General features: G+C 41.9%; 1 protein-coding gene and 1 non-coding gene across 2 annotated transcripts; both read right to left on the reverse strand.

Annotated features, from left to right (window-relative positions):
• Nucleotides 1-30,134: 30,134 nt before the first annotated feature.
• On the reverse strand, nucleotides 30,135-179,986 carry LOC126236849 (leucine-rich repeat-containing protein 15-like). The gene is made up of 4 exons (XM_049946459.1): nucleotides 179,831-179,986; nucleotides 106,542-106,739; nucleotides 92,784-93,999; nucleotides 30,135-30,796 (listed from the first exon to the last, which is right to left on the reverse strand). The coding sequence occupies exons 1-4, from the start codon at nucleotides 179,855-179,857 to the stop codon at nucleotides 30,519-30,521; spliced, it is 1,719 nt and encodes a 572-aa protein (XP_049802416.1). The 5' UTR covers nucleotides 179,858-179,986; the 3' UTR covers nucleotides 30,135-30,518.
• Nucleotides 53,069-53,140, reverse strand: Trnac-gca (transfer RNA cysteine (anticodon GCA)). The gene has a single exon. It is a non-coding gene; the product is annotated as a tRNA-Cys (tRNA).
• Nucleotides 179,987-284,417: the final 104,431 nt, after the last annotated feature.

Raw genomic sequence — 284,417 nt, forward strand, 5'->3', positions numbered from 1 at the left:
CCATACAACTCAACAAGACAATAACTGTCAAATTAAACCTGCCACTCCACACATGGTGTGTATCAGCTGGGAAAGGAAATTTAATAGTGAAAGTATTGGTAGTAAACAACGAACTCGTAGGCACTAACAGGATACTGAAGTGAAATAGGCAGAGACCAGTGCAAGAACAATGCTATGATTTACTCGCGAGTGTGGTGAATAAACAGTGGATGTGAGCCTCAGTAATCTGGGTCGTGACAGAAGGAGAGAAGAAGACGACACTAGATCACAGCTGCCACAGGCACTGAGGTCAAAAGAAGAAGGTGCATCATCACAGAGCTGTGTGGGCCTGCGAGACACCTGCTAGGTGCTGTGAGCTCTCACCATGCCTAGCCCACATCCTGGAGTTACTGCAGTAGGCGATACCTGCAGCCATCCTCACTGCCACAGCTGCTGCTACATTATATCGTTACGCATCGCATCACGGTCGCTGGTTCACCATTCATCGAAGTCAAGCAGTTAAGTTAATTCAAGAACATTTAAAGTATTTGTTAGTTGTTATCTTTAGAGAAATTCAAAATTAAACAAAATCAATGTATCACTAGAGAAAGCAAAAATTGTCATATTGACCTGTTGCCATCTGCACAATTTATGAATTAGAAAACACCAATATATTCAGCATGGAGAAGTAGACAATGTAGACTGTGCTACAGATACTACTACATCAATTGTGAAATTATAGAACATGTGACAAGATTTAATAAAATAAAGATATATATAAAATATTAATTACCTGATTTTCGTTTGTGCTACTACCAACTTCCTCTTTCACTTGGTCCTTGCTTGTTTTATTGCTCTCCCACTGTATTCATCTATAGGATATTAATTTTCTTCTTCACTACTTCCTGTGTGATGTTAGGCTGTGAAAGCTGCAACACCTCTATCATTTTGTAAAGTGCCACAATTCTCATTTTTTGTGTATCTAATCAATTGATCATAGTTTTTACAACTGTGGGAACTCTCGATAGCCGGCCGCGGTGGTCTCGCGGTTCTAGGCGCGCAGTCCGGAACCGTGCGACTGCTACGGTCGCAGGTTCGAATCCTGCCTCGGGCATGGATGTGTGTGATGTCCTTAGGTTAGTTAGGTTTAAGTAGTTCTAAGTTCTAGGGGACTGATGACCACAGCAGTTGAGTCCCATAGTGCTCAGAACCATTTGAACCATTTGAACTCTCGATAAAGCGAGGTAAGTTGTAAAACGAACTCTTTCTCATTCAGAATATCTGGAAAACATCACAAGCAAGATCCGTCATCTACAAAGCCCGGCCAGCAACACTATTGTTTCTGTTTTTGTTTATGCTATGGTATGACAAATTGTTTGATTGGTTACAGCGGTCTTTAAAGCGACTTTAATTTCTGTGGAATGGATAAAAGTGGCGTCACTCGAGTGCAACTTTGGTGATGTCGTCTTTGAAGCTTGTAACACCATAGCTCTAATGCTCTACTGATTTATTTTGCCTGTTGTTTTATTTAATGTTACATCGTTGAGCTTATAAATGTGTTTGATTGAATAGATACCATGAGAATGTTTATTCTTTTCTCTATTATAAACTTGATGTCTTTTATAATGTGGGAAGTTTGACTTATGTAATATGTACAATATGAGCAAATGATATGTTTATGTTTCTCACTTAATGTCTTTGGTTATCTTTGAGATTGAATAATTTTGTTTAAATAATTTTTTATAGAAATGTTAATGTGTGCAAAGGATCTGTTTTATTTAAAATGTTTGTTTGTTGTTATGTAAACTGCTGACCTTCACTTAGGGTTCTTATTTATATTGTATGTAAAAGTTGTTTTGGTTCCCCTTGGGAATGGAACTGTGCAATGTGCGCAAATTGTGGTTGGCCTAGGTAGAAAAGGTGGAACAAGAGGCAGTTGGGGACGAGCTACCAAACTGTGCACTGCCCATGTAAAAGTTGTATATTGTGCTGGTTCCGAGAGAGGCTTTTCCTGCCGCTTACCAATGCCTTGGATGGATGGATAAATAGCTTAAACTATTCTGGAATTGTATCTATCATCGCCACCAAGAAGGGACGGAGTCCAGCAATTCTGCATGCAAATTCACCTACCAACATGCAGCTGCCACCACATTGCGCAATCATTATAATGGAGCACTACAGTAATGTACAGTGAAGGATCAGCTCATTGGATGTTTTAGTCTTTTTTCCCTATTACAACACCTCTCAGGTTCCTCTCCATTTGAACTATGATTACCGAGTGTCCTAGTTTGTGGAAAAAATGAAAGCTTCAAAGCCAAATATTTAATCATATAATGTTGTTTGATCTTTGATAAGAAGAGAGTATTCAGATTTACTGTGGATTTAGTGAAATTGTGGGAGGTAGTAAATGTAGTCTTGTGAAAGCGTCCCAGTGATGGAAAAAGTCCAATTTAAAGTTTTTTTTGAGTTTCAAAGTCACCTATTTAATCATGTACTTGAAAGTAGAAGACTGTGTTAATAAAGACAATTTGCTGTTTCTTTTAAAAATTGAAATTCTTAAAACTGAGGCTTATAAAGTTTTGCTTAGTTAATGACCATAGTGCTGCCTGTAGTAAATTTTAAAAGGTGAGTCATTTTCTTGTAAATTTGTCAACACTGTGTCTCACTGCAGTAAAAGTCGTGAATCGCAGTTGTGGAAAGTTGAATGCTTGCTAAGCACTTGTTTCTTTTGGGTATTGAAAGTGCATATTAATAGTGTAATAAGATTCACAGGTTATCCTTTACCACTATTTATGAAAACAATAATTTCTGTATTCAAAAGACAGTGAGAAGTAAACTGTTAGTGAATTCCATTTAACTTTCACTCTAAATAGAATAGTATTTAGTTGAGAGATATTTAACCTGCGACCAGTTCATAATTTTGCAGTGAAGTGCATTTATAATTTTATGTCAGCTAGGAAAATATTTGAACAATAATACTGAACATATGTCCAATTAATGATTCTGCAGTGAATATTAATAGTAATGTTATAAAGACCTTTTAGTTTGAATAAGCCCTGAAAGTAATAGTGTGTTTCATTATCTGTTACATTTATGCAAATAGTTTGTTCTGCTCTGTTAGCTTCCAATCTTAACTGTGAACATATGCAGGTGTCAGAGTTCGTTGCACTCGCATGTGGCAAAATATAGGTTGTGTTTGTCCATTACTTAATTTCTTGAACAAGAATGTCAATCATCCTCTTGCCTAATTAGGCTGGCGACCGTTTTCTTTATTCTATAAACAGTGTAGATAGACAAAAATATTATTTGTTACTGTTTGAATATTTACGTAATTCTGACTTTCACTTCCGATAAGCCAACTCCGTTAGGTACAACACGGTCAATATAACAAAATTCCTCTCAGAGGGTAACACTGCTTTGTTGCTTTATACCATAACTATTTTAACAAGATAGTTTTATTTCTTGACCTGCCTCCAACTTTAAGGTTATGGTATAGCAGTAGCAGACAGTAGTGTTATACGTGGCTTTTCCATGACAGGACTATTTGTTCTGTTGGGGCATGGTACGTGATTAACCAAAATTGGCATTTGATTAGATAAGCTACGTAAATCCAGTTGCACTGTTATAAGCTAACATGCCAAAATTGAGTTTTTTTCATATATATATATATATATATATATATATATATATATATATATATATATATATACAAGGCCCCGGGAGTAGACAACATTCCATTAGAACTACTGATGGCCTTGGGAGAGCCAGTCATGACAAAACTCTACCATCTGGTGAGCAAGATGTATGAGACAGGCGAAATACCCACAGACTTCAAGAAGAATATAATAATTCCAATACCAAAGAAAGCAGGTGTTGACAGATGTGAAAATTACCGAACTATCAGTTTAATAAGTCACAGCTGCAAAATACTAACGCAAATTCTTTACAGACAAATGGAAAAACTGGTAGAAGCGGACCTCGGGGAAGATCAGTTTGGATTCCGTAGAAATGTTGGAACACGTGAGGCAATACTAACCTTACGACTTATCTTAGAAGAAAGATTAAGAAAAGGCAAACCTACGTTTCTAGCATTTGTAGACTTAGAGAAAGCTTTTGACAACGTTCACTGGAATACTCTCTTTCAAATTCTGAAGGTGGCAGGGGTAAAATACAGGGAGCGAAAGGCTATTTACAATTTGTACAGAAACCAGATGGCAGTTATAAGAGTCGAGGGGCATGAAAGGGGAGCAGTGGTTGGGAAAGGAGTGAGACAGGGTTGTAGCCTCTCCCTGATGTTATTCAATCTGTATATTGAGCAAGCAGTAAAGGAAACAAAAGAAAAATTTGGAGTAGGTATTAAAATTCATGGAGAAGAAGTAAAAACTTTGAGGTTCGCCGATGACATTGTAATTCTGTCAGAGACAGCAAAGGACTTGGAAGAGCAGTTGAACGGAATGGACAGTGTCTTGAAAGGAGGATATAAGATGAACATCAACAGAAGCAAAACGAGGATAAAGGAAAGTAGTCAAATTAAATCGGGTGATGCTGAGGGGATTAGATTAGGAAATGAGACACTTAAAGTAGTAAAGGAGTTTTGCTATTTGGGGAGTAAAATAACTGATGATGGTCGAAGTAGAGAGGATATAAAATGTAGACTGGCAATGGCAAGGAAATCGTTTCTGAAGAAGAGAAATTTGTTAACATCGAGTATAGATTTAAGTGCCAGGAAGCCGTTTCTGAAAGTATTTGTATGGAAGTGAAACATGGACGATAACCAGTTTGGACAAGAAGAGAACAGAAGCTTTCGAAATGTGGTGCTACAGAAGAATGCTGAAGATAAGGTGGGTAGATCACGTAACTAATGAGGAGGTATTGAATAGGATTGGGGAGAAGAGAAGTTTGTGGCACATTTCACTAGAAGAAGGGATCGGTTGGTAGGACATGTTTTGAGGCATTAAGGGATCACAAATTTAGCATTGGAGGGCAGCGTGGAGGGTAAAAATCGTAGAGGGAGACCAAGAGATCAATACACTAAGCAGATTCAGAAGGACATAGGTTGTAGTAGGTACTGGGAGATGAAGAAGCTTGCACAGGATAGAGTAGCATGGAGAGCTGCATCAAACCAGTCTCAGGACTGAAGACCACAACAACATATATATATATATATATATATATATATATATATATATATATATATATATATATATATGTGTGTGTGTGTGTGTGTGTGTGTGTGTGTGTGTGTGTGTGTGTGTTATGAAAATAGGTAGTTTCAAAGGTCATGCTGCATTAAGAATCTCTCAAAAACATATTGTTCCGAATTTTGTTCCTTTTAATAAAGGAAAGGAACTATATTACAGTGTCTTTTAATGCACTTACACAAAGAAAAGCACCAAAATTTAGTGTAGAATAAATTTAATATTTCATAGAATTTAACTGATGTGTGGTGTAAGATTGAAAATAATAGCTTTTAAACTAGTCTTTAGAGCATCATAAATTGCATCGAACATATCACTCAAAACTTTCAGAATGTGGTATGGCCCAAAGTACTAGAAAGAAGTAATCATGAGATGTCAAATAACGAAGCATCACATCTAATTTTACTTGAGACAGAGCTTCATTCTTATTATTAGTATCGAGTTTTGTTATAGATCTTGAATCACACCCCTACAAGTACTCAAAATGTGCTTTCGTTGACTGAAGGTGTTTCACATATGAGTCTTCATTTACGAGTGCTTTGTTTGATACCTCTGTGTTATTTGTGCATAAATTCCACATTCAGAACCAATATTGATACTTTCTATTATTTCTCCTGGATTCTTGGCTCAGTTCTATTACCAGAACCTGAATGTCCATACGAATAATCCCAGCTGACACCATACTGAAACAAGTGCCACAACGATTTTGACAGGAGCATGGAAACAGCAGCACACAGCACCACTGACGTGTAAGGGTCATCTTACTTGCTGTGGTATCACTTTTGTTGCATGTGTAAATCTGGCTTTAGACACTGAAAACTTGAATATGCAAGTATATACACATGTTATATTTATTTAGTTTGAACCGCTCATAATATTGTACACAGCACTTCTATGTGGTACCATACCGACAAACCTAAGACTAATTACATCATATAGAGAGGCGTTTAAACAGTCATTTTCCTCACACTCCATATGATATCGGTATGGGAAGAACTCTAATACAGTGTACGATTCTAAGTCTCCACTTCCACTCATGTCATAGTGGTTTGCGGAGTATGTATGTAAATCTAAATTGCATTAAATTAGTCAACTTATCTAGCAATTTTTATGACAAATGCCGTTGGGTACCTAACAGAAAACTGTCTTCGTTTAAATATAAATAATGTCCAAGATGGGCTAAGGCCAATACACACTGACCATACATCACATCAAAACATCCTACAATGCATTTCAAAAGGCGGTATTCCACTGGCTGTCAACAGACTGCCATGTTACATCACTTGACCTCAAGGTTTCTAGGAAAGAAGTTTTGACAGTGTCGTCCTCTGCTAACATCGTAAGTTAGCCTACTTTAACCGCACCAATTCATATTATAGTAGTAGAGTTCGTGCTTTTGTTTCTTTCTAATCTTTATTACTGTGCTTTGTTTTTGTGTCAAATTTCAAATATTCCATGACGTATTCTTCCACAAGTGATATCAGACACCAGAGAGCGAAAAATTATATAAGTTTTACGATAATTACTGAGCCGATCCCCAAGCTGTTTATAGATAAGAACATAAGTTGGTGAAGTAATTTTTATTAAATAACATTTTAAGTGAAAAAATCACTTCTAATGAAGGAGAAAAGTACAGTTGTTTATGGTGTTATTAATTATGTAAAGAAAAAGCATAATGGATAAAGTAAACAGGCTCTATTTACTCTCTTATAAACATTGTTTGATGTTTTTGCTTGTATGTATTTTCGCTAATGTCAAGGTTTGAAATGTTGTTTCATTTCTTAGCAAATTACAAAACAAAATTGACCAAGAACATACCTTGTGAAGTTTGCTTTGGCCATTAAGAAAATTTATCATTGTTAGTTCCTCAATTCCAATAACAGATTCTGAGTTTATTCATCACAGATGGTAACTAATAATCTCATTTTCACCATACAGTACTGTCTAAGTAAAATGACTTGATGTGACTGACAGTGTGAATACACCTTGACATGATGGTTCTGTGCTGTGACAGTCATTGTGAATTGGCCTCAATTTTCTGGTATTCGAAAAAGCAAAATTTAATGACATCTCATTCCTCAATAGATAAAACATTCATTAACTACATCTTAAATCATATATAAGACCACTCATATGCCTTTATTTATATGTAATATGTATATCCATGGTACAAGGGGGCCTCAGTGATACAGATAGCCATACCATAGATTCAGCCACAATGGCTAGGTATCTGTTGAGAGGCCATACAAACATGTGGTTCCTGAAGAGGGGCAGCAACTTTTTCAAAACTTGCAGGGGCAATCGTCTGGATGATTGATTGAGCTGGCTTTGTAACATGAACCTAAACAGCACTGCTGTGTTGGTACTGCGAATGGGTGAAAGCATGGGGAAATTATAGTGGTAATTTTTCCTCAGGGCATGCACCTTTACTGAATGGCTAAATGATGATGGCGATCTCTTAGGTAAATTATTCAAGAGATAAAATAGCCCCCCATTTAGATTTCCGGATGGGGACTATCCAGGAAGATGTTGTTATCAGGAGAAACAAAACTGGCTTTCTATGGATCAGAATGTGGAATGTCAGATCCCTTAATCCGGTAGGTATGCTAGAAAATTTAAAAATGGAAAGTGATAGGCTAAAGTTAGATATAGTGGGAATTAGTGCAGTTGGGTGGCAGGACGAACAGGACTTCTGGTCAGGTGAAACAGGGTTATAAATTCAAAATCAAATAGGGGTAATGCAGGAGTAGGTGCAATAATGAATAAAAAATAAGAACGTAGATAAGCTACTACAAACAGCAAGGGAATACATTATGGTAGCCAAGATAGACACGAAGCACCCACCTACCACAGTAGTAGAAGTTTATATGCCAACTAGCTCCACAGATGATAAAGAGATTGAAGAAATGTATGATGAAGTAAAATAAATTATTCAGACAGTTAAGGGAGACGAAAATGTAATAATCATGGTAGACTGGAATTCAATAGTAGGAAAAGGAAGAGAAGGAAAAGTAGTAGGTGAATATGGACTGCAGGTAAGGAATGTAAGAGGAACCCACATGGTAAAATTTAACACAGAGCATAACTCAGTCATCGCTAACACTTGGCTTAAGAATCATAAAAGAAGGTTGTATATGTGGAAAAGACTTGGAGACATCAGAAAGTTTCAGATTGGTTACATAATGGTAAGAAAGAGATTTAGGAACTAGATTTTAAACTGTGAGACATTTACAGGGGCAGATGTGGACTCTGACCACAATTTATTGGTTATGAACTGTAGATTAAAACTGAAGAAACTGCAAAAAGGTAGGAATTTAAGGAGATGGGACCTGGAGAAACTGAAAAGACCAGAGGTTGTAGAGAGATTCAGAGGAAGTACTAGGGAATGATTGACCAGAACAGGAGAAAGGTATACAGTAGAAGGAGAATGAATAGCTTGGAGAGATGAAATAGTGAAAGCAGCAGAGGATGAACTACATAAAAAGACGAGGGCTAGTAGAAATCCATGGGCAACACAAGATATTTTGAATTTAACTGACGAAAGGAGAAAATATAAAAATCCAGCAAATAAAGCAGGCAAAAAGGAATACAAATATGTCAAAAATGAGACTGATGGGAACTGCAAAATGGCTAAGCAGGAATGGCTAGAGGACAAATCTAACGATGTAGAAGCACGTATCACTAAGAGTAATCAAATACTCTCTTTCAAAACTGCAAAAAGATAGGAATTTAAGGAGATGGGACCTGGATAAACTGAAGGGACCAGAGGCTGTATAGAGTTTCAGAGGGAGCATTAGGGACCGATTGACCAGAACAGGAGAAAGGAAGCCAGTAGAAAGAGAATAAGTAACTTTGAGAGATTAAATAGTGAAGGTAGCAGAGGATGAAGTACGTAAAAAGACGAGAGCTAGTAGAAATTCATGGTTGAGAGAACTCCTAGGGTTACATGCTTCTACATCATTAGATTTGTCCTCTAGCCATTCCCACTTAGCCATTTTACAGTTCTTGTCAGTCTCATTTTTGAGATATTTGTACGGAAACCAGATGACAGTTACAAGAGTCGAGGGGTACAATAGGGAAGCAGTGTTTGAGAAAAAAGAACTACCTGTATGAGTATCAAGAGCTCAGTTAGAAAACCAGTTCTAAGCAAAGAAGGGAAAGCAGAAAGGTGGAGGGAGTATATAGAAGGTCTATATAAGAGCGATGTATGTGTGGATAATATTATGGAAGTGGAAGAGGATGTAAATACAGATGAAACGGGAGATTTGATACTGTATGAAGGATTTGACAGGGCGCTGAAAGACCTAAGTCGAAACAAAGCCCCAGGAGCAGAAAACTCCATTAGAACTACTGATAGCCTTGGGAGAGCTAGCCATGCAAGACTCATCCATCTAGTGAGCAAGATGTATGAGACAGGCGAAGTACTTCAAGAAGAATATAATAATTCTATTTCTAAAGAAAGCAGGTGCTGAGGTGCTGACAGGTGTGAAAATTACTGCACTGTCAGTTTAATAAGTCATGATTGTAAAATACTGACACAAATTCAGGCTGTTTACAATTTGTACAGAAACCAGATGGCAGTTATAAGAGTTGAGGGGTACAATAGGGAAGCAGTTGTTGAGAAGGGAATGAGATAGGGTGTAGTTTGTCCCTGATGTTATTCAATATGTATGTTTAGCAAACAGTAAAGGAAACAAATGAAAAATTTGGAGCAGGAATTAAAATCCAGGGACAAGAAATAAAAACCTTGAGGTTTGCCAACGACATTGTAATTCTGTCAGAGACAGCAGAGAACTTGGAAGAACAGTTGAATGGAATGGACAATGTCTTGAAAGGAGGATATAAGATGAACATGAACAAAAGCAAAAGGAGGATAATGGAATGTAGTCGAATTAAATCAGGTGATGGGGAGGGAAATAGATTAGAAAATGAGACACTTAAAGTAGTAGACGAGTTTTGCTATTTTGGCAGCAAAATGACTGATGCTTGGTCGAAATAGAGAGCATACAAAGTGTAGACCGGCGATGGGAAGGAAAGTGTTTCTGAAGGAGAGAAATTTGTTAACATCGAGTATAGTGTACGTGTCGGGAGGTCCTTTCTGAAGGTATTTGTAAAGAGTGTAGCCATTAATGGAAGTGGCAGAAGAGAATAGAAGCTTTTGAAATGTTGTGCTACAGACGAATACTGAAGACTGGACGGGTAGATCATGTTACTAATGAGCAGATACTGAATGGATTTGGGGAGAAGAGGAATTTGTGGCCAATGTGACCAGAAAACAGGTATTGGTCGGTAGGACAAGTTCTGAGGCATCAGGATATCACCAATTTAGTATTCAAGAAAAACGTGGAGGGTACAAATTGCAGAGGGAGATCAAGAGATAATACTCTAAGCAGATTCAGAAGGATGTAGGCTACAGTAGTTACTTGAAGATGAAGAGACTTGTGCAGCGTAGAGTAGTGCGGACAGCTACATCAAACCAGTCTTTGGACGGAAGATCACAACAACAACAACATATGTTACGAGAGGTACTGTGGCTTCTCTCCTTTCAAAGATATGCTTTGGCTTTCGCGATGACACTGATAGACATCTTTGTTCTCAAGATATTATCATGCAGGAGACGTTAGGTTCACTGCAGTGATACCTCTCAGTGACATCATTACGACTTATTTGACTCCAGTTTCGACCATTTTTGGTGGCTGTTGAGCTTCATGGTCATATTGAGTCTGAGTGCGATGAACCTCCCATGGCATATAGCTCACATCTGGTATACTTGCTGCCATGGCTTATTTGACACCAAGAAATAATGTGACTGATTACTGTTTTCAATACATAATTATTTCGAGGAATGAAAGTAATGTGTGGCTAACCAAATTACATTTATTTCAGAACTGCAGCCCTCAAACGCACAATCACTGTGTGTGCCCTATTAGTAAAATATTACACACCACTGGATAAGCCATACCTGGCGTCATCTTATTCTATTCGAAATGTTAGTTGACTTCTTTTTAATTTATCTGTTTATTCGTTTGAAGACTATAACATGATGTAGTGTCGTCTAGTTATGTATAAAACACTATATGTACTTTGTACACTAGAGTAATAAATGCAGTGTTACTTTAACACTCTTCTGAAAACATAAAAAGGTTATAAATATGAAGTATTATTTGAATGTGGTAGCCATTCTTGCACCCAAACTAAAGCAGCAACTCATATCTTCACTTGGTACACTCACTGCAATTTTGAAAACTATTACTGTTTTTCTTTTCCTTAAAAATGAAAACCTGCCAACTTCATGCTCGTTATTTACATATGTGTTACGATAAGTAATTGACAATATGCTCCCCAGTGGTAAAAATGTACTGGTTAAGTGAAACTTCTCCCTCTACAGTTGAAAGTAACGGAAACTGTGAGAAGAAACAACGACAGAAACGTTCCTCCACCAGTAACATAAGTTCTGAGAGATACTGTTGCTCCTCTCCTTTCAAAGATATAAATTTGCTTTCTCGAAGGCATTGAAAGATGTCTTTGTTCTCAAGGTATTAATATGCAGGAGACGTTAGGTTCACTGCAGTGAACTACATTTGATCTGCACGCATACTTTAATTGAAGGTATTCTTTTCTGGAAAAGAAATTATTAAGATAACTCTGTAGTTTGCAAATTTTCTTTTATACTTTATAGACAGCTGACAGTAAGTTTTTCAAATGTATCAAGCTTTTCTGTGCTTCTTGTTCTGAGTGGTACCGAGTTCGTGTTACTAGATGATAACTGTGTTTTAAATATCGACTGGCATTTCCGTAGTTCATCCTTAACTTTTAAATAATTGACAATAACAATTCACTCCTGGGAGGGAGTGCTCTTGTATTTGTGTAACATTTAATATTACAGAAAAGACGTTTATTAAACCAATAATAAGTCTCCAGCAACTTTTAGAAAAATGAAGGTAAAAAAATTAGAAGTAGCACGACATGAACTTGCTACAATACACTTTGTTACCCAAAATCCATACACAGTACACCATCATGAATCCATACAATTTGTGACTCGGTTTTTCAATTATTTTTCACTTATACCTCCTCAAGACTTTAATAGTTGATATGCCTTTACCTTATATTGAATTATAACATATCATACCAGTAGCATTATGTTTTCGAGACAGCCTTAATATTTGGAGCAACATACTGTATATTCATGTGAAACACATTGTATTTAAAGATCATCAAATATGAGCTTCAACTAAAATGATGAAATCCATTATCGCTTCTCCTTCTTCTTAGAACTCAATACTACCAAGGAAGTCAAATACATCCCAGACTTTCGTTACTGGGCACATAAACTTCATTTTGACACCACAGGGAAGTATCACCATTCCTTTGGTAGTTATTCTTGCAGGCAGATGAATTAAAGTAGCAGCTCATTATATAGTCAACTGGGCCATTCACTGGAGGTCTGGAAACTACTGCAATTTTTTTTTCCTTGAAAGTGTGAATCTGTCAACTTCATACTGATTATTTACATATCAGGATGTAAAAGTACTTAAGAAGAAGCTTCCCCAACGCTAAATAAATCTGCTGGTTATGATAAATATGTTCTAATTTGTGCAAAAAATTACAGTTCACTACCAGAAAAGGGAACTTTTTCCTGTGCACTTGATAGCAACTGAAACAAAGTGAGAAAACACCAGCAGGGACATTCCTGTTCCAGTACCAGAATATATTTTGTACATATATTTACTTTATTTGAAGACTTTATTGATTGTAGTCTCCTAAAATAACTAGCTTGTAAATTTTCTTTTATACTTCATAGATGGTTGAGACCATGCCACCTTTCGTTTTTCATGTTTCAGTCTTTTATATGTTCTTTTTGTTTGAGTGGTAGTTTGTTTTACCAGATAATCAACATGTTCTGAATATTTACTCGCAATTCCATGTTTCATGCTTGATTTGTAAATTATTGACAATGACACCTTACTCCTGTACATAACATCAAATATTACATAACATACTTCTATTAAATTAATAAGAAAAGTCCTAGAATCTTTCAGAAATATGAAGGGGACAAATAAAATTTTTGCAGAAAGCAGAATGTGAATGAGAGTTTATTAATTCGCTACGCCACATCTGCATCCACTACACCACAGTGATCACGTACAAATTGTGACTTTTTCCCATATCATACGGCACCTGCAGTCTTTAAATACTGGTAACTCATTGCTTGACATTTAACTGCAACAAAACGTACATTTCTAGAGATGTTGGTTGTGTTAGCGATTCAGAACAGCGTATTTTTAGCACAAAAGTTATAAAATAAACAAAATACGAGCTTGACAAAATCCAATATATATGTCAGTAAGGTGACAATTACCGAAAATGGCTTCAATGAAACCACCCCTTCCTTTAGTGCAGTTGAAACCGATAGTTCATATTCGACACTGCTGACACCCCTGGATGATTCAACCCTCTTCCAAGGATATCGTGGGCCTGCAACCACACTGAACATGACAACTCCATTTTGGAGCGTAGTACAACTGCAATTTTTGCTCTAGTGTACACAGAGAAACCTTTAGAGACCATTCAAAACCATTCTACAATGTTTCAATGTGATTCAAAGCAGCAAAGGGTGTTTATGATTAGTTTGTACTTCTACACAAAATTTCAATATGGTTAAGACTGCGAACCTGTTTATTAATAGATTTACTGTATCACTTGGTCTGGCTCACAAAGCTATGGTAACCTCAACACATCAGACTTCCCTGGTTCATATGTTACCCTTCAGGGGCTGTTCCAGTGAACAATGAAAGGTTGTAGGATGTGAAATGAATGTTTGACTATACACTGTAGGATTTCCACAGACAGATTTTATGAAAATGTCGTTCAGTGATCCAGGACAGATATGGACAATGACACAGTACAAGATGAGGTTCTTTCAATGTATCCCTCTCACATAATCTTTCTGTGTTTTTTGTCCTACTGTAATATCTTTTTCATATGTTACTTTGTATAACAAATTATGTATTTCAAGTGTTATTACATGATGAAAATTTTAGGCGTTTTCTAATATTTCCGTTTTTCATCTGGGAAATAGAAAATGGATTATATTTTAATCTTCTCTAATTATGATTGTTATTTTCTTCCTGGCTTTATGCATTTAGTGGACAAACAATCAAGTTGTTCTGAATTATTTATTTTATAAACTGTGATTGCTAGTTAAATGTAATATGAGTATATGCAAGAAGTAAGATGTAAGTTTATGTTACCAGAATGGAACTGATACACAGTTCTATGCCCTCCTAAAAAATTTAGATAAATGGTTATACATTGCTTCTGAAATAAAAATAAAAGGGGTCTCCTGTAGATTTTTAAAGTTTTGCAAAATTGAGTTAATCTCGCAACATTGTGATGTTGCATATCAAATCAAAGATCAAGTAAAGAGCTTTAAAATGACACCAGAGAAAACTCTAGAACTTCAATATTTTTATAAAGTTGGACTATTTATAAAACAAAATAATTGGAATGGTCAAAAGGTGTTATAACCTGTAATATTTGTTAACTACAACATACTCTCAAATGCCAAAAATGAGTGATCTGGAGCATCAAGGTTAAAAAATTACCAAGCATTTCTAGATTTGGTGTCAACTGACCTGAATGTAAAGAAATGTTGTTCATGCACCAGGATATTTTATGTGAAGTGATATTTTAAGATTCCAGTTACACAGTAAGTGAAAGGAATTGAAAATTTTAGCAAATCCACACAGTTGATAGTTCTGTCATGACAGTTAAGATGAACAACTCCCAGTGCCAAAGCTTACAACGATTTATAGAACCCAAGTTAGTTGTCTGGTGTGACAACACTTCCTAAAATAATTTCAATCTCTGTGAACTTCTCTTATGCAATATTGGAAGTTGTAATAATTTTATTTCTCAACGAAATTACTTTCATTCGTTCAACCTTGACTAGTTTTGATCTATGTGTAATGCAATAAAACTGTTAAAAGGCTGGATCAACCATAACCTTCATCTTAGACAATATGACAGTATTTTCTATATCATAAGTGATTAGTAGTCGCTGTCTGCCAAGATTTCGAAAATATTTAGGAGGTTCTGCTTTCATGTATACGTTATTCTCTCGATTTTATTCCCATAGATTTCTACCCTTTAAGATCTTTATGTGAACAATAGTGAACAAATTGTTCACTATTGTAAATAAAGTTTTATTCATGCATGTGCTTTTCTTACCACTTTGAAGACAAAAAACCCTAAAGCATCAGTAAAATAAAATTTTGCTCATTTAACAAATCTCTTCTCTAAACGTATGTTACATGAATTGTATATTAGGAGCCGCATTTGTCAATACACAATCAAATGTATGTATATAATCAAACAATTGAATAACCTTACTGTACAAAAATACACTAAGTAGTATGATTTTAACTTTGCACCATGTAGTTTTCGCCATATGATAAATAACAGCATGTTATTAGCACACATAGAAATAAATTCTCTGTATTGATGTCACTTTTAAGTCTTGAAAGACACACCTGTTCAGTGTAGTTACCCATTATCAATGCCACAGGATGATTTTCATGATACACCATGCTGTGGCTGCAGAAATGCTGAATAATTTGGCTCATACAACTGATATTTTTATTCCTCACAGTTGCAGATTACAACTGTTTCTTGCCATTTCAGTTATCTCAAAAAAACATCGAAGAGACTGTGATGAAATGGTAGAGTTAGCAAAGAATCATTAAGGCACATTTGCAAAACCTAAGTATCCAGTACATTATAGCAAGTTTTTTCGTCTTGATTGCTTTAATTTTTTAAACAGAAACTGCCCATTTTAAAAAATTAAAGCTCTCAAGATAGGCAATAAAAATTTATTTTATAACTAGTGATTGTGGGTTTTCTCTGAGGACATTATGTCAATCTTTTCAATATTTGACAGCAAAGTTACATTGAAATTGTTGTACAGTTCCTTCTTCACACTTGACACAGGCTTTGTGTGTTTTTTACTTGTGTGGGAATGAAAACAAAGTAACGTGATACTGTCCTGTAAGAAATGTAGTGTGAAAGAAAAAGATATTGCATGCAATGACTCGATACGATTTTGTATTCCTTTAAAGCAAATGGTGTCTGTTTAAAGCTTTTCAGACTTCCACCATTCTTAACTTACAGTTTTCAGTAGTTTGGTGAGAGTCACAGCCATTATCGGTTTGGCATTAGAATTAGAGTCCAGTCACATTAATGTAACAGTCTATCAATAGTCTGAAAGACAGCCTTCTGATGTTTCAGACATGCAGAAAGAGAGTTAACGATGCTCTGTAAGGTAGTGATTTGAAGCCATGCTGATTCCAGTGCCATGACTAGCTGCACTAGGTTTCTCAGTTGAGGATTCATGGCATGAACAGCCTGATCGAAATGGTTCCACATATTCTTGACTGGGTTTAGATCCGGTGATTCTGGTGGTATGGGAGTACATTAAACTATAACTGGTGCTCACTGAACCACAAAGATGCTCTGAAAGCTGTATGACATGTTGCGTTGTCCTTTTGGTGCATATCGTTGTGCCAAGGAAAAACAAACTGTATGTAAGGGTGGACATTGTCCCCAAGGATAGAAGCATACTTGTGTTGATCCATTGCATCTTCAAAATGACGAGACCACCCCGAGAATGCCATGAAAACCCCAATGTTCCTCTGGCCCGGATTCTTCTGTCGAATGTTACAGCACAATGGAGCATAAAATAGGTTTAATCTGAAAAGGCCATCTGACGGCACTCAATGGACGCCCGGTTGCGGTATTGGTGTGTAGATCCTAGTCTTCATCGCCGATGAACAGCAGTTACTGTGGGTGCATGAACCTGGCCTATGCTGCAGAGGCCCATACAAGGGAACTAGCACTGAATGGTTGTTGAGGTGAATGCCGGTAGCCCTTTGGTTCATCTAGCCAGTTATGTGCTCAGCAGTTGCATGTCTATTCGCTCAGATGCATCCCCACAGCTGTCATTCACGACTGTCTTCTCTGACCTGTAGTGCACCACCGTTGCCTAGGCAATGGTTTTGGATTGTGCCATTTTGCCATGCACACTATACTTTAACCATGGTGACAAGCAGACAGTTTACAGACTTAGCCGTTTCGGAAATGCTTCCATCCTTGGTCTGAAAGCCAATGATCATGCCGCTTCTGATGTGAGATAAATCGCACCATTGCTGCACAGTGACAACAGCTGAACTGTTTTCTGCCTCTGCCCAACACGCTTTATATGCCTTCCGCTGCTAGTGCAGCCACTTGCCGTCTCTGAGTGGTTATTGCACTTTAACGTAGAATATAAGCGCCTGTAACATTAATTTGACTAGATTCTGTACCACTGTTACGTATAATGTAATGTCAATCCATTGCTTTCCACTTAAACTAATTGTACATCTTTATTTTCTTTCCACAGCCCTGAAACCACTCTCATGGCAGCCATCGAATACGATTATTGTAATATAATGAAGAGTGTGTCTGGAGATTGTACCACTTCTTTCTTATTAGGGAAATTGATCGATTTAGCTATTACTTTTATTGTTGTTATTATCTGCTACCATTCTGAAGAGGGTCAGAGGATCCTCCAGCGGAAATCAATTAACCAAGAAGTGCTCTAATATTCCAGCCATTACATTTGACATCAAAGAGTTTGCGATCGCAACTGGCAACTGAACACAAATATATCAGAATGAGTTAAAGACATAGTCACGAGTAAATCACGATGTTGATGCAACAGTGAACCTGTCAAAATCAATCTTCCTACAGAAGAAAATGTATCTGGACGGAAGTGACTACGCGATACTAGAAAGTATTACTTGTAAATAATAGTTTTGTAATAAGACATTATACTTTGACTACTACACATGATTAAGGTCTGCAAACAGTTGGTAAGATTTCAGTTGATAGCATTCCTGCTGCCTGTAGTCTCCTGTAAAATACGTCCGAGTCAGAACGATTACTGAATAGGAAGAACACACTGTTACAAACTGCGAAACTGAAATAGAAATTTCGCAGCATCTTTGTATTCCTTTTTGCCAGCTGATCGCGCCAGTGTAGGTTAGACGCTCAAGCCTCGCCAGTGGGCGCTGGCATCTGTCTATTTTGGTCGAGGCAGCACCACGCCGAGCTCTGTGGTGGCCACGTGACACATTGATTGACAGTCTGGTGCTTCGACGTCAAAGCAGCGACATCTTGAAACCAGCTCTGGGTGCCTTGGGCAGCAACGGCATACAAGACCTTGTCTGTGGTACCAGGCCATGCAGGGCATACCACAGGGTCATGTTCACTTCTCAGAGTCACTGGCTCTGAAAGTTAGCTGCAGAACAATGGAGCCTAAGCAGGCAGCCTCCTGCCTGCTTAGTCTCCATTGTTCTGCAGCTAACTTTCAGAGCCAGTGACTCTGAGACTGATAGCAGTCAGTAGCGGCTGGACCTGCAGGTTTCAGCATACTACAGAAGGAGTGACATCAACTTAGCCAGTGCAAGCAGCTGCTGTTTCCAGTGATGGACAAGTCATCAGTGGGCCTGGCATGGCGCCTCGCCCGTGTTTGTCTTTGCTATTGGTGTGGCTGGCCAAGGGGGTGGACCTGCAATCATCACCTGAGGGTGCTACAGTGGAAGAGCAGTGAGTTTATGCTGGCGAAATAAGACAGATCCTGGAGAAGCAGTACAGTGCAATGGAGTCTAAGAGACCAGTGGAGGCAGCAGAGCAGTAGGACTGCAATGGTCAGGACAGGGTGTGGCCAGCTGTCAACTGGATATCATTTGGCTGAGGCAGACCATGGTGTTTCCTCCTTATCTCCTGAAGATACTGCAGCTGGAACCTAGAGGTAATTGTAGAAGAGGGCTTCTGTTACGACAATTGCCACTGAGTGCGCCCTCAACTGCATGTGTGCTGGCATTAGTATGCAACAAGGAAATAAATTGTCAGAACGTAGTGGGGCCATGTTGTGCCTGTATTGGTAGAGCAGTGTTTACAAAGACGTGATTCAATTGAAAATGCCACAGAAAGGCCATGGTGTGCTCTGATTGTATTATAATTATGACTGAGCCGGCCGCGGTGGTCTAGCGGTTCTAGGCGCTCAGTCCGGAACCGCGGGACTGCTACGGTCGCAGGTTCGAATCCTGCCTCGGGCATGGATGTGTGTGATGTCCTTAGGTTAGTTAGGTTTAATTAGTTCTAAGTTCTAGGCGACTGATGACCGCAGAAGTTAAGTCGCATAGTGCTCAGAGCCATTTGAACCATAATTATGACTGAGGTGAAACAATGCTGAGACTATAGTGTCTAGATGTTTTATTGCATGTTAACTTGTTCTGTCACTACATGCCGATCATATATATTGTCTGTACGATGTGTGGTTAGAGTGTTCTTTCATTTTATGACCAGCTAGTGTTGTTGAGTAGTTTTATATCTGTGTCCCTTGCTACGTCAATTTCTGCAGACTGAGTCCATATTTATTATGAATGATATGTATACATGTATCTTAGGTTATGTATTAATGATTACTGTATGTTCTTAATGCCCCTCCCCCCCTCCCTTGAAACTTATCTTATTTTCTTATTGTGAGGTGAGTGCTTGGTTTATTGTATCATTTGAAACTCACTAATTTGAAGACCAAGCAAAAGTGTTTGCCACGTTTATTTATGTATACGCTTTGGAATTGTAAATTGTTGATCATAAAACGAAGTATATGGTCAGAAGCTCATGCTTACACAACACGCAACCAGATACCACTCCCACCGAAATCCTGCCCACAAAGCAGATGGTGTACAAATGTCATACGTAAAAATGACTGGCAACAGTGACTGTACTGCAGCGTCCCCTTACATTTCACAGTGGCTTGCCTGACTAAAATCTTCTCATTTCCACCCACGTCATTTTGAATAAAATCCTCGAGCTTTCGAGAGTTTGCGCAACCTAGGCAATAGTGACAACAGCTATCGAAAGCTCGAAGATTTTATTGGAAATGAACTGGGTTGAAAATCGAAAAGATTTCATTCTGTGCCTGGCGGGGCCAACGAGAAATACTGGTGATGTCACACTAGTTGCCTTGCCTGACATAAATCACGAACAGTCAAGTCTGTCCGGAGCCCATGGAAATAAGCATGTCAATGAAAACCTACTCACTAAGGGTGTTAGCTTCGTCATGTGTTATCGACAGCTTACATGTATTATTATTAAGTTATTAAACTCGTCTGACATAATAACTCAATCCCTGCTGGAGACTGTTGCTGGAACTCCTAAGACCTGTAATGTCACGCCACAGAGCCGAAATATATAGTTGACCACCCCCCCCCCCCCCCCCATCTCTGCTTGGTGGATAACTCCCATAACAATCGTCGTTGGATTTCTGAAAGTCTACGTTACATTACGATATTCCGTATGATACGAAAGCTGGAGTGAGGTGGCAGTAGTGGAATACATTAGAATAAAGTTTTTATCACTGTTTATTGGTAATTGTGTGACATTAGATTTTTTCGTTACGCAGCACGTTTTTGTATTCATTTGCCAGTGTAATTTTTTTGGTTTTGTGTTTGTGTGTGTGGCGGGGGGGGGGGGTGCATATATATATACAGGGTGTTTAAAAAATGACCGGTATATTTGAAACGGCAATAAAAACTAAACGAGCAGCGATAGAAATACACCGTTTGTTGCAATATGCTTGGGACAACAGTACATTTTCAGGCAGACAAACTTTCGAAATTACAGTAGTTACAATTTTCAACAACAGATGGCGCTGCGGTCTGGGAAACTCTATAGTACGATATTTTCCACGTATCCACCATGCGTAGCAATAATATGGAGTAGTCTCTGAATGAAATTACCCGAAACCTTTGACAACGTGTCTGGCGGAATGGCTTCACATGCAGATGAGATGTACTGCTTCAGCTGTTCAATTGTTTCTGGATTCTGGCGGTACACCTGGTGTTTCAAGTGTCCCCACAGAAAGAAGTCACAGGGGTTCATGTCTGGCGAATAGGGAGGCCAATCCACGCCGCCTCCTGTATGTTTCGGATAGCCTAAAGCAATCACACGATCATCGAAATATTCATTCAGGAAATTAAAGACGTCGGCCGTGCGATGTGGCCAGGCACCATCTTGCATAAACCACGAGGTGTTCGCAGTGTCGTCTAAGGCAGTTTGTACCGCCACAAATTCACGAAGAATGTCCAGATAACGTGATGCAGTAATAGTTTTGGATCTGAAAAATGGACCAATGATTCCTTTGGAAGACATGGCGGCCCAGACCTGTACTTTTTGAGGATGCAGGGACGATGGGACTGCAACATGGGGCTTTTCGGTTCCCCATATGCGCCAGTTCTGTTTATTGACGAAGCCGTCCAGGTAAAAATAAGCTTCGTCAGTAAACCAAATGCTGCCCACATGCATATCGCCGTCATCAATCCTGTGCACTATATCGATAGCGAATGTCTCTCGTGCAGCAATGGTAGCGGCGCTGAGGGGTTGCCGCGTTTGAATTTTGTATGGATAGAGGTGTAAACTCTGGCGCATGAGACGATACGTGGACGTTGGCGTCATTTGGACCGCAGCTGCTACACGGCGAACGGAAACCCGAGGCCGCTGTTGGATCACCTGCTGCACGAGCTGCGCGTTGCCCTCTGTGGTTGCCGTACGCGGTCGCCCTACCTTTCCAGCACGTTCATCCGTCACGTTCCCAGTCCGTTGAAATTTTTTCAAACAGATCCTTTATTGTATCGCTTTTCGGTCCTTTGGTTACATTAAACCTCCGTTGAAAACTTCGTCTTGTTGCAACAACACTGTGTTCTAGGCGGTGGAATTCCAACACCAGAAAAATCCTCTGTTCTAAGGAATAAACCATGTTGTCTACAGCACACTTGCACGTTGTGAACAGCACACGCTTACAGCCGAAGACGACGTACAGAATGGCGCACCCACAGACTGCGTTGTCTTCTATATCTTTCACATCACTTGCAGCGCCATCTGTTGTTGAAAATTGTAACTACTGTAATTTCGAAAGTTTGTCCGCCTGAAAATGTTCTGTTGTCCCAAGCATATTGCAACAAACGGTGTATTTCTATCGCTGCTCGTTTAGTTTTTATTGGCGTTTCAAATATACCGGTCATTTTTGAAACACCCTATATATATATATATATATATATATATATATATATATATATATATATATATATATATATATATATACACTCCTGGAAATTGAAATAAGAACACCGTGAATTCATTGTCCCAGGAAGGGGAAACTTTATTGACACATTCCTGGGGTCAGATACATCACATGATCACACTGACAGAACCACAGGCACATAGACACAGGCAACAGAGCATGCACAATGTCGGCACTAGTACAGTGTATATCCACCTTTCGCAGCAATGCAGGCTGCTATTCTCCCATGGAGACGATCGTAGAGATGCTGGATGTAGTCCTGTGGAACGGCTTGCCATGCCATTTCCACCTGGCGCCTCAGTTGGACCAGCGTTCGTGCTGGACGTGCAGACCGCCTGAGACGACGCTTCATCCAGTCCCAAACATGCTCAATGGGGGACAGATCCGGAGATCTTGCTGGCCAGGGTAGTTGACTTACACCTTCTAGAGCACGTTGGGTGGCACGGGATACATGCGGACGTGCATTGTCCTGTTGGAACAGCAAGTTCCCTTGCCGGTCTAGGAATGGTAGAACGATGGGTTCGATGACGGTTTGGATGTACCGCGCACTATTCAGTGTCCCCTCGACGATCACCAGTGGTGTACGGCCAGTGTAGGAGATCGCTCCCCACACCATGATGCCGGGTGTTGGCCCTGTGTGCCTCGGTCGTATGCAGTCCTGATTGTGGCGCTCACCTGCACGGCGCCAAACACGCATACGACCATCATTGGCACCAAGGCAGAAGCGACTCTCATCGCTGAAGACGACACGTCTCCATTCGTCCCTCCATTCACGCCTGTCGCGACACCACTGGAGGCGGGCTGCACGATGTTGGGGCGTGAGCGGAAGACGGCCTAACGGTGTGCGGGACCGTAGCCCAGCTTCATGGAGACGGTTGCGAATGGTCCTCGCCGATACCCCAGGAGCAACAGTGTCCCTAATTTGCTGGGAAGTGGCGGTGCAGTCCCCTACGGCACTGCGTAGGATCCTACGGTCTTGGCGTGCATCCGTGCGTCGCTGCGGTCCGGTCCCAGGTCGACGGGCACGTGCACCTTCCGCCGACCACTGGCGACAACATCGATGTACTGTGGAGACCTCACGCCCCACGTGTTGAGAAATTCGGCGGTACGTCCACCCGGCCTCCCGCATGCCCACTATACGCCCTCGCTCAAAGTCCGTCAACTGCACATACGGTTCACGTCCACGCTGTCGCGGCATGCTACCAGTGTTAAAGACTGTGATGGAGCTCCGTATGCCACGGCAAACTGGCTGACACTGACGGCGGCGGTGCACAAATGCTGCGCAGCTAGCGCCATTCGACGGCCAACACCGCGGTTCCTGGTGTGTCCGCTGTGCCGTGCGTGTGATCATTGCTTGTACAGCCCTCTCGCAGTGTCCGGAGCAACTATGGTGGGTCTGACACACCGGTTTCAATGTGTTCTTTTTTCCATTTCCAGGAATATATATATATATATATATATATATATATATATATATATATATATATATATATGTGTGTGTGTGTGTGTGTGTGTGTGAGAGAGAGAGAGAGAGAGAATCTGCACTTTCCTTTGTAATGAAATAACCATACCTCTTGCTTGTACATGCCTCATTTCATATAAAAGGTGTCTCGCCTAAGAGCTGTCAGGCGCATTTTCTCTGGTATTTCAGCAGATATCTGCAGTTTCGTGATAGCAAAGTGCAACTGAATTTAGTCCAAACGAAGACTGATAGTCATGCCGCTCATGCGACACCCAGCATCGACGGAAAGCGTCGGTTTGTTTCCCATTATAAAGAAAATTATTTTTAAATCGGAATTTTACGTATCAGTTCGACGGAGCGGTCTCAAATTAGTGAAGTGCCATATCCGTTTTATCGACATGTATTACCAGGAACAGAAACACGAAGAACAACCCGTACTCCAGCAGGATGGACCTGGCACGCGGTGCATGCTACCGCCATGTAACAGCGTTGTTCAATCGCTGCTGGAGTTCTAGATTATCCTTCGTGTTTTATTGTCCCAGTTAATAAATATCGAGAAAAAGGAATATCACACTAGACTAACTTGGGACCGCTCTGTCGAGTGGGAACGTGAAATGCTGATTTAAAAATCTTTCTGTATGTAACAGGAAAGAAAACGACATTTTCTGTCGAAACTGAGACTTTCCGTCGCATGACAGACTTAATCAGCAGTATTTATTTGAGCTGATTCCAGCTACATACTCCAAGAACGAAACGCAGATATCTGCTCAAACACCAGAGCAAATGTGTCTGACGCCTTGTAGGAGAGACACCCAGTATACTTGTGTATTTTGTAAACTTTTCAGATGCATAGTAAAAGTGTGTTAATGCTACACGGCATACTTTAAGTGATACTACACAAGGTATTACCTCTATATTTTTTCACAAATCAAGATATCTGTCAGCGATGTGATTAACATAGCGTAACCTTTCTTCAGGGAACTAAAAACTAAAGAAAAGATTTACAGTTGCCTCTTGCAGCACAATATAATAGGACGCACTGCTGATGCGTCAGTGACTATTACTAGGTGATTTTGATGATAGAAGCTCCTGTATGTTCTGATCGCACCCTGTCTGTGGCGACAGTGGTTGCCACGTCTCTTTGGAGACAGCATTTGGCAGCTCACGTGAAACACACTGTACTGCACATCTACCTACGAGCGCTATTCGAAAAGTAAGGAACGATCGGTCGCGAAATTGAAACCACTGTGAAAATCCGATGAAACTTACGCAGCTGCGTTGGGCAGTGTCTCTAGTATGTTCATAGATGGCGTCATGTTGCTCCTCCGAGTTCTGAGCGCACAGTCCCCCGCCATGTATGGGCGCCTGAAGTGAAATACGATGCTGAGACTATAGTGTGGTCTAGTTATTTTATTGTATGTTAACTTCTTCTGTCAGTACATGTCGATCATATATATTGTGTGTATGATGTTTGGTTAGATTGTTCTTTTTTTATGACCAGCTAGTGTTGTTGTGTAGTATTATATCTGTGTCCTTGAAAAGTTAATATCTGCAAAAAAATGGTTCAAATGGCTCTGAGCACTATGGGACTCAACTGCTGAGGTCATTAGTCCCCTAGAACTTAGAACTAGTTAAACCTAACTAGCCTAAGGACATCACAAACATCCATGCCCGAGGCAGGATTCGAACCTGCGACCGTAGCGGTCATGCGGTTCCAGACTGTAGCGCCTTTAACCGCACGGCCACATCGGCCGGCTAATATCTGCAGACTGAATCCATATTTATTATGAATTATATGTATACATCCCCCCCCCCACCCCCCATGTACCATGGACCTTGCCGTTGGTGGGGAGGCTTGCGTGCCTCAGCGATACAGATAGCCGTACCGTAGGTACAACCACAACGGAGGGGTATCTGTTGAGAGGCCAGACAAACGTGTGGTTCCTGAAGAGGGGCAGCAGCCTTTTCAGTAGTTGCAAGGGCAACAGTCTGGATGATTGACTGATCTGGCCTTGTAACAATAACCAAAACGGCCTTGCTGTGCTGGTACTGCGAACGGCTGAAAGCAAGGGGAAACTACGGCCGTAATTTTTCCCGAGGGCATGCAGCTTTACTGTATGATTAAATGATGATGGAGTCCTCTTGGGTAAAATATTCTGGAGGTAAAATAGTCCCCCATTCGGATCTCCGGGCGGGGACTACTCAAGAGGATGTCGTTATTGTAGTGGACTGTTAAGGCAGCCAGTCCACAGTGAAGTAGCCGAAAGGGCACGCGTAAACTCACGCCGTCTTGCGTTAAGTCTGGAACAGGATTCGTAATGAATGTGATAAAGAAAAGAACGTAGCTACTAGAACACTTAACTTTTATATCGTCCTTTGGTATACAGCAATCTTGATGATACAAGTGAGACTCTATCTTGAGGTACATGCAATGGTACAAATGGCGCCTTGCTAGGTCGTAGCCATTAACTTAGCTGAAGGCTATTCTAACTGTCTCTCGGCAAATGAGAGAAAGGCTTCGTCAGTGTAGTCGCTAGCAACGTCGTCGTACAACTGGGGCGAGTGCTAGTACGTCTCTCGAGACCTGCCTTGTGGTGGCGCTCGGTCTGCGATCCTGACAGTGGCGACACGCGGGTCCGACATGTACTAATGGACCGCGGCCGATTTAAGCTACCACCTAGCAAGTGTGGTGTCTGGCGGTGACACCACAGTTATCAGGAGAAAGAAAACTGGCGTTCTACGGATCGGAGCGTGGAATGTCAGATCCTTTAATCGGGCAGCTAGGTTAGAAAATTTAAAAAGGGAAATTGATAAGTTAAAGTTAGATATAGTGGGAATTAGTGAAGTTCGGTGGAAGGAGGAACAAGACTTTTGGTCAGGTGAATACAGGGTTACAAATACAAAAACAAATAGGGGTAATGCAGGAGTAGGTTTAATAACGAATAAAAAAATAGGAGTGCGCGTAAGCTACCACAAACAGCATAGTGAATGCATTATTGTGGACAAGATAGACACGAAGCCCATGCCTACCACAGTAGTACAAGTTTATATGCCAATTAGCTCCGCAGATGACGAAGAGAAATTATTCAGATAGTGAAGGGAGACGAAAATTTAATAGTCATGGGTGACTGGAATTCGATAGTAGGAAAAGGAAGAGAAGGAAGCGTAGTAGGTGAATATGGATTGGGGCTAAGATATGAAAGAGGAAGCCGCCTGGTAGAATTTGTACAGAGCACAACTTAATCATAGCTAACACTTGGTTTAAGAATCATGATAGAAGGTTGTATACATGGAAGAACCCTGGAGATACTAAAAGGTATCAGATAGATTATATAATGGTAAGACAGAGATTTAGGAACTAGGTTTTAAATTGTAAGACATTTCCAGGGGCAGATGTGGACTCTAACCACAATCTATTGGTTATGACCTGTAGATTAAAACTGCAGAAATTGCAAAAAGGTGGGAATTTAAGGAGATGGGACCTGGATAAACTGAAAGAACCAGAGGTTGTACAGAGTTACAGGGAGAGCATAAGGGAACAATTGACAGGAATGGGGGAAAGAAATACAGTAGAAGAAGAATGGGTAGCTTTGAGGGATGAAGTAGTGAAGGCAGCAGAGGATCAAACAGGTAAAAAGACGAGGGCTAGTAGAAATCCTTGGGTAACAGAAGAAATATTGAATTTAATTGATGAAAGGAGAAAATATAAAAATGCAGTAAATGAAGCAGGCAAAAAGGAATACAAACGTCTAAAAAATGAGATCGACAGGAAGTGCAAAATGGCTAAGCAGGGATGGCTAGAGGACAAATGTAAGGATGTAGAGGCTTTTCTCACTAGAGGTAAGATAGATACTGCCTACAGGAAAATTAAAGAGACCTTTGGAGATAAGAGAACCACTTGTATGAACATCAAGAGCTCAGATGGAAACCCAGTTCTAAGCAAAGAAGGGAAAGCAGAAAGGTGGAAGGAGTATATAGAGGGTCTATACAAGGGCGATGTACTTGAGGACAATAGTATGGAAATGGAAGAGGATGTAGATGAAGATGAAATGGGAGATACGATACTGCGTGAAGAGTTTGACAGAGCACTGAAAGACCTGAGTCGAAACAAGGCCCCCGGAGTAGACAACATTCCATTGGAACTACTGACGGCCTTGGGAGAGCAAGTCCTGACAAAACTCTACCATCTGGTGAGCAAGAAGTATGAAACAGGTGAAATACCCTCACACTTCAAGAAGAATATAATAATTCCAATCCCAAAGAAAGCAGGTGTTGACAGATGTGAAAATTACCGGACAATCAGTTTAATAAGCCACAGCTGCAAAATACTAACACGAATTCTTTACAGACGAATGGAAAAACTAGTAGAAGCCGGCCTCGGGGAAGATCAGTTTGGATTCCGTAGAAATACTGGAACACGTGAGGCAATACTGACCTTACGACTTACCTTAGAAGAAAGATTAAGGAAAGGCAAACCTACGTTTCTAGCATTTGTAGACTTATAGAAAGCTTTTGACAATGTTGACTGGAATACTCTCTTTCAAATTCTAAAGATGGCAGGGGTTAAAATACAGGGAGCGAAAGGCTATTTACAATTTGTACAGAAACCAGGTGGCAGTTATAAGAGTCGAGGGACATGAAAGGGAAGCAGCGGTTGGGAAGGGAGTAAGACAGGGTTGTAGCCTATCCCCGATGTTATTCAATCTGTATATTGAGCAAGCAGTAAAGGAAACAAAAGAAAAATTCGGAGTAGGTATTAAAATCCATGGAGAAGAAATAAAAACTTTGAGGTTTGCCGATGACATTGTAATTCTGTCAGAGACAGCAAAGGACTTGGAAGAGCAGTTGAACGGAATGGATGGTGTCTTGAAGGGAGGATATAAGATGAACATCAACAAAAGCAAAACGAGGATAATGGAATGTAGTCGAATTAAGTCGGGTGATGTTGAGGGTATTAGATTAGGAAATGAGACACTTAAAGTAGTAAAGGAGTTTTGCTATTTGGGGAGCAAAATAACTGATGATGGTCGAAGTAGAGAGGATATAAAATGTAGACTGGCAATGGCAAGGAAAGCATTTCTGAAGAAGAGAAATTTGTTAACATCGAGTATAGATTTAAGTGTCAGGAAGTCATTTCTGAAAGTATTTGTATGGAGTGTAGCCATGTATGGAAGCGAAACATGGACGGTAAATAGTTTGGACAAGAAGAGAATAGAAGCTTTCGAAATGTGGTGCTACAGAAGAATGCTGAAGATTAGATGGGTAGATCACATAACTAATGAGGAAGTATTGAATAGGATTGGGGAGAAGAGAAGTTTGTGGCACAACTTGACCAGAAGAAGGGATCGGTTGGTAGGACATGTTCTGAGGCATCAAGGGATCACCAGTTTAGTATTGGAGGGCACCGTGGAGGGTAAAAATCGTAGGGGGAGACCAAGAGATGAATACACTAAGCAGATTCAGAAGGATATAGGTTGCAGTAGGTACTGGGAGATGAAGAAGCTTGCACAGGATAGAGTAGCATGGAGAGCTGCATCAAACCAGTCTCAGGACTGAAGACCACAACAACAACATGTATACATTTATCTTAGGTTACGCATTAATGATTATTGTATGTTCTTAGTGCTCCTCTCCCCCCCCCCCCCCCTTGAAACTTATTTCCTTACTGTGTGGTGAGTGCTTGGTTTAGTGTTTCATTTGAAGCTCACTAATTTGATGCAACCTGATTTCATGCAACCCCACATAATGTAAATGTCATACAATTCCTGCTTCATGACACTTATTGGTCACGAACTGCAGGGGCAATGAGGACGCTCCTGCATTGTTTCCGATGGGAAGTGTTTCATCACCCTCCATGTAGCCCAGACTTGGCTCACAGAAAATTGTTGGAAAGCATGGGAAGCTATCTTCTATGACGTGAGTAGTGGAAAGTTAGTACGATGCTACGACGGATGTCTATGACAGAGCAGCTGCTATGCAGAGAAGTTGATGTTAAGTGTAGCTAACTATTGCAAATAAAACACTTTCGAGTTGTGCTGTGGTTTCTGGATAGGCCTCATAGTATCTAAACTTAGTACATGCCTGGTATCTAGCACCTTTCCGTGAGCTTGAAGGCTTGCGTCATTGTCATCACATGCATGAAACGAAAGTGGGGTTGGTTAAAGGCATAACGTGCTGCTGCTGATCCCGTACGCCACGTACAGTCAGAGGAACAGAAAAGAGTACAAAGCAATGACAATTATTAACATCAATTTGTATTATAGCGTATTTATTTTTTGCCACTTTCATCAATAAATTATTTTCACTATTCCTGGGACAACTTTATTCCTCATACACATGTATTCTTTCCTTGTGGAGGATAGTCATGGTGACTATTCTATTATCAGTTTCTGTTTGTGCTGAATGTATCATAAGCTCCTCTCCCACTCACAGCAGCACAGTACAGCATAGTGTTGCACATCTTAACCACATACACACTTTGCTTGGCTAATCTGTTCACTCGTGCATTTGTTTGGCGTCCAGTGCGCACTTCGCAATAATGTTCAGCTGCATGTAGCATATCACTCACGTCACACGTATTTTCACTAGAAGCTACTGAACAGACTCTTTGGTGCCTGAGTGCAGAGCGCCGCGCTCGTGCTGCCATCTGGACGGCAGGAGACTGAACAGAGGTGAGGCAGCAAGGCGCCCGTCACTCTTCATTGAGAATGGCGATGTGGTCCCCGTCGCTGCCGCCGCCGGCGGCCCGGCGCGGCCCGTTGCTGATGCGCACGATGGACGCGTCGCCGGCGACGGCGCCGCCTCCGGGCCAGCAGCGCCGCGGCGCCCTCTGCAGCCAGATGAGTGCGGCGAGCGCCGCCAAGGCCAGAGACAGCAGCACCGCCAGCGCCACCGCCCACGCGTAGTAGCTGTGGCACTGCTCAGACACGCGCGCCTCCAGCAGCGCCGCCGCCGTCTTCTGTGCAGACCCTGAGGCAGAGGACGCGGCGTTCATTCAATCTGTCCCGTATTCCATTCCACGTAAAAGACAGCCTGTCAAAAACGTAGCGGGGGGTGACAATTAAAGCGCAGCTACTGACAGATGTCCAGTGTGGACCGTTATTAACGTATGGCAGCAAAACGTGGTACATATTCTAACGCGTTAAAGCGGAACCGATTTATGTTGTGAAAAATTAGTTCCAATTTTGACCGGCAGGTGCAAATCTTGCGCTGCGAATGCAAAAAGGACATATGGGAATGTTAACATACTTAATGTATTAGGAAAGGGATGTGAGCAGAAATGTCGAAGAAGTGAGAAAGGCGCAATGTTTATTTTATTACTAGCTGTCACTTAGACAGTTTGTGTTCAATATGAGCACCGGAGACGTCGACGAGATGCTGTGCAGCGCCAGATTTGCACCCGGTGGCCAAAATTGTAACTATTTTTTTCCAGCTTAAATCAGTTCCACATTAACGCATTAGGGAATCTACCAAGTTTCGCTGCCATACGATAATTACAACCCACGCTGGACCTCCATGGATAGCTGCACTTTAATTACAATCTCCTAGTACCACAAGATGTGTCCCAATGCAACTGTTGTTAGAGATATGCCATACTACAGAACAAGTTTGGGATCCAAGATGTAATGAAACGCTTCCATGACACTATTTTCACGACAAACTGGTGCATATCATACAACAAACAATTGGAGTACTGAATACACACCGATACTCAGAGAAGCACCGCCAACACTCAGACTACCAGATTACCCGATACACAAAAATAATTAAGAAATTATGTACTTTTAAGTTTTCTTTATTATGATTAAATATATTATAGGAAATTATTATACTTAGGTACAAAGATACTAAAATATATGTTCAGAAGATATTTAAAATCGTGAAAACTTGTGTTCAATTTAATGAACGAAATTTTTGAAATGATTTAAATCTATTATTATAATTATTTAAATAGCTATTAGTTCTAATCTGAAGAATTTCTACAGTGAAAATGTCATGAAATATTACTGACTGATAAACTGTATCGTTTGATGTAAACAACTGATATGTACTTGTAGTATCTTTGAGTTGCGATACTACATAAGCGTTAATGGCACTGATCTCTATACTATATGGATGTTAAACTTCATCTGTCTGATCGTGCCAGCCATAGATGTCCATATTTAGTTTCTTACCAAATTTCAAAATGGCTGCTAGGAAATGTCAATAGAACATTACAAGAAAATACTTTTAGATTCCGCTCCCACACCAGCCTATTACATCACATGTTGACGAAAACTTCAAAACAAGAAATATGTCTGCACTTCTTTGTCACGTACAGACCAATTGAAATTCGTTTGCCAAATCACAACATGGCTGACGATGGAAAGCACATGAATCAGAAGACACCCTGCTGTTCTACACTCAGAGATCAGACTTTTACATCCAGGTTATATAGAGATCACTGATCAATGTCACTTTTTTCTGAGTTTATTTTTGGTGTGCGTTAATGTTGGTCAGTAACATGGGCTATGTCGAGTTCCATTGTGAGACATAGCACACTCTCGTCTTATTTGTGTGTGGAACATCTGCAACTTTTGATTCAAATATCACTACAGTATGTAGCACAGATAGGGAACATTTTTATCCTACCGTAACCAAGTGCAAGGTTGACAGTGATTCATTCATTTTATCAAAAACTTCTCGTATTGCAGCAAATTACCACGTTTCCTGCGATCGCTTCACGATTCTCGGTCATCAAATCTTACTATTTTAGTAAGCTGCTGGAATCTGGCTCGGCTCATGGTAGCTGTATAAACAAACCTCTCTGAAGTGTAGGACCATAAATCTGTAACAAGTGAATTACTCTCGTTTTCCTTCCCCATAATAATAAATAGCCCTATATATGCCATGAATTCAAGTCTGTCTTTGGTATTTTCTGCCTCAGTGCCTCTTCATTGGTATGCTTTATTATGATGTTGACAATTTCGGGAGACAGAAGTTTTTCAAATGATTCTCTTATTGTTCCAACTTTTTTCGGGTTCCGCTGGATAGGTCAGGAGTCCACTACACGCAGCAGGCGGCTACACGGGTAGCAGGGGTTGTGTGGCGTGGACAGGGCGTTTTTTTTTTTTTTTTTTTAGGTTAGGTGGTCTCGGGCAAGTACAGAAAGGACAACAGCCTCAAAGGGTGCGGGGCAAAGTTAGGACATGCGGGGACCAAGCAGCAATCGGTATTGTAATTGTAAACTGTCGAAGCTGCATTGGTAAAGTACCGGAACTTCAAGCGCTGATAGAAAGCACCGAAGCTGAAATCGTTATAAGTACGGAAAGCTGGCTGAAGCCAGAGATAAATTCTGCCGAAATTTTTACAAAGGCACAGACGGTGTTTAGAAAGGATAGATTGCATGCAACCGGTGGTGGCGTGTTTGTCGCTGTTAGAAGTAGTTTATCCTGTAGTGAAGTAGAAGTGGATAGTTCCTGTGAATTATTATGGGTAGAGGTTACACTCAACAACCGAGCTAGGTTAATTATTGGCTCCTTTTACCGACTCAGCAGCATTAGTGGCAGAACAACTGAGAGAAAATCTGGAATACATTTCACATAAATTTTCTCAGCATGTTATAGTCTTAGGTGGAGATTTCAATTTACCGGATATAGACTGGGACACTCAGATGTTTAGGATGGGTGGTAGGGACAGAGCATCGAGCGACATTATACTGATTGCACTACCCGAAAATTACCTCGAGCAATTAAACAGAGAACCGACTCGTGGAGATAACATCTTGGACCTACTGATAACAAACAGACCCGAACTTTTCGACTCTGTGAGCGCAGAACAGGGAATCAGTGATCATAAGGCCGTTGCAGAAACACTGAATATGGAAGTAAATAGAAATATAGAAAAAAGGGAGGAAGCTTTAACTGTTTAGCAAGAGTAATAGAAGGCAGATTTCAGACTACCGAACAGATCAAAACGAAAATTTCTGTTCCGACACAACCAATGTCGAGTGTTTATGGAAAAAGTTCAAGGCAATCGTAAAATGCGTTTTAGACAGGTAAGTGCCGAGTAAAACTGTGAGGGACGGGAAAAACCCACCGTGGTTCAACAACAAAGTTAGGAAACTTCTGCGAAAGCAAAGAGAGCTTCACTGCAAGTTTAAACGCAGCCAAAACCTCTCAGACACACAGAAGGTAAACGATGTCAAAGTTAGCGTAAGGAGGGCTATGCGTGAAGCGTTCAGTGAATTCGAAAGTAAAATTCTATGTACCGACTTGACAGAAAAACCTAGGAAGTTCTGGTCTTACGTTAAATCGGTAAGTGGCTCGAAACAGCATATCCAGACACTCCGGGATGATGATGGCATTGAAACAGAGGATGACACGCGTAAAGCTGAAATACTAAACACCTTTTCCCAAAGCTGTTTCACAGAGGAAGACCGCACTGCAGTTCCTTCTCTAAATCCTCGCACAAACGAAAAAATGGCTGACATCGAAATAAGTGTCCAAGGAATAGAAAAGCAACTGGAATCACTCAACAGAGGAAAGTCCACTGGACCTGACGGGATACCAATTCGATTCTACACAGAGTACGCGAAAGAACTTGCCCCTCTTCTAACAGCCATGTACCGCAAGTCTCTAGAGGAACGGAAGGTTCCAAATGATTGGAAAGGAGCACAGGTAGTCCCAATCTTCAAGAAGGGTCGTCGAGCAGATGCACAGAACTATAGACCTGTATCTCTGACGTCGATCTGTTGTAGAATTTTGAACATGTTTTTTGCTCGCGTATCATGTCGTTTCTGGAAACCCAGAATCTACTCTGTAGGAATCAACATGGATTCCGGAAAACAGCGATCGTTTGAGACCCAACTCGCTTTATTTGTTCATGAGACCCAGAAAATATTATATACAGGCTCCCAGGTAGATGCTATTTTCCTTGACTTCCGGAAGGCGTTCGATACATTTCCGCACTGTCGCCTGATAAACAAAGTAAGAGCCTACGGAATATCAGACCAGCTGTGTGGCTGGATTGAAGAGTTTTTAGCAAACAGAACACAGCATGTTGTTCTCAATGGAGAGACGTCTACAGACGTTAAAGTAACCTCTGGCGTGCCACAGGGGAGTGTTATGGGACCATTTCTTTACACAATATATGTAAATGACCTAATAGATGGTGTCGGAAGTTCCATGCGGCTTTTCGCGGATGATGCTGTAGTATACAGAGAAGTTGCAGCATTAGAAAATTGTAGCGAAATGCAGGAAGATCTGCAGCGGATAGGCACTTGGTGCAGGGAGTGGCAACTGACCCTTAACATAGACAAATGTAATTTATTGCGAATACATAGAAAGAAGGATCCTTTATTGTTTGGGTATATGATAGCGGAACAAACACTGGTAGCAGTTACTTCTGCAAAATATCTGGGAGTATGCATGCGAAACAATTTGAAGTGGAATGATCATATAAAATTAATTGTTGGTAAGGCGGGTACCAGGTTGAGATTCATTGGAAGAGTCCTTAGAAAATGTAGTCCATCAACAAAGGAGGTGGCTTACAAAACACTCCTTCGACCTATACTTGAGTACTGCTGATCACTGTGGGATCCGTACTAGATCGGGTTGACGGAGGAGATAGAGAAGATCCAAATAAGAGTGGCGCGTTTCGTCACAGGGTTATTTGGTACGCGTGACAGCGTTACGGAGATGTTTTGCAAACTCAAGTGGCAGACTGCAAGAGTGGCACTCTGCATCGCGGTGTAGCTTTTTTTTGTGGTTTTAGGGCGCACAACTACAATGGTCATTAGCGCCCAGACTAAGTTAGGAATGCACCGCGAGGCACAAGGTTAAAACAGCAACTAAAAGGGACAATTCTATAAAAGACAGACAGGCAGAGGATTAAAAAAAACAGCATAATCAAATGTCCTTAGACAGGTTTGTCAAGTTGATAAAACGAAGAACGCGAGCAGCTGCTCCTGGGTCATCCGCTAAAATGGCATCCAGAGTACATGGCAGGCCAAGATCAAGACGCAGTGTATTAAAATCCGGACAGGACGTTAAAATGTGGCGGACCGTCAGCAATTGCCCACATGGGCAGAACGGCGCTGGCGGAGCCGTCAACGGATGGCGATTGCTGAACCGGCAGTGTCCAATTCGTAACCGGGCCTAAACGACCTCCTCCCGCCGAGAAGGGCGTGAGGAGGACGTCCAAGCCGCGGGAAGAGGTTTCAAGGCCCGAAGCTTGTTGTCCGTAAGTGCAGCCCAATCGGCATGCCACAGCGATAAAATGCGCCGACAAATGACCCTGCTAAAATCTGATGAAGGGACACAACAAGAAGCTGTCCGAGGCTGGAGGACCGCAGCCTTGGCCGCGGCATCTCCAGCTCCGTTCCCAGGGATACCGACATGGCCAGGAACCCACATAAAGCTAGCTGGAGAACCATCGTCCACCAGCTGCTGAAGAGACCGTTGGATCTGGTGCACGAAAGGGTGAACCGGATACGGATCACTGAGGCTCTGGATGGCGCTCAGGGAATCGGAGCAGATGACATAAGCAGAATGTCGGTCGCGGCAGATGTAAAGAACAGCCTGGTAGAGGGCAAAGAGCTCAGCTGTGAAGACCGAACAATGGCCATGGAGCCGGTATTTGAAACTTTGTGCCCCGACAATAAAAGAACACCCGACCCCGTCATTGGTTTTAGAGCCATCTGTATAAATGAAGGTCATATTACTGAACTTCGAACGAAGTTCGACAAAACGGGAGTGGTATACCAAACCGGGGGTAACCTCCTTTGGGAGCGAGCTGAGGTCAAGGTGAACGCGAACCTGAGCCTGGAGCCAAGGTGGCGTGTGGCTCTCGCCCACTCTAAAGGTTGCAGGGAGTGAAAAATCAAGGTGTTGAAGGAGGCGACGAAAGCGAACTCCAGGGGGTAGCAGAGCACATACATACAACCCGTATTGACGGTCGAGAGAGTCGTCAAAAAAGGAACGATAAGACGGGTGGTCGGGCATTGACAGTAGCCGACAGGCATACCGACAAAGCAGTATATCGCGCCGGTAGGTGAGTGGCAATTCACCGGCTTCAGCATGAAGACTCTCGACGGGACTAGTATAAAACGCTCCGATCGCAAGACGTAAACCCCGATGTTGTATGGAGTTGAGGCGGCGTAAGATGGACGGCCGTGCAGAGGAGTATACGAAGCTCCCATAATCCAGCTTGGAGCGGACTATCGACCGATATAGGCGAAGTAGGACGGTTCGATCTGCTCCCCACGACATACCACTGAGAACACGGAGGACATTTAGAGAACAGGTACAACGGGCAGCCAAATATGACACATTTGGAGACCAGCTAAGTTTCCTGTCAAATGTAAGACCTAAAAATTTTGTTGTCTCCACGAATGGGAGAGCAACGTGACCGAGTCGTAAGGACGGTGGGAGAAACACTTTGTAGCGCCAGAAGTTAATACAGACCGTCTTCTCGGCAGAAAAACGGAAGCCATTGGCGACACTCCAGGAGTAAAGACGGTCAAGAGAACGCTGAAGACAGCGCTCCAGGAAACATGTACGCTGCGCGCTGCAATAGATGGTAAAATCGTCCACGAAAAGGGAGCCTGATACATCATCAGCTGGGAGGCAATCCATTACTGGATTGATCGCTATGGCGAAGAAAGCGACGCTCAAACCTGAGCCCTGTGGCACCCCATTCTCCTGGCGAAAGGTGTCTGACAGGACAGAACCCACACGTACCCTGAACTGTCGATCCATTAAAAAGGAACGAATAAAAAGAGGGAGGCGACCGCGAAGGCCCCATGTATGCATGGTGCGGAGAATGCCCGCCCTTCAACAGGTGTCGTAAGCCTTTTCCAAATCAAAGGACACAGCCGCGGTCGGGCGCTTCCGCAAGAAGTTATTCATAATGAAGGTCGACAAGGTAACCAGATGTTCAACAGCAGAGCGGCGCCTACGAAATCCACATTGTACATTGGTAAGTAAGTAGGCGTCGAGATTCGAGCAGCCAAACCAAACGAGAGTTAACCATTCGCTCCATCACCTTACAGACACAGCTGGTAAGCGAGATGGGTCGATAACTGGAAGGCAAGTGCTTGTCCTTCCCTGGCTTAGGAATCGGTACAACAATAGACTCGCGCCAGCATGCGGGAACATGTCCCTCAATCCAGATGCGATTATAAGTACGAAGAAGGAAACCTTTACCCGCAGGAGAAAGGTTCTTCAGCATCTGAATATGAATAGAATCAGGCCCTGGAGCGGAGGACCGTGACCGGACAAGTGCATTTTCGAGTTCCCGCATGGTGAATGGGGCATTACAACTTTCACGATTCGAGGAGCGGAAGTTAGGTGGTCTAGCCTCCTCTGCCTGTTTTCGGGGGAGGAAGGCAGGGTGGTAATGAGCGGAGCTCGAAAACTCTGCGAAAAAGCGGCCGAAGGCATTGGAGACATCCTCAGAGGCCACAAGGACGTCATTCGCGACCGTCAAGCCAGAAACTGGTGAGTGGACCTTAGTGCCAGATAGTCGCCGCAGGCTACCCCAGACAACAGAAGTAGGAGTAAAACTGTTGAAGGAGCTTGTGAAAGCAGCACAGCTGGCTTTCTTGCTTTCGTTAATAACACGACGACACTGCGCACGTAATCGTTTATAATTTATACAATTCGCCACTGTAGGGTGGCGTTTAAAGGTGCGTAAAGCACGTCGACGAGCACGTAAAGCGTCTCTACACGCTGCGGTCCACCAGGGGACCGGTACGCGACGTGGAGAAGAAGTAGTGTGAGGGATGGAATATTCAGCAGCAGTGAGAATGACTTCCGTGAGGTGTGCGACCTGACCATCGCAGCTTGTGAAGGTTTGATCCTGAAAGGTCGCCCTGGAAGAGAAGAGCCCCCAGTCTGCTTTAGAGATGTTCCAACTAGTTGAGCACGGAGAGGGGGTATGATGCAGGAGATGGATAACACACGGGAAGTGGTCGCTCGAATATGTATCAGAAAGTGCATACCACTCAAACAGGCGTGCAAGTTGGGTAGTACATATAGAGAGGTTTAAATGAGAATAGGTGTGAGATGTGTCCAAAAGAAAAGTAGGGGCGCCAGTATTGAGGCAGACAAGATTGAACTGGTTGAAAAGGTCTGCTAACAGGGAGCCCCTCGGGCAGGATGCTGGAGAGCCCCAAAGGGGATGGTGGGCATTGAAGTCTCCAGTTAACAAAAATGGTGCAGGTAGCTGAGCAATAATTTGCATCATGTCTGCCCTGGTAACGGCAGACGACGATGGAGTGTATACGGTACAAATGGAAAATGTAAAAGTGGGGAGAGTAAATCGGACGGCAACTGCCTGCAGGCCAGTGTGCAATGTGATGGGATCGTAGTAAATATCATCCCGGACCAGCAACATAACCCCTCCATGAGCCGGAATACCTGCCACAGGGGGTAGGTCAAAACGCACAGAGGTGTAGTGTGCCAAGGCAATTTGATCGCATGGGCGTAGCTTCGTTTCCTGGAGGGCTACGACGAGCGGACGGTGCAAGCGGAGCAGCAACTTCAAGTCCTCTCGGTTGGAGCGAATGCTGCGAATATTCCAGTGAATAAGTGCCATCGTGAGGAGAAAAAGAAAAAGAAGACGCAAGAAGGGGTCACCTCGAAGGCCGCTGAGGGCCTGGCTTCGAGCGAGCACTGCCGCCGCTATCAGTAGGCGGACAGTCATCGTCCATCTTGTTAAGATGACCGGGAGGGGGAGCTTCCTCCGCCGGTGAACGGCCAGATGTTCGGCTACCAGCGGTGCGGCCAGGCGAAACGGATGACGGCCTGAGGCGGCAACCGCTGGGTAGCGCAGGAGAAGAAATGCGCCGTGGTTCAAATGGCTCTGAGCACTATGCGACTTAACTTCTCAGGTCATCAGAAGCCTAGAACTTAGAACTAATTAAACCTAACTAACCTAAGGACATCACACACATCCATTCCCGAGGCAGGATTCGAACCTGCGACGGTAGCGGTCGCTCGGTTCCAGACTGTAGCGCCCAGAACCGCACGGCCACTCCAGCCGGCCAAAACTGTGCTTCCTATGAGCCTTCTTGGAAGGTCGTTTAGTGGAAGTACTGGTCGATGGCTGGGAGTTCGAGGTACGTAGGAAGTCTGCACGGGACGGTTCCTTCTTGTAGGCCCGTGCATCTGACTTCTGGGTCTTCGTCATGGCAGAAGCCGATGAAGGAGCTTGTGCCTTAGGGGTGACGGGAGGAAGAGGAGACGTTGACTGGGCGATCTTAGCACTGGCCGAACGGACGACCGTATTGCTGAAGGTCAGATCGCATGTCTGCGTCGCCACCTCCCTGGTAGTCCGAGGAGAGGCGAGGACAGTACTGTATTTCCCCGCTGGGAGCAGCGTGGGCTTCCTACTAGCAAATAGCTTGCGAGCAGCCGAGGTGGACACTTTCTCTTTGACCCGAATTTCCTGTATACAGCGTTCTTCCTTGTAGATGGAACAGTCGCGGGAGGACGCTGCATGGTCACGCTGACAGTTCACACAACGAGGAGACGGAGGTGGACAGTCACCCTCATGGGCATCCCTGCCACAAGTGACACATTTAGCCGCATTGGAACAAGACTGGCGAGTGTGATTAAAACGCTGGCACTGGTAGCAGCGCGCAGGTGTCGGGACATAGGGGCGAACAGAAATAACCTCGTAGCCCGCTTTGATGCGCGACGGCAGCTGAACACTATCAAAGGTCAAGAAAAGTGTCCGGGTCGGTACAAGGTCATTGTTGACCTTTTTCATGACCCTATGGACAGCCGTCACGCCCTCTTCAGCGAGGAAAGACTGAATCTCCTCGTCAGTCAATCCGTCGAGTGATCTAGTATAGACCACACCACGCGACGAATTCAAAGTGCGGTGAGCCTCCACCCGGACAGGGAACGTGTACAGGAGTGTGGCCCGAAGCAGTTTTTGTGCCTGAAAGGCGCTCTCAGTTTCTAGTAACAAGGTACCGTTACGCAACCTGGTACAAGACTTGACAGACCCGGCTATGGCATCTACGCCCTTCTCGATAATGAAAGGGTTGACAGAGGAAAAATCCTTTCCGTCCTCAGATCGAGAAACTACGAGGAACTGTGGGGCAGGCGGTAGTACTTTTGTCACTGGTGGCTGGTCAAGTTTCCGTTTTTGGGCAGCAATTTTGTAGGATAAACATCTTCATTCGGTCCATCAATCGCCTCAGAGACACTAAGATTACAAAGACGAAATTTCAGCACTTACACAACACACAACATCCGTCCACGAGACCTTCTCTACTCCGTCTGCCGTATGGTCTGTCCCGCCACGGACTCCTGGTACGACAGACTCGCGGTGTAGCTTGCTGTCCAGGTTTCGAGAGGGTGCGTTTCTGGATGAGGTATCGAACGTATTGCTTCCTCCTACTTATAATATAGAAATGTAAAATTAGAGAGATTCGAGCGCGCACGGAGGCTTTCCATCAGTCGTTCTTCCCGCGAACCATACGCGACTGGAACAGGAAAGGGAGGTAATGACAGTGGCACGTAAAGTGCCCTCCACCACACACCGTTGGGTGGATTGCGGAGTATAAATGTAGATGTAGATGTACCTTCGTCTCTTATGCCTTCTCTTTCTGTCACTAAGTTTTGTGCTATTCGTCCTCTAATGTGATGAGGTTTGAGGCTATAAATTTTTCCAGTGGTTCAAGCTGCGTCGTCATCAGTTTCATGAGCCCAAAGTTCATCCTCAGCATGTGTAGGTACTCCATCACTGTCCATATCCTCGTGCACAACACATTCCACTTAAGGTTCGTTAACTACATCGTCAGTTTCATCAAATTCGATTTCAGAATCTGTAGATTTTTCCAAAATCTTCGATATTTCTCCTTCAGCAAGTGACTGTCGATACATTTTCAATCACAGTTGTATCTAACAGTGGACTAAGTACCACTGAACAGGAAACAATAAAGAACCAGAGGGAAATGAATCATTGTTGAGACCATTGTTGCTGTCAACCGAGAGAAATACTATGTCCATGCTTTCTAAGGTCACGTAATGCTATATTTGTGGGGTAAGACGGCCGTTTTGGGAAGTAGTACGAAGGGCGCGAGGAGGGGGAGAGACTTAATGACCAACTCCCTTAAACTTACATTTTCCAACTAAGCATAAACGAAAAATGTAAAACAAGAAACACAGAATCCGGAAGAAGACTTCATTAAAAACAATAAATATTACTTGCAAAATTTTAAAAAATAAAGTATCTGAGTAGATTTCAATATTTTCAAAAGGTGGGCATAAAGTATCCCTTCCTTAGTATTGCGTGGGTTAAGAGCGCACAGAGCGAACAGGTGGAAATAGTATACTGAAGGCCTCTACGAGCATGAGGACTTGTCTGATAACGTGACTGAACAACAAATGGGAGTCGATATGAAAGATGTTGGTGATCCTGTTTTATACTCAGAGTTTGATAGAGCTTTGGTAGACTCCATAAAATAAGGCATAACGTATAGACAACACTTCGGAATTTTTAAAATCATTCGGTGACGTTGTAAGCACGCGACTATGCAAAGTGGTGTTTACAATCTATGAGACTTGAGGCATACCATCAGACTTTCGAAAAATATCATCCGCACAATCTCGAATGTAGCAAGTGCAGATAGTGTGAGAACAATCGCGCAGTCATCTTAATAGCTCACCCATCCAATTTGCTGACAAGAGTAATACACAGAAGATTAGAAAAGAAAATTTGTGATCTGTTAGATGACGATCAGTTTGGATTTAGAAAAATGACAGAAATACGCCCCAGAAAGTTCTGGCGTGATTGATAGCGAAAGCAAGACTTAAGAATAATGAAGACGCGTTCGTAGATTTTTGTCTACTTAAAAAAGTCGTTCGACAGTATAAAATAGTGCAAGAAGTGGGAAATTCTGAGAAAAATAGGAGTAAGTTATAGGGAAAGACGGATAATATACGATATCTACAAGAACCAACAATAGTAATGGAAAACCAAGAAATAATTGCTCGGATTAAACCGAGTGTAACACAGGGATGTATTTCGTCCCTACAGTTCAATCTATACAATGAAGAAGCAATGACAAAAATAAAGAAAATTTCAAGAGTGGGATTACAGTTCAGGATGAAACGATAGCAATGATAAAATTCGCTGATGCCAGTGCTACCCTCAGTGAAAGTAGAAAAGAATTAAAGGAGCTGCTGTAGAATGAACAGGCTAACGAGTATAGAATGTAGACTGAGAGTAAAATAGAGAAAATAAATTAATGAGGAACAGCAGAAATGATATTAGCTACGAACTTAAAATCAAAATCGAGAACCACGAAGTAGACGAAGTAAAGGAATTCTGCTACATGTGGAGGAAAAACCTATGTTGGATGAAGCAAGGAGGACATAAAAGGCAGACTAGCACTGGAAAAAAGGCATTCCCGCTAAAGAGTAGTCTGCTAGTACCAAACATAGGCCTTAATACGAGGAAGAAATTTCTGAAAATGTACGTTCGGAGCACAGCATTCTATAGTAGTGAAAAATGGACTGTGGCAAAAACAGGAAAGAAGAGAATCGAAGCGTTTCAGATGTTGTGCTACAGAAGGATGTTAAAAATTAGACGGACTGAGATGGTTCTCTGTATAATTAACGAAGAAAGGAACACGTGAAAAAAACTGACAAGAAGAAGGGACATCTGTTGAGACATCAGGGAATAACTTCCATGGTACTAGAGGGAGCTGTAAAGGGTAAAAACTCTAGGGGAAGAAAGACTCGAATACATCCAACCAACAGTTGAGGAGGTAGGAGGCAAGCGCTAATCTGAGTGAAGACGTTGCTACAAGATTGGCGAGCCGCATCGAACCGTTCCAAAGATTCAAGACCCCAAAAGAAAGAAGGAGCATTCCCGTTAATGTGCGTCTATTGTTAGCAGGATCGACGTACTGATGTCATTGGGGCAAATATTAACCTAAGTGATCGTGGAATATAAATACAATTAAATTGATTCAACAATGGAAAGACATCTGGAACCCACGAAATATCGATGAGATTCTATAGAGATTATGTCAAAACCGAAGACCGTCGTTGATCGCTGGGGCCTCGAAGGTTACCAAGTGATTGGAAGAAAAGTGTAAATCATTCCCGTTTCCAAGAAGGGCGGTTAGATAGATATAATTATAGGCCTCTATCGCGGATGTTCATCCGTTCTAGAATTATCGAACATATATGCTCACAAATGTTTAGGAGAACGAAAATTACCCCATAAAATTCAACACAGCTTCTGTTCTTTTCTTGTCTGAAATGCTTATCATCATTTCACGAAAATTACCCCATAAAATTCAACACAGCTTCTGTTCTTTTCTTGTCTGAAATGCTTATCATCATTTCCATACAAGATGAAACTCCAGGCAAATACTTTCAGGAAAGGCTTCCTAACACTTAAATTAGTATTCGATGTTAAATTTCTCTTCTTCAGAAACGTTTTTCTTGCCCCAGCCAAGCGACATTTTATATCCTCTCTACAGCAGTCTTGATCATTTATTTTGCTACCAAAATAGCAAAACTCATCTGGTACCTTTAGTGTTTCATTTCCCAATCTACATCTACGTGACTTCTCTGTGATTCACGCTTAAATGCCGGGCAGAAGGTCCTCCGAACCATGTTCAGAACATTCTCTACCGTTCCACACTCTAGCAGGGCGTGGGAAAAATGTGCACTTAAATCACTCCTTGCGAGCTCTGACTCCTCTTATTTTACTACGTCGATGCTTTCTCCTGTAGATTGGTGACAATAAAATATTTTCACATTCAGAGGACAAAGCTGGCGATCCAAATTTTATGAAAAAATCTTATCGCTACCAAAAACAACCTTCTTTCAATGATAGCCTCCCCAACTACCTTACCATATCTCTGACACTTTCTCCCCTATTCCGTGATGATACAAAACGACCTGCCCTTCTTGGAATTTTTTTGACCTCCTCCATCAAATCTATCTGGTAAGGATCACATACCGTACAGCAGAGTACGGAAAAGCGCAGTGAAGACAGTCTCTTTAGAAGACCTGTTGCAACTTGTGTTCTACCAATAAAACGCAGTCTTTAGTTTGCCTTCCCAACAACATTCATTATTCATGTGATCGTTCCAACTTAAGTTGGATTGTAATTTCTAGATATTTCGTTGAACTGACAGCCTTTAAATTTGTGTGATATACCGTGTAGCCGAAATTTAACGGATTTCCTTAAGCACTCATATGGATGACCTCACACTTTACATTATCCACAGTCGATTACCACTCTTCGCACCTTACAGATATAGTGTCTAAGTCATTTTGCATTTAGTTTCGGTATTCTAAAGGCTCTACTACACGGTAAATGGTAGCAGAATCTGCAAAAAATCTAAGAGGGCTGCTCAGATTGTGTCCTAAATCGTTTATGTAGATTAGGAACGGCAGAGGTTCTATAACACTTTCTTGGGGAACGCCAGATATCACTTCTGTTTTACTCGATGACTTTGATTAGAAGTCTCTTGTGAGGAGCGGTGTCAAAAATCTCAGGGAAACATAGAAATATGGAATCAAATTGTGATCGCTGCCGATAGCACTCATTACTTCGCGCATATAAAGAGCTAGTTGTGTTTCACAAGAACAATATTTTCTGAATCCGTGCTATGTGTCAATAGACCATTTCCTTCGAGGTAATTCACAATGATCGACTACAGTATACGTTCCAAAATTAGTCTATAAATCGACGTCAGCGATATGGGTCTGAAATTCCTATTTCCATTCTGGAGTATTGGTGTGGCCTGTAGAACTTTCCATTCTTTACTTACAGATCTTTCGATGTAGCACTGATTGTATAGGATTGCTGAGTATGGGGCTATTGTATCAGAATATTCTGGAAAGAACCTGACTGGTATGCTGTCTGGACCGGAAGACTTGCCTGTGATTTAAGCAGCTTCACTACACCGAAGACATCTACTTCTAAGTCACTCATATTGGCTGTTGTTCTTGATTCGAATCCTGGAATATTTACCTCGTCTTCCTCGGTGAAAGAATTTCAGAAAATTATATTTAGTGACTCTGCTTAAGTAACGCTTCATCGATAACATTACCGTTGCTACCGCACAGTGAAGGTATTAATTGTGTCTTGCAGCTGTTGCACTTTATATATGACCAGAGTCTCTTTGGATTTTCTACCAGATTCCGAGCCATGGTATCGTTGTGGAATCTACTAATATCATCTCACATTGAAGTCCAGACTAAGTTTCGAGGTTCAGTAACACGTCGCCAATTTTGCGGTTTTTGCGTTCGTTTAAATTTGCCGTGCTTTCTTCGTTGTTTTTGCACTATTTTCTGTATCGTGGGGATGAGTGCAAACCTTAGTTAATTTATTCGGTATAAATATCATAATCGCCCTCGATGGTATTTCTTTGAATTTAACCCATATCTGGTCTATACCTACGTGGTCTGGAAGGAGTAAAGATTTTCTCTTACAAAGCCATCAACCGAATTTTTATCTGCTTTGCTAAACAGATATATTTTGCGGTTATGTTTGGCGGATTTGGATTTTTCAGTGGTCAGTCTTGTTACAACGACCGTGTGCTCACTAATCCCTACATCCGTCATGATGCTCCCTACTTGCTCAGGATGATTTTTCGCTCAGAGGTCAAGCATGTTTCGCAACCGTTTATACTCCGAATGTGCTTATGAACTAATTGCTCAAAATAATTTTCGAAGAAAGCATTTAGTACAACGTCTGACGATGTTTTATACCTACCACTGTCTTTGAGCATGTATTTTCAGCAACATATCGAAGGTAAACTGAAGTCACCACCAACTACTATAATTGTATGGGTGGGGTATCTATTTGAAATGAGACTTAAATTTTCTTTCAACTGTTCAGCCACTGAATCATCTTAGTCTTGGGCGGGGGAGGGGGGGGGGAGAGGGCGGTAAAATGAACGATTTATTGATCTATTCCGGTTGTCAAGTATAACCTCTACTCATACTAATTCAGATGAACTATATACCTCAATTTCGCTACATGCTAAAATACTTCTGACAACAACAAACAAACGGCCACCAGCCTTTGTAAAATTTCCCGCTGAACTTACCTCCGGCTTCAGCCAGTCTTCGGTACCTATAACGGTTTGAACGTCAGTGCTTTCTTTTACTGCCTGGCGCTCTGGTTCTTTCCTAACAGCTACAGTTTACAGTACAGAATATTGCTATGTCTACCCTTGTCCTGTGTTTATCCTGTACCCCTCAGCCTGAAGCGCTTTCTGTACTTCCCCGAAGCCAAACCCTCAAAATCACTTAATTTAATTCGACTATATTCCATTATCCTTGTTTTGCTTTTGTTGTTGTTCATGTTATGTTCTCCTTTCAAGATACAGTCCATTCCTTTCAACTGCTCTTCGAAGCCCATTGCTGTCTCTGACAGAATTACGATGTCATCACAAAACCTTGAAGTTCACTAAACACTAATTCCCTGTCCAGTTCTTTCTTTCGCTTTCTTTACAGCTCGCTCAATGAACAAACAGACTGAATAACATTAGAGATAGGCTACAACCCCGTCTCACTCACTTCTCAGCCAATGCTTCCCTTTCACGTCCTTTCGACTCTTGTAAAAGCCATCTAGTTTCCGGGTAAGTTGTAAATAATCTTTCTCTCCCTGTATTTTACCCTCGATACATCCAGAATTTCAAAGAGTGTATTCCAGTCTACACTGTCAAATGTTTGTATAACTCTGCAAATGCTACAAATATAGGTTTGCCTTTCTTCAACCTATCTTCTAAGATACGTCTAGGGTCAATATTGCCTTACATGTACCTACATTTCTCCGGAATCCAAACATCATTCCCGAGGTCGGTTTCTCCGTTCTTCTGGTAACCGACAGATGTAAAGGTAGTTAGTGGAGTACCCTACCGAATAACTTTCAGATATTTGGCAAATGGAACAGATTTAGAACACTAAGTAACAATATTATGGAAACATGTGAAGCAATAAATTAAGCATTAAGAGATAAGAGTTTGTTACACTCCGCTTGTATTTCGTGGGTAGACTTTTGATTTTTTTTCTTTTTACGTCTTCCTGTGTAATATTTAGATGGGACACCTCTACCATTTTGGTATTAGTCAGTGACTCTTTTGTATTTGTCCTTATAATCGTTCTAGTTTCCACAATCTTGGAAACTAAATTTACAAAGAGATAAACAGCAACAAAAATTTGATTTTGATCAAAATTCGCGGTGAAACAGAACCTTCATACGGTCTCGAAATGAGGCAGACAACTGACTTTTCTTTTGACAAACGCAATCGAACACGGTCAAACTTATTTGTCAAATCAATCAATTTCTCTCAAACATGTCATTGTTTGACAAACAACCTAGCACACTGCCAAATTATTTGAAAAACACGAAAGTTTGTCTAATTGCTTCATCGTCTACGGGGCCTTAACTGGAACACCGGTGAAAACACTGACAATAAGAAAGACACCGTACACTCCGCATTAGAAGCTGCTTTGAAAACTTCAAAACAGTCTTTCAGGGCAAGAAACACGAATACTCCGCAGCCCCCTACGTGTTCATCACAGAGATTGCGCAGATAAAATTAGCGAAAAACCAGTTCGTACAGTGCCTACGTGCATTCTTGCCTTGCTCCATGCGTGAATGGAATGAGTAGAAACGCACCCTCGACCATGCATTTCCCAGCGATTCGCGGAGTATAGTTAAGGATGTAATGCAGATGCAAGTGTGTTTGACGTATCGAGAGCAGTTACCTCGAAACTGAGCACCAGCATTCAGTTCTTGGGTCAGGAAAGCTAAACTTCTGAAATCAATTAAAGGAAAGAAGGGGCTTACAGCTGAACGTCCCCTTAACATCAAGGTCTTTAGCGACGATGAACTACAACGTAGGTTAGATAAAGATGTGGCTACTTTAAATTAACTGTCCCAGGCATTTTTACAATTGACAAAATTTGCTCGGTCACGTAATCTGAAGTGAAACAAGAAACTGTAAAATGTTCTTCGTTTGTATGCGAATAAGAAAAAAATGGTTCAAATGGCTCTGAGCACTATGGGACTTAACATCTACGGTCATCAGTCCCCTAGAACTTAGAACTACTTAAACCTAACTAACCTAAGGACATCACACAACACCCAGTCATCACGAGGCAGAGAAAATCCCTGACCCCGTCGGGAATCGAACCCGGGAACCCGGCAGCGGGAAGCGAGATTCAAATAAGAGCTCAACATCAGTTTAGCAAAGTTTACGTTAAAACATTTAAACTACGACAGTCGTTCGGAATAACCCAAAAGTAGATAACACGAGTGAATTAGTCGCATCGCCAGTAATGTTATACACTAGCACATTTCTCATTCCACCTGGGACGTCTTGTGTATACAGTACGATTACTATGCATATTTATGACACCCTTTTCCAAGAATAATTTGTTGATACCTACATGCATTATTACGCCGTAGATCTCCCTGAAATATCTGTAACACTTCGCCCGGGTTTCTCTGAGTCTGAATAAACTGATGAAGCGGGCTCGATTCCAACGCCAGATTTTTCTTTAACTGTATGCAAAGTATTTTTGTAAAACTGTTCCAGTCATCCCATTGCCGCAGAGTTCGTTTCATTGTCTTTCGTCGCTTGCTTCTTTTGTGGCAGGATCGAATACGGTACGATTTATTGCTTAAGTGTAGCTGTTCTTCATTTTCTAACTTGAGTCCTGCTTACGACGAAGCTACGTCTTCCCGTAGCAGAATCTATAAACCGGTACTTTAATTTTTAATCTCCTAAAAAGCAAAACATACATCTTACTGCACATACAAATTTTCAGTTTCTTGTCTCAGTCAACGAATTTTATGGTTTAGAAGAAGACGTTTATTAAAAATGGCTCTGAGCACTATGGGACTTAACAGCTGCGGTCATCAGTCCCCTAGAACTTAGAACTACTTAAACCTACCGAACTTAAGGACATCACACACATCCATGCCCGAGGCAGGATTCGAACCTGCGACCGTAGCAGTCGCGCGGTGCCGGACTGCGCGCCTAGAACCGCGAGACCACCGCGGCCGGCGACGTTTATCAGTTCCCCTTCTTTCTGACATATGAAAGTGCGTCCGCAGAAATTTATCCAGCGGGAGGTGAAACAACGAAAGGGCTATTTCTGATATAATTGATTTATCCAGATCCATAAGAGTTCGTGGAATATCCATGGAGCTGATGTTTATCCCCACAATATTTGTTGTCTGATAAAATGTGATAAAAAAACTCTGTACTCAGGTTTCAGGCGGGGAGGGGGGGGGGGAGGGAGAGGGAGGGGGGTCACCCTCTAGTCCTAACCCCCACACCGTTTCTTTAAAGAATCGGAGTCCCACGTATAAAACGGCTTCAAACGACAGATTTCTTTACAAATAAGCTAATGTGTTAAATATTTGACGTTAAGCATACTACCGAGAAAAAGTTCGGAAAAGGTTGGAAATTAAGTTTAAATTATTTTGGAAGTCGCTAAATGCCCCCGTTTTGAAGCACTGGAAGATTATAATCGGGGTAATATGCGCTGTTGTTTTCGCACATCTCGAGTGTTTAAGTCATCATTTCTCCTGAACTATGTGTGGTAAAATGACAATTTTGGAGGGACATTCGGTGATATATGTGGATACTGCCTGCCAAATGAGTTGCGTAACTAATTAGTAGCGAAGAAGTAATAAATTAAAACATCATGCCTGATAACTGAAATCTTACAGAAAAAAATGGAGTAAGCGATAAACATCTTTCCTTTCATCATTCTGTGAGGGGTGTTAGCGAGAAAACGTTTCGGAAAGATTTGAAATTATGTTTTTCGTGCTCTGGATAAATATATTCTGGATATTTTGCGCGTCGTGAGCTAACTGTAATAATTGTCTTGCTGTGTAAGATCTTAAACTTTACTGTTATTGAGTGTATTATGGCAGCATATTAAAGTTTCAAATTCCGTCAGTAATTAAATGAAATAGGTGAAAGTAACATTTTTGTCGCTCCTAGAAGGTGTCAGATAGGCAACCTGAAACTGGGACAATGAACTATAAACCACGGATGGGAATAGTCCTTAAGGAATAATACAGGTTCTGCAACGGTTGATTTAATGTTAACGGACTAATTTCGTAGACATATGCAATGCCGTTTGTTGGAAGAATGTCACATTTGCTGAAAGAGCAGACTATACTTTATTGGATTATAGACGTAGAGAGTTCGAGGGTTTGTTCAGTCGCATAATTAAAAAAAAATTTTCACGCACATGCCTAAAGCTTATCTCTTTATAGTATACGAATGAGGCGGGTCTTTTTGATCGTAATGTTATCTGCTAGTTTTTTACGACGAACAGATAAATAACGATTCAGTCGCAGTATTAATCAAAACTTACAGCTACTCTCCAAATTTCAAGACAACACTAAATAAAAATTTTCTAATCGGTGAAATATATGATTATATCATGATTATTAATACTGTCTGCGATTTTATTCTTATATGTCCAGTTAATAAATTTTTTGTAATTATTTGTTCTGCAAAAGTGGAAAAGAGGTCAAAGGGACGGGAATATACGGTTCCTACTATAAACAATCCCACTACAAATATTAGTGCAATTATTAATTTTATTGGAATTTTCGTGTATTTAAAAAAGATGGCATGTACGTCGTTATGTAAAGGTGACAACGTTAACTGTGTAGACCTATGTACCTTGGTAACCAGTGACTGTGCACTGTGCCTCCTAGCCCTTGCCTCCAAATTATTTTCCATTGCAAAAAACACACGCAGAACGAAGAAATAAATGACAGACTCCGAAATCTGGCAGAAAAATCTCGTAAAATCCAGCTGCTACTTCTTTTAAGCGTTCATTCGTGTCGTATTAGAAAGTGCATTCTCAGTGTTACAAGAAAATTGAGCATTGACCAACGGAGTATTTTATTTTGCAGTAATTACAAGCATGTAATTATTGAAGGCCAACTTCAGAAACAGCATACAAAATTAACAGTAGTAGTGGTAATAGTAGTAATAGTAGCTTTAGTCAGCTGTAGATCTCTTTTTACAAGGATATATGACATGTCACAGTATTTACAGGTTTAGACCAATTTAAAATAAGCTAATTCGTACACACATATATTTACAGACTTCTAGTTAGAGACAATCATTAGATTTACTCCTGGTATACAATACTTTTTACAAATCACTTATTAAATAATGTAATGCCACGTTGTTCACTCACATCTCACTATCAGTCACTGCACACACTACACGCACATTGTTTAATAACATTTCACTCACTACACACACACACACACACACACACACACACGCACGCACGCACGCACGCGCGCTGGTGATCTCTGGACCGTTTTCTGTACCGTAACTTCCCATTTGCTATCAAGAAAAACTGAGTCAGCATCTCTCCATAATGAGTGAGATGTTGAGCTCAGAAAGAGGAGGAGTTGTTAGTATTGTGCTATGCATAGCTTGGGGGTAAGTATTTCTACAAAGCAAAACAGAAAGAAAAAAACCAAGTGAAAGTGTTATGTGGAAAGTCGGATTTATTATTATTATTATTATTTATTTGTATAATTTTTTTTATCAAACTCCTACTCTGTTTTATCTAAGTAATCCTTCAATGCATAAAATGTAATGCATAACAGGTACCTTTTAGCTGCCTGTTTAAATAAGTGTTTTTTTGCAATTTCTTTAATCTTTTGGTAATTTATTGTGCAGTTTTATTCCTTGGTAGAAAATGCTGTTTTGAGTTTTATGTTTATTTTTTCTTGATAAACGTAAGTTGAGTCTATCTCTTGTTGCATGGTTATGGACAGAGCTGTTTGTGCAGTAATTACCAATGTTATTTTTGAAATGTTCAACTGACTGGTAAATGTATTCACATGGAGCAGTTAAAATTCCCAGTGTTCTGAACAGATCTTTACAATGAGCTCGATTAGTATTTTTGGTTATTATTCTTATGGCTCTTTTCTAGAGTTTGAAAATTGTGTTCACATTTTGTGCGTTTGCTCCCCAAAAAAGAATGCCATAGCTAAGAACTGAGTGTACATATGAATAATAGGTACGTAAGACAATTGCAAGCTCGTAAAATGAAAACAGAACTTCAAAAACAGCGTAGAAAAGTCATCGTAATAGTGCGACTGTACTAAGTAAGTACAATGTGCAATTTTGTGATCAGTCTTTGAAGTTGTGAACAGCGTAGTTAATATATCGTGTATCACAATAAAGAAGGAAGGAAAAAAATTTTAAGGGGGCACCCGGGTTTGAACCGGGGACCTCTCGATCTGCAGTCGAATGCTCTACCACTGAGCTATACCCCCACGTTTTTTTTTTTTTTTTTTTTTTTTTTTTTAATCTCATTTTGTTCGCTTTTGTTCGTTGCATCTGCTCGGGGCGGACGTCGTAAGACATCCGTTTAAGTTCGTTGTTGATCGATTAGCTCAGTTTTTTTATTACAGAGGGCTGCTAACCCTCTGACCGAGCACGCTGAGCTACCGTGCCGGCTACGTGTTGGAACATTGGACGTTACCGTTTATATTCCCATTAAACGAACACAAGTTTCAATATAATACTATAAAATGTTGCAGTACTATGGAAACTGTCCGCGCAAGGTTTTGGAAGCTCCTTTATCGTAATTAGTAACTATACATACGCAACATCATTGCTGTCTATTCCCACCTTATATCGAGGTGGTATCGTAGCAGTAGCTTTAAAAGCATAGGATATCGTCTACGAAGTAATCGTTTTTTAGTCAACTTTTCAACACCATTGTAGAAACAAGCAAGTTTCACATTATGAATATGAAAATTATACAGACACTAACTGTCTCTGTGAAGTATTTCAGACTCATACGGGATTGCTAAGAGACGCAACATACAGACGGATGAAAATACAAGTCTGAATAGAAACTTATTTGTTGAACCTTGCCAAACTTCAGTATCTGCTCTTGAATGCATAAGGTACTCGAGCAGGGCTTAATTTCAGCCGGAGTGACGTCCCGGCCACCGCCCCCCCCCATCCCCCCCCCCCCCCCCCTCAAGAGAAATTTTTTGAACTCACTGGAACAAGTCGGCACCGGAGTTTCAAAATAGTATACGTGTATTAAATCTCGGAGTAACTATAATTTGCCGCTGCGCCTGCAACAGTGAACGTGAAAATGGTTGACATATAGTGACGTTTGCGTTCAAGTATGTTGCTTATTTGTAGTAACGAATGTGAACTTCGCTAATTCAGTTTAATGCAACTCAGTGAGTAGAAGGTCAAAGACCTGTAAAGCATTTACTACGATGACTGATTATAATGTTAATTATATTCTTTTACGAGTGTATTTGACATGTTTCCAACAAAATGATTAATAAGCTAGGAAATACAGCTGCAAAATATTTAGAAAAGATATATGTATTGGTACCGAAAATGGCATTCTGCGGAAACAAACAATGCTCCAGGAAGCGCTGTGCTTATCTGTTGTTGATCACGTTAAGAAGACTGACGGGGAATTTGATTCCTCTACTGCTCGGAAACGCTTCTTAGTCACCCTCACACAACATTTTAAGAATAAAGAAAGTCGACATGTCACACATGTGCAGCTTTTTTACCGCCCCCATTTGACTGGCAGAGCACCAGCGTGCTCATTGTTACGGAAAGCAGAGCGACTCATTAACGAATGAAGCCAGTTAGTGAGTGCTCCATAATCGAATGTCTGGTGTTACATTATCTGAAGAGAAGATGGTAAACTACCATCGCATTATGTCACTGCAGTCAGCTACACTGTGCTACACCTGGCTATACGAGTTTTGCAGATACCCGGAAATAACTTCTGCAAGCTCCTGAGAATTACGTGGAGAATAAAAACCCTGTACTCCGGATCTGGAGGGAGGGGGTGGGGGGCTGCTGTCCAGCGACCCATTCCATAGGCTTGCCATCCGCACCGACACATCGGTATCGTCACCGTTATGGACCTTCTTGTTACGACACCCCGGCAACAACCAATTTTGTCCCGATTTTGCAAAATACTGTTACGAGCTTGGCTCAACAGGGTCTATATAGAGAAGGTCTGGACACCAATGATCCTTGCGGAGCCGCCATATTAGGGCTAGAGCAGACGACACAGTGTTATGTTGCTAGAGAAGAGAGCGGTTGCGTTTAGAAATAATTACCGTTCCGAAAATAGTATGCCTATCTTTTGTGTCAGAAATTATAATTTAAATTTAAAAATAAAATGCTGACTATTTGTAAGACCAATATTGCTCATTTCGTTTGAGTAAAACAGTATGCCTTCATAAATGTTTGTTACTGTTTCCGTTTATAAGAAACTAGTTTGGGTGGATTTGGGGCGTCAAATTTCGTTGGAATGGCATCCCATTTTAGCTGTCTTCTTTCATCAGCTATCCTTAACTTGAACTGTGAATCCTCAAAGTGAAGCTTTAAAAAAAATCGTAAACATATGATATTTCAGCTGTAATTCTTGTAACCGGTAACTTACCTCACACAACTTGGAATGTTTTTGGTTTCCATTTGTCTCTCCTACAGTCCTGTAACGATTTAGCTTTCCGATCTTTGTCTGCAGGAAACCTGAATAATCTGGTCGCTTTGGACGAATTGCTGCTACAATTCGGTGCAGCACAGTAACCCATTTCTAAATAAGCGCACTTTCTAGCGAAAAGACTACACCCAGTTCAAAAACAATCTGCTATAGTCGCGTAATAGGCTAGACCCAACATGGCCGCGATCGCAATGGATCATGGTAGCATGACCAGACCTGTCCTCTATAGACCTTGGGCTGAAGTACTGCAGTAACGCTAACAGCGCAATATGTAAATGCGGCCTCAGTTAGTGTTATTTTGTCAACAGATGGCGTTGTCTGTTGCGTATCCCTGCAGGGCTCTACGTATCCCGTATCGACAATCATTCAGGAGCGCTATTATTCGGAAAAATACCAGACTTCTCCAGTGGTACGGGGCAGGAACAATTTAAGCAGCGCCTCGCGGAAGAATCGGGCAGTTCTCATTTGAATAGCGATCTAATAATACGATTCTTTCTAAACGTAATACGAACAACGAGTGCAAGTTAGTAATGTCTGAAGTGTTTACTGCGGATATATAGGGAGGTACTTCGATGACTGAAGTGTGCCCGCATCTCGTGGTCGTGCGGTAGCGTCCTCGCTTCCCACGCCCGGGTTCCCGGCTTCGATTACCGGCGGGGTCAGGGATTTTCTCTTCCTCGTGATGGCTGGGTGTTGTGTGATGTCCTTAGGTTAGTTAGGCTCAAGTAGTTCTAAGTTCTAGGGGACTGATGACCATAGCTGTTAAGTCCCATAGTGAACAGTGATTTCCCTAAATCAGTCCAGGCAAATGCCGGGATGGTTCCTCTGAAAGGGCATGGCCGACTTCCTTCCCCATCCTTCCCTAATCCGATGAGACCGATGACCACGCAGTCTGGTCTCCTTCCCCAAACCAACCAACCAACCCACAGTGCTCAGAGCCATTTGAACCATTTTTTTTGACTGAAGTGTTATTGTCGACTGTTTACCACCTAATAAACTTATCGTAATTTACGAAAATGCAGAATTATGGAAACAGAAAGTGTCACTTTTCGTATGATTACACAAAAGAGTGGTCTTTTGCCAAGAAAGAAGTTACGTATCAGGAAGCGTTGTGTGAGATTTGTCGCTGTTTCGTCTCAGTAACTCACTGAGGTAAGGCAGATATGCGGCGCATCACATTTCCACGAAGAATCATACAAACAGATTCGCAGCAGTATCGACATCAAAGCTTTTTCCCACATTCATAATTAAAGAAGATACCCAGGAAGAACTGCTCGTTGCTGCTGCAGAACTAGCAACAGATTATAAAGTTGTCAGGCATCATCAATCCTTCAGTTCATTTTACTGTACAGTCAAACTGAATGCCGCAATGTATCCTGACTCCAAAGTCACCGTAAAGTAGTCTTCAGTAAGGACCCAAGCTACAGGGATTCTTAACATACTCTTGCTTCACACTCCGTGTACAAATGCATAAAACATTTGCATGAAGTTTCATTTTACGGTATAGACAACAACGCATCGAACCACAAGTTTCAAAATGTGTTTCCTTGAGTTGTTCAATTGTTCACTGAAACTGACGGAATCCAACAGAAAGTGCTGAAGTTTGGTTCGCTGAATAACGAAACATCGGAGACAACTGCAAAGTTTTATCTAGACACTTTATGACTACTGCAAATTCCATTAGACAAATTAATCGCTTTTTGTGGAGACAAGATCAGTAACAACTACGAAGCACTTAGTCGACGCGGCCAGCGGAACGTGTTTCACCAAATTAAAGAACTGGGAACAGTGTAGAAGGAACTGGATGCCCTACCCATATTCTGGCGTCGTAACTATCGACGTTGAAGTAATCGTCATGAAAATATTTAATTATTTTTCAATGTATAAGGCAGGGACAGAGAAGCTGAAAGAGTTCTACTTACACGTTGATGTTAATCATCAGACTCTTCTGCCTCACTCTAAAACAAGATGGCTGTCGTTAATGACCACAGTTGCAAGAATTCTTAAGCTTTGGATTCCATTAAAACAATTTTTTGACGCCGAAGACGAGCCACCTAAAATAATTTGATTTTTTTTCAGTGATGAAAGGAAGACAGCTAATTTTATTGCCACAGAAACAAAATGAATTTCAGCAAATTAAAGAATGAGAATCCTGACCAAGAAATAACTGATCTGATTTAGGAATTTGAGGAGGAGACAATGGTTTTCTATTCCACAGCATTTTATTACTTACAGAAATGAGCAATTTCTTGTAATAAATGTCAAGTATTAGATTGGAAGACGCTATCTGAAACCCTAGATTAGGCGATAATTGAAAACGGTGTCATATACCTGACTATAAATGGCGTGAAGATTTCAGGAATATATGTACCTGAAGAGTTTTTCAGAAACTAAGCATGACTCGAAAGAATGGATGTCTAAACATTCTGTGGAAAAAAGGAGGATTTACTTTCTTAAGGAAACCGAGAATTCTGAACACAAATGCCAACTGCTAAAATTATGGAAGTATTTGTTTTCTATTCCCGCACATAACGCCACTGTGGGAAGTGTATTTTCGCTGATATCGACCCAGAGGACTAATTAAAACACACCGACTGCCGCCAGGAATTGTGGAATAAATCTTGCACTGCCAATTTAACTACAATGTGATCTGCATGGAGATTCACAAATACGTTAAAGGGAAAAAAGACTTGCCAAAAAAGAGGAAATCTTCCGAAAAATGTGGTGTAACAACTACTTCTGCCGCAACAGTTCCCACGTAACTGTGTTCTGAATAAAAAGTAATTATATTAAATAAATTTTTACTTCATTTCTACATCCCCATTCCAGAGTGTCCCCACGAGGTCCCAGCTAGATACAATTAGATGTGGCAATCCTACACTCCTCTCCCCTGCGGAGGTCTGTGATCTTCATAATTTCCCGTGAACATCTACATCTACAGCAGTACTCTGCAAACGACCTGACGGGGTGTGTAGGAGAGTAGGTCTGGTACCACTAACTGAGCACCTCTTCTCTGTTCCACTCGCGAATGGCACATGGGAAGAATTACTGTAGGTAGGCCCTCGTAGAAGCTCTAATTTCTCGAATTTCCTCATCTCACTGAGTACCAAACAAAAAAAGTCCAGTTTCCCGTCAGGCTAGCAGTTCTAAACCCACAGTTCTGTAGAGTCGCTGATACCATTGGCAGAAATTCCCTTATTCCCGGCATAATTTTAAATGTCCGGCCGGGGCAGGCTCTGTCCCGTATTTCCATCTTGTTCGATTATTATTGCCAAATCTTTCGCGTTACTGCTGGCAGGTACCTAGTATCTACCCACTTACCGCTCGGCTATCAGTCTGATAGGGCCGGGCGGGGCCGGTATTCACCGATTCCCACTCTCTAGCGCGGCGCCGAACGTCTCTGTTTGCCTCTGTCTGTTTTACATTCTTCTATTCGTTTATTATCCATCTCACTTTCTTTCTACAATTTTGTGTTTTCCGTTCGTTTGATAAATCGCTTAAATTCTATATCAACGCATGTTAACAATACTGGAAGGATTTGCAATTCCATTCTTGATCGTCATTCAAGTTTAAAACTTCGTCCATGGTTTTGCGATAACTGTAGAATGTTGAACGTGTTACGCTTGCGAATTATTTCTAAAATTATATTTCTAAATATTTCTAAAATATATTTCTAAAATTATACGAAGTGAGTGATTCAAGTGACAGTGACACAGATAATTGGTCTAGAAGTGGTGGAATACCTTCTAAGAGAGCTAAAAGGCTTACCACGTAAGAAAGCCGAAAGGCTTTACTAAGTACAATCTGAACTGGGGAACTAGTTATTCGTGGTTAAGACAAGTAAAAGGAAACTCTCATAAGGTATACTGCCACTTGTGCAATAAAGTTTTCTCGTGTGCCCATGAAGGCATTGCTGGTGTGTAGCAACATGTATCTACCAAATCTCACATGACTGTTGTTAGCAATAAGGCATCAAGTACCTTATCCAAATACTTCTCAAAGTCTTAACCACCTGCCTTAGAGATGGACAAGGTAACTGCTGGAGAACTCACATCTGTTTATTACAAGGTAAAGCATTCTCTTAGTTACAATGTATGTACTGTTCACACAAATTATTACAATATATCTGCAGTGATTCAAAAATCTGTCAAAGTTTTAGGTGTGGAAGAACAAAAGTGGAAGCTAGTGTATGCAACTGGCCAAATCGCTTTGTTACGGGCAGATGCAGGGCAAAACTACGAAAATAATTCGAAATTTTATTGCATAATTAGATTGATTCTTTAAGAATAACATCGCAAAGTTTCATAATCGAATTCTGGCTAGAAATATGTTTTAAAAGGGTCAAATCGCTCTGAGCACTATGGGACTCAACTGCTGTGGTCATCAGTCCCCTAGAACTTAGAACTACTTAAACCTAACTAACCTAAGGACAGCACACACATCCATGCCCGAGGCAGGATTAGAACCTGCTACCGTAGCATTCGTACGGTTCCGGACTGCGCGCCTAGAACCGCGAGACCACCTGGCCGGCAAAATATGTTTTAATAAAGTTTGTTTGGAAGTCTTTCAATGCTGTGATCCACAGCTACAATTTTTTTTTATTGTGCGTTAATTTTTCGTTCACACAATCGAAACGAATTGCAGATGAGTCTAGAAGGCTGTGAGAAAGATTATATTTGGTTGTTCCTTTGTTTACATCGTGTTTTTTTAATAGCACATGCTACAAACTTATTTCAGTTTTTAGTTTTGCATATGTCAACCTGTTTTGCTCAAAATGGGTTGTAACAGTGGGCACATATTCAAAAAAGTGAGGAAATGTCGAATTTCATGTGTAAAAGGTACAGGAAATTTAAATACTAGTGTTACAGATGCTGCTTCTAAGAGTGAAGAACAATTTTGGACAAAGTCACTGAGTACATCGAAGAAGAAAATTAGTGAAGGAATTTGTGATGCTGTGTACAGTACCAAAGACAAGTTTTCCGGTGGTTTTAACTTAACTGACTTAGAAATACTTGTCCATATGATTGATGAATCATTTGGATGTGGTAATTGTGGGTCAGAGGGCCTTACACTATATGATGACAGTGACAGAATTGGCATTGTAAGTAATACTCATATTTTGTGTAAGATTTGTAAATATGATGTTCAGTTCAATACTTCTGCTCTCCATGGAAAGATGTATGAGGCGAATACAAGATTGTGTTGTGTCATGGCACGCTTAGGTGTAGGATGATAATCCTCAACATTCCATTTCTAACATATCAGGGTGCAAATATATTCAGACAGAAGCCAGTGGAAAGCCATACAGCCACAAACATGGTTTGCGACTTGCTGTTTTAGATGTTATAAAACCAACTTTCACTAACCTAGCCAATCCCGAACTGCTGAAAAAATGTGTATATGGGAAACATAGAATACAAATGAGAGCTACAATCACCTTATATAAGGTGATTACCACTACCTTATATAAGGAGAGTTGTCCAAAAACAGTATTTGTGTCCTCAGTTGTGAATATAGTGTATGTGATGCCTGTCTAGTGTTCAATAGTGGAAATGTAGGTAGGGTTAATTGCCAGCTGAGATTAATGTTCTATCTAGGTGCATTGACACTGAAGAAATTCAAAAGTGTTAATGAAGCATGACTGGACAAAGCTCTGGCAGAAGAAGGAAAAATACAACAGTTGGCTAGGCAAAGGAGACAGGGCAAGAGATTACTTCAGGAAGATGAGGAATAGAATAAAAATTACGGATGTGAACAGGATTAGTCACTAGAGGTATAGCAAAACTGTCAAAAATTGAAATAAGAACTTCAAATGTGAATGTCCATAAACTGACATATTTGAGCTATAATGTACCTTTCCTCGGGAACTGCAAAAGCTAACATCCTTAAATTTGGCACAATTCTTAAGAATAACTTACAGAATAATCCTATGCAGCACTTTTCCATTATCTTTTCTCTGAGAAAAGTTCTCCTTTAAATTTGAGAAAAACAGAGCAGCCCTGGGTAACACAAAACAGAAAAATTAATTTCGAAGCAACTATGATGTGAATCAGTTCCATAAATTTTTGTAGCCTCTTATGCAGATGTAAACTGTGAAATTCTAGTTTTATTGCTTGATTAATTTACGAGAAAAGATACATTGTAGAAGGAATACCAATTGAAAATTAAAATCCTTATAAAATATATGTCGATGCGCATTTGCAAACAAAATTTGCACATAATGTCAAACATTATGTTGTACATAATAGTCTCGAGTTTTACTATTTTAGCTGTAATATTTTTGGAGGTGTATATATTTAAGTACAATAATGTATTTTGCCCTACATCTGCCCTTCAAAATATTTTAAAGGGCGTCCAAGAAAAGAAATCTATATTTTTCTATAGCGACAGATGCAAGTAATAAAAAAATAGAAAAATGCTTCCAATTTGCTTACGATTATTTGAGTATGAGATTGCACTAGTAAACCAACCACATGAATTTCTAGAATGCAACGATGAATGTGCACATTAAGTTTCGAAGTTATTAATAGACACGTTGGAGAAGAATGGATTGTCTTTAAACAAAGTTTCAGCATTCACCATTGACAACACTAAAGTAAATTTCAGCATAAACCCTTCCATTATACATTTGTTTTAACTGAAAGTGATAAAATTATAAAAGCTGGTTGCCCCGTCTATATTCTCCAGAATGCTGCAAAATACAGTACTGATAAACTGGAAGTGGATGTAGAAAGTTTGATACTGAAAATATGAAGTCATTTCAGTAGATCTGTGAAAAGAATAGCGTCTTGCAACTCAATTTTGAAGCAAATGAGATGCAATGGGAAGAAATAATAAGACATGTTGCTGTCGAAAGAGTACTAAAAATATGGCCCGCACAAAAACTTCACTTTGTGGAATTCCACAATGAAAGCCCTGTCTTTTGGAAAAGATAATCACATGTGAAGAAAAAGAGAAGAAATTTTGGCATATTGTCATTTCTGTATAATGTGATGAGGAATAGAATAAAAATTACGGATGTGAACAGGATTAGTCACTAGAGGTATAGCAAAACTGTCAAAAATTGAAATAAGAACTTCAAATGTGAATGTCCATAAACTGACATATTTGAGCTATAATGTACCTTTCCTCGGGAACTGCAAAAGCTAACATCCTTAAATTTGGCACAATTCTTAAGAATAACTTACAGAATAATCCTATGCAGCACTTTTCCATTATCTTTTCTCTGAGAAAAGTTCTCCTTTAAATTTGAGAAAAACAGAGCAGCCCTGGGTAACACAAAACAGAAAAATTAATTTCGAAGCAACTATGATGTGAATCAGTTCCATAAATTTTTGTAGCCTCTTATGCAGATGTAAACTGTGAAATTCTAGTTTTATTGCTTGATTAATTTACGAGAAAAGATACATTGTAGAAGGAATACCAATTGAAAATTAAAATCCTTATAAAATATATGTCGATGCGCATTTGCAAACAAAATTTGCACATAATGTCAAACATTATGTTGTACATAATAGTCTCGAGTTTTACTATTTTAGCTGTAATATTTTTGGAGGTGTATATATTTAAGTACAATAATGTATTTTGCCCTACATCTGCCCTTCAAAATATTTTAAAGGGCGTCCAAGAAAAGAAATCTATATTTTTCTATAGCGACAGATGCAAGTAATAAAAAAATAGAAAAATGCTTCCAATTTGCTTACGATTATTTGAGTATGAGATTGCACTAGTAAACCAACCACATGAATTTCTAGAATGCAACGATGAATGTGCACATTAAGTTTCGAAGTTATTAATAGACACGTTGGAGAAGAATGGATTGTCTTTAAACAAAGTTTCAGCATTCACCATTGACAACACTAAAGTAAATTTCAGCATAAACCCTTCCATTATACATTTGTTTTAACTGAAAGTGATAAAATTATAAAAGCTGGTTGCCCCGTCTATATTCTCCAGAATGCTGCAAAATACAGTACTGATAAACTGGAAGTGGATGTAGAAAGTTTGATACTGAAAATATGAAGTCATTTCAGTAGATCTGTGAAAAGAATAGCGTCTTGCAACTCAATTTTGAAGCAAATGAGATGCAATGGGAAGAAATAATAAGACATGTTGCTGTCGAAAGAGTACTAAAAATATGGCCCGCACAAAAACTTCACTTTGTGGAATTCCACAATGAAAGCCCTGTCTTTTGGAAAAGATAATCACATGTGAAGAAAAAGAGAAGAAATTTTGGCATATTGTCATTTCTGTATAATGTGATGCTTTCAGTAGAAACAACAGTGAAGAAGATTGAATCAGATTGTCTGTCGGTTGTTGAGATGTATGCTGAAATGCATGGGATCTGCGAAAAGATTGGGCAAAGAATAAAAGACAACTTCTTTGGAAGTAAGACAAGGTAAATAATGGATGATTTAAGCACTAATGCAAAAGAATTTATTCAGAACGATTTTCTATAGTTCTACACTGATTTTGTAGGATATCTGTTACCATGATGCCATTTCTCAGAAAACAACATCCTTTCCAGGACGTTGTTTTCAAACTTAAAATGACCAATAATTTTCAAAACGCTGCGAAAATTTTAAGGATCTATCAACTGAACATGGGCTCCTTATATGAAGAATTTCAAATACAGTAATTAAAAGAAGCCTGGTCATAGCACAGTCTTTTCATGACTGAAATAAGGGTGTGATTGAGAAATAGAAGAAAATCATGGAAGGGTTTTCCAAGATTTAAATCCTTAACATTGTTCACATCTTATTGTTTTTCTTTAGTATCCCTAGTTCCAAGTACTTTGTACAAAGGATTTTTTCACAGGTGGAATTAAAGAGGACTGATGTACAAATAAATATGCCCCAAATTTGGTAAAATTTGGATTAAGAGCATTTTCAACTGTGATTATAATTGCATTGATTTTTTAAATATGTAAAATCAAACAAAATCATGTTAAAACTTATACATTTTTCATTAAAGTAAAGTAAAGACCAATAAATCACAAAAAATAATTTTATGTTTTATTTGTCCCAGGTAAAAAAGTTAAACCCCTTTTTTTGCCCAATTGAACATTTGTCCCCTACAGGGTAAAAAAATCTGGCAGCACTATTCATAGACCTCAGTTTCAGAATAATATCTTGTAAAAAATATTTCTTAATATGAATTTTATCACAAGTTTTCAAAAACCGAAGCTCAGGGCTTTTATGGCTGGTTGGAGTGGAAGTGGGGGAGGAGCAGTTGGTGTGGTTGAAGAGGAAGAGCTGCATTCTGGCACCTGAAAGTCTAAAAATTTTGCATTCAGCAGAGGGACGGATAACCACAATTAAAAACCAGTCAGAAATTGTCATTTAAAAATGTGAAACTAGGAAGTTAAGAAAGAAGACACTTACTGATAACATATATGTATGACACATAGTTATAAATAATAGACAATGCTATGTAATTTAGAAGCTCATAATAAATCGGTAAACGTATTATGCATCACTGAAACATTGTTTCAAGTTTGTTCGTAGCAGTGGCAACAGCATAATGCTCCCACTCAATAAGCGAGGAATGTCCAAACTCAGTTTATTGATTAGAAATGTGAACTAAGATAATGGCCTCATCTCCATAAAAACAGCCAAGCAACTTTGGTAGATGATGCTACAGACTCTGAACTTTTGGGAAGCTACTGAAACAACATGGCACAATATCATTTCGGAGGTGTATCGTAACATTTTGTAGTCGTTGTCGCATCCAACTAACTCCTATACCTCTTCGAGATATAGAGGACCTTGCAGGACATCAAAGACCTGTCAGTAACTTCTATCTTACCAGTTGCTTAGCTAAAATTTTTAGAAATACATTTCTGATGTAAGATACATATAATGTTGGACAGCAGGTGGGGTGGGGGGGGGGGCGGGAGTAGGACTTGTGCCAAGTAGGCTTGTTTAGCTGGCAGTGGTGTGTAACAATAGAGCTGAGGTTTCATACAGCAAACACATGTAACATAAATGAGAAAGTTCTACGTGAATATTCTTCTTATTTGGTATAGATGTCTTTCAACAAGTATTTATTGGACATTACAGTTGCCTCTGTCCTGCGTCTCTTCCCTTATCTGCTAGTAAATTCGTCCATTATTTATGAAATCCAGCACCCACTCTCCTTTCTCCACATTTTCTTCATTGACTCTTCCTTGCAATCAGTTTGTTCGCAGTATATGTCCTAGCCAAGCAGAAATCAGAAATGAGCTTTGCAAACTCGCTTCAAAGTCTCCAGCGGGTCCTATGACGTTATCTCCGAACTCGCCTGCTCCGCATGCTCGGAAACTCCGAGAAAACTCCCCACTTCAGTCCGTTATCGGGTGTAAATGGGCTATACCGGTGTAGCAAGGAGAGTGAGTGCTCGAGTTCGCAAGTATAACCGAGGACTTGCAGCAATGGCGCTGCATACACAACCGTTAAGCGTGACGATTATTGTATATTAGTACAATGACTGATCCATTATTAGTGAATGAATGAATATGTAGTATATAACATTTTTGAAGCCTGCTGTCAATTTATTTTAATATCTATATTCATAAAGTGTCCAACAATTATGTTGACATATACACACTTCAAGCACGTTCCCCGCGTCATAAGCTACACAATTCGCTATTATCCCATAAATGGAAGTGGTAATGAGCAAAGGAATATATAAAAAGCGCGCATTTTGGTTGCATGGACTTGGCAGTGAAGTTGATCTATGCCCAGTTTTCGTTTGAGATAGTACATATATTTTCCCATGGTGGAGGTGAGCCGCGCGGGATTAGCTGAGCGGTCAGGGGCGCTGCAGTCATGAACTGTGCGGCTGGTACCGGCGGAGGTTCGAGTCCTCCCTCGGGCATGGGTGTGTGTGTTTGTCCTTAGGATAATTTAGGTTAAGTAGTGTGTAAGCTTAGGGACTGATGACCTTAGTAGTTAAGTCCCATAAGATTTCACACACATTTGAACATTTTGGTGGAGGTGAAATAAACAAGAATAAACTTTTTTTTGCACTGGACGAACTCTGTATGTTTTTCGTCTGAAGTGTAGACTATAATATCGAACTTTTTTCAGACATCACTTTTCCTCTAATGCTTGCACTGCATCACTTCATTTTGGTCTTACATCCTACACAAAAAAGACAGCTTCGTCAGAGGTGATATGATACCGACAATCGGTCGTACTATGTCACGACTAGCCTCATACTAAGTCACAACTAGCCTCCAGCACGCTTCAGTAGGGGAGAACAAGTCGACGTGCGGGGCAGGAAGTGACTGTGGGACCATTGTTCTCAAGACTCACAATATTCCCAGAACTACGCTGGGATGGAAGGAAGCCTTTTTTACTGTAGCACTAACAAAACCTTTATTCCTAACAAGCGGAATCCACAACATTAGCCTTGTACTCACTCCATTCCTGATTTCTACAGCCAAGACGTTATCTTCATTCTTATCATCTCTGTTGTTTTTCTTCTATTTGTAGTAGTACTTCTTATATCTTCATTCTGTCAGTACATTTACCTATTAGCATTTTTTCTCCAGAACTATACTATCCACGTAATTTCCCTCTTTTACTTTGACTGCCAATGTTTCACTGCCACATAAGCTACACTCTAAAGGAAATACTCTTGATTCCACTGGATTTACTTCTCCTGTCAACAAAGCTTCCATCTTTTGAAAAGTTCTTTTGCCCATGTAGCCTGTAGTCTACTTATTTACTTCACAGTGCTTCCGTTTTTTATCACTACCTAAGTAAATAAAAGATTTTACTTGTTGCAATGTCTTCCCTTCCAAACATAGTTTGACAGCACATTCGTGTTTGCTGATTCTCATCACTTTAGTGTTTCCTGCATTTATTCTAAGTTCAAAATCTATGAATATTCTGTGGGCCCTGACATATTGTTCCAGTGTGGGCCGTGCATTTGAAGTAAGTCCAGTAACAACTAGTGTGGGGGCACTATATACGAACGGAACTGCATGACATCTTAATCAGAGGTATTTTAGGAAGAAAGGAACTAATGTTAAAAAACAGTAGTACTGACCACCCATAAATGGAGACTACATGTCGTCTAAGTTTTTTGCAGCAGCAGATGATATCATTCCGGTAACTTAGCCGTTACTTATTGCGATTTCCGAGATGCAGCTACTTCTGTCATAAATGGGAACTGTGCACGTGACAGTATATTAGTCGAACATCTCTTCTTCTGCTTTGTTACCCATTTCTCATTCCAGGTAGCGGCACAGTAAATATCTGGAAGCCGTGAAAAAAGACTGCTCATGTTACAGTGAATTATTTGTTTTTGTTTATTATTGTGTGACTGTTTTTCGACTTTGAACTTCTGCCTTAGGCTTTTACAAATTTTATAAAAACTGATCAGCTCAGTGGCAGAGTAAGAGACATTTACAACTGACATGTTCTTGCCCTTCGCCAGAAAACATCGTGCACACGAAAGAACAAGACTGATGTTGGTGCGGCTAGTCCCGGCGGAGGTTCGAGTCCTCCCTTGGTCATGGGTGTGTGTATATGTCCTTAGGATAATTTAGGTTAAGTAGTGTGTACGCTTAGGGACTGATGACCTTAGCAGTTAAATCCCATAAGATTTCACACACATTTGAACATTTCTTTTGTCTGATGTTGTATACTTGTTTACTTAAAAACGCTTTTTGTTAGGGGTGATTTCCTTCAAAGTAGGGCGCATTTAAGTCCAGCAGCTTTCTAATCGTTCTTTACAATGATGATAATGTTGCTAGCTGCCCCGGTTGCCGCGGGATGTCCCCGTTTTTAGGGATGTCATGACCGATACTGAGTGAGCTTTGACATCGGACACCGAATGTCCCGATTTTTGGGCACTGCTAACAATTAGAAACATAATGTGTATTCACTTCAAAAACGTTAGAGTGTACGGAAGTTCCGAAGTGAGTTTCTCAACGTGTAGATGGTGGTAAGCAAGTACGGTTCGCCAAGAGGTCGCGATCAGCTGATGAACTAGAGAGACGCCTCAACCAACGGCACCTAGGGGCAGATGTGTTGCCTCATCGCATGCCGGTATTGTAATTTTCGAAAAGAATCATTCGCTTGGTTTCCATTGTAGCCCGTTTTATTACTGACTCAACACTGCCCCCTGAACACTGATTCGGCCTCTGTCCTATCTTGTACCTTTACTGGCAGCGAATTCTCGTTTCGCACCAGTTACTACTTTGTAGACTTACGCTGAATACTGTTGCCAATCTTTTTTAGTAAAGTTGGCACTCTTGATGAATGAAATGAAATGATCGTATGGCATTGTTGGCCGGGAGGCCCCTTGCGGGGAAGTTCGGCCGCCGTATCGCAAGTCCTTTTTAGTTGACGCCACTTCGGCGACTTGCACGTCAATGATGATGAAATGATGATGATAAACACACAACACCCAGTCATCACGAGGTAGAGAAAATCTCTGACCCCGCCGGGAATCGAACCCGGGACCCCGTGCGCAGGAAGCGAGAACGCTACCGCAAGACCACGAGCTGCGGACTCTTGATGAATAAAACAGCACTTCTGATTACAGTTCTACTAGAATAGTGTGCCAAATTTGTACATTACACACCATCAAGAAGTATTTATATAATGAATGAAAATTTAACTCGCTTTTATATGCCCGAACTTTTTGGTCTTTGATTCGTCGTTTTTTTCTAAACCACCAGCCCATAAGTCCTGATTATGTGCACAATGGATCTATTAATACTACCGATGACTCACAGAAGTGTTGGCTTTTAATATAAGGGATGATCCACTCGAAGTTCGTACAGTCCAGAATCGGTATGCCAATCAGGCAAAATCGCCTAAGTACCAGGTCGAAGATATCCTTTTGGTAAAACGCCGTGTCCTGCTGCATGAAGAAGTCCGTAACTGTCTGTTGAGCGCCGGCCAAAGTGGCCGTGCGGTTAAAGGCGCTGCAGTCTGGAACCGCAAGACTGCTACGGTCGCAGGTTCGAATCCTGCCTCGGGCATGGATGTTTGTGATGTCCTTAGGTTAGTTAGGTTTAACTAGTTCTAAGTTCTAGGGGACTAATGACCTCAGAAGTTGAGTCCCATAGTGCTCAGAGCCATTTGAACCATTTTTTGTCTGTTGAGCATCCTCATCTGACAGAAGTCGTCGATCCTCTGACACCTTGTTTAAAGGACCGAAGATGCGACAATCGCATGGGGGAGGGATCAGGACTACAAGGCGGGTGCTCGACGTATGCCACTTGAGTTGGTGTAACTTCTGCGTTACGACATTTGCACTGTGGGGACGTGCGTTATCATGAAGCAGCAGCGTTCCTTGTCGCAGTTTTCCCGGACGTTTGCGAAAGATATGCTGCCCCATACATTCTTCATTCTCCAGTGGATGTCTACCGGTGCTTGTTTTGTTTGTTTTTCGGCACCCAAGAAAAGAATAACAAACAGTACGTTGAGCCTGTTTGGACGCATTTGGTAACAACGTGGCCATAGTTCTCGTTTCCGCATTAACCACGTCGAAAAGACACGAATGCCACATTAATCCCTTGACTAAATGTCAGACTCACGCTACGTTACATATATGCTGCAGCAACGCCTTCAAACGGAAACTTCTGATCGCCGCCTTGCACCTTCAGCTGGTTCATTATAAAGTTTATTGATTTTCAGCGTTGCTGTACAGGGTAGAGGCGCGGTTCTAGGGTTTGGTTCTGAGTGTGTGGGGAGGGGGGGGGGGAGATCACAAATGTAGTCTTTCTCTATCTTCCTACCCCCCCCCCCCCCCCCCAACCCGCACACCCAATTTTTTACTTCAAATATATCTTGCCGTCAGTCTCACTTTTAACGTGCCCCAGATATCTGTGATATTAATTATAATGACAAAAAAATTAAATATGTTAATAAAATAATGATTTTTATACATCGTTGTGTATAACATCACTTGAGAATACTTCGAAGAAATTGCAATTCGGAGAGTCATAGCATTTGAAAAGAGTAAGATAATTTGAGAAATATATGTGGCATGCAGTTAATTTAAGAAGTACGACAGCACCAAACATGCGAGCCGGCCGGAGTGGCCGAGCGGTTCTAGGCGCTACAGTCTGGAACCGCGCGGCCGCTACGGTCGCAGGTTCGAAACCTGCCTCGGGCATGGATGTGTGTGATTCCTTAGGTTAGTTAGGGTTAAGTAGTTCTAAGTTCTAGGGGACTGATGACCTCAGCAGTTAAGTCCCATGGTGCTCAGAGTCATTTGAACCATTTTTGAACAAATATGCGAAACCTTTACATCGTTATAATTTACAAAATATAAAATCGAAAAGTGCACTCATCATTATCGTATACTGCCTATCAGTGTAACTTCGTACATGCACACACCATCGGCGGATAGTAAATGGTTCATCTATATCTACATCAATATCCTGCAGTTCACACTTCAGTGCCTGGTAGAGGGTTCTTCCCTCTCAATTACTAGAGCAACATGTTAGTAACAGTTTTGTGATTGAATTTGTGCAGGAGGAAGTAAATAATAAATGTCATGAGACTAGGGGCTCCCATCGGGTAGACCGCTCGCCGGGTGCAAATCTTTCAATTTTACGCCACTTTGGCGACTTGCGCGTCGATGGCGATGAAATGATAATGATCAGGACAACACAACACACAGTCCCTGAGTGGAGAAAATCTCCGACCCAGCCGGGAATCGAACCCGGGCCCTTAGGATTAGCATTCTGTCGCACTGACCACTCAGCTTCTGGGGGCGGACAGAGCAGGAAGTGAGGCTGAGATAATGAAGTGAAAGAAGATTAAAGCATCAGGTCTGATATAATATTGGCAGAAGTGTTGCATTCGCTGGTGTACCAAATTGTACTAAGTATAACAATTTTATTAAAAGATTAACCATTTTCATGGTCGGGAGGCCAAAATCTGAAAGATCTCAACTATATTATATCAAAAACGGGAAGACAAAGACTCAAGAGAACCTAAATGTTACAGCCTGATTTGTCTGGCAAATACTCTAACCAAAATACGGGAAAGCTTTTGTACCGCCGTCTGACAGACAAGCAGTAGGCATGAGCCCCCTGCAGTATGGTTTCACAAAGGGAAATCGAGCGAAGAAGGGATAAATTATGCAATGTATAGTGTGAACACCTCAGACGACAAGTATGTTATAGGCATAATGACTGACATAGCTGGGGCATTTGATAATTTGTGGTGGCCTGTCCTGTTCAAAAGACTGAGACAGATGGAATGTCCCAGGTGTCTCTATACCAGTATACAAGACTAATGCACAGACAAGCAGGTGCAATTAGAATGTCCACGAAAGGAGATTACGGAATATGTCACCAAAGGCTGCCATGAAGACATTAAAATATTAAATAAAATAGCAACAATCGGGCAAAGAGGTTTTCAGCTGCTACTATGTGCAATAAGAACGTACCACAATGCAGTCGTACTCGCAATTGTGGGCTACGGGTCGAGCGTTTGGGCTCATACAGCTAGGAAGGTAAGGACAGTACCGGCTCTACGGTGAGCACAGAGGAGTGTACTTCCTGTGCGTGACAGGCGCATGTAGAACACCGACTGAGGCGCTGCTGGTGATATTAGGCTTGCTACCACTAGACATAAATGTAAGAGAGAGAAGTGCATAATATTGGCTCAAGGTGGTAAGGTATGGAGATACCGGGCGCAAGTGCCGTATCGAATCAGGAAATGAAGGCCTAAACTGATAGAGAACGAAATCTGACACAGGGCAGAAACAGAGATGAAAACTTAGCATTTACTTCTTAATATAAAGGAAAGAACGAGAATGACATACTTCCTTTCGACAAAGGAGATACACACTACCTGTCGGGACATGGTCTGTAATGCTGCTACTTATTAAAAATACAACAGCACACCACAAACACTTGTGAATGTGGTGCAGTTCGTAATCCAGAATCACGTCAGTAGTGGGACGATAGCGACTTGGGTGCAATTTTGATATGTAAATAAATGAAGCTGATCAATTAATAAACCACAGCCACCCACAGATGACGTCATGTGTTTTCCCCAGCCGGCACTTTGGTCCCCCATCCCCTCCCCACCCTTCCCCATTCCCCCCTCCTCCACCTAGCCTACTGGCGGGAATTTCGAATTTTGGCGGGAATTTCGAATTTTGGCGGGAATTTCCTTGCCCCAAGGCTGTGGTGACGTTCCACTCCGCCACATACACGGCAACTGGCAGCAAATTAAAAATGGTGGTGCCCTTTCTGGGACTGAAACCCATGTCCTTCTGGACAGAAAGCCAAAGTGCACCGGCCAACACATGGAAGCTGTCCAGATGCAGGAGAGGAAGGTTAGGTTAGTGTACTTTACCTGTTTTGGTTGGGAAACAGAAGTAAAGAACGGTCAGAATTACGTAATTAATCATCGCAATACAGCTCAAAAATTGACAATGCCATAGGACTGGTGTTATCTTGCTGGGAAAAAGTTCCACATACCACTCTAAACTAGTGGCAGATATAGTCAAACCCTACCCTTCACCTACAAGCTGGCGGGAAAAAGGTTGGAGTGGAAGGTACTATCCTTATTTTTGGTGGGAAATATGTTTAACTGACAAGACGCTGGTGGTGGAGAGAGAGGAGTTTAATAAGTGAATTAAATGTAAGCATACAGCTGAGGACTGTGTCAACTGCTGTTTGACTCAGAGTTCGCTACAGACGCCTCCCGCTGCATTGCTCGACAATCACCCTGCAGCCCTGATAGGAACTGCTTCACTGTTCTAATTACACATCGAAATTGTTGCGAAAAAGAAACAGCACATGTAATCAATGGGTTGCTGGAATATTATAGCGTTCTCTACTAAGTGACATTAGGTGGTTCTATTAGAAAGGATGCTCTCACGGTTTGTTTTCTTACGTTTCGTAAACGCCAGTGTGAAACAGCAATGCACTGGTGTAATGGGACCTGCCATAGTGTACAAAACAACAATATCCTCTTGAATTATAGCTTCTTGTTGTTAAACGTAAAATGATTCTGTTTTTTCTGACATGTGAGCAAATGGAAGGCTGTATTCTGTGATGTTATTTCACACATCTGAGAAGTTTGTAATACACATGTGCATGACAAGTTATTTACAGGCACTGATTTCAACATGAGGGATGCTCTTAAGACACGCAGTTTTGTACATCAAGCTGAAAGAAATAGTATAACATTGAGTTTTTTCTTCAGAGTTTAAATTCTCGCTTTTCCTTTACCTCAGTGGCAGTTTCGAAATAACGCAGAAATTCTGCCGTGACTGGTTCTTTTGGCAGCAAAACAGTGGTAGGTTTTTTCGATTTTGCATAGGGTGGACATACATAGGATAAGTTAATACATCTGCACCGACTTCTGCAGTGTCGTCATTTGTAATCGGCAGCAGTTGTATGGTTTTCTCTCACTTCGTTGGATGTCGCAGGAGGTGGGGGGAGAGAGTGAGATGCGAATTGTACCCTGCTGTCGAATGTAAAACCTATACCGATTTAACTCACAAAATCAAAAGAAAATGGATGCGCCTATTTTCGCAGAAACAGGATGTATACTATCGCTGTGACTGTGTTTTCTGTTTCTTTTCTTAAGAGATGCTCGCTTACAGAAGGTGCGTTGACGTTAAACACAAATGCTCTTCATCACAGAATAGCGTGCAGTTGCGGGTAGGATTACTGGAGGCATGGAGGCAGTGTGAGGCCTGGTGCGAGGGAGCTACGTTTTAGACAAACAAGTTGCGCTCGGGGTGGCCATCACTTATCTCGCTTTGCTCAGTGGGGCCACCAGCTTTGTAGCCTATTGTGTATGCCAGCATCATTAGTGCAGATTGACTGCCTGGACCATGCAGCCATGTGCTCGCTAGGGATGCATTGGACTGAAGACTCTGGTCCCCAAATACAGTGAGGGGAGGTCAGCTGCGGTCAGCATAAGTGGAGCACAGAAATGGTAGCAGCTGGCCATTTGAAAAAAGCAGTCTGGAAAGTTCTCCAGAATTTCACTGTTATTCCAGTCTTTCCGACAAATACATTTACCACATCGCAGGAAGCATCCATCTGTGACAGAGTTTTAACAGTATATCAGTTCCACCAAATGGATCTATTTGGGAACTATCGGCAACAAGATAGAAGAGACCTGTATCCGCATCTATAGTGGGGAAAGGGGAGGGGGGGACGAAGGGTGGCAGGGTTGGTAGAGAGGGGAGGTAAGAGTGGCTCCAAGTTGGATAATTCATGACCACACAATGATGAGAATACACGTCCAGCTGCCGCCCCTCTCTCCTGGTGAAATCTTTTGGGACGACGATTTTCCCCCAAACCCAGTACAGGTTTTGCATTATGACCTGTTGATTATGGTTCAAATGGCTCTGAGCACTATGGGGCTTAACATCTGAGGTCATCAGCCCTCTAGAGTTAGAACTACTTAAATGTAACTAACCTAAGGACATCACATACATCCATGCCCGAGGCAGGATTCGAACCTGCGACTGTAGCAGTCGTGTGGATCCGGACTGAAGCGCCTAGAACCGCCGGCCACCACGGCCGGCTGTTGATTATGAATGCTGTTTTTTTTCACAACAATTTCGATGTTTAATTAGAACAGTGAAGCATTCCCCATCAGTTGTGGTAGCATGTATTGGCTTTCCTGAATTTCGATTACCTGTGTTGCAGTGTGATTGTCAAGCAACGCAGTGGAATGTGTCTGTAGTGAACTCTGAGTCAAACAGCAACAGACACAGTCCTCAAAAATGGCTCTGAGCACTATGGGACTCAACCGCTGTGGTCATAAGTCCCCTAGAACTTAGAACTACCTAAACCTAACTAACCTAAGGACAGCACACAACACCCAGCCATCACGAGGCAGAGAAAATCCCTGACCCCGCCGGGAATCGAACCCGGGAACCCGGGCGTGGGAAGCGAGAACGCTACCGCACGACCACGAGATGCGGGCACACAGTCCTCAGCTGTATGCTTACAGGTAATACACTTATTAAACTTCTATCTGCCCAACATCAGCATCTCGTCAGTTGAACATATTTCCTGCCAAAAATAAAGATAGTATCTTCCACTCCAACCTTTTTCTCGCCAGCTTGTAAGTGAAGGATACAGTTTGGGTATGCTGCTAGTTTCTAGTGGTATTGTGGGATAACACCAGTTACATAACATCATCAATTTTGGAACTTCATTGTGATTTTAGGCACTCCTTGTGTAGCGCTATACATATAGTTGTGCAATTAGAACCGATCTTTATGATTAATTTTGGCTCTGAGCACTGTGGGACTTAACATCTGAGGTCGTCAGTCCCCTAGAACCTAGAACTACTTAAACCTAACTAACCTAAGGAGATCACACACATCCATGCCCGAAGCAGCATTCGAACCTGCGACCGTAGCGGTCGCGCGGTTCCAGACTGTAGCGCCTAGAATCGTTCGGCCACTTCGGCCGGCTCTTTATGATTAATTATGCAATGAGGACCGATCTTTACTTGTGTTTCCCAATAGAAATAGACAAAGTACACTAACTTAACCATCCTCTCCTGCATCTGGACAGCTTCCATGTGTTGTGGATGCACATGGGCTTTCCATCCAGAAGGACTGGGGTTTCAGTCCTGGAAAGGGCGCTGCCATTTTTAATTCCCCCCCCCCCCCCCCGAAGTTCCTGGGTAGGGGTGTGGTGGGACGTCATCACAGCCCTGGAACAAAGAAATTCCCGCCGAAATGCGAATTTCCCCCCAAAATTCGAAGTTCCTACTAAAATTAGAAATTTCCATAAATAGAGTAAGTGGGGGGAGGGGGTGGTGGTGAGGGGGAGGGGGCGGGGACCCACGTGCCGGCTTGGAAAACACATGACATCGTCTTAATTTATCAGTTTAATCAATTTGATATCAAAACTGCACCCATATCGCCATCATCCCACTTCTCTTGTCATCTCAGAATGTGCCATTACAAAAGATTCTACACACCAGGACACGATCACAGTCACTAATGCAACAGACTATTATATAATACGGAATGAGGACCTGTGGGATAAGCTGAATTCGCTGACTGCTAAAATATCGGCTTATGAGGTACAAGCCTACATGGCTGAGAGACAACCAAGAAGAGGCCATACATTTTAATGAGACGTGGCACAGCAGAACATCCACCTACAGTACAATAGCCTTATGGAAGCAGTGAGGAGATGATGATGATATTTGATTTGTGGGGTGCTCAACTGCGCGGTTATCAGTGCCCATACAAATTCCCAATCTTAACACTGTCCAGTCTTGCCACTTTTACGAATGATGGCGAAATGATACGGACAACACAAACACCCAATTCTTTAGTAGAGAAAGTCCCCCATCCGGCTGGGAATTGAACCCAGGACCCCGCGATCTAGAGGCAGCAACGTTAGCCACTAGATCACGGCAGTGAGGAGATGAGCCTCAGGGAGGACCAGGAAGGATTTCTGAGACCCTGAGAGCCATCTCACAATCTCTACACCTTAGGTGGTAGAGCAACACAGCTCCTGTGAATTCTGAGTTGCACATTAGCACGCTGGGGGCTAACCATCCAGAGAAATGAGAAATCCAGCTTTGTTCTGATACCAAGTATAGCAGTGTAGCGCTGTTTATTGCTGTGTAGAAGTGTAGTCCAGAATTATTAATTACGAACTTTGTGACTTACCAATGCTGCATAGTGTAACGGACCAGTAGCATGTCCCTAAATGAACAGATATTTGTGCACCAGATGGCCAAAAGGTAATAGATTTTTTAAAAACAAGTTACAATTATTTTTCTTTTTATGTAGGTACTGTATGTAGATTTCCCCCCCTTTAAACAGCAATACTTTGTTATTACTAACACGTTTGAAATGATGTTAAAATATTATGTGCTACATTCATGCCCATTCATGTGCAACATTCGGTCTGTTCTTTTATACAGAGAACAAACTAAAAGAAAATAGCATCTAAGTAAATCAAAAGGTTCTTTGAACCACCAGCAGACTGTTTCTCCGCTGTTCCACTGTCTAACAGTGCATGGGAAAATGAACACTTAAATGTTTCTGTACAAGCTCTGATTCCTATTAATTTATGAGGATGATGATAGCTCACTATGTAGGTTGGCGACAATGAAATATTTTCGCATTCGGAGGAGAACGTGACTAAAATTCCGTGAAAAGCCCTCGCTGCAACGAAAAAGCCTTTGTTTTAGTGATTGCCGCCTCAACTCGCTTATCACATCCACGGCACTCTCTCCCCTACTCACAATAATACAAAAGGAGCTGACTTTTTCAATGTCCTCTGCCAAACTTATTTGTTAAGGACCCAAACTGCACAGAAACACTTCAGAAGATGGCTGACAAGCATGGTGTAAGAAGTCTCTTTAGTAGATCTGTTGCACTTTCTAAGTGTTGTGCCAAAAAACGCAGTCTTCAGTTTGCCTTCCCCAAAAAGATTATATTTGTACATGTTCCAACTTAAATTGTTCATTATTGTAATGCTTAGGTATTTAGTTGAATCAACAGCATTTAGATGTGCGTGATTTATTGTGTATAAGAAATTGAAAGGATTTCTTGTAGTACTTTTCACACCGTACAGCCTTAGCTGCGAGCAGGCACCGAGACCAACTGCAGTAAGACGCAGCGCCTCTGGTGGAGCAGGCAGCTCGGGTGGCCAGTTCTATCGACACCAACAAAAGCTACACATGCACAATAGGCCGCACCTCCAGTGGCCAACAGAACAAAGCGAGGCAAATGACGGCTCTCCGAAAAAAGACAACCACATGTTGTTTGTCTAAAATTGCAGCTGCAATCAGCTAAGAGCGCCTAGTACAGTTTGAGAGCTATCCTTATGCATAAGGGCATTACACTCATTGCAGTCGACTGAATTATCGATATACAATGGCACCTATACAACCATTTGCATCCGAGTGCAAGATACAACTCTCTGTCTCCCTCTCTCTCTCTCTCTCTCTCTCTCTCTCTCTCTCTCTCTCCCCCACGTCCTGTTATTTTGTGACATCCAATGAGGCGAAAAAACCTACAGCACTGTTGCAAATTACAGATGAGTGAACTGCAGAGGCCGGAGCTCCAGAGCGATACATCTGACGGATGTATTAACGTATCTTACATCTCCTGCGGATGTTCGCCCTGCGTACGAAATAGAAAAAACTTTCACCATTTTGCTGTAAAAACAACCGATTACTGCAGAATGTCCTTGTTATTTAGAAACTTTCATCAGTGTAAAGAAATAGTGAGAGATAAATCTCTATACATAATAGACATACAGTCTAACGAAACATCTTTGTTAACCGATTTCTTTCAGTTTGATGGAAAATTACTTTATTTGAGAGAATACCTGGCGATCAAATCAGTGTTTGGATATTACAGACATTTTGGACACGTGAAATAACATCACAGAATACAGACATTTCACAAGTCAGAAAAAACACAATCATTTTACGTTTGGCAACAACAAGCTGTAATTCAAGGGGACGTTGTTATTTTGTACACTATGGCAGGTCCTGTTTTACCAGAGCAACGATATATCATGCTGGCATTTACAAAACGTGAAAAAGAAGTTGTGAGAGCATGCCTTGAAGTACAACCTCGTAACATTACCTGGTAGAGAACCCTATAAGATTTCACCAATACACGGCAAACAAATAACGCCTGCATGCTAACATCTGACATATTTGCTCCATAACTCGCCTCTACCGACCTGTGTGTAAAGTCTCTGTCATCCGCGCTTGAAGAAGAATACCACAACCAGCAAACTATCCTTTGCAGTACAAGCAGAGTCTTGTAGTTTCGTAACCAATATTCTCATCACGGAACAGCCAGTTTCACGCGATCGAATCACATTTCTAGGGTCCACAATGAAGTGTAATTAAAGTCGTGTCTACTTTATAATTAGAGATTTTGAAGTATGACGTTACGCACGACTTTCGGCAATACGTATTTTTAAAGTGGTTCAAATGGCACTGAGCACTATGGGACTTAACTGCTGAAGTCAGCCGGCCGCGGTGGTCTAGCGGTTCTAGGCGCTCAGTCCGGAACCGCGCGACTGCTACGGTCGCAGGTTCGAATCCTGCCTCGGGCATGGATGTGTGTGATGTCCTTAGGTTAGTTAGGTTTAAGTAGTTCTAAGTTCTAGGGGACTGATGACCACAGATGTTAAGTCCCATAGTGCTCAGAGCCATTTGAACCATTTTGCTGAAGTCATAAGTCCCCTAGAACTTAGAACTACTTAAACCTAACTAAATCTGTGTCTATTCGAAGCATCCTTGGTTATTTCCAGTTTCAGGTTCAAAATGGTTCAAATGGCTCTGAGCACTATGGGACTTAACTTCTGAGGTCATCAGTCCGCTAGAACTTAGAACTACTTAAACCTAACTAACCTAACCTAAGGACCGTAGCGGTCGCGCGGTTCCAGACTGTACCGACTAGAACTGCTCGGTCACACCGGCCGGCGTATTTTTAAACACACAATCGTGACGATAATAATAAAAGCAGTCATGATTCCACTAAAATAGATACTGTCGATTTCTATTAGTTTTATGATCAAAATCGGTGTAGTTTGAGAGCATTATTCATTTTCAAATTGCAAATTATAATGCACGAGGGCATTCAATTCACTTCAGATGTATGAGATACCGATAAGGATCAGCATCTATACAGTCATTTATTACGTTCGAGAGCAGTCCTCTTCGATACTTTGTAACATCTAGAGTAAGTAAAAAAAACTACGAAGTATCTGCATCTAAAATTCCCTTGCCATTTTCGAGACTGTTAGATTTCATTCTACTCTTTTGTCCGAAGGTTTCCTATGAAATTTTGTAATTGATATACGTACAAATATAAACACTGCTACTCTTTTTTTCCTTTTTTGGGAGCGGTTATCTACGATCACCTGCTCTCTGAATACACACCTGTTTGGTTGATTGTTTGTTTGGGGCCCCGTCCTCTTACTACTCATTGTATATTGGTATTCGTGAGGTTGCTACAAGATACACCACCGAGCGAGGTGGCGCAGTGGTTAGACACTGGACTCGCATTCGGGAGGACGACGGTTCAATCCCGCATCCGACCATCCTGATTTAGGTTTTCCGTGATTTCCCTAAATCACTCCAGGCAAATGCCGGGATGGTTCCTCTGAAAGGGCACGGCCGACTTCCTTCCCCATCCTTCCCTAATCCGATGAGACCGATGACCACGCTGTCTGGTCTCCTTCCCCAAAACCAACCAACCAACCAAGATACACCGTTTTTGACTTTCCAAGCAGTCCCGAAACTCGTAACTACACTACTGGCCATTAAAATTGCTAAACCAAGAAGAAATGCACATGATAAACAGGTATTCATTGGACAAATATATTATACTAGAACTGACATGTGATTACATTTTCACGCAATTTGGGTGCATAGATCCTGAGAAATCACTACCCAGAACAACTACCTCTGGCCGTAATAACGGCCTTGATACGCCTGGGCATTGAGTCAAACAGAGCTTGGATGGCGTGTACAGGTACAGCTGCCCATGCAACTTCAACACGATACCACAGTTCATCAAGAGTAGTGACTGGCGTATTGTGAGGAGCCAGTTGCTCGGCCACCATTGACCAGTCCTTTACAAATGATGAGAGATCTGCAGAAAGTGCTGGCCAGGGCAGCAGTCGAACATTTTCAGTATCCAGAAAAGCCCGTACAGGACCTGCTACATGCGGTCGTGCATTATCCTGCTGAAATATAGGGTTTCGCAGGTATCGAATGAAGGGTAGAGCCACTGGTTGTAACACATCTGAAATGTAACGCCCACTGTTCAAAGTGCCGTCAGTGCGAAAAAGAGGTGACCGAGACGTGTCACCAATGGCACGCCGGTTGATACGCCAGTATGGCGATGACAAATACACGCTTCCATTGTGCGTTCACCGCGATGTCGCCAAACTCGGATGCGACCATCAAGATGCTGTAAACAGAACCTGGATTCATCCGAAAAAATGACGTTTTGCCATTCGTGCACCCAGGTTCGTCGTTGAGTACACCATCGCAGGCGCTCCTGTCTGTGATGCAGCGTCAAGGGTAACCGCAGCCATGGTCTCCGAGCTGATAGTCCATGCTGCTGCAAACGTCGTCGAACTGTTCGTACAGATAGTTGTTGTCTTGCAAACGTGCCCATCTGTTGACTCAGGGATCGAGACGTGGCTGCACGATCCGTTACAGCCATGCGGATAAGATGCCTGTCATCTCGACTGGTAGTGATACGAAGCCGTTGACATCCAGCACGGCGTTCCGTATTTCCCTCCTGAACCCACAGATTCCATATTCTGCTAACAGTCATTGGATCTCGACCAGCACGTGCAGCAATGTCCCGATACGATAAACCGCAATCGCGATAGGCTACAATCCGACCTTTATCAAAATCAGAAAGGTGATATATATTATATATATAGACCGCTCAAAATAACCAATATCGGAGGTAACCGATTTTCGTTTTTTATTTGTGTTATCTCCTATAATAAAATAGAAATCAAAGAAAGAGTGAAAAATTTTGACTCTCAGTTTCAAGATACATATGAATCAAACTATTAAATTACATAGGCAAATAAAAGAAAACTTTTTCCGTCCATCATTTGCTGTCTTTCTCAAAAAGTGATAAGTGGTTGAATTCTGCAAAACAAATGATCAGTATTCTCCTATTGATCCTAATTTTTCGAAACTTTGATCAGAAATCATGTCGTAATCGGGGATCATAACAGTATTTCGGCATTACGAATGGTCATTATCAAAGGGTGAAAATTAAGATTAGAGAACTCTGTTTTTTATGTTAATTTTTTCACTTTCAAGCTATACGAGCAGATAAAGGCGTATTATGTAGACACAGGCAGCAGATGACCTACTGTCTATTTTTATTGCATAGTATGAATGAATTGTTGTTCTTTAATTTATTACTGTTACCAAATTTTTATTTCAAGGGAATGGCAGAGAAATCTTTAATCTTTTATGCAAATGAAGCATTTTACTTCCATGTTATGTCACTTCGTAAGCATATATCCAGACTAGGGCTGGTGCCATTCTGCAATACAATGGGTGTCCGACGACGGCAGCGAGAAACTACTGCATAGACCAGGTGGGGGCAAGTCTCGCACACTGCACGCACACGCGTACCTTAAGCCATGACACCGGCAACAGGGACATTACGATCTCAGCAATGCCGTACAAATTCTTATGCCTTGGGTTTGTTGCTCGTCTCTTCGGCATACTTATTAAAATAGTCCTTATCGCCTTTCCCATTTTCTGTTCTAACGCAGTATTTCAAACCAATGCAAATTTTGTGAATAAAAATTACCTCTTTATTTTAAAAATAGTTTATTTAAAGACAAAAATATTAGCACTCCTTCTATGGCCATTTGAAATTTCGGTTTTTTTTACTCGGTTACTAGTAAAAATGAAAAACACCTGTTATAACCGAGACTAAACAAATACCGAATAATACCTGTTATTCAGGACTAAAATACCGACGTCGATTTTTCCTCTCCCTAATACACCAGCAACTGCAGAGGCCTTTCATTAAATCTGTTTTCTGTTTCGCCATGACATGCACACAAGCTGCAAAATGTTTACAAGTTGCGATTGGAATTTATAAAGAGAGAGTTTCTTCCCTCCGACAACTGTGCTATTTATTATTTTCCCTTTTCCCCGTCTTTATGTAGATGAAGGAATTCTTTTAAAAAACTGAAAGCCTAAGGGTAAACATTTTTTTAAATCTGTGTCTATTCGAAGCATCCTTGGTTATTTCCACTTTCAGGTGCAAAATGGTTCAAATGGCTCTGAGCACTATGGGACTTAACTTCTGAGGTCATCAGTCCGCTAGAACTTAGAACTACTTAAACCTAACTAACCTAAGGACATCACACACATCCATGCCCGAGGCAGGTTTCGAACCTGCGGCCGTAGCGGTCGCGTGGTTCCAGACTGTAGCGACTAGAACTGCTCGGCCACTCCGGCCGGCCCACTTTTAGGGTTCCGCACCACAGTCGGTGAAAAACGAAATTTGCGCATGAATGGCTTTGCAACGTTGCGGAGGCACATCAAGGTTAGGAATCGCAGAGAAAATAACGTCGATGTGTTGTTTTCACGTGTAATATACGCACTCCTATACGCTGCACTAGCAAAACAGATCTAAACACTCTATATCAACTTTTCACGTCGCGACTATTACGCGTGAAGCCCTAATTTGAATATACTGCTATCATATGCAAGTGCAGCTTGTATCAGCAGCCGATATTTAGGTTATCGCGACGCAGTCGCTTACTTCGTTCCCACACCGCTGCCACCAGTTGGAGAGCGGCTGTACATCTAGTGTAAGATTATTACGAAAAGAGTCTTGAGGCTGCAGCAAAAATAGATGAACTGTAAGTTGTTCATTGAATATCCGCCATTCGTTTGCTGTTTGGCCTATTACAATTAAGTAACCCGAGAGACTAAAATAATTTTTAAAATCACACTGGTCATTAAACCTGCATCACAATGAAGGCGTTAAATCTGCAGCACAATGATGGGGATGTTCAAATAAGGAAAGATTAAGCGGAGGTTTTGTCATATTCAGTAATCTCATCTGAATATTAGCTGATGAAATTTTCTCGAGTTATCAGCCGAGCCGGAGCATCTTGTCGCAATATTTCGACGATCTTCGCCTGAAGATGGCGAGTAGAAAACTCGTCGAAACGTTGCGACTGCGCGACGGCACGCCTCGTCTGGTCACTGGAGATTTCCTCAGTGAAAGTATACATCGCAGCATGGCAGGAGTCAGAAAGTGAAATGTTTCCTGCTTTGAAGTCAGTATGCTGTTTGTCGCTTGGGGACGTGTGTTGATTTCATTTGTTAAGTGACTGTTGGTGTAAAGGGTGAGGGAGGTTGAAGTTTCCTGTATGAAACGCAATGGCTATTGAGAGAAGGAGCGTACACGTCTGGTAAAGTTGTTTTATCAGAACTGCGTCAATTGCAGCGCTGCATTGCGGGAACATCGCCAACATAAACAATTCGAAGAGACGCCACGTCGATAAATGGGCCAAAGAATATGATCAAGAAATCTGAAGAAACAAGTGAAGTAGGTAGTGCAGCCAGGGAGAGGGAGGTAGCCATTCTCATGGCTGTAGCTGTAGCTTACCTTACAGCCAGTGCTCGAGCTGAGTCACGTGAACTGTCTGTCAGCTGGTCATCAATTAATAACGTTTCGTGGCGCTTTTTTCGGTAGTATCCCTGCAAGATTTAGAAAATGTATCACATGAAGCCCTAAGATTTTGGCACGCATGCAAATCGATGAATATGGCTGGGAACATTGTTTGGGCGGTCTAGGCACATTTTAGTCTGCGCGGTACCGTGGATGCACAGAACTGTCACATTCGGCGTTCTAGTTCAGCACATGTGCAGGAGCGTCCACTGCACTCTGCTTATGTGATTGTAGAGTGCTGTCACAAGCTCCTTCATTCCTGGTTCGTTTTTCTTAGAAGAGACGACATCCCACAGGCCTGTTAGGTATCCTGTGACATCTGCACGTTATGAGGAATACCTTGTACAACACGTGATTCCAGAATGAGATTTTCACTCTGCAGCGGAGTGTGCGCTGATATGAAACTTCCTGGCAGATTAAAACTGTGTGCCCGACCGAGACTCGAACTCGGGACCTTTTGCCTTTCGCGGGCAAGTGCTCTACCATCTGAGCCACCGAAGCACGACTCACGCCCGGTACTCACAGCTTTACTTCTGCCAGTATCTCGTCTCCTACCTTCCAAACTTTACAGAAGCTCTCCTGCGACCTTGCAGAACTAGCACTCCTGAAAGAAAGGATATAGCGGAGACATGGCTTAGCCACAGCCTGGGGGATGTTTCCAGAATGAGATTTTCACTCTGCAGCGGAGTGTGCGCTGATATGAAACTTCCTGGTAAATTAAAACTGTGCGCCCGACCGAGACTCGAGAGATTCTGTAAAGTTTGGAGGGTAGGAGACGAGATACTGGCAGAAGTAAAGCTGCGAGTACCGGGCGTGAGTCGTGCTTCGGTAGCTCAGATGGTAGAGCACTTGCCCGCGAAAGGCAAAAGGTCCCGAGTTCGAGTCTCGGTCGGGCACAGTTTTAATCTGCCAGGAAGTTTCACGTGATTCCAGCTTTGCAAGAACGCAGCTGTATCCGCTCCACTATTTTCATGCACGATCGGGCGACACCACATGTCGCTTTCCAGGTGAAGGATTTACTTCGAGAAGTCTTCAATAAAGACTGCGTCATCTCTAGGCAATTTCGACTGCATCATCTCGAGGCAATTTCAAGATGTGTGGCTCCCCTGACCTAAATCCATGTAACTTTTGGTTGTGGGAATATCCGAAAGATTGTGTCTGTCACGGACTTATCCAGACTCTTCCTGATCTGAAGGATACCATACGACGACATACAGATATGATTACAACGGATATTCTGCAAGAAACTGTCGACCATGCCGTGTCACAGTTGCAGCATGTTACTGAATCGGGGGACCACATTGGACACATCTTGTAACATTTTACCATATCCTGATAAACGTGCCAGAACCACTGTTCTCGTGTGTTTGTTCTTCTCCTATCCTGTACGCACACCACATTCTGGCTGCTTACAGCGCCATATTGTCCACTGGTAGCAGAAAATGTAACTATTATTTTTTCAGCCTACTGTCTGAACGTACTGATTAACGAACATACCAACGATGTTTCAACGTCCTGCGATGTATGCAGCCTGCACTGCATGACACCGAACACGGTCAGTTTAATTATACCCAGCTAGCACTTGTTTGCGCGCATCAAAAGTATCTACACAGTGTGTGCAACGACGTCTGAAGTAAGACCAACTGTCAGTACTGCCATCATTGTTGCAGCTTTCCATAACCAGGCAGCAGTGAGGCGCGACAACAATAGTGCGCCCAGCGACAGCAATGGGCATAGGAGAGGCACCACGTCTCCTTTCCGGACGAGTCCTGGTTCTGGGTATGCAATTACGATGGACGTATCCGCCTGCGGAGGCTCCGAGGAAAACGCTCGTTGCAATGCCGCATTCGTCATCGTCATACTGGTTCAGCTTCTAACGTCATGATATGGGGTGTGTAAGGAGTAATGCTACTTGTGTTGTTATGACGTAGTGGTGTCGTACTCCTTACTAATCGCTGGGTTCTGACATTTTCAAAGATGAGCTCACTTTTTCTCTGACGGTGGTATTGTCTTGCTATATAACGTCAACAATGACCAAGCGCAACTGGTCACGCGTAATTTTAGGACATTTTCTCACTAACGAATTTTTGGTCAAAATTGACTACTCGAGGCCTGTGCACTTTCCGTGCTTGCGTGTGAATCAGCAACCAAGCACGTCGCGTGTGTGTCTATGATGTCAATGATCTATAGATAGCGCTAAGTGTGGAGTTGTAAATTTTCGAGTAAACCATACATTGCGCATACGTAGAAACAAGTGACTGTGGCGACGTCTGCTAAGATCGGATGTTAACCTGTACTGGCCGAGCTCACACCTGTTACACAAACGGCTTTTGTGTTTACCTGTCTTCTTAATTTTTATTGTGTTGTTTGCTTTGTTTTCGTGACACAATGAAAAGTTACATAAGGTCCTGCTATTTTTCCTACTAGTCTTCTCCTACAAGAGAGACGAAATATCTAGAACGAAACTGGTAGCTTGGTGTTACAGAGAAAAACCCCTACTCTATGCATGAATAAGAAAGTAACGTTTCAATGAAAAATCATTTCAGCAGTGAATAGGACAGAATTATTTGACGAAAAAAATAATTTTGATGTATTTGACATTTAGCAAGAAAACAAGATGCAAAGGATAAAGGACAAAGAGGCGCTATTTACTGCATTACAGATATTGTTTGGTGTGTTTTCATGTATATATTTTCTCGTGCAAATAAACGTACACGTTCTGTAAAGTCTAGATGACACTATCCCAATTTTTTCAGTTCTCAGGATTGCAAGGAATTTGGCACACGAAGTTTGATACGAACATCCTCTATGAATTCTACTCTGGTCATTAATAAACTCTATTATCATTGCTTGTTCCTACATTTTGTAACTATACATCCATTTTTTGTAAAAAGGATAGTCCTTCATAACTCCACTTTCACCGTTAACCCATTTCTGCCAAGCGTAATATATATGTCACGAAACAGTCTGTCATTGTTTTCTCTCGTTGGCAACAATGCCTGCGTTTGGAGTGGCTATTGTTGTATGGCTTTCAGATAAGGAGGCTTTGTTGTTCATGTTTTGGTAGGTTTCAGTCAGTTGCAAGCATTAAGTGTTCAGTGACTGGTGCTTCAAGTACGAAAGAATTTTCTGAGTGAGATCATGTCTTGGAACAAGAAGTAAGTATCATTTTTTGTCGCAAATTATACTACAGTTTGTTTAAATTATGGTTGATTATAATGTTAAAAGTACTGAAATTTATGTTAATGGTTATCTACAAAATTCTTATTTTTGTGGCTCCAAATACAAATTTAATTTTGTATTGCATATATGTCACACTAGGCAAAACAGTGAAAATAACGATTCATTCTCTTTAGAGTTCTATCTCTCCATGAGATCCTGGCTATTCTTGAAGGGGAGGAAGAAGCTGCAACAGATATATTAATTGAACCTCCGGAAGCTAATGTGGATTCGGACGAAGATTCTGGGGAAGAAGATGGGGGAGGAAACGTCGACAATCTTGGACCAAGGCAACTCCAGACTGGTGCAGAAGTGGTTTTATCAAGTAAAAACAGGTTAGGTCGTGAACCTGAGATTAATTTCTCTCCTGATGATAATCCAGATGAACAGGAAAAGTCACAGATCTTAAAAACTGTAACCAGAGATTGGAAAAAGAAAAACTGCGTAGTGTTAGTTACGTATTTCCTGATAGTGATTGTAGTAAATACAGAAACTTGTCTCCAGTTTAGTGCTTCGAATTATTTTGGAACGACGAAGTAACTGATTTTTTTCTCACTGAATCGACGAAGTATGCTTTGTTCAAGAACTGCTCAGATCCAAAAATAAGATATGAAGAGATAATAGGCTTTCTAGGAATTCTAATTCTTTCTGGCTATAATCCTTTACCTACCAGAAGATATTCCTGGGATTCTGGATTGGACATGAGAAATGAAATGGACCACAGCACGATGAGAAGGGACAGGTTTGAAACAATTATGAGATTCATTCACTCGTGTGACAACACAAAAATAGATGCTAATGATAGAATGTGGAAACCTCGTCTATTAATAAATATGCTAAGAAAAAAGTTTGTTCTCCACTTTCAGCCTGAGCAAGATTAGTCTTACGATGAGAGCATGATGAAGTATTTTGGCAGACATGGATGTAAACAGTTTCTGAAAGGTAAGCCCATTAGACTTTCAAATATACCAAGAGGCTGATCCTCAGAGGAATAAAAAATATGAGAAAGCATTTGGAAAATGTGCTGCTCCTTTGATTCAAATGATCGATTCTCTTCCTGAAAGAACAAACATGTTCTCTACATGTTTTATTTTGACAACCTGTTTACATCACAGACATTGTTGATTTACCTGAAGCAACGAGGTTTTGGTGCAACTGGGACTATTCGTGAAAATCGTGTGCTTAAAGAGTTTCATACCTTCTAACACTATGTCCAAAAGGAATAAGAGAGGAGATTTTTATTACAAGAGCAGCAAGGAAAGTGGAATAATCGTTGCCAGATGGCTAGATAATTCTACAGTAACAATTGCTTCCACAAGCCATGGTATCAGTCCAGTCAGCACCGTTGCCCGGTACTCTAGACAAGAGAAGAAAAGAATACTTGTACCTCGACCTAATGTAATTGGAGAATACCACAAAAATATGGGAGGAACTGACCAAATGGATAAAAATGTAGCGTTATATAGAGTGAGTGTCAGAGGAAAGAAATGTTGGTGGCCAATTTTTACATGGCTTCTAGATATCTCTATACATAATGGGTGGCTTCTTCATAGAAAGACTGGTATAAATATGCCTCAGCTGCACTTCCGGCGCTACATTGTGAACTGTTACCTGACCTCCAATGCTGCAGTACCAAGAGGTCCTGGACGCCCTGTGGGTAATTCAAACCAAGGCAGAGTGCTGCATGATATGATGAAACAAATCATTTGGTAGCCATGTTGCCACAGAAAAAAAGAAGACGCTGTGCGGCAGAAAACTACAAAGGAACCCCAAAAACAATGTGCTGCAAATGTGATGTTGGTTTTTGCATAGAATGTTTTGTGCCATATCACAGAAAATGAGTACTGTCGCCTGAACTTGATGTAAATCACATACAGTGTATTATTTTACTTGCTATAATATATTCTGCCTAAAATGTATGTTCTTGACATATATGTTACGCCCTTTTTTGTTTAAATTATTGATTATTTTTTGTTTGGATTGTTGTATTGCTTTTCTTTGATGACAATAAACACATAAATATCTAATTTGTAGAAATCAGAAGAAAAAAGTAATTCAGGCAGAAATGCCAAACTGCACAACAGACAGCTAGGACAACACACAAAATTTTGATTCGACGTCTAAACGGAAATGATCATTCCAAATAAACGATATTCCATGCAGGAATAAAACGCCACGAGCGCTGCAGTAGACTCATTTGTCTCGAGTTGTCAGTTGGATGATAAAGTCGATCGCGTAGAAGGGAGTCGTTGTTGTGGGTGCTTGCGCCCAGCGTCACGTATACATGCTCGGAAGTACCTGCTAGAAGGTACGATTATAAGTTTGAAAGTATTACGTTGGATTCGTAGAGTAAAAGTATTTCAGTGATTGGGTTTATTCGCGGAAAGGCGAGCGGATTTATCTATGAGAATTGCAGTCGAAACAGCATCGTGGTTGTTGGTTAGTAATGTCATTACTGGAACGTATCGCGCTTTGAAAACATATGAAAAGGCTTCCGTGGACAGTGATCACCTGATTGACTAATATAGAAACGCAACGTAGCAATGGATGCTTTTGCATGAATATTAATCTGTACTGTTACAATTTTAAAGTTATATTTTCCATCTTTTAATGTAAAGACTTTAACATTTGGAAAGCATGAAAAACGCGTGTTAGTACTACGCACTTGCTCATGTTGTTTCACTAAGAAAGCGCGTTCTTTCTGTGTGGCTCCAATACTCGAGTCCGACAGCCGCAAAAATAATTAATTTTAAATCATTTAATTCTGAATACATGCTTTACTACCATTAGCCATGGTTATTTTATAAGAAATGAAAAAGATTTGCTATGAGCAATACAAAGACTAGACTCAATCTGTAAACATTATGAACGAATGTTTTAGAAAGTGGTAGTGTTAAAGAACGTTTTTGAATGTTCTAGAATATTCCAGAATACAATCTGGAACGGCACATATCGCTTTATCTGCACTCCGACAAAATCGTCTTAACAGATGAGTCATGCTTCGTAGTACATACAGAAGAACAACTCAAGCCATCGCAAAAGTGTATCGGCTTATAGGGGGAATCTACGTAAACAAAGAATGGCTTTGTGGACAATTTTAGCAACAAAAAGTGACGTAGTTCGACAAAGAAATCAGCGAATACGGAATATCATACTAGAGGAAGAAAAAATATTTAATTTGATTGGTACAATAATGAACCAAGACGGGAACTTCCCAACAGGAGTCCTAAATTTGCTGAATGTTCCCGGCAAGTTCCCGCGAAAAAAACTTCTAAGCAACAGCACAGAAGCGGAAAGTCACAGGTTTAAAAATCTACAATTTTTCGTGAGATTAGCGTACAGTATGTCCATCGGTAAAGCACAAGGCAAACATTGCAATGTTGCGGAGAAAATTCAGAAGAACTGTGTTTTACCCATAGACAACTGTACTCTGTCTTTTCGCGTGGTGGACGATCAAGAAATGTATTCGTCTTTGCAACCAAAAAAACACAAAAGGTGGTTTATAAGTATACACTTGAAATAAGTTAAACGCTACACGAATTGCACACTTTCCCAGTTCCAAAAGAGAGCTCCAAAATCATAACCTCTAGCAACTAGCAGAATTAAAATATCTTGGATGTAATTTAAATGTCAACCGTGATCTCTGCTACCACAAAAACAAATTTCTGTCGGACATGGGGAAAATGGTTCAAACGGCTCTGAGCACTATGGGACTTAACTTCTGAGGTCGTCAGTCCCCTAGAACTTAGAACTACTGAAACCTAACTAGCCTAAGGACATCACACATATCCATGCCCGAGGCGGGATTCGAACCTGCGACCGTAGCGGTCGCGCGGTTCCAGACTGTAGCGCTAGAACTGCTCGGCCACACCGGCCCATGGAACAAAAAGAGGAAAAGAAATATGAATAAAGTTCTACAAAACACATGAACGTATATACAATGTAAATGCCATATTACTATATACATATCTAGGTCTACTTTGGGTCTTAGGGCCAATACCACAATGCCAGGTTTTATAGGCGATTACGTCTCTATCGGGGAAAGATTCCAGTCCGGGTAGCGATGCATTTTCACAACGAACAATGGCTAGTGTAAACCAACTACTACCAGAATTTCCGATGGCGGTATCTAGGATAAAATACCGGGTGCTCAAAAAGTCAGTATAAATTTGAAAACTGAATAAATCACGGAATAATGTAGATAGAGAGGTACAAATTGACACACATGCTTGGAATGACACGGGGTTTTATTAGAACCAAAATAATACAAAAGTTCAAAAAATGTCCGACAGATGGCGCTTCATCTGATCAGAATATCAATAATTAGCATAACAAACTAAGACAAAGATGATGTTCTTTACAGGAAATGCTCAATACGTCCACCATCATTACTCAACAATAGCTGTAGTCGAGGAATAATGTTATGAACAGCACTGTAAACACGTCTGGAGTTATGGTGAGGCATTGGCGTCGGTTGTTGTCTTTCAGCATCCCTAGAGATATGTCTGTCGATCACGATACACTTGCGACTTCAGGTAACCCCAAAGCCAATAATCGCACGGACTGTGGTCTGGGGACCTGGGAGGCCAAACATGACGAAAGTGGCGGCTGAGCACACGCTCATCACCAAACGACGCGCGCAAGAGATCTTTCACGCGTCTAGCAATACTTTTTTTTTGTTCTAATAAAACCCCATGTCATTCCAAGCATGTGTGTCAATTTATACCTCTCTATCTACATTATTCCGTGGTTTATTAAGTTTTCAAATTTTTACTGACTTTTTGATCACCCTGTATATGAAAATAAACTTTGGAGACGCGTAATATAAGAGAAGACTCAAGACTGTAGATCTCTTGGAAGAGATAAGGACTATGATGTAACAGCAACCGCACTTTCGGACGGACAATTAACAGCTCACAACGAACGAACCACATCAGGCAAGAAACAATGCAGTGCCAATAAGGGTATTTCTTTATGAGCTAAACGCACATTCAGTGAAAAGTTAAGGCGAAGGTTGTTCTTACCATAAGGATCGACCTCGGTGCCGTCTGCTGAACAGTGGAGGCTTCTGGTGACAGCATAGAGGTCGATCCCCGAATAGCGAGCCGGCTCGTGGCAGCGTGGTCGCTCGCTTCCTAGAGTGACAACACCCATGGACAGTAACTTTGAGAGTGACAAGAGACGGCAGTCACACGTCCACGGATTCCCGTACAACTCCACTGTGATAAGATCCGAAATTTCCGTTGGCAGTTCCAATGTCTGCAGCTTGTTGTTAGCGAGGAACAAGTAGTGCAGGTTGGGCACGTCCGAGAATGTGTTCTGTGGGATGAACTCGAGACGATTGTTGAACAGTGCCACAACGGCTAACTTGTCCTTGTGCAGGAAAAGTCTCTCGTCCAAATATGTCAGCTGGTTGTTGTACAGATACACACTCTCTAGGTAGGGGTTGAATCGGAAGGTTTCCTCGTGCAGGTACGTGAGAGAATTATCACTGAGTGTGACGACTTTAAGATGATGGTTGTAGCGGAAAGTGTAGTGGTGTACGCTCTTCAGTGAACAGTTGGTCAGGTAGACTTCCTCTAGGAGCGAATTGTTGGCAAACAGTTCCGACGGAAGCTGGCGCAGAGGGTTGTGGCTAAAGTTGACCTTCATCAGGTTCTTGTTAGCCTCGAGGAGGCGCTCGCTCAGAGTAGCCAGCTTATTGCGCCCCAGGTCGAGAAAATTCAGTTGCAGTAGCGGCTGGAAAGTATCTACTGCCACAGTTTCTATGATATTGTTGTCGACGTAGAGTACTTTGAGGTTGGGTGTGCTGGTAAACATGGTTCCATCCAGAAACGGGATGTCATTGTGGGGCATGTTGAGCGTCTCGAGGTTCTGGAGGTGTTGGAAGAGATCAGAGCGCAGCTTGCCCAGTCTGAGACCGGGCAGGAAGAGTGAGCGCAGCTCGGAAGTGAACAGGAATATCTGCGGGTCGAGCCACTTGAGCGGGTTGAAGCCGATGCTGAGCGCGTTCAGATGGCTGCAATGTTTCAACAGGTCCGTCGGCAGCGACTGCAGGGAGTTGTTGGCGATGCACAGCACCCGCAGCTCGGGCACGTCGCTTAGCATGAGGTCGGACGCTTGCGTCAGCCGGTTGGCCGTGAGGTACAGCCTCTCCAGCTTGGGTAGCCGGTGGAAGGCGTGGGCCTCCACAATCGAGATCTCGTTGTTCTTCAGCAGCAGGGTCTCCAGTTCATTCATCTGTTGGGCAATACAGACGTAGTTGTCGACTACAGTGGAACACAAACATCATAACAGAAATACATAAAGATCAAACAGCCAGAATACAAAAAGAGATTAAACACATTTCAGACAATATCAACTTTCTGAAACTTCCTGGCAGATTAAAACTGTGAGCCAGACCGAGACTCGAACTCGGGACCTTTGCCTTTCGCGGGCAAGTGCTCTACCAAACAAACAATACCATACATCAGCAATAGCCACTCACCTGCATGAAACAAAACATGTTAACAACACTAGTATCAGCATCCTACACATCCAACCAAAAGGTAGTAAACTAGACATCCTTGAAACTCCAAATGTACAAACACAAAAAAACAACCTGAATCCATATTAAAGAACAACTGAGCTACCCAAGCACGACTCACGCCCCGTCCTCACAGCTTTCATTCCGCCAGTACCTCGTCTCCTACCTTCCAAACTTCACAGAAGCTCTCCTGCGAACCTGTGGCTAAGCCATGTCTCCGCAATATCCTGTCTTCCAGGAGAGCTAGTTCTGCATGGTTCGCAGGAGAGCTTCTGTGAAGTTTTGAAGGTATGAGACGAGGTACTGGCGGAATCAAAGCTGTGAGGACGGGGCGTGAGTCGTACGTGGGTAGCTCAGTTGATAGAGCACTTGCCTGCGAAAGGCAAAGGTCCCAAGTTCGAGTCTCGGTCCGGCACACAGTTTTAATCTGCCAGGAAGTTTCATATCAGCGCACACTCCGCTGTAGAGTGAAAATTTCATTCCAGAAACATCAACTTTCTACTCACCATCCAAGAAGCAAGAAAGATTGTAACAATGAGCCCACAAGCACCTTGCCTTAGATCACAACCAAAGCTACAGAAAAATGGGACCCCCATGAGGCCTATAGTGAACTGTAGGAAGAGCCCAACATTCAAACTCAACAAAATGCTCTTCAGAATTCTCAAAGAAGCACACACATTCAGTAATGAGAGAACACTTAAAAGCCGGCCGGTGTGGCCGAGCGGTTCTAGGCGCTACAGTTTGGAACCGCGCGACCGCTACGGTCGCAGGTTCGAATCCTGCCTAGGGCATGGATGTGTGTGATGTCCTTAGGTTAGTTGGGTTTAAGTAGTTCTAAGTTCTAGGGGACTGATGACCTCAGCAGTTAAGTCCCATAGTGCTCAGAGCCATTTGAACCATTTGAACACTTAAAAACACAACAGAATTTACACAACACGTCAAAAACATAGAAGTACCTAATGGAGCCACACTTGCCTCATTTGGCTTACAAAACCTTTATTCCTCAGTGCCAATAGATCACACACTACAGATAATCAATGACAATCTGCAAAAGCCCAAAAAAATCCCTTCAACTCACATAACTGAACTAATGGACCTGCTTCAATTCACACTTTCACAAAACTATTTTAAATTTAACAATAAAATCTACAAACAAACAGATGGTCTGGCAATGGGCTTCAATCTTTCTGGATTGCTAGCAGAAATATTTATAAATAACTTAGAAGACAAAATCCTGAATTTTAATCACCACCTTCTCAAACATATCATCTACTACTACAGATATGTAGATGATACTATCATTTTAATCAAAGGCACTAAAGATGACCTCAGTGAGTTGAATCAGTTATTCAACAACTCCCATGAAAACATAAAATTCGCAGTTGAACACCAAACAGATGACAGCATAAATTTCTTGAACTTTACCATTAAAATAAAGAATAACAGACGTCAGTTTGAAATTTATCGGAAGCCTGCCACAACACACACGACAATCCACAACTCCTCTTGTCACCCCACAGCAAACAAAATGACAGCATTCCGGTACATGATCAACAGAGCTATCCAACTACCACTCTCTGAAGACAAATGTGATCAAGAAATTGAAATAATAAAACAAACAGCTATTGAAAATGGTTATAACAGCTGCATGGTAGACACCCTAAAACACTCAATAATGGCAAAGCAACCACAACACAAAGAAACAAAAAGAAAATATCATCTTCCATACAATCCCCATTCTAGGTAACATTTCATATCAGACTGACAATGTCTTCAAATGAAAAGGCATAAGCATATCCTTTACCAGAGACAACAAGTTTGGACAGAAGCTATCCCACAAAATCAGCACATGAAACACACTTCATCACACAGGTGTGTACAAAATTGAATATTTGGACTGTGACTGCTTCTACATAGGCCAGACAAGCAGATCATTTCAGATTAGGTTCAAAGAACACATGGTAGCACTAAAAGCAAAACAAAAAATACCATACATCAGCAATAGCCACCCACCTGCATGAAACAAAACACCATGTTAACAACACAAGTATCAGCATCCTACACATCCAACCAAAAGGCAGAAAACTAGACATCCTTGAAACACTCCAAATATACAAACACCAAACAAAACAACCTGAATCCATGTTAAACGACAAATATGACAATATTTACAAGAGTATCATCTCTGTTTTCAGGACCTGCCTAAATCATTAAAATTGCGCCCCCCCCCCCCCCCACACACACAACCTTGGTATTTACCATAAATATTTAGTTATGTCACCATGATAGCTGCCAAGAGTACAAGATATTGACCTAATTTACATATATATCATCACAACAACAGCTTGTACCCCTTGTCAGCTTGAACCTATATGTACATCAACTACTGGCACAATTTGCACATTCATCTGCATATTTTAAAGCATTAATCAGCCTTTAGGCAGTTATTACATGTAACAGATGTAATCTTAAGAACCGTTGCCAAGTAAAGTTTGCTCTCATAAAATCAGTCTTGCCACGCTCTCTCTCCCTCTCACTTTCTCTTTCTCTCCCTCTGCCTCCAGATTTTCACATCTATCTATTAATCCCAATCACAATTGTAATTTATGTATAATTTTACCGCTGTAGCCAATATGATTATTGTACTTAAAGTTTGTAACATTCCACCTGATTGTAAAAACAAGTATGAAGTTTAAGCTGTTTTAACATTTCACCTGATTGTATAAACGAGTATGAAGTTTAAGAAGCTATTTTAACTTGTCGAAATCGGGTTTATATACCACCTGAAGTATTTATTCCAACACATGTATTCGACACCTCAAAACAAACACCTCCAAATCCCTAAAAATATTCTCTAATAATGTTGGTACGATGAATATTCTTTGCACTTTGCGATAGTGTTTTCCCTTCTGCTATACGATCCTTGCACCCAATAGTTTCCAGGCACCATATTTGTTTACTAAGTATGACAGTATACATGTGATATGTTACGCCGGCCTGTGTGGACGAGCGGTTCTAGGCGCATCAGTCTGGAACCACGCGACCGCTACGGTCGCAGGTTCGAATCCTGCCTCGGGCATGGATGTGTGTGACGTCCTTAGGTTAGTTAGTTTTAAGTAGTTCTAAGTTCTAGGGGACTGATGACCTCAGATGTTAAGTCCCATAGTGCTCAGAGCCATTTGAACCATTTGATGTGTTACGACAGTGAAGGGAACCTGTGACCACTGGGGGCGCACTATTTTACTTATTTTATTTTTACCGTTGGATATACGTTTAATTTTTTGCCCAAAGAAATCCAAAACCATGTTCTGATATAGTGTTTTGTTTTCTCCACTAGACAGTGCCACAATTTCCCCCCCCCCCAAAAAAAATCGTAACACAACACACACAAATGCCATATTAACAAATGGAAATCCACCTGATGATGGAGGTTTAAATCTTTGAAACGCGTCGTGGAGATAAATAAACAGTGACTGTTAACAGTAAACTTGTTGTTTGATTTAATGTCAGTAACAGTCACGGCAAAGCCTAACCTAAAATGTTCGCATTTAAAGGAACACAAATGGTTGCAAAACGAAAGCGTGGACTGTGAACAAATAATGAAGGTGAGAACGAAGTCTATCGCGCCAGAACTTCGAGCTTTCGACGATTTCCACCATCGCCATCGCCAGGAGCAACTGACTGTAAGAGCTGGTGCTGTGGTAGCCTTATATAGTCCAAAGACGGCTTCTGATTCGTCGGTACTTACGTCATGCTGTCGCGGATGGTGTTAATGTCAGTGCTGATGGAAACACCGCTCCCATCGTAGAGTAAACATTGCGTCGAAAATCAGTGGCTCTTCTCTGCATCCAGAGCTCGCTTCCATGCAAAGCTACGATTATATCCACCGCCATAATTACAGTTTTTTCACACATTCTTATTTCTGCAATTTCTTTAATTATAAGAGTCCCGTATGTGGTAACCCGGGAAAAAATTTTCGTTTCGTCAAACAGTATTTTATGTTTGTTTCTGAGGCTGTTCTCAGCAACTGCAAATTTTTCCAGTTCTCAATTTTTAATATGTCGTTGATGTTCTGCACAGTGATCGGAAACGGTACGGATAGACTGACTGATGTAACTGCTCCCGCACTCATATGGGATGTTGGAAAAGCAGATGCTACCCTCTGTTAAGGACAGTTTCGGACCCAGGATTCTTGGGATTTGCAACATCCCATGTGAGTGCGGAAGAAGTTACAATGGTCAGTCAGTTTTCACAGTTTCCGATCACTGTGCAGAACATCAACGGCGTATTAAAAATCGAGAACTGGAGAAAGCTGCAGCTCCCTAGCACAGCCACACAAACAGACATAAATTACTGTTTGACAAAACAGAAGTTTTGTTCCAGGCTCCCACATATTGGGACTCTTATAATTAAAAAGGTTGTGGGTATAAGAATGTGTGAGAAAGCCTTCAACCATGACGGTGGATATAATCCTGGTGGTGCACGGAAGCGAGCTCTGGATGAAGAAAAGAGCCATAGATATTTGTTGCAATTTTGGTGGCGCCACCAGCGCAGATGTTGACACTATCTGCAACAGCGTGACGTAACTACCGACCAATCAGAAGACGTCTTTGAGCTCCATAAGCCATCACAGTAGCCGTTCTGACAGTCGTTGCTCCTGACGATGACGATGGTGGAAATTGTCGAAAGCTCGAGGTCTTACTCTGAATTGAGGCGGCAAGAAGTCCGAGAATGTTTTGGACAAAATACTCAACGTCTAGCAATAAATTACACTCATACAGAGTATTTCTAAAATGAACGTAAAAAATGAGAGGGCTGATGCAGTGAGTCCTAACAAGCAACTTCCACATAGCAACTCATGTCCGCGTCCCTTGGCTTTCAGTGCTAGGTGTCATTCAACAGCGTCTCGCGCCGCCGGGTAGATAGGCATACAACCTGCCATCCGAGTCAACGTGGTAGCAGGTCTGCGTGCAACGTTTTCAATTTCTTTGTGACATCTAGGTAAAAGAGAGGTAGGGTCGGCATTTCACGGCCGTTATTATCAAACAGTTACAAAAACCGCTCAAAATTACGTCGTCCCGCTTGAATGCACGTCGTGCAACGGTATCTGAGTGACTGTCGCACACTTTCAAACACCTCTGGCAAAGGGGGGATTGCATCAAGGGCTACCATAATCCGAGCAATCAGCTCAGCGTCCGTCTCGATAGGTGTTTGGTAAAAAACAGATATCAAGTGTCCCCAGTCGGAAAAATCAAGTGGTGTCAAATCGGGGCAATGTGCAGGCCTCGCCATCGGTCCAATGCACCCTATCTACTCGCAGTTCTCACCAGAGGTCTCATCCAAATGATTTCGCACCGAGTGAGCGACGTGCAAAGATGCACCCCGCTGAGCGGGGCATGTTCCAATAGCTCTGGAAGCTTTTACCTTAATCCTCCATTGCTCGCGACACTCGACATCCACATGATTTTCCCCGCTCTCTTTTGTCAGAATCGGCGGATTGACTTCGCGCCATTTTCAGCACCGTACCTTTCTGTTATCTCTCCATCCATTAGTTTCAGCCATCACTGACTTTCAGTTACGCAAATTGCGTCGGTTATGAAACATTATTATAGCTTGGGAGGACACTGGTCATCCGTACGAGCACTAGTGCTACTATCTGTAACAAAGTAGTGTACATTACGTTATTGCTTTCCTAGCTTCAGTACAACTTTCATATGCGTAATTTTAGACGTATGTAAACTAATAACAGATTATTTGCTTTTTACTAGAATACTTACCTATGAAAAAAGCAAATATTCGCTATACATTTAGTTTGTGCAGTAAATGTGAAGCGCTAAAAATACCTAGGTGAGAATTTATCCGAGATCCTGACGTATGGTTGAAACAGCTGCATGAGCTGAGTTATGAATATCGTGACTCACACAATGAGGTCTGTGTACATGACAGCGGTTATTTTTCAGGAACAGGACAAGAAGTGTCGGAAAATGATGAATTTGAATCACAGGAAGAAGTAATTCACGAGGATGTATTTCTTTTTAGGAAAAAATCGAATATCTAAATGGAGGAAAGTAAACGTCCTACCAATGCTAGAATAAGATATTATAATATTATTACACATTTACCTATATCCAAAAATGAAACTCTTACAACAAAGTTGGAAATAGATATTACGAAGTTAATCTTGAATGAAAATATAACATCCATTATTGCAACATGTACTGATATTTAAATTAATGAAGTTCGTGTAACTTTTCTAGGGAAATGGATGATAAAAAAAGGATGTTATAGAGATCAGAGATTTTATTGGTTTGTAACTTCTGCGTGGATCTCGGGGATGTTCTAGAAAGATTTACCAAAGCTGTGGGATATCTCGAAGGCAACAGACATGAATCATACTACTTATGCATGAGTAAAACCCTATCACGTTGCACTTGAGATGTCCCAGATTTGATAGTATTCTTGACAGAGGTGTTGGCAGAAGGAATGACAAATTGGCTGCTATCTAAAGGCACTGGAACTGCTTACGAAAAATTGGCAAAATATTTATCACCTCGTGTTTACCGCATTACGTTTGTGTATTAAACGTATCATATTTGAATTTAAATAAACACTTCTAAAATCATTGATGTACACCGTTCAGAGAGTCCGGATGCACCGCTGATGTTGTGGATGACACCTGACGCCCGTGCGAGCAACCAGGTCAGAAATTATAGCGCGAGTAATGGAGGGTTAAGAAGATTAAGTATCAGTTTGGCTTCAGTCGTCAGGAGAGCGTGTATGGACCAGACAGATTATTGCCTATCAGACCAGCCCAAACGTTGATGGCGAAACGCTCTTGGTGGCCACAAAGAAAGACGACGTGGGGATTTTCCCGTGCCCACACGTGTTGATTGTGGCTTTTGGACACACCTTCCTTTGTAAGGGATGCCCCATCCGTAAAAAACGTGTGGGAATTCAGGCTGAATAACACACTTCTGAAAAAACCGCTGGCAGAAGTTAATGTGACAAGGAAAATGTTCTGGGTTAATCGCTTGAACTTTCTGAAGGCGGTGAGGGTGCAAATAATTTTCATTCAACACACGCCAGACCGTGAAATGGCTTACATTCATTTCTCGAGCAGCACTCCGAAAACTTGTTGAGAGCGTGTTCTGCAGCAGTGCTAACGCCTCCTCTTCAAATTCTGGTGTATGCGCTGTGAGTACCTTTGCACCTGTATCACAAAATAACTGGACCAGGTTTCGATGTAGGCCCTAAATGCACGTGCGCCATTACGATGCCTTGTCGGTGGACGACTCTCCCCAAGTGCACCTGTCTCTCTTAGGGACCTGTGGATGGCGGTGAACGGGAGTGGATACGACACTCGCCAGTTCAAAACTGCTGAACGTTCAACTGTGGAGCAGCGTGAGCATTTCTGGCCACCGCTCGTAACAACATTGCATGTCTACTCTTTCACTGCAAGAACAGCGCTCCATTTCCTGTACGCTCCGAGCAGTACCAGACACACGATTGTCCCCATTTGTTGATACGCTGACGGAGGGTAAACCATACTGTGCAATGTGCACAGGTGCCGCCCTCTGTGCGACATCATTTCAACCAGGCGTTTGAACTGCAAAAAACAACGCGTTCGCGTCCCAGCAAATGCCGGAAGAAACTCCGTGCTGTCCGGCCTACGGAACCTGCTACCATTTCAACTCTCATGGTGGGCAGTATGTCTACCTCTCCGGCGGCGCGCGACGCTGTTAAGTGTGGCCTTGAGTCGAATGATAAGGGATGTGGATATGCGTTGCTATGTCAAAGTTGCTTGTTACAATCCACTCTACCAGCTTTCTCAGTTTTTACATTCAGTTTAGAAACAACCAACCTGCAGATACGATGGAAGACATAAAATATTTGAACCTATTGTGGGTTCTATTTCATAATCCTAACCGAGGTGGTGGAGCAGTAGCTAGGCATTGGACTCGCATTCTAAAGGAGGGAGATTCAAATCACCGTCTAATCACCTAAATTTAAGTTTTGCGTGATGTACCTAAATCGCTTAAGACCGATTTCCTTCCCCCTCCTTGTCGATTTCGGACTTGAGCCACATCTCTAATGATCTGGTCTTTGTCAGGACGTTAAACTCTTACCTTACTTCCTTCTTCCTACTTTCATTTATTTATCTTTAGCGCTTTCTATAGCACAGCTAACATCAGCTGATATTCTGTGATATGTCAGCACCTATACTCATTCATGATGTCACATATATTATTGACAAATCTCGGGATGGTGTTGCTGAGGAAAACTCTTATTAACGTATGGAATAAATAGTTTTAAATGGAGAAATCGCAGTTAATATGTTCAAAAAATGCAATGCTTATACTAATTCTGTAAGCATTTTAAGGTGTCTACTTGAAAGGCATTTCATCTATTCGAAGGATAGATCCGCAACAGAGAAGCACTGACTGCCATAAACTTGAAAAGAATTTCAAGGGCATCACGAATTCTGACCAAAGTATGCGTTACCAGTTCTCACAGATATTCCACACTGTTCCATGGAGTATCATAACCAAAATAGTTGATGTTTCCTCACAAGAAAAAGTCGCTAGGTGAGAGCCAGTGAGTCGGGTGTTATGCCGCAGAACCACTTTAGCATTTCCACTTGACATGGTTAACAGAATTTAAGAATTCTTATAAGACAACATCTGTAGTCGAATGGTTAGCGTTGCTACCTTCGGTGCGGAAGGACTCGGGTTCCATTCCCAGGACCTCCCCACACTTTTTCAGACCCCGCTTCCACTTTACAGTTGAAACGTCCCCTTAGAAAAATTAATGAATTACTGTGCTGATAAACCCCTTACGTTATTTGATTTTCAAACAGCTGAGCAGAACTGAACGTACTCAGACATTTCGCTTTTTACCTGTTCTGATCAGCACTAAACTGACACACAACATTTTTAGCGCAACGCAATCTGACTTTCAAAAATCCCTACAAAAGAATGGCCCTGACTAACAATAACCTATACCTTTCATGAATCACTTACCTCACAAAAATCTTCGAAAATCTTCGTTACTCGAACTACTGCAATACAGCGAGCACCACTAGTGCCAGCTAAATAAAAGATTCTAACTACTGAAGTCACTAACTGCTGATAGGCATAGTTAGCAAATGAAAGATTTTGATAGAGAACAAACAATGTATTTACCTTAATAGTGTTCAAAAGTCATTTTATATATATATATATATATATATATATATATATATCAGTTCATGACATCCAGTCTTACAAATTTACTGTCTCTGATGGACACACGTCCAGATCATCCGCTCTCAAAACTCCGCCATCTCTCTCCCCACATCCACCACTGCTGGTGGCTCACCTCCAACTGCGCAACGCTACGCGCTGATCACATCCAACTGCCCAACACTACAATGGCGAATATTCCAACAATGCCAATCAGCCACAGACTGCACACAGCACAGCCAGTCTTTTCATTCAGAGCGCTACGTGGCGTTACCAACATAAAAACCTAAACAGCCTACTTACACAGTGAGTTCTTTCACAACTAGTGTCATGGTGTCAATGGTAGCCTGGTCAAAGGCACATGTGACCTTAATCCCACTGCAAGCAGACGGTTCCCAATGGTCACTAACGACACAGATGCAGCAACATATGTCTGGATTTCGTTCGTGGATGATGTTCGGTCGGTCACCGCTTCTCTCACAATATGTCGAACATGACGTGCATCTGTACTATGCGGACGTCCACAACTTCTCCCACATGTGTGGGAATTTTACAAAGACCACTGTTGAAAGCAGCGACAACCAGTGATATACTGCTCAACAAATGCATTTGTCCGTCAGTAAGTCCATCCAGCTTCCTATAGGCCCACAACACGACTCCCATCAAATGGTTGAATCTGTTCAACAGCAGGTCGTACCTGTCGGTGGGCGTGACTATTCCCTAGAACGAATGCTGCTACGACTGTTCAGCTCTAAATTCAACACAGTAACTGCCTACAGAATAAAGACACAAGGTGCGCACTAGGCTTCCCAAACGCCATCCGATCGCCGATGACCATGATAATTGCATCACTAACACTACAAGTCATCAGTATGCACATCTTACGCCCTGGTGCCACTGAACAGAGTCCCTGAGGCTGTTACATTTTTTTTCCGGTTGCATATATCATCAGCATTCTCTGAATAGAACCCGACTGACATATCACCTGGACCGGGAGATTATCCCTCAACGATTTAAAATGTTTCGATACACCAGAGGTATTTACTTTCAGCAGCTGCTCTTCATTAGAAATCTGGAATATTTACTGTATCTTCTTAACGGATGATTGTTGAAACAAGGTGGTTATAATAAGCGGACTAATAATAGTAAGGAGAGCATCCCTCGCTAAATGAAACACTGAGTGTCACTCATCCTAATTTGAGATAAAAAAATTGAGTTCATACTTCTGGAGTAGAGCAAAGTATGAAAGCGAATCAGGAACTGCAGAATAACCAGTAAAGTAGAGAATCGAAGCGTTTGAAATGTGATACTACTGGAGATTAAGTGGACTGATAAGACAACAATCCAGTAGGTTCCCTACAGAATCCACCAGGAAAGAAATTTGCGGGAAATACTGATAAGAATAAGGGGCCAGATGGTAGGACATGTGTTTGTCAGAGATTGGAATATATTCAACAAATGATCGAAGAAAATAGGAGTTAAGTGTTACTCTGAGGGAAGAGGTTGGCACAAGAGGGGAAAACGTGACAGGTCCCAAACGCGAAGTTGCAGTGTCAACAAGCCCAAATATATGCTGCATCTGTCGATGTATGATTACATTAGCTGCCGTCTGAATAAATATGGGTGTGGGGCCCAAACCAACGCACTACGGTTATCTCTTGTGAGGATTAGCTCCCTGCTGTAGACATTCAGCAACAGTCAACAGTATCACCAGAATATGGCGTATAAGTTCTCCGTCGAAATATTATCAGGTTTTAGCAATATCACTTGCAGCAATGGTTAGCAACCTGTGGAATGTGCTGACCTGGGTGTGGAAGGACGTCGAGGGGGGGGGGGGATGGGGGGGAGGGGGGGCGGCTGAGCGATTTATAGGAAGGAGGAAGGGAGGGGGATGGTGCAAAGAACACAGGATAAAACAGAAACATGCGGTCAGGCAGGTCAAAAAATTTATATTCTTATAACAGTAGCGAATGCATTTTTTGTAGAGTTGGCATCATCGGCACTGCCTGGCAAGTCATCAGGTTATTGATGACAATGCATTCTTCAGTCTGCCCATTCTTAACTCAGTTGTACGCCTGCTGTGCTCTGTACAAGAAACTAACATTTTTATCGGTTTTATACAATGAGTGAAAATTTCTGCTAAACGAAGGTTGTATAATCTACAATATATTAAGTATGGGTTCACGCTTACTGACTGGCAGTGCAAATCTAGCAAGATCGCCCTCCACAACTGATATGCGTGCAGCTCCTGATGAAATAAAAGAGGCTGCAATGGAAATGTGATTCATGTACCAGAGAACAGTTTCAACAAATGAGGTTGGAAGAATTTTGGGCCAGTTCACTTCCTGATCACCCAGGAGCGCAAAGGAAACTTAAAAAGTTCTCGTACAGTTCTAATCTACATAACTATATGAGACAGGATTCTCGACACTAGCCATCATGAAAACCAAACATCACAGTCGCCTGAACGTCAAGAGTGGCATTCAATGTACTTTAAGTGGTTTGAAACCAAATATTCAATAGCTGCTTATAGAAAAACAGTTTCAACCGTCTCATTGATGTTCTGAAATTTTCTTGGGACTTTCATCACACAAAAAATGTTAAATTTGAAAAGTGTTGTTCAAATGAAAAGAGTATCATTAGGCATTCAAGTAAGACATTTCCATTTTGGCTACCTAGTCCTCTGAAACACTAATGGGAACACTATTTGGAACCACTGATCTAATGCAACGCCAAAGTAAAACAATATCTCATGAATGGTGTAACGTGCAGGTCCTAGAAGCCTCAAATCAGTATGTATTGATCTCAAACATTAAATTTTTATTTGTATTACTATTATTGTTGATCAATGATGACATAGTCTCATTCAAGTAACTCCATGAATTTTAGGAACAGTGTAAAAACCACTTTTTCAATCTGCTATGTTCAGTTAAACTAATGCCAAAATAAATCTCGTTTGAAAGTTCCCCCCTCCCTCCCCCCCGTCCGCCCAATAACAAAAACTGAAAAAGTGAACAAGAAAATAAAACACTGACCTGACTGAAGGTATTGGGGCCGACAGACTTGAGCTTGTTTCCACTGAAGTCCAGCTCCGTGATGTGCTGACTTACGCAGTCAGGGATTCTGAAAAGCCCGCGTCCCGAGCAGTTGGCTGTCAACAGACCGCGGCTGCATGGGCAGTCGCGGTAGTACCACGAGCAGTGACCAGGGGTCACCAGCAGCGCCACCGCCGCCTGAAAAAAAAAGTTTGAACACACGAGTGATAGCACTGTTTATTGGCGATTTTCATACAAACAGTGTTACCACATTTTATGTCTATATTCGTGACACAAGCAGACTAATGACGTTCTACGAACAGTAAGGTGTCTTGTTAAAAAGGAAAGAATAGGCTTACTATGTTGGTGGAGCGCATCACATTCAGGCCTTCAGGCTAGTCCCGAGGGGACGCGGGCTGGCCGGGTGAAGTGGCGGTAGTTGAGTGCACAGAGAACTCTGTCCCTTTTGTTCTACCCATGGAATTTAAGACATCCAGACATCTAGCAAGATTCCCATCTGACAGGTGTTAACATTTTGTTAATAGTGCGTGACGTAATAAAGCGTAATGTACAGTATGAATTCGCATCTGCTGGTGGGTATCGAGAATTTCATTTATAAGATATTAAGTTCATACAAAACTGTTTGTACATAAACGTCATAGTTCTTGCTTCACTGCTTGCGTTTTATGTGATTAGAATAATTTTGATATTATTTGGCATTAAACAATATAAATCTTATTTTCACTCATTTTTTTAAGTTTATGTAAATAATTTGTATCAGTTAACCGAAGTATTTATTTAATTAGAGTCTTTGGCTAAAAATATAATCATTCCCACCTCTTTCACACTTGATTCGAAGACTGGTGGTAGAAGACGAGTCGTGTGAAGTTGTTTGTAAAGAGTAGGCACGTTTTGCATTTAGTTGGAGTTTCCAGCTCATGGGAGCAGTGGTAAGTTATTTTTTCCAGCCAGTTGTTTGAAGAGTTTAGGTATATAGAAGTTAAAAAATTGAACATCTATGATCATTTCGTAACTATTGATCCATCGAACTTCTACAATCCTGTTACGTTTCGGGTTTCTTCGTATAGGAAAGGAGACAACAATCGTATTCTGAAGACAACGAAGTCAACGTTTACCTGCTAAGTACCATCTACAGAAACTAATTAATGTGAGAATGTCCACTTTTAAAATTCTGAAAATTGAAATACTTCTGCAGTCAGATTTGTCAATAGTAGTTTGATCTTTTATTGAAAGTGGACATGTCGCAAGTATGAACGTAAGAAAAACGAGTTTCATTCGCACAAATTTCAATTCACGGCGAAAAGAATACTATATTCTCTGTAAAAAAAATAATGACAAAGTGTAATACCAGGCACTCGATCCACAGGGAACTGACTTCCTTCTGTTGCGAGTTGTTCACCCCTCCTGATTACTGAGATGGCTGCTATGAACAGAACAAAGGAAGGTGAGAAAAGAAACAACTCTTGTGTCGCACATGCCTTCTTTATTGCTTTCTTCGACCTATTGCTAACAAGCTGGCCATGAAGCACATCTGTACTCTTTGAGATAATCAAATCCCCTTTGTGTAATTAACAAAAGCTGAAGCACTGTTTTGCTTCACGTAACCCAGCACTCAAACTTTAACGACAGGAGACTCTTTCGTGTAGTACCCTGAAACAAACCAGACAGGTCACTTCAGTTAAGCGCGTAGCGTATAGAAACAAAGTTCGACGCTAAATAGATGGCTGGAAACGTTGTAGAGAACGAACGTTACGACTGCAACTAATGTGAACTCAAGCCAGTACCAATGAACATAGCCTAAGTCGTCTTAAACACATTCAGGGTGCGAATAGAAAGTCCAGGTGTAGAAAGTAAGCAGAGTATTATAGGTTTACAGACAGAGGTCTCAGCAAGATGTGAAGTGCCGACCCAGCCACCAGGGTGGGCTTTTATTTCCTGTAGCATGCCAAAGGCAGTCCCCATGAAAGGTGTTGCAATTGCGAGAAGTGGAACAAACTTTACACATACAATATCACTACCACTCTTTGCGTCTCCCTCCACATCGCTGGAGATGGAGTGATGGGATATTAGAACTTTGGTAGCAGGGAACTTCGGTGCTTTTTACATTATGTAAGAATAAAAAGCACCAATCTGTTGGCATCGAATACCGCATAACTTAACAAGGGTTCCTTCCCAGCAACCATGGACATTGCTGAGCCTGTGTACCTCAATGCAGAAAGCAGTACCGTAAGTGCAGCCACAACGGAGGGATATCTGTGGAGGTGCCAGACTATCCTGTGGTTCTAGAAGAGGGGCAGCAGCTTCTTTAATAGTTGTAGGGGAACAGTCTGGATGATTGACTGATCTGGTCTTATAAGATTAGGCAGTATGGGCTCGCAGTGCTGGTACCACAAACGGCTGGAAATAAAAACTGCATGCGTTACTTTTTCCCAAGAGCTTGTAGCTCTACTGTATGGCTTATTGATGATATCCTCTTGTGAAAAATATTCCGGAGGTAAAGTAGTCTCCATTCAGATCTACGGTGGGGACTGTTGATGAGGATGTCATCATCGGGAAACACAAAACTGGTGTTCTATGGATGGAGCACGGAATTCTGATTTCTCAGTCAGGTGGGTAGGTTAGAAATTTAACAAGAGAAATGGATAGGTTAAAGTTAGACACAGTGGTAAATAGTGAAATGCAATGCAGGAAGAACAGGACTCCTAGTCAGGTCAGTATTGAGTTGTCAACACAGAATGAAATAGAAGTGATGGAAGATTAGACTTAATAATGATTAAGAAAACAAGATGTAGGTAAGCTACTGTAAGAGCATAGACAGTGGTAGATTGTGCCCAAGATAGACATGAGGCCGACACTCACCGCAGAAGTACGAGTTTATATACCAAACAGCTACGTAGATGACGAAAACACTGGAAAACTGTATGATGAGGTAAAAGAAATGATTTAGTCAGCAAAGGGAGACGAAAATGTAATTTTTATGAGTGACTGGGATTCCGTAGTTGCCGAAAGAAGAGAAGGAAAAAACAATAGGTGAACATAGGTTGGGGAAAGGAACGAATGAGGAAGCCACCTGGTAGAGTTTTGCTTAGAGCACAATTTAATCATCGCTACCACTTGGTTTAAGACTCACGAAAGAAGGTTGTATACGTAGAAGAGGCCTGGAGACTCTGGAAGGCTCTAAATTGATTAAATAGTGGTAAGATAGAGATTTCGGAACCAGATCTTGAATTACAAAACGATTCCATGGTCAGACACGGATCTAACCATGAAGTATTGGTCAAAAACTGCTTATTAAAGCAAGAAATTGCAGCTAGATAGGAATTTAAGGAGATGGGATCTGCATAAACTGAAGGAACCAGAGGTTGTTACGAGTTTCAGAGGGAGCATTAAGCAAAGTTGGACTGAAACAGGGAAAGGCATTCAACGGAAGACGAATGATTAGCTTTTAAATATGAAATAGGAATGACACCAGACTTTCACATAGGGAAAAGACAAGACCTAGTAGAAATTCCCGGATAACACAGGAGATACTGAATGTAATCGAAGAAAGAAGAAAATAAAAAGTGCAGCATGTGAAGCAGACGAAAGGAAATCAGACTCTAAAACATGAGATTGACAGAAAGTGCAAAATGGGTAACCAGGAAAGGCTAGAGGACAAATGCAAGGCTGCAGAAGCGTGTATAACTAAAGGAAAGATAGATGCTGCCTACAGGAAGATACATAGAGCTTTTGAGAAAAGAGAAGCAGCTGTATGAACATCAAGAGCTCTGGTGACAAAGAAGAAAAACTAAATGGTGGAAAGAAAATATGTGGAGGGTCTGTATAAGGGGAACAACCATGAGGAACAATATTGTACAAAGAGAAGAGCAAGTAGGTTAAAATGAGATCTCAGATATTGAAACGTCCCCTTAGAAAAATTAATGAATTACAGTGCTGATAAACCTCTCACGTTATTTTATTTTCAAACAACTGAGCAAAACTGAACGTACTCAGACATTTCTCTCTTTACTTATTCTGATCATCACTAAACTGACATACAATATTTTTTTAGCGCAACGCAATCTGACTTTCAATAATCCCTACAAAAGAATGGCCCTGACTAACAATAACCTATACCTTTCATGAATCACTTACCTCACAAAAATCTTCGTTACTCGAACTACTGCAATATAGCGTGCGCCAATACTGCCAGCTGAATAAAAGATTCTAACTACTGAAGGCACTAACTACTGATAGGCATCGTTAGAAAATGAAAGATTTTGATAGAGAACAAACAACGTATCTACCTTAATAATGTTCAAAAGTCATCATATATATATCAGTTCATGATAGCCAATATTACAAATTTACTCTTTCTGATGGACACACGTCCAGATCGTCCACACTCAAAATTCTGCCATCTCTCTCCTCACATCCACCACTGTTGGCGGCTCACCCCCAACTGCGCAATGCTACGCGCTGATCACATCCAACTGCCCAACACTACAATGGCAAATATTCCAACAATGCAAACCAGCCACAGACTGCACACAGCACAGTCAGTGATCTTCATACCGAGCGCTACGTGGCGTTACCAACATAAAAACCTAAACAGCCTACTTACAATATGATATTGCGAGAAAAATTTGATGAGCGCTGAGAGTTCCAAGCTGAAAAAGGCCCCTGGACTGAAGACGACATTGCCTCAGAGTTATTGAGATCCTTGGGACAGCCAACCATGATAAAATTATTCCACCTGGTGTGTAACATATAAGACAGGTGAAATATCTTAGACATCAGGAATATTGTAATAATTCCAGTTCCAAAGAAGGCAGCTGTTGACAGATATGAATACTGCTGAACCATAAGTTTAATAAGACTTGGCTGGAAAATACGGACACGATTATTTACAGCAGAATAAAAAAAAAGTGGTAGAAGGTGGCCTCGAGGTAGTTTAGCTTGAGTTCCCAAGAAATATAAGAACGTGCGAGGTAACACTGTCTCTACGAATTAACCTACAAGAGAGGTGAAGAAAGATAAACCTACGTTTGTAGCATTTGAAGAAAGCTTTTGGCGATGTTGATTGGACTACACTCATTACGATTTTGAATGCACTGAGGATTAAATTCAGGAAGTAGAAGATTATTTGTAACTACTACAGACACCAGATTGCAGCTATAGGATTCTAAGACATGAAAAAGAAACTGCAGTTTAGAAGAAACTGGAAATAGGGTTGCAGCCTACCCCGACGTTATTCAAGCTATGAACTGAGCAATCTGTGAAAGATACGAAGGAGAAATTTGGAAAGGGAATTAAAGTTCAGTGAGAAGAAAAAAAATGTGAGACCTGAAATGCACTTCAGTAACGATTACGAATAACCATGAGGTGTGTAAGGAAATGACGACAGTGAAAATCTGTACCGTACTGGGACTCCCACTTTACACAAGTCGCCGCCTTAACCGTTTTGACTGTCTGTGCGCGATATACACCACGGTGGTCAGACCTTGGATTTCCTACGGGGCCGTAGTATGGTGGAAGAAGGTGGAAACAGCGGGTTGCAGGTAATGAGCTTTCTAAGGTGCAGGCCCGCTTAGCCATAACACACGGAATTAGCAGCACACCAACCGAGGGATGTAATCCATGCTGGACATGACTCCACTACACATTTCGGTCGAGATGGAGGCAGCAGCTGGGGCATAACTTCCATATATCGTCGTTCCTGTGTCACAAGCTGTACTATTGGGAAGGTTATGTAATTCCCGTAAAGGGGTGGACATTTAAATTGTACGTCGCTGCCTGGAATCGGCGGGTAAATACGATACTACAGTGCCTGTGTTGTTAATAAGAACGATGCAATGTTCCTTCAGACATGCGTGCATACATTTCATGTATTTCATAACGGCTGTAGTCGCCGCAGTGCCCGTTCCTTCGAACATGTAAACACCTGCGAATGAACAATACATTGTTCTTCTTAACTACACAGGCATTGCAGTATCGTATTTATGCGCTGATACAAAGCAGCGAATTTCAATTAAAATGTTCTCCACTGAGCAGGAATTACACAAGGTGCGTACGTGTACAGTTTGTGATGCAGTAACGACAACATGCGGATGTTTGGGTCTAGCCGCGGGCCGGGCACGGATAGCCAAAGCGGTTAAGCGGGGAATCCGGGGTCGAATCCCAATCCGGCACAAATTTTCACTGTCGTCATTCCCTTATACAGCTGATGGTTGCTCGTTTTCACTACTGTGAATCCATTACAAATATTTCTTAACAGCTGTAGTGGCCGCAGTACCTTTTCCTTCAGACATGCATGCATGCTCATCGTCCTTCTTATGAAAACAGGCACTGTAATACCGTAAAAATCCGTAAGGTTTCCCCATGATAATGTAACTCTGTCAGAGACAGCAAAGGATTTGGAAGAGCAATTAAACAGAATGGACATTGTCTTGAAAAAATATTATGAGATTGACATCGACAAACGTAAAACATGGCAAACGGAGTGCAGTAGAATTAAATCAGGCGATTCTGAGAGAAATAGAGGCACTAAAAGTAGATGATGTGTTTTGAAAAGTAGATGATATGTTTTGATATTTTAGCAATTACCCCCAAAGTATAGAGGATATAAAATGCAGGTTGGCAACAGCAAGAAAAGCATTTCTGAACTAAAAAAAAACTTTGTTTTCTTCCTTACGACAGGTCTTGTCATGCGGGAAGCCTCGTCAAAGAGATCCACCGCATGAGCGTCTAGGGAAGTGATTCCAGTGGTGGTTTCCAGTTGCCTTCCACTGATGAGCATGGAATGATAATGAGGACAACATAACACCCAGTCCCTGATAAAAGAAAATCTCCGACCCAGCCGGGAATCGAACCGAGGCCCCTTGGCGTGACAGACCGCCGCGCTGACCACTCAGCTATCTTTTTTTTTATCTCATTTTGTTCGCTTGTGTTCGTTTCATTTTTTTATTACAGAGGGCAGCTAACCCTCTGACCGAACACGCTGAGCTACCGTGCCGGCATTTTCATTTTGTTCGCTTTTGTTCGTTGCATCTGATTGGGGTGGACGTCGTAAGACATCCGTTTAAGGTCGTTGTTGATCGATTAACTCAGTTTTTTTATTACAGTGGGCAGCTAACCCTCTGACCGAACAAGCTGAGCTACCGTGCTGGCACTATCGGGGCGGACTCTGAACAGAGGAAACTTCCTAAAATCTAATAATAATTTAAACGTTAGGAATTCGTTTCTTAAAGTATTTGTCAATAGCGTAGCCTTGTGTGGGTGTGAAACGTGGACGATAAGCAGTTCAAGCAAGAGAAAAGATCTTTTTGAAAAGTTTCGCTGTGGAAGAAGGATGAAGATTAGATGGGTAGATCGAATAACAAGTCAGGAGGTGTTTCCCTGTTGTACTGCCACTCGCAGTGGCGCCATGATTCAATATTTCTTCGTTAATTTATAAAAACGATTGCAACCTTTACTCCATCCGACGACATGCCTTAAACTGTAAGTCGATATTGTTTCATTCTAGTTACAGTTATCAATTCTAGATAATCAAACGGAACGAACATCGTTTTTTTGTACCGTTTTAAAATTTCTGAGTGTTTGGAGATGATGTACGGCGGGCTGCTATGTGAGGCGTGACGGGATACCTCCGCGGTAGATCACAAATGCAGTGTTTCGTATTGGAATCGTGATACAGTACATAGTTTCAAATTTCAGGATAGTTAAAAAAAGTGAACTCTCTGCAGAGTTGAATAATACTATTTTGTAACACTGGTATTGTAACTAAGAATGTAAAACAGGAAAAATGTTTCCATTACTTGTAAATAAAAAAATGAACAAATAGCAAACTTAGAGCACTGAAAGTCATTCGCCTTTATCCAGAATCACAATCAGCTGCTACAAGATATATGGGTGGTAGCCAACAACTGGTGTCTGTTTACAAACAAGAAGAAATTACGAGGTCTGCCTGTAAGCAAATGCTAACGTATCTCTGTGCGCAGTTGGCCTTGAAGTGGAGGACCTTCCAACTGATCATGGCCAGCGCCGTGGAATTTTAGAACTTCGCCGTCACTGGCGCGCTCTTATCAGCAAGGCCCTGCTTGGACCACGTGTTGACTACAAGCTGGGGTCCGACGAACTGCGAGCATTGGTGCTGACGTTGTCGTCCACGTGACACTATGCGATCTTAACGTGTTGAAAACAGAGAACGAGGTTATATTTAAAAAATTCTATCATTTCATCACTCTTTGTCATTACAGCTGGGCTTATAGAGACAGAATCCGTTTAACTTCTGGAGAGGGGCGGTGCTGAGGAGGACAGCCGTTCAAATCCCCCATCCCCTCCTCCTTCCCCCCTCACCCCGCAATAGAGTTTCGCTCTACTGGAACTACGAAACTTTTGGTACAGTACATAACGACGTAGTAAATGGTATAATTATCGGTAGTATTGGTAGCATTGGTAGGGAAAAAAACCATAAATGAATGTGTGAGAGAGAAACTGAGTGCCGACGACTCCTCTTTGTTTTTTGGTTTTGCACATAAATAGAAGTGCACGTTGTTCAGTGTTAGTTCATTGTGTATTCTACATCCTTACAAAATATAAATTGCATTTTATTAGTAATGTAACCAAAGAAATTGCTTTTCGTGTAAGTACAATTTACACACACACATAAAAATATCTGTCTAATTATTGTTATTATTGTTGTTATTTTTTCTGAACAGAACGTTCCAAAGGCATTAGCTTGCTGTTATTACTGACAAGTGCGAAAGTTGTTTATGAATAACAGAAACTTGTTTTATATAAGCTCGACGAAGTATTGAAGCGATCTTTGATATTTCTTGTTTTGCTTTTTTTTAATTTTACCTTTTTATTAAGGAGATTGCATTTTCTAGCGCTAAATGATAAATCAATACTGTTTTAATATCTTTACTACAACATCCCTCTGTTTCATACGTGAATGGAGTGGGAAGAAACCGTAATAACTGGTGCAATGGGACATACGCTATGTCATGCACTTCCCAATAGTTTGCAGAGTTTAGATGTGGATGTAGATATCAACAATTTTCGGATAAAACCAGAATTAAACATCGACGGTTTCAATTGTGCTATAAACAGTCTATTTCTAAGTAACAGGGTGGGGGCCAACAATGCAGAACAAAAATATTTTGTGGGTTACGTGGCTCTTTATACAGTCCTAACTCAGTTTCCTAGACGGTTCACTGCTTCCAATTTCTAGCCGAACCTAGTAAGACCTTGATCGAATATGCAAACAAAGCGATCGAACTGAGGTAACGCGCGATAGATATGCAACGCACCTAACGTACAAGTAACGTGGTTATGACCTGAAGTGACCAGCACTATTAGGAAAATTACCGTAGTCTACACGTACTTACGATAGTTCAAATGGCTCTGAGCTCTATGGGACTCAACTGCTGTGGTCATCAGTCCCCTAGAACTTAGAACTACTTAAAGCTAACTAACCTAAGGACATCACACACATCCATGCCCGAGGCAGGATTCGAACCTGCGACCGTAGCAGTCGCACGGTTCCGGACTGCGCGCCTAGAACCGCGAGACCACCGCGGCCGGCTACGATAGTTCACCGTAGCCTACAGTAGTTCTACAAATATGCCGCCTGAGTATACAGTATCCATAATTAGGTTTTTTTTAATTTACCCTAAATTGCTAAAGCCGAGATGTCTCCTTTGAAAGGGAAGAACCAATTTTCTTCTCCAGTTCGAGCTTGTGCTCAGTCTCTAATGACCTCGTCATAACCAAGACGTTAACTCCTAATTTACCTATCTTCTTTCTGGGAAGGATGAAAAGTGCCGGCGGGGGGGGGGGGGGGGAGGGAGACAGAGGGGAAGTTGTAGATCTAATACATGGAACGTCCACCATTCCGAGCTTCATTTAAATGACTGAGACAAAACGTCTGCTTGTAAAATACACTGATTGACAATTGCTAAGGAACAAGTGACGCTTGCTAAGGAACAGCTGCCAGTTGCTACAGAACAACCGAAAATTTCTACGGAACACCCAACCAATGATAGTAAAATGACATTTAGAGGGCGGGAGGCGTTAACCGCAGCAAAGCCTTTCCTCGAACGCTCTGTATGCATTCAACAGTTCATGTATTACGGTGTTTGACGAAGGTTACTGTGGAACAAATTAGTGCCGCAATCCGTGTGAGACAGCAACACGTCTGAAAGACATAATACGAGAGCTCGCGATCAAGTACGAGCAGCTGGACGTCTCGAAACCGGAAAAATTGTCACTACTGTGGCCGCGGTAATGGGTGTGTCCAAAAGTGTCATCGCGCGATTCAAAAAGGCCGCTGAAGGTGGATATGCTATGCGAAAGCATCGAGGTAGTCGTAGGCCCAGCACCAGACTGCAAGAGGATCGAAATGTAGCCCTAGTGGCGAAAAGGACAGAGCCCTTGCAATTGCTACCGGTACATGTGTCACTGACAGAACCGTTTTGCGATGACTGAATTAGGCTGGTTTGTATGCTCGGAAACCTGTTAAATGCACCGCTCTTCAGCCAAGTTTGTCGATAAGGAGTTCGTTGTTGATTTGTTGATAGGGTTGTCATATCTAGCCGGGACCGCGGGGGCCGGGGTGGGGGGGTGGGGGGGGTGTAGAAATGAAGTAAAAAATCTATTTAATGAAATTACTTTTTATTTTGTTGCGACAGTAGTTAGTACACTACATTTTTCGGAAATTTCCACGTCTTTCATCAAGTCTTTTTTCCCTTTTACATATTTATAAAACTCCATGCAAATCATCCTGTAGTTAAACTGGTAATGTAAGATTTATTCCACAGTCCCTGTCAGCAACCGTTTTCTTTCATCAGTCCTCTGGACCGAAATCAGCGAAAATACTCTTTCCACAGTAGCTTTGAGTGCGGTAACGGAAAACAAATACTCGCATAATTTTAGCAGTTGGCATTTGTGTTCAGGATTTTCGGTTTCCTTAAAACACTAAATCCACCTTTCTCCCACAGTGTTTAGACTTCCATTCTTGCGAGTCATCTTCAGTTTCTAAAAAGTTTCTTCAGATACATATATTCCTGAAAACAATTGTCGTCTTATATTTTCATACCATTTGTTAACCAGTTATATAATAGTGTTTTGAATCGTCACCCAGTATGGGGTTTCCGATAGAGTCATCCAATCAAATACTTAATATTTATTAAAAGAAACATATCTCTAAGTGATTGAATGCTATGGTATCGAAAGCCATTATCTCTTCCTCAAATTTCTGAATGAAATTAATTATTTTTTGGTTAGGGTTCTCATACTTCAATTTGTTCAAATTCATCTTGGTTTGCATGCCAATAGAATTGGCAATTTTCCTTCCATTCACACATCTTTGAGTGTTGATTAATATTTTTTTTTTATTTCAATTATAGAGACTTTATTCTTCTACAAGCTTTTTACATTTTTTTCAAACACAGTCAAGTCTGACTGCAGAAACATGTAAATTTCACTGTCCGGATTACCGAAAAAAATCTAATATTATTTTAGGTGTCCTGTCTTCGGCGTCAAAAAATTGTTTTAATGAAAACCAAAGCTTAACAATTCTCTCAGCTACGGGCGTTAACGACAGCTATCATGTTTCTGAGCGAGATAGAAATGTCTGATGACTGACATCAACGTATAAAGAGATCCCTTTTAAATATTTTCACGACGTTTATTTCAGTGTTGACAGTTAAGACTCCAGTAACGCTTGATAGAGTGTTCTGCAGAATATGGCTAAGACATCAAATTCCTTCTACATTTCTTCCTAGTTCTTCTTTAATTTGGTGAAACACATTCCGCTGGGCGCGTCGATTAAGTCATCAGAAGTTGGTATTGGTATTGTCTCCACAAAAAGCGATTAATTTATCTAATGGAATCTGCAGTGCCTAGACAGAACTTTTCAACTGTCTCCGATGTTTCGTTAATCAGTGAGTCAGACTTCAACAGATTCTGTAGCATTCCGTCAGTTTTAGTAACTTATTGAACAACTAAAGAAAACGTATTTTCAGTCTTGGTTCGATGTGTCAGTGCCTATGTCGCAAGATGAAACTTCTTGCAATTGTTTTATGCATTCGGACATGGAGTGTAGTGCGAGAATATTTTTAAGAATCTTTGTAGCTTTGATACTGACTGTACACTGCTTTGCGGCGACTTGGAGTCGGGATCCACTGCAGCATTCAGTTTGACGGTACAGTCAAAAGAACTGAAGGACTGATGATGCCTGACAACTTTATAACCTGTTGCTAGTTCTGTAGCAGCAACGAGCAATTCTTCCTGGGTATCTTAATCACGAATGTATAAATAGTCTTTGATGTCGATGCTACTACGGATCTATTTCTATGATTCTTCGTAGAAATGTGATGCGTCACATGTGCATTACTTCCGTGAGTTACTGAGATGAAACAGCGACTAATCTCACACAACGCTTCCTCATCCGTACGTCCTTTCTTGACAAAAGATCACTCTTTTGTGCAATCATCCAAAAAGTGACACTTCTCTTTCCATGCTTAGGCATTTTCGTAGGCTATGATACGATAATTTTATTAGACGGTGAGCAGTCGACAATAACACTTTAGTCACCGAAGTACACGTCACTATACTCTTCACACCCTATATATCCGCAGTAAACACTTCCAACAATACTAACTTCCATTTGCTGTTCGTATTAAGTTTGGAGAGAATCGTTTTATCAGATTACTATTCAAATGCAAAGTGCCTGAATCTTCTGCGTGGCCCTGCTTAAATAGTTCCAGCCCCGTACTACAGGAGAAGTCTGGTATTTTCTCGAATGATGGCTCTAGATAGTCGATACAGAATACACAACGTGCAACGTCATCTGTGAGACGACCTTGTCAACACAAACTTGTTGACACAAATAAAACTAACAGAGGCTGCATTTACATGTTGCGCTAACAGATGATGTTACATCAGTACTTGAACCAAGCTCGAAACAGTATTTTGCAAAATCAGGATAAAATTGGATCTTGTGAGAATGTCGGACAAAAAGGTCCATAACGGTGATGATCCCCTATAAATCTGGATGGATGACACTCCTATGTAAGGTGAACACTGGTTGTGATCAGCAACAGTTGTCCAGAGTGATGTTCTCTGACGAATTCCTCTTTCAAGTGGCAAGTGAGTCTGGCCACCAGTTGGTGTGGAGAGAGAGGGCACACGCTATGCATGACAGAATGTTCATGAACGTCATCGGTATGGCCTAGGCGTTATGGTGATGGCAGGCATTAAGCACAATGGACAACCATCACTGCATGCCTTAGCTGGGGTGTAACAGTTGATTTCGACTGCATCCGAAGTCACATATAGAATATTCATTTACTAGATACTGATGTCCAGTTCTGATACATACACACATATACACAATTTACTAGCAAATGCATGCAACCATGGATACAAACAATACCAAAAATAATTAAAAAAAAACATCCAAAGGTGAGTAAAAATGACCTAAAACATTACTGCACTATACTTAATGCAATATTTACCCAAATGCGTTTCTATTAAATGTTCTTAAACTTTTTATATGTTGAGAGCTACAGAAAAAAGTTAAGATCTTAAAACTATACAATTCATGGTGAGGGCCTTATTAGAAAATGGAAAAAAATCGAATCTTCTCATAGCCAAACCTTATACATATGTTTTTCCTACATCACGAAATTGTATACTTAATTTCATCTCTCAGTATATGGTAGAGACCCTTTTTATTAACTAGTTTGGCTGTAAGTAAAGTAAAGTAAGAAATAATTGAATTGTTTTTAAACTGAACATCTCGTATTTCACTACGAAAACGAAAAAAATTGCTGTGACCTTTGCATTTAAAGATATGTACTTGTAAGTTGGAAGTATTTTGCGATCCGAATTGTCAACGCAGTGTAAAATTTTCAGTTGTAACTCACAGTCTGCTTATAAAAATAAACCCATTGCAATGTTTTCTATAAATACTGGCAGATTTTTGTCGCCAGCAATCCAATCTTCCGTTAGATTATTAGGCGAAATCGACGTTTGCCGTCGGTCCTAAGAATGTGATAAGAAACAGTATTATTTAAAATGGTGCGTCTGTAAACTTGATTATTATACATATCACACATAAAGTCTGCAGATCGGAAGAATACCAGATTATCTACGAGAATCAGCAGTTGCAGCAAAGAAGAAAAGAAGAAGATAAATACTTCGCTTAATTTACACCCCCGTCTGATGAACTATACGCAATATTCGCTGTTGTCACGAACTGCGACAAATTCCTTTACGCTTCAGCAGATTTTTAAATGGTGTAACGTTACAAAGTGGCGGAGGAGCTTGGATTCGTAATGAGCCAGACTGCAGTGTTGACACTAATTTCAAGTTCCAATGGACGATGGATGCTCACAATAAGACAAGGAATGTAATCTCTATGAGAAATTGACGACAACACCTGTGTGGAAGCCGCCAACAGCTGACTATACGTAACCTTGTTACCACAGCCGACCCATAACCTGATTCGCACGCCATGGTTTCCACATGTCAGAAGCCAGAAGATATTTGGAAACACATTTCTTTAATGCCAGCAGCAGCGCAAACTTAATAAAGTAAGAGGTGTGAAAAAAGATGAATAGCAAATCTAATTTATATTTGTTTATTTTGAGTGATACAAAACTACCGTATGTGACGAAGTAAATAGTGGAAACCGAAATAGGGAGGGAGGCGAAGATAAGCTATAAAATATAGTTAATTTAACTGACAATCGATCAGAAAGCAGGGATGCAATGTGTGAATAGAAGCAGTGTTATGAAACTGGACATCGGTTCACTAACAAGAAAGCCACTAATGGTGGAAACAACTTAATTGAAATAATAACCAAATTTAATGAGTCAGCCACCAAACAGTATCAAAAGATTGATCAACAGGGTCTATAGCTTGCTCAAAAGCTTGATCAAAAGGAGAGAAAGCTTGGCAGATCAGAGCAAACTATAGAAAAACAAAATGAGGACCATAAAGATTTTCGGAAGGAGTTAAATACAGTCAAAATAGATATTACTAATGTCACCAGATTTATTGAAAATGTAGAAAAAGAATTCATTGGATTTAAAAAATTTGTCAGAATCGAAAACTAGAAGTTTGACACTAGATTAAATTTGATTAACAAAAATGTAGAGAAAGTAAATAACGACCTCTCAGCTGAAGTTGACAGGCAAGATAAAAATAATAAAATTTTGAATGGTAAAATAAAAAGGAGACAAAAATTTTAAATTTTAAATATGTATAGCATGAAAAACATTAAAATTCTGAGATTTTAACTATAAAATGCACTATTGATATATGTGCAACTAAAGTTAGTCATGTTCAAAAGAAAGTTGATTAAATTGAGGAAAGTGTGGTTATCAAAGTTTATAGTTCCAATAACAATAGTGGCTGGGGCAACACCAATATAAAAACTTTCCCTAGTGAGAACACGACCCATCCTGTGGATTGACAATATCATGTCAAAAAATTTCTGGATGGTAGAGCACTTTCCTGGGCAAATCAACACGTCCAAACAGATATGACTTTTGAAAAAGCTTTCTTAAGCAAATTCTAATCGGACACAAAACAGGCAAGAATTAAGACAGTGTTTTTAGATGGTTCATGTTTTAGGGAAGCCAATGATACTGAGAAAAAGTTATATGAAAAGCCATTAGAACAGTGGTACATCTGAACAAACCTCTAGATGAATTAATACATATTGACACTTTAAAAAGACATTTACCACATGAAGTTCAATGGGGTCTGGTTTATGAGCCAGACGATTCAACAGAGCAATTTCTTAGTTGTATTGACAAACAGGTTACGGCCTGGGAAGCGAATGGTAGGCAGAGAGAAGAGTATAGGGAACCCAGGCGCAATCATAATGGAGTGGCTAATGAGCCACCATGATGAAAGCAACAGAAAAAGTGTTTTGAATAATGATAGCTCTGAAAGTACTCAATGTTATGAATATAGTCTTCAGAATTTATTTAATGATGTAAATTTTAAGAATTTTTGTGAACCTTTGTTAGCTGACATAAATTGTGATGAAAAATTAAGTCATGTACTTAATGAGCATAAAATTTATGATATTAATTATATTTTTAGTGACACTCGTGATGTGTATAATGACGGTGATGTTTTTGAAGCTGTTAGTGATGACGATGATTTGCTATATGAAAAATTAGATGGAATGATTTGATTGGAAATAAAAGTTAGTGATATGTATGTATGTTTTTCAAGCTGTTAGTGATGATGATTTGCTATATGACAAATTAGATAGGATGATTTAGGAGGAAATAAAAGGTAGTGATACGTATGATAATGGGAGTGCCATTATTGGTCTTGATAATGATGGTGATGATGATGATGTAGGTACAGATAGGAATGTACATGATAATCCAATCGTTCCAGTTGAAATTAGTGAGATAGTGTCCAAGTTCAAATGGTTCAAATGGCTCTGAGCACTATGGGACTTAACTGCTGTGGTCATCAGTCCCCTAGAACTTAGAACTACTTAAACCTAACTAACCTAAGGACATCACACACATCCATGCCCGAGGCCGGATTCGAACCTGTGACCGTAGTAGTCACGTGGTTCCAGACTGTAGCGCTTTTAACCGCACGGCCACTCCGGCTGGTTAGTGTCCAAGTGGTCACATAAAGTCAAAAGAGAGGAATTGCTTAAGGACAGATCAGAGAAGCTTACTACTGAGTATTTTGATAAATCTGTATAACATAGTGAGGAAGAAGGGATAGTGGGTGTAATTCATCAGGAGTTTAGACCAGAAAGTAAAGATAATTGTAAAGCATATGTTGAATCGAACTGCAATATCAGAGTTGAAACTATACTGAAAGTAGTGCCCCCATTGAAAATGAGGAAGATATGTGCTTCAGGGAGATTGAGGAGGTCTTATTATATAAAAGGTAAAATATACGTAACAATGAAATTCAAGGGAGCCCATATATACATGTCCAATTGCATAACTTTAAACGAAACTGCCTGACAGATATTGGGAGTCCGACTTTTGGGGTCTCTAGTAGGAAACTGAGAGATAAAACAAAAGAGATTGTCAATTTTACTGAATTCCCTGTAACTGGGGTTAAGCCAAAGGGCGCGACAGGGAGAAATAGTAAACTATAATTACCAAACAGGTTCTTCTATGATTTAAAATAATTAATGGGATAGAGTTCACACAAGGGTGCCTATTGTTGCAAGACCTGAATGAATATCTAATATTATGTATAGACTGGATAACAAAAGCTAACCCACCAGGGTAGCCGAGAGCACTAACGCGCTGCTTCCTGGACTCGGGTAGGCGCGACGGCCCCGGATTGAATCCGCCTGGCGTATTAACGACAAGGGCCGGCATGCCAGCCAGCCTGGATGTGGTTTTTAAGCGGTTTTCCACATCCTGCTAGGTGAATACCGGGCTGGTCCCCCAGTTCCGCCTCATTTACGTGACTCGCAGACATTTGAAAACGTTTGCACTATTTCATGACTTGCACTAGATACAGACAGCTGGGGTACAATACTTCTGTCCTGGGGGGTTCGGGATGGCGTCAGGAAAGGCATTCGGCCACCCTCTGCAGTTAACACCACCAAATCCGTCATGACAAAGCCGACCCTGCGTTGGAGCGGGACAAAGGCAGGAGAGAGAAAGAAAGAAAGAAAGAAACTGTATATAAAAGCTAAGGTTCAATTTAAATGGGATAGTAAAGGATTATATTTACTGACCAAAAGACTGGAATTTCAGGGGAAACAGAAATGTTAATGAAACTTCCTGGCAGATTAAACCTGTGTGCCAGACCGAGACTCGAACTCGGGATCTTTGCCTTTTGCGGGCAATTGCTCTAGAAATGTTAATGTTAAGTGATGCCACCAATAACCAGATCTAGGGGATGGAAGAAGCTTGTGCTTCAGGTTATTATGAGGAAGAGAAAGAGTGCTATGATGATCCTTTTGGTAGATGCTCTTAGTGTGAACTAGTTAAGAGCAATGCAGAGAAGGCTAAAGAATTAAGCATTAAATGCACTATGTCTCAATAGATTGCTTAAAAAGAATGGTGCCTGGAAATGGGAGACGAATGCCGTTCTGCATTTGATGACATCAAAACACAGTTAGTTAACAGTGAGAAATTACACGGATCTGACATATCCACCCCTTTTTTCCTACAACTGATAGCAGTGATTTTGGATTGGGAGTCCACGTATTCCAAGAAAAAGAAATAGACGGGGTTAAAGTGCACCATTCAGTTGCCTTCCAAAGTAGGGCATTTAAAAACATGGGGAGAAACTACTCCATTTCAGAAAAAGAACTTTTAGCTGTATTACGGTGATTTCAAAAATTTAGGAATAATTTACTAGGTCACCAAGTAAAGACATATACATATCATAAAGCCATCGTTGCATGATGCATGCATAGCTGGAGCCATCAATACCTGGATTCTGTGAATTTTTTGTGGAGTGTATACTTCGAAGACTCGACAACAACTTCGAAGTACACACTCCACAAAAAATTCACGGAATCCAGGTATTGATGGCTCTGGTTATGGATGCAATGATGTATCCGCTATACATGGAGCGCATAGGGGCCCTATGATGGCATTAATGAGATGCCAAAACTAGTCGTGTAAATAAGAGAACAGCTTCTGAAAACATACTGTTGTTTGGTGAGTTTATTTTGATAAATGCCGGAATTTCGTCTCTATTGCTTCGTAATTAGCGAGGCATCTCCAACGACGAAAAAGCATTTGGAATTTCTAACATCGTGCACACAAGTAATGTTCGTTTAACTCAATGTTGATCGCATCGCTGTGATTGGTGAGAAATCTGTGGAGCAGTAAAGCAGAACCTTTGGATCAATCTAAGTACATTGTGTGATCTAAAGTCACCGGACATCCCCAAAAACATACGTTTTTCATATTAGGTGCATTGTGCTGCCGCCTACTACCAGATACTCCATATCAGAGACCTCAGTCATCATTAGACATCGTGAGAGAGCAGAATAGTGTGCTCTGGAGTACTCACGGACTTCGAACATGGTCAGGTGATTGGGTCACTTGTGTCATACGTCTGTACGCGAGATTTCCACACTCCTAAACATCCCTAGGTCCACTGTTTCCGATGTGATAGTGAAGTGGAAACGTGAAGGGACACGTACAGCACAAAAGCGTACAGATCGAACTCGTTTGATGACTGACAGAGACCGCTGGCAGTTGAAGAAGGTTGTCTAATGTGTAATAGACGGACATCTATCCAGACCATCACACAGGAATTCCGAACTGTATCAGAATCCACTGCAAGTACTACGACAGTTAGGCGGAAGGTGAGAAAACTTGGATTTTATGGTCAAGCGGCTGCTCATAAACCACTCATCACGCCGGTACATGCCAAATGACGCCTCGCTTGGTGTAAAAGCGTAAACATTGGCCGATTCAACAGTGGAAAAACGTTGTGTGGTGTGACGAATCACGGTACACAGTGTGGCGATCCGATGGCAGAGTGTGGGTATGGCGAATGCCCGGTGAACGTCATCTGCCAGCGTGTGTAGTGCCAACAATAAAATTCGGAGGCGGTGGTGTTATGGTGTGGTCGTGTTTTTCATGGAGGGGGCTTGCACCCCTTCTTGTTTTGCGTGGTACTATCACAGCACAGGCCTACTTGCTGTTTTAAGCACTTTCTTTTTCCCACTGTTGCAGAGCAATTTGGGGATGGCGATTGCATCTTTCAACACGATCGATTACTTGTTCATAATGCACTGCCTGTGACGGACTGGTTACGCGACAGTAACATCCCTGTAATGGACTGGCCTGCACAGAGTCCTGACCTGAATCCTATAGAACACCTTTGGGATGATTTGGAACGCCGACTTTGTGCCAGGCCTCACCAACCGACATCGGTACCTCTCCTCAGTGCAGCACTCCGTAAAGAATGGGCTGCCATTCCCCAAGCAATCTTCCAGCACCTGACTGAATGTATGCCTGTGAGAGTGGAAGTTGTCATCAAGGCTACAGGTGAGCCATCTTACCGGTGGAGTGCGCCACGAACTTGTAAATCATTTTCAGCCAGGCGTCCGGATACTTTTGATCACATAGTGTATCTGAACAGAGTTCACTGAAAATTCGGGGAAATTAAAGTGATAAATATTTTCGTCACGTTGACACAGAGACGAATAAGAAGCACAAACATTGGAGGTGTTTACGAAGCGGCGTTTCGCTTATCATTTGGGCGGCCTTCAAGTCATGTGGCTAGCGACTACTGCCACAGTTATCCGCTAGCTGCGATATGGCTCGTCGTATTTCATAGCCTCTGCGAAAAATTTCATGCCCTGTCAAAGATAATTACTGCGTCTTAAGGCTAGTGAGGTCGAGTAGGCAGCTGATAGGCTCCCACATATCGGTCAGATTCACACAGCCCTGTGGATGTCCTCACTAACAACCAGTGTGAGGCACGGAAGTAGAGATCTCCTTTCCAGTGGACAAACTGCTATAACTGTTTTATTGCTTGGAATTCCTTCCCCCCCCCCCCCCCCCCCCCAGATATGGTCCTTGCCTATCTGTCACCAGGGTACGAGAACTGCCTTAGTGCCACCAGCTGATGCTGAAGTTAACTAGTCCAGACCGAGTCTCCAGAAATTTATTGCGATATTAATTGTGTTTCAGGATTCGCGCAAAAACACTTTATGTCGGAACTACATGTACTATGATACAAAAACCACTTAAACCACTTAATGACAGCTACTCACCTCCATATTGCATGACGCCTGGTGGCGTTACGGCCATGTGACGCGGTAAGTCAAGTACCGTATATCTCCGAATCTAAGATGACTCCGAATGCAAGACGAACCCCCACTCCACCCCTTCCACTGTTCAACAAGGGATTACAGAAAAACATGTGTACATATACTAGGTTTATTTTGAAAATATACAGATGGTTACCACATTGCAGGTACCTGACGGAGACATTAAAAGTACCAGTACGCATAAAATAAAATCAGATAAAGATACAGATGACACTTAGTCCTCCTCACGAGAATGGTCCACAGAAACTGCAATGTCACTGTCTCTGTCACACTTATCTATCGTTTCTTCCCATAGTAGATCGTCTTCAGATGTTTAAAATGGCTCTGAGCACTGTGGGACTTAACTGTTGATGTCATCAGTCCCCCATAACTTAGAACTACTTAAACTTAACCAACCTAAGGACGTCAAGCACATCTATGCCCGAGGCAGGATTCGAACCGGCGACCGTAGCGGTCGCGCGGTTCCAGACTGTAGCGCCTAGAACCGTTCGGCCACCCCAGCCGGCAGAGCGTCTTCGCTCCCATCTAACTCATTTTCTAAACAGTACCTCTTTAAGCTGTTCACAACTGATGCACTGGATATGTGTGTCAAAGCAGTGTTGATCCATTCCGCAATTAGAGATACCAAAGCCTTCATAAGCTTTCCGCCAGGGGTCAGGGCTTGATCGCAGTGAAGTAACCAGTTGCCATACAGCTGCTTCAGATGGTCTTTAATTCGCTTATTCACCACCATATCTAACCCTTCTAGTTGCCACTGGACTCGCATTCGGAAGGACGACGGTTCAATCCCGCGTCCGGCCATCTTGATCTAGGTTTTCCGTGATTTCCCTAAATCCCTCCAGGCAAATGCCGGGATGGTTCCTTTGAAAGGGCACGGCCGACTTCCTTCCCCAACCCTCCCTAATCCGATGAGACCGATGACCTCGCTGTCTGGTCTCCTCCCCCAAACAACCCCCAACCCCCTTGTAGTTGCGAAGCGATGCTTCCCGCAATAACGACAAGATTTGTATTTAATTTCAGAATTTCTGCCTTCAATGCCGGTTGTCAGACGCCTATTGAAAGCATCAGGGATCAACATCGCACCATTCTTTAGAAGAGCACCTGGCTACCTGCTCCAGACTGTAAGGAGCCAATCTATAACCAACTCATTGGTTGGCCATCCTTTTCCGTTGCAACGAAATCGATACCAGGTGGCAGCTTTTCCTTTGGTATAATTTTACTGTGGACGATGATGTAGGATCACAGGAGTCAGTAAACAGGAGTCTCGTCAGCGTTTCCGAATGCCTCTTAAGGTAAGCATGCTCTTTTCCGTCTTATAACATGCCGTTTATACACGTGTAGCTTATACACGTGTCGTCTATGCTCGACAAACGACGTCGTATGTGGACGATGCCGGAAGACTCTGAGCAAGGGACGTTCGACATGGCAGCACAAGTCCACTGCGTTGCATCATCCTTGTACATCAAGCAGAGCTGGCTTTAAATAGGCACCGCGTTCCTGTGCCAAATCACGTGGTTTATTTCGTATGACATCGCGGAAAACTGCTATTCCTTCTTCGCGTTTCTCGCACACAAATACTACTACTTCCTTTTCAATATTTTGAAATGTCCAGTGGACCACGGAAAGCTTTTCTAGTAGACTTCGCATTTGTCAGACGTCCTTTGACCTTTCGCCACCTCCCACATTGGCTTCTGTGACTTTTTACTTCCCCGAAGCTGGATAATTGTTTGTTGCTTCTGCATGCCGAACAAACATAATTTTGAAATTTTCCTCCTGGTAAAAAAAAAAAAATCGGTGTTGAACCAGGTTTTCCAAAGCATGATTCATTACACACTTTAGCAGGCAATTTAGAAGTGGGATCTCCATAGCCAAACAAGTTGCCACAACAACACTTCTTGCTATAGTACAACAATGCCCAAAGCGCATGCGGACGCTCAAAGTTAAAACTGTAGGCGTGGCACAGACCAGAGTTATAGCTTAATGGAAGCTCGCGGTTCTGTTCGGAATAGAAAAGAAAAAATCCACATCATACGCCGCGAATGCAAGGCGACCCCCTTAGGGATGGCGATTATGGCCGAAACAATCAGTTTTCGATTATTTTTTCTTTTTTTTCCAACGCCAGTTTAATCTGCGTGCTAAAACACTCGAAATAACCACTTTCGGAAATAACCGATTCTCGGATTTTTATTGGTATTATTTTCTGTAATAAACGTAGAAATCGGACAAAGACTGAAAAAGTTTGACTCCCTCAGTTTCAAGACATATGGAATCGAAACATTAAATTAAATAAGCAAATAATGAGAAACAGGTAATAATAGCAATAAAAAGCAGCACTAAAGTAAAATACCTTGCCTTCGCGGACGATACTGTGATTATCACAAACAACAGGACAGAAGCGATTCACGCAGTTGAAAAACCACACGAAATTTCACAGAAAACTGGATTGCAAATTTCGTATGAGAAAACCCCGATAATCACGAAACACGGCGCAAGTCAGCCACTTTAAATACCTTGGCGAAACTATACGGTCATGAGGACTAAACAGAATCTCCAATGAACAAAGGATCAGCAAGCTGCGAAAGGCATATAAATTAACATGGGGTTACTAGAACAAGCAATACATTTCGACAGACGCAAAATAGAGACATTACAGAACTATGATTCTTCCAGAAGCAACGTACGCAGCTGAAACAATGGTATTTGGCGGTCACTCCAAAATTAGGGAAAATGGAAAAACAGGAACGAAAAATTTTTAGAAAGATTTACGGAGCAATCAACAAAAACGGCATTTGGATGAAAGACCTCGGTACGAACTCTATCAAAAGACCAGCACTATAACCGAAGAAATCAGGAAACGCCGAGTAAAGTTCTACACACACATCTACGGGATTAAGAACAGCAGAAGAGCAAAGAAACTACACGACCGCATAACAAATAGGTAAAGCAGCACGGATTGGCTAAAGGAGGTCCAGATCCAGAGGGGCACGCAACCGATCAACATAGAAAACTCGAAAACAGCAACGAGTGCAGGAGTAAAACGATGAATGTGAAGTTCGAGCAAAGAACAACGGAACAACCTGGTAAAAAGTGGACAGACGAACGGAAGAGAGAACATTCTGAGAGGATGAAGAGTTTCTGGAAGAGGAACAGGGAAAACATCCAAAAATAAAATCGTGGATTCATGTTCAATCGCTCTCCTAAAAGAGGAGCAATCGATTAAATAACAGAAAATTTTGTCCGCCCACCGTTAGCAGATTTTCTTGAAAAGTCGTAAGCAGTTGAATACCACAAAAAAACACCAGTATTCTAATACTGTAACTAATTTTTTGAAACTCTGCTCAAAAATCATGTTGTAATCTAGAATCGTACCACTGTTTTGGCATTACGAACAGTCAGTACTGAAGGGTGAAAACAGACTGAAGAACTCTATTTTTCATGTTAATTTGTCCGTTTCAAAAGCTACAAGCAAATAAAGGGATATTATGTAGACTAAGGCAACAGATCAGCTACTCCATTTTTATTGTACGCTATGAATGGATTGTTAAATTCTCAGTTTACTCCTTAAATGTGATCAAAAGTATCCGGACATCTGGCTGAAAATGACTTACAAGTTCGTGGCGCCCCCCATCAGTAATGCTGGATTTCAATATGGTGTTGGCCCACCCTTACTCTTGATGACAGCTTCCACTCTCGCAGGCATACGTTCAATCAGGTGCTGGAAGGTTTCTTGGGGAATGGCAGCCCATTTTTTAGAGAGTGTTGCACTGAGGAGATGTATCAATGTTGATCAGTGAGGCCTGGCACAAAGTCGGCGTTCCAGATCATCCCAAAGGTGTTCTATAGGTTTCAGGTCAGGACTCTGTGCAGGCCAATCGATTACAGAAATGTTATTGTCATGTAACCACTCCGCCACCTGCAGTCTGGAACCGCAGGACCGCTACGGTCGCAGGTTCGTATCCTGCCTCGGGCATGGATGTTTGTGATGTCCTTAGGTTAGTTAGGTTTAACTAGTTCTAAGTTCTAGGGGACTAATGACCTCAGAAGTTGAGTCCCATAGTGCTCAGAGCCATTTGAACCATTTTGAACTCCGCCACAGGCATTCATTATGAACAGGTACTCGATCGTGTTGAAAGATGCAGTTGCCATCCTCGAATTGCTCTTCAACAGTGGGAAGCAAGAAGGAGCTTAAAACATCAATGTAGGCCTGTGCTGTGATAGTGCCGCGCAAAACAAGGGGTGCAAGCCCTCTTCACGAAAAAGAAGACTACACCATAATACCACCACCGCCGAATTTTGCTGTTGGCACTACACGAGTTGGCAGACGATGTTCACCGGGCTTTCGCCATGCCCACACCCTGCCATCGGATCGCCACATTGCGTACCGTGATTCGTCACTCCACACAACGTTTTTCCACGGTTCAATCGTACAATGTTTACGCTCCTTTCACCAAGCGAGGCGTCGTTTGGCATTTACCGTCGGGTTGTGTGAATTGTGAGCAGCCGCACGACCATGAAATCCAAGTTTTCTCACCTTCCGCCTAACTGTCATGGTACTTGCAGTGGATCCTGATGCAGTTTGGGATTCCTGTGAGATGGTCTGGAGAGATGTCTACCTATTGCACGTTACGACCCTCTTCAACTGTCAGTGGTCTCTGTCAATCAACATACGAGGTCGGCCTGGACGCTTTTGTGCTGTACATGTCCCTTCACGTTTCCACTTCACTATCACATCGGAAACAGTGGACCTAGGGATGTTTAGGAGTGTGGAAATCTCGCGTACAGACGGATGACACAAGTGATACCCAATCACCTGACCAGGTTCGAAATCCGAAGCACCCCATTCTGCTCTCTCACGATGAGTAATGAGGTCGCTGATATGGAGTACTTAGCAGTAGGTGGCAGCACAATGCACCTAGCATGAAAAACGTATGTTTTTGGTGGCTTCCGGATACTTTTGATCACATAGTGTATTATGTCTCAAGTTCGTTGTAATTTTTGTCGTCCTTAATTGCTTAAAGCAAGTGGGTCATTATACTTCTTTAATACCGCACTCCGTAAAATGCTTCCAGACTAGGCATGGTGCCATTGTGTAATGTAACATGTCCAACGACGACAGCGAGAAACTAGATGCGGCAAGTCTCGCATACTGTACGTACATACGTACTGTCCAATAGACAACGCCACATGGTAACAGCTACCTTATTCTCTCATCAATGCTATGCCAATCCTAATGCCATGTGTCTGTCACTCGTTTCTGTCGGGACTGTAATCAAAATAGCATTGATCATTTTCCCATTTTCTGTACAAACGTAACATTTCAAAGCAATGCAAATCTTATGAATAAAAAAAAGATTTATTTAAAAACTAAAAATTTTGGCTCTGCTGCTATGGCCAATTGATATTTCGTTTTTTATCCGGTTGTTAGTAAAAAATAAAAAAAAACGTGTTGTAACCGAGAGTAAATAAATTCCAAAAAACACAGGTTATTCAGAAATGAAAAACTGGTGTCAATTTTAATGGTCGATTTTCCCTGTCTCTAGACACTTGTGGGCACGAAACTTTTGGAGCAAAACTCGTCTTGAATGCGGAGATGTACAGTACGTAAGCGGAGCAGAGATCATACTAGAGACGATTCGTGCCTGAAATGGCGAAATTCACTGACGTAACCGTCTTTTTCAAATGGATGACTCTTTCGGTCCAGCGAATGAGAACGAGTGCCACGGTAATGGCAATAGTGGTCCACAGTTTGCGTGCTGCTGTCGTGAGCATCTTCAGAAAGTGGGTCAAGGACGGTGAAACAGCTGATAGGGCGTTGAACGTTCACGTTTCATCACAGAGCGTGGAGGTTCGACGTTTTCCGTTCGACAGGCGGCTATCCGAGGCAGATACGACGAAAATGCACAATGCTGGTTGGTGATGGAACAACAGAGTGGTTTCAACAACCGATAGACCATTCAACTGCCTTTCCGTTCAGTCGGGTTTTTCAGTCGAATGAAACGACCAAATGAAACTAGTCTCTGCGGCCACATTGGCTACAGAGTGGCACACGACAAGTCACCTGATTTGTTTAATGAATAACTCATTTGTTGTTGACAAGATTCGTAATTTATTGATTTAAAAGTAAAGAAGACAGCTTGGAAATACAACCTAATGAATCACATGTTCAATATTGCTGCCGTTTTGGTTTACAACTTCTTCAAGTCGCACACGTGCATTTGTGACGACTCTCTGACGCAAATCTTCAGGAATGGTTGCGGCGTAACTCCACAATGATGGCGCTAAGCTGCACTGTATTTTCGGGTTTTCTGTTGTACACCTTCTCTTTAAGGAACCCCCAAAGGGAGAAGTCTCATAGCTTAATGTCTGGGCTGTGGGGCGGGCACATTCCTCCTCCTGCATAACGTTCTGGAAATCTGTTTGACAATACCCTAAGTGAAAGTCTTTCGTGTAGGAAATCAAGCACAACGTTGGCAATAGGGGGGCGTGCTCCATCCTGCATGAACCATTGTGTCTGCAATGGAAGACATGAGGCCATTAGCTGAGGAAAGAACTGGTTTCGCAGCATGTGTAAATAGTGTTCACTGGTTACTGTAGCATCGAAGAAGAACAGACCGATGATTCCATGGCTTGACATCGCGACCCACACACACACTTTCTCCCCGTAGGTGTCTTTCGTGTGGATTATTCCAGGAGATTCACGTGCCCAAAACCGAACGTTCGTTCTCTTTGTTCACAATACCGTTCACGTAAAAATAAGCTTCATCAGAAAACCATGTGTTGTTTAGAACTGCCTCTTGGTCTTGCTCGATTGCCCACCTTGAAAACTGCAGTCTCCGCTCCTTATCCCTCGCAGTAAGCTTACACACCATAGTCATCTTGTATGGATAAAAGCGAAGGTCGATTTGAATAATTCTTTGTACAGATCGGCGTGAAATTCCGAACTCGGCACTGGCTCTTCTTGTTGTTTTACTCGGACTACGAGTCAAAGCCACTCGAACTGCTTCAATGTTTTGCGGCGAACGTACGGTACATGCATGTGGCCGCAGACACTACAAAGCAGATCCAGTACCATCAAATTTTTGACGTAATCTGCGTATAGTCTGTGGGCTGGGAGCCCACCACATGCTGAAATGAGTGCGAAACCTTCTCTGTGTCAATGTAACGTTGTTCGTCGCCGCGAACAGTATAACTATCTTCGCCTTTTGTGCGACAGTCAACCGTCCTTTGTCCGCCATCGCGGCTAACTGAAATTACGAACTCAGAACACAAGCGATGAACTGGCAACGACATCTGGCGTAATTTCCATGAACTTCACAAAGTTGAGCGTACAATTTGAAAGCTATTGCCCCCATAGTGTACTTGTAGGATCAAAATTCAATCGGGTGACTTATCGTGCGCCACCCTGTATTTGAATGTTTCTCATTTAGTCCCCGTGTTTTGAATGTTTTCACTCAATATGAGACAACCGACTTGCACAAGTCTCTGGTGGTTACTTCTGTTGCATGAATCAATTCATTCAGTCCCCAGGTAGGTGTGTTTTCACTTGGACACTTTAAAAGCTCAAATAAAACAATTTGTGTCAGTCGCAGTTGGTTCAGCTGGATGCAGGTCGTACACTTGTAACAAGATATCGCTGTTTTCCTCTCGAAAGGCGTCATGAGAGAAAATAAAAAGTGACTGACGCAGATAGTTTGTTTTATTTGAATTTTTATTCTCAAAACAGTCGCAGTTTCCTTAAAAAAAGTTACTTACATACTTGTTGAGCCTTTTCGGTTTTACATGAGATGTGATAGGGTTTTAGACTATTCTTAAAGGCAAGTAACGTATTGTATTTCAAGACTCGGTAAATAAAACGTATGTTTCTAAAAGTGAAGTACTTATTTTCAGAATTTGTGTATTTATTTACTCAAATACGCGTTATGTTCTGGTATTAAATGTAAATTTTAAGTTGGTTTTAAGAAGAACCGTAATTACTGTTGCTACACCGTAAATTCATGTTTAAATAAATAAACAATTACGTTTTTAATTTAAGGTTATTGTAGCTCCGCTTCGACCACCCAGCTGGTTTGCACGTATCTCCCTTTTTGCACGTGCTGATATGAACAGACAGCATATACGATACCATTTTTAAATAGTTTACTGACTTAGTCACTTGCTTTTTAAACATATAGAGTCAACAGTCATAAGTGTTTTTCCGCGAAAAATATTTGTTATCACTCGATAATTTTCTATGAATTTTATTTAATATAATCATAGAATATCTATCATCCTCGTGTATACAGTATTTTGTATTGAATTTACCTAGATCACTTTTTGTCCAGTTATACTGTTTCTACCATTCCAACGCAACTGTTCGTTTCGTCATTTTTATCCATACACAAAGTTCACTATTGAGTAAACGCATTATCATAGACATAGGACGAAAAACTGAATTAAATGCTACTTATCGGCACAAAATAAAAAGCAAATACCGGAACTACGAAAACAGTGACAACAACTGGTAACAGAATGCTGTCAACAATAACGTTTCAACAACAGCAAAATGATCGATTGTAAGTGAAAGCGGCGGTGGTCAAGCGAGTCCAATAGTCGCTCCCAAGCGTTCCAGAGGGTTGTAAACTTGGTTACAGGTTTCACTTAAAGCATTCGGCCTGATACGCCGTGGTCTATATGACTAAAAATTGTCTACAGTATGGGGTTGGGATGGGTTTAACTGAGAAATGAGGTACCAATGTGTGAAGGTGAACAGTACCTCTAAACACCTCGTTTCTGCTGGTATTCACAGGTTGTGAAACGTAAACAGATTTGTGTGTGTGGGTGTGATTTGTAAGAAAGTAACCAGTGGTGTAATTTTCTGTACAAAATATTTGAACTCCGCACAAGTAAATGGCCGAAAAAGTATTTAACGGGTAGCTTCAAATGATTTTTAATTTATGGATATAATCACATCTTTTCAGTAAAATGAAAAGCAAATTGTCGCTGAAGTATGACACTATTCCTTTCTTCTTCGTGTACTCCTAAACTTTTACGTTCAATTTTGTGCCTCATCGATACATCAGCTTGATTACTTACACGTTAATTACATCTGGAACTACTTAATGCACATCAGTATATTGATCATCTTTAAGTGATGTAAAGAAAAATTAGTGAATTTACTGCATTATCAAATGAACGTATATAATGCTGGTCTGAATTTTGGTGCAAGTTATGAGATGCCTTCACGCACCCCTGTGGGTAGGTGTACCCTCTGGAGGTATGTGTACCTAGGTTCTATACCACTATTTTATTTCGACCAGTGTCCGCCTTCGTAGCGTAGCGGTAGCGTTGCCGCCTACCACGCCGGAGGCCCGGGTTCGACTGCCGGCAGGGGACTAGGTGTTGTTTGTCCAAAAAAAATGTTCAAATGTGTGTGAGATCTTATGGGACTTAACTGCTAAGGTCATCAGTCCCTAAGCTTACACACTACTTAACCTAAATTTTCCTAAGGACAAACACACACATCCACGCCCAAGTGAGGACTCGAACCTCCGCCGGGACCAGTCGTACAGTCCATGACTGCAGCGCCTCAGACCGCTCGGCTAATCCCACACGGCGTTGTTTGTCCGTCATTATCATTTTCATCATCATTGACTCGCAAGTCGCCGATGTGGCGTCAACTAAAAAGGACTTGCAATTCGACCAGTGATAGTACAACAGTCTGGTTTCATATACAGGGTGTTACAAAAAGGTAGGGCCAAACTTTCAGGAAACATTCCTCACACACAAAGAAAGAAAATATGTTATGTGGACATATGTCCGGAAACACTTACTTTCCATGTTAGAGCTAATTTTATTACTTCTCTTCAAATCACATTAATCATGGAATGGAAACACACTGCAACAGAACGTACCAGTGTGACTTTAAACACTTTGTTACAGGAAATGTTCAAAATGTCCTCCGTTAGCGAGAATACATGCATCCACCCTCCGTCGCATGGAATCCCTGATGCGTTGATGCAGCCCTGGAGAATGGCGTATTGTATCACAGCCGTCCACAATACGAGCACGAAGAGCCTGTACATTTGATACCGGGGTTTCGTAGACAAGAGCTTTCAAATGCCCGCATAAATGAAAGTCAAGAGGGTTGAGGTCAGGAGAGCGTGGAGGCCATGGAATTGGTCCGCCTCTACCAATCCATCGGTCACCGAATCTGTTGTTGAGAAGCGCACGAACACTTCGACTGAAATGTGCAGGAGCTCCATCGTGCATGAACCACATGTTGTGTCGTACTTGTAAAGGCACATGTTCTAGCAGCACAGGTAGAGTATCCCGTATGAAATCATGATAACGTGCCTCATTGAGCGTAGGTGGAAGAACAAACTAAAATGAGCTCTAACATGGAAATTAAGCGTTTCCGGACACATGTCCACATAACATCTTTTCTTTATTTGTGTGTGAGGAATGTTTCCTGAAAGTTTGGCCGTACCTTTTTGTAACACCCTGTAGAAGAATGAATGGATAGCTTAGTAAACTAAATCACTGACGAGTGGTTTCACTTGAAAATACGAGGGGCGTTCAGAAAGTAAGCTCCGATCGGTCGCGAAATGGAAACGACTATGAAAATCCGATAAAGCTTTGCACAGATGTGTTGGGTAGTGTCTCTAATATAACCCCAGTTAGCATCACGTCGCTCTTCTCATTTCTGAGCTCGCAGTGAGTGCGTAAAGAAGTCTAGAAAATAGTGTCTGCCGCCAAGTACGAGGGCCTGGTGAGAAATTTCGCCTGAAGCTATGCAGCTAACATTACATAACTGTCGTGCTGTTTCTTCTTCAAGACAATTCTCAGCCGCATTCTGCAGGGGCAATGAAGATGCTCCTGCATCGTTTTCAAATGGAAATGTGAGATTACCCACAATACAGTCTGCAATTGTCTCCCCCTGGGTTTCATCTCTGGTCACATGAACCGCTGTCTTTGAAGACAACATTTTGACACAGACAACGAGGTGTAGGCCAGCGTGGAGAATTGGCGGAAAGCACTGGCGGCTGCCTTCTATGATGAGGCTATTGAAAAGTTGGTACAACGCTATGACAAAAGTCTAAGTCAGAACGGCGACTACGTAGAGAAGTAGCTGAAAGGTGTAGCTAATTGTTACAAGTAAAACATTTCTGATGTTCACTGTGGTTTCAATTTGGCAATCAATCGGAGCTTACTTTCTGAACAGGCCTCGTAGAACGAATACATGGCTCAGTCGACAGAAGACTGGTTCACTTGAAAAGAAAGAATGAGAATCGTTTTTATCAGTATCAAAGTGTAAATTGCTGCGCAATTTATTTTGGAAATTTGGGCAGAGCATTCTACTTTTCTTCTGAATCCAACTACTTGCAAATCATTATATTCGTTCAATAGAAAGGAGAAAGATGCATGGTTTTTCTTTAAAAGATGGAAACCAATTCCGCTTCGCCGATCCCAAGCCCGGAGCCTCACCATACAAGACGTGAGGAAGGAGGAGGGCCATTGGCGGGACTGTACGTAAAAACTACCTCGTCATCAACCTTTTCACTCACTTTTCATTATTTCTCTGAACATAGTCTCAGTTCTAGTTCCAAGTTATTCATCTTTTGCTTGATATACCATTAATAATACAGCAGCTTTGTGCACAAATAATCATTAGCTCAGTGATGGCGCTCAGCATTCGCCAATTACTGGAGTCGGCGTCTGGATGAGATGGACCCCTCGCACCCCGGGTAGGGCCGCCTCTAGATTACTACCGCACCATTTCGTATTATGAGGTAGCCTACAGAGTGTCTCAGAATCATTTTTACATCATTTGAACATCAATGACTTTTAATAATGGGCAAGACAGTCGTCTGTTACTATTTGTCATTGGAAATGTAAGGACAAAACTGTGCTTCCTTTAAAAGTTCATTTCATCACATGGTCGAGGATTGGCGACGTCCAACAGTTTTCAGAACATCAGTTTGCTCGATAAAATGTGTATCTACAAATAGGGGAAGGCGTGGCAAGACGGGGAGGTGGGGTAAGACGGGGAAGGACTATAAGCTACAGTTAGAGTGCTGCCATCTGTGGATAGCTACGTCAACATCATCAGTACACAGGTCCCAGTGTGTTGACATTGCTGAACCTTAGTTTCACGGCGGTTTCTGTGATCTTTACAAGGTACGTACAATTGTTATACTGATTTGCAATGTTTTACACCTTTCGAGGTCCTAAAACATGTGTTTCGTGAACATTTGTCCAGACTGTATATATAGCACTGAATAGTACGTCTTATTAACAGTAAACTGCTGTGTCAGTAGTCAATGTTCACTAAATGGTGTTCATGTAGGCGTAACATAACCTGACAGCATAGTAGGGGGCAAGACGGGGTGGGGCAAGATGAGGAGCTTCCCCGTCTTGCCCCTACTATTATGTTCTTATCGTCTCATGTGTCTACCTCGCTGCGGGTTTTGAACACGTAAATTATACGTTGAAGTTTATTCGGCAAAGCTGTCATTCATTTAGCTACATCGTCCACAGCAGTGAACGGGTTTCGAAAAACAGGCATTTGGCCCGTAAGCAGAAATGTGTTTCAGGAAAGTGATTACCTTCCCTGTTCAACTACAGACATTCAACAAGCTCACACTTCTGAAGTTACAGAAACGGAAGACCAAATACAAGAGATGTTGTTAAGACGTAAAACACCTGAACAATTAAATCGTGACGATCAAGCCTCTATTTCGTCTAACTTTCAGGTTACCAGCCCTGAAATGGTGTTAGCTATTCCAAAGGTGGATAAAAAAACCTAAAGGAAACCATCTAACAGGCGTGGAAAACCCATTGTTTTAACCGAATCTCCTTATAGGAGTGAACTATCTGAAGAAATTAAACGAAAAGGAGTCCCCAAACGTGCTGCATGTAAACGAAAACTCTTCTCAAAGACGTTTAATAAACCTGGAAGACCACCAAAAGGACACAATGACAACGAAAAAGTGACGAACGTTACTGACGTCTTAACCACCCATTCATGCTCAAGGGATAATAAACTGAGGTCGAATGACAACGAGGAAGAGAGAGAAGAATGTTTATACTGCTATGACTTCTCTGAAGGAGGCTGGATACGGAGTATTAGCTGCGGACGCTCGGCGCACGACACTTGTGCAGGGATAGGAAGTGATGATGACGAGGCTGTCCACACTTGTGTACTATGTGGAAGTAAGAGGCCTAAATAAAACGTAATACCTGAGTCTACAATTCACAGAACCATGTTTCGAAACCTTGTCGTCAATTGATATCGTTATTCCAGTCCTTATTTAAGCTTTACAGATGAATTCATGCTAGTTCCCCATCTTTCCCCGCATATGGGGCAAGACGGGGAATTGGTAGTTTATGTTTCAAATAGAGATATTTCTAACTAAATGTAACAAGTTTGCAGGTTTCTTTGCATGCTATTGTAATTCAATGATTAAGTAAACAAATGATAATAAAACATACTTGAATTTGTTCATTTTGACCCTTTTGTAAGGGTTTAAAGTTAGCTTCCCCATCTTGCCCCGCCTTCCGCTACATAATTTAATATTTAAAAGGCATTACATGCATCCTTTTTACTCTGTCCATTGTGTTTATTCTTAGTATTAAAGCCAGAAACAACTGCATTTTTCTCCATCAGTAGAGCTGATTTTTCATTGTTAAAAGGTTTTTAAAGAAAATTGTTTCATTAATTTATGTTCTTATTTCTGCACTAATTGGGTTTTCTCCTTGTCCAGGTATTGTAAAATCTAAATAGCTTTTTGCTTTCAGAAATTTAGTTTCTTTTAAGGAAGAAGAAAGGGAAATTGTGGTTTAACGTCCCGTCGACATCGGTGTCATTAGAGACCGAGCACAGGCTCGAAATGTTTCAAGAACGGAGAAGGAAATCGGTCGGGCCCTTTCAAAGAAACCATCCTGGCATTTGCCTGGAGCGATTTAGGGAAATCACGGAAAACATTAATCTCGATGCCGAGACATGGTTTCGAACTGTTGTCCTCCCGATTGTGAATCCAGTGAGCGACACCTCGCTCTGTTTTTGAGGAATAACGCTAACGACAAAAATTTCCAAAACTCTCGCGGAATCTTCGCACAAAGTGACACGAAAACAGAGCAAACAATAAAATAGAGATTAGGGAGATACAAAAGCACAAACTCCACTAGTACGACGTGAGTAAGTGTAGCGAGAAAAGCTTAACTTGCTATGTTGGCAGATGTTACTTTCACCCCAGCCGAACTCAGCTTGAAAACTTTCTTCCCGAGAGTCGTTTATGTCAAAGTTCAGCGCTCTTCCTTCCCGTTCCGTCCACGATCTGTGTACATGCAGCCATTTCAAATTCAAATGGTTCAAATGGCTCTAAGCACTAACATCTGTCATCAGTCCCCTAGAACTTAGAACTACTTAAACCTAACTAACCTAAGGACATCACACACATCCATGCCCGAGGCAGGATTCGAACCTGCGCCCGTAGCAGCAGTGCGGTTCCAGACTGAAGCGCCTAGAATCGCTCGGTCATAGCGGCCGGCTTTCAAATTCATTGTGACATATTTTAACGTAACATTCCTTTCCGTGAGGTCTAGTGTAAATAGACGTCTAAGCGTGCTTGCATACTCCAGAAAAGTATGATGGGGGATTTTCGTGGTAAATTACACGTAGTGTGACATCTGCATGGAAGATACCTTTGATAACACCACCTCAGTTTCCGTTCTTCATTCTTCGTTCGGTAAACTTTATTTTCCTTCACCCTCTTCTTTCTCGCTACACGTACTGCAGTCTCACACGCAGTGTCTCCGTTTCTACAAGGCGATATCATGACACACGCAGACAGATGGTTGAAAGGCCGCAGTTGCGGACGTCAGCGAGCTGAAACTTGTAGCGTAATCAGAGCGCGGACATCACTCCCGACCCGCCGCCCGTCGTCGTTCTATTTCGAGATAAAAGTTCACATGACTGCGTAGTTGCCCTTGGCGTCCCACATTTGTCTCTTCCTGCTTTTGCTGTCTCAGCGTCTCTATCAAGTAAGAATGGCGTCAGACATGGAACGAATTCAGAGATGCACTACGAGGAACGTAAAACGTTACGAAATTGTAACAGAGATATTAAGGAATCTTAAACGAGAAACTTTAGAACACTAGCGATGGTATTCTGGTGAAACCCCCTCAGCACCCGAATGGAATAGAGCAGAAAGTCGCCAATGTAACTGCGAATGTGTGGGGCTCGCAAAGGGATTATCAGACCAGTTAATCACGGATTATGACGAGTCTTACATATGTTGTAGAGGGACCTGTCCCGAGTGCCTGGCTAGCGGCTGTTCACTCGACGGTCCCTAGTTTCCGAGAAAATGGACGTTGAAGTTTTACGTGTACCTCCTGTAAGCATAACGGTAAATACGTTCAGATCGAACAGATCGAACTAGTGTAATGTGGAGGCTAAGCATCTCGGCTACCAAGCTGGCAGAACGGATTCAACTCATAGCTGTTTACCTTTTTTTCATTTCATCGTAGTGAATATCATTAAATATGAACCACGGACTTTGCCGATGGTGGGGAGGTTTGCGTGCCTCAGCGATACAGATAACCGTACCGTATGTGCAGACACAACGGCGGGGTGTCTGTTGAGAGGTCAGACAAACGTATGGTTCCTGAAGATGGGCAGGAGCCTTTTCAGTAGTTGCAGGAGTGTGTGGGTCATTGACTGATCTGGCCCTGTAGCATCAACCAAAACTGCCTTGCTTTATTGGTACTGCGAACGGCTGAAAGCAAGGGAAAACAACAGATGTAATTTTTCCCGAGGGCATGCAGCTCCACTGTATGGGTAAATGATGATGACTTCCTCTTCGGTAAAATATTCGGAAGGTGAAATAGTCCCCCATTCGTATCTCCGGACGGAGACTACTCAGGAGGATGTCGTCGTCAGGAGAAACAAAACCGGGGTTCTACGGGTCGGAGCGCTGAATGTGGGATCCCTTAATCGGGCAGCTAGGTTAGAAAATTTAAAAAGAGAAATGGACATGTTGACATCAGATATAGTAGGACTTGCTGAAGTTCGATGGCAGGAGGAACAGGGCTTCTGGTGAGGTGAATACAGGGCTATAAACACAAAATCAAAAAGGGGTAATGCAGGAGTAGGCTTAATAATGAATTAGAAAACAGGAATGCTGGTAAGCTAGTATGAACAGCATAATAGACGCATTATCGTAGCCAAGGCAGGCACGAAGCCCACCACAGTAGTATAAGTTTATGTGCCAACTAGCTCCGCAGATGACGAAGATATTGCAGAAATGTATGACGAGATAAAAGTAATTATTCAGATAGTTAAGGAAGCTGAAAGATATTTTCGTTGTAACAATTTCATTAACAAAAAAATCGTTACAGCACACTTTCTTCAAATATGTATTCTGTTTGAGGTTTGTAATAGTTGTTGTTGTTGTTGTGGTGGTCTTCAGATCTGATACTGGTTTGATACAGCTCTCCATGTAGTTAAAACTAGAAATATTTGGACAGCTCCGAAATTCAACGGTGGACGAAGTATTAGCACCTGTGGAAGGATAACAGATACACACGAAAGTACTCATCCCTAACTTTAACCTCGATTGTGTAATTAATACCTATCTAACCGACTGCCAATATCAATCAATGTATAATAAATCCCTTACGGAACAAGAAGTGAAAACTGATTCGAACAAGACTGATATTCCTTCACAGCACACTGTATTGGTTCAAATGGCTCTGAGAACTATGGGACTTAACTTCTGACGTCATCAGTCCCCTAGAACTTAGAACTACTTAAACCTAACTAACCTAAGGACATCACACACATCCATGCCCGAGGCAGGATTCGAACCCGCGACCGTAGCGGTCGCGCAGTTCCAGACTGTAACGCCTAGAACCGCTCGGCCACCGCGGCCGGCCACACTGTATTATAACAGTTTGAGGAAAGATATTTCCCTACTTTTTCATATGGATGCAATAACCATACGACTAATTTGGCCGGATTGTTCAAAAGAGTTGACGACTTGACTCATAAATTAAAGAGATGAAATTGTGACCTGCGCGAAATTAGTGAAGTTCATTACACTGCTGCACGAAGAGTTTTTTAAAATACATCATTCTGCCGCACACAGGAAAAGAAAAAATTCTTTACGTTGTTGATTCGTGGGGAAGATAAACAGATCAGACACTTGCAATCATATCTTTCTAGATGAAAGACAAACATGTACCTCCACAGTAAGAACTATCCTGCCGAAATGTACTCCACATTACCAACCTTCTACAGGCAGGTTAAAATTTTCACCAAAGAAATTCAAAATGCTCCCTATTTGCTAAACACTAAAAGAGATATCGCTTCGAGGGAAGATTTGCATAAAAATATATTCTTTAATTCTGCATCAGTTTAGTGTGCATGCTTTCACAGGAATGAAACAATATGCTTCGTTCGGTTCGAGGTTGAAGAAAGAACAATTTTTCCGGTTTTAAACGAACTGTGCTTCCCGGTACAGTTTCTGAAAAGTCCGTGTGCGTACAAGGCAATTTTCATTAAATGAACATAGTGCTCTACGGTTGTGTGTTTCGGTTGCTTCTGCGACAGATGCCATCCGGAATTCTGTTGTAGCACAGCAAGCGATGCTAGCGATAGCGAGTAAGACGATTCTGTCATCTATTCTGTAACAAACGGAATACACATTTGAAGAAAATCTGCTGCAACGGTTGGTTTATTAAGAAATTTACTAGGGCATAAATGACTATTTTTGGATACTTTTGCATGCCGTATGCTATTCGATGATAGACTATACAATCATCATCATTTTCTTTGGGCCTTTGTCCCACTTTAACGCGCGGTCGGCCTTGTTAATATGTATTTGGCGATGTTAGTATCAGAGGGTGGCCGGATGCCCCTCCTGTTGCCACCCCGTACCCCCCCCCCCCTCCCCCTGGGACGGAATTAGTGAACCCCAACTGTCTGTGTCTAGTGTAAACCATGAGAGAGTGCGAACGTCTTTTCAAATGTCTGCGAGTCGGGTAATGAGGCGGGACGTAATGCCCAACCCGGTATTCACGTAGTGGGATGTGGAAAACTGCCTAAAAACTACATCTAGGCTGGCCGGCACACCAGCCCTCGTCGTTAATACGCTGGGTGGATTCGATCCGGGGCAGGCGCACCTACCTGAGTCCAGGAAGCTGCACATTAGCGCTTTCGGCTAACCTGGCGGGTCAGTGATAGACTGTACAATGAAACTAAAAATAGAAAGGTTCACAGTCAGGCTGTGGACCCTTTCCATCGGCGTGGAAGCAATGAACGTTAACCCCTGCACTACGCTCGTACAGTTGAAACATAATTAACGATACGGATACAGGAGGTATGCAGAAAACTTTAACTTCGATCTTCTCGGCAACGAGGGGCCATCGTATGAAAAGCCATATGTCAGGTAATCAGGACAGGTCCCTCAACAACATGCGTAAGGCTCATCGAAATCCATGATTAACAGGTATGATGATCAATTGTCAATGGATAAGTGCAAATCTAAAGGCACAAATTTGCATTTGCAGTCGGTCCTAGAAGTTTTTTCTGTTACTTGGGGTCCTTTCGCTTCTGTCAGTAATTTTTTTCGTGTGAAAAGGGCTAAGTTGAGCCGTGACTCGGAGTCTACATTAAACTGTAGCCTAGGTTAGTTACTTCAGATGTCACAGAAAACCAATGGCACATCACCACAACTGGCAAAATCCCTAGCAAAGTACTGCAATATTCAAACAAAACTTTGGCTTCAGGACAGTTTTATCTTACCTTGGTACGAGGTACCTTCTGCCACAAACCGTACACTCTCACGTGGAAGGAGCTTCAAAAAGTAAGTTACACATTATTATCATAGGCCATGTAACTTTTATTGAATGCTGGACTGCCCTTCAAAGTGACATAGATTCACGACAGTGCCTGGACGACCGAAATTCGCTCCTTGGTCGGAGGAGCCATTCAAGAACCGACGTGTTAACGTCGTCATATAGGAAAGTTCGAATGACTTCCTCGAGCCCTTTGCCATTGTCGTCGTTGGTCGATGCCGATGGCCTTCTTTATGAGCATGACCCACCTCTGTGCGACCTCGGTCGAATTGTTGAAACAATTTCACTACGGCTGGACGGGACATTACGGGCTTGCCGCAGTGATAACACCGGTTCCCGTCACATCACCGAATTTAAGCGCTGTCGGACTCGTTTAACACTTGGATGGGCGACCATCCGGTCTGGCAAGCGCTGAGGGCAAGCGGGGTGTACTGAGCCCTTGTGAGGCAAACTATGGAGCTATTTGATTGAGAAGTAGAGGCTCCTGTCTCGTAAAGTGACATACGGCCGGGAGAGCGGTGTGCTGACCACATACCCATCCATATCCGCATCCAGTGACGCCTGTGGGCTGAGGATGACACGGCGGCCGGTCGGTACCGTTGGGCCTTCCAAGGTCTGTTCGGACGGAGTTTAGTTTATTTGGAAGGGACATTACATTTGCTCCATATATCCACAGATTTTCACGACGAATCAGCGTACAGTTTAGTCTATTTGCCTATAATAATCCTACTGCTTCGGGTACTTTAGCTTTGGAGTAATTTTCTAAGTACAGCATCATTTCATTCCCACACTCTGATACACTTGTTAATTTTTTTGAGTCGTGTGGCCCGTCAGGAATTTCTCTCCTGTGCCAACCATTTCATCTCATAATAGCACTTGAAATCTACATCCTCAGTTATTTGCTGGACGTATTCCAATCTCTGTCTTCCTCTACAGTTTTCAACCTCTACAACTCCCTCTAATACCGTGGAAATTATTCCCTGATACCTTAAACAGACGTCATACCACCCTGTCCCTTCTTCTTGACAGTGTTTTCCATATATTCCTTTCCCCCTCGATCCTGCTGAGAACCTCCTCATTCCTTACTTTATTAGTACACCTACCATTCACCATTTTTCTGTAGCACCACATCTCAAAAACTTAGACTCTCTGCTGTTCCGGTTTCCTCAAAGTTCATGTTTCACTACCGTACAGTGTTCTACTGCAAACTACCTATGAGTGATACTAGTAGGCTTCTCCTGGCCAGGCTCTTAATCGTACCGCTGCACGAGTGTGTCTTCAGTTAACTCAGAACATGTACTCTCTTCTGACAATTCGCTGTTGCGCATTGTTCTTAGCGTGGGGCGACATGTGCAACATACTTTTAGAAATCCACTCATATGCAGAGGTACACTGACATGCTAAACCTTTATGACTACTGCCCATCGTGGGACTGAATGCCGCCTCGTGGAGTTGCGGGCACGTGACGCGGTAAGGGAAACATACAAGTGAGGCAGAGACGAATGGTGAATCAAGCCAGCGGCGATACGGGTCGCAAATAGCGCAATCGATTGACACAATCTATTGTGTTCTGCCCACTCGTCTAATGTAGGGTGCCTAGGAAGCTGTTTTCTCGGATCGCTAGACAAGAATTCAAGCAAATCGTATTAATGGAGTTTATTACGGTAAGTTAAATTGACAATACTTAACTTTGCTTATTCACAAAGGTGGGTCACAAGCAAGTGGCGACATGCAAATAATCAATGTCCTTCGGTATATACAATTTCAATGCAAGCAAAGTAACAGAGTTCATAAGGCACTGCTATAGCGTTTGTATGACGGCTCGTCTTCCACTCCGGCCGCGGCTAGGTGGCGCGGCAATTATGTTCTCTTCCTGTAGAGGCCATTCCTGTCTTGGTGTCGTCCTAGAGAGTGGTTCGTCAGCGTACTATTGGCTCACATCGTCTCACAACCCTCTCTGCTCTTCCGTTCTTGATCGTCGTGCCGGCGCTGGTCGTTACGCCGGAACACAATCGACTCTGCCAAAGAGCAGACTGCTGTGGTGTACGGTCTGGGTACAAACATCTCGGAAACATTCAGTCTGATCTGCTGTTTACGTGCTACTGTCGTAACCCTGCAGGGGAAGTGCTTGAAGGATGGTGACACCACGAGCAGGCGACAACCTGTTGGACGTCCGCACCTCACCACAAAATGTGGAGATCGGACGCTCGTCCGCTCTGTAAAACAGGATAGGCACCAGTCTGTGGCAGATGTGACGACAGAGTACAATACTCATGCAGACTTACAAGTGTTTCAAAGCAGATCGTTCAGCCTACATTGTTGGACACGGGGCCCCAGAGCACACGAGCCCTTCGTGTTACCACGCTGACTCAGCGACTTCGTCAACTGCTAAGGCATCGGGCATGGGACCAATTGGGCTGTAGATCAATGTAAATGAGTCGCTTGGTTCGACACATCACATTTAATGCTGCACCGGGTCGTGATTATTGCCATGCAAACAGCTGCTCGAAAAACTCCATGCCACGGAATCAGGCTGGTGAGGGTACTACTGGAGACATCTATCTGGGGCTGCATGAGACCTGTGGTGGTAATCGGTGGCACCATGCCAGCTGAGGACTACGTAAACATTATTGTCGACCACCTGACGTCTTCCCCGACTGCAGTGGCATTTTCCAGCAGGATAATTGCGTTATAAGGCCAGAATCCTGGTGCATTGGTTTGAAGAGCACGATAGTGAACTCAGGCTGATATCTTATGTCAAATGTGTCAAATGTCAAATGTGTAAGACGCATACCAAATAGGATAACACAAGATACTGAACGTAAACTACGGAGGGCAGCACGAATGTTCACAGGTTTATTTGAGCTACGGAAATCCTGAAAAACCTGAAATGGTGGACATTCGAAGATAGTCAGCTATCCCCAGAGAGCCTACTTACAAAGTTTTCCGAACCAATAGTACACTACTGGCCATTAAAATTGCTACACGAAGAAGAAATGCAGATGATAAACGGATATTCATTGGACAAATATATTATACTAGAACTGACATGTGATTACATTTTCACACAATTTGGGTTCATAGATCCTGAGAAATCAGTACCCAGGACAACCACCTATGGCCATAATAACGGCCTTGATACGCCTGGGCATAGAGTCAAACAGAGCTTGGATGGCGTGTACAGCTACAGCTACCCATGCAGCTTCAACACGATACCACAGTTCATCAACAGTAGTGACTGGCGTATTGTGACGAGCCAGTTGCTCGGCCACCATTGAGCAGACGTTTTCAATTGGTGCGAGATCTGGAGAATGTGCTGGCCAGGGCAGCAGTCGAACATTTTCTGTACCCAGAAAGGCCCGTACAGGACCTGCAACATGCGGTCGTGCATTATCCTGCTGAAATGTAGGGATCGAATGAAGGGTAGAGCCACGGGTCGTAACACATCTGAAATGTAACGTCCACTGTTCAAAGTGCTGTCAATGCGAACAAGAGGTGACCGACACGTGTAACCAATGGCACCCCATACCATCACGCCGGGTGATACGCCAGTATGACGATGACGCATACACGCTTCCTATGTGCGCTCACCGCGATGTCGCTAAACACGGATGCGACCATAATTATGCTGTAAACAGAACATGGATTCATCCGAAAAAATATCGTTATGCCATTCATGCACCCAAGTTCGTCGTTGAGTACACCATCGCAGGCGCTCCTGTTTGATGCAGCGTCAAGGGTAACCGCAGCCACGGTCTCCGACCTGACAGTCCATGCTGCTGCAAACGTCGTCGAACTGTTCGTGCAGATGGTTGTTGTCTTACAAACGTCCCCATCTGTTGACTCAGGGATCGAGACGTGGCTGCACGATCCGTTACAGCCATGCGGATAAGATGCCTGTCATCTCGACTGCTAGTGATACGAGGCCGTTGGGATCCAGCACGGCGTTCCGTATTACCCTCCTGAATCCACTGATTCCATATTCTGCTAACAGTCATTGGATCTCGACCAACGCGAGCAGCAATGTCGCGATACGATAAACCGCAATCGCGATAGGCTACAATCCGACCTTTATCAAAGTCGGAAACGTGATGGTACGCATTTCTCCTCCTTACAGGAGTCATCACAACAACGTCTCACCAGGCAACGCTGGTCAACTGCTGTTTGTGTATGGGAAATCGGTTGGAAACTTTCCTAATGTCAGCACATTGTAGGTGTCGCCACCGGCGCCAATCTTGTGTGAATGGTCTGAAGAGCTAATCATTTGCACATCACAGCATCTTCTTCCTGTAGCACGTCATCTTCGTGGTGTGGCAACTTAATGGCCAGTAGTGTACTTAGAAATTTAGGACTATACCCTCAAGGTTTCGGTTGGGAGCACGGAGACTAATTACAGTGCACACAGATGTAATTACACAGCGACATTCTTGGCGCGCTGCAGACACTAATGAACGGGAAGAGACCTAATGCGTGCCGGCCTGCTGGTGGCCGCGCGGTTCTAGGCGCTTCAGTCTGGAACCGCGCGACCGCTACGGTCGCAGGTTCGAATCCTGCCTCGGGCATGGATGTGTGTGATGTCCTTAGGTTAGTTAGGTTTAAGTAGTTCTAAGTTCTAGGAGACTGATGACCTGAGATGTTAAGTCCCGTAGTGTTCAGAGCCATTTGAACCATTTTGAGACCTAATGCGTGGTACATTGGCAAGTAACCTACGTCACGCGCTTCGCAGTGTTTACGGATTGTGGGTATACATGTAGACGTTGAAGTGTATATTTAGAAGAAGCTGCTACCAACAGAGCACCCATTGCATACAACAATGCATGTGGATTGTTGAAGCACAGTGGCAGACTCAGTGTTATGCTGTCAAGCAACACGTTCTTCAACATGGTCAGATTTCGGAAAATATGTTTTTCAGCGTACATGTGATGTTCGGACGTGCAGATTAGCTTCAGGATTGAAGTGTAGAGTGAAATGACGTATAGTCTCGATCATTGAGCTGTTTTTAGAAACAGAGATCATCACATCAACAGTGAAACACAAGAAATTCTTGGGGTCTGTGTTCGAATCACAACCTGTTACGCAGTTCCAGCGTGTCCCGTATAATCAGCGCATACCGATGTTCTACAGAATAAAAGAATTTTTTCTGTAGATAATTCCTGTTTATTGAAAATATCAAGATGGTCATTTACAGTGTTCGCTTACTTTTTATGTATGTATAAGGTGCATAGTCTGACACTTGAAGGTACGACATCTTCTTCTTGTTTCTAATGGACTCTAAGCTGCTGTGCCAATCTCACTTGCTGCCTTCAAAACCTATCTTGTGATTCTTCCTGCCAGTTATTTATGTCCATCATGTCGCAATTGATTTAATTTCTTTTAACCATATGCTCCTGAGTCTCCCTTTCCCCGTGAATATTCTTGAAACCACTTGATGCTGTTTCATTCTCATCAGATGGCACGCCAATCGAAGTGTTCCAGAATTTATTACGCTCATTACTGCTCGTTGTTGTAACGGCGTGTGGGTTTCTGTGTTAAGCCACAAGCACAAGATTATTTTTTCAGTGTTACTTCGTCAAGAAACGGCAATAGAGAAATGTGAAGAGAGCTTTTGACTATTCTCGTTTGTGTACATAAGCTACGTAAAACGAGATGAAACAACCGCTCATATTAACACATATTGCAGTTGTCTACACGATGATTCCATGGTGGTGGTACAAACTTTCAGGGACGGTGACGGAGAAGGGTAACTGATCGAGCCGGAAGTTGTAAGCGAAAATCTTTCTGGTGCCTCCGACAGTGGAATACATACACCGGTACCGTTGTTGCTAAGACTGTAGGGTAGGCAACTTTCAGAAGTGGTAGTATGGACCAAAAAAGTCTAAAACGCGTGCCTTAAGACTATGAGCACTTGTTCATCTTCGCTACTGTGAAACACATCTACTGAACAAGTGTCCGTAGCTCTTAAGGTATGCATTTTTGAACCCATGTTTACAAGACATTTATTCTTCTTTTGGTCCATGCTAACTCCTACAAAAATTGGGTAAACCAAAAAGTTTGCATTAGAAGATATGTGCTTCATAGTAACTAAAATGAACAAGTCCTCATACCTCTTTAAAGTATGTGTTTTAGAGTTTAATAGACATTGTTTTCTTTTTTTGGTCTCATTAGTTTTGAAAGTTGCCTATCCTACAATATTAACAACAACAGTAACGGTACATGTATTCCGATGTCAAGAGGTATCAGAACTATTTTCACACGTAAATTTACCCTTCTCCAGCAACCCCGGAAGTTTGTACATCGTCACCGAATCACCCTGTATGTCAGCCGCTCTATCTGTTCGCTGCTGAAATTTAAAGTAACACGACCCTGTTCACTCAGTCACTTCCGGCAAAGTGGGACTCGATAGTTGCTATCCGATTGATCTACAGTGAGAAGAGCTTTTTCCATACCTTTTCAGTGCTGTCTTATATAAGTCAGGAATTTGAAGGCAGGAGGGAAGATTCTTGTTTTACATCTCGTCTACCACGAAGTCATTACGGTCAGAATGCAAGCTCTCATTGAGGATTGATAGGGAAAGATCAAAGAAGCAATGACGGAAATAAAAGGTTCGAGAGTGGGATGAAGTGATACCAAGGATAAGAGTCGTCGATGACGTAGCTCTCTTCAGTGAAAGTGAAAAAGAACTGCAGGACCTTCTAAACGGAAGGAACAGTCTAACGAGTACAGAATATGGATTGGGTGTATGCGAGAGAAAGACGAAATTAATAGGGAGTAAAAGAAAAGAAACGATATCAGCGATAAAGTCATTCAAATTGGAGGCCATGAGATAGACAAAGTGAAGGAATTCTACTGCCTTCGAAGCAAAATAACACGTGCTGGAGGAAATAAAGAGGATATGAAACGCAGACTAGCACAGCAAAAAGGGGACACTCCTGTTCTAAATAAGTCATGTAGTATCAGACACCAGCCTTAATTTGAGGAATAAATTTTTGAGAACGTACGTTTGGAGCATAGCATTGTCAGGAAGTGAATCACAGACTATGGGAAAACCCGAAAAGAAGAGAATCGAATCGTTTGAGACGTGGTACAGTAGACAGATGTTGAAAATTAGGTGAAATGGCAAAACAAGTGAAGAGGAGGTTCTCAACAGAATAGGCGAGAGAGGAACATGTAAGAAACCATGACAAGAACAAGAAGAAAGATGATAAGACTTGTATTGAAATATTAAGGAATGATTTGTATGGTAATTGAATGAACTATAAAAGGGTAAAAACTGTAGGGAAGAACATCAGGTATTAGTGCACCTCTGAGATGAAGAGGTTAGCACAGGAGAGTCAAACTAGTCAGATAACTGATGACCTCCACCACTCCAGCCCTCTCCCTCTCCACAAACACATACACACACACACAAGCAATGGAAGGATATTGTCCGTGTCTTTTCAAAGGAACCATTCCGGCGTTTGCCATATATGATTTAGAGAGATCACGGAATTGAACCATTGTCCTTCAGAACAGATGTCTAGTGTTTTACCACTGTGACATCTCGCTTGGCGTCGTGACTTTGTGTAAGATGTGATATGTCTGTTGGAGCATCACGCATCCAGATGTTGAGATCCTGTATTATCTAGCTAAGTGATTAAAAATTTTTCCATTCCATTGTGGCAGGATGCTTCAGCAACCGGTTTCGAATTATTTCAGAATAAAATCGGTCTTAGTTGTGACGTTATTTGATATCAATAACGCGTTTCACCGTTTTGGGGCATCACCAGAGTGTGTAAAACTAGCTGGATATGTAACCCATCCATCATAAAGCCGTATGAAATAGAAAATTGATGCAAAAGTTACTGAATATGACGGACAGATTACACATCCAGTTACTTTAGCGCCCATTTTCCAGTTTATATGGCTTTATGACGGACGGGTAACACATCCAGCTGGTTTTACACAATCTGATGCCCTAAAAAGGTGAAACACGTTATTAACATTAAGAAGCTTTGCAACCAAGATCGTTTTTATTCTCAAATAAAATGATTAATGTCTTTATTTGATAAATTTTAAGTTCTGGAGGAAAAAATAAAAACAGTTGTTGATTCTTTGTACATAGCAAAATTTTGTCTTAATAGTGTATGAAGCAGTAGCCTCGTTGATATCTGTAATGGCACTGCGATTGGTCGAGAAAGGTGGGAAGTTCGAGTCTAGTACAAATTTTCACTTGTCACTTCAACTCCATTTTTTGTATTTTTCGCCTGTTGTGTTCAATGAAGCTCTTCTGGACTGTTGACCGCATTATCAATATATAAAATTGTGCGACGTTTCCGCTACTATTGCAAGTGGTCCTCCTCAGGACCTTGTGCTGACCAAGTCCGCTCAGCACAAAGCCCTGAGGAAGGCTACTTGCAATAGTGGCCGAAACGTCGAACAGTTTTATATATTGAAAGTGCGGTCAGCAGTCCAGAAGAGTTTTATTAAACACGACAGGCGAAAAAAAGACACTGATCATACATAAAATGGAGTTGAAGTGACAAGTGAAAATTTGTACTAGACTCGAACTTCCCACCTTCCTCGAGCAATCGCAGTGCCAGAAGAATTTTATTGACAGTGACGACGGCCGCGGAAGCCTACGCTTACGTGTTACCTCTAGGATTGCACACCAGAACAGGATCGGGTGTCAAGGAGAAAATTCATGTAGGTCTATTCATGTAGGTCTGTTCATTTTTGGAACACAACCTACGACCAGCTTAGAGACAGAAGTGATGACACTTTCTGCAGGACCTGACCATCATTATGCAGGACAATGATCAAGCACGTACAGTGCAAGCTGTTACTGATTTGTTTGACTGCTGGGGCTGCTAAGTGCTGTACCACCTACTGCACTCTCCTGACTTAAGCCCTCGTAAGTTCAACTCGATTTCTATACTGAAGAAAACACTTCACGGCATTCGCTTCAGAACTGCTACAAATTCGTCGGCCAATAGACCGCGCCGCTCGAACTGTCAACACAACTGACACTGCTAAGAGTATGCTACAACTTCCACATCGCTGGCAACGGCTTATACACAATGCTGGTGACTACTTTCAAGGGCAGTAAAACTTTGAAACACGTATCTATTTTTGTACGAGCAGTAAATAAATAGTTGCCACTACTAAAGTACCAGCCCTCGTATATTAATGACCTGGCGGACAGGGTGAGCAGCAACCTGCGGTTGTTTGCTGAAGATGCTGTGGTGCACGGTAAGATATCGTCGCTGAATGAGTTTTGAGCATACAGGACGACTTAGACAAGATTTCTAGTCGGTGTGATGAGTGTTATCTAGCTCTAGACGTAGAAAAGTGTAAACTAACGTGGATGTGTAAGATAAAAAACCCGTAAGTTGTGGTACAGCCTTAGCAGTAACCTGCTTTACACAGTCAAGTAGTATAAATATCTGGGAGTAACGTTGCAAAGCGATATGAAATGGAACGAGCATATTCAGAGACAGGCTGCTAGATTTGTTACCGGTAGGTTCTAACAACACGCAAGTATCACGGACATGCTCGGAAACTCAAGTGGGAATCCCTGGAGGGAATGGGACGCTCTTTACGAGGAACACTGAGAAAATTTAGAGAATCGGCATTTCGAGCTGATCGCAGAACGATTCTACTGCTGAAATGTTGAAATGTGTGTGAAATCCTAAGGGACCAAACTGCAGAGGTCATCGGTCCCTAGACTTACACACTACTTAAACTAACTTATGCTAAGAACAACACACATACCCATGCCCGAGGGAGGACTCGAACCTCCGGCGGGAGGGGCCGCGGATTCTACAACCACCAACGTCATTTCGCGTGGGGAGCACGAATATTAGAGAAAATAGAGTTCATACGGAGGCATACAGACAGTCGTTTTTTCCTCGCCCTGTTTATGAGTGGAACAGCAGTGGCACATGGTACCCTTTGCCACATAGCCCGCCCGGCTAGCCGCGCGGTCTAACGCGCTGCTTCCCGAGGGGGGTTGGCGTGCCGGTCCCCGGCACGAACCCGCCCGGCGGATTAGTGTCGAGGTCCGGTGTGCCGACCAGTCTGTGGATGGGTTTTAGACCGTTTTCCATCTGCCTCGGCGAATTCGAGCTGGTTCCCCTTATTCCGCCTCAGTTACGCTATGTCGGCAATTGCTGCACAGTCTCCACGTACGCGTACACCATCATTGGGTGTTCCACTGGGGGCCGAACCGCACAATAAACCTAGGTTCAGTGTAGGGAGGCGGTGGGGTGGGTGGACTGCTGTGGCCTGTTGTGGGGTTGTGAACCACTGGGGGCTACGGCGGGGCGTAGCCTCTCCGTCGTTTCTAGGTCCCCACTTCAGTACACAATACAATACAGCCTCCGCTACGCACCGTACAGTGGCTTGGGAGTACATATATGTAGATGTAAATTCTTTCATGCAGAGGGTCAGCTGCCAATCCCTGCAGCAAGCGTAGATTCCCTGCAGATCCTCCTGCTACAATTTTCTAGCTTTGGGTTCTTTTGTAGGGTGAACCAGAACTCAATCTACAAAACTTCGTTAAGTTGTTTAGGGATATTTTCTGATCATTTTGTATGAGGGACCCTTGGACTCTGGAAGCTCGTTAAAGAGAATTGCATTTCGTTTGATTGCTTACTCCCGTTTATCTTTGTATGCGTATTGCACTGTAAATATCTGCACAACAGCGCAAATTTCGACGGAACGCGCTGTGTGTCTTGTTTGGAAACAAACTTCTTCCATTAACTGACGGTATTTTTTGTCAAACAACAGAAAAGCGCAACTGTCCTCTTAGTACTGTTAGGTATTGTTTCAGGTTTATTTTTTCGTCCGTATTAAAGTGAAGAACTGGTCGATGTGCACCTCGTGTAGGGGTTCACTGAACGCAATAGAAAAGCTGCACAAAGATGCGATGGTGAGCTCTTACAGCAGTGACGACAACCACATGATACTACTTATGCGCCTGAGATTGTTGGAATACGCTGTGTTTTGCGCTATACGTTTTGATGATTACATATTATTACAGACTTTTAACTGTTGAGGAGGTATTTTCACAGAAGCAAACTTCAGTATCTAAGCATATAAATCATGAAAATATTATTAATCTGCAACAAGCCATCCGAGACTAGGGTCGCTTGTACGAAAATACACAGAAAACATGCCAGAAAAACCAAAGAAGTTCTGCCATGGACTCGCGTTGACCCTGTATACAACGGCGTAATCTGTGAACAGTTTCATGGCGCTTGCGACGTTATTCACACTAATGACCCTATACAGTGATGAGTGAAAACATTATGAGCACCTGCTCAACGACGTGTCGGTCTATTTGTGGAACGCAGGACAGTCGTGAATCTGCATGCTTGTATCTGACAAGGGAACCTCCCCATCGTACCCCCCTCAGATTTAGTTATAAGTTGGCATAGTCGATAGGGCTTGAAAAACTGAACACAGATCAATCGAGAAAACAGGAAGAAGTTGTGTGGAACTATGAAAAAATAATCAAAATATACAAATTGTGTAGTCCATGCAAAAGATAGGCAACATCAAGGAGGGTGTGAGGCTAAGGGCGTCGTGGTCCTGAGTATAGCGTGAGCAACTGCGGAACGGGAGGTCCTTGGTTCAAGTCTGCCTTCGAGTTAAAAGTTTAGTTTCTTATTTTCGCAAAGTTATGATCTGTCCGTTCGTTCATTGACGTCTCTGTTCACTGTAATAAGTTTAGTGTCTGTGTTTTTCGACCGCACCGCAAAACCGTGCGATTAGTAGACGAAAGGACGTGCCTCTCCAATGGGAACCGAAAACATTTGATCGCAAGGTCATAGGTCAACCGATTCCTCCACAGGAAAACACGTGTGATATATTCTATACGACACTGGTGACGGTATGTGCGTCACATGACAGGAATATGTTGTCGACCCACCTAACTTGTACATTTGGCGAATGGGTAAAAAGATTCTTCTACCTTGCACGATTTAGGTTTTCTTGTGGATGTGATAATTACTCTCAAAAAAGTGATGGAAACATAAGAGTTTGTCACATAAACTGAAAATAAAAAATCAAACTTTTCGCTGGAGGGAGGACTTGAACCAAGGTCCTCCCGTTCCGCAGTTGCTCACGCTAACCACGGGACCACGGCGCTCCTGAGTTCGCACCATCCTTGATGTTGCTTATCTTGCGTATGGACTACTCAATTTGTATATTTTACTTATTTTTTCATAGTTCCACACAACTTCTTCCTGTTTTCTCGATTGATCTGTGTTCAGTTTTTCAAGGCCTATCCACTGTGCCAACTTATAACTAAATCTGAGGGGGGTGCGATGGGGAGGTTCCCTTGTGAGAAGTTCCTGGTCAGTTTCTACAGGTATGTGACCGATGATCTGTGGGCGCGAAAGTGGTGCCCGATCGTGTCTCAGACGTTATCAGTCGGGTAAAGGTCAGCCGAATTTGGTGATCAAGACATCAGCGTCATTTCACTAGCACACTCCTCAAGCAACTGTAGAACGATTCTCACCTTGTGACAAGGGCAGTTATCCTGCTGAAAGAGGCCAGTCCGTCGGGAAATGCCAGCTGAATGTTCCTCGTAGCATCTTACTACCCCCACTGGCCTGCGTCCCTGTCTGTCTAGATGAGGGCGTATTCGGACACGACCACTGACCTGGCACAAGTGAAGACGTTTTTCTGGCCCAATTTCGATGACTCCGTGACCACTGCAATCGTAGTTGACGATGTTGTCAGTTCAGCATGGGAGCAGTTAAGGGTCGCCTGCTGCGGTGTCCCATGTCCAGTAGCGTGCGCTGAAAGGCATGCTCTGAAACCCTAATGCTTGCACCAGCACTGTAATGTACCGTCGACCTGCCACAGATGGCCACCTATTCTGCTTTACATAGCAGGCAAGCCTCGGACATCCACTTTCGGTACTCAGGCGTGGATTCCGACCTTCAAATACGTTCCACAGATGCGTGCCACAGCAGCACGCGAACAGTCGAGTCGCTTCGCCGTTGTTGAAGTACTCGTTCCTGTAGTCCGGACCGTGGCACTTTGCCATCTGTCAAAGTCACTTATATCAGTTTCCCTGTTTGCGGACCGTTTTGTCGCTAGAATGTTTCCCCGTTCATCTCTGTTCCACTTGTGTCCACTTATAGTGTCATTTGCCTGCAACCGCGCGAGGCAATTTTATATCTGCTGATGGGCAGTGGTCATAATGTTTAGGCCCATCCGTGTAACACTCCCTAGGAGTACGTCCGAAAAGATAATCTTCGTTGCTTGTTTACTGAAAACTGTAAGCACTTGATGGACTTCGTGCCTCATAACCTAAGCAGTTGGACCGATCAAATGTTTCTGAGACGGAGGCAGACGGCGACCGAGCCCTGGAGCTTCAGTCAGCAAGGGTGAGGTTATCGCAACTGCCACAGTGGCTGAGCTTTAGCGCCTGACGCATCTGCCACGGGACACTTCTCGGGCAGAGGAGACAGTAACGACAAGGGCGCCCATACCCAAAGGCAAGGGAGCCCCCCTCCCTCCCTCCCCACTAGCTCTCAGGGAAAGGAAAAAAATATACTCTTTATGGATAATGATTTAAAATTCGATGTTAAGAAGGTTGTAACTAGGGTCGGCACTGGATCTTTTTTAGATATTTACAGGTCGCCATTCGTCTTCCAAAATATTAAAAATAGTCCATACCTCCAGCTCTCGGGTCACCACTCCTCGGGCTACAAACTATCGTACGATGTCCTTAATCTGAACCAAGAGCTCATCTGACCTCAGTTACCGCAATGGATCACCACTACCATAACTTCTTGAAGCGGGAGATTTCGACTTTCTATTCGTAGTACTCTCAAGAATTTTATAGATTTTTTACATGATAAACATCGGTATGCCGTTACATCAAAATATTAAAGAGAAGAATAAAGCAGAGATATATTTACACAGAAGTAGTGGACCTCTGCCCCTGCATCTGCACAAGTACATCACTCAAAACTTTCCGACTGCGAGAGATATCTTCAGAGGTAAAGTGGCGAATTGCAACCAGGACTCTAGAGAGCATCGAATACATGGGCAGTGTAGAGGCCACCACAGTCCATCAAGTGACGTCGGCTACGAGATTATCTCTGGTAACGCCAACATTCTCGATTTAAAGGTGTAACCAAAGGATGTCATGTATCTTTTAGCGATATTAAACATTCTTTTGTCTTCCTGGTGGGTCTGAAGGTAGTTTCTACACCATATACGGGTTGTATATAAACTTCCTTGTAGTTGCTGGCTGGTTTGTATTGGTATTACAAAAAGAAGTGTTAACAGCCGCCTAGCTAACACAAGAAGAATTGCCGCCTGGGACATACGGCTAAATCGGCCGTAGCGAAACATTTTTACCAACAGGGTGATCATGAAATATAAGGGGCGTTCAAATGAAACCCGGTCACTAGTCTGAAGTAACGGTAGTGATTTTATTAATTCAAAAATGTAGTTATAGACAGTACACAAACTCAAAAATAGTCGCCAAAACTGTTGGCACATTTATCCCATTGCGACACTAGCCGGTCGATTCCATCCTTGAAGAAGCTAGTAGGCTGCTGTCGGATCCAGGCCTGGACACAGTCACACACTTCGTCGTCCATTGCGAATCGATGTCTGCGAATAGCTTGCTTTAGAGGTCCAAACACATGAAAGTCACACGGTGAAAGGTCGCGACTCTACGGTGGATCTTCCAACGTTTCCCACCGAAACTGCTGCAATGTCGTCTTCACGGCATAGGCCGTGTATTGGCGGCCGTTATCATGCAGGAGGATCACGCCATTGGATAACATGCCTCGGCTTTTCGACTTCATGGCTAGTCTAAGATTTTGTGAAGCTCGTCCGTAGATACATTGCACGGCCTCCAACTGCCTGCGCCGACAAAAATCGAACCACTCATTAATTAAAACTTCCGGGAAGTTTTAATTAATGAAGACGCCGGCCGTGAAAGCTTACATGCTATGAACAGAATCACTGCTCGTTGTTCCTGTTTACACTCCTGCTTGTTCGATAGTGGACGATAACTTCTGTAACCACCTACTCTTCGGCGTGAAACCACACTGGCGCTATGCAACATTAAACGGTGCGCACGCGTCGGTCTCTCTACCAATAGATGGCGCCATCACACCCGCAGTTACATGGTGCCACCTTACGTGTAAGGCAAAGGTAGACGCATTTTTTTCCCTTTATTAAGATTCGATTCCCCCCGAAGGGGGCGGACTGCCAGCAGCTTAGTACGTCGCTCTTAGCCATCAGAATTTGTTTTTTAAAAAAATGAAGATATTAAATAATTAAAGCAGGCAATAAAAACGGTGACTTACATGGTAAAATGGCGGAAAATTGTGGAACTTAAAACATAAAACAAAGGGTTGGCGATGTTAATAAAATACACAGTAAGCAGACAGGTAAAATAATAGACAGACAATTCAAAAACACAGCGACAGTCTGGTTTCTGTTCACAAGAGATATAAAAATCACACCCACGGACAGCATGATTTCTGTTCGCAACACTTTGGAGAGATGCACAACACTGAACAATCACTTGAACACTGCTCTAAAAAGTTGGCACAAATATGACACACCACAGCCGAGGGCAGGGGGGGGGGGGGACCTGGACAGATGATGTGTAAGGAAAGGGGGAAGGAGAGGAAAAACGAAGTGGGGGGAGGGGGGAAGGAGCCGACGGTGGATGAGGACTCACAAGAGGGGGGGGGGCTGGGCAGACACGAGAGGGAGTGGGGAAAGGCAGAGGAGGGGAATGCGAAAGGACTCAGGGGGGGGGGGAGAAGAGAGGCAGAGAGAGGGTAGGTGGGGAAAAAACAGGATGGAAGGCGGTGAAGAGGGAGCTCAGGAAAGGACAGAGAAAAGGAGGGGGAGGTGAGGATCAGAGTTGATAGGAGGGATAAATGGAGGGAGAGAGTTCATCATCTGGGAGGGGGAGTTGACAGAAGCCACCTTGGGAAAGGAGATGAAGCGTGTAGAGAAGGTGCGGCAGAGGGCGGGTGTTGGAGAGGTAAGGAGCAACCAGGGGATGAGGGGGATCAAGGTGGCGGGAGGTGTAGAGTATGCAGATATGTTCGAGGAACAGGAGCAAATGGGGGAAAGGAGTCAGGTAATAGAGGATCTGCACGGGGGACAGAAGGCGTATACGGAAGACGAGGCAGAGTGCATGGCACTCGAGGATCTGGAGGGACTTATAGAATTTTGGGGGGGGGGGGCGGATATCCAGGTGGGACTGGCATAACAGAGGATGGGACGGATTAAGGATTTGTAGGTGTGGAGGATGGTAGACGGGTTCAACCCCCATGTCCAGCCAGAGAGGAGTGGGCTTTGGATTGGATAGTGCGGAGATGAGGGATACAGGTGAGGTGACGGTCAATGGTGAGGCAAAGGTAGGTGAGGGTGGGTGAGAGGCGGATAGGACGGGCGCAGATGGTAAGGGAAAAATCAAGCAAACGGAAGGAGCGAGTGGCACGACCTATGATGATTGCCAGGGTCTGGGAAGGATTAATTTTCAGCAACCACTGGTTACACCATGCGGCAAAAAGGTGGTGAAAGATAGACGCACTGACAAGGTTTCATTTGACTGAACCTCATAAAATTCTCTGAGACGAGTGTCATGCCAAAATCATCGCATTATCTGCGGTTACCCATAGAGAGGCTATTGAGATTTATAAATACCGTAATAATTTTAACAGAAAAGAGGAAGGTTGAAGATTGTTTCACACAGTCAGAGAGGAATGCCAGCCGTGAAAGCTTACATTGTATTACCTACATACGTTCTCCGCAAGCCACTATACGGTGCATGGCAGAGGGTACCTTGCAACTTGAATGGAGAAAGCATTTGACAGTGGGCAGGGCTCTAAACATCTCGGGATTTTGACGACCTAACGCACCAGTTGGACAGAATTTGACACAGTATCCCTCACGAGGACATCCAGCAACTGTATGTCAAACTGATAACTGCTTGCATAATGCCAGAGGTGGACCAACACATTACTGACTTGCCCAACTTGCGAAGTTCTTCCTCTTGAATAAATCAACCAGACTTTCTGAAATCTAGATTATTTGTCTGTCTCTATATGTACATCACATCTACCGATTTCCGTCCCATTCACATGATTACTTTCTGAGTCCCAGTTAGCTTTTTATCTGTACTGTTCTGAAAATAGTGCACAATGGTGCAAATGTCGACAGTATTTACTGTGTATAAACATTTTCCATTCATTCAGTTTGCAGTCGATGTAAGGAACCAGATGATATACAATAGTGGTTCAAATGGTTCAAATTGCTCTGAGCACTATGGGACTTAACTTCTGAGGTCATCAGTCGCCTAGAACTCAGAACTACTTAAACCTAACTAACGTAAGGACATCACACACATCCATGCCCGAGGCAGGATTCGAACCTGTGACCGTAGCGGTCGCGCGGTTCCAGACTGTAGCGCCTAGAAGCGCTCGGCCAACCCGGCCGGCCTACGATAGTGGCAACAATGGGTTGTGAATGTACCTGTTCAAGATTTGAAGGTCAGTATTCAAATGAAGAATTATGCCTTCCTGCCGGCCGCGGTGGCCGTGCGGTTCTGGCGCTGCAGTCCGGAACCGCGGGACTGCTACGGTCGCAGGTTCGAATCCTGCCTCGGGCATGGGTGTGTGTGATGTCCTTAGGTTAGTTAGGTTTAAGTAGTTCTAAATTCTAGGGGACTTATGACCTAAGATGTTGAGTCCCATAGTGCTCAGAGCCATTTGAACCATTTTTATGCCTTCCTATACTGTAACATCTGGACTACCAAAACATCTTGCTCGACATTTTTTGGATGTTTTAGATGTATCCATCTCTCGCTGTAGGAGGTTTACCTCCAACGTTGTCGAACATAATAGTATTGATGGTTCCGATGTTATGGTGTCAGGAGGCGCTACGTTGCACAGATGTACTGATCTAACCTTTGAACACTGTACACTCACCGGTCAGCATTATTGTGATACCGTTCTCCTTTTCCAGTAACGGCCTTGCCGCAGTGGGAACACCAGTTCCCTTCAGATTACCGAAGTTAAGCACTGTCTGACTGGGCTAGCACTTGGATGGGTGAACCATCCGGTCTGCTGAGCGCTGATGGAAAGCGGGATGCACTCAGCCCTTGTGAGGCAAACTAAGGAGCTACTTAACTGAGAAGTAGCGGCTTCGGTCTTGTAACCTGACATATGGCAGGAAGAGCGATGTGCTGACCACATGCCTCTCCATATCCGCATTCAGTGACGCCTGTGGGTTGAGGGTGACGCGGCGGCCGGTCGGTACCGTTGGGCCTTCTTTACCTTATCGGGCGGAGTCTTTTTTAGTACTCATTTCGTATATGCGTCTGGTTAGGGGTGAACTCGGCCCAGGCTTCGGTTCTAAGGCTGAGAATACGCAACCGCACTGAACAGCGCAAGTGGGGGAGCTGCTGTAATTAGAGGATATTCGGCGATTGGACTGGCCTGTCAGTTCCACCGGCTGAAATGCTATGGAGAACGTGTGGGATGCATTGGGGAGACGAACTGCAGGACATTCACACGACCCACGACCACTCAGCAGTTGTCAGCCACACTGATGGACAAATCGACAGTAACTCCGTACCTACCTTGTGACCAGCCTGGGTGTACATTGCAGAGCATGCATTGCCATCCGTGGTGATCACACACCCTATTAATAACCGTGTTCCGCCTTGTGTAGTGTTCAGGGGACCATCATTAACTGCAGTGACTTCAGTGTAATTATTGTCTTTGAATGACAGTATCATTTCTGTTCGTTTCATTACGTTTTTGTTTCAGTAACCTTGTGTACTATACTGTAAAGCTCTTCCTATATATGGTCCAAGTTTCATAGAACTATGTTACTTGGCATGAAGAAGTCTTGTGTACTGAAGTTCTGCATGGCTGTGTATCTTCCTAAAATTATTTAGAGCATAGAGAGACAGCCAATCCGCGAAGGAAACGTATTGGATCTGCTGGCAGTGAACACAATCGAATTTTTGGATTTAGTGAACGTGGAGATCGCAGTCAGCAACCAAAAGGCTATTGTAGTAGTGGTGACCATTGGTGTCGAATGAGGAGTTGAGAAAGGAACAGAGATGTTCAAGTTGTTTCAAAAAGATTCGTCTGATTTCGCATGAATGAATCTTATACATAAATGGAGACAGAAACTTGCGGTAAAATTTGGCTCACGCATCGAAAATAAAAATTTACGTTGGCGTCAGTTTTAAGTTGCCAGTTCATGTGGTTCCCGGTAGGGACCTTCCTCGTATAACAAGTTCAGCCGCTCACTCATTACCCAGTATGTGTCGAGTCGAGATGGCAACAACACAGCAGAAAAATGCGTTCTGCGAGGTTTCCATCTTGATCGGTGCAGGCTCAGGAACGAGCTGGTGCATTGTAAGGCGTATGCTTCGCCGGAGATGGGCGAGGCATGACAGAATCTCTGACCAGAGAGTAGTTTATTGTTAGTTGTTGCTTGTCGCGAGTCTGCGCTAGTCTGCGCGAGTCGACAGTAGAAGTCAATCTGCAGTAGTAGTCAGTCGGATACAGTGGTAGTCGGTCGGCTTTAGTAGCGAGTGGACGGTAGTAGTCGGCGGGTGTCGGCATGCGTCGGCTGTGTGCTCTGGTCGCGACTCTGGTCAGGACTCTGGAGGATGAGTATTGTTGTAGAAGGTAAAGAAGCAGCCTTGCGCACATTTAGTAATGTATGTTAATTGTAATTAATTTTTGTTCAGAAAAAAATGCCCCAATAATAATTTTTATAATATAAAGTAACTTTTTTTAAAGAAAAACATTCATTTCAATTTAAAGAATATTTCCTATGCATTCCTTCCAAGAATAAAAAAAAAATATACGCCAGCATTGCACGAAGCTGTGTCGATAAATAAGAGCAGAAATGGTTGCAGTTTTTATTGAGGTAAAATGTTTTTGCTTTTGTTATTCAGAATACAGGGCCGAAGGTCAGCGCTGCTGTCCTTATAAAATTTACCAGATATTATTATTTCTGTTAGGAGGTTACATTTCGTTCATGGTTCATTATTTAATTAATATTGTTGTTGGTTTATGGTCAATTTTCATTCCTTAATTTTTGTGGGGAGTTTACGCATGGTTCCATTTCACAATTTTCATTTAACATATTTTGCGGGGAGGTTACGCTTGGCTCCATTTCCATTTTCATTTAACAAAATTCCGTGTGGAGAGGTTACAGCATCACACGGAACTTCCTCCCCATCGTGCTTTGTAACCGCGGCGTTCTCCGGCGTTTCTGCGTTTGTTCTACTAAAAGGCACATTTCCTCGCTTGTCTGCCTGCAGTATGTGTGAATAAAAACTTCAATATCCATGAACATGTTATAAGACAAAAAGAAACTTCCATATCCAATCAGTAAACTCATAAAAGTTCCATTACAAATAGTGCGATTCATATTTGAGATAGTCTTTCACATAACAATTAGTTCATAATTCTTACTTTTTAGTAAAACTAGTAAGGTCATTCTTACTAGATCACTACTTCTATTCAGTAGTAAAATTTTTACATCATGTGAAATACAATAGTTGACACAATAAAGTTTAAAGTATCCTACTGCAACTGGTGCGCGCCCTCTTGTAAATAAGGCCAACACAATCATTTATTTGCTGTAATATTACTGTTACATTTTCTGTAATTCTGTTGAATGTGTGAGAAAAACAGACACAGATACAGAGAGAAAGGTTGGGCACAATATTTATAAACGAATTACGTATCCCAAATTCTAAAACAGATTTCGAATGACTAAATAAATGCTAAACTATGATAGAATCATGCAGTGATCTAGAAAGCAGTCTTGAAATTCATTGGTCTATTTTCCCTGACATGTTCACAACATCTAACAAACTCCTGAGGGGGAAAGTTAAAGCTCCACTGGCGCTGTCGAGCCATTCTGTACCTATCGGTCACCGTTTTATCCTGTGCCAATGGCATCATTAGAGTATTTTACTCCTGAGAGAGAGCGCTCTTATATTTACATAACATCCAATATTACAGAACGTACTTCTATTAAATCAATAAGAAACTCCCAGAAACTTCAAGAAAACGTGAATGTAAATGAAAAAAAAAACTGTGTAAAGCAGAACACGAACCAGCCACATACGACGTCAAATTCCACGCATTTATCCACTACACTAAACTGCACGTATGTAACATATGAACAATTATTTTATATAACAGTCTCTGTAAGGTTTAATCGTCAATATTTTACTGATATTTAATCAAAAAAACATTTTTGAAAGATCTTCAACGTGTCGTTGTCTTGAGACGGCGTACTTTCATAACACGCAAACTGTGATGCAGGAATAACTAAATACGAATATTCTTTAGACACATAACTTAAACCTACCAAATACGAGCTTCATCTGAAAACGATGAAATATGGTACTGCGTCTCCCAAGTTATGCTTGGACGTAAAATTACATTTTATGTCTCATTGAACAGGTACCTCTCAACGAAGCAATAATATGACTTGTCATTTTCATCAGCGCATCAAAGGCTGTCGGATCTGAAACTGCACGTTGTGGTGTTACAAAAATCGACGTGTTACTCATCCAGGAACGCTTTCTCACCCATGTGAGGACGGAGGACCCTACGGATCCCGCGCTACGCACTAACCACCAAGCTGCTTGATGTCAAGATATGTGAGCTTTACTGTATGGTTAAATGATGATGGCGTTCTCTTGGGTAAAATATTCCGGAGGTAAAATAGCCCCCCCCCCCCCCATTCAGATCTCCGGGCGCGGACTACACAGGAGGACGTTGTTATCAGGAGAAAGAAAACTGGTGTTCTACGGATCGGAGCGTGGAATGTCAGATCCCTTAATCGGGCAGGTAGGTTAGAAAATTTAAAAAGGGAAATCGATAGGTTAAAGTTAGATATAGTGGGCATTAGTGAAGTTCGGTGGCAGGAGGAACCCTGTGAACGCAGGGTTATAAATACAATATCAAATAGGGGCAATGCAGGAGTAGGTTTAATAATGAATAAAAAAATAGGAGTGCGGGTAAGATACTACAAACAGCATAGTGAACGCATTATTGTGGCCAAGATAGACATGAAGCCCACGCCTACTACGGTAGTACAAGTTTATATGCCAACTAGCTCTGCAGATGATGAAGAAATTGAAGAAATGTATGATGAGATAAAAGATATTATTCAGGTAGTGAAGGGAGACGAAAATTTAATAGTCATGGGTGACTGGAATTCGACAGTAGGAAAAGGGAGAGAAGGAAACATAGTAGGTGAATATGGATTGGGGGGAAGAAATGAAAGAGGAAGCCGCCTTGTAGAATTTTGCACAGAGCATAACTTAATCATAGCTAACACTTGGTTCAAGAATCATAAAAGAAGGTTGTATACCTGGAAGAATCCTGGAGATACTAATGGGTATCAGATAGATTATATAATGGTAAGACAGAGATTTAGGAACCAGGTTTTAAATTGTAAGACATTTCCAGGGGCAGATGTGGATTCTGACCACAATCTATTGGTTATGAACTGCAGATTGAAACTGAAGAAACTGCAAAAAGGTGGGAATAAACTGAAAGAACCAGAGGTTGTAGAGAGTTTCAGGGAGAGCATAAGGGAACAATTGACAGGAATGGGGGAAAGAAATACAGTAGAAGAAGAATGGGTAGCTCTGGGAGATGAAGTAGTGAAGGCAGCAGAGGATCAAGTAGGTAAAAAGACGAGGGCTAATAGAAATCCTTGGGTAACAAAAGAAATATTGAATTTAATTGATGAAAGGAGAAAATATAAAAATGCAGTAAATGAAGTAGGCAAAAAGGAATACAAACGTCTCAAAAATGAGATCGACAGGAAGTGCAAAATGGCTAAGCAGGGGTGGCTAGAGGACAAATGTAAGGATGTAGAGGCTTATCTCACTAGAGGTAAGATAGATATTGCCTACAGGAAAATTAAAGAGACCTTTGGAGAAAAGACAGCCACTTCTATGAATATCAAGAGCTCAGTTGGAAACCCAGTTCTAAGCAAAGAAGGGAAAGCAGAAAGGTGGAAGGAGTATATACAGGGTCTATACAAGGGCGATGTACTTGAGGACAATATTATGGAAATGGAAGAAGATGTAGATGAAGATGAAATGGGAGATACGATACTGCGCGAAGAGTTTGACAGAGCACTGAATGACCTGAGTCGAAACAAGGCCCCGAGAGTAGACAACATTCCATTAGAACTACTGATGGTCTTGGGAGAGCCAGTCCTGACAAAACTCTACCATCTGGTGAGTAAGATGTATGAGACAGGTGAAATACCCAAAGACTTCAAGAAGAATATAATAATTCCAATCCCAAAGAAAGCAGGTGTTGACAGTTGTGAAAATTACCGAACTATCAGTTTAATAATTCACAGCTGCAAAATACTAACGCGAATTCTTTACAGACCAATGGAAAAACTGGTAGAAGCCGACCTCGGGGAAGATCAGTTTGCATTCCATAGAAATATTGGAACACGTGAGGCAATACTGAAATGGATAGGTTAAAGTTAGATATAGTGGGAATTAGTGAAGTTCGGTGGCAGGAGGAACAAGACTTCTGGTACGGTGAATACAGAGTTATAAATACAAAATCAAATAGGGGTAATGCAGGAGTGGATTTAATAATGAATCAAAAAATAGGAGTGCGGATTAGCTACTACAAACAGCATAGTGAACGCATTATTGTGGCCAAGATAGACACAAAGCCCATGCCTACTACAGTAGTACAAGTTTATATGCCAACTAGCTCTGCAGATGATGAAGAAATAGTTGAAATGTATGACGAGATAAAAGAAATTATTCAGGTAGTGAAGGGAGACGAAAATTTAATAGTCATGGGTGACTGGAATTCGTCAGTAGGAAAAGGGATAGAAGGAAACATAGTAGGTGAATACGGATTGGGGGGAAGGAATGCAAGAGGAAGCCGCCTTGTAGAATTTTGCACAGAGCACAACTTAATCATAGCTAACACTTGGTTCAAGAATCATAAAAGAAGGTTGTATACCTGGAAGAATCCTGGAGATACCAAAAGGTATCAGATAGATTATATAATGGTAAGACAGAGATTTAGGAACCAGGTTTTAAAATGTAAGACATTTCCTGGGGCAGATGTGGATTCTGACCACAATCTGTTGGTTATGAACTGTAGATTGAAACTGAAGAAACTGCAAAAAGGTGGGAATTTAAGGAGATGGGACCTGGACAAACTGACTAAACCAGAGGTTGTACAGAGTTTCAGGGAGAGCATAAGGGAACAATTGACAGGAATGGGGGAAAGAAATACAGTAGAAGAAGAATGGGTAGCTCTGAGCGATGAAGTAGTGAAGGCAGCAGACTATCAAGTAGGTAAAAAGACGAGGGCTAATAGAAATCCTTGGGTAACAGAAGAAATATTGAATTTAATTGATGAAAGGAGAAAATATAAAAATGCAGTAAATGAAGTAGGCAAAAAGGAATACAAACGTCTCAAAAATTAGATCGACAGGAAGTGCAAAATGGCTAAGCAGGGATGGCTAGAGGACAAATGTAAGGATGTAGAGGCTTGTCTCACTAGGGGTAAGATAGATACTGCCTACAGGAAAATTAAAGAAACCTTTAGAGAGAAGAGAACCACTTTTATGAATATCAAGAGCTCAGATGGCAACCCAGTTCTAAGCAAAGAAGGGAAGGAAGAAAGGTGGAAGGAGTATATAGAGGGTTTATACAAGGGCGATGTACTTGAGGATAATATTATGGAAATGGAAGAGGATGTAGATGAAGACGAAATGGGAGATAAGATACTGCGTGAAGAGTTTGACAGAGCACTGAAAGACCTGAGTCGAAACAAGGCCCCGGGAGTAGACAACATTCCAGTAGAACTACTGATGGCCTTGGGAGAGCCAGTCCTGACAAAACTCTACCATCTGGTGAGCACGATGTATGAGACAGGCGAAATACCCTCAGACTTCAAGAAGAATATAATAATTCCAATCCCAAAGAAAGCAGGTGTTGACAGATGTGAAAATTACCGAACTATCAGTTTAATAAGTCACAGCTGCAAAATACTAACGCGAATTCTTTACAGACGAATGGAAAAACTGGTAGAAGCGGACCTCGGGGAAGATCAGTTTGGATCCCGTAGAAATGTTGGAACACGTGAGGCAATACTAACCTTACGACTTATCTTAGAAGAAAGATTAAGAAAAGGCAAACCTACGATTCTAGCATTTATAGACTTAGAGAAAGCTTTTGACAATGTTAACTGGAATACTCTCTTTCAAATTCTGAAGGTGGCAGGGGTAAAATACAGGGAGCGAAAGGCTATTTACAATTTGTACAGAAACCAGATGGCAGTTATAAGTAAGAGTCGAGGGACTTGAAAGGGAAGCAGTGGTTGGGAAAGGAGTGAGACAGGGTTGTAGCCCCTCCCCGATGTTATTCAATCTGTATATTGAGCAAGCAGTAAAGGAAACAAAAGAAAAATTCGGTGTAGGTATTAAAATTCATGGAGAAGAAGTAAAAACTTTGAGGTTCGCCGATGACATTGTAATTCTCTCAGAGACAGCAAAGGACTTGGAAGAGCAGTTGAACGGAATGGACAGTGTCTTGAAAGGAGGATATAAGATGAACATCAACAAAAGCAAAACGAGGATAATGGAATGTAGTCAAATTAAGTTGGATGATGCTGAGGGAATTAGATTAGGAAATGAGACACTTAAAGTAGTAAAGGAGTTTTGCTATTTGGGGAGCAAAATAACTGATGATGGTCGAAGTAGAGAGGATATAAAATGTAGACTGGCAATGGCAAGGAAAGCGTTTCTGAAGAAGAGAAATTGGTTAACATCGAGTATAGATTTAAGTGTCAGGAAGTCATTTCTGAAAGTATTTGTATGGAATGTAGCCATGTATGGAAGTGAAACATGGACGATAAATGGTTTGGACAGGAAGAGAATAGAAGCTTTTGAAATGTGGTGCTACAGAAGAATGCTGAAGATTAGATGGGTAGATCACATAACTAATGAGGAGGTATGGAATAGAATTGAAGAGAAGAGAAATTTGTGGCTCAACTTGGCAAGAAGAAGGGACCAGTTGGTAGGGCATATTCTAAAGCATCAAGTGAACACCAATTTAGTATTGGAGGGCAGTGTGGAGGGTAAAAATCGTAGAGGGAGACCAAGAGATGAATACACTAAACAGATTCAGAAGGATGTAGTTTGCAGAAGGTATTGGGAGATGAAGAAGCTTGAACAGGATAGAGTAGCATGGAGAGCTGCATCAAACCAGTCTCTGGACTGAAGACCACAACAACAACAACAAAGAAATATAAGTGGTGATTAAAAAGTTTCCGTTCGAAGGTCACACTAACCGCTTGCCTACATGTCAGTGCATATATACCTGTATCGGAATCGCGCTGTGGTGCATATACCCTTCAGCATCGCCCTCAAACAGAAACTTTTTGATCGCCCCATGTAATAAACACAAACAACATTTCTGAGAGAATTTACGAGTAAACAGCACATTACAGAGAGAAGTTCTCAACTATTGCGAGCTCCTGTATAAAAAAGAAGCAGTGTGCCACAAGGAAGTATCTCAACTGAAGCAGCGTTATCCAGATGCAACTATTTTTTCCTCTAGTGTCCACTGAACGAATGTGTCATTATTTTCTCAAGGAGTCAAAACTGTCAACATCAAATGCCACAATGAAGCATATGTACAAGGATGGCAGATTAAATCTTCTCGGGTTATAAGTCGAGTCATTCGTGTTGCCGTAACGTTTCGAAGAGTTTCCTACTGGACGTGTAGGAAATTCGTCGAAACGTTGTGACACCACGACTCGGCTGATAACCCGAGAAGATTTAATCAAAGAAATTCCCCGAGAGAGTCTGCGTTCCCCTACAGATAGGTCTTGTTACAATTCCGAGACATGTGAACAACGGCGTGCGTCAAAGTCGCGAGCTGGTACCGCACATCGTTCTGATAGACGAACGCAGAGAGTTCATCCAAAGTGTGAAATAATAGGAGACAATTTAGTGAAATTTAGCAGAGCAAACGAGCCTTCGCTTTCATTGTCAGACACAGTGGACAACATAAACTTTTCGTAGTGGAGACAGCAATACCCAGCTTCTGCACAAAATCTTGAACGCAAGGAAATCGTCCATTCTCCCGTAAATAATTCATATTAGTTTTTTACAACCATAACTTACTAAAATAAATGTTCGGTAACATTTACACTATGTTATAATGAATCTGAAATGGGGAGGTGTACGGTATGTAATTAGACATGCCTGTCGAAATTGTAATAGAGGATTTTTTTCTGGATTCCATGTGATCTGACAATATTTTAAAGAAATATATCATTGAACTGGTAAGACAAGGAGGTGACCGTATAACATGAAGACAACTGGAAGGACCATTTGGTGCAGCGAGTTTATGATTTGATGACTTTTCAGTATTGTAGGTGCGTAAAATAATTCAGAATTAAATAACTTCTGTCAGTGTACATTGTGCACGACCTAACAGTCATTTGCCAGTCTCAGAGTACCGTAAGTGTGTAGCCAAATAAGATCAAACCTCTGACCCCCTTCGGATAACTGATGCATAAAATAACATCGTCAGGGGCTCTGTATTTGTTTACATATAACTGTTAACGAAATTTTAGTCCATTCCCTATAGTGTTTATCATAAACACGAATTGTAAACGAGTAAACCAGTTACATTTGTCGTAACTTCTTCAAGGGTATTCATCTGTTTGTTTCATGATGTATTGATAAAGATGCCACAGGAAAGTAATGGCTGGGGCTCGTGTGCGGCCGCATGTACGGGAGTCTGCCCCGGTTTTCCTAAATCTCACCAGACAGATGCTGATTCATTTCATCCATGACTGTTGTAGCTACACATGTGCTCCTAGTTAATGATATCGATGGCGGTTTTACGTTAAATCCAAATAAGAAAATTTAATGGCTTGGTTTGTTTACTTTTTTTATAATTCCTTCAATTATACGTGGCTTCTCCGCGACTTGTGGATGGTCCACAATGTAAAAATGAAATTTGGTAGGTAACTTGGTCACTAACTCGTGCACTGTATGTTTAACACTGGTACCTTTTGATGTAGACAGATACCGAAGAAACTTGGTTATGACACGTCAGTGTTCAGTGTAGAACTTCTCGCGGTTATTGCCGGCAACTGTGGTAAATTGAGGTGGAATTCTGCCGAAATGGAGGTTCAAACACCAGTGCGGACCTGAACCTGTGCAACAACGAAATATTTATGCCTGACTTTTAGACATTTCGTGGCTGTATTTGCGAAAATTTGCCAGCGAATACCGACAAGTGTCGATTTTCAAGAAGAGTCAAGCAACATTTTACTTCATTTGACATAGAACTCGAAAATGACAGGAAAATCATGAAAATTTGAGTTCTCGGGGTGCGCCTATAGTCAGCCTTCCCGTCCACCAATCGCGAATGGAAAACGTTAGAGGGGCGGAGGGGGGTAATGGGAGTGCGGATAGTTGTGGGGAGACTGATTGTGTTACCCAAGTACTCTCCGCCAAACAGTACATTGCCGTATTTCTGTTTCAGCGAGAAACTGAGTGGTGATCAAAAACTGCGTCGTTCCATTAAAAACAAAGGATATAGTTGCTTCAGTATCTCGACAAATAAAACTGCAAGTACAAATCATGCAGTATAATAATCGCTCTTTTTCGGATTATCATTTGGCGAAAACCGTTTATCGATGTCTCCTACTGTTCATGAAATATCTTGGGGTGTCCACATCGACGTATTAGGCAGGACTGTGCAGAATGTTTCCCATTCCTCTCACAAAATAAACAGACCTGCAAAGATCACGGGGAAAATATTTTTATAAAAGCTCCGTATGCGGAAAAGCATCGATCGGCACCATATGAACTAACAAGTGATATAATGTTTTTCCCTATCTTGCATCTGCCGAGTCAAAGAACGATGATAATCTACTGTGATTGTGGTGTTTATTGCATTTGTTGCCAACACTAACCTCTGTAGCAGTAATGTAACAGTAGGTTCAGCATTAGCGAAAGAAGATTGCGTGAACAGGTAAGATGGGCAGTCGACGAGTGGAAACAGTCAACATCGTTTGATATGCATACATATGCATCCGAAGCATAAAAATAGTTGCAGGTAAGCATTTTCTAGAGTGAGCTTCAATGAAAGAATCGGAAAGATATGAAGTTCATCCTCGAAGAAATTGGCTTGGAAAACATTAGATGGACTCTTGAATACTGCTCTGAAATCTGGGATTCTTTCCACATATATTTCATTGAAGAGATACAGAAAATCGAAGAAAGAGCATCGCGTTTCATCAGGGTGGTTGACTTAGCAGGCGCTGGGGCGTTATAGACGTGCTAATAACTTCTAGTGGCTACAGGAAAGCGTTGTACGTCGTGGAGACATGTATTGTACTGTCAAAATTCGCTTAGCACAATTCCAAGAAGTTAAGAAACGTTACTTCCTTCAAAGTACATACCGCGACATTCCCATGACGAGAAAAATCATATAAATGTGCGGTCGTGAAGAGGCTTGTCGACAGTCGTTCTTGCGCGCAATATTCGCGAATGGTTCAGGAAATGAGGGAAAGTGTAAGGGTCCCGTGATTATGCTCCTTCAAACGACGCGGCGTTAATAAAAGAACAAGGATGTGTTAAGAAAGATGCAAGGCGGAACTGGAATTTATCAAATTTTTTTTTTCAACACGTCCATCGATGTGGCAATGAAGGAAGTTAAAGAGAATTTGATAATAGAGGTAAAAGCGCATGAGGAAGAGATACCAATTCTTGGGATTGGAAACAATCTACACTCCTGGAAATTGAAATAAGAACACCGTGAATTCATTGTCCCAGGAAGGGGAAACTTTATTGACACATTCCTGGGGTCAGATACATCACATGATCACACTGACAGAACCACAGGCACATAGACACAGGCAACAGAGCATGCACAATGTCGGCACTAGTACAGTGTATATCCACCTTTCGCAGCAATGCAGGCTGCTATTCTCCCATGGAGACGATCGTAGAGATGCTGGATGTAGTCCTGTGGAACGGCTTGCCATGCCATTTCCACCTGGCGCCTCAGTTGGACCAGCGTTCGTGCTGGACGTGCAGACCGCGTGAGACGACGCTTCATCCAGTCCCAAACATGCTCAATGGGGGACAGATCCGGAGATCTTGCTGGCCAGGGTAGTTGACTTACACCTTCTAGAGCACGTTGGGTGGCACGGGATACATGCGGACGTGCATTGTCCTGTTGGAACAGCAAGTTCCCTTGCCGGTCTAGGAATGGTAGAACGATGGGTTCGATGACGGTTTGGATGTACCGTGCACTATTCAGTGTCCCCTCGACGATCACCAGTGGTGTACGGCCAGTGTAGGAGATCGCTCCCCACACCATGATGCCGGGTGTTGGCCCTGTGTGCCTCGGTCGTATGCAGTCCTGATTGTGGCGCTCACCTGCACGGCGCCAAACACGCATACGACCATCATTGGCACCAAGGCAGAAGCGACTCTCATCGCTGAAGACGACACGTCTCCATTCGTCCCTCCATTCACGCCTGTCGCGACACCACTGGGGGCGGGCTGCACGATGTTGGGGCGTGAGCGGAAGACGGCCTTACGGTGTGCGGGACCGTAGCCCAGCTTCATGGAGACGGTTGCGAATGGTCCTCGCCGATACCCCAGGAGCAACAGTGTCCCTAATTTGCTGGGAAGTGGCGGTGCGGTCCCCTACGGCACTGCGTAGGATCCTACGGTCTTGGTGTGCATCCGTGCGTCGCTGCGGTCCGGTCCACGTCGACGGGCACGTGCACCTTCCGCCGACCACTGGCGACAACATCGATGTACTGTGGTGACCTCACGCCCCACGTGTTGAGCAATTCGGCGGTACGTCCACCCGGCCTCCCGCATGCCCACTATACGCCCTCGCTCAAAGTCCGTCAACTGCACATACGGTTCACGTCCACGCTGTCGCGGCATGCTACCAGTGTTAAAGACTGCGATGGAGCTCCGTATGCCACGGCAAACTGGCTGACACTGACGGCGGCGGTGCACAAATGCTGCGCAGCTAGCGCCATTCGACGGCCAACACCGCGGTTCCTGGTGTGTCCGCTGTGCCGTGCGTGTGATCATTGCTTGTACAGCCCTCTCGCAGTGTCCGGAGCAAGTATGGTGGGTCTGACACACCGGTGTCAATGTGTTCTTTTTTCCATTTCCAGGAGTGTAGCTGTTGTGACAGAAAGGAGGTTGGACTTAGATTTCTTGCTGAATCGATTGGTCTGGATAATTCATACAGAAAATGCATTAAAGACGTACGAGACCGAAAGTGACGAAAGCATAAACAGACTTACTTATCTTCTAAACAGAATCATACTCAATAGTAAAATAAACCCAAGAGTTCTTCCCCTCTAGGAAGCTACTCTAAATATTGATATGGGGTTTGGGAAAATATTCCCTCTGAGAAATCTCCTACAAAGGAGATAAACCCATGGGGATAAAATGTGAAAAATTCCAGTTCATGCTAAGGTCTTCGTACCCACCATTCGCGATTAGGACAGAAAAGAGTAGCAGGATAGTGGCATGCAAAGTACCCTGCATCACACGTCGTAAGGTACCTCGCTGAGTATACATAGATGTATATGAAGACTGGATGTTTCGTGTTTATCTTAGGACTGAGAACTATTACCTCGTTAGACAGTTGGTTATAAATATAATATTTACAAGAGTCACAGTAAAATGGCTATCTTTCTTTCACCTAGCGCAGTCAGGTTTCATTTCTGTGGCTCACGTCTCTTCCTGTACCATGGAAACTGTTCGTCTCTGAACATAATTCTTGCTCAAATAACTGCCCCTATGCGGCATCTACATGCAGTTTGTAATTTAATTTTAGGAACACTGTATTCACCAGTACAAGCAGCAGGCCGAACGTCACTGGCTGGCATGCATATAGTTACTGCAAAAAAAAAAAAAAAAAAAAAAAAAAACGTGTGGGAATGGATAATGTAAGTTCCAAAGCTGACATTTGCCAGGAGAATGAAAAAAACAATGTATCCCTGTCCGTACATAATTGATATGTATCCAAAAAATTGTGAAGCTATTCTGATGCCATAGAATTATGTTGCTCACTGCATCACCGCAAGAAATAATGAGACAAATTAGTAAATAAATACATTATTAAGAGCGCTCTAGATGCCATCTCAGGAAACTGGTTGTAAGTGCCGGTAAGAAAGGTTTTGCAAGTTCATTCTTGCAAAACAACCGGCCACGGTTAGCAAGGCTACTGGTACTTATTCATTTATCACGGCCACCAGTTTGGAAATGACAGGTTCATCATCTTCGGACGGCTGTTCACATTTACGTAACAATTGTTGTTAGTAACATTAGCTTTTGGCTGTTTTTTTTTCCAACAAGTAATTTAAACAGCAAATTTAACATAAAAGTCAACAGCCCTCTGAAGATGGACCTATCGGTTCGACACCGATAATAGCGCTATTTGCGTAAATAAACAGTATTCTAAACAGTGGTTGGTTACTGTTTTCATCTTTGAAAGAATCAACTTGTATTCTGTACAGAGCACAGTTATCACACTGGACTCGCATTCGAAAGGACGACGGTTCAATCCCGCGTCCGGCCATCCTGATTTAGGTTTTCCGTGATTTCCCTAGATCGGTCCAGGCAAATGCCGGGATGGCTCCTTTGACAGAGCACGGTCGATTTCCTTCCCGGTCCTTCCCTAATCCGATGAGACTGATGACCTCGCTGTTTGGTCTCTTCCCCCAAACAACCCAACCCAACAGAGCACAGTCTCAAATAACAATAATAACAGCAGTAAGAAAGTTTTAGTTCCAGATGTCATTAACACTGACGCATTACTTTTTTCTGTGATAATACAAGTGCAGAAATACAGATTAGGCTTTTAATAAAAAAAATTCTCATATCTTTCAAATTTTGGAACTCCATAGGGAAGTACAGGTTCGCACCTGTTGGATGCACCATTTACTACCGCATGTTTGAAAGACTTTCTGCATGAAACTTCCTGGCAGATTAAAACTGTGTCCCCGACCGAGACTCGAACTCGGGACCTTTGCCTTTCGCGGGCAAGTGCTCTACCATCTGAGCTACCGAAGCACGACTCACGCCCGGTACTCACAGCTTTACTTCTGCCAGTAGCTCGTCTCCTACATTCCCAACTTTACAGAAGCTCTCCTGCGAACCTTGCAGAACTAGCACTCCTGAAAGAAAGGATATTGCACACAGTTTTAATCTGCCAGGAAGTTTCATATCAGCGCACACTCCGCTGCAGAGTGAAAATCTCATTCTGGACTTTCTGCATGGTTTGACACCTGTATCAAGTGTAGTAACTTAAAACAGACAACTGAGAACACAAGAGCACTGAATATGCGTTTTACGAAAAAAAATGGCAGTTTTCGCTTTGCACTTTTCGCATGTAGGAGCTGTACTGCAGATGGCATCTTAAACAGACGACAACACAGCTCCTGGTAGGTGAAAGGTGTCTTTTACACGCGGGATCTAAAGTCTGAAACAGCAGATGGTGCAGAGCGGAAAAACAGATGTCGAGGTTCCATAGCCTACTCACCCAGAGGGCCACGGCGATTCCGAGCATGTCTTGTATCTGCTTGCGAGGCGCACGGAGAACTACGCCGTGGCGGCGCTGCGCCTCCTCTGATATCTGCGCTGCAGGGTCCACAGGCCATCGGCGATAGCAGCCGGAGGCGCACGCCCGGCCCCGCAAGTCCTCCCTGCCATTCAATCACAGGACTGCCGACTCTTCTCCAGCGTGGAACTGTTCGCTTCTCTACCCCACTCCACCTTCACATTGCAACAGTGTGCCAGAAACGGTTTAGAATCCGAAGTCTTGCTGTTGGTGGGTAATGCTCTATCTGAGGCACGGTGTACGACCTTCAGAACATCAGTTCTACCGGTACCACTTTTTTTTTATATTGAAACTAAACGGGTCACTTGCCACTTCACGATCGTTACTCTCAGCGTTTTTTCTAGACAGTGATTGTAGTGGTATTGTGGGATCGTGGGGTTTAGTGCTGTTCTAGTTTTAACTGACATGGGTGAGCTGGAACGTTCGATTATTGTATAAATAGGTAAACAAGGGGTAGTCTGAGACTATTAAAGGCATGTCAAGAGCAAACCAGACTACCCAGTCCTGCGGCCGCAACACGAACAAAGGGAATTTATGAAAAGTACACGTAAGTCCGCCTCGGCAGCTGTGCGGTCAGTGCAACAGACTGCTGACCAAAGAAGCCCGGGTTCGATTCGCTGCCGGGTCGGAGACTTTATTCACTGGATGTTCTGTTATCTATATCTTCGTACCGTCTTAACTGACACGAAAATTGCCGGTATAGCGCCATATGACAAGTCTACACGTATGTAACCTTGTACCAGTGTACGATTTGCTCCTAATGCATGTTCTGAATTGTCGAAACACACTCTCGTATCTTCCACTATTGAGATGGCTGTATGAGCCACGTGCAGAAGGCCAATGAATATATATATATATATATATATATATATATATATATATATATATATATATATATATATATATATACTTACTTATCGCGAATGGACCCAGAAGGATCACGCAAAGCTTTCTGACGTCGTTTCTTCCATACTTCTTTCATTCGTTCTCCATGTTTTCTTTTTCTTTCTTCTGTCCATTTTGTTCCTGGTCTCTTTAGTGCTTCCTTCTCCGACAATACATTCCACTTTTCCACCTTATTTCTAAAAGTTTTTCTATCTTTGACATCTTTAAGTTCAATATTTGCTTTTTGTAAATCTAATTTTACTTGGCTAATCCATGGTGTTGTTGATTTGACTTTTTCTATGTAAGTGAGAATTCTGTTGGTGGGTCGTGTGGGGGGAAGTCTAGTGACATGTCCATAAAATTTTAATCTTCGCCTTCTTATGTCTGCTGCCAGGTTTGATATAGTTTCTGTGGTTCTTCTTGATTGTATCCGGTATCCTTCTTCTGTTAATTTTGGACCTAAAATCTTTCTCATAATTTTCGTTCTTCTTTTAGTATTTTTTCTAAATCACATTTTGTGTGGAGTGTGAGCGTTTCACTAGCATATAGTGCTGCTGGCTTAATTACTGCGCAGTAGTGTCTGATTTTTGTGTTCGAGGAGATGCATTATATATATATATATATATATATATATATATATATATATATATATATATATATATATATATATTCCTGGAAATTGAAATAAGAACACCGTGAATTCATTGTCCCAGGAAGGGGAAACTTTATTGACACATTCCTGGGGTCAGATACATCACATGATCACACTGACAGAACCACAGGCACATAGACACAGGCAACAGAGCATGCACAATGTCGGCACTAGTACGGTGTATATCCACCTTTCGCAGCAATGCAGGCTGCTATTCTCCCATGGAGACGATCGTAGAGATGCTGGATGTAGTCCTGTGAAACGGCTTGCCATGCCATTTCCACCTGGCGCCTCAGTTGGACCAGCGTTCGTGCTGGACGTGCAGACCGCGTGAGACGACGCTTCATCCAGTCCCAAACATGCTCAATGGGGGACAGATCCGGAGATCTTGCTGGCCAGGGTAGTTGACTTACACCTTCTAGAGCACGTTGGGTGGCACGGGATACATGCGGACGTGCATTGTCCTGTTGGAACAGCAAGTTCCCTTGCCGGTCTAGGAATGGTAGAACGATGGGTTAGATGACGGTTTGGATGTACCGTGCACTATTCAGTGTCCCCTCGACGATCACCAGTGGTGTACGGCCAGTGTAGGAGATCGCTCCCCACACCATGATGCCGGGTGTTGGCCCTGTGTGCCTCGGTCGTATGCAGTCCTGATTGTGGCGCTCACCTGCACGGCGCCAAACACGCATACGACCATCATTGGCACCAAGGCAGAAGCGACTCTCATCGCTGAAGACGACACGTCTCCATTCGTCCCTCCATTCACGCCTGTCGCGACACCACTGGAGGCGGGCTGCACGATGTTGGGGCGTGAGCGGAAGACGGCCTAACGGTGTGCGGGACCGTAGCCCAGCTTCATGGAGACGGTTGCGAATGGTCCTCGCCGATACCCCAGGAGCAACAGTGTCCCTAATTTGCTGGGAAGTGGCGGTGCGGTCCCCTACGGCACTGCGTAGGATCCTACGGTCTTGGCGTGCATCCGTGCGTCGCTGCGGTCCGGTCCCAGGTCGACGGGCACGTGCACCTTCCGCCGACCACTGGCGACAACATCGATGTACTGTGGAGACCTCACGCCCCACGTGTTGAGCAATTCGGCGGTACGTCCACCCGGCCTCCCGCATGCCCACTATACGCCCTCGCTCAAAGTCCGTCAACTGCACATACGGTTCACGTCCACGCTGTCGCGGCATGCTACCAGTGTTAAAGACTGCGATGGAGCTCCGTATGCCACGGCAAAGTGGCTGACACTGACGGCGGCGGTGCACAAATGCTGCGCAGCTAGCGCCATTCGACGGCCAACACCGCGGTTCCTGGTGTGTCCGCTGTGCCGTGCGTGTGATCATTGCTTGTACAGCCCTCTCGCAGTGTCCGGAGCAAGTATGGTGGGTCTGACACACCGGTGTCAATGTGTTCTTTTTTCCATTTCCAGGAGTATATATATATATATATATATATATATATATATATATATATATATGAAACACACTCTCGTATCTTCCACTATTGAGATGGCTGTATGAGCCACGTGCAGAAGGCCAATGAATATATATATATATATATATATATATTGCATGGATCTTCACTGGCTTGTCAGACATGCATCAGCATCAGAATGAATAAGCCCAGCGTGAAACCAGCCTGAATCCTGGAGTCAGGTCACGGGTACTTTTGCCTCCAAGAATTAAGTACCAACAAAACAATAACGCCACAAAAGTCCCGTGAAGCATGAATCGTGCAACTTGAATAGAGTGATTCTAGACTCTGAAAGCGTCGATACATCTGTATTTCACTCTCTTGCTCCTTGTGGCCATATCAACGATGATGTTAATGTATATCCAACAGCAGCCGGCCGTGGTGGTCTAGCGGTTCTAGGCGCTCGGTCCGGAGCCGCGCGACTGCTACGGTCGCAGGTTCGAATCCTGCCTCGGGCATGGATGTGTGTGATGTCCTTAGGTTAGTTAGGTTTAAGTAGTTCTAAGTTCTAGGGGACTGATGACCATAGATGTTAAGTCCCATAGTGCTCAGAGCCATTTGAACCATTTTTTATCCAACAGCTCGTAGCTCTGTTTAAGAATTTATAGAAGAAATGCGACCGGGTAAACATTACTGACTCTTACAATCAATAACAAAATGAGCAGCGTAAACCAGCTGCGGACACTGTACTTGCAAGTACCCTGGGGATGGGGAGGGGCGGCTCATGATGGTCCCCTCAAGCAAAAATAAGAGCGCTGTACCAATCACTGACCTACCGTGAACCAGGGTTACTTGGACCCGGTTTTAACGCATTTCTGATACATGTTCTTGTAAAACCATAATTGTAAAAGACGGATACTGCTAACTGTATTGCTCTAAATCTAGAACTTCTATACTTAATATATGTGGCAATTATGATCTCTTTTTGCATTTAAGAAAATAAAACAAAATGGGATTCAGGTAGCCCTTTGGTTGGGTTACTTGAACCCGTATTTTTTTTGCCTAATAATTTTATTAGGGAAGTTCTTTTGACAATACAGTAAAATAATGAGAAAAGTAGAGTTGTGAAACAAATTACAGAGGCTTGAGCGAGTATAAGCCTCTTTTGAGAAGTTTTGCTGGGTTAATCCTCTCCTTAGCCAAATTTATAATCTAAAATGTATTATGACCGGCGTTGCAGGGTTAATCCTCTCCTTAATATAGCATGATTATAATCTAGAATGTATTTTCTTCAAATCACTTCTATAATTTTTTATGTGCTGCATACACTCGATCTTGTTCATTGTCGTCTACACTTGATACAATGCCATGAAACCCAACGCTCTCCCATAAAACGTTCTTCCAATGTGTGTTTGAGAGTACTTTCTTTTGAACTTTTGAACCACTGTTTCTTTTCTTTTTTTACTCTCGCTTTCTACACTGCCCATCTTAGCTTGTTCATTCATAATCCTATTTAAAACGGTTTTTATTTACTTTCTATGAATATAACATCTAAAGTGGCTTGCAAACTTGTTGTAAGTTACTAAGGTGCTAGCCGGCCGAAGTGGCCGTGCGGTTAAAGGCGCTGCAGTCTGGAACCGCAAGACCGCTACGGTCGCAGGTTCGAATCCTGCCTCGGGAATGGATGTTTGTGATGTCCTTAGGTTAGTTAGGTTTAACTAGTTCTAGGGGACTAATGACCTCAGCAGTTGAGTCCCATAGTGCTCAGAGCCATTTGAACCGTTTTTGAACTAAGGTGCTTGGTAACTAAATTCACAAAATTAAATAATAAACAACAATAAAAAGATCAAAATGGAAAGAAATATGGAAAAGATGGTATTGGGCCTTAGTAGACGCCCCAGGCCTCAGCGCCGCACACACGCTGGCCCTGTTGTTCATATAGCTAGTAGTCACGATCTGATACGTACGATATGAGAAATTCGCAGTAGTTAATACGCCTGAATACAGGACACTGAGATCTCGTTTGGACAGTCCCAGGCTAAGGGGGCTGCAGATTCTGTCGCCCATGTCCCTCTGCAGCTCAGCGTCGCCGAAGTTGTTCGAACTTCAAGAATATCTCGGTGCAAACCGCGCACAGCACGACGGACGTCCTCGTTGTCGTACTTGGTAGTCTTCTCCCTGTGACACCAGTCGAGGTGCAAGTGGTCGCCGATAACCTGGGCGTCGACGATGTGGGCAACGCCGTCTATCACCGCCGCGATGTCCGGCTTCTGTATTTCTCTGGAGGTTCGGAGGTGGGGCTCAACGAAGGTGCTGAGCCCCTTCTGCGATGTGCCCCGCGCGATTTACTTTACGACGGCGTCGTGCCGTTTTATGCTGGAGACATGGGTCCTGCTGCAGCTCTGGACAACGTGATTGATGGTCTCGGCGGCGTTGCACCCTTCGTTGCAGATTTTCTCGACTTCCCGGCCTCGACTGGAGTGGGCCTTGGATGGAAGGGCGTTAATGCGGACCCGTGCGCAGCTGATGCAGTCGTGGCCGGAAAGGAAACGGCTGGTGTCAGCGACCCACTAATGCTGGCCATGTGTTTGTAGCCGAAGACAACAGCACCGCGCCCTCGAACGTCACTTGGAGCTGCGCCACCCACATGTTTGCAACCTGCCTCGTCGTCAGCAGCGGATGGCCTTCCCGCAGAGGGCATTTCCCCAACGCTCGATATGTAGCTATAATTCACTCCAGCCTCCCTTGTCCGTTGGTGGTAGTGTTTGCTGCAGTGTTCGGAGGCGGTTTCCACTTCTAGAGTTGTTTTGTTTGCTCCATACAGTCGACTACAGCTTCGTTGTCGTCTACGCCCGATACAGTGCCAGGAAATTCAATATTCTCCCATCAAACGGTCTTCCATTGCTGTTTAAAACTACTTTCTTTTAAACCACTATCTCCTTTCTTCCCGTTTTTCACAGTTTACGTTGTTGAACTAAAATAACTTTTTCCTGACGATTGGAGACTGAAATCATCAGCATATTCTGATGTTGACCTAAAGTCGATTTGTTGTGATAGTTTTTTCGTTCTATTGCTATTCTTCATCACATTTCCTGCGGTTGTTTTCGTATTTTTAACGTTTTACCCTAGCGTCTAAGCATTTTTCCAGTTGTTCGTCTGCAAAACCATTGTAACTGCGGCTCCCAGGCAATCTTCTGTATTTAGACGGCATAGTGAACCTTAAACTTATAGAGAAAAAAACTAAAGAGTATCAAACATATTATGTATCAGGTTGTGACGAAACAAGCACTGTATCATTGCGGGAGATACAGAGGCGGGTGAGTGTGTCGGGACTTATCCCAGTTCACTACTGCCAGAGCCATGTCGTCATAACGCGCCTGTGCTTAACAGACAAAGAATTGCACCATAATCTAAGAGTGACATTAAAAATCAAAATAACTCGTCCAAACATTTTCAGTATATGCTTCAGTGCATTCATGTTAACACTGTGAAGTCTAAAATTGATCTAATGAATATGTTTCGCTAAATATATTATTTTAAGAAAAAATAAGTGGCCCTAAATAATGATGCTAGAAACGTAAAAATTGTTCACAATTTGCAAATGTAAGTCACAATCAAAAGTCAGAAGTCTCAACTTGATCGGAGCAATTTTTTGGTCAAAATGGGCGTTTTTTCGAAAAATTGAAGGCGCTTAGTAGTAAACTCAGTAAGATGAAAATTCGTATGTAACCTCAAATTCATATGGAAACATTAACTGTGTGACTCCATTAAGCTACCTCTATTAGTTTTCAAGTTATTCACTAGAAAGTAAATTGGGAATGGAAAGGGCCCTGTTCATCTTGGATTAGGTATCATTTGTATTTGTCAATAAAAAGTTATGATTACAGCACTTAAATTTATTAAATAATGCAGCTGTGTCAAGTTTGAAGCCTTTATTGCAAATAACAATCGTTACAAGGAATGATAAAGAGGCAGTTCAAAGGGCATGTTCTACTGTCAGTTTCGTTCTAAAAATTCTAGCCTAACAAAGTTTAAATGCAGTCAAGCTAAAAAATTTTCAGTAACTAAAGACAACTTAATTTCATTCCAAATTAAGAAGACTATAAATTGTTAAATGACGGAGATATTAGATAATACATGTCTACGAAAGGAGTGATTTAGATGCTGCTACTTGTGCCTAGAGCGGTTGATAGCGGATGTTCCTTTTGGCGGTCAGATGCGCCCCTATACATTATGTGATAAAAAGTATCCGGACACCTGGCTGAAAATGACTTACAAGTTAGTGGCGCCCTCCATCGGTAAGGCTGGATTTCAATGTGGTGTTGGCTCACCCTTAGACTTGATGACAGCTTCCACTCTCGCAGGCATACGTCCAATCAGGTGCTGGAAGGCTTCTTGGGGAATGGCAGCCCATTCTTCACAGTGTCATGCACTGAGGAGAGGTATCGATGTTGGTCGGTGAGCCCTGGCATGAAGTCGGCGTTCCAAAACTTCCCAAAGGTGTTCTATAGGACTCAGGTCAGGACTCTGTGCAGTTCAGTCCATTACAGGGATTTTATCGTCGTGTAACCACGCCGCCACAGGCCGTGCATTATGAACAGGTGCTCGATCGTGTTGGAAGATGCAGTCGCCATCCTCGAATTGCTCTTCAACAGTGGGAAGCAAGAAGATGCTTAAAACATCAATGTAGGCCTATGCTGTGATAGTGCCACGCAAAACAACGAGGGGTGTAAGCCCCCCTCCTTGAAAAACACGACCATACCATAACACCACCGCCTCCGAATTTTGCTATTGGCACTACACACGGTGGCAGATGACGTTCACCGGGCATTCGCCATACCTACACCCTGCCATGGGATCGCCATATTGTGCACCGTGATTCGTCACTCCACACAACGTTTTTCCACTGTTCAGTGGTCCAATATTTACGCTCTTTACAACAAGAGAAGCGTTGTTTGGCATTTACCGGCGTGATGTGTGGCTTATGAGCAGCCGCTCGACCACGAAATCCAAGTTTTCTCACCTCCCGCCCAACTGTCATAGTACTTGCAGTGGATCCTGATGTAGTTTGGAATTGCTGTGTGATGGTCTGGACACATTACAACCCTCTTCAACTGTCGGCGATCTCTGTCAGTCAACATACGAGGTCGGCCTGTACGCCTTTGTTCTGTACATGCCGCTTCACGTTTGCACTTCACTATAACATCGGAAACAATGGACCTAGGTGTGTTTAGGAGTGTGGAAATCTCGCGTACAGATGTATGGCACAAGTGACACCCAGTCACCTGACCACGCTCGAAGTTCGTGAGTTCCGCAGAGCGCACTATTCTGCTCTCTCACGATGTCTAATGACTATTGATGTCGCTGATGTTGAGTACCTGGCAGTAGGTGGCAGCACAATGCATCTAATGTGAAAAACTATGTTTTGAGAGGTGTCCGTATAGTTTTGATCACGTGGTGTATAAATACGGTCAGAGAGGCAATTGGAAGAGACACTTCGCACCGAGATATCAACCTGTCCGCGTCAGCCAAACGCCTGTTTACTCTGTGCCTCGGATGCTGTCACAGCCGGCCGGCTCCCAAACGCGTTTTCGGTAAAAGCACGAAGTGGACTCGCGAGGACTGTACACTGTTCTGGATCGCTTAGTTTTCACGGAAGTAATTGTTTGTGTGCCGCCTGTAATGTTGGCAGAAAAGCGTGGCAACTGGCGAGTAATTTTCCACTTTTAAGGCGAACAATTAACTTTGATAACAGGGTGATTGACCATTTTACTTGGAACTTGCTGTAGTGGTCACCTCTGAACTGCTAATAGTGCTGCATCCAATAGTGGTTTTATTATTGCAAGGAATATTATTATGGTTGTCTGTGTGAACGTTTACTGAATATAGTAATCAGTTACAACTCAAAACTTTTATTTACAGTCATAGTTCGTGATCCTGCTGAGTAAATACCAAGTATGAACATTTTCTTTCCGTGAGTAGGAAGAGTAATGTGGACTTGCAGACTGGAAATTATGATCAGTACGTTCTCCATCGCTTTCTGTCTGAACGCAAAAATAAGTTTCAGGCTCTTGTAAGCGGCGAAGCTTTATAAACTTTTTTATCCACCACCCCACAAGGTACATATTGAAAATAACTTGTACTAATCTGTGACAGGTGCTTTGTTTTTATGTACATGGAGAATATACATAGTCCGCAGCTCTTGGTCGTGCGGTAGCGTTCTCGCTTCCCACGCCCGGGTTCCCGGGTTCGATTCCCGGCGGGGTGAGGGATTTTCTCTGCCTCGTGATGACTGGGTGTTGTGTGCTGTCCTTAGGTTAGTTAGGTTTAAGTAGTTCTAAGTTCTAGGGGACTGATGACCATAGCTGTTAAGTCCCATAGCGCTCAGAGCCATTTGAACCATTTTTAGAATATACATATCTAATGGTTACTTGGACCCAAGCCTGTCGTGGGTCCAAGCAGCCCTTGTGAACTTGGAACTACGTCGAATATTTCAATAAATCTCTACCAGGAATGGCTTAAATCATATTAACGTTTTGGATTCAAGTAATCCCCAGGGTAACGCTGATTTACGGTAACACAATTTAAATTGTTATACTAAAATTTTGTGTATATTTTATTATTATTATTATTATTAATATTATTAATATTATTATTATTATTAAAATCCTAGACATTTCTTGCACGTTAAGTCAGACTTAGGGAGCGGGGAGATGAATGATCTAATGTCAATGTAACTTCGTACATGTACACGTCATCGGCAGATATGCAAGTTGCCTCAGTGTCATTCGTGTTTAGTGCTGTTACCAGGCCTGGTACATAGGGATGGACAGAAAATATCGATAAGTCAAAATATCGGTTTTTCATAATCATATCAGTATTTATCGTGACATATAAATATCGGTACATCGATTAATCGATACTAAATATTGAGTATCGAAACTGATGTTCTTTGTTGTCTATCTTTTCTTGACTTATAGGCACTATAGTACTCATAGGCATATTTCTTGCCTATTACGGCTACTACCAATCTTTTCAATCCACCAGAAAATATCTTACAAGGGGCTTTATTTAATGTAATATTCAGTTCTACAAATGAGCCCAGATTTGAACATGAGTGTATCTGTACAGCATATTGCATGGGGGCTTAATTAAAATACAATGAAAATAATTTTAATTTTTTGCTTCAGTAGCTGTCTGTTCGGTTACGAAGTCTCGTAACGGTTGGCCCTGACTAGTATTATTACGCAATCTGACTGCATAGAACAATAACAAAGAATGAAATGGAAATTTTCATTAACACAATTAATTAATTAAGTCCCCAGCAACTATAAAACCTACGAAACCAAAGCACAAGTATAACTGTTCTGTGTGTGGAAGTGTGATTCAACGTACGCATCTGGCACGGTTCTTCTTCAATAACACAAGAAATTTTAAATATCATTTATACTGAATTAATTAAAGAAAATAAAAATACCATAATTACTCAAGAGAACCAGAATTACACTCTAATCCAAGAACACAAGCCAGATGCTTTGTTGACTGAACCTGTAATGAAGCATTACTTACGACATTAAACAATGAAAAATAAATCAAGTTTCGTTACCTTCATATATTGACCAAAATCACTCTAATCATTACAATATATCTCCACACCGACTCGCTATTACCACATCTCAACAAGAACTTTTCAGTATCACATCTCAGCAAGCACTCCCTACTAGCACATCTCAACAAACACTCTCTGCTACGAGTTCTTAACAAGCACTGACTATCACGAGCTCTCCCCAAGCACTGACTACTACGACATCTCAATAATCACTGCCAGTGGAGGCGGAGGAACAATACTCTCTAGCGCGATCTCTGGCGCTGTGGCTCAGTGTAGCCACCTTTCATATGCCCTTCCTCCACAGGCTAGAATTTGATGGTATTTTTGCCAGCATTGGTGGTGAAAATACCACCAAATTCGTCAAAAAAAAATACAGACCAAAATAAAAGATAATATTAATGCGTAAATATCATATAACTAGATAAAATTTTGGCTTTGCACTGACCTTTCAATAACCTAATATATAAAATACAGTAAGCAGTACAAATTCTTTCATACATGTGACTTTACATAACAGTTTACACAAGTATTATGTGGCTAAACAGTTCAATCAATAGCGTCAGCAATGACGAATATGTGCAGGTAAGAGTCTCATAACTTTTCACAAACAGTAATACACAAAAAATCAGTTTATACAAATATTCACATAAACGCTTTCCATAGCCCAAGAAACAAGTAGTTGACAGTTCCAGCAGTAGCACCCAGCAATGGTCAACAGGTGCAAATACCAACAAGTGACATTTTTTCAGTAGAAACAGTCCATCAGTGGCACCCAGTAATGTTGAATAGGTGCAGACACCAACAAGTAACACCATTTCAGTATAAGCAGTTCCATTAGTGGCACCAGCAATGTTGAGCAGGTGCACACAGCAACAGGTGACATCTTTTCAGTAGAAGCAGTCCATCAGTGGCACCCAGCAATGTTGAGCAGGTGCAGACACCAACAAGTGACATCATTTCAGTAGAAGCAGTCCATCAGTGGCACCCAGCAATGTTGAATAGGTGCAGACACCAACAAGTAACACCATTTCAGTATAAGCAGTTCCATTAGTGGCACCAGCAATGTTGAGCAGGTGCACACAGCAACAAGTGACATCATTTCGGTAGAAGCAGTCCATCAGTGGCACCCAGTAATGTTGACCAGGTGCTGACCGCAGTCCATAAAATTCACTATCACTAATCACACTGTTCATCAGCAGAAATTAAACATGTCCTAGTGGCACCAATCATGTAGAAAAGGTACAAGTAACAGTCCATATTTACTATCACTGATCACACAGTTCATCAGCAGAAATTAAACATTTCTAAGTGTCACACCTCATGTTGAAAAGTGCAGCACCATCACTAATCAGACAGTTCAGGCATGAACAATAGTTTGAATACACATACAAATGCTTTTACACTAAACATACAAATCATAATAAACACACAAATGATATCAAATAATTGTCCTATTAACTATTACAATACACAAATAACAGTAAACCTATAACACTGGGCAACAACCAAAAAAACGTCATGGGTTTCTCAGCTGATTTAGACTAATTTTGGTGTTCTGAGTCCGAATATCACATTGATTTTGCTCTATCAGGTCAACTTTTTGAGATACAGCCATAGGCCTACATGACCATTTTTCCCTGAAATGTAAGCCTTTTTATAGGCTTCAATATGCTAATATTAGGGGTTTTAAGGGGATTATTCAGGACATATGAAAACAAAAGAAGCCTTTAAGATTGTAACAGTTAATCATTCCAATAGATGCCTTTTTTTCTTACTATAGTATAAAATTTATTCTAATTTTTATTGTCTGACAGTCAACTGCATATTTCTATTACTATTTCAGATTGATATGGCTTCTGCGCGACGTTCATGCAGGAATAATCCAGACGTTTTCTGCTACATCTGCGGAGAATACACGCTTTCAGTGGACAGGAAGAACATCACGGGATTTGTGAAGAACGCCTACCAGGCTTACTTTCATGTCAAGCTGGGTGACCAAGATAAGCCCTGGGCACCGCACACGGTCTGCAAGAAGTGCGTGGAATACCTCCGGCGGTGGACGAAGGGCACGAAAACTTTACTGAAGTTTGGGATTCCGATGGTTTGGAGGGAGCCCTTTGACCATGCATCGGATTGTTACTTCTGCGCCATCAATACTACTGGCATCAACCGGAAGAATCGGCACAGCCTCCAGTACCCCGACCTTCCATCTGCCCGCCGTCCAGTTGCTCACTGCGAAGAAATTCCTGTACCAGCGTTCACAGAGCTTCCTAACATCGACGACGAGGCCACCACTGCAGACGAGGGAGGATATATAGCAGACGAGGAGTATGAAGCACAAGATGGTCGGCAGCTCTTTTCACAATGTGAGCTTAATGATCTTGTTCGGGATCTCAGCTTGTCGAAGACTTCATCCGAGCTGTTGGCCTCCAGACTCAAAGAGATAAATCTACTTGGCGAGGACGCGCGTATCACTTTCTTTCGTAGAAGGCATGAGGACTACATGGGCTACTTCTGCCAGGAGGAAGACCTAGTGTACTGCCGAGATGTCGCCGGTCTTCTTGTTAAACTCTGGGCTCCTACATACGATCCGAGAGATTGGCGACTCTTTATTGACAGCTGCAAGCGCTCTTTGAAGTGTGTGCTCCTCCACAACGGGAACGAGTTCGCCTCAATCCCTCTTGCTCACTCCACAACTCTCGTAGAGAAATATGAAGCAGTGAAGTACGTGCTCGACAAAATCCAATATGAGCAGCACCAATGGATCATCTGCGTCGACTTCAAGATGGAGAACTTTCTACTTGGTCAGCAGTCCGGGTTCACGAAATACCCATGCTTTATATGTATGTGGGACAGTCGAGACAGAGCCCAGCACTATGTAAAGAAAGTGTGGCCGCGACGAGAGCAGTTAGTACCTGGTGCGAGAAACATCATAAACGAACCTCTTGTTGACCGGGAGAAGATATTGATCCCACCGCTACACATGAAGCTTGGGTTAATGAAACAGTTCACGCGTGCTCTGGACAAGGATGGGAGGTGCTTCCACTACCTGTGCCGAGCCTTTCCGCGACTGACCATTGAGAAGCTGAAGGCCGGCATTTTCGATGGGCCACAGATACGGCAGCTCATAAAGGACACAGAGTTCGAAAACTCCATGAACACGTTAGAGTGCGCCGCGTGGAAATCGTTTGTGCAGGTGGTGAACAACTTCCTGGGGAACACGAAGGCAGCAAACCACGCCAGACTCATCAGCAGCATGATAGAGGCCTTTCAAAAGCTCGGGTGTTTGATGAGTATAAAGATGCACTTCCTGTACTCACACATGGAGAAGTTTCCTGAAAACCTTGGGGCGATGAGCGACGAGCAGGGAGAAAGGTTCCATCAGGACATGCGCCAAATGGAGGATAGGTACCAGGGGAGGTGGGACGCAGTCATGATGGCGGACTACTGCTGGATGCTGAAGAGAGACAACCCAGCAGCTGCTCACAAACGGGAATCGAAGAAACGCCGATTCATGCCGTGAACTCTGAACTTTTGTGTCACGTAACGCTCATTGTTATACTAATATTATGATAAATATGCTTATTTAATTTGATGGAGTAAATAAAAACTTAATGAATTTGCATACGTTGACTTTTATTTCTTGAGGAAAACGGAAAAAATCTTCCGAGGTTTCTCAGCAGATGATACAAAGAAATTTGTTTTTTTACGAAAAATCTATTTTTAAAAATGTCTGTAGCAAAAAATCCTGACCTGACAGAACAAAACCAAGGTCATTTTCGGACTCAGGGCATCAAAATTAGTCTAATTCAGCGGGAAAACCCTAGACTTTTTTAAAAAAATCTTTTTTTGTTGCCCAGTGTAATATTTATGGGTGTCAGTGCAAGCCACAACAAACAAGTAAAATAATATTTAGGAGATAGGTTGGGATCACTTCTCTGGGATTATAAAAGGAAAACACACAAAACACACTCACTCATCTTTCATCCACATTTAGTGCTCCTGTGTAGTTGAATAGTGTTAACTGTGTAAATGTAATTCTGTCAAAATTTTATGTTCATCATGTGTATCAAGTAGTAGTGGCAGCAATGTATAACAGTCAATAATAGTTAGTCAACGTCATAGTCATCATGTCAAGACCAATGTTTGCCAAGCCAGATCAAAATGTACGGTTGCTGAACAACTGTCAGTGAGCCAAGATATGCAAATACTTCCTCTCTTCAAAAAAAGTATATACTGCTTAGTGATTTAACAAAGTGTGTGTGTAGACAATCTTCCTTCTACTTGAGTGTTCTAGTCTGCCATCTTTATCCTCCTCGTTCCATATAGACCAACAAAAAAAAATATGCTCCTCACTTACTTCACCTCTTATCCACCAAAACTCCAATAATCATCAGCATCACATAATCTCAATACTTCAATAATACCTCTTCAATACGTCGATCATCAATATCATTTACCTTACCTCTTGTCCACGAAAACTCCAATAATCATCAACTTCACATAATCTCAATACCTCAATCATACCTCTTCAATACGTCGATATATATAAACCTCATTGCCAATATCATTTCACTTCCATAACAACTCTTTCCTCTAGTCAGTCTCCTCGAACAAGTGCAGACAAAATCCTAATGCAAACCTCAATTCATCATCTCATACAATCCGAAGACACAATGTCAACACACAACCTCTCGTGTAATCCATCTGATCCAAATCTGCTACTCATTATAAATTATAAGATACATTTTGTTTACCTTGTCCATCATTAAATAAAAGAAATGCGTACATGACATCTAACAGACTTAGTTCGAATAACTCTCAGTAATTAATTACGATTACGGAGTGTGAATGATCATAATATTTCACAGTGTGTACACCACTTCAAGAATCATGGCAGAAGCAAACATGTGGAGTATTTCTTGTGTCAAGTGTCACTTCCTATTTCAATTGCTCACGAAGGATGCAGTGTAATAACTGTCAATGGTCTAAACCTAGTGTTGGTATGTCACGTCGTTAGCTTCCTTCCTATTAGCATAAATTTATACAGCTTCCTAAAAACCTCCTGCTCATGTGACTTCTATGCAGTTTCTTGTACCAATGTCGTTCGTAGAATTATAGCAGTTCATTTTCTTATCTTAAAAATATAAGGCACTGAGCGTAAGCAAAACATGCAATAGCGCGTAAATATACCAGTAGAGAACAGAATGTCAACAAGTGGATGCAGCACAATCCCTACAACGAGGCTCTGCCAAGCGAACAATCTATAATTAATACCATAGTGTGACCTAAACTCTATGTTTGTACACAGTATATCAGCATTTCTATATACCAACTTATAGTTATGACAACAAAACAGAAGTGTGTAAATATGCAATCCATACGCACAGCAGCAAACATATATCTTACGTAATAAACAAGTCATTAGCATCATTCAGCATAAGCAAATAAATGTTCATATGTAATCTTAATAAGTAAACATGAAGGCGCAAGCAGATAAATCACAAAGTGTAACCTACATACCTAACTACAGTCAGCACAATTAATCAGGTGACAATTATAATTTAAATAAATAAGCACAGCAGGCACATAATAGAAAAATATGACATCAGTGAAAAAGCAGTGCAGCCAAGCGATGCATAATATATACAAATAACAAGCCTGTTCATTAATCAATCATCGTCAAAATCAGTTAATGTGCGTAAGCACGTCGCTTCACAAGTAAATTCATAGAACATGAAATTTAGCACAAAGTATGAATCACGTAATCGCAAGCAGCAAATTACGTCTAAAGTACGTACCTAAGTGGAAATATGTTACCTGAAGAATAAACTCAATTAATAGTTACCCTTTTTAGTTTATTACTTTTTTCTTCGAAATTACATTCTTCCTGAAATTTTCTCCATAGCAAGTCGTCTTAACGTCGGACACGCACAGAATTTAACTAAAGGTCTTAAATATTTTACACAACCGAATCCTGAAAAATACTGAACGTTAATAACATAATTTATAAAGTCACCATAGCTTTATACAGAATTTAGTCGGAGAAATTAGACTGTGTATTTGTTTACGTCTGTCAGTGCATTCGCACTGAGCGCTCGATCAGCTGTAGACGCGTGACGTAGAAAGTGATTGTTTGCGGTCAACGACTGCCTTGTGCGGCGCGCAGACTTCACTGTTGCTTTGAGTATCTGCCGCCCCCAAAACACAGCGCGGTATCCTTGTACTCTCCGCATGTTTACATGTAGCTGTTAGTTTCTCTAAAGTATGTCATTCCACAAAAATTTTAACGTTAGATATATGATGTATTCCCTTAGAGCGCCGAGATTTAAGAGTTTCTACTTCAATAGTGTTATCATGAATAATTTTGCGAATTCTATATGGACCGTTATAAAGCAGAAAAAATTTGCGACATAAGCCTTTTCCTTTATGAGACAAACGATGAGACTTAATTAACACCTTTTGACCAACTGACAAGATTTTTAAACGACCAGGACGCTTAGCTGATTTCTCTCTTCTAGCAGCCGCAGATGCAATATTTCGTAGAGCCAGGTTGACAACTTCAGAATGCCGCAGTTTCCGTGAAGGCGGAAAAGGAACGATTTCAGAAATGCGATTTGTTGGTACTTTATTTTTTAATATCAATAGAGGCGGTAAAGAAGTTGAGTCATTAGGAAGTTCATTCAGAATGTTTTGAAAAATATGAAGATACTGATCCCAAGTTCTGTGATTCTGATGACAATAAAGACGGCACAATTTATTGATTTCCTTCATCCATCTCTCTGAAGCATTAGATTGAGGGTGAAAAAGTGAAATAAAAATTGGTTTAATCTTACGACGCCGTAGAGTACGAAGCCAAATTTTAGAGCGAAACTGTGATCCATTATCTGATATAACCTTATCAACATGACCCACTTCTTTAAGAAAATGTTTGATGAAAGCGTTAGATACTGAACGAGCTGTTGCTTTGCGTAAAGGTGTAAAACACACATATTTTGATGTTAATTCCACTGCTACGAAAATATACGCAAAACCATTAGTAGAACGAACCACTGGACCGAACAGATCGACTGCAGCCATGTCCTTTAATTTCGCTGGAATGATAGGAAACAACGGTGCTCTGTGAGAAACAGTTGGCGGCTTAGCCTTTTGACATAATTTGCATTTGGCAAGAACAGAACGAATACATTTTTCCATATTACTGAAGTAACAATTTTCTCGCAATTTATGAAAGCATTTTCTGGGACCAAAGTGCGCATAACTGAAATGTGTAAACGAGGTGTGGCCAAATCGTCCAATTTAACAAAGCGTGTAAGAAAATTACAGACACCAAGGAAACTACAAACATCACGTTTTGTGGTAGGAACAGCATAATTACGAATAGCGTCTAGTTTCTCTGGATCAGGGAGAATACCTTCTGTAGAAATAATGTGACCGAGAAATTTCACCTGAGAACGACCAAATTCAGATTTTTCCAAGTTCACTGTCATGCCAACTCGTGCAAAAATACGTAACAATGAATCCAAAATTTTGTTGTGCTCATTCCAAGAATGTTTAGCAATAAGAATATCGTCAACATATGAAGTAATATTGTCACGAAGATAAACAGGTAAAATTTCATTTAAGCTACGAATGAATGCTGCAGAAGATACAGTAAGTCCAAACGGTAATTTCCAAAGTCACCTTTGGGTAAAATCGTCATATCCAGTTAATCTTTAACTACTGTCTAGATAGATGGATAGTAGAAGAGTTGTTTTTATAGATGCAAAGAATAGTGAAAGAGTAGGCAGCGGTGCAGAAAACTAAAAGGGAAATAGCACCACTACAGCTCGGGGCCCTGTGAACGCTACGGCACATATTCACTTAGTGTAGTGAATCCCCTGAGGACTTTAATAGCCGCACATAATTTCCAGTTTGTGACTTAGTGGCAAATTTGGCGGAAGTGCGTACATAAATTGATCTAGCCATGAACATGTATGTATGTCATTCTTAGAATTGCGAAAGATCTTAAATTTCCGAACAGTCAAAAAGTGTTTATAGTCAAAGTTTCCGCCTCGCGGCGACAAGGACCTACCGCGTCTGTTCCAGTCCCAATGTCGATTATTGTCAAGTTCGCGCGCCTGGCGCTCTCTTGTTGCATCCCATAAATGAAATAAATTATTTTCTTCAAACCCCTCTGCCATCTGTGATTCCAAATTTCTTTTGCTGTCTTTTCCTACAATTTCCCCTTCAATTTGTTTGACTTGCTTTCGTAATGCCTCAACTTCCCTTTTAACACGTTCATTAAATTTTCCTTGATTTTCAACATGCTTATTTATGTTCTGGTACTCTTCGTTTTCTGCAAATGGTAATGGAGCTGTATCATCCGACTCTCTGTCCCCATGTAAACTAAGATTTGTCAATTTATCTGAAATCTCCTCAACTCTTTCCGATAAGTCACCTATTTTTTCTTTCTGTTTATTTACGTCTTCCGTAAGTGTCGCGACTCGGGTTTCAGTATTGACACATTTGGTAGTTAACTGTTCATATTGTTGTGTTAGATTATTTATTCTGTCATTTGGTACGGATTCCTCGATTCTCTCAAATATTTCTTCCTTATCGTGTGCACGTTGTAAATTTAACTCTGAAAATTTTTGTACTATCACGCGATCTCCTTCTTCCTGTTCTCTATCCTGTTCCCTTTGTCTAATCTCTACTACAATTAATCTATTATTGTGAGCATTCAAAATCGGTTGTACTTCCTCTCTAATCTCTTTCTTTAATTCATCCTTCATGTTTTTGAAACATGTCCCTATTCGCGAATCTAACCGTGTTTCCATTGTTTTTAATTCAGATCCTAACTGTGATCCCAGTGAGTCAAAACGTGTTTCCATTGTTCCCATATCAGTTTTAATTGTTCCTATATCAGTTTTAATTTCAGATCGCAAAGTTCCCATCTCTGTTTTAAATTCAGATTCTAACCGTGTTTCCATTACTCCCATTTGTGATCCCAGATTTAATATTGCACCCATCAACTGCTGCATATCTTCTGTCGTTAATCTCATATTCTGAAAATGTTTTGATTGTGAAAAATTTTGAACTGGTTCCGGACTATTTACCCGACTTATTACATTGTTTTCCACTTCATTATTCATGATACTGTTTTCCTCTGTTGGCGAGTTCGCCATGTTAACAATTTCGTCATTCTCACTATCCATCATTTTTGCCTTTTTCATCGATCGTGTAATCATTTACAAAACATACAAAACTCGTCACTATATGAAAATTACACACAATGACACTTTATCTCCAACAATACCATTCACACGAAATGTTTCCCTCAAACACGATTAATCGAACAATTGAAATAATTGCACTAATTGTCAAACCCGTAGACAAGACAACAGAAATGAAATTTTGCAAAAAAAAAAAAAAAAATACCATTAGAAGAATGACAATTACCAAATCTACACATGCAAAATAGACTACAATTACTAAACTACAAATTACTACAACAATACTACTGTCTACTATTTTTACAATCAGAAGATTCCAAGGGACGATCCGAAGCAGCGGTCGCCACGTGCATGGGGGCTTAATTATAAAAAAGAATGCAAATATTTTTAATTTTTTGTTTTAGTAGCTGTTTGTCCGATTACGAAGTCTCGTAAACGGTTGGCCCTGACTAGTATTATTACGCTATCTGACTGCATAGAACAATAACAAAGAATGAAATGGAAATTTTCATTAACACAATTAATTAATTAAGTCCCCAGCAACTATAAAACCTACGAAACCAAAGCACAAGTATAACTGTTCTGTGTGTGGAAGTATGACTCAACGTACGCATCTGGCACGGTTCTTCTTCAACAACACAAGAAATTTTAAATATCATTTATACTGAATTAATTAAAGAAAATAAAAATACCATAATTACTCAAGAGAACCAGAATTACACTCTAATCCAAGAACACAAGCCAGATGCTTTGTTGACTGAACCTGTAATGAAGCATTACTTACGACATTAAACAATGAAAAATAAATCAAGTTTCGTTACCTTCATATATTGACCAAAATCACTCTAATCATTACAATATATCTCCACACCGACTCGCTATTACCACATCTCAACAAGAACTTTTCAGTATCACATCTCAGCAAGCACTCCCTACTAGCACATCTCAACAAACACTCTCTGCTACGAGTTCTTAACAAGCACTGACTATCACGAGCTCTCCCCAAGCACTGACTACTACGACATCTCAATAATCACTGCCAGTGGAGGCGGAGGAACAATACTCTCTAGCGCGATCTCTGGCGCTGTGGCTCAGTGTAGCCACCTTTCATATGCCCTTCCTCCACAGGCTAGAATTTGATGGTATTTTTGCCAGCATTGGTGGTGAAAATACCACCAAATTCGTCAAAAAAAATACAGACCAAAATAAAAGATAATATTAATGCGTAAATATCATATAACTAGATAAAATTTTGGCTTTGCACTGACCTTTCAATAACCTAATATATAAAATACAGTAAGCAGTACAAATTCTTTCATACATGTGACTTTACATAACAGTTTACACAAGTATTATGTGGCTAAACAGTTCAATCAATAGCGTCAGCAATGACGAATATGTGCAGGTAAGAGTCTCATAACTTTTCACAAACAGTAATACACAAAAAATCAGTTTATACAAATATTCACATAAACGCTTTCCATAGCCCAAGAAACAAGTAGTTGACAGTTCCAGCAGTAGCACCCAGCAATGGTCAACAGGTGCAAATACCAACAAGTGACATTTTTTCAGTAGAAACAGTCCATCAGTGGCACCCAGTAATGTTGAATAGGTGCAGACACCAACAAGTAACACCATTTCAGTATAAGCAGTTCCATTAGTGGCACCAGCAATGTTGAGCAGGTGCACACAGCAACAGGTGACATCTTTTCAGTAGAAGCAGTCCATCAGTGGCACCCAGCAATGTTGAGCAGGTGCAGACACCAACAAGTGACATCATTTCAGTAGAAGCAGTCCATCAGTGGCACCCAGCAATGTTGAATAGGTGCAGACACCAACAAGTAACACCATTTCAGTATAAGCAGTTCCATTAGTGGCACCAGCAATGTTGAGCAGGTGCACACAGCAACAAGTGACATCATTTCGGTAGAAGCAGTCCATCAGTGGCACCCAGTAATGTTGACCAGGTGCTGACCGCAGTCCATAAAATTCACTATCACTAATCACACTGTTCATCAGCAGAAATTAAACATGTCCTAGTGGCACCAATCATGTAGAAAAGGTACAAGTAACAGTCCATATTTACTATCACTGATCACACAGTTCATCAGCAGAAATTAAACATTTCTAAGTGTCACACCTCATGTTGAAAAGTGCAGCACCATCACTAATCAGACAGTTCAGGCATGAACAATAGTTTGAATACACATACAAATGCTTTTACACTAAACATACAAATCATAATAAACACACAAATGATATCAAATAATTGTCCTATTAACTATTACAATACACAAATAACAGTAAACCTATAACACTGGGCAACAACCAAAAAAACGTCATGGGTTTCTCAGCTGATTTAGACTAATTTTGGTGTTCTGAGTCCGAATATCACATTGATTTTGCTCTATCAGGTCAACTTTTTGAGATACAGCCATAGGCCTACATGACCATTTTTCCCTGAAATGTAAGCCTTTTTATAGGCTTCAATATGCTAATATTAGGGGTTTTAAGGGGATTATTCAGGACATATGAAAACAAAAGAAGCCTTTAAGATTGTAACAGTTAATCATTCCAATAGATGCCTTTTTTTCTTACTATAGTATAAAATTTATTCTAATTTTTATTGTCTGACAGTCAACTGCATATTTCTATTACTATTTCAGATTGATATGGCTTCTGCGCGACGTTCATGCAGGAATAATCCAGACGTTTTCTGCTACATCTGCGGAGAATACACGCTTTCAGTGGACAGGAAGAACATCACGGGATTTGTGAAGAACGCCTACCAGGCTTACTTTCATGTCAAGCTGGGTGACCAAGATAAGCCCTGGGCACCGCACACGGTCTGCAAGAAGTGCGTGGAATACCTCCGGCGGTGGACGAAGGGCACGAAAACTTTACTGAAGTTTGGGATTCCGATGGTTTGGAGGGAGCCCTTTGACCATGCATCGGATTGTTACTTCTGCGCCATCAATACTACTGGCATCAACCGGAAGAATCGGCACAGCCTCCAGTACCCCGACCTTCCATCTGCCCGCCGTCCAGTTGCTCACTGCGAAGAAATTCCTGTACCAGCGTTCACAGAGCTTCCTAACATCGACGACGAGGCCACCACTGCAGACGAGGGAGGATATATAGCAGACGAGGAGTATGAAGCACAAGATGGTCGGCAGCTCTTTTCACAATGTGAGCTTAATGATCTTGTTCGGGATCTCAGCTTGTCGAAGACTTCATCCGAGCTGTTGGCCTCCAGACTCAAAGAGATAAATCTACTTGGCGAGGACGCGCGTATCACTTTCTTTCGTAGAAGGCATGAGGACTACATGGGCTACTTCTGCCAGGAGGAAGACCTAGTGTACTGCCGAGATGTCGCCGGTCTTCTTGTTAAACTCGGGGCTCCTACATACGATCCGAGAGATTGGCGACTCTTTATTGACAGCTGCAAGCGCTCTTTGAAGTGTGTGCTCCTCCACAACGGGAACGAGTTCGCCTCAATCCCTCTTGCTCACTCCACAACTCTCGTAGAGAAATATGAAGCAGTGAAGTACGTGCTCGACAAAATCCAATATGAGCAGCACCAATGGATCATCTGCGTCGACTTCAAGATGGAGAACTTTCTACTTGGTCAGCAGTCCGGGTTCACGAAATACCCATGCTTTATATGTATGTGGGACAGTCGAGACAGAGCCCAGCACTATGTAAAGAAAGTGTGGCCGCGACGAGAGCAGTTAGTACCTGGTGCGAGAAACATCATAAACGAACCTCTTGTTGACCGGGAGAAGATATTGATCCCACCGCTACACATGAAGCTTGGGTTAATGAAACAGTTCACGCGTGCTCTGGACAAGGATGGGAGGTGCTTCCACTACCTGTGCCGAGCCTTTCCGCGACTGACCATTGAGAAGCTGAAGGCCGGCATTTTCGATGGGCCACAGATACGGCAGCTCATAAAGGACACAGAGTTCGAAAACTCCATGAACACGTTAGAGTGCGCCGCGTGGAAATCGTTTGTGCAGGTGGTGAACAACTTCCTGGGGAACACGAAGGCAGCAAACCACGCCAGACTCATCAGCAGCATGATAGAGGCCTTTCAAAAGCTCGGGTGTTTGATGAGTATAAAGATGCACTTCCTGTACTCACACATGGAGAAGTTTCCTGAAAACCTTGGGGCGATGAGCGACGAGCAGGGAGAAAGGTTCCATCAGGACATGCGCCAAATGGAGGATAGGTACCAGGGGAGGTGGGACGCAGTCATGATGGCGGACTACTGCTGGATGCTGAAGAGAGACAACCCAGCAGCTGCTCACAAACGGGAATCGAAGAAACGCCGATTCATGCCGTGAACTCTGAACTTTTGTGTCACGTAACGCTCATTGTTATACTAATATTATGATAAATATGCTTATTTAATTTGATGGAGTAAATAAAAACTTAATGAATTTGCATACGTTGACTTTTATTTCTTGAGGAAAACGGAAAAAATCTTCCGAGGTTTCTCAGCAGATGATACAAAGAAATTTGTTTTTTTACGAAAAATCTATTTTTAAAAATGTCTGTAGCAAAAAATCCTGACCTGACAGAACAAAACCAAGGTCATTTTCGGACTCAGGGCATCAAAATTAGTCTAATTCAGCGGGAAAACCCTAGACTTTTTTAAAAAAATCTTTTTTTGTTGCCCAGTGTAATATTTATGGGTGTCAGTGCAAGCCACAACAAACAAGTAAAATAATATTTAGGAGATAGGTTGGGATCACTTCTCTGGGATTATAAAAGGAAAACACACAAAACACACTCACTCATCTTTCATCCACATTTAGTGCTCCTGTGTAGTTGAATAGTGTTAACTGTGTAAATGTAATTCTGTCAAAATTTTATGTTCATCATGTGTATCAAGTAGTAGTGGCAGCAATGTATAACAGTCAATAATAGTTAGTCAACGTCATAGTCATCATGTCAAGACCAATGTTTGCCAAGCCAGATCAAAATGTACGGTTGCTGAACAACTGTCAGTGAGCCAAGATATGCAAATACTTCCTCTCTTCAAAAAAAGTATATACTGCTTAGTGATTTAACAAAGTGTGTGTGTAGACAATCTTCCTTCTACTTGAGTGTTCTAGTCTGCCATCTTTATCCTCCTCGTTCCATATAGACCAACAAAAAAAAATATGCTCCTCACTTACTTCACCTCTTATCCACCAAAACTCCAATAATCATCAGCATCACATAATCTCAATACTTCAATAATACCTCTTCAATACGTCGATCATCAATATCATTTACCTTACCTCTTGTCCACGAAAACTCCAATAATCATCAACTTCACATAATCTCAATACCTCAATCATACCTCTTCAATACGTCGATATATATAAACCTCATTGCCAATATCATTTCACTTCCATAACAACTCTTTCCTCTAGTCAGTCTCCTCGAACAAGTGCAGACAAAATCCTAATGCAAACCTCAATTCATCATCTCATACAATCCGAAGACACAATGTCAACACACAACCTCTCGTGTAATCCATCTGATCCAAATCTGCTACTCATTATAAATTATAAGATACATTTTGTTTACCTTGTCCATCATTAAATAAAAGAAATGCGTACATGACATCTAACAGACTTAGTTCGAATAACTCTCAGTAATTAATTACGATTACGGAGTGTGAATGATCATAATATTTCACAGTGTGTACACCACTTCAAGAATCATGGCAGAAGCAAACATGTGGAGTATTTCTTGTGTCAAGTGTCACTTCCTATTTCAATTGCTCACGAAGAATGCAGTGTAATAACTGTCAATGGTCTAAACCTAGTGTTGGTATGTCACGTCGTTAGCTTCCTTCCTATTAGCATAAATTTATACAGCTTCCTAAAAACCTCCTGCTCATGTGACTTCTATGCAGTTTCTTGTACCAATGTCGTTCGTAGAATTATAGCAGTTCATTTTCTTATCTTAAAAATATAAGGCACTGAGCGTAAGCAAAACATGCAATAGCGCGTAAATATACCAGTAGAGAACAGAATGTCAACAAGTGGATGCAGCACAATCCCTACAACGAGGCTCTGCCAAGCGAACAATCTATAATTAATACCATAGTGTGACCTAAACTCTATGTTTGTACACAGTATATCAGCATTTCTATATACCAACTTATAGTTATGACAACAAAACAGAAGTGTGTAAATATGCAATCCATACGCACAGCAGCAAACATATATCTTACGTAATAAACAAGTCATTAGCATCATTCAGCATAAGCAAATAAATGTTCATATGTAATCTTAATAAGTAAACATGAAGGCGCAAGCAGATAAATCACAAAGTGTAACCTACATACCTAACTACAGTCAGCACAATTAATCAGGTGACAATTATAATTTAAATAAATAAGCACAGCAGGCACATAATAGAAAAATATGACATCAGTGAAAAAGCAGTGCAGCCAAGCGATGCATAATATATACAAATAACAAGCCTGTTCATTAATCAATCATCGTCAAAATCAGTTAATGTGCGTAAGCACGTCGCTTCACAAGTAAATTCATAGAACATGAAATTTAGCACAAAGTATGAATCACGTAATCGCAAGCAGCAAATTACGTCTAAAGTACGTACCTAAGTGGAAATATGTTACCTGAAGAATAAACTCAATTAATAGTTACCCTTTTTAGTTTATTACTTTTTTCTTCGAAATTACATTCTTCCTGAAATTTTCTCCATAGCAAGTCGTCTTAACGTCGGACACGCACAGAATTTAACTAAAGGTCTTAAATATTTTACACAACCGAATCCTGAAAAATACTGAACGTTAATAACATAATTTATAAAGTCACCATAGCTTTATACAGAATTTAGTCGGAGAAATTAGACTGTGTATTTGTTTACGTCTGTCAGTGCATTCGCACTGAGCGCTCGATCAGCTGTAGACGCGTGACGTAGAAAGTGATTGTTTGCGGTCAACGACTGCCTTGTGCGGCGCGCAGACTTCACTGTTGCTTTGAGTATCTGCCGCCCCCAAAACACAGCGCGGTATCCTTGTACTCTCCGCATGTTTACATGTAGCTGTTAGTTTCTCTAAAGTATGTCATTCCACAAAAATTTTAACGTTAGATATATGATGTATTCCCTTAGAGCGCCGAGATTTAAGAGTTTCTACTTCAATAGTGTTATCATGAATAATTTTGCGAATTCTATATGGACCGTTATAAAGCAGAAAAAATTTGCGACATAAGCCTTTTCCTTTATGAGACAAACGATGAGACTTAATTAACACCTTTTGACCAACTGACAAGATTTTTAAACGACCAGGACGCTTAGCTGATTTCTCTCTTCTAGCAGCCGCAGATGCAATATTTCGTAGAGCCAGGTTGACAACTTCAGAATGCCGCAGTTTCCGTGAAGGCGGAAAAGGAACGATTTCAGAAATGCGATTTGTTGGTACTTTATTTTTTAATATCAATAGAGGCGGTAAAGAAGTTGAGTCATTAGGAAGTTCATTCAGAATGTTTTGAAAAATATGAAGATACTGATCCCAAGTTCTGTGATTCTGATGACAATAAAGACGGCACAATTTATTGATTTCCTTCATCCATCTCTCTGAAGCATTAGATTGAGGGTGAAAAAGTGAAATAAAAATTGGTTTAATCTTACGACGCCGTAGAGTACGAAGCCAAATTTTAGAGCGAAACTGTGATCCATTATCTGATATAACCTTATCAACATGACCCACTTCTTTAAGAAAATGTTTGATGAAAGCGTTAGATACTGAACGAGCTGTTGCTTTGCGTAAAGGTGTAAAACACACATATTTTGATGTTAATTCCACTGCTACGAAAATATACGCAAAACCATTAGTAGAACGAACCACTGGACCGAACAGATCGACTGCAGCCATGTCCTTTAATTTCGCTGGAATGATAGGAAACAACGGTGCTCTGTGAGAAACAGTTGGCGGCTTAGCCTTTTGACATAATTTGCATTTGGCAAGAACAGAACGAATACATTTTTCCATATTACTGAAGTAACAATTTTCTCGCAATTTATGAAAGCATTTTCTGGGACCAAAGTGCGCATAACTGAAATGTGTAAACGAGGTGTGGCCAAATCGTCCAATTTAACAAAGCGTGTAAGAAAATTACAGACACCAAGGAAACTACAAACATCACGTTTTGTGGTAGGAACAGCATAATTACGAATAGCGTCTAGTTTCTCTGGATCAGGGAGAATACCTTCTGTAGAAATAATGTGACCGAGAAATTTCACCTGAGAACGACCAAATTCAGATTTTTCCAAGTTCACTGTCATGCCAACTCGTGCAAAAATACGTAACAATGAATCCAAAATTTTGTTGTGCTCATTCCAAGAATGTTTAGCAATAAGAATATCGTCAACATATGAAGTAATATTGTCACGAAGATAAACAGGTAAAATTTCATTTAAGCTACGAATGAATGCTGCAGAAGATACAGTAAGTCCAAACGGTAATTTCCAAAGTCACCTTTGGGTAAAATCGTCATATCCAGTTAATCTTTAACTACTGTCTAGATAGATGGATAGTAGAAGAGTTGTTTTTATAGATGCAAAGAATAGTGAAAGAGTAGGCAGCGGTGCAGAAAACTAAAAGGGAAATAGCACCACTACAGCTCGGGGCCCTGTGAACGCTACGGCACATATTCACTTAGTGTAGTGAATCCCCTGAGGACTTTAATAGCCGCACATAATTTCCAGTTTGTGACTTAGTGGCAAATTTGGCGGAAGTGCGTACATAAATTGATCTAGCCATGAACATGTATGTATGTCATTCTTAGAATTGCGAAAGATCTTAAATTTCCGAACAGTCAAAAAGTGTTTATAGTCAAAGTTTCCGCCTCGCGGCGACAAGGACCTACCGCGTCTGTTCCAGTCCCAATGTCGATTATTGTCAAGTTCGCGCGCCTGGCGCTCTCTTGTTGCATCCCATAAATGAAATAAATTATTTTCTTCAAACCCCTCTGCCATCTGTGATTCCAAATTTCTTTTGCTGTCTTTTCCTACAATTTCCCCTTCAATTTGTTTGACTTGCTTTCGTAATGCCTCAACTTCCCTTTTAACACGTTCATTAAATTTTCCTTGATTTTCAACATGCTTATTTATGTTCTGGTACTCTTCGTTTTCTGCAAATGGTAATGGAGCTGTATCATCCGACTCTCTGTCCCCATGTAAACTAAGATTTGTCAATTTATCTGAAATCTCCTCAACTCTTTCCGATAAGTCACCTATTTTTTCTTTCTGTTTATTTACGTCTTCCGTAAGTGTCGCGACTCGGGTTTCAGTATTGACACATTTGGTAGTTAACTGTTCATATTGTTGTGTTAGATTATTTATTCTGTCATTTGGTACGGATTCCTCGATTCTCTCAAATATTTCTTCCTTATCGTGTGCACGTTGTAAATTTAACTCTGAAAATTTTTGTACTATCACGCGATCTCCTTCTTCCTGTTCTCTATCCTGTTCCCTTTGTCTAATCTCTACTACAATTAATCTATTATTGTGAGCATTCAAAATCGGTTGTACTTCCTCTCTAATCTCTTTCTTTAATTCATCCTTCATGTTTTTGAAACATGTCCCTATTCGCGAATCTAACCGTGTTTCCATTGTTTTTAATTCAGATCCTAACTGTGATCCCAGTGAGTCAAAACGTGTTTCCATTGTTCCCATATCAGTTTTAATTGTTCCTATATCAGTTTTAATTTCAGATCGCAAAGTTCCCATCTCTGTTTTAAATTCAGATTCTAACCGTGTTTCCATTACTCCCATTTGTGATCCCAGATTTAATATTGCACCCATCAACTGCTGCATATCTTCTGTCGTTAATCTCATATTCTGAAAATGTTTTGATTGTGAAAAATTTTGAACTGGTTCCGGACTATTTACCCGACTTATTACATTGTTTTCCACTTCATTATTCATGATACTGTTTTCCTCTGTTGGCGAGTTCGCCATGTTAACAATTTCGTCATTCTCACTATCCATCATTTTTGCCTTTTTCATCGATCGTGTAATCATTTACAAAACATACAAAACTCGTCACTATATGAAAATTACACACAATGACACTTTATCTCCAACAATACCATTCACACGAAATGTTTCCCTCAAACACGATTAATCGAACAATTGAAATAATTGCACTAATTGTCAAACCCGTAGACAAGACAACAGAAATGAAATTTTGCAAAAAAAAAAAAAATACCATTAGAAGAATGACAATTACCAAATCTACACATGCAAAATAGACTACAATTACTAAACTACAAATTACTACAACAATACTACTGTCTACTATTTTTACAATCAGAAGATTCCAAGGGACGATCCGAAGCAGCGGTCGCCACGTGCATGGGGGCTTAATTATAAAAAAGAATGCAAATATTTTTAATTTTTTGTTTTAGTAGCTGTTTGTCCGATTACGAAGTCTCGTAAACGGTTGGCCCTGACTAGTATTATTACGCTATCTGACTGCATAGAACAATAACAAAGAATGAAATGGAAATTTTCATTAACACAATTAATTAATTAAGTCCCCAGCAACTATAAAACCTACGAAACCAAAGCACAAGTATAACTGTTCTGTGTGTGGAAGTATGACTCAACGTACGCATCTGGCACGGTTCTTCTTCAACAACACAAGAAATTTTAAATATCATTTATACTGAATTAATTAAAGAAAATAAAAATACCATAATTACTCAAGAGAACCAGAATTACACTCTAATCCAAGAACACAAGCCAGATGCTTTGTTGACTGAACCTGTAATGAAGCATTACTTACGACATTAAACAATGAAAAATAAATCAAGTTTCGTTACCTTCATATATTGACCAAAATCACTCTAATCATTACAATATATCTCCACGCCGACTCGCTATTACCACATCTCAACAAGAACTTTTCAGTATCACATCTCAGCAAGCACTCCCTACTAGCACATCTCAACAAACACTCTCTGCTACGAGTTCTTAACAAGCACTGACTACCACGAGCTCTCCCCAAGCACTGACTACTACGACATCTCAATAATAACTGCCAGTGGAGGCGGCGGAACAATACTCTCTAGCGCGATCTCTGGCGCTGTGGCTCAGTGTAGCCACCTTTCAATGTTCATGAAAGTTCGTTACTTCCGTGTGTCACTTCTGCCATTGCGAATGATAGGTATGAGATGCAAAACGAACACATTTGGTGACAGCACTTTATGAGAATGGTGGAAATTACCACTCCCTGTTTCCAACTATGAAGCAGAATGTGCGCCCTCCTTACCTCCTGAGTGCCGGGATCAAGAAAAGACAGACGCACCGTAAAAGTAACGTAGGCTCGACACCAAAGTAGCACACGTTACTGCAATGGTATTTGATGGAAAATGGCCTCTTGCTGTCTGACACCTTTGTGGTAAGTAGAATATTTCATGCGCAGAACTGCGTCTCACTCTCGAGACTTCTCTCGCGTAGGGATGGGCCAAAATATCGATATTCCGAAATACGGATATTTTTGTCTCGATAATATCGATGATTTATAAATATCAAAGCAATTTATACCGACATTTTTGAAAATTTGTACATCCCTGCTTGGTATGGTATATAAAGGGCGTGAACAGCGTCAGATATTTACACTGAGATGCCGCGTACCGTACCCTACGTCTAGAGTAAACGCTTGTTCACAGATACAAGCGAATTTTAGTGAACACCAGCAAATTGCCTGGGGATATGCACTCGCATGTTTTCTTTTCCATTCGATCTGGTGTAAAGGGAGCTTAAACAGTCCACACGCCAGTGTAACGTCAAGGAACCCTTTTGCGTTCTACAGCGGGAACTACCCCCGCCGTGCACTTCACCGTGGCTTGCGAAGTACAGATGTAGATGTGGAGGTCAGTTGCGGCGTAGCTGTGATTAGTAATTGTGTGGCCGTGTCGATGCCAAATTTCGCCAAGGGGAAACTTCACGTCTAGCCGGAAGGAGGAAACGATTTTTTGTCCTGCACCGTGAAGGACGATGCATCTTGAGTAACTTGGAATGCGCCTGAAAGTAGATAAGTATCAATTGAATGAAGACACACACACACACACACACACACACACACACACACACACACACACAGACCTATCACGTTTTCTTTTTCAACAGTAAAGGACGCTTTATTGACGGATTTTACGTCGAGGACACTCTGTCACTCTTGGTGTCAATGTTGAGATATTACGTAAACTACGTCTGGTTATCTCCAACGAACTGACAACCAAGTAATTTGTTTACGCTGCTCGTGGTTCACACAGAGTTTTCCAGTGCAAGTAGAAATTTTACCTCGAACAGCACACTCATTTCCGATGCTGTAAGGCAGAGGTCACCAAATGTTTTAACAGCAGGCCGGATGAGTGAGAAAATGACGGACGCGGGCAACATCATCATTTTGTACGACACTCGCAAGCCATAACGAAAGCTCTGGGGAAAAAAAAAGAAAACTTACCTTCAGCATTCCGTGCTTATCATGGCATGTATTGCACAAAAAACAAGGACTACCAACAAGTTTATTATTAACAAAAGTAATCGAAGAAGGTGACGTTAGAAAAAGGACAGTTATATTTTTTAGCGAGACAAATACACACTATGTGATCAAAAGTATCCAGACACCACCAAAAACATACGTTTTTCATATTAGGTGCATTGTGCTAACATCTACCGCCAGGTACTCAATATCAGCGACCTCAGTAGTCGTTAGACACCGTGAGAGAACACAATGGGGCGCTCCGCGGAACTCACGGACTTCGAACGTGGTCAGGTGATTGGGTGTCACTTGTGTCATCCCTCTGTACGCGAGAATTCCACAACCCTACACATACCTAGGTCCACTGCGTCCGATGTGACAGTGAAGTGGAGGCGTGAAGGGACACGTACAGCACAAAAGTGTACAGGCCGACCTCGTCTGTTGGCTGACAGAGAAGGCCGGCAGTAGAAGAGGTAATGTGTAGTAGGTCTACCTACTACACATTACAACCCTTTTCTACTGGCGGCGGTCTCTGACAGACATCTCTCCAGACCATCTCACAGGAATTCCAAACTGCATCAGGATCCACTGCAAGTACTATGACAGTTACGCGGGTGGTGAGAAAACTAGAATTTCATGGTCGAGCGGGTTCTCATAAGTCACACATCACGCCGGTAAATGCCAAACGACGACTCGCTTGGTGTAAGGAGCGTAAACATTGGACGATTAAACAGTGGAAAAACGTTGTGTGGAGTGACGAATCACGGTACACAATGTGACGATCCGATGGCAGAGTGTGGGTATGGCGAATGCCCCGTGAACGTCATCTGCCAGTGTGCGTAGTGCCAACAGTAAAATTCGGAGGCGGTGGTGTTATGGTGAGGTAGTGTTTTTCATGGAGGAGGCTTGCACCACTTGTTGTTTTGTGTGGCACTATCGCAGCACAGATCCACATTCATGTTTTAAGCGCCATCTTGCTTCCCACTGCTGAAGAGCAATTCAGGGATGGCGATTTCACCTTTCAACACGATCGAGCACCTGTTCGTAATGCACGGCCTGTGGCGGAGTGGTTACACGACAATAACATCCCTGTAATGGACTGGCCTCCACAGAATCCTGACCTGAATCCTATAGAAGACCTTTGGGATGATTTGGAACGCCGACTTTGTGCCAGGCCTCACAGACCGACATCGACACCTCTCCGCAGTGCAGCACTCCGTAAAGAATGGGCTGCTATTCCCCAAGAAGTCTTCCAGCACCTAATTGAACGTATGCCTGCGACAGTGGAAGCTGTCATCAAGGGTAAGGGTGGGCCAACACCATATTGACCTCCAGCATTACCGGTGGAGGGCACCACGGACTTTTAAGTCTTTTTCAGCCAGGTGTCCGGATTCTTTTGGTCACATAGTTTTTCTTTCGTTTCGGAGCTCGTAGAAACTAAACGATATTTAACTGCAGCTAAGTCACCTCACTGGTCTGTGATAGATCAAGTCAAAGAATTCAGAATCAGTTCCTTCAAGTAAAGCCTGGAACGGAGTGCGTGTCTCCGAATGAAGTTCACAGCAAAAAAGATTGTTTTCAGTACACACGAAATACCGAAGTCCTTCCTGTAGAGTGCCTGCTTATGGATAGTGCAGAACGCCGAAACTTTGCGGATCTTCCAACTGAATTATCATCTACCCTACCGCACCCTTTCACACTCCTGCTTTATTTTTTCCTCCATCGGGTGTGATATCTCGAAGCTGCTTCCACTGAAGTTTGAAGTATTTCAAAATTTTTTACACTTCAGTGAAAATGTCTTTTCCCTATTGTTGTTCCATACGTGGTGCAAACGGATACCAACTCTTACGTTATGTGGGAGTCTTTAGTGATTCTACGAATGAACACGAGAATCTGTAACGCACTCGAGAGATTAGCGGACTCATCCAATAACAGAGAATTCCAGAATTCCACAGGAGATTCTTAGCTTTCATTAGTACTTGTAGCACTATGTTCTCTCTACTGCTACTTGCTAACAAAAACATGGAACTGATCGTATGGCATCGTTGGCCAGGAGGCCCCATTCGGAGAAGTTCGGCCGCCAAGAGCACGTGTTATTCCAGTCGACGCCACACTGGGCGACTTGCGCGCCGGTGATGACGATGGAATGATGATGAAGACGACACAACATTCAGTCTCCGAGGAGAGAGAATCTCCAACCTGGCCGGGAACCGACCTCGGGCCCGCTTGCGGGGAAGTGAGCACGTGGCCATTCAGCTAAGCAGACAGACACTTCCAAACAAATCGACTTTCTTAGGACACAAGTCATTGGCCACTTTCACCTACAATCTTGGATGAGGTATCCACGGCAACGGTTTCCCTCGTTCTGCCATTTTGTGCACGATTTTGTAATTTGCACGAGTGACAAATTCATTTCCAGCAAACTTTCTCGTGAAGAGATTTCTTTGGGTATCTAAATTATGTTTCATGGTCTCATTTTGCTCAGAGTGTAACTTTCCAGAAAACCTTGAATATTTTGATGGAAATGTTTTGTTTCATAGTGACGCTAAAAATCGTACTCTTCCAAGAGGGCAACACTTTTTTCTGCATATTAAGCAAGTAGTTTTCATGTTGTTTCTTTGTGCAAAGAAGTACTTTACTTATCACTCTCCATTGAAATTGTGACACTCGCCATCTACTTTACTTTTCTTAGTAGCCGTAATGAAGGGTGAAGTAAACAGGCTCCGAAAATCAAAAAGACATTGAATTATAAACATAATTAAAATCTTGGCATGGAGTAAATTAAGGGAACATCACAACATACAGAAACACCTAGATACAACGAATTAAAATTGAACGCAGTAAATTTGAGGCACATGACAGCCAGGAGGTCTCTGCACGTGTGAAAATCTCTTAATATTCTAAGCATTATATTTAAATTTAAATTGCATCACAACTTCTCGTGTTCCTTGCGTTTTATCAAGTAAATTCAAGTACAGCCCTCAGGCTGTTGTTTGGTGACCTCTGCTGTAGGGGTAGCAGTGGCAAAGACTTTTGCAGAAGATAGTTACATAATGGAGGCAACAATGACAGACAGGGCAAGTGAAGAAGCTTTTCTACGACGGTTGAATCAAAAACCGTACACTCAGTCTCACGAAACACCCTGTTTGTATGAAAATGGAGTGTCGCAAAAACACGATTTACGCTTTGTTCCAGGGGTAATTTATAAACACAATGCAAGAAAAACATTTTTCGTGTAATTTATTGTTTCTCAAAATAGTCGCCACAAAAAAAATCCACGAAAAAGACGAAGATGACGTTTTACAAAGTCATGGCAGTACCTGATACGCTCTAAGGATCTGAAACCTAGATTCCCACTGCAAAAAGAATATGAGCAGGACCCAGGCTGCGGAAATGAGATTTCTGAGTAGCGTTAAAGAATACACCAGAGAAAAGCGTATCAGAAACTAAGACATTAGAAAGGAATTACTTATTGATTCCATGCATAAAAAAATAGTTCTGAACAGATGGTGGGAAAACGTAGGTAATGTGAATGAAAACAGACTTCCAAAACAAATTATTGACTACAAACCTAGAAGAATAAGACAGAAGGGTAACCCAGAGAAAAGACAGTAGGAACTTGTTGGCCGGAACATGTTAACTCGCCTAATCTATGAATGGGGGAGAAAAAGAAGAATATTCGCCTTTAAAATGTACTCGCCTTTGCGTGCAAATCAATTCTGGAAACTTTTTTTCCGCTTCTGATATTGGGATAGTACTTCAGGAATACGGTTGTGAAAGGATTCGACACCTTCTTGACGTATTTAGAGACAGTTGTCCACGCGGGTTGTGTTTGACATACAGGAACAAAAATGTTTTTAGGCGATATGTCAGGTTTTAACACTATTATCCCATTAGTCGTGTAATTTACAAACATTTTTTACCTTTTTACCTTTAATGTTTGTCACAATATAACTGTGATATGCGAAGACTCTGTGGAAAATGTGATGTATGTGATGTATGTTTGTAACGTACTCAAAAAGATATGTGAAATTTATAATTTACTAAATAATTTTTTGTCATGGATTAATGAAATGAAAATGAACGTGTATTTAATTTTATATATTTGTGCAAGTTGTCATTTGTATAAAGTAGTAGACACTTAGGGGCAATGTGTAGGATATGTGTTATGTAAAAGATGGTGTGTACGGAAGTTACCGTGGGAAGCGTAAAAGGTGGTTTGGGTTTTTGGCGCGCTATCTGCAGAGCGAGCGGGAACGAGAAGGCAGCGTGCAGGCAGTAGTGAAATAGGCAGCACTCGACGGAGCAGACATTGTCTTGCCTGGCAATTGATGCACAATTTGATGATTAGTGAGGCTAAATCTCATTGTTTGTGACTCAATCATTAAAATTGATGTCATTTTTCTGAGTAATGTAATTTCAATTGTCTGATGTTTTGGAAAGCCAAACTTAACTTCGAATACAATTTCGCTACCGAAAAAGTCAGTGTTGGTGATTCACCCAAATCGCTACCGCTTCCCTGTCCAGGTCATATGTTTTTCAAAGTCAGTGAATTTTTCTTAAATGTTTTCGTTTATCAGCCTATAGAATTTCATGCACATTTCAAAGTATTACAGTCAGCACTTCACACTGCTGAGCCTGTAGCTAGTATATTTTCTTCTTCTTGAGAGACCAAAATATATTGCGATACACCGTTACTGCTTTAGAGATAAAACAGCTTCATTTATTTGTTATGTGCACAGGGACCGAAGTTATCAGTTTTGAACAGAACCAGAGGATTCAGTACCTAAGAGGCTGAACGTATTTTGTAGTGACTGTATTTCTTGATTGGTATAGGGAGTTGCATTGCCCAATCAGTTCGTATAAGTTTTTGCTAGCAATAACACAGAGTAAGCAAAGTTCAGGCATTCATTCAATGTATTCAAAAGATTTTTTAAAGAACCTTACAAGCCTATTTGGACATTTAGTATTGCCTGTGTCGCCGATCCTATTCTCGATGAGGATTTATTGTCTCATTCGCAACTGTCGCCAGATTTAGGGCACTATCGTTCAATTGCATTGAGAGACAGTGCCGATCCGTCAACCATGTCATCTGTACTGTGTGATGGTACAAACCCTCGTTACTAGATGAATAGGTCTAGTATGCAAGGATTGCTTTGTGGAGAGCGAGCGCGCGTCATGGTGCACCAATTCGCGTTAGCGCGTGGCGCGCCCGCGCCTGATATGCAATGGTCGGTGGGATGTCTCCGCCGCCAGGCGGCCACGTAGCTTGGGGCATCGTTTGGTTTTTCGCGCATTACGCGAAAACTATGTAACTTACGGTGAAGAGCGATGCGGCAGTGGATTGTAGTCAGCAATATGCAATATGCTGAAAGATCGACTTTTAGGCCTATTTTAAGTCACGAGATGCAAAAGTTATAGTAACCTCTAAATCGCTTAATATCACGAATACTGAAACATTAATAAAAATAGTGCATAACAACTTACAGGGATAAGCGAGCACCATTAAAAACGTTTCGTCATAGCGTATCGAGTGCCGTAGTCATGTGTTAAAATTCATAAATAATTAAGCCCGTAAAGATCAGTAAACAAAGTTTGATGGAAAATTGTTTATAAAATTCAATAGAAAAGTCATGACGTAAACAACGGCACTATATAATATTTTGGGTGGCATCACACGTATTGAAAAATTGTTAAGTTACACTATATACTTAACTTGCCATAGTTTTCATTGTTTTCAAATTATTATTAACATTTATCGCCCACAATTAATTAATTAATTGTTATACATATGAAGATTTTGAGCAGCGCAATGTGTAGATCGCTATAGATTACGTCTAAAAACGGCGCTATATGGAGTTCTATGTTAAAAATTTGCAGCACAGATGTAAACAAACAAATTTGCGCTAAGTAGCGAAATTTTGCAAAAGCTAAAACTTGATTTACGGGCGATAGAACAATCATAGAAATTAATGTAACATGGTACATAAAATGTACTTTTTAGCGCAGTTCCGATGGTGTACTTATTTCTGTCGAGGGATGTATGTATCAAAATTTATAACCTTAACTGGTGAGATTGGGGAAAGGGGGGGAGGGGGCGGTTGACGTTCGAGCCTACATAAGAGAGCGGCCATCTTGGCCAGGGGTCAGTCATTGGTCAGTCGTTTGGCAGGTCGGGAAGCCGGTGGGTGACGAACAAGCCCCACTTTTGGGTGGCCCATGTGGTCGTTTGAGTAAGAATTTTTTTCGCGCCAATTTATTTCGACAAAAGTATTGCTTATTAGTGCAAATATGCATGCATATATTTGGTGAACTGGAAATTCGTGTGATTACGAATTACGATGTTGTTGTTGTTGTTGTAGTCTTCAGTCCCGAGACTGGTTTGATGCAGCTCTCCATGCTACTCTATCTTGTGCGAGCCTCTTCATCTCCCAGTACCTACTGCAGCCTACATCCTTCCGAATCTGCTTAGTGTATTCATCTCTTGGTCTCCCTCTACGATTTTTACCCTCCACGCTGCCCTCCAATACTAAATTGGTGATCCCTTGATGCCTCAGAATATGTCCTACCAACCGATCCCTTGTTCTAGTCAAGTTGTGCCACAAACTTCTCTTCTCCCCAATTCTATTCAATACCTCCTCATTAGTTATGTGATCTACCCGTCTAATCTTCAGCATTCTTCCGTAGCACCACATTTCGAAAGCTTCTATTCTCTTCTTGTTTAACTATTTATCGTCCATGTTTCACTTCCATACATGGCTACACTCCATACAAGTACTTTCAGAAACGACTTCCTGACTCTTAAATCTATACTCGATGTTAACAAATTTCTCTTCTTTAGAGACGCTTTCCTTGCCATTGCCAGTCTACATTTTCTATCCTCTCTACTTCGACCATCATCAGTTATTTTGCTCCCCAAATAGCAAAACTCCTTTACTACTTTAAGTGTCTCATTTCCTAATCTAATTCCCTCAGCATCACCCGACTTAATTCGACTACACTCCATTATCTTGGTTTTGCTTTTGTTGGGGTTCATCTTATACCCTCCTTTCAAGACACTATCCATTCCGTTCAACTGCTCTTCCAAGTCCTTTGCTGTCTCTGACAGAATTACAATGTCATCGGCGAACCTCAAAGTTTTTATTTCTTCTCCATGGATTTTAATACCTACTCCGAAATTTTCTTTCGTTTCCTTTACTGCTTGCTCAGTATACAGATTGAATAGCATCGGGGAGAGGCTACAACCCTGTCTCACTCCCTTCCCAACCACTGCTTCCCTTTCATGTCCCTCGACTCTTATAACTGCCATATGGTTTCTGTACAAATTGTAAATAGCCTTTCGCTCCCTGTATTTTACCCCTGCCACCTTCAGAATTTGAAAGAGTATTCCAGTCAACATTGTCAAAAGCTTTCTCTAAGTCTATAAATGCTAGAAACGTAGGTTTGCCTTTCCTTAATCTATCTTCTAAGATAAGTCGTAAGGTCAGTATTGCCTCACATGTTCCAACATTTCTACGGTATCCAAACCGATCTTCCCCGAGGTCGGCTTCTACCAGTTTTTCCATTCGTCTGTAAAGAATTCGCGTTAGTATTTTGCAGCTGTGACTTATTAAACTGATAGTTCGGTAATTTTCACATCTGTCAACACCTGTTTTCTTTGGGATTGGAATTATTATATTCTTCTTGTAGTTTGAGGGAATTTTACCTGTCTCATACATCTTGCTCACCAGATGGTAGAGTTTTGTCAGGTCTGGCTCTCCGAAGGCCGTCAGTAGTTCTAATGTAATGTTTTCTACTCCCGGGGCCTTGTTTCGACACAGGTCTTTCAGCGCTCTGTCAAACTCTTCACGCAGTATCGTATCTCCCATTTCGTCTTCGTCTACATCCTCTTCCATTTCCATAATATTGTCCTCAAGTACATCGCCCTTGTATAGACCCCCCTATATACTCCTTCCACATTAGAACTGGGTTTCCATCTCAGCTCTTGATATTCATGCAAGTGGTTCTCTTTTCTCCAAAGGTCTCTTTAATTTTCCTATAATTTTCCTTAGCCATTTTGCACTTCCTGTCGATCTCATTTTTGAGACGTTTGTATTCCTTTTTGCCTGCTTCACTTGATGCATTTTTGTATTTTCTCCTTTCATCAATTAAATTCAGTATCTCTTCTGTTACCCAAGGACTTTTACTTGCCCTCGTCTTTTTACCTACTTGATCCTCTGCTGCCTTCGCTATTTCATTCCTCAAAGCTACCCATTCTTCTTCTACTGTATTTCTTTCCCCCATTCCTGTCAATTGTTCCCTTATGCTCTCCCTGAAACTCTGTACAACCTCTGGGTCTTTCAGTTTATCCAGGTCCCATCTCCTTAAATTCCCACCTTTTTGCAGTTTCTTCAGTTTTAATCTACAGTTCATAACCAATAGATTGTGGTCAGAGTCCATATCTGCCCCTGGAAATGTCTTACAATTTAAAATCTGGTTCCTAAATCTCTGTCTTACCATTATATAATCTATCTGAAACCTTTTAGTATCTCCATGGTTCTTCCATGTATACAACCTTCTTTCATGATTCTTGAACCAAGTGTTAGCTATGATTAAGTTATGCTCTGTGCAAAATTCTACCAGGCGGCTTCGTCTTTCATTTCTTAGCCCCAATCCATATTCACCTACTACGTTTCCTTCTCTTCCTTTTCCTACTGTCGAATTCCAGTCACCCATGACTATTAAATTTTCATCTCCCTTCACTATCTGAATAATTTCTTTTATCTCATCATACATTTCATCAACTTCTTCATCATCTGCATAGCTAGTTGGCATATAAACTTGTAATACTGTGATAGGCGTGGGCTTCGTGTCTATCTTGGCCACAATAATGCGTACGCTATGCTGTTTGTAGTAGCTTACCCGCACTCCTACTTTTTTATTCATTATTAAACCTACTCCTGCATTACCCCTATTTGATTTTGTATTTATAACCCTGTAATCACCTGACCAAAATTCTTGTTCCTTCTGCCACCGAACTTCACCAATTCCCACTATATCTAACTTTAACCTATCCATTTCCCTTTTTAAATTTTCTAACCTACCTGCCCGATTAAGGGATCTGACATTCCACGCTCCGATCCGCAGAATGCCAGTTTTCTTTCTCCTAATAACGATGTCCTCTTGAGTAGTCCCCGCCCGGAGATCCGAATGGGGGACTATTTTACCTCCGGAATATTTTACCCAAGAGGACGCCTTCATCATTTAACCATACAGCAAAGCTGCATGCCCTTCGGGAAAAATTACGGCTGTAGTTTCCCCTTGCTTTCAGCCGTTCGCAGTACCAAAGCAGCAAAGCCATTTTGGTTAGTGTTACAGGGCCAGATCAGTCAATCATCCAGACTGTTGCCCCTGCAACTACTGAAAAGGCTGTTGCCCCTCTTCAGGAACCACACGTTTGTCTGGCCTCTCAACAGATACCCCCCGTTGTGGTTGCACCTACGGTACGGCTATCTGTATCGTTAAGGCACGCAAGCCTCCCCACCAACGGCGAGGTCCATGGTTCATCGGAATAAGTGAACATGTGGCGATCTGTGATTTCGCGCCAAAACTGCCTGAACAAAGAGGACAGTGGGACTTATGGTTCTCTTCGAATTGATTGAGTAATTTTCGTTTATAGCCGCCTACATTACTGCTATTAGGGGCTCGGAGTCAAATTATTATTAGAGTAAAAGTGTAAACCGTCCCACCAGTGCTAATTTCATTGTGCGAAAGAAAAGGACGACGCCAATAAATAGTAATTGAACTGTGTCGTGAAAAACTGATTTTGCTATAATAATCGCCTAATTTTTGTTCCGTAGCATAAACTGTACTCATGAATATTAATTCAAAAACTATAACTAATGCCTGGGTGTGGAACAGTACCAATGCACCAAGTGTGAAAATCATCCCCTGGGACTTACGTGAGAGCCAAAATGTGCACTAACATTTTTTATCAAACATTTGTATATGCACATTCGTGTGAACGCTTCTACCGCACTTTATTTACCGCCCCGTGGCAACTGGTAAATACGGATTCCATTGTGCCCGTACAACAGCATGAAAACTACCCGGGTGTGTTATACAAGACGCTGTCCACAGACCTGAACGTTTTGTGGCCGATGGAAATCATTACTCCCGCACATATTGCAAGAATTTCCAGCGCTCACCTGTCGGTCGGCGCCAAGAGGAAGTGCCACCATTCGACAGTGGACCATATCCCTACATCATCTGGCCAGATCGTTGCAGCTCGTCTGAAGAATCTTCCACGAGACAAGCAGCTGCCACCACAAGCAGATTTTGAGGAACTTCCTGCCAGGAAGTTTCATATCAGCGCACACTCCGCTGCAAAGTGATAATCTCATTCTAGATTTTGAGGAGCTGTTCAGAGCAAGTATTGCGACTAGGTCAGATGGTTCTTCGGCACCTCCACTACACACAGTGTGCAAAAAAGACGGCTCCTGGCGATTATTAGTAGATTACAGGCCACTCAATGTTCACACAATTCTCGAACGTTACCTCGTGGCTAACGTGACAGACTTTAACAAGGCCATCGCTCGTGCTCAAGTGTTTGGAGTTGTCGATTGTGCAAAGGCATTTTTGAAAATTCTGATGGCACCAGAGGCCGTACAAAAACTGGTGTAATAACGCCTCTTGAGCGTTTCTGGTAAGGATTCATGCCTTTTGGATCGAGAAACGCTGCACAGGCAAGGCAGCACTTTATTCAAGAAGTGTTGTGCGGGTTGCCATTCCTATTCTCATATGTTCACCGTCAGTTGAGGAGCATGTGACCCAATAGTGGCAGCTTTTTCAGTGCCTACAGGAGTATAACACAGCCATTAATAATACAGAGGGTGTTATCGGCAAGTGAGAGGTGTAATTTTTGGGGTATGCAGTCTCATCAACCGGTCTGGACCGCTTTCTGGAAACGTGTCAGCTGTGCAAGATGTGCTTTTACCGACAACCATCAGAGCATTGCACAGATTTTTGCTAATGGTATAATACTACCGGCGACACTTTACAGGCCTGGCAAGTCAGCAGGAACCATTTACTTTGCTGCTCTCAGGCAAGCTTACAGCTACTAGTCGAAAGATACCTCAGACCCTAGCGAGTGAAGCGGCATTTCGTAAAGTCAAGCAACGTTTGCAACAAGCAACACATCTGGCTCACCCGTGTGTTAGTTCAAATGGCTCTGAGCACTATGGGACTCAACATCTTAGGTCATAAGTCCCCTAGAACTTAGAACTACTTAAACCTAACTAACCTAAGGACATCACACACACCCATGCCCGAGGCAGGATTCGAACCTGCGACCGTAGTAGTCCCGCGGTTCCGGACTGCAGCGCCAGAACCGCTAGACCACCGCGGCCGGCCCGTGTGTTAGTGTCCCATTGAATTCATGGTGAGCACAAGCCAAAACACAATTGGCACAGCATTGCAACAAGCAGTGTGTGGATGATGAGAACCAATCGCCTTTTGCTTGCAGTATCTAGCACCACAGCAGAAGAAATGGAGTGCTATATAGATCACGAATTGTTGGCGATCTGCATACGTTTTCGATCGTCTGTGAAAGAATGGCATTTTACGGTTTTACTGACCACAAATCACTAACTTGCTTCTTCCAACACAAAACGGCAGTGTAGACAAGCGGTATATAAAGGGTGTTACAAAAAGGTACGGCCAAACTTTCAGGAAACAGTCCTCACACACAAATAAAGAAAAGATGTTATGTGGACATGTGTCCGGAAACGCTTAATTTCCATGTTAGAGCTCATTTTAGTTTCGTCAGTATGTACTGTACTTCCTCGATTCACCGCCAGTTGGCCCAATTGAAGGAAGGTAACGTTGACTTCGGTGCTTGTGTTGACATGCGACTCATTGCTCTACAGTACTAGCATCAAGCACATCAGTAAGTAGCATCAACAGGTTAGTGTTCATCACGAACGTGGTTTTGCAGTCACTGCAATGTTTACAAATGCGGAGTTGGCAGATGCCCATTTGATGTGTGGATTAGCACGGGGCAATAGCCGTGGCGCGGTACGTTTGTATCGAGACAGATTTCCAGAACGAAAGTGTCCCGACAGGAAGACGTTCGAAGCAATTGATCGGCGTCTTAGGGAGCACGGAACATTCCAGCCTATAACTCGCGACTGGGTAAGACCAAGAACGACGAGGACACCTGCAATGGACGAAGCAATTCTTCGTGCAGTTTACGATAACCCTAATGTCAGCGTCAGAGAAGTTGCTGCTGTACAAGGTAACGTTGACCACGTCACTGTATGGAGAGTGCTACGGGAGAACCAGTTGTTTCCGTACCATGTATAGCGTGTGCAGGCACTATCAGCAGCTAATTGGCCTCCACGGGTACACTTCTGCGAATGGTTCATCCAACAATGTGTCAATCCTCATTTCAGTGCAAATGTTCTCTTTACGGATGAGGCTTCATTACAACGTGATCAAATTGTAAATTTTGACAATCAACAAGTGTGGGCTGACGAGAATCCGCACGCAATTGTGCAATCACGTCATCAACACAGATTTTCTGTGAACGTTTTGGCAGGCGCTGTTGGTGATGTCTTGATTGGGCCCCATGTTCTTCCACCTACGCTCAATGGAGCACGTTATCACGATTTCATACAGGATACTCTACCTGTGCTGCTGGAACATGTGCTTTTACAAGTACGACACAACATGTGGTTCATGCACGATGGAGCTCCTGCACATTTCAGTCGAAGTGTTCGTACGCTTCTCAACAACAGATTCGGTGACCGATGGATTGGTAGAGGCGGACCAATTCCATGGCCTCCACGCTCTCCTGACCTCAACCCTCTTGACTTTCATTTATGGGGGCATTTGAAAGCTCTTGTCTACGCAACCCCGGTACCAAATGTAGAGACTCTTCGTGCTCGTATTGTGGACGGCTGTGATACAATACGCCATTCTCCAGGGCAGCATCAGCGCATCAGGGATTCCATGCGACGGAGGGTGGATGCATGTATCCTCGCTAACGGAGGACATTTTGAACATTTCCTGTAACGAAGTGTTTGAAGTCACGCTGGTACGTTCTGTTGCTGTGTGTTTCCATTCCATGATTAATGTGATTTGAAGAAAAGTAATAAAATGAGCTCTAACATGGAAAGTAAGCGTTTCCGGACACATGTCCAGATAACATCTTTTCTTTCTTTGTGTGTGAGGAATGTTTCCTGAAAGTTTGTCCGTACCTTTATGTAACACCCTGTATAGCCCACTTTGCGACCGACGTGCATGACTTTCCGGGTAGAAATAACATGTCACGAAATTGCGCTAGCCTACAGGCAGTGCTGTGAGGTGAGATAGTGGCCAAGCAACAAGGGAACACAGTACTGAACGGCTTGCTCCAAAGTGAACATACAACCCTGCAACTGCCATGTAATACTGTCCCCAGTTGTGCAATGACTATCTGGTGTGACATGACCCAGGACAAGTAACGCTCATACATTCCCGCAGAATTGTGGCGCACATTTCCAAGCACTGCATAATCTGGCTCTTCTAGACATCCAGGCAACAGTAAAGTTAGTAGCAAGCAAGCAAGTGTGGCCAGGAATTCAATGGAATTGCAGTGCTTGGGCGTGCTCCTGTCTCCATTGTCAGTGCAGCAAAGTCGGCCGACAAATCTTCGCACCGGTTGCGCATTTTCCGACGCCGAAAGCAAGGTTTCACACATACATACGGACATCGATGGCCATTAACTTATTACGCTGCTCATCGCTACCACATTACTGTAATGGATCGTTTTACGCAATGGCTCGAAGCTATTCCCACACCGGATATACCCGCGGAGGCAGTCAAGAGGCGTTGTTGCTTACACGGTTTTCGAGGAGCAGCAGCCGGCCGTCGGTGGCTGAGCGGTTCTAGGCGCTTCAGTCTGGAACCGCGCGACTGCTACGGTCGCAGGTTCGAATCCTGCCTCAGGCATGGAAATGTGTGATGTCCTTCAGTTGGTTAGGTTTAAGTAGTTCTCAATTATAGGGGACTGATGACCTCAGATGTTGTTCCATAGTGCTCAGAGCCATTTGAACCATTTGAGGGGCAGCATTCCTCAAATCATTACGTCTGATGACGGACACCAGTTCGTGTTTCATCTGTTTAGTGAGCCCATTCGACTATGCAGCACCACTAGCTACCATCCTGCTAGTAAAGGAATGCTGGAGACCTGCATTGCATGCTAAAGGCGGCACCGATGTGTTACTCATCAATGTGGACGTATGCCTTGCCAGTGGTATTGTTAGGCCTTCCCACATCAGTAGAGTAGGATCTGTAATGTTCGCTAGCCCAGCTGGTGTACGGCGAGCAGTTTCGTATGCCAGATGAACTCATTGTACCAGCACCACTTCAGCCAACCGCTTCAGGAACAGTGACAGAGCTCGCACGACAGTTCAGTTCCCAGAAAAGATGTTTGCATGCTGTCCCATCGGTCAGGCACAGAGAGTGGAAGATTTGGATCCATAAAGATCTTCTAAAGGCATCATATGCCTGGCTCAGAGAAGATACCGTGCACTCACCATTACGCCCACTGCATACTGGTCCACATGGGGTGCTTTCGGAAAAGGAGAACACTTTCATGGTTGACCAGAACGGCGGGTACGAAACAGTCCTCTACAAGGAGGAACCTGCACAGCACCATATTGTCAGGTTCCCACTGACCTGCGCCGAGCTTATAACGCTGAGTGACAGTTTAACCTCCCTGAGACTCCAAAGACCCACACTATTCTGCCACCTGCTGCCACGAACCCCCCCCCCCACCCCTTTTCATTCCCTCCTGGCCGATCGTAACGAGGGCTGGCAGACAGCTTAAGCACCAGTACCTCAATATTCCTCGAACGAGAGTGAGAGACGCAGGAGGATGGGGGGGGGGGGGGGGGGCTGGTGTTACGATGTCAGTTCCTGTGCAAGTAGCCAAAGCAAGATATAGAAAATAAATCGATAGTTTGGCAGGGAGTCTTCGTCGAAATTAACTCCCGCCAGGTAAGAGTAGTTTAGGTCAACAATGCGCTGGCTCCAGTTCATTCATCTGTAAAGCGCTGCTGAAAAGATTCATTATTACAAGATATTCTGTTATCAACGCTGTAAACAATAGCAATAACTAATCGATACCTGCTCGACATGGCAGTCGCGCGCTCTATATATGTATCTATCTCTTGCAAGTGATCTTTAAAATTCCTGTGAATTTAAAAGGATTTGTTTGTAATTATCATGAATCGATGAAAGTGGGTTTTAAGAGGAGCATTACTGTAAGTCTTTCGAGTCAACATATTTTCGTTGAAGTAATCCTGTGGTGAACATGATTTGTATGTGAGACTTTCGTGGTTTTCGGACGAATTGATATAATGATCTGCGACTCAGTTTAAAGTCAGAACGGAGTATAGTAGTCCTTATAGAGACGAGTTATTCTTAGAAAATGGTGGTTTTTACTCAAAAATCATAATATTCACGTAGGAATAATTATTGTCCTCGTATTCGTGTGGCATCGCCGTAGGCAGAAAACGTGTACTTGGCGCGCCTAGGTTTTTATAGGCCAGTTAGTCAACAAACCACATCCTCCCAAGAATTGTAAGCATTTGAAGGGTGTGAAGGTCCACCACAACTCTCGATAACAGTAGAGGCCGTTTTTACAGTTACGATTGTTGCTTATCATACTACTAACGTACGTAGACTGTTTACATTTAAATCTAGATAATTAAAGGTTTGATAGAAAGTGTAGGTAACACACAACAGTCTACATTTCGTTTCGAATTTGTAGCTTGCTAAATAACCAGAATAGAGCTTCACTTTCAGCCCTAAAAAAACAGCAATAGTGTCCTCTGTCATATGCGCTTTACATAATATTGTTATTGGTAATATTTGCAGATTAAATGCAGCATTGACTTTACCCGCGTTACCTCACGAGAAAGGACAAAAAGTGGTGGATGTCTCCACGCCAACACAGTGATGTATGTTTCTAAGAGGAAAACATACTACACTGACCTTCTCGGTCATCTTATCAACGTGCTGACTCATGACTGAGTTAGCTTCTCTGGACCTTAAGCAGTTGTTCGTATGGTGCGAAACTTCCGAGGAGGCACACTTTTATCTCTTAAATTTCTGGAACAAAAGCTTATTACTCATGCTGCTGGCGTCGCAATTCATTTTATTGTTGATCGCCGTTGTCGAGTAGTGTTGCTCACGCAGCTCCAGCAGAGCAAGAAAAGGAAAAAAAAAAGTTAAAAACATCGAACGTTCGGGTTAAATGAAAAACAATGATGCTATGTAATAAAAAGCATTTCGTAATTCGTGTTGGCCGAAATTCGTATTAACCGATAGGATTTCCTATATGATCAGCTAAGTCGCTGCCAGGACCGGAATTTTGTTCGTGTTAACCGAACATTCGCCTTAAATGAGTTAATGTTAAAGGAGAGGTTGCCGTATTGTGAACTTCTTATTAAAAATCTGCTTTACAGTTTGTTGGAGTGAAGACAGTATGATCGAGGGAAAAACTTTTTTCTTTATTCAAGCGTTACACTAAAAGACCCTAAAATGGAAAGCGATACATGCACATCCATATTCTGCAAGCCAATGTGAAATGCACGGCAGAGGGTACTTTCTATTGTTACACTTAACAGGCTTTCTCCCGCTCAGCTCGCGAATGCAGACCGTAAACTCATCTGCGCACGCCGTAATAGGGCTAATCTTGTCTTCATCATACTTACGGGAGATTTCTCGCTTAATGCCGCTTTTTAAAATTCGTAAGTAGGTTTTTGCGGGATAGTTTGCACATCTTCAAGCATCTGTCAGTTTATGTATTTCACCACGTCCGTCACAGTCTACCTCTCACACTAACCTGCTATCATACGTACTGTTATTCTTTGTATACGTCCAATTTCTCCTGTTAATCCAATTTGATGCGGGCCCTACACATTTGAGCAAGATTCAGAGCTGGGTTTGCAAGAATGTTTCGTAAGCCATCTCTTTTTGTAAACTCATCGCATTTTCCCAATATCCCGCAATTAAACTGAAATCTGAATCCAGTTTTACCCAAAACTAAACTTACATGATAGTTCTATTTAATATCCCTGCCAACTGTTACACGTCACACGCAGGTATTTGACCTTTAGCTGATTACAGGCGTTGATAAATATCAACGCCTGTAAGCAGCTAAAGGTCTAGATTTCATTATGATTTCATTCTTCTAAAGCTGCAAGATCACTAATGATATCTATACAGATACCAGCTTCATACTAAAAAAGTGTGAAGTTCATAGTTCTACATTTCTGAACATTTAAAGCAAGTTGTCAATTTTTGAACCGCTCTGAAATCTTATCAAGACCTGCAGAATGTTTGTACACCTTCTCGTCATGCGTAAATACAGCTACATGTAAGTTACATGAATTATTAGGTCTTTCATTTTATGTTAATCAGCGTATTCGAATGTGTTACCCTTCGAGTAAATTTGTTGTGCTCTTCCTTTTTAATAAAATAAAATGGAAAGGACGGTGCCCTCACCCGGCCGCGGTGGCCGTGCGGTTGTATGCGCTTCAGTCCGGAACCGCGCGACTGCTACGGTCGCAGGTTCGAATCCTGCCTCGGGCATGGATGTGTGTGATGTCCTTAGGTTAGTTAGGTTTAAGTAGTTCTAAGTTCTAGGGGACTGATGACCTCAGATGTTAAGTCCCATAGTGCTCAGAACCAACCAACTGTGCCCTCATCACTACATTACGGCACGAATGAAGTAAATAATTACTTTATCTTCTTCCTCCCAATTTCCCAACATGGTACGTTGAATGCTTTGGTGATTCCCTGCCAAGCTTCAGTTTTCTCTTTACACATTTTGTGCTGTCCATCTGAGTTTGTACAAGCATCAATATTATTCTGTCAGCATCACAACATTCTTTTCTGTACCTTCCCGCGCTCACATAAATATAATAATAATGGCAGAGTGTGAATGAGAATGCTCTCTGTGGTATTCTCGCTGTGGAGAAAGCTGAAGTGGAGATCGCACGAACATCTTTTGATGATTCGCAGAAAGACTGACAACCAACGGAACACGAGCGGGCAGCTGTCTGTGCGAACCGAACACGACTGAACGCTGTTTCCCTGTCATCGCCACGTTTACATACGAGAGAATTCTCTCCCCCTGGTGCTCATTCCCTTGTGCTTACACCAGTTAGAATCAGGTTTACCACTTGCATTATTTTGGTCTATATCGACTTCTGTATCTCCGCAAATACACCAAAACACTGTATATAGCAAATGATACACGAGAGCGCAACAGAGCTGTAACCAAGAGTATTCTGGAAAAAAAAAAGGGTCAGGATACCAAGGTTGTAAAAACTAAACGAAACCCTTTTTTGTGAAAGAAAACACTGACCATAGTATGCTGTATAATTTTATCCTTTATTCGTTGTACTACGGCAATGTTTTCTTCCACAAAACTCTTGGAGGCTGTGAAGCGACATATGAACAAAATATTTAAATCCTTTTTTGTTTCCCTTCGCAAAGCTTCATTTTCATGAGACTTAGGTTTCGGGATGTAAGCCCATTTTCCAGTACTTAATTGATTCCTTCTATCGACTACCAGCCTCGCATCCAGATGTAAACGTAAACTTTAGAGAAAACCTAAATTCACTGCTATGTAAGTTCCCCAATCATACGGTCATCATTGGAGGAGACTTTAATCACCTAGCAGTCTACTGGAAAAATTACAATATTGTAATTGGTGGGCGTGATAAGACGTCCGGCAAACCATTACTAATTGCCTTGTCCGAGAACTATCCAGCACACATTGTTCGGACTACTCATGATGAAAATATATTGGGTCTAATAGCAACGGATACAGCTGACTCTTTGAGGATGTCAACAATGAAACTGGAATCACTGACCATGGGACAGTTGTAGCCCTATGATTACCAAAAGTACAATGGACGTTAAACCAAAAAGGATTTAGATGTTCAGCAAAGTAGATGAAGGGGCAGTACTGTCTTATCTGAATAAGGAACTCGAAACATTTACCTCCATAGAGGAGCGTGTAATAGAATAATGGCTAGGGTTAAAAAAATAGTTGACCATGCACTTGATACATACGAGATGTGATCAGATAGTAACGAGAATCTTTCAATTTCGTGGGCTTTGTACATCCGATTTTCAATTTTTTTGATCTTGTTGCAACACATGTTGCTGAAGTATGTCTGCATTCTCAGCTGTTAATTTAGTTTATTGTTGACAGTCGAAAACGTGATACATGTTTTCGAGTGATCGGCGAATTTTTAGCGTCGAAAAAGATGGATTAAATAATTTGTGTTACATTTTGCTCGAAAACTGTAATAATATGCAGCACTGCATTCGAATGTTGGTTGTGGCTGTTGGCGAAACTATAATGAGTAAGGAAAGAGTTTACGAGTGGTATAAACGCTTCAAAAAGGGGCGAGAAGACGTTGAAGATGACGACCGGCCTAGACGCCGTAGCATCTCACTTACTGATGACAATGTGGAAGAAGTAAATAAACTGATTCTGGAAAATCGCCAGATCACCATCACTGAAGTTGCTGATGATATCAACATGTTATTCGTCTCATGCCAAGCGATTTTTTCGGATGTTTTGAGCACGAAACTTGTAGCAGCGAAGTTTGTTGAATTTCGACAAAAAACGACTTATGTCGATCCAGAACTTCTGAAGAAGGTTATAACAGGTGACGAAACGTAGGTAAACTGGTATGACGTCGAAACAAAGGCCCAGTCGTCCCAGTGAAAACTGCCTGAATAGCCACCGCAGCAAGCGACCACAATTGTGGCAAAGTCACTCGTGGAAACTGCATAACGATAATGCGCCCGCTCACACCTCAATGCTTTCTCGTGCTTTTTTGAAAACAAAACCGTTACGTTCACTCGGCCACCATATTCGCCGGACATGGCGCCTCGCGATTCTTTTTGTTACCGAGACTGAAAAGAACGACGATAGTACGTCGTTTTGCCACAATGGACGAGACATAACAGAATCGCTGGAGAAGAAGAGCTGGCACAGGTGTTTTATATCTGAGGGGGACAAAGTTGATGTTGATGAATAAATAAAGATTCCTTAAGAAAAACAAAGATTCACTTTTTTTTCATCACACGTCGTATGTACCTATTAAAACGGTTCATGGCCCGCGATTGGTTTCAATCCGGTCCTTGGACGCAATTCATGGGAGAGAGTGCGCGGCGCTCGCATGATACTTCGCCCGGGACGCATTTTCGGATATTTCCGCCGGCCCTTCGGTCCCATCGGGTTTGTATCTCATCATTGAAAGTTTTGCTTACTCCGTGCAGGCGCAATCATGGCCGGCCTTAGCTGGCGCAAGACCATGTGCAAAACTTCCGCGTGGGGCTCTCCCGCATCCCCCACCCACTCGTCCCCACTCCTCCTCCAACACTGGTTTTACACATTCGTCACGTTCAGAAGAATTCTAAGTTTCGTCATTGACATACTAACAATATATCAAAAGACTGTTACTACAGCATACCTACTGTTGTGATAGGAGAATAATTAACCAGAGGGTGAATCTTATTGGTATGGTAGTTACTAAAATGTTAATAATAGAAACTAACTTAGCTGTGGGAATCCTACCAATTTAATGACATTCTAAATCATGTAAGTTTCAAAAGTGTTGTTCAGGATATACATTTAAATGTTTTCATCACTTGACTGCTCTACATTTTCAAGAAATTAAACGAGTTGTCGGTTATAAACACTAACGGTTTTCTGCTTTACGCTCTTTACACAGAACTCTTCCTTGCTTTTTGACTAGCAAATTCATCAATAATATTTTCAAAATTCAATTTTGAAAATGCGTCGTGCTCCACTGACAGCATGACAAGAGAAGACAGGCGTTCTTGCGAGATATTGCTTCTGAAACAATTCTTGATAGCTTTAAACGTGAAAAGCTCCTACTGACGACCCCAGCAATTTCTATGTTAAATGGTGTCATTGCAACACAATCATGTAGCACTGCTAGTTCCAGTATTATACTGCGTTCATCGCAAGAATACGTCTGATGTAAACAGTACACTACTTGTTTGCTCAAACCTCGTAGGCTTTCGTTTCACGTGCAGCTGAGGCCAAATTGTCTCGGGTACAGTCGAGTACGATAGGACACGTTTTATGCTGTGAGTTGAGCACAAAATAGAACATGGTCTTGATCTTAGTTAACATAGTACTGTAATTAAAAACAAGATTGGTGAAAGTTTGTAACTTAAAAACAGGATAATTTTCCTGTGTGAGCCATGTGTGACGTAAGAGTGAATCACAGAGGTTTCACCATGTACGTTAGTTAAATATTGGAGTCACAGGAGGTACTACTGTCAGTCACCTGCTAATCTCTGAACATCTTCAACATCCGACTCCGAGGAATACATTCCAGTACCGAAACTGTTATCTGCTACATTGATAACGACGCGACAACACCAGCATCCACGAAGTCACCCAGTAAACCACATTTTATGATGTGCTGTTCTGCATTTCGCCAGCGTACGACAGTGATGTGTGACAAAGCTTCCTGCATTAGTTCCCGTACATCTGGCAGCTCAAACGTCTTGTTATTTCTTGCGACAAGCTCCTTAACTTGGCTCCTGATCTGTGCCATTCGGATCAGATTGCAGGGTGTGGTAGCAACTGTAATAATGCAGCATTTGTATGGTGTGCTCGATACCGTGAAAACTATTGTTTTCCATGTTTCTAAGACACTTATTATTCTGGCTCGAGTGAGACCATATCTGCAGTATAAAACAATTGTCATACTCCAGATAAAGAGTAGCTGATTTTTCATTTTTGTTTTAAAAATTTAATATGCAATGTTTTGTGGATTTAAATCATATTTATTAACAATCTTTTATAAATATCGATAGTTGAGAATTTACATTTGTAATGAAAACTGGAGTTTTGCGTGTGATATGTAACGTGATACAAGAAGACTTGCATTTTTCATTCAAATGATTATTAAGTAAGTGTTGATTAGCATATATTTGATCAAATTCGTATTTAAATGACTGAACGAAAGAAGAAAAAGAACGGGAAACACTGAGGCTCGAACAGCACCGCACAGAATACTCGAGTATCAGACATTGGAAGCGACCATGGCGGCAAACTGGAGACTGCAAGGTTGCACATAAACCTGCAACTCAGTCCAGGGGCAACTGCCGCTCTGAGTCGTCTTCTATCAAGTCAAGACGTGGACATGGCCTCGATCAAGGAATCCTATCTATATAAAGTGGGAATTTCAGGCCTTGCAGGAAATGGAGTGAAGCTGATTTGTGCTAAAAATCTAAAGAATTCCAGAACATGCATTAATGTCAAGAATGGAATTTCATTCAATAGCGGACTTTTGTTTCAGGGACTTAGTGACCATCAGGATGAAACAGCCTGAGGAAGGAAGCACAAGCGTCGTTGTATTGACCTCAACTTACCTTTCTTACAAGGACAACAACACTCCTCCTTCCTACGTAGTGAGGAGATCTGCAGATGGCTTCTCACAGCAAACTGAACAACTGTTGGTTGGTTGTGATGACAATGCCCACAACCTGGTATGAGGAAGCAGCGACATCGCCAACAGACGTGAGTACCTACTTGAATATCTACTCGAGAGTAATTTGAAAATCTTAAATATGAGTAGGGAACCTACCTTCAGGAATAGAAGACGGACAGAAGTAATTGACGAAACTTTTGAGTCTATTTGAACGAGTAGTTATGTCAAACAATGACATGTGGCGTCCGAGTCTTTCTTGTCTGACCACATTTGTATTAAGTTTGAGGTTGAAATGGGTATTAAATAGACCATGGGCTATAGGAAGCCTAGGAAAACAGGCTGGTACTCATAGAGGTAAAAGTCAAAGCTTCGATAAGAAATACAGTAGATTTCGAGGAAATAGCAGAAACACTATCTCATACTTAGAAAACTGCCCGATCACCAAGAAGTACACAATCAGAAATGTACCTTGTTCCAACAACAATCTGGGTCTATAAAGGAAGCAGATAAGAAGACACTTCAACTTTGCAAGAAAGAAAGGACAAACATGCAAACAAGCAAGCGAAATTATCATCATGGAAGGTATTCTGAGAGGAATTGGAATGTACAGCTACTTGCGCTAGACTTCATAAAATCGCCACTGGAACACTAATTTTTCTAGGAGGTCCTCTAAGGAAGGAGGATGGTGGATATACAAGGACAGTGAGTGAGACGCTGTGCTCCTCGAGAGACTTCCCTCGGTACACTCTCAGAGATAACACAAACGAAGAAACAGTCCCTGAGATGCACTATTTTGCTGGTGATGACAGAGAGAACTAGAAATCAGCCAGACAGTGTGAGTGGTGGGAAAATTTCAACAGTTCATATCACCAGGCCTAGATCGAATATATTGTGTACGACTTCGTACACGAAAGTAAAGGGAGGTGAACTATAGAGCAGTGCGGCAATCGTCATCGTGAGAAAGCTGGACACTCCAAGCATGTGAATACACATTACAAATAACGCAGCAAGAGAGAAAATGCCCAGCTCATAAAGTAGCAACTAAGATGAGGCTCGCTGTACTATGTACTCGTATGAACGATAGTGTCATAGAAATTGTAACATCCACGAGATAAATTTTAGCTACAGTGCGACGAGAGGAAATTATGCCTCTAACAGTTATAAACATTATTTATTCGACATATGAAAAAACAGTGAAAACGATGATAAATATTAATTATTTATATAATATTTTATGATGTAATTGGACATATCGATGTGTATCATACAAAGACAATGATAATTGTAAATTCCTTGTTTTTACCTTTTGTTGGTTGGCTTTTGTAGGTTGCGGACGCATATCAAACTGAGGTGTGTTAAGAAATTGTAATTATTTGTCAATTATTACTTGAGAATAGAGTTCATTATTATTATAAATATGAGTGAATAATTATTTGTAACTTTAATTCCTCTCTCAGTAAGCATTATCTGTGTTAATTATTTCTTTCCGCTGCAAGGAGCGCAGCCACTGATGATAGCGATTTGTATCGCGTTTTTGTCTGTGTTTTCCTTAGAAAAAAATCAAATGTTTGCTTGATGAAGTCTAAATAGTGCACAATACGAAAGTAAAGTTTAATAAGCTTTTCAAATACTTAATTTATTTGCTCTAACAATAGAAAGTCTCTATCAATTGTCTGCCGCCATCTTAACAGTTATCTCAGCGGCAAATTCAAATTACGCAACTCTGCGGACATAAATGCCGTACGTAATACAAATGTATAAAAATAAATGTGCACCGGTGGTCCCGAACTCATTTTAATGAAAATAATTCGAATCAGATTGGTTCTTTCAAAACAGTGCTCATAGCACGATCCTTAAACAAACTTTTCTAGCTGATATATGGAGCCGAAAATTAATTAAGCACGAGTTGCGAAGAATATTGTTCCAGGTAACATACGCCAGTGTTGTGCACGCGGCTGATATTTGGTGGTTTTAATGATTATTTTGCTGAAGATAACTGCTTCCATCATAATCAATAGTTGTATAGAATCTGTTGTATGAACTGTGATTTAGTGACACTTACACAACTTACAGACAACACTTTAACACGACGTTAACTTGGAGTTCTTTAGCAACTTGACCAAATCTTTAGCCGGAAGAAAAATTATTTAGTAATTACTCAATGTAATAAAATAAGATTATCATTTTCATTTACAAATTAGTTAAATACCAAACCACTGAATAACACAGCGACCGCCACACTGGCGCCCAACGTGGGGCCACCAATGCACATTTATTCATTTTAATAATTGAAATTGTGATCTATTACGGGTACGGGTTACCAAAACAAACTATTAATCGTTGTTTATTTACTTGATTCATGAGCATTGACATCTTCCTACCGAACTGCTGTACGAATCTGTACCTGCGCTGCTGCAGGACACACGAGTAAAAGCGGCGCAGTCTACAACTCCCAATCAAGTCAAGTAGGAACAGATGTTCATGTTCTTTAATTATACAGCAGTACACAATCAACATTCACTATGGGTGCAATTTATAATAAAATCAGTACCTGCAGCAATAACTAGTAATAATTGAATATACTGGCTGCGAGAATAATATTTTTAAGTGTTATTTGTATATATGTGTTAGTTATAAGATCATTTTGGGTCAATAGGTGCTTGTCAGTGACATATATTTGTTGTGCTATATTGGTGATAGAATGATTAAACAAAAGAAACAAAATTAACCGAATGAGCATACTGATGCAGAGATGACATCAGAGTGTCGGGTAGAACAATCTACCCATATTTCTGTCGAATTATTAGAAAATTTAATTGTTGTTGTTGTGGTCTTCAGTCCTGAGACTGGTTTGATGCAGCTCTCCATGCTACTCTATCTTGTGCAAGCTTCTTCATTTCCCAGTACCTACTGCAGCCTACATCCTTCTGAATCTGCTTAGTGTACTCATCTCTCGGCCTCCCTCTACGATTTTTACCCCCTGCCCTGCCCTCCAGTACTAAATTGGTGATCCCTTGATGCCTCAGAATATGCCCTACCAACCGATCCCATCTTCTAGTCAATTTGTGCCACAAATTTCTCTTCTCTCCAATTCTATTCAATACCTCCTCATTAGTTATGTGATCTAACCATCTAATCTTCAGCATTCTCCTGTAGCACCACATTTCGAAAGCTTCTATTCTCTTCTTGTCCAAACTATTTATCGTCCATGTTTCACTTCCATACATGGCTACACTCCATACAAAAACTTCCAGAAACGACTTCCTGACACTTAAATCTATACTCGATGTTAACAAATTTCTCTTCTTCAGAAAGTCTTTCCTTGCCATTGCCAGTCTACATTTTCTATCCTCTCTACTTCGACCATCATCAGTTATTTTGCTCCCCAAATAGCAAAACTCCTTTACTACTTTAAGTGTCTCATTTCCTAATCTAATTCCCTCAGCATCACCCGACTTAATCCAACTACATTCCATTATCCTCGTTTTACTTTTATTGATGTTCATCTTATATCCTCCTTTCAAGACACTGCCCATTCCGTTCAATTGCTCTTCCAAGTCCTTTGCTGTCTCTGACATAATTACAATGTCATCGGCAAAAATTTAATTATGAATGATAATTTAGTAACTGATGTCCCGTGTGATAGTAAAACTGACGAGTTGCCAAAACAAACTGACACTCCTGCATTCAATTAATGACAATATTTCTTCTGGGCAAGGGGCAAAAGTTAGCAATGCTCAAGCTATGTCCATACAGGATATGCTAACAGCATTATTTAAAAAGTTTACTGTTAAAGAGCAGGAGCGTGAAAGACAACGTCAGCAGGAAAAGGAAAAACGTAGACAGGAAAAGCTTATAGAAAAACAGCAACAGGAGCTCAGGGACCAAGAAGGAAAAGAAATTTATTTAAAATATAAACAATATTTTTCTGGAAAGAGATAAAGAAATTGTCTGTAGGATAAATCAAGTGTTGGTCAATCGTAATAATGCTATTACTACCCATTTTTAGCAGGAGATCGATGCAGTAAAAACCACTATTGAACCGTTAACAAACATTCCAGTTCAGGTCAATAGTCTTCAAACTGGATAGACTAGAGAACCAATTCAAAGCCTTGGCTACCGCTGTGGAAACAATGCTGGAGGATATTCCATCGGAAGTCCGAAAGCAAGTCCGAACAGAAGTAGACAGGGTGCTGAGCTCTGAAAATCAAAACTTTGAAAATCTGACAGTATGCAGTAATGACAACACTGGTACTGACAGGCAAAAGATCGCAGATAATCAACCGGCGAATTTTAATGCACCACAAGGAAGACCAAATTTTGGTAATCAACTGATATTACCAGAGCAATATGTGACACCAAGGAACAATAATAGTGGAATAGAACGTACTTGTAATAAAGTAACCACACCACCTGCGAAGGATAGCAATTCCATGCACTTAACTACTTTGATGCATGAAGAAAGCAAGAAAAACATACATCCAGTAGTTTTCATTCGAAGCTTCAAAAGTGTTCTTCCAAAATCGTGGTCGGAAGAACAGAAAATACAGTTTGTGGTTTCACATATTTCTGGTGACGCATCGCTCTGGGCATTAAATGCAGCAGAAACTTGCAAGACTTTCCACGACTTTGAGAAGGTGTTCCTTGACCAATTCTGGTCAGCGTCTACTCAAGACCGACTCTGTAAAGTTGTTTACAATGCAGAAATGTACAATCCGAAGTCAGGTTCCTTAAGAAAGTCCTTTGAAAACTATATTAACATGACCCGGTACTGGGATGAGCCAGTAACCACCCACCAGAGACTTATTGCGAGTGTTAAAAGCTAGATTACCCATACATGTTAGAGAAAAATTATTTAATGTTACAGACACCGATCTGAAAGAGTTTCTGTCTATAATTGATTCTCTGGATCTAGTTCAAGAGAACGCCAGAAAAAATTCTGACGTGATCAGCAATACCAGTAGTCCTAATAGAAAAAAATTCACGGAATGGAAATAATGGAAATAGGGGCGAAGGTAGTCCAAAGAAAAATAAAAGTAAAGCCTATAGTAACGGAAAATACAATAATAATAATAGTAGTAGGAATCCATACAACCAAAATTTTGGTTATCCTAATAATAATAACTGTAATTATCAAAAGGCCGAAGAACACCAACAACCGAATGGTAATCAGAGGCAGTACCACAATGAAAACCCAAACAATAACAATAGCAACCGAAAGAGACCAACAGGTCAGATAGTCCATATAAAGACAAGCCTAAAAATATGCGGGGTGACAGTGAATATTGGTGACAGCCATGGCCAAGTCATTGGTAGCCGCAGCAAAATTCTATTAATTCAGGGCAGCCAATAAATTATGTACAGGCTATACCTATACCAAGCAATCAATTTCCACCGTGGTGGGATCCAAGCAGGCCTCCTCCGACTGAAAACTCACAAAATGTTAGAATAGTGGAGGTACCTTCGGAAGTAAAACAAAACACTCAGAAGCCAAAAAAATAATTTCGGCCCCTGTAGGCCTTCGCCAGGTGACCGAGGCCAACAATGAAGGCAATAGGTCGACGGAACTAAAAATAAACATGATACGGTTTCAGGATGGCAACAGGAACGAAGATGAGCTATATGAGGAACCTACTGTCTCTGATAAGCCACAAAGGGAAAATATCCAAGCCAGTGTCACCGGAGCTGTAAATGGTGTAACAACTACTATTCTGCTTGACACAGGAGCGAATGTATCAGTTATGAACACGCTGTTTTTCAAGAAGGTATCGGAGATAAGAAGATTGCCGATTTTGCCGGTTGCAAATTGTAAGGTTATAGGGGCATTGGGAAAAAAGGCACAGAGTATAAAATACGAAACACAGGTGGAAGCTTCCTTGGGAAATGATCGCTTATTATGCACGTTCCTACTAATGGATAACATGTCAGTACCGGTGGTTCTGGGTCTTGAGTTCCTTCGAGAAAGGGAAGCTGTAATTGATCTCGCCCGTGGGACATGTGCACTTAAGCAACAGCGACCCATAACATTAATGTTGAATCGGGAGTTCGGTGCAAACCTTCCGCTGATAAGAAAAATGAATCTTTCTGTCAGCAAACAGAAGTTGTTAGTGTTGGATCATAAGCACCCACAGATGTGTCACAAAAATCGAAATAACGATGCACCCAGCAACGTGAGTGACATCGTCACAACAATAGAAGAGAAAGTACAGGAGGCAACTTCCATTAATGCTTCAGAAGCTAGACAATTAACATAATTATTATCCAGATACCTCGAAGTATTCACTGAACGCCCTGGAATCATAAAAGATTACCAGCATAATATGAAAGTATATCCGCACAAGACCTACTGCAGAGCATCTCACTCGGTCCCCTGGACTAAGAAAAATGAAGTGAATATACAAAGGACCAATCAGAAGTGCAAGTGCACTATACCATAACTGTAAATATAATGTTTATGGTCAAATAATTAGCAGTAATAATGTGATATTATTATGTATGTATTAGTTTATAAGCTTTTATGTCAAGTATTATACTGTAATGTTCTTGAATTATTTGAACAAGGAGTAGAGAATCCCCATAATAAGTGACTTGATAAACACTTGAGTGTTATTGCATTAAATGTGAGGAATTTTACCTTTCTATACGCAGGATAGAAATGATTAAAATGCTTAAATAATATATTTGTTCGTGTGTAAGAATGGCTTTAACAAAAATATTTTCATAAGACTCAGTCATGTAGTCCCACTCACGTAAAAGAACTGCTTTTGTTGTGGCGTAACAAGCTAGCTACGCCACACTGAAGTAGCCGAAAGGGCACGCGTCAACTCACGCCGTCTTGCGTGAGGTCTGAAACAGGATACTTATGAATGCTATAAAGAAAAGAACGGAGCTTCTCGTATACTTAACTTTTATTCACTTCTGCGGTACATCGCTCTTGATAATACAAGTGAGACTCTCTCCAGATATGGTTAACTGCGCCTTGCTAGGTCGTAGCCATGGACTTAGCTGAAGGCTATTCTAACTGTCTCTCGGCAATTGAGAGAAAGGCTTCGTACGTGTAGTCGCTAGCAATGTCGTCCGTACAACTGGGGCGAGTGCTCGTACGTCTCTCTAGACCTGCCGTGTGGTGGCGCTCGGTCTGCGATCACACAGTGGCAACACGCGGGTCCGACATGTACTAATGGACCGCGGCCGATTTAAAGCTACCACCTAGCAAGTGTGGTGTCTAGTGGTGACACCACAGCTTTCACCACCAGTGAAGCGAAATCTGAATGTGTACTGATTTACGTACACTGTTTCATTACGAAGTCATTTAAAATACTTTAATGAGCAACATTCCGGTTAGATAAACCGAAATTGGACATCTGTCCCAAAAACATGGTAAATAACAATCCCAATCAAAAAAATAGAAATATATAAATATATGTATCTGTAATAATAATGGAAATGTACTGTTATCTGGACAGTTCAGTAATGATCTCAAGGTCAAGATAATGTAGCAGATTCTGAAAGTTTTATATTGTCTCATGTTGATGTGACAGTGTAAATATGGTAATATGAACTTATGTGCAAGTGTACCAGACCTCATTACTTGAAAAATGTCACTTGCATATAGATTGTCTGTTAAGTACTGTGGAAAACTACTGACAGCAATCAGAACAGAGAAACATGTTTCGCAGGAAGTAGTGGACGCGTGAAGAACTGTGATTTATATTGTGAATAATGATGAACAGTGATAAAAACTGTGATCACGTAACCTTATGAACGCTCTTGGAGTGTCAAAGTTAGCAGCAACGCTATGAACATTGAGTACTGTTGACTGTATTAATAATTAACTTGAACTGATGTCGTTTAGTAGTTTGATACGAAGCGTCTTCGCGTGCCAAATTTAATATGACAGACTGTACAGCCAGCCGCGCGGCAAAACAATAATGCAACGTTGGCTACGCAGCGCGTCGCGAAAATATTTACATTCCGTTTAAGTAAACGAAGCACACTACGGACACTTATATGATTAACGGTGCAGTGTTCAAAATGTGCATATTGTGATAAACTTGCAGGTGAATCACTACATTGTGTTGAACAGTATCAAAATACAGAACATACTCCAAAAACAGTCTAATTCCATCCGTGTGAATGCGAGTGAAATGGACACTAATAGACCTTTCCACAGGATGAGAATAGTAATTATCTTGTCACTGATGTTTATATTTTGACATTTCATGTACCCATCTTAAACTGAGGGACGTGGGAAAGGAGAAGCAAGACCTGCTGCAGCGCGACTTGTAGCCAGCAGCAGATCCAAACCACGATGCAGCCGACGCCCCACCGACTCGGCCGGGGGCGGTCCAGCATCAGCCACTACCTGCCTGCGTTCCAACGGCTCGACACGGGGGCGGTCTTACGACGTCAGCGGCAAATTTTTGGAAATTGTTATGATGTACCACCATGAAAAAACATTCATTATTTCAGATGCTTACGACAGTCATAAATTTGCATTTTCTAGCATATTTTATTACATTCCTGTCAAGCCTGACTGTTAAAAATAGGTGTCTGTATTTTCTTGAAGCTCCTTGGACGGTTTTATTCCCGGTTTTCCGAGTCCAGTGAACCCAAATGGGGGGGGGGATAAGTTAATCCGGGAAGTATCCGCAGCAATTTCCGAGATAATACAGTCACTGAAGTCATTTAAAGTGCTCGATCAACTATAATTTTATCATGTCTAAAACAACATTGAAACTAAACATTTGCATCTTGAGAGTAGCAAATCTACGTGGATTACGTGGACTGGTAAAAAAATTTACAATAGATAAACTAATTTTTTTTCTCAGCCCAAGGGGCATTGTAACATCCACGAGATAAATTTTAGCTACAGTGCGACGAGAGGAAATTATGCCTCTAACAGTTATAAACATTATCTATTCGACATATGAAAAAACAGTGAAAACGATGATAAATATTAATTATTTATATAATATTTTATGATGTAATTATATGACAGCCACCAGCCGTCATGTATCGCGGTAGCAGAGGGCGCTTGTGGTACGGAGCTGCTGGAGGTATGTCTCTGTGGATGGCAGTACTAGATCTGCCATATACTGCAGGACCGCTATTGGCGTCAGACGGAAACTTACTATTACTTTATACTTATGAGGTGGTATCGATTCATGACTCCACGAAAGCTTTCTAGCTTTATTGCAACAAGCAGGAGAGACATTAATTAGATTCCTACGTACGCTGTTTAGGGCCAACCTATCACCATGAATCTTTCCTAATGTTTGGTGGACAATGAGATCTGGTTTCATTCCGAAGACAGGGATCGTACCATAGTTAAGGATATGAGAGCATTCAGTCTGTCCTCCTTTCTTCTGAAGACATTGGAAAAAGTGGTTAATGTGTGCTTTAGGGAAAAGCGGTTATCTAAGATTCCTCTGCACGTAAGGAAAAAAAAAACCGTACAAATCAAGCAGGCAAGTCATATGAAAGGGCACTTTACCAACTTTTTGGAAGGTGGAGAAAGCTCTACACTTTCAGGAAATTCCTCTCTGCATCTTCCCGGATATAGGTGGGACTTTCAGCAACACAGCCTTCAAATCCGTGGTTGAAGCTGCAGAAGAGTATGGTACCGAGATCACCATATGCTGGTGGGTTAAGACCATGTTGAGCAGAAGAAAGGTGGATGCCACCATGATGAATGAGAAATGGTCATCACCACCACACAGGGTGTCCGCACGAATGGGCTTTGACCCCCACTACTATAGGACCTAGTGGTAGGTGAACTCATTGAAGAGTTAAATACTAGACACTACTTTTGCCAAGGATACGTAGATGATTTTGTTATAATAATACTTGGTAATTTTACCGTTACTGTTAGAACAATGCCACAATGTGCAATGAACATTGTACAAAACTGGTGCAGAAAACATGTTGTAATGGTCAGTCCCATGAAAACGTTTGTAGTGCCATTTATGAGGATGCATATCCAGGGTACGTTCTCAAGATTCTCAATGAAAACTCTGCCAGTAGAGGAGGTAGTGAAGTATTTAACGGAAACCCTGAAAACAAAAAAGTTGTACTGAATAATTCAGACAGTGTCAGGAAGGCAGAAAATATTAGTGACCAGGGAATAATCACAAAAGGAGTCCCACAAGGTTCAATTTTGGAGCCACTCCTCTTCCTTGTACATGTAAATGACCTTCCACTTAACATTCAACAAGTAAAATTATTACTTTTTGCAGATGAACTAGTGTTATAAAAATCCCATTTGAGAGAAAGTAACAGAAGAGCTGGTAAATGATATTTTTCCAAGAATTATTACGTGGTTCTCTGAAAATGGACTCTCCCTAAATTTTGAAAACCACACCACATTCAGTTCTGTACAACAAACAGTCATATGACAACAATTGTTGCAGCACAACAACAGGAGTCAGTAAATAGGGTAGAATGCTGCTAATTTTTGGGTGTACGTATTAATGAAAACCTGTACTGGAGGAAGCATATTACTGGGCTTCTCAAACAATTAAGTTCAGCTACTTTTACTCTTAATATAATTGCTAATCTTGGAAACAAATGTATCAGCTGACACATTTTCCTGATTTCCACTCAGTGATGTCTTGCAGCAAAATTTTATGGGGTAACTCGTCATTTAGAAAGAGAATGGTATAAAAAAGTAGGATTCATTATGAATAAGAAGGTGGGATGAAGAGAGAGTTACTGTGAACAGTTCAGTGAGAGGTTTGTTCTCATCAGAGTCAGCAGCAAACCAGCTCTGACAGTGATAGTTGAGGAACACATGCCAATGTCGCAAGCTGAAGATGAAGAGATAGAGAAAATATATGAAGATACTGAATGGGTAATTCAGTATGTTTAGCGATGTGAAAATCTAGTGGTCATGGGGGATTGGAATGCAGTTGTAGGGGAAGGGATAGAAGAAAAGATTACGGGAGAGTATGGGCTTGGTAAGACTGAGAGAGGAGAAAGACTAATTGAGTTTTGCAATAAATTACAGTTAGTAGTAGTGAATACTCTGTCCAACAATCACAGGAGGTGGGGGTACACTTGGAAAGGGCAGGAGATACTGGGAGATTTCAGAGCTTCTGAAATAAGATACTGGAGCGTAAGGCATACCCAGGAGCAGATGATACAGACTCAGATCACATTTTAGCAGTGATGAAGAGTAGGTTGAAATTTAAGAGAGTAGTCAGAAAGAATCCTTGTGCAAAGAAGTCAGATACGAAAAAACTAAGGAATGAAGAGATACGCTTGAAGTTCTCTAAGGCTATGGATACTGCATCAGGAATAACTCATTAGGTAGTTCATTTGAAGAGAAATGGACATCTCTAAAAATGACATTCACAGAACATGGAAAGAAAAACAAACGTACAAAGAAGGTAGTTCCAAAGAAATCTTGGGTAACAGAAGAAATACTTCAGTTGATCAATGAAAGAAGGAAGTACAAACATGTTCAGGGAAACTCAGGAATACAGAAATACAAATCGCTTAGGAACAATATGAATAGGAAGTGCAGGGAAGGCACAAAAAAAGACTGTCAAAAAGTGAGCTTTTGGCCAACAAGGCCTTTGTCAGAAACAGACAATACACACACACACACAGATGCAACTCTCTCTCTCTCGCTCTCTCTCTCTCTCTCTCTCTCTCTCTCTCTCACACACACACACACATATGAGCACAATCTCTGGCTGCTGAGGCCACAGTTGCAGTCTGGCCTCAGCAGCCAAGACTGTGGTTGTGTGTGCGTGTGTGTGTGTGTGTGTGTGAGTTGCATTTGCATGAGTGTGTGTGAATGTGTGTGTTGTCTATTTCCAACGAAGGTCATGTTGGCTGAAAGCTCACTTTCTCACAGTCTTTTGGTTGTGCCTATCTGTGACTCAACATCTCTGCTATATGGAGAGTAGCAACCAACCTTTTCATAATATTGTTACATTCCATCCTGGATTTTCCATTGTTTGAGGTGATGTGGAGCTAAGATGAAATGGCTACATGAAAAATGTGAAGAAATTAAAAAAGAAATGACTCCGCATACAGATAAGTCAAGACAACCTTCAGTAACGTTAAAATAAGGGTGGTAACATTAAGAGTGCGGTGGATAGTCCACTGATAAATGCAGTGGAGAGAGGGGTTAGGTGGAAAGAATACATTGAAGGCCTCTGTGATGAGAAAGATTTGCCTGATGTAGTAAAAGAACAGGAGTCAATTTAGAAATGATAGGGGGTCCAGTACTAGAATCAGAATTTCAAAGAGCTTTGGAAGACTTAAGATCCAATGAGGCAGAAGGGATAGGTAACATTCCATCAGAACTTCTAAAGTCATTGGGGGAAGTGGCAACAAAACGACTGTTCACATTGGTGTGTAGACTGTAAGAGTCTGGTGATATACCATTCGCCTTTCAGAAAAATATCATCCACTCATTTCCAAACATAACAAGAGCTGACAAGTGTGAGAATTATCACACAAATCAGCTCAACAGCTCATGTATCCAAGTTGTTGACAAGAATAATTTACAAAAGAATGGAAAAGAAAATTAAGGAAGTATTAGACGACAATCAGTTCGGGTGTAGGAAAGATAAAGGCACCAGAGGATCAGTTGTGATGTTGCAGTTGATAATGGAAACAAGATTAAAGAAGAATTAAGACATGTTCATAGTATTTGCCGATCTGTAGAAAAACATTCAGCTATGTAAAATGGTGCAAGATGTTCAAAATCCTGAGGAAAGTAGGGGTACGTTATAGGGAGAGATGTGCAATACAACACGTTTAAGACCCAAGAGGGAATAATAAGAGTGGAAGACCAAAAAGGAAATACTCGGATTAAAAAGGATGTAAGACAGGGATATAGTCTCACCCCTACTGTTCCATCTGCACATTGAAGAAGCAATGATGCAAATAGAAGAATGGTTCAAGAGTGGAATTAAAATTCAAGGTGAAAAGATACCAACGATAATATTCACTGATGACATTGCTATCTTCAGTGAAAGTAAAGAAGAATTATAGGATCCACTGAATGGAATGAATAGTCTAATAAGTACAGAACATGGATTGAGAGTAAATCAAAGAAAGACGAAAGCAATGAGAAGCATCAGAAATTAAAACAGTGGGAAAACATCAGGACTGATGATCACGAAGTAAATGAAGTTAAGGAATTCTGCTGCCTAGGCAACAAAATAACCAGTGGCAGATGGAAGGAGGAGGACATTGAAAGCAGACTAGCCCTGGCAAAGATGGCATTCCCTACCAAGAAAAGGCTTCCAGTAGCAGACATAGGCCTTAATTCGAGGAAGAAATTTTTGCAAATGTATGTTCGGGGCATAGCATTATAATGTAGTGAAATCCGGAAAAGAAGAGAATCTAAGCATTTGAGTTGTGGGGCTACAGAAGAATGTTGAAAGTTAGATGGGCTGATAAGGTACGGAGTGAGGAGGCTCTGTGCAGAATCGGAAAGGAAAGAAATATATGTGTGAAACACTGACAAGAACAATGGACAGGATGATAGAAAGTCTGTTAAGACATCAGGGGATAACTCCCATGGTACTAGAGGGAGCCAAACAGGGTAAAAACTATACAGGAAGACGGAGATTGGAATACATCCAGCAAGTAACTGATGATGTAGGTTGCAAGTGCTATTTGAAATGAAGAGCTTGCCACAGGAGAGGAATTTGTGGTGGACCGCATCGAACCAGTCAGAAGACTGATGATGATTAAGAAAAGAAAAAAGATGTAATGGGGGCATGTGCAGCGTAGTCTCCATGCCAGCAGCGGAGCGCTGCCTGTTACGGTGAAGCACACCAACCTTGCACCTTGCCAAGTTCCTTAACAGCCACCTTCTGTCCTACTTTGTTCCACCATAAACTATTATAGGTCTTATTACAGTGGTTTATGTTTAGATCCCAGTATTTACATGGGCCTTTCTAGTTTTCATAAGAGCGCTTTTGCCTAGAACATAATTATATTCTTTAATTGATGAGTGCATGATAGTTAGTTCGTTATATGTTCCATATATCATTTGAATGATTCTTTTATCGAAATGATGTGAAAAAAGTCAGTCTGCAGGATATGTAGACTGTCTACAGGATACATATAAACGATCAGCATTAAGATTAGTGAATATATTATTATGTTTAGTCCTACTGATGCTATTACACTTTTTTTACTGGCTGCCAGTTTTTAAGTAGAAATTTGTCAGTGGAATAGAAGGAGTTGTCCAGGAGAAATGATTTTAAAATTTGAAACTTGCTTCGCTACCTATTAGATATTTTGTGTTGTTGGGCAAATGATAAAAAGAAGTTTTGCTGGATGTCGAACTTGTCTCTGAGCCCTGACAGCTTTAACAATGGATGATACAAGTCATTTTTCTCTCTAGCGTTGTAGGTATGGACAACACTGCTCTTCTGAAATTGTGAGGGATTATTTATGATAAATTTCATTAGCGAATATACGTATTGTGATGGCACACTTAAAATGCCTAGCTCTTTGAAGAAGTACCTATGTGATAGCTGTTGGTGAACACCACATATCCCTCTTACTGCTCACTTTTGTGCAATCAATACGTTCTTTCTAATTTAATTTTATCCATATTTTGCAGTTGCAAACATGACTGTGCTCAATACACTGGAAGTATGAATTAAAAAATACCTTCGGTCACAAATTTTCATAGTTTATTAAATAGACGATGCATTTTGGATCCTGTGGGTTCATCATTAGGTGTAAGTAGTCTTAATACATGATTTATTTCAGCTCTTGAATGAAGTGAAATGTTTCACATAATCCAAGAAAAGCGTTTTTAACTTTTTAAGACCGTCACACAACGGTTTCCCCACCCTGCTCATGCATATCACTTCACATTTGCGTACACTTTTTTGTAAACATTTAACAGATGTGTCTCTGCTATTGTTGATATAACCCTATAGTCATTTGACAAGAAATATTAGTCTTCTTTCCATTTCACTTTATTTACCCCACTATATCTAGACTGCACATTTGAAGTTCCCTTTTCAGATTTTCTAAATTGCCTACCACAATCACACCTCTGACATTGCACACACTGACTTGTAGAACATTATCCTTCCACTGGTTAATCTGCCTTTTTCTCATGGTGACTTCCCCCTTGTGGCAGTCCCCTCCAGGGAACTATTCTGGAATCTTTTGCCAATGGAGAGATCATCATGACACTTTTTCAATCACAGGCCAAATGTCCTGTGGATACATATTATGTGTCTTTAATGCAATGGTTTCCTTTGCCTTCCGTAGCCTCATGCCACTGAGCATTGCTGATCCTTCGGCTTTCAGGGGCATTTTCCCACCTCAAGGGCAAGAGAATACCCTGAATCTCTGTCTGCTCCTCAGCACTCACTGACAAGATGTGTCAGAAGTCTTCAGCTGCCAATGCTGATTTTTTCCAACATTTAAGCGGTGACGGGGTTCGAACCTGGGACCTAGGGCGTTAATAACATACTGACAGAGAGGGGGGAGGAAATAGACATAGAGGCAAAGAAGGAGGAGATGGACAGATGGAGGGGAAAGAAGGAGATTAGGACATGTATCAGTTCCCATACATGTTTAGCAACTTCGAAACATTGCCATATTCACTAGTATTGTATATTACCCATCTTTCCCTAAGTTACTTCTGTTTTTTCAGAGTTTCGAGCTTCTTGCTCCAGCTTACACTGTTGAACATGTTTTCTAGGCATCAGTCCAGCGAACATGTCTAGATTTTTCTTAACTTTTATTTCCACTATCAAGTGCAACAAAATGACTGTCATCCTCCCACATAAATACAAGCAAATTACAATTACTCCACACTTAGTCAAAAACACTAAGAACTCTCATTGAGTTGATAATATCTGAAGTACAGTACGAAAATATCATTCTTCAAGTATATACGATGTATTCCGTCATGTACGCGATACATCACTATCATAGGGAATGAAATATGCCTTTGTCAGATACCTTTAAAGGAAAGATAGTAAGACAAATATTAATCATCACCACTTACCTCATTCTTGAATGTAGTGCAAATTGCCGGCCGGTGTGGCCGTGCGGTTCTAGGCGCTTCAGTCTGGAACCGCATGACCGCTACGGTCGCAGGTTGGAATCCTACCTCGGGCATGGATGTGTGCGATGTCCGTAGGTTAGTTAGGTTTAAGTAGTTCTAAGTTCTAGGGGACTGATGACCACAGATGTTAAGTCCCATAGTGCTGAGAGCCATTTGAACCATATTTGTAGTGCAAATTGATGTGTGCAAGAATCATATCACATCTCTCTCAAAATACAATACTTTGTCTGAATTTGAGTTTCAATATGGTTCACTACAAAAAATTAAATTTTCCTTTCAGAAATCGGATTATACACAGTTTAAATGAAAAATCTTGCCAGCTTATATTTCATGTTACTCAGCAAAATAATATGATTGCATGGTTCACAATATTCTCCTAGAGAAGTTGAAATATAGCAGTATCTGAGACAGGATGGTAACTGATTTTCATCCTATGTAACTAAAAGGATGTAGACTGTGACATTAAGAAATCCAGGGACTGCACATAACGAAGCAGCATCTTCAACATGAGAAATAATCGCTACAGGAGTGCCACATGATTTGGTAATGGGACCGCTCTTTTTCTTGTAGTACGTAAATGATCTGCCATCCCATATCGAAGAGTCAGCAATAGTTCTCTCTACTGATGACGCAAATATTATAATCAAGCCTAATAGAGAAACTGCAACATTTGAAAATAAAAGTAAAATTTCTTGACAGTTAGATGCTAGTTCTCTGTAATGGACTGTGACTGATATAGAGCTATAGAGCACAACACATGCATCTCTTTAGTACCGAAGGCCCGGCCATACCATTAGAAGTAATGCATGAGGCATCAAAAAATGAAAAGGGACTGTACGCAGCCGCAAAACGTGTGGTAATTCTTCGCTGCCTCGCTCTTTCCACAGTCCAAACGAATGCACACCCTTGTTGCAAAGGAAAGGAGGTTGAAAATGAAAGTACATATTTGGTGAAAGTGATCTGTATTTAGACACTACATTGCGAGACACAGTTACAGATGTGTGCGCGCTGCTTGGCGGTCACGGCGCGTCTCCCCTGTCCCGGACAGTTCTGGCCGTGCCTTGTGTGGACGGCCGGCAGAAAAAATTCTTACCTGCAGCGAGTGTCCAGTTTATATAAATAATATAATTAATTTATATAAATTACCACCTAATTTACACTCCTGGAAATGGAAAAAAGAACACATTGACACCGGTGTGTCAGACCCACCATACTTGCTCCGGACACTGCGAGAGGGCTGTACAAGCAATGATCACACGCACGGCACAGCGGACACACCAGGAACCGCGGTGTTGGCCGTCGAATGGCGCTAGCTGCGCAGCATTTGTGCACCGCCGCCGTCAGTGTCAGCCAGTTTGCCGTGGTATACGGAGCTCCATCGCAGTCTTTAACACTGGTAGCATGCCGCGACAGCGTGGATGTGAACCGTATGTGCAGTTGACGGACTTTGAGCGAGGGCGTATAGTGGGCATGCGGGAGGCCGGGTGGACGTACCGCCGAATTGCTCAACACGTGGGGCGTGAGGTCTCCACAGTACATCGATGTTGTCGCCAGTGGTCGGCGGAAGGTGCACGTGCCCGTCGACCTGGGACCGGACCGCAGCGACGCACGGATGCACGCCAAGACCGTAGGATCCTACGCAGTGCCGTAGGGGACCGCACCGCCACTTCCCAGCAAATTAGGGACACTGTTGCTCCTGGGGTATCGGCGAGGACCATTCGCAACCGTCTCCATGAAGCTGGGCTACGGTCCCGCACACCGTTAGGCCGTCTTCCGCTCACGCCCCAACATCGTGCAGCCCGCCTCCAGTGGTGTCGCGACAGGCGTGAATGGAGGGACGAATGGAGTCGTGTCGTCTTCAGCGATGAGAGTCGCTTTTGCCTTGGTGCCAATGATGGTCGTATGCGTGTTTGGCGCCGTGCAGGTGAGCGCCACAATCAGGACTGCATACGACCGAGGCACACAGGGCCAACACCCGGCATCATGGTGTGGGGAGCGATCTCCTACACTGGCCGTACACCACTGGTGATCGTCGAGGGGACACTGAATAGTGCACGGTACACCCAAACCGTCATCGAACCCATCGTTCTACCATTCCTAGACCGGCAAGGGAACTTGCTGTTCCAACAGGACAATGCACGTCCGCATGTATCCCGTGCCACCCAACGCGCTCTAGAAGGTGTAAGTCAACTACCCTGGCCAGCAAGATCTCCGGATCTGTCCCCCATTGAGCATGTTTGGGACTGGATGAAGCGTCGTCTCACGCGGTCTGCACGTCCAGCACGAACGCTGGTCCAACTGAGGCGCCAGGTGGAAATGGCATGGCAAGCCGTTCCACAGGACTACATCCAGCATCTCTACGATCGTCTCCATGGGAGAATAGCAGCCTGCATTGCTGCGAAAGGTGGATATACACTGTACTAGTGCCGACATTGTGCATGCTCTGTTGCCTGTGTCTATGTGCCTGTGGTTCTGTCAGTGTGATCATGTGATGTATCTGACCCCAGGAATGTGTCAATAAAGTTTCCCCTTCCTGGGACAATGAATTCGCGGTGTTCTTATTTCAATTTCCAGGAGTGTATATAAATTACTCAAATACAAATAATCACATGCAGCACAAGTTACACCAAACAAAAAGGAAATAATTTGATTGAAGTAATCTTGTCCACTGTAAACAAAAGATGGTGGTTAGTATTTAACGTCCCGTCGACAACGAGGTCATTAGAGACGGAGCGCAAGCTCGGGTTAGGGAAGGATTGGGAAGGAAATCGGCCGTGCCCTTTCAAAGGAACCATCCCGGCATTTGCCTGAAACGATTTAGGGAAATCACGGAAAACCTAAATCAGGATGGCTGGAGACGGGATTGAACCGTCGTCCTCCCGAATGCTGTAAACAAAAGAAACACTTCAGTTGTAATTTAATAGTTATGTGCACTAGAGTCTATGTTTCCTGTGGAACAACACAGATCTTCGACAGTGGTCGAAGTTCCCGTTGCTGTGCGCACTGAAACAACACATACTGTACCATCAGGACCATGGCGTGTAACAACAATGACCGCAGACCGCCACACGAGGGATGACAAATTGTCTTCCTTCAGGAGAACCAATGTACCTGGATGAAGATTGTCCTTTGTTTATGACCATTCAGTTCTCTGTTGTAGTTTTGATAGTCCTTTGACCACCGTTTCCAGATGTGCTGCTTGCACTGCTGGATGAGCTGCCATCTTAACAACCTGGGTGATGGTTCTGAAAGCAAGCCTGGCTCTGGGATAGTTGTTAAGGGTTCACCAATAAGAAAATGGCCTGGAGGAAGGTATGAGACTTCATCTGGATTGTCAGGGAGTTGTGTAATGGGTCGGGAATTCAAACATGCTTCAATTTGTGTTAGAAGTGTGTATAATTCTTCAAACGTCAGCACTTAGTTTCCCACGACTCTCTTCAAATGTGTCTTGATGAATTTTATGTCTGCTTCCCACAGACCACCAAAATGCGAGGTATGAGGCGGGATAAAATGCCAGTGGATACCATTCTGCGATGCATAGTTCTGGATTTGGGTTGTGTGAAACTGACAGCTGAACAGTTTATGCAGTTCATGCAGCTCATTCCTTGCACCCCCAAACGTCTTTCCATGGTCACTGTACACGTTTGCGCAAGTGCGTAGTCGAGAAATGAATCTTCGAAGAGCAGCTAGGAAAGCTTGTAACCAGAGTTCAGTGACAAGCTCGATGTATACTGCCTTTGTTGCCATGCAAAAGAAAAAGGCAATGTAGACCTTTGTCCTAGTTTTGTTCCTCTTTGCTCCATTCCTTACGTGTAGTATTCCTCCATAGTCAACCCCACAATTAAGGAAAGGTCTACTTTGCCCTACACGCACTGAAGGAAGTTGTCCCATGCACTGTGTTTCAGTGGTTGCCTTCAAGGGATAGCAAGGAAGACACTTGTGGATTATTTGTCTGATAACAGATGTTCCATTGGGTACCCAGTACCTTTGTCTGTGGCTTACTAACAGCAGCTGAGATCCTGCATGCAACAAACGAAGATGCTCTCTCATGACTATTAATTTAGTGACATGATGCTTAGGAGGAAGAATCATGGTGGGCTTCTGACTGCAAGTAACTTTTGATTGTTCCAATCTGCTGTCCACCCTTAACAACTGTTCCTCGTCCAGTTTGCTTTTCTTGGGGACTGGTCGGCCATGTTGTAGTTCTTTAATTTCCTTGTAATAATCTTGCTGTTGCGCCATACGAATGACTGCCTTTGATGCTGTGTGAAGTTCTCCTGCTGTTAGGTTTCCACTATGCCTCTCGGTGGGTTGCCGCCTAAGATTGTTTACATATCTCAGCACACATGCCATAACTCTTTGCAATTTTGACCATGAAGAATAATATTGGGCTATCTCATTCACAATGCAAGTAGTTGCGAGTAAGCAAACATATTGAATACGTTTCTCTAGTGCATCAGCTGATTCGTCTGCATACTTCATTGTGCTAACAGGCCATACTGATAGTGGCTGATGGAGTCTGCAAGGACCTGTCCACCATAGCTTAATGTCACCTAGTTGTTGTGGTGCAGCCGGCCTGAGTGGCCGAGCGGTTCTAGGTGCTCCAGTCTGGATCTGCGCGACCGCTACGGTCGCAGGTTCGAATCCTGCCTCGGTCATGGATGTGTGTGATGTCCTTAGGTTAGTTAGGTTTAAATAGTTCTAAGTTCTAGGGGACTGATGACCTCAGAAGTTAAGTCCCATAGTGCTCAGAGCCATTTGAACAATTTTGTTGTGATGCAATTCCTCTCGAAATGATGTCAGTAGGCTTACTCTTAGAGGATACGTGGTTCCAGTCTTCTACTGCAGAGAGTTGCTGGATTTCAGAGACACGAATTCCAACAAACGTTTCCCATGACGTTGGTTCTTTCGCCAACTGTGCTAAGACAGCAGTAGAATCTGTCCAAAAAAAAGTTTTGGCGATGTTTTAGTGTAGCCCAGATTTGACCTTCTCCATTAATCTAGCCAGTAGTGGGACTGCGCACAATTCAAGTCTTGGCAGTGATATTTGTTTGATTGGTGCTGCTCTGGATTTTGAAGTTAAAAGCTTGATTGAGAAATTATTTTCTTCACAGACACTTCTAAGGTAAATGCAGGCTCCATATGCTTGCTCGGAGGGATCTGAGAATCCATGTAGCTCCAGCCACTTTACTCTGTTGCTGTTCACTCTTCGTTCGATATGAATGCTATTCAGTGATGGTAGATGATTATTCACCTGTTCCCACTGTGTCTTCAGGTCACCTGGTAACGGCGTATCTCATTCTATTTGTCTTTGCCAGAGGTGTTGCAGAAACACCTTGCAAGTCACTACCACTGGTCCCGAAAGTCCCAATGGATCGAATATGGAGACAACACGAGAAAGTAGACGTTGTTTAGTCCAGCTTTCGTTACTATTTTCTGCATCAGTGGCTAAGAATTGGAAGGTATCACTATGAGGATGCCACAACAGACCCAAAGTCTTCACTGTTTCTTGTTGCTCGTTGCTCAGACAGACTCCATGGTATTTGCGCGTCACGATGTTCAGGTGGCACGTTTTTCAGCAATCTTGAATCGTGTGCACACTATTTACGAAGAGGAAACCCTCCACTGTGAAGTACGGTAACCTAATAATCTCTTCCTGTAGATTGAGTTCCTCCTCTATGGTGTCAGCTCCGATCAAAACATGGTCTACATAAAAAGCCCTTTCTAATGTGTTTGCAGCCCTTGGATGTGTTGTTATCAAATCTTCTGCTAGTTCTAATAGACGTCTTGTTGCTAAAAAGGGCGGTGCTGCTGTACCATAAGTGGCTGTTGTTAAACGATAAGCCTTGATTGGTTCGTTGGGAGATTCACGCCGTAGAATTCTTTGTAGGTCTTGATATACCTTTTCGACTTCAGTCTGTGAATACATTTTTGTAATGTCAGCAGTGAAAGCATATGTGTGTGTTCTGAACTGCAGGACAATTGAATATAAGTCATCTTGTACTGTTGGTCCAACCATAAAGATGTCATTGAGAGAAGTGTTCGATGATGTCTTTGCTGAGGCATTAAACACTACTCGAAGTTAAGTAATACTGCTTGATTCTTTAAGCACCGCGTGATGTGGCACGTGCAGTTCTCTGTATCTGTGGTCACCAGTTCCATATGACCCAAATGTTCATATTCTCTCATAAAAATGACATACTGTGCCCTTAACTCTGGCTGTCGCTGTAGCCTTCTCTCTAAGCGTTGTAGGCAGCACGTAGCATTATTTGCGAACTCTCCCAGTCCTGCATGATTATCTTTCACTGGCAGTTTCACCACGAATCTACCATTTACATTCCTCTGAATGGTTTGCGTGAAATGCTCCTCACATAATCGCCCTTCATATGTCTGCACAGAAAGACTTCATTTCTTCTTGCTGCCAGAACCTTTCGACCTAAATGTTAAGTTGGTATTGCGTTCAAGGCATGACAGTACTCTTCGAATATTGGACTTAATGAGGAGGTATCTTTCCTGACACAATCCAATCAAATGATGTTTCCTGTAAGGTTGGGTGGTTATCTCTTTTCAGTTGACCAGGCTGCAATGCATCAAAAAAGATCGATGCTCAAAGCAGAAGATCAATCTCACCAGGTTTTGTTACATGATGGGTCTGTTAACCTTACGTGCTTAGGAAGCTGCCAGGTGGAGGCTTCAAGGGATGCTGTTGGGAGTGGCCCTGTTATACGCTGTACAGTAATGCACAGACAGTATGTGTGCCCTAGTCAGCAACTTTTGATGAAATGTACACATTGCAAACGTGCGACGATTCTACTATTTGAACATCGCTGATGTCACTCATTGGTATAGGATGCCGACTGAGCTATAGTACAATCCGATCTGCTAAGTTCCTAGATATAAAGTTCATTTGTGAGGCACCGTCAAGAATTGCCCTGCGTTTGTATACCTTCCCATTTTTGTCGGCGATGTACACAAATCCAGTAGTTTAATACTTCTGCACGTTGGTGGCCTCCTTTCACTGTGTAGTGTGTTTGCTCTTGTTGTATATCCGTTTCTTGGTTTCTACTGTCACTATTGCTGGCTTGTTCCTTGTGCGATAATGTGTTGTGGTGCCTGTTACAAATGAGGCAGTTGCCAGCACGGCATTCCCTCTGCCTATGATTCGAGCCCAGACAGCTGAAACAAAGTTTTTGTCTGTTCGCGAAGTCTATTATGCTAGCAGTGTCGCTATATTTGAACTTACGACACCTATTTAGTTTATGCGTTGAGTTACAGAACACACAGTCGGGAGCACTCGCGAGAAATGTACGTCGAGAACTGTACCCTTCGGCCTTAGTATGCTTCGGGACCGGCTGCTGGGACTGGGGCAGCATTTTGTCCGGACGAATGAGCTCTTAAAATCTGACCTTGTTTCTAGAAATGCCACCAGATCTTTCAGACGACGAAATGTGGTGTCAGCTGTTTTACATTCCCACTGTTTCCTCAGAGTCACGCTAATGTGAGCCAACGAAATAAGCGAGAGCAATACTTCATGCAATGGAATGCCGACCTGCATTACCCTAATCGCGTTCAGATTTCTTATTAGCTGATTAATTAACATATGTAAGTCCCTAGTAGATTCAGCTTTGACGCTGGGCAGATTCAGAAGTTCTTTTACATGCAAATCAACAATTAACTTGGGTTTGTTATACCTTTCAACGAGCAAATCCCATACAATCTTACTTTATGTAACCGGGAAGCTTTCAACCAGCTTACAAAGTTCACCAGACAACATGATAATAAATAATAAAATCGCTGGACATCAGTTAAGGCTTTGTTGCTAATAACTAGTGCCTTAAAGGTATCGAAGAAATGCATGAATTCTGCTATGTTACCATGGAATTTCGTTGATGCAATTGCTGGGAGCTTCATTTCACGTGCACTGCATGAACTTGCAGACCTGGTGGTAACACAACATTTGAGTGGAGTAGTGTCGCTATCTTTGATTCTAAATCTAAGCACAAGTCTTCAAAGTTCAATTACTCTCTGCCCGCATCGTGAGATTCTTCTCCATCGTTAATCTCTGACTTACGTTTGACGTCGTCGTATTCATCTTCGCTTGTATTTAGCAGTGACTGCCTTACTCTGATGTCGTGCAACTTTTGTGTTAAGGATAATATCAGATTTTGGAGACAAAAATGTTTAAAGGATATTCCTGTTCACTAATGTCTTCTGGTTTCATATCCTGGGGTAACTCACAATAGAGGAGAAAAGTGTTTGTTGCACAGAAGTGTGTAGTAAGGGTAATATGTGGTGGCAACTCTCGGACCTCATGTAGACAACACATTCACAGTACATTTTCTCACTTACAAAATTTGTTGTCAACAATCAATCACAGTTTGAAAACAGCTTTAAAAGTCATTTTATAACAATAAAAGGACAAATGGCTTACACGAGCCTTACTGTGGCACAGAAAGGAGTTATGAATTCAAGCATAAAAATCTTTGACCACTCACCTGGTGATGTCAAGATTTTACTAGATAATAAAATTAAATACAACTACAAACTGAAATCATATCTCCTTGACAACTCCTTTTCCTCCATAGAAGAATTTATGAATGTGTAATGGCTTGATGAGGTTGTTTATGTAGGTGTGTGGTCTTTAAGAGAAAGAGAGATTGGATATTGTCACTTTATTTATAGGTATAGAAAAAAAAAAGAAAGAAAATAGCTTATGACTATCCTGTAAATGGCTAGCATGTTGCCAAATTTTTCAGTGAGAAACTGTTGTGAAATATACTCGTTACACATTATGAAAAGGGACTGTAATAATGGTCCATGGAATAAGTAAGTAGCTAACTAATTAACCTATAGGGGGCACAGAACATTGCATCATGATGTGGGAAAGTGGCACCAACCACACTTACTGTAGCACTCTGGGCACAATTTACACAACTTTACTGAGCGTTGTCTACTACTAGAATTATGACACTGGAAGCAACATTGAGGAGGTTCAGCCTGTTACTGATGCTGCTTGTGCCAAATGGGAGAGAAAGTAGTCCCATTTACAACTTCTTATGCATGCCTCTCTGACAGAATGACAAACTGTTGCTACCCAGTGAATGAAATATCCCATTCTGACTAGTAAATTTTGCTATTCTGTATCATTACTGAATGCTCACTGTGCTGATGACACTATTTCAAACAATTTTGCAATGTGGGTAAAGTTGTGGAAAGTCGGGTTCAGAGAGGTGACAGCCTCGAACAGAATTTCATGGTCAGAAATGAAACAAACCACATCACTGACAAAAAAATCCCATATGATGCTTTACACTCTTTATAAATAAATTTTCATTCGTGATTGACACACTGGACATTGACAATGACTGACTGAACTTCCGTAAACCGTGGATCACTTTGTATAAATGATTACAGGAAGACAGAAATAGGGCACTATTAGATCTAGTATCAGCAACCTTATTAACTTCCAGTAAAGAAGGAACCATCGTGAAATTATAACCTCAGTCTACTTACACTTGTCGAAACTGCTAAATGGTATTCGTGGAAGAGACAATGCCAAAGCCTTTTGTTAGACCATAATTACAATAATGCTGTTCGTTTCTTCATTTACTGTTGCTTGAACAGTGACATATGTCATTTCTGATGGTATAGTTGGGTTGGGTTGGGTTGTTTCGGGGAGGAGACCAGACAGCGAGGTCATCGGTCTCATCGGATTAGGGAAGGACAGGGAAGGAAGTCGGCCGTGCCCGTTCAAAGGAACCATCCTGGCATTTGCCTGGAGCGATTTAGGGAAATCACGGAAAACCTAAATCAGGATGGCTGGACGCGGGATTGAACCGTCGTCCTCCCGAATGCGAGTCCAGTGTGCTAGCCACTGCGCCACCTCGCTCGGTGATAGTATAGTAACTGCTTCTGGAGCTACTCTTGTTGCAGCTCTCACTGCTGCTGCCACAAGTCAAGAAATCATGTGTCCATAATGCACACACAGTCACAGAGTACAATTGTTATTACCACCTTTTGTGTGTCTGTATTTACAACAAAACAGTGTGAATAGTGACCAACATAGTGACTTTCAAAGAAAGTGTAAGAATGTTGAGACTGTTGTGAGCTAGTGTAACAATTCAGTACCATCCTACATGGACTACAAACACACAAGGATACTGAAATCCAAAGGGGAAACAAGAGTGCCTGTTACAATCCTTGCACTCAGTTTCCATGTTACACTGATGTCTTCCGTCAAACCAAGTTGGTAAGGATGCCAGAATTCTCCTGATAACTCGAAATTCTCAATTCCTGATCCCTACTACTATTACTACTAGTAGTACCACTACTGCTACTAATACTCTGCAGAGGATATCTTTAGCCACTTGGATACAGCAGAATTTCCATTATATCTCTTATGTGACCAACATGGGAAAAGTATGTATAAGAAGAATCTTCCATACATAGATACCAGTGTCGAAACCATGAAGCCAACACTGAGTAAATATAGATACACAAAACTAAGAAACAAAACATACGATCAACTTCCCACAGATTGCAATAAGCTTTGAGAAACAATTTCCTGCATAAACCAATCAATTCAAAAACATAATAGCAACATATTGTTGGCAAAAACAAAGACCTTGCTTCACTTGATAATTAAAATTTAGCAGTTTATGACTGTAACAAAATCAGTTTAAAACTGAAAAATGAAAATGCTGAAAAAGAGAAAGGCTTTCATGTTGTTACAAACCAGTGACTGCTATATTTATTGTTTTTGATATGATTACTTGTACATAAAATAAAATGTATTATGGTTCTCGCACTTCATATCCAAGGAGAATCTAAATTTGAGGGAACAAATTTTTGGTTTCCCAAACAACTAAGTTCCAATAACTTTTGTTCTTGGCATCACTGTATGTACAATAATTCCACACAATATAATACTGCTTGGTATGCTGTTTTAACACATTCATTACAAATGTTGGAAACCAGGTTGACTGATAAGGAATGTGGAGGTTCTCTGCAGAATTGATGAAGGAAGAAACATATGAAAAACAGTGATAAAAAGAAGGGACAGGATGATAGGACATGTGTTATGGCTTCATGGAATAAGTTCTGTGGACCTGGAGGGAACTGTAGAGGGTAAAAACTGTAGGGGAAGACAAGAGATTTGAATATATCCAACAAATAATTGAGGACATATTGTGCAAGTGCTACTCTGAGATGAAGAGGTTAGCACAAGAGAGGAATTTCTAACTGACCGCATCAAACCAGTCATAAGACTGATAACTCAAAAGAAGTGGTGTAATCAATGACAATAAAAAATAAAAAGTGAAACCTTTCTGATACTCGTCCACTGGTGTGTTACATCCTTGTAAGAATTGTCTGCACCACAGATGGAATTAAGTTATTGTTGTACAACAAAAAATATTAAACAAAGTAATCTTCTTGCTCTTTACATCTACACTGCAGAGAACCCAAAGCCGGTGTGAGGAGCATAATTTCTCCCATCTCAAGGCTTTTGTTTTCTTCTTCTGTAACTGCCCATGAAGTCTTTCTACCATTTTTTCTATGAACGCTATTCAAATAGCATCAATCTAAAATAACAATTATGAAACAGGTGTAAATCAATGAAATGGTTTATGTGGCAATGAAATAACTGATTTACTTGACATACTGAGTGCAGAAACAATTACGCTGTGGCTGTTACAGCTCCACAATCAACTTTCATTTCAAAGGTTTGCCAGATACAAAACAAAAATTTTCCATTTATCTCAAGACTTTCCATTTCTGCTGACAGAGAATTAGGAAGGACTGAGACCATGGGGAAGTTACTTGACCTTCCTGTTACTCCTAAGTATAACTTATTTTGTACCAGGAAAATGAGGTCTGAGAAAATTTCTGGAAAACTTTTTCTAATCAAAAGTGGACACAACATTGGGATCTGTAATAGACCTGATTAGATGAAAATTATGACACGTTTCTGAAATTGCTTAAGGAATAAGGAATGCCCTTTCCTCATAAAATATTTGAACTATTGTGCTTGTATCTTTTGTAACACATGGTGTACACCGCTTTTCAGCTGGACATCAATCACTAATTGCTAGCACAAATACATGGAAAGGAACTGTGCCATTATTACTAATATAACAGAGCTAGAACTACCTTTGAACAATAAAGTTGATTAAACAGAGTTCTTGCGTTTCCTCATTTGATATTCACACACAACATCAAGAGCCTTTCCATTTGAGAACAAACAATGCACATACTATTACACTAATCTGTTTATAGGAAATTTCTCAGAAACACTCCTCATAATGAAAAATATTCCAGCCGTATTTAAACTAATATACAACTCCAAGAGAGATATGTGTTAACTGCCAATGAACTTTATATCACAAAATAGTTACAGCCCAAAATATAAATAATTAATATTATATAACTGTACACAAGCTGTGATAATGAAAATCCAGAGTGATATGTGCTGTGTCATCCAAACAAGACACACCCAGGGCAAAAGCACATAGAAGCTCACTATTTGCGTGAGTTTGACCAGCACCACGGGCGGCACTGAGGATGAAGATATCGACTTCGCCTAGGCCAGTTGCCAGCTAAGTACAATTCACCATGGTTGGATGACAATGGACAGAAGCCTACTCAGAAGCTAGAAAAGCAGCTCTCCCCCACCTGGTTATAGATCATCATCCAGGGCTGACTGAGAGAGGGAACATCATTTAAAGAACTCTTAGAAGTGAACAGACAGTTATATTACGAGCAGTGTTGTAGACTTAATCAGTCAACAAGTCACAAAGATGGGTAAACCTTTTTAACTCATTTGTGTGACTTTGTTGCTAATGTGTTGGAGTGTTGTAAAACCTTCGTTCTCCTATACTGTTACCTGACCCTGAGGCATAGCTGTTTAATAGTGGCAGGGAGAAATTGTCTTAGTGGTGCACTGTGCCATAAGCTGTTTCACAAACTCACAAAAAACCATAACAACAGTGGCAACTCGGCCTTCACAGCAGCAGCAACCAGGTCTTTACAAAACTGGTGACAAGGGTTTACAAAAATGTGACTCCTGCACAAGCTGCATGTGGCACTGAACCAAAAAGAGGCTACAAAATGTTCCTGTCTCTCTGTGTGATTTGTAAGCAATCCCATAAAGCACTACATGTGATTGTGGGAGAACTGTAATAAACAAGTTGCCTACCATTCATATCCTTTACTCATTCAAAGAAGGTGTTAAAATAACAAGACTCTCATGAGCTAACATTAACATTCTAATAATATCCAGTGTGAAATCCAAGTACACCAGCAAGGCCATTGTCAACAGTCAGGTACGGCGAAAACTTTAAGGCTTCGTTAACGGCAGCAATCTGATTAGAATGTTCAGGACAATGAAGCAGTGGCAACCACCATTCTTTGAAGGATTTCACATTCCATGTCACTCATGGCCAGGCTTTGTTTCTACTGAAACATAACATGTCGAATTCCCAGAAGGACCCTAAAACTTGTCTGATGTAGCTGCTGCTATTTCGATTATTCTCAGTATGTAACAATAGAGATCACATGGTGCACTGAACCATCAAAGTTGTTTGTTTGCTATGCCATTCAACAAAAGTTGTGGCCAAATTGATGTGAACATGGTTATGCAGAGGTTGACAACTGCCAGAAAGATCTGGGAAAGAGCTACCCGACTAAGCAAATATTTTCATATTGTGGTGTCTTTGCTGGCCCACTGAAAGCTGTTCTGCGGTTGTAGCAAAGCACAGAGACATGTACAGAGAGGAAGCACTCCTTCCTTACACCATTGTCTTGGGATCTATTCTTAGTTCCACTAGATGACAGCAGATGTCAGGCAGGTTGCCTGCTTACTTGTGGTAGACTACAGTAAAGACATTTCTGCAAAAGCCTTCCTGACATCGGACGGTAGCTTTACAAAACCAACAGTAATATGCTGGTACATTAACAGTTTGATTTGCTTACAAGGCCTCTGTGGAGTTAAGAGTGTCTTCTTCCTTACAGTGCCGTAGGCTCACAAAATGTATTCAGTCCCTATATTAAAGAACAGATACATAACAAGGAAAATCCATATCTGGGACAGGAGGGCCAAATGGTAATGTTACAGAATAATTCTGCTTGAAATAACTACTTGTTTCTCCCCATTAAAGATAGATATAGCAGGCACTTCTTTACCTAGTATGATAAAACTGCCATGACGGTTTGGTAAAACTGACTCACTATATCTACAAAGCAGCTGCAGCAATTAAAATAAAAAGCATGTAATGTGAGACATAAAGGGAGCAAGTATCATAAGGGAACATCATTCTGCTTTATGCCAATGATGAATATGTGTAAGTGGTTTGAAGGAGAGGAAAATTTACATTTAATAACTGGTCTCCTTCTAATATCACATATGAAACTTTCAAAATAATACTAATATACGTCTCTCAAAATATGCATTTTCATCTTGAGCCTCCTGTACATCATTGAAATAACATTTCATTCATGAAAATCTTTGTCCTGAAATCCCTTTCACTGTGTTTTCATAAGGAAGATATGTTAACTAGTTGGAAATGCAGTAGACTATTTAATAAATGCAGATGTTTCATTTCGTGAGATGTGCTTCATATAATACTGTATCTGAGCTCATTTGGCATAACGTGATAAGTGTCACAATGTCTTAACTTCAGTAATTCCACATATGGTTTAATAAACAAGACAAACAGCTCACTGATGATTCCTCAGTTTCCAGCATACTCAAATGTCACCATCAAAAGTTACTTGTAGAAGGATGGGTACAAATCAGGAAAACATCACCTTGTAATTAAGAGGAAGATATATTTCATTACATCACATAGAAACTGATATTGGTTTCAGACATCGGAGTGCTTCCCTGAAACCCATCAGACTTAAACAGGAACATGTGATAAGTATAGTGAACACAAACGCTCTCATGAAAAGAAGTAAATTAAAAAAGTTGACAGATGTGTTGAACCAACACAGCAATCTATCAATGACTAAATTGTAAGTAAAGATACACAAAGTAAAATATCAAACATAGTAATGTGAAATTAGAGTTTGACCTTGCAGTAACAAAGTATGGTCTGCAATTCTTTGCTCCATGGAGTTTGATAGCTTTTGAGTCTTTTGCTGGGTACATTTCATTTAAAATCCAAAGGAGCTCCTTCTACAGCCGTACCTTACACAGCATTTCTACAATGTATTTCTGATGCAATGAGCATCTCTGATGTCAAAGCCAGTGAGGATACCAATGTTCAGTATACTTCATCACTGAACTCAAAAGGCTGGATTTTACACCAGACTTGTAATGTTAATTTTTGAAAATTTCACTGAATAGTCCTAAATTAGATGTAACTATGGCAGTTAGATTTTCTGAAGAGCCTCTTAGTTCTCTCACGTCCCCCATGGGCATGTCATTTGGGTTATCAAATATGTATAGTTTGTCCACATTCTCCATTGCCTTGTTCTCTTTAAGAAGAGCAAAAATGCATGTGTCAAAATTAAATTTTTTGACACATTTATGTGCAAGACAGCCTGCTAAGCGATGCACTGCACAGTCCTCCCCATAACTCTAATTCTTCATCACTGTGCATAAGCACAGGTGCTTCAAGTGCAGATTCTATGGAAAAGTGTGCTTTACTGTCTTTGTTCATGCTAAGACTAAGGGCCATTGATGTCACAAAGTCGTTTCCCTCCAACACCCAATTGTAATCCTCACTGGGCTCACAGTTCGCCAAACTAAGAGGTGTCATTAGGGACGCTACCACAATGTGCTGTAAATTCCTGTGAAATTCCTGGCAGCTGGGATTCTTGTTAAAACCTGACTGTTGGTGGCTCATTGAAAATGTTTTCTATTTGATCCTGGTGCACCTGTGATGTTAAGAAGAACTCAGAGCCTCAGTTTTCATGTCCTTCCACAGCATTAACAAATTATAAACTGTCTGTTGAAGGCCAATAAAATACAGAGGGACTGCACATTTTCTTGTGGAGGGTTAATGATCTTCCATGTTTTTAACCAGACCAGAGAATCCTGAAGGTAATACTCTAACCAACTTGTTTGGTTGCTTAGAGCACAGGTTTTGGATCACACACAGTCTCGCTGTTCATAGCATTGAACAGGCTGTTCAGTCTTCCCAGAAAGGATGCAATGTTCAGCACTGTTTGCTCTGCAGCTCCAATGTAGAGTATGCTGATAGAATAGCGGCTGAGACAGAATGACTGAAAGCTTTTGCTGTGAGTCAAACGTTCATGTTTTCAAAGTTATTGAGATTTATATGTCTATAACTGAGAAAGCAGCACATTCTTTCTTTGGTGTCCTCCCTGTTTAATTGATGCACTTTGACAATGTCTTGCCAAGACATAATGTCATCCAAATCAATCTGGACATCTCTCTCCAGCAAATGGTTTGGGATACTTTTAAGGAGATAACACACATCATATATAATGTAGAGAACATTGTCACGATAACGGAAGAAAGGTTTTTCTGCAGTAACACTGAAATCGAGTACTGATGAGCCATTGTTGGACCTTTGATTACAAATAATACAATGAACTTTTAAACTAACAGCATAAAGTCTCTCTAATACAACACGGAGCAACTGTTTCTCCACATGAGACACAGTCTGTTGACAAGATGTAATACAGGCAACAGGTATCTTTTATTTTTGTCACAGCCTATGTGCAAGGAACATGAGAGCCTGTGTAGACAAACGTCCAAGGCTACTGGAATCTTCATAGCTCTCAGTGACATCATACTTAGTGCAGTACCTGGCATGCTTACTCACACCCATTTTGTCGAACATCAATACACAATCTCGGCAACTTCCATCCGTTATCTTCAATTTTTCACCAAGATATTTGAATAAATTAGTTTCTGTGCCAGCTATACTGTTCATTTCAGTGAACTGCTCCGAACAGGTTTTTCTGAAGGCAGCTTCATCCCAACCTCTCTTCTTAAATGTTCATATGCTGCAGGGCTTTTATAAAATTAATTCTATGTTAGCTATCTCTGTGCCTCTGTCCAAGGAGTGTAAGGCCCAAAAACAATGAAGGCAACAGTTTAATTGGGGTTGTAAGAGAGTTGACTAAGCCATTAATGTATTTGATATCATTGTTGAGCAATTATTTACTTGTGTAGAAACTGTGTACCAAATAACGTTCCACATTTTGGATGCATATGTTTCACAGCATCTTCTACCACAGCTTTTAGATCAGACTTCATTTTGGCAAGATTCTGGATTATCCACAGTTTTTTCCTCTGTTTTGCCATTAGTAACTTTTGCTCAATAATTCTTTTTATCAACTTTTGCTTTCTTTGTGTTAAAGCTGTTGCAGTTACTGACATATCCAACGACTATGGATTGGCTTGTGGACAGGTGGCAAACTTGTTATGACATCAAGTTGAAAATGTATATTTCAAAGAGCAAGTTGACAAAGTAAGACATGTATACCACAGTAACAGTCAAATCAGCACTGAGTCCAAGTCTAGCGGCCGCTGGCTGGCTGGCCGCTTAGGTGGCATGGCTGCTGCATCGCTGGTAGACAGCGCCGCATGTAGAGGACGTGCGTAACTGCGCGGCGCCACTTTGAAAGATCGGCGAGTCACAACACTTTTCCACCCTTTGAATTGTTTGCACTGGTCTTGATGGAGGTGGCCTGTAGTTTGCTAACGTCCATAGGTGTTGTTTGACTGGCCATAAAGTCTCGAGGAGGAGGCTTTCCGTACAGACGGAAGTTTCCCCAATGATAACAGGTCGAGATGACAGGAGATGTAGGAGTCGAATCTGCTGGGGCCCTGTGCACCAATCTGCCTGTTGCGGCAAGTCCGGTTGTTATAAGAGGAGACATGGGCGATGTGTCTGCGTCTGTAGGAGAAGGAGGCGAGTAGAGTTGCTCCGACAGATGATGGTGATCTGTTTCCTGCATGGGCACGTCTCCTGGTGGCGTACGTTCTTGTACTGGCACCGAGATGATGGTGAGAGGGCTGCGTTGTGAGTAATGAGAGGTGCCAAGATCCCGAGCGTCAGGTAGAGCCGAAGGTGGTGGAGCAGCATTCGGAACAGGCATTGCCGGCACACAAGGCTGAAGCTGGTCCGAATGACGCACAGCAACACCCGTGTCCATCTGGATTTCATACAGGCGTCGGCCACGGTGTCGTAAGTTGTGGCCAGGACTCCATTTTGGCCGCCTGCCATATCCCCGTACCCATACAAGGTCGCCGGCGGTGAAGCGGCCAAGCGAAGGCACCTGCAGCCATGAGGTGGAAGGCCGTAGAAAATGAAGTAGCATGCGGGGCTGTCGGCCATGTAAGAGTTCAGCCGGGCTGTGGTCACCCATGAGGGTGAAACGGAAAGAAGCCAGAAATTGGAGAAGCGAATCAGCAGCAGCAGAAGAAGTCAGGAGTTTCCTCATCTGAGCCTTAAATGTGCGGACCAGTCGTTCAGCCTCACTGTTTGACTGTGGATGGAATGAAGGGGCCGTGACATGCATGACGCCGTGATGGGCACAAAAATCCGCAAATTCGGAAGAGGCAAATTGCGGACCATTATCAGTAACAAGAGTAGAGGGAAGGTTTTCCAAAGAGAAAATGAGAGACAGAGCATGTGTGGTTGCTGCAGTGGTAGGCGACGTGCAACGGACAATGAAAGGAAAGTTAGAGTAGGCATCAATTACGAGTAGCCAATAAGTACCTAAAAAAGGGCCACAAAGTCAGCATGAATACACTCCCAGGGCTTCTTAGGCGAAGGCCACAGTGACAAAGATGACTTCAGGGCGGCGGCCAGTGACGCGCAAGGGCTGCAGGCAGCGACCATGTGTGCAATTTCAGAGTCGATGCTGGGCCAGTACACATGACGGCGCGCCAGAGATTTTGTGTGAGAGACACCCCAGTGCCCTTGGTGAAGGAGGCGCAAGACCGACGCACGCAAAGATGCAGGTACCACAACACGCGGCGAAGCATTGTCAGTGGAAAGGAGGATAACACCATCCCTAGCCGTGAGGTGGTAGCGCAAGGCGTAGTAGTTCCGCAACGGATCAGATGTCTTAGCGGACAGACGATCGAGCCAACCCTTCTGAATACAGCTTAAAACCCGGGAGAGGGTAGGATCAGAACCCGTAGCAGCCGCCAGCCGGTCCCATGTGATGGGAAACCCGTCCACAACCCACTGCTCAGCAACATCCAGGTGGAAACACAAAAGTTCGTCCCTATTGAATGCCAGATCAGGACCCATTGGAAAGCGAGACAGTGCATCAGCATTCGCATGTTGAGCCGTCAGCTGGAAATGAATTTCATAACTGAAACAAGACAAGTAAAGAGCCCAACGCTGGAGGCGGTGTGCAGCCTTGTCGGGAAGCGATGTTGAGGGATGAAACAAGGAAACGAGTGGTTTGTGGTCCGTAACAAGATGAAATTTGGATCCATAAAGAAAAACACCAAACTTATGAAGAGCATAAATAATGGCCAAAGCTTCCTTTTCAATTTTAGAATATTTTTGTTGGGCCTCCGTGAGCGTTTTGGAGGCATAAGCAATGGGTTGTTCAGAACCGTCAGAAAAACGGTGCGCAGGGACTGCACCAATCCCGTATTGAGAGGCGTCCATGGCAAGAACAAGATGTTGGCCAGGTCGATAAGTAGCCAGGCACGGGGCCTGTTTCAGCATAGTCTTCAGTTTCTGGAAAGCTGCATCGCATGATGCGGACCAGTGAAAGAGCACGTTTTTATGCGACAGGCGATGCAACGGTTGAGCGGCCAAAGCCACAGATGGTAAAAACCTATGATACTATGCTATTTTCCCCAAGAAGGCCTGCAGTTCCTTAACAGACGTAGGGCGAGGAAGGGCATCGATCGCAGCGACAGTTTGCTGACGCGGACGAATACCACCCCAAGAGAGTTGAAACCCCAAGTACGTGATAGATGCCTGAAAACATTTTGATTTCTGAAGATTACACTTAAGACCGGCAGTCTGTAAGACTCGAAAAAGTGTGCAGATATTCCTAAGATGTTCTTCAGTGGTGGAGCCAGTAACAACAATGTCGTCCATGTAATTGATACACCCAGGGACAGGGAGCAATAATTGTTCCAAGAATCGTTGAAAGAGAGCAGGGGCGCTGGCAACCCCGAATGGCAATCGCTAGTATTGATAAAGGCCGAAAGGCGTGTTAAGGACCAGGAACTACCGGGAAGCAGCATCGAGAGGAAATTGATGATAAGCTTCTGACAGGTCAATTTTAGAACAATACTGGCCTCCAGCAAGTTTAGTGAACAATTCTTCAGGTCGGGGCATAGGGTAAGTGTCGATGAGGCATTGAGCATTTACAGTGGCTTTGAAATCGCCAGAGAGACGAATATCACCATTGGGCTTAGCAACGAAAATGACAGGAGAGGACCACTCACTGGAAATGACAGGAAGCAAGATCCTTGAAGCAGTGAGACGATCCAGCTCCCGTTTGACCCGATCACGAAGGGCCACAGGAATGGACTGAGCCCGAAAAAACTTAGGCCGAGCAGTAGGTTTGAGCGTGATGTGAGCTTCAAAGTCATTTGCACGGCCTAACCCAGGAGAAAAAAGGGATGAAAATGTCGTCGACAAGGAATCCAAGTGAGCATAAGGAATAGCATCAGAGACGATATTGACAGAGTCATCTAAGGAGAACCCAAAAACGCGAAAGGCATTGAAACCAAAATGATTCTCCACGTTACTATGGTCGACCACACATATGGGAACAGTGCGAACGACGGATTTGTAAGATACCTCAGCATCAAATTGTCCCAAGAGAGAAATCTTCTGTTTATTGTACGTCCGTAATTGCCTAGTGACAGGTGATAGGGTTGGAGAACCCAACTGAAGATACGTCTGAGAATTGATGATAGTAGCAGCAGAACCAGTATCCACCTGCATGCGAACATCCTGACCAAGTATTTGGACAGTGAGGAATAACTTCCCTGAAAGGGAAGAAGTACAATTGACAGACAACACAGAAGCAGAATCAGCGTCACAGTCATGAACACCATGTATGTGGTCAGATTTGCAAACGGAAGACACATGACCCTTCTTTTTGCAATTGTGACACACGGCCCAACGTTGTGGACAATCTTCTAGTGAATGTCTCATAAAACACTGCGGACATGAAGGAAGTTGCCGGGGGTTTTGCTGCAGTTTCTTAAAGGGTTGTTTACGGTTAGGCCGAGGCTGCGCGTGGGAGCGTACTGCGACCACATCGGCCGGTGGGGATACGCCGCACGCGTCGTCAACAGCGCACAGAGGTTGTATTTCCCCGACGTCACCCCACGCCTCTATTTGCGCTCCAGCGGCGCGAGAAATTTCAAAAGACTGCGCGATGGAGAGGACTTCATCTAGAGTCGGATTTGCCAACTGAAGGGCACGTTGCCTAACTTCTTTGTCGGGCGCCGACCGGATAATAGCATCCCGTACCATGGAATCGGCGTAGGATTCTTTGTGAATGTCAGTAACAAACTGACGCTTTCGACTGAGGCCATGAAGTTCAGCAGCCCAAGCGCGATAGGATTGATTCGGTTGTTTTTGACAACGATAAAAGGCAACACGAGAGGCTACCACATGCGTTTGCTTTTGAAAATAGACGGACAGAAGTGAGCACATTTCAGCAAAGGACAAAAACGCAAGATCTTTCAAAGGAGCCAACTGCGACAACAACCGATACATTTGAGGTGAAATCCATGAAAGGAACAGAGACTTATATGTTTGTTCGTCCGTGGCATGAAATGCCAAGAAGTGCTGTCGAAGACGTTTTTCGTAATCCGACCAGTCTTCCGCCGTCTCGTCGTAAGGAGGAAAAGGAGGCATAGACAACGACGAGAGACCGCGACGAAATCACGAATCGCATTTGTGAGAAGCGTTTGTTGTTCAATGAGACCTTGCAGTAGTTGCTCTAAAGTAGCCATGGAAATCTGTGGGTCAACGATGGAAAAGAAAAATCACTACCTCGTTGCCAATTGTTATAACGTCAAGTTGAACACGTATATTTCAAAGACGACACAATACATGTAAGTCACAGAGCAAGTAGACAAAGTAAGACATGTGTACATGGTAACAGTCAAATCAGCACTTGAGCCCAAGTCTAGCGGCCGCTGGCTGGCTGGCCGCTTTTTTTAGGTGGCGCGGCTGCAGCATCGCTGGTAGACAGCACCGCATGTAGAGGACGCGCGTAACTGCGCGGCGGCACTTTGAAAGATCGGCGAGTCACAACAAAACTGTTTCTTTCTTCGTGCGTTTCATAATAACTGTGTTCGCTACTGATCTCTTAGTTTTCTATCTCTGCATGGTCTTCTAGACGCTTTTGAGATGGCACAGCATTAAATAAAAGTTTGGTTTTCAACTCATTCATAAAAGAAGTGTCAGTGAGGAGCGCACAGGAATTTATTGCATTGCTGACACTGCTGTAAAACAAAGCTGTGAATAGCACAGAATCCACTCTTCACACCTATAATGTAAGGGTGAATTAATAAGGTTGAGGAGGATTACTGGGTTGGTTGCACCAATAATCACACCCATTTAGCAATAGTTCATTTATTAACCTTAACACATACAAGGATCACAAAGACTGAACTGAACATGGCAGAACAGCCAAAGATAATGCTTAGAGTCCAAAGATGAACGCATATCGATGTTGGTGTCGATTTCATCGGCGCCACATAGCGAGGCCGGGGGGGGGATGACTTTGGCATCGGCAGGAGTGGTCCGTGGGAGCCGGACCGCGGTCAGCTCGACAGCGTCGTCGGGGAGCTGTGTGGGTAGATGTTGTGAAGGAAGGTTCGGTCAGCGAACCTGGAAGTCGTTGAAGTGAGCTGGGCGTCGTACTGGTCGTGCGGTGACAGGTAGGCTGGCAGTTCGCGGGTGGAATGGAGTGACGACGACGATGTCTCCGGTGGGCATGGTGAATACACAAAGCATGTCCAGGTCGACGTCGAGCAGGAGGGGAACACATTTTACCAGGTGGCAGGAAATGACGGCGGTTGTGTCATGAGCACTGGATGAAGAGAAACACACGACGAACAGTGTATAACTGCGCAGTATTATTGAGATGTCATGGATTATGTCCAGGGGTACAGGCACAAACACCTCGAGCGAGGGCATATTCAAGACGAGGGGGCATGAGAAACCTTGACAGGGCGAGGCAGGTGACGGTGGAGAGGTGAAAGGGACCAGCGAAGGGCCCGGTGGCGAGGGCATGATCGTAGGTAAGCTCGACGTGGGGACCACGTGGTCACTCGACAGAGTGCGTGAGACCGGAGTAGAGGGCGTGGTTGGAGGAGAGCTCGACGATTGGAGCTCGAAGTCACTCGATCGAGTGTGTAAGTTCAACGTAACGTGGAGGGAGTTGTCGGAGCGTCGTGAGCCACGATAGTGAGTGGCATGGTCATGGCCTGAAGGGGGGTAGAAGAAGGCTCGACATGAGCAGGCTTACGTCTGTTGAGAGAGACTGTAACAGCTGAATCTTTCATCTCAGTACGGGCCGGTATATGGAGGTTGGAGGGGAGCTAGGACAGTGTTATCTCAGAGCATGAAGTACTGGCAATTGTCCAGAGATTTCGGGACATGAAACTTAGGGCGGGAATGGCTGGCGGGTGGAGGGATATGGAGGTTGATGAAGTGGCATCTGACAAGGTCCACGAAAGAAGGTAAGTCAGACTGAGGGAGAGAAGCAGAAGGGCCCACAAGTTCGCCAGGGAGAACAATGGTTCAAATGGCTTTGAGCACTATGGGACTTAACTTCTGAGGTCATCACTCCCCTAGAACTTAGAACTACCTAAACCTAACTAACCTAAGGACATGACACGCATCCATGCCTGAGGCAGGATTCGAACCTGCGACCATAGCGATCGCACGGTTCCAGACTATAGCGCCTAGAACTGCTCGGCCACTCCGGCTGGCGGAGAACAATGTTCTGGCCATATACGAACTCGGCTATTGTGCCTTTGAGGTCTTCCTTATAGATCGCACGAATGCCGAGTAGCACAAGGGGAAGGGCCTCTGTCCATAGAGAGTCGTGGCATCGAAGAGCCGCCTTGAAAGTGCGGTGCCAGTGCTCGATTAGCCCATTACTTTGCAGATGATATGCTGTGGTACAGATGCGCTGGATGACGCAAATGTTACAGATCGCGTTGAACAGGGCCAACTCAAATTGTCTGCCCTGGTCAGTCGTGATGATAGCTGGACATCCAAAACGCGATACCCATGACTCGACGAAAGCTCGAGCAACAGTTTCTGCCATAATATTGGGTAGGGGGACAGCCTCGACCCAGTGAGCTGTTCGGTAGATAGATGAGAGAACATAACGAAAGCTGTTAGAGGGGGAGAGAGGGCCGACAATGTCAATGTGAATATGCTGGAAACGCCCAGGAGGGATGAAAAAGGCGCCGAGGGGGAGGAGGGGGGGGGGATTGAAGTGTGCTTGTGTACTTTGCAGCGTTGGCATGCGACGCAGGAGTGTGCCCATTGCTGGCAGTCCTTCTTGACATTTCTCCACACAAAGCGCTCCGCTACGAGGCGGGCAGACACACGAACACCAGGGTGGGCTAAATTATGCAATGCGTTGAAGACAGCTCGACGGAGCATGGTTGGGATGAGGGAGCATAACGTGCCTGTACTGTCGTCGCACCAGATCTCACCAGAAATGCCAGGGAAGGTGGTGCGGACGAAGTGTAGTGGCGGTTAGGTCTGTTCACAGAGGTCTAACAGCGAATGGATGGCGTCAACCCGTCAAAGCAATCAGCAACTGTATTGTCAGCACCCTTTATGTGTCTGACATCAGTGGTGAACTGAGATATGAAGTCCATGTATCTGAAGCGGCGAGGAGGCGGGTCAGCTGGCGGGTTTTTAATGGCCGCAGCCAGGGGTTTGTGGTCCGTTAAAACATAGGAAGGGCATCCCTCAGCGTCAGTCTTAAAATGCTTAATCGCTTCGAGCAACTCCCTGTCAAACGCAGAATATTTCCGTTGTGCATTGGTGAGCTTGTCAGCAATTGTCATTGTTTGCTCGACAGGTTCAGGAGACCTTAGAGCCAGAGCAAAACGGATATGAGGAGATAGTTTATCTGACCAGATGGCGAGGAGAGCTGTGTCAGAGAGTACAAGCATTAAATAATAAAATATTGCTGGTTGGTATTTTCTGTGATCTATCTAAGACATTTGACTGTAGCAACCATAGTATGAGGGATGTGTGTCAAAGAAAAAAAGTGATTGTCATTATAAAAAATTTATTCGTGAACCTTTTTACAAAATTCCTTCAGTCGCCTTCAAAGTACTCTGCATTAAATATGATGCACTTGTCAAGTATTTTTTCCAACTGTTTGAAGCATGTCTGGAACTTTTCAAGTTTGATATCATCCAGTGCCCTTTGTGAAACTGTTTTTACTGCCTCTACATCATCATAATTCTTCTGTTTTTGCATTTTTTCATTCATGATAATAGGAAAAAGTTGCATGTAGCCAAGATGTGGCAAATACAATGGATGGAGATTGACAGACCATCCATAAAATGGCAAATAGTGTGTCACTCATAAGGCCATGTGTGTAGGAGCATTGTCATGATGAATGTACCAGTCACCTGATAGCCAATGTGCCAGGCATTTCCTCCACATGTCCTCTTGCAGACATCTTAAAACTTCCACATAAAACTGCTGGTTAACAGTCTATCCAGAGGGTACAAATTCCCATTGCACAGTTCCCCAGTCCTTCACTGGTATGATGCTTGCTTGGTTTCTGGGTCACATTTGTAACACCAACTCTCACCACCTGTAATGACTTTGTTCAGAAGATTCAGTCTCTGTTTTCAAGTCCTGGCACAAATTTATACATATTGTTTTTTGTTCCTGTGTAAGAAATTTAGTGGCAACACGTCGCATGTGCTGGCCGTCACTCAAAATCTTCTGGGATGAGCTCCAACTCACGCATGTCTCGGATGAAATTTGGTCAGTTGTGAAACAACAATCGTTGATTTTTTGGAAGATTTTTTTCAATGCTTTCCTTTTTTTGTGAGGTTGCAGGGCATCAAGGACAAGACTGGTCTTCAACACTCATCTTTTCACACACAAATTAGTCAAAAACTTGTGTGGGGCTCATAGAATACGTCGGAAAGCCCTTGAAGCATTTGGTGAGTCTACATTGCTGATTTTTAAAGCAGGAAACAAAATTTCACACACGCTCTTTGTGCTTTTAAAGTTGCCTTATGACATTGCAAGCAGAACATGCTAACAGTCAGAGAAACATTACACTATTCTCACATGTTGACCTAATTACTGATGCTGCCTGCACAGTTGTCTTGTGAAGGCCTCTAGTAATTCCACCTAGCAGGAGATCTCTATACTGAAGTGTTTCAGGTCAGCTTGGGCTGTGTGGTGGTTTGTTATACTTCACCTCATGCACCAAACACTTAAATAATTTGCCATCTTAATACTCTGCTTATATAAAATGAAATGAAATGATCATGTGGCACTGCTAGCCGGGAGGCCCCATCCAGGGAAGTTTGGCCACCAGGTTGCAAGTCTTATTTCAGATGTTGCCACATTGGTCAACTTGAATGTCAGTGATGATGAAATGATGCTGAGGACAACACAACATCCAGTCCACGAGCAGAGAAAATGTCCGACCCGGCCAGGAATCGAACCCAAGCCCACTGCATGGCAGGCAAACACGTTGCCTTTCACCTAAGCAGACCGCCTCTTATATACAATGAACATTGCTTACTGAATATTTGGCTGCTGTTACGAATTATTAATCAGGGTCCAGCTAGCCTGTGCCTCGAATCTGTATGCCTTCTTCCTCCAACTTGGCTAAGACTTCCCCACCATACAGGCTCCAGATAGAGCTGCTGAAAATTAACATCTCATTCTCATTCACTCCACCACATAAGTAAGAAGTGAGATTAGATTCACTTTCTTATATTATCTTCAAAATTACAACGCCATACATGATAAATGAGAACAGCTACCAACTCGTATACTGCCTCTCTGTATTAAATTTATAATAGATCAGATATTCCACTTGATAATTCACAGTTACAATACTATAACTTTGATGTTTTGCATTCTTAGATTTCATGGAGCTCTTCCTTTCACACCACCTGCTCTGTCGAACTCCTATCTTCACCTCAGCAGGTAGTGTTGTCTGACTGCTACCCACTTCCATAGAGTCAGTGGATCATTAGCTCCGGTATCAGTACCTATGATTTAAAACACCTACCAACAGAGGGATGTTCACCATTTATTGACTACTCTCAGTCATGAACATCTTTTCTCTGACATATTTATTTAAGGGTGTGATACATCTCATTCAAGAGATGGAACATATTGCTACACATCCTCCCACTAAAAGGAAGGATGTTGTACCCACACATTCAATTCGAATTATTATACAAATGTTACGTGAATAGACATGATACCTTCACAATCACTTTCAGTTTTTCGTTAAGTTTAACTTTGCGGTCAGTATTTCTTTGTGTTTATACCTTATCACAAATATCTCTTTCTATATTGGAGAAAGTAAATCTATAATTCTAGCATCAAATATCAGAGCACTCGGAGATTACATTGGTCCTTGGGAACTGGCAAATTACTTAACTTTAATAACTTTATTTAATCAGTCTGGGAGAAATGCTCCATGATCCGGGGTCTGTACCCTTGTGCAAATAATAATACTTGTACACATTTCTCAGCACTGCCCTTCCAGGGATGAAGTACTCCTTCCTCTAACTTCATTAATATGACTTACCTCCCTTCCTTGGGTCCACCCAAAAATCATATAAGTTCCATTCCCTGGGCTAACTTACCCATAAAGTGCATCATACAGCTTCTTTATTATTATTTTAAGTACTCCAACAATTCTCCCTTCTGTTTTCCTTTTTCCTATCTCTAAATGCCACACCAGATTCCTACATACTCCTGATTTTCTCTGGACAGTTTTCCTGCCTGTTCTTCCTGTCACTACTCTCCCCCAAATCCCATTTCCTTCTACATGTTAGCTTTTCACTCTTATCTTTGGGTTATTCTGACACCTCGCCCATTTATTCCTCCCCTTGAAAAAGTGACAAGACTAACTCCTAAAAAAAACTATTTTTGTTCATATAATGCTTCCCCCATCTGCTTGAGATCATTCGCATGATTGTATACTTTTTTTTTTAGTGTGCGCGTGGAGGGAGGCGGGGTGCATTGTTCCTCGGCCAGTTCACTGAAGTAAACTTTATAATCACTCCACAATGAATGTCACTATTGACTTGGAAAAAAGGAAAGGGCCTCAACAATAGAGACATATGAATGTGGAAAGAGGAAATTCAGAGTTGGTCCTCAAGTTTGAGGAATTAGAAAGTGAAAAAACAGAATCAGTGTGTTGAATCTGAAGAAGGAAAGAAGATGGACTTCAAAGAGATAAGTCCTTTCTGCCCCCGTACCCCATAACACCCTCCCTGCCAGGTACTTCATTGGGACACCAGAGGATGCAAGTGGTCGATATGCCCTACAGAACGGTAATGTCCTGACTACACCCGAACAGGCCTTGAAAGGCGAGTCCAACACCCTGCCATGGAATGCTTGTAGAGCATAAAGAAGTGCTGTGTTTATTGATTGTGTGTGACTTGTAATGTTTGCAAATAGCACACCTCCCTTATAAAATGAACTCAAACCCACCAACAATACTATCATTAAACATAAAAGTAAAAATCTTAATTCACATTATTCGGAGTAAAAAACAATGCTTGGTTAGATTTCCAGTTGGATACTCTATTTTCTACATCTCTTCACCATCTCTACATTGCATAGTCCTTTTTCTTTTACCATAGTTGGCTCTACTAGAAATAATGATCTTGGGTGGGAAACTCCCTCAAATCTGTAGGGTCCAACAAGCTTAGGAAAAAAATTACTGGTCTCTTTTTTTAATATTTGTTCTCATATCATGATCATTGATTAACACTAGGTCTCCAATATTAAACTGTGGTACTTGCACTTGCTCGTTGTACCACTGGACTCGCAGATCTGCGCTGTCTATTGGGTTTTTTGTTACTTGTCATTGTATTTCTTCTATTGGCACAGTTCTGTGTTTTGCCCAACTAAAGAATGTTAACCAATTTTCTCCTATAAATTGTTTGTCCATTATATCTACAGGTGATAGGGCTGCAGTTGCTCATTGTACCATTGGACTCATAGATCTGCGCTGTCTATTGGGTTTTTTGTTAATTTTTCCAATCCTAAACATTCTTTAAAGGCTTGACTGGTAAATTGCGGTCCACTGTCTGTCAATATCCTACAAGGTTTCCATATCTCATTCAAATATTGCTTTAAACACCTAATTACTGTTGGAGTGTTAGCATGTTTGATTGGATAGAGCTTAATGTACTTTGACCAACTCTCTACTAATACAAATATGTAAAGTCTCTCCTCCGCTACTGGTGGGTAGTTGACTAAAAAAAAAAAAAAAAAAAAAAAAAAAAAAAAAAAAAAAGTCCGCTGCTGTGAGAACAAGCAGTCCTTTGAGTATTATCGGCTACAACTTACACAACAGTGCTTGATTATTGTCTTTCATCCTTTGATATACTTCACAAGATCTTATTATTGATAACACTTTTCAACCTAAGTTTTTAAAATAGTAAAATTGAATCATGTTTTATACATTTGCGTACTCCAAAATGTCCATACCTCTGTGAATAAAATTAATTAAATCAAACTCCACTGTTTGTGGTATACACAATCTCCATTTTGGTCTATTTTTATTGACTCTCAAAAAACAATGCATTTTTCGATAATCCAGTTTGACACGTTGTCATCTATTGTTCTTCCCTGGTTCAGTGTCATCCATTTATCACCAAAATATGGATTGTTAAGTACATTTTGTTTAATACATGAAGCTAAGTTCTGTACTTCATTATTTGTACAGCTTAATGCTAGAAAGTTTATATTAAAGGTAATTCCAGGACCTTCCGTTCCTACCGTGTCATTCATTCCTTATAGTAAACGTGATAATGCATCAGGAATTATATTTTGTGAACTCTTTATATATCTAGCATCAACTTTCCATAAGGAATGCTAAGGCTTGGCGGTTGGTATGTACAGTTATCTTTGATCCCAAATTAAATTTTGAAATTTCTTAATACTCCATACAATAGCTAATAACTCCTTTTCTGTTCGTGTATAATTTAACTCGCACTTCCTTAAAGCTCAACTCACAAATGCTAGTGTTTTGTGCTCTCCCAAACTCATATCCAATTCACCCTGAAACAATTCAATTGTCATCCCATTCTTGGACGCATCAGTACTTAAGTACTGAAATTACTAAACCAATAGTTGTAGGTACAGTATGATAAGCAATTGTCAAGTAAATGTGTACGTAGACTCGAGAAGTGAAATTTTCATAAATATAAAATAATAATTCTGATATTATGGAAATTTCACTTCTTGAGTCTATGTATACATTTACTTCACAATTGTTTATCATACTGTACCTACAACTACTGGTTTCGTAATTTCAGTACATCTCTGCCGCTCATCTTCTGCTAATAGCCAATTTTTCGTTGTTGTGATTTTGCTTAACGCTATAATTTGGGCCTGTATTCAATCTGATACGTCCTGGATCATGGCCCTATGACTAGGACATTGATCATTTTCCATCCCTAAAATCGTTTGGGTTGACGTAAAGGATGGATTGGAAATAATTGTTTGGGGGAGGAGACAAGACAGCAAGGTCATCGGTCTCATTGGATTAGGGAAGGTCGGGGAAGGAAGTCGGCCGTGCCCTTTCAAAGGAACCATCCCAGCATTTGCCTGGAGCAATTTAGGGAAATCACTTGCCGTAAAGGTTTGTACAATCGTAGCCTCTTCTTTTTTGTCATTATTAGTAAATATTTGTGTCATTTCTTAAGTCATGTTGTCGTTGGTTTGACTTTCCTCCTGGGTTTTTGGTCATTTGGCAATAATTTACTTCTCGCATGTAAATACTGCACCTGACAGTGAGAAAAAATTCTCAAAATATGTTTTGCCCAGCATGAAAAAATAGGTACTTGGCACTAGGTTGAAACTAAAACATTTGAGCAATCCAAAGTGAGTGAATATGTCAACTAGTGCTGCATGTGGGAAAATGAGGAAACATGTTAAATATGATTAGAAAAAGGTGTGACTGATGATGACAACAATCATGAAATTGCACATACATAGTAGAGTCAGTTTGGTAATGGTTGTGATTATTTGAACGTATCTTGAATACCCAGAAGAGGTAACGGGCAAACGGTTTACAAAATCCGGTTTTGGGAGCACCATGTAAATGGAGTGCTAGGTACTCCCATCAGCCACCATGCTGAGTAGAGCTTGTCAGTGGCAGGAGATACGGCACGAGTTGTTCCAACTTTTACAAGTTTACCGCTCCATATCCGCTGAGCAGAGCGCCCTAGTTTAAAGAAACTTGACGGCCAACATCATGCCGGCATCATTTAACGTCTGTTTTTCTCCATGAACATTTTTTCATTAAGTGTAAATCACAGGATAAATATGTTGTCACAAAACCAGATGCAAATTAATATCGTAGACACAGATTTTACAGGAGCATTAAAAAATGTCGTAAACGGGGGGTAAAAATTGATTACTGAAACATAAAAGTGGGGTTATACTGTACTTACATAACAGAGCTGACATTCAACTTGATACTTAGCAATTACAATACATTTATTATCTTTGACATTTCGCATTCTTAGATTTCATGAATCTGTTTCTTCTGCACTGCCTGCTCTATGGAACTCCTATCTTCACTTCAGCTGGTGAAGTCATCTGGCTGTTATCCATTTCTGTACTATCACTGGAGGATCGTTAGCTCTCGAACAGCATATACGATTTAAACCCCTCCCCCACAGGTGGGGTGCTCACCACTTATCGACTAGTCTCAGTCACAAACACCTTTTCTCTGACATACGTATTTAAAGACGTGATACTTCTCATGAAATGAATGGGATGTATGACTACATCTACAAATGGCGCAATGCCCTCTCAATCTTTTTTTTTTTTTTGTCCCCCTCCCTCATATCCCCCTAGATAAACTGACATTTGAAGGGACCAATGCTATAGCTAACCAACGGACAGTGTCGTACCTGACCAGAAGAATGCAGGAACTTGTACTTAGTAATTTACCCAAAATAGTCTGGAGACGTAATTCTGGCTCTGGAGAAATCATGTATGGGGATTCCCAAGATTAAGCCTTAGGTCCACTGCTGTTGTTCACATATGTAAATGATCTTCTATCAAATATACAGTAAGCAGAATTAGTTGTTTTTTGCAGGTGACAGTAGTGTTGTGATCAATCCAAGCATACATACAGGACCAGAAGAAATGGTAAGCAGTCTTCATAAAAGTATCATTGACTGGTTTTCTGCGTATGATCTTACCTTAACTTTAAAGAGACACAACATATTTCGTTCTGCACATCTAGAGGTACTGCTCCAATGATAAGCATAAAACAGGGTGAAGAAAAAATAAACAGGATGGAAACTTCAAAATTTATGGGTGTCCATGTTTTATGGTCTTCAGTCAAGAGACTGGTTTGATGCAGCCCTCCCTGCTACTCTATCCTGCGCAAGCTTCATCTCCAAGTAACTATTGTAACCTACATCCTTCTGAATCTGCTTAGTGTATTCATCTCTTGGTCTCCCTCTACGATTTTTACCCTCCACGCTGCCCTCCAATACTACATTGGTGATCCCTTTATGCCTCAGAACATGTCCTTCCAACCGATCCCTTCTTCTAGTAAGTTGTATCACAAATTCCTCTTCTCCCCAGTAATATTCAGTACCTCCTCATTAGTTATGTGATCTACCCATCTAATCTTCAGCATTCTTCTGTAGCACCACATTTCGAAAGCTTCTATTCTGTTCTTGTCTAACCTATTTATCGTCCATGTTTTACTTCCATACATGGCTACTCTCCATACACATACTTTCACAAAAGACTTTCTGACACTTAAATCTATACTTGACGTTAGCAAATTTCTCTTCTTCAAAAAAGCTTTTCTTGCCATTGCCAGTCTATATTTTATATCCTCTCTGCTTCGACCATCATCAGTTATTTTGCTCTCCAAATAGCAAAAGTCCTCTACTACTTTAAGTGTCTTATTTCCTAATCTAATTCCCTCAGTGTCCCCTGATTTAATTAGACTACATTCCATTATCCTTGTTTTGCTTTTGTTTATGTTCATCTTATATCTTCCTTTCAAGACACTGTCCATTCTGTTCAACTGCTCTTCTAGGTCTTTTGCTGTCTCTGTCCATATTAGTGGGAATTTAAAGTGGAAAGTGCACATTTTGGAACTCCTAAAACAAAGTAGTGCAGCCGCATTTGCACTTAGAATCACTTCAGACCTTGGGGTGAGACAAATCAGTAAGCTGACATATTTTGCGTATTTGCATTCAGTAATATCCTATGGCATAATGTTCTCGGGTAACTCATCTTTAAGCACGTATTCATTGATCAAATGTAACGGTAATACGTGGTTCTCACCCATGACCATCTCGTAGGCATCTGTTTAAGGAGTTCGGCATTCTGACTAGTGCTCCACAGTATATTTATTACCTCATGAAGTTTGTCGTAAATAATCCACTACAGTTCAAA

Source organism: Schistocerca nitens, chromosome 2 (assembly GCF_023898315.1).
Source record: "Schistocerca nitens isolate TAMUIC-IGC-003100 chromosome 2, iqSchNite1.1, whole genome shotgun sequence".
Taxonomy (NCBI): domain Eukaryota; kingdom Metazoa; phylum Arthropoda; class Insecta; order Orthoptera; family Acrididae; genus Schistocerca; species Schistocerca nitens.

What these genes read in the sequence shown, in the direction of transcription:
- LOC126236849 (XM_049946459.1), bottom strand. Translation starts at nt 179,857, where the DNA reads ATGCTCGGAATCGCCGTGGCCCTCTGG. An exon ending in GAATCGCCGTGGCCCTCTGG is followed by an intron (nt 106,740 to 179,830) that starts GTGAGTAGGCTA and finishes TTTTTTTTTCAG; the next exon opens with GCGGCGGTGGCGCTGCTGGT. An exon ending in GCCCCAATACCTTCAGTCAG is followed by an intron (nt 94,000 to 106,541) that starts GTCAGTGTTTTA and finishes ATTGCCCAACAG; the next exon opens with ATGAATGAACTGGAGACCCT.